General features: G+C 43.2%; 2 protein-coding genes and 1 pseudogene across 5 annotated transcripts; 1 reads left to right on the forward strand and 2 right to left on the reverse strand.

Annotated features, from left to right (window-relative positions):
• Positions 1-45,440: 45,440 nt before the first annotated feature.
• Positions 45,441-46,672, reverse strand: LOC147461234 (uncharacterized; the record flags this gene model as incomplete). Its single annotated transcript, XM_086508837.1, has 3 exons — positions 45,441-46,196; positions 46,300-46,387; positions 46,480-46,672. Coding segments are annotated over 3 exons (321 nt in total), but the record flags the coding sequence as incomplete, so codon positions are not given.
• On the reverse strand, positions 45,441-184,536 carry LOC147461233 (uncharacterized). Of its 4 annotated transcripts, none has more exons than XM_086508833.1 (16): positions 183,965-184,536; positions 146,089-146,173; positions 108,423-108,525; positions 107,970-108,054; positions 107,449-107,530; positions 106,862-106,935; positions 106,359-106,777; positions 99,002-99,124; positions 69,152-69,230; positions 68,897-68,998; positions 68,740-68,793; positions 68,053-68,148; positions 67,911-67,979; positions 67,760-67,806; positions 66,606-67,304; positions 45,441-47,257 (listed from the first exon to the last, which is right to left on the reverse strand). In XM_086508833.1, the coding sequence occupies exons 1-16, from the start codon at positions 184,286-184,288 to the stop codon at positions 46,915-46,917; spliced, it is 2,784 nt and encodes a 927-aa protein (XP_086364959.1). In that variant the 5' UTR covers positions 184,289-184,536; the 3' UTR covers positions 45,441-46,914. The 4 variants fall into 4 exon arrangements, with proteins under 4 accessions (XP_086364959.1, XP_086364958.1, XP_086364962.1 ...); XM_086508832.1 differs by having other exon boundaries at positions 68,897-69,073; positions 183,965-184,534; XM_086508836.1 differs by lacking the exon at positions 99,002-99,124 and having other exon boundaries at positions 183,965-184,533.
• On the forward strand, positions 173,917-176,328 carry LOC147461235 (uncharacterized; annotated as a pseudogene).
• Positions 184,537-288,358: the final 103,822 nt, after the last annotated feature.

Below are 288,358 nucleotides of genomic sequence, written 5' to 3' on the forward strand. Positions count from 1 at the left end.
TTGCGACGCGGATATCGACGCCCATATCGACGTGCTCTAATTCCGTCGAAATATGCGTGGAAAGGCATGGCCGTCGATATATGATGCGTCGATATCTTCATGTTATGTTGTAGTGCTTATCATCCAATTTTCTGCACTGTGTTTGTGGCACCAAACCATATGCCAAACATCCAGAAATAAGCATGTGCTCAATAGAAGGCTTTCTATCATGTCATGCTTCATATGAAGTCATAGACTACTGCAAAGCTTTTGTAGGACACCTGTTAAGCACATAAGTGGCACATATGATGGCCTCAAACCAAAAAGAATGTGGCAAAGCTTGACTTTTGACCATACATCGTGCCATTTTCATAAGTGACCCGTTTTCCCTCTCAGCAACACCATTTTGCTAAGGCGTATAAGGCACTGTACATTGGTGTTTTATCCCATGACTAGCTAGAAATGCATTAAATTCATGAGACATATACTCCCTGTAGAGTGCGCAGGTGATGGAGAAGGTAGGAAAGAAGACTACACACACACACACCAACACACATCGAGACACACACACACACAATCGTTACCCTGTAGCAGCCATTCAACAAGCTACTCTTCTCTTCTTCTCTTTTGAACTATTATCCAAAGTATATTTACAACATAGTGTAGTCAGTGTCCAGCCGCCCATAGCACAATGGACATATTCTTTAACACTCCCCCTCAAGCTCCGAGTGAGCTTGCATATGATGGATTCCCAATGCTTCACGAAAGTAGCAAAACTTCTCCTTTCCAAGAGCTTTTGTGAATATATCCGCAACTTGATCATTTGTCTTCACATACACCAAATCAATCTCATTTGGCAAAACTTTTTCTCTAATGAAGTGATAATGTACCTCAATGTGTTTAGTGCGAGCATGGTAGACTAGATTCTTTGCCAACATGATGCTGCTAATATTGTCACAATATATAATGACACTGTCAAGATAGTCAAAACCAAATTCTACCATAAGCACTCTCAACCATGACTCTTCACATGTTGCCAAAGCTGCTCCACGATATTCAGCTTCTGTACTTGATAATGCTACAGCTGATTGCTTCTTGCTACTCCAACTTATCATGCCATTGCCAATGGAAAATGCATAACCACTTGTAGATCTTCTATCCATAAAATCTCCTGCCCAATCTGCATCTGTGTAACCATAAAGACAAAGCTTCCCATTCTTTTCATAAAACATTCCATAACTGACAGTGGCTTTCACATATCTCATAATCCGTCTCACTGCATCAAGATGACTTTTACATGGATTTTGCATGAATTGACTCACAACACCCACTGCATAACTCAAATCTGGCCTTGTTATTGTCAAGTAAATAAGGCTTCCAACCATCTTGCGATACATAGTGACATCCTCAATGTAATGTCCATCATCAAACAACTTCACATTTTGATCAAGAGGTGTATCAACCGGTTTGCACGCTGTCATTCCATACTTCTCAAGAATATCCAACGCGTATTGTCTTTGTATCATCCAAATTCCTGATAAAGTATTGACAATTTCAATTCCCAAGAAATATCTGTTGTGTGCCACTCACTCCATGGGTATACAAGATCCAAACCCACTTGCCAAGGCCGGCCCTCCGTATAGGCCGACGCAGCCTCACTCAACTACCTCTGAAACGTACTCCATCTATCCCTCTTTGATCAACATCTAAGTGTTCCGAGCCTCCAACCACCTTGACACCAAACATGCCTCCTCAGTACTTTGGAAACATGCAATCCATGTGCTTTGTTCTTCAATGGAATTACTGCTGGCTCGACTCTGAGAGAAGTGCGTAATTTCTCTAAAACTGTAACATGTTGAATCTTGTAGCCATGTCGACCCAAATGCAGCCAAATCATTGGTGTGTGATGCTCACGCCATGTTTATACAAGATCCAAACCCACTTGCCAAGGCCGGCTCTTGGTATAGGTCGAGGCAGCCTCACTCAATTCCCTCTGAAACGCACTCCATCTATCTCTCTTTGACCGACATCCTAGTATTCTAAGCATCCAAACACCTTGACACTAAACATGCCTTATTAACACCTTGGAAACAAGCAATCCACGTGCTTCGTTCGTAGTTCCTCTCTTGCCTCTGAGAGGAATGCACATTTTTCTCTGAAATCCACTACATTTTTTCATCACTCAACTCCCTTTGAAATGCGGTTCATTTGCCCCTTTGAACAACATATGAGTGTTCCGAACGTCCAAACATCTTGACACTAAACATGCCTCCTCAACACTCTGGAAACATGTCATGCATGTTTTACGTTTGCCAAGAAAACCACTCCTCGCTTGACTTTGAGAGTAATGTGCATTTTCTCTGAAATCCGTTGCGTTTTTTTTGTCGCCGTCAAATTGTAGCGAGGGCAACCTAAATTCAGTCACATCATTGTTGTGTGCTACTCACTCCAGGGGTATACGGGATCCAAACCCACTAGCCAAGGCCGGCTCTCCATATAGGCCAATGCAGCCTCACTCAACTCCCTCTAAAACGTACTCCATCTATCTGTCTTTGACCAACATCTGAGTGTTTCCAGCCTCCAAACACCTTGACACTAAACATGCCTCCTCGATACTTTGGAAACATGCAATCCATGTGCTTCGTTTGCCAAGGTAATCACTCCTGACTAGACTTTGAGAGGAGTACGTAATTTCTCTGAAACAGTAACGTGTTGAATCATTGTTGTGTGATGCTCATGTCATGTGTATACGAGATCCAAACCCACTTGCCAAGACCGACTCTTCGTATAGGCCGATGCAGCCTCATTCAACTCCCTTTGAAATGCACTACATTTGTCCCTCTTTGAACAACATCTAAGTGTTTCGAGCGTCCAAATACCTTGACACTAAACATGCCTCCTCAACACTCTAGAAAGATGTAATCCATGTGTTTCGTTTGCCAAGAAAATTGCTCCTCGCTCGACTATGAGAGGAATGCACAATTTCTTTGAAAGTCGTTGCGTTTTTCCGTCGTCGTCTAATCTTTTAGCCGATGCGACCCAAACACAACTAGATCATTGATGTTTTCCGCTCACAACATGGGTATACCGGATCCAAATCTACTTGTCAAGGCCGGCTCTCGGTATAGGCCGACGTAGCCTCACTCAACTCCCTCTGGAACGCACTTCATTTGTCGCTCTTTGACCAACATCTCAGTGTTCAGAGGGTTCAACCACCTTGACACTAAGCATGCCTTATTAAAACCTTAGAAACATGCAATCCATGTTCTTCGTTCATAGTGAAAACCATTCTTCACTGGCCTCTGAGAGGAATGCGCATTTTTCTTTGAAATCTGCTGCATTTTTTGTTCGTCACTCAACTCCCTTTAAAACGCGTTTCATTTATCCCTTTTTGACAAACATCCGAGTGTTCCAAGAGTCAGACTACCTTGACTATGAAAGGAATGCGCATTTTCTTTGAAATCCGTTGCATTTTTTCCTTGCCGTTGAATTTTGTAACTAAGGAAATCCAAACGCAGCCCATGTCAAGGTGTGTATTGCTAATGCCATGGGTATACGGGATCCAAATTCATTTTCCAAGACAGTCTCTCCTTATAGGCCGACGCAACCTCACTATACTCCCCTCTGAAACGCACTCCCTTTGTTCCTCTTTGTCCAACATCTGAGGGCAAACCTACACCGACCACCCAAACTCAAACCATGCCTCCTCAACACTCTAGAAACACGCAATCCTTGGGTTTCGTTCGCCACGAAAACCACTCCTCCCTCGACTCTGAGAGGATTGCATAGTTTCTCTAAAACAATTTCTCTAGAATCATTGGTATGTGCTACTAACACCATGGTTATATGGGATCCAAACCTACTTGCCAAGACACATTTGACATTACAATATTATGATTAGAAGAAAGAAGAAAACATTTCAATACAAAACTTCCAATATTTGGAATGGAAAACACATTTTCACATTGGAAGACATTACAATGTCAGAGAGTAGCTATAGTCGACAATATGAATCTGTCGTGCACAGCTTTTTTAGTTATTACAACTTTTTAGATTGTACATCCCAAATAAAACTGTAGTCAACTAGTGTTCATCCATATCCCAAAATCATTGTTCTAATGCTTTTCTTTTTCTTAGCCGTGTTACCTATGCTTTCATAATTTTTGGAAGCTCGTCCAAAAATTCTTCACTAGTCTCCATGATCATGAAGTATCTTCCCATATGGCTACCAAGCAAAGCAAGAGCACATGTGTCTCCTCCATATTGCACTACCACATCTCCCTTTTTGGTGTACATGTTCAATATTTGATACAGATAGCAATGTCCACGTTCCATTCCTCTTGAAACAAGAGGACTTGTGAGATTAGGAGAAAAGTAGAGTTTTCAATTACCCTACATAGAAAAAGCAATCACCCTGCACAGAAATAGATGTACCTATCAATGGTGTTCTATCTTCTTGCATGATCCATTCACCCTCTTGGATTGTATCTAGCCATGTGTCCTCATCTGGTTTCAACACTTCAACAATTGGGACTTGGTTTTTCTTAAAAACAGTAAGAAGAAGTGATCTTATGATAAGATTAGCATCCTTGCATACTAGTGTCTTGTAAACTGTGACCGTGGTGTATGGCAGCCTGCGGCAGCTGCAACATCATATACCATCGATGTTGGCTAGGTATGCAAACAATGACAAATATGCCATTGTCATCTGCTGTCAAAAAACTTAGACGTGCAACTTTGCCAAAATGACAGACGTCCATGTTATTCCATTCTTGTGCAGATGACGAAGGTATACCGTGCAATTTGGAGGCAGAAACATGATTGAAGTGGACACCGAAGTAGCCATCCAACCCCATCTCGGACATACACACGGTCATCCTTTTTAACATTGCCTTCAATCCATGCCAACATGGAGCCAACAATCTCATTTTCTTCCATGCTTGTATCCAAGAAGGAGATAGATACATTCAACACTGAAGAACACAACCAACAAAACAAAGTAGTTGGTCAACGATATACGTGTGAAAAAATGATAGCATTGAAATTCTCAAAATAGTTCTTGCAAAAATCTAGATCAGTGCGTGCCACCATCTGCTGATCTCCCTCTTGATCTAAAAATTTCTCCAAGGATTGGGAGAATTCTTTGAGCTCTTTTTCAGTTGGCCCAATCCCATCATGCTATATTATATATCAGTTAAAACGGTTCTTGCTAAGACAGGATCCTCAGATTTTGCAATAACTAGATTAATGCAAGTAGTTTGCAACTCACTTCTTTTCTTTAGCTCGCTTGAGGACGGTTTCTTTCCTATGTCTTTCGGGGTCCCAGTTTGCAACAAAAAACTATTAGCGAAGTCACAATTTCAAAATGACGAGTTTGAAATGTTCCAAGCTCTAAACATACTCTAGAATACGATACTTGGCCGACTTTCTCAGATGTAGTGATTGTTCTTGTTGCTATAGTGGGTTTTGTAGGTGTTACCAGCGTCTTCACTCAGATAGCCCTCCGAGCACGTTCCTCCCTCGGCTGTCAGAGTAGGTTTCTCCCTCTCCTTGACAGTATTGTTATGCTGCAATTCTTTGTTGGCTAGGAATCTGCCCTCCTTATACTCAAGGAACCAAGGGCACGAGAAATAAATTGTTTTGTTGAAGCTACGTGCCAACTGCGCAGGGTTGAAAATAGTCTCTTACTTCGAGATGTCCAATAGGTCAGATAGAGTCCGAGCGTTTCTAATGTTGAATCCACACCTAGTCAACCACCTACAAAAACCAGAAGACGTTAGTCTAGCTGCATTCGTTCTACTTTGAGCCCTTTGAATGACAAAAGTGCCCAGAGAAATATTCCAACCTGCAAAGGCATCTGTGACCAGAGTTTGTTAGCGCTTTCTTACGCTCTGGGCTACCTCTTCCCGAAGATTTAAATTTACCGAGCTCGTATTGAAACGCCTCATTTCTATTAGTCAACTTTGCTTCATCTAGAAAGGAATCAAGCATCTCTCCAGCACCAAGCTTGGATGTGATATTTCTCATGCTCTTGTATAGAAAACATGCTTCACGTTCTATGGTGTTCCATAGAACCTCCACACGCATCCAGTGGTCAGCTGCAATACAAGACAGAGAGATTAACGTTAGTTACATGGAGCAAAACCTGTCATTTTTTTTTCACAATGTCACGGCTAGGGACTTGCTACGCGCCGTGTGCGAGCCACAAAGGCTCCTAGCACACAATCATACAATAGACAAGCTCACAAGGAATAATGGTGTATCACTCACCTTCCTGCGTAGTTGCGAATGAAGAATTCCCGCGCCGCGAAGAAGAGGGAGACGCCGCGCTCAACCGCCTCGCCGCCGTCGTGCCGCCGCAACGCTCGATCACACACACACTCTCACTCTCTCTCTCTCTCTCTCTCTCTCTCTCTCTCTCTCACACACACACACACACACACACACACACACACACACACACACACACACACACACACACAAGGAGATGGTGAAGGAGAAGGTGGAGATGGAGCAAGAGCGACTTCTATTGCACAATGAGAGAATGAGTAAAAATTAGGTTTAGTGGCTTTTATATGAGCTCACCCCATTCACACTTGGGCGCCCATACTTAGCCAACTAACTCCTTGAATATTCCAGTTAGAGTGCGCCTGTCATCGGCGATCACCCTTACCCTGTTCCTATTGGTCCGACAAGCTCGGTACCTGACTCTAAACAATACAACGTTTATAGATCATAGGGTGTCCGTGTGCCGTGAGGGTTAACATGCCCCCCTTCCTAATTTAGATTCCGTCCTCGGAAGCTATCCAGTTGAAGCTCGTTCGTCGAGATGGAAGAGCAGTCGACATGGATGTGCGTAGCCTTCTTCAATCACTGCAAAATCAAACAACATTGCCACAGTAATTGCATTCTCATATACAATGAAAAATCATATGCAATTTTAGACAGACAAATTGATTGGTAACAGAATTTTAGACAATTTGTCAGCAATAAACATTAAATTGCAATATAATCAAATGCATAAACAGATGTAAAGGTAAAAAATTAAACAAGTCCGGGGTCGCTAATTTAACGGTCAAAAGGCACTAGAGCTCGACTATTAATACCATGGGTAACTTCTCAATTTTTTCTAGTCAATTAAGTTGTTTAATCGCGAGAGCCAAGTATTTGATGTTCGAGGGCTAACTAGAGGCTATACCTAGACGACCTTGTAGTTAAGCTACGATAAAAGGAATTTCTCATGAAATCATCGCCTGACTGATTACCTTTTCTTTGACCCCCCAAAGTATTTTCACATTGATTCAATTTTGATGTGTGTGCTTATTTTGTATGCCTTGGGTTTTTTGCTTTTCAAGGAAAAGCGCCCACACTGGGAACCTCTAGGGCTCTAGTACCATAGGCGATACATGTGAGTGAAGTACCAATTTAAGCAGGGATTTCTCTTCCAGCTTAAAATTTTACATTGTGGCACTTTGATTTTTTGTTTGTTCATTTTCAGCATTTTAATTTTGTAACTTTGGGGCGTCATATAACACTGTTACCCTCCCCAGGCTCATCACATTAGTAAACTCCCTTTATAATACTTAAGCTAAAGGTCAATAGGGTTAAGCCCACTAGAAAGCCCTAGTACATTTCACACAATGCTGCCTAAATCGGATTAAGAACCTAAGTAACCATTGCTTATTAGGAAGGCATTCCCCATGGTATTAAGAGAAGATTTCTAATACCTAGCTTGGTCAAACTAGCTTAGTCGGACTGCTTGATTTTTAAACCTAGACAAGTGATTATGACAAAACATTACATTGAATTAAATGTTTGATACTAAGCAAATGCGCTGAATATTATGCTACCAATCACAATCAAAGCAGACAAACATGGATGCAAAAAGATAAGGGCAATGCTAATGGACATAAAACACCTGTTTGTGTTGATGGTCGCGCTTGATTTGAAGTGTGAACGAGAGAAAGGTTCCATGAAGGTCCAAATCCTATCAATAGCAACACGCTCCTGTACACACTAGGAAACAAAAGGAATACCTCCAGGAGGTACATTAGTGGGAAAAGGTACCAACACTTATTGAACAAACATAAGGAACCCTAACCTAATTATTTGCACTCCCCCTAAAGAGTCAAGGGAATAGGATATTGTAGAGGTTGGGGGGAAACCCTAAGGCTAAACCCCTATCTTCGTCGTCGAGATAAACAAAGTCATCATCCATGAGACCATATGTGCCATCCGTGTAGTCATGTAAATTTTCTTCTTCATCATAGGTACCCATGTTTACTAAGAAGGCCACTAGATGCCTATAGTCATCTTGGTCAAAAGGGTAGGCTTGTGCAATGGGAGAAACGCTCTCTACTAAGTATGGATCAGACGTGGTCAAGAGACGTATCAGCCATTCTAACTCCTCAAAATTCCTCTCACATGCTAGCGTACCTATCAAATCCCATTCACATGCAAGCACTGGAAAGACCATGTGAAACATTTGTGAAAAGTAACGAGGGTACCTCTCACCCAAGGCAGGAGTGGATGACTCTAGCGTACTAGCCATATTTGTACACGCAAATAGATGATGGTTAGAGTGCAAATATTACAAGGGTCGTGTTCTTGTGCATAATTTGTTTTTATTATTTTGTGTTATGGCTCTTGCTCTTTTACTTTTTTATCTTGTTTTTGTGAGTATAATGCTTTATATATACATTCCCTAAGATTGGAGATTGAGAGGTCAGGGAGGAAGGTTGAGAGGGAAGCAAGTGAATGACGGATGTCGGCAAACACTCCCCCTTCCTTGGGTAGATCATACTTTTTGGAATGATGTCGTCACCTTTTGAAACCAATTGTTCCAAGTTGTTATGGGTAAAGGCTTTAACCAATAGTTTTCGATCACCCTGTGTGTTTCATCTAGTTGCAAGGGTGGTAAGGTACTCTCCCATGATTTTATTTGCAACATTGTTGGAGGTGGTGAATCTACAACGGGAGGTGCAAACTCTTTCTTGCTTGTATGGATATGTACAATGGTAGGTGGAGGTTGTGTCGAAGCTTCTATTTCCGTATAGGAACTACATGAAGAGCAAGAAGCTTCATTTGCTTTTCCTGTTCATGAGCTAGGTGGAACAAATCATTCTTTCTTTGGTACCCAAACTAGCTCTGGAGTAGGTGTGTCGGATTCCGTGATTTTTTTCTTTCCACGATTTTCAATTTGTTTTGGAGCCACAGGATTGGGTTTACATGGGCCAGGTGACAGGTAAGAGTACAATTTACGTTTGGGTACCCAGATTTGATCATTTCCTTTATAGTATCCTTGGGCTTTTAATAGTCGTTTAGGAATCCAGCGCCACGTTTTCTTACATTTCTTGGAGCAAGTGGGACGTTTCTTATGAGGCTTCCGTTTTTTAGCATCAGCCATGGTTAATAAAGAAGCTTTAGGGATCCACTTGTATGCTTTCTTTGTTATATTAGGATGGTTCTTGTGTGTCTCAAGCTTTCTTTCAACTACATCAGTTGAAGATCTAGAGAGTTGGGCTATGGGGAAGTATGGTTCAACCTCCTGGACATGCAATGTCTTGGGTTTTATTTCCTTAGGCAATATCTCAGGGACTATGGCTTGAGTGGTAGGGATAAGAGTTGGTTTTTGCGTTGTGACACCCCCAGTCCCCCAATCAATAGTGCATTTGGTGGCTATCATCCACGTGCGTCCTAGGTTTATATTACCCTCCATAGTTCCAGTAGACATGACCAAAAAGTCTTGAGCTACAATTCCATTGTCATAACTGACAGAAGTGTGCCAGATTCCAAAAACCGTAGTTTTTTTCTTGTTGACACCCTTGACTTGGATAATACTTTCAGATAGAGGTGGCTTCCCTAACTGACACCACATCCCATATGATAGCAGATTATATTTAGCACCCGTGTCCAATAAGGCGTTATATAGCATTTTTCCATAGGCACTATTTAACTCAATAGGGTATCGTAGAGGTGTGTCAGAGTCCAACCAATCCTCTTCGATTTCCACGTGGAATGCATTTGTGACTCCAAGGTTAGCCTCTTGTTTTTGTCTTATACGTTGTTGTCGCTCCTTAGCCTCAGCTTGAGCTTGTATCTTCTTTAACTCGGTTTGTGCTTTGGCGGCCTTCTTTTGATGAATGGCCTGTAGTTCTTCTTGGCTTAAAGGATCATAATATCTTTTGAATTTACTCCCATTGAGGAATCCAATGGTTTCAACTCCATCAAGAGTTTCCACACGAAGGGTACCTTGTGGGGTAATTTCACATACTCTATATGGTCCTTTACCAGCATATTTCAACTTTTTCTTCTCTTTACGTACTCCATACATAAGGACTTTATCACCAACTTTGATGTCCTTGTCCTTCACATGGCGATCAAACCACTTCTTTCTCCTATCCTTTTCCACAAGAGCATTTTGCACAGCCAATTGTCTCTCTTCGTCTAGTTTTTCTAAGATATACAAACGCTCGGTTAAGGGGTTACCATTCCATCCTTCTTGCGAAGCTACCCTAAGACTAGGAATGACAAACTCCCAAGGCATAACCGCTTCTTGTCCGTATACCATTTTGAATGGCGTACAATTAATAGCCACTTTATAAGCAGTACGATAAGCCCATAGAGCAGATGTCAACTTCAAATCCCAATCAGTGCGATGAGCTTCTACCTTCTTGGTTAAAATAGATATTAGAGTCTTGTTGGTGCTCTCGGCTTGTCCATTAGCTTGCGGGTAATAAGGTGTAGACTTATGGTGGGATATCATAAAGGTCGTGGTAAGCTCTCTTATTACCTCATTTATAAAATGGGTACCATTATCACTAACAATTTCAAAAGGGCAACCAAATCTTGTGATAATGTTCTCAAAAAGAAACTTAGCTGTTGTCCTCGCGTCAGCTTTTTGTGAAGCCTTAGCTTCAGCCCACTTTGTTACATAGTCCGTAGCAACTAGAATATATCGAGATTGAGTGTTGTGAGTTGCGGGACTAATTGGACCTACAAAGTCTAAGCCCCATTTTTCAAATGGTTGGGTTACTTTAATAGGATGTAAGGGCATTCTGTCTTTGCGCTGTGTGGTCTTGTAACGTTGGCACTCATCACACCCTTTTGTAAAAAGTGATGCATCCTTAAATAAACTTGGCCACCAATAGCTTGATTGCAGCACCTTTCTAGCAGTCAGGTCTCCTGAAAAATGTCCTCCTGCTATGCCCATATGTGCTTCTTGCAAGATATACAAATATTCATCCTCGCAGGCACAACGCCTAAGAATATCGTCCTTGCCTAGTCTATACAGAGTTAACTAAAAAGTTAACAATGTTCTCACTCCATTCAGGCATAGTCTCAACTATGAATAGGGAAGTATCGGGTAATTCATCATCAACTCCTATAGGGGCTTCACCATTGGGTATGCGAGACAAATGATCAGTCATGACGTGCCTTTTACCAGGTCTCACTACAATCGTGAAATCAAACTCCAGAAGAATTAACAACCATCGTGTGATTCTTCCTGTGGAGCATGGCTTGTTTACCAGATACATCAACGCTTGATGATCCACATAAAATACAAACTTGTTTGCTAGAAGGTAGTAGCGAAATTTCTTTACTGCATAAACCATTGCTAAACCTTCTCGCTCTGTAGTGGTGTAGTTCCTTTCAGCATCGTTCAATTGACGGCTTGCAAAGCTAATGGGATAGTCCAATTTATGTTCTCCTGGTTGAGTGAGAACACAACCAATAGCAAAGTTTGATGCATCAATATGCACATGGAAAATGACATGCCAGTTAGGTGTCCTTAAAATCGGAGCACTTGCTAGTGTTTTCTTCAATTGTTCATAGGCCTGGTCACACTCTTCAGTCCATTTAAATTCAATGAGAAGCTTGTACAAAGGACGTGCTATCTTAGTGAAAAATAAAATAAACCGTCGATAATAACCCACGTGTCCCATGAACCTTTGAACTCCCTTGTAATTGGTTGGTGGTGGTAACTCTAGAATCACTTTAATTTTGCTCTCATCGGTTGAGATACCATTCTTAGATACTATATGCCCTAAAATAACTCCATGCTTGACCCAAAATTGGCATTTGAACGGGTTCAATGAGATACGATATAACCTGTAACACTTTTCAAACACCTTCCGCAAACATGATAGATGTTCTTTCCAAGAAGAGTAAACACAAAGGTCATCTAAGAAAGCTTCACAAAACTCTCTCAAATATTCTTTAAAAGCAGTGTTTATTAATCGTTGGAATGTAGCAGGGGCATTTGTTAAGCCAAAATCCATCACACGAAATGCAAACACGCCAAATTTTGTGATGAAGGCAGTTTTAACTTGGTCCTCTAGTGCTATCGTGATTTGGTTGTAGCCTGAGTACCCATCTAGAAAGCTATAAGCTTCCTTGCCTGCAACTCTTTCGAGTACATGTTCGGAATATGGTAGGGGGTAATGGTCTCTTCTAGTAGCTGCATTAACTTTTTTGAGGTCCACGCACACCCTGAGTTTCCCATTCTTTTTTGGCACGATAACTATTGGAGACACCCATTCAGAGTGTTCAATAGGATATATGAACCCACATTTGATAAGCTTTTCTAGTTCTTCTTGAATGATCTTTGCGTACTTAGGATTCATCGGGTAGGGTCTTTGTTGTACGGGCTTCGCAGTGCTAATCATAGGGATTGTATGTTGGACCACAGAAGGTGGAACACCTTTCATATCATGGTATGTCCAAGCGAATATGTCCTTGAATTCCTTGAGAAGCTCTTTGAGGACCGCCTCTTCAACTTCTGTGAGGTCTTGGGCAATAAAAACAGGTTTTGATTCTTCACCGAGGTCGGCTAATTCTATTTCTTTAACTATTGCCGGACCATCATAGATTCCATTATTCCCATCGATAGGTATTCTTTGGGCTTTTGTGTACACAACCTTTGCTTCCCCTGTGGTGTAAGATTTGAAATGTTCTGGTGCAGGATGCAAGTCTGTGGATTCTGGTTGTGCTTTGGTCTGTGCTTCTATTTCTGCTTTCTTGTGTTGTCGTACTCTTGGTTTTGACGCCTCCTTGCAGTGCGGATCAACTTTGGCTTGTCTATGATCTCTAATTGGGCTATGTCATGGGGTCGTGGTCTACACCACATAACATTTTGGAGATATTCATCCCAATCGTCAACCAATTTTCGATGAGCATCACATGCTCCTATATAACTGAGCCATTCTGCTGAGGATCTCTTCTTTTTTATAGCACGTACATTAGCTCGATATCGACGCCTCTTAAAGTTTTTCTTTTTCTTATTTGAGACCTGCTTTTGATTTGCATTTAGATCTGGATCACTAAAGGAGTCCTCGTTGGTGTCCTCTTCACTCTCGGAGGAGCTATCATCGGTTGATGTGATCGGTCCTTCCGAATGTTTTGACTCTGAACTTGCTCCACTCTCTAATTCATGAGACTCAGAATCCGTTTCACTCTGGGAGTCCGTGTCTAAGTCGTGTTGGTCAAAGTCTTCTATTGAGCTATCGGTGTCACTGTCAGATTGGTCTACAATTGCCTTGCCCTTAGAAGATGCATGTATGGCACTTATCATGTTCAGAGGTGCAATTTGTGGTACCTCTTCCCCCTCTGGTGTGACCCAAGTGGTTCCTCTATTTCCCCAGGTATCTATGGTTGCAGCTAGGTGTACCTAGTACCCGTTGTCTGATTCCGTCATACACGGTAACACATCCATGTAAGGAGAATCTTGGCCAATGTCTGTATCCTTCTTACAAGTGTAACAATATTGTAGTGGGGCCGAGTGAACTGTGGTGTCAGAGCGATGATCAATAATGGTTTTACTCCCTAAGGGGTGTACCTTACCAGTCACCAAATCCACTCTAAGGACAGAGTCTTGGAATTGCAAATAGACATGATTTTTAGACCAATCATGAACCATTTGTGCTTCCCTCATGAATGGTCGTCCTAAAATCATTTCATATGACATAAGGTGTTTAGAGAAATCCATTACAATGAACGTATGTCGTACCTTGTGTCCTAGGAGTTTGATCTTAAGATCCTTGAGCATCCCCATAGGTTTGGCTATGGTACCATTTGCCATCTTTACCACAATGTTAGTAACACTGAGGCGGGGTTTTCCCATGGATTCCCAACAATCTTTTGTAACGATGCTAACTCCCGCACCACCATCAAGAATTCCCTTTATAGTTAATCCCTTGGTAGTGATGGGTAGGGTCGCATTAGACTCGTCGCCTTCAAAATACTACCCTAATTCGTTAATGGGTACCTCGATCACAGACTCGTGTCCATCTAAGTCAAGTGATTGCACATGATTTTCCTCATCAATCATAATCGAGTCAGGCCTATTTGTTTGCGCAAACTGCGGTAATCCCGTTTGTAGCTCTCCGTTAAGGAATGCTCGAAGTGCAAAGAATAACTCAAGATCTCCATACAGCTTTGCTATGACCGTGGTTCGGACCTCAGAAGACATGAAGTCCACTAGTTTGGCAACATTCATTGGCATTTTGCAGGGTGTAGGTCCTTGACTAGGAACTGGTGAGGATGGAATCTCATATTCCTCAATGGGATCAGGTATTCCTTCGTTAAACATCCTTTCCAACAAGAAAGGTGTATGCTCACTTTCTGATGTCCCGTCCTCACTCCCTTCTTGGATGATACTAGGTATGGCTAACGGTCTATGGTTCATGTGGGGTGGATGAACTTGCGTGGGAAACACTGTGTCATGAATTTTGACATACATGGGTTCTGGTTCTAGTTTCCTTTGAGTCTCCTCCACTAAACCTCTTAGATGTTTCACCTGCTCAATCTCGTCTACTGGGTTTGGGTACGTCCCAATCTTCTTTTTACGATTCTTCCCTTTTTGCCCCTGCGGTTTATCTTGGGGGTCTTGGATTGGATTTGGAAACACTTGTGGTGTTTTCAGAGGCTCTTTATGATTTTCTCTTATTCGTTTTTCATTTGGTTCCATGTTACGGTTTTCTTTGTCGGTCTTTCCCTTTGTGGTATTGGTTCTAGTCTCCATTGTCTCGATTGAATCTGAATCATCCTCGAGGTCATTCATATACACGGGGTCATCTCCTGTTCCTATGTTTGTTTTGGAACTTGGCTTTGAATTTCCCGTATTCTGCGACCTCTTCCTTCGTGTCTTCTTTTTCTTTGCTTGGATAACTGACGTGGTATCTCTCTCTTCGAGGATATGGCCTGGCCCTTGAAGCATGGACCGTGTAATCGCATAAGCGGGTGCGACGGGTGGTATTGGATATGTCACACTAGCAATTTTGACCAAATTTAGGGGTGTGATTTTAGGCGCATTTGGGTTATAGGGGCATTGGGCAATCAAGTGATCTATGCCACAACGATTACATGTGAGTATTGGCATTGCAGACGTGCTCCCTTGATTCATTTGCATCTGTGCAGCATTCTTTTGCAGCCTAATAGGGTACTCCGCTGCCCGATGTGGTCCACCACACTCGTAGCATTGAAGAGGTGGCCTCCTAGCCTGGGTGTTGATATTTTGACCTCTGGATGCGAGAGCAGCAGCTTGATTAACCGGCTTGACTTGCCCCCAACAATCTTCCATGTAGTATATAGGACACTCTTCCAATGTATCAAGTCTGTAGGCAATACTAGTGTCTATTTCCTCCTCACAGCCATCTGCATAAGCATTAGATGGCTTGCAACCCACTTGGTTCATAGGGGCGACTCTTGGATGTGGGGGCCGCGGTCCTAGCACAGGAGGTGGTAGCGGTGTAGCTTGTACAACATTTTGAGATCTAGGGACCATGTGTTGCGGTAGTTGCTCAACAGGTGGAGCAGGCATCAATACAGGAGCTCGAGGCGCATCCGTCCAGGCTACAGGTGGTCTATTTGACATCATACATTTGATCATTAAAAAATACTTAGCTTGGTGACCATACCTACCACATGCGTTGCAAGTTTCATTAAATTTTACTCTAAACGTAGGGCACTCACTAGTGCTATGTGGACCTAAGCAAATGGAACACCATTGTTGCTCCCTTCTTGGATACATGTGACTATTTTGAGGGGGTCGATTATCCTTAAGAGACTCTTGGATTGCCTTGGTGAGGTCTGTCAAGAATGTCTCAAATACCTTTGGCTCATTGGCAATGGGCTTTGCAGTCATGGGTTCATACTCAATGGCTTGTGAGCTAGTGGATCTCGTGTCAGTAGACACCCTCATGCCTGCTATCATCAAGTTGTCCTCTAATTGGATTGCATTGGCAGTGACATCTTCCCAGGTTGTGATACCTCTAATCACTAGTCCATTATAGATTCCTTCATTCCTCAACCCTCGAATGAATCGATCAAGCAATTGGTTATTGTTGAAGCGCTCATTTACAGGGTAGCGAGAGTTTAAGTGCTTTAGACGACTAATGAAGTCCCTTACTGACTCTCCTTCCTTACGTTTGGCCTTCTGTAGCTAAGATGCTACACCCCAAAGAACACCTTCTCGTATGTACTCCTTTAGAAACAACCTTCGAAGGGTAGGGTATATTGTTTTCTCGTCCACCCTTAGGGTTCTATACCAATCTCCAGCCTTCCCACTTAATGTCAAGTTTAAGGCATTGCACTTATGTAGTTCGTTGCGTTCCCCTAAGGAATCACATACTTGTTCAAACACTTCAATGTGTTTTCTAGCATCTTCATCCCCATTGAATTTTTGCGTGAGTTTGGCAATTTGTACTGCCTTACTTCTAGGCTCTCTATCAGATGCATGACGCATATTTTCCGCGATAGATCGACCTATGGTTTGAGCAAACACTGCCAAGTCACCTATGTGAGGAGGTAGGGCCGGTGGAGGTACTCTTGGAATCATATGTGGGAGAGGGATGGGTACCGGTTTTGGCATATGTGTGGATGATGCAGGATATGGAACATAACCGGGCATAGGTCCACTCGGATAAGGGCTAGGGCGCGGCACTCGAGGAGCATAAACAAGTGGTACAATTGGAGGTGTGGGGGCCATGTGTGCATAAGGGGCTAGAGGCACATACGGTCGAGGCCCCATATTAGGTACTACGACACTAGGTAGTGGCACTGCGCTAACCGTAGATGTCATCGGTACATTCTCTGTCAGGTCTATCCCTGGAGTGAGCACTGTGTTTTCCTTAATAGAGGGTTGAGCCAAGTTAGGGAAGCTAAAGTTGTCGCTCGGAGGCTCAGATTGCATAGAGACCCCAGGTGAAATGAGGTAAGATGGGTCCATGGGACTCATTAGAGGAGTCTCCATTTGTGATAGAGTAAGCTGTTGAGCCTTGCTCGTATCCAGAAATCTCATGGGGCCAGTTGAGAGTATATTTACCCCTCGGTTTTGCCTTTCTGGTTGAATAATGCCATGGATAACATTACAGATCATTTTCTGTTGATCTTCGATGCTCGTGGCACTAGAGGTGGATCGTACAATCTCTATCCATCCTACATGGTAGGCGTGGCCAGAGTGTAGATCCGTCAACACCTCAGTGTGGAGGTCGTATGTCCAATGATTATTAATGAACAATCCTTCTAGAGTCGACGTGTTAACGGTTTCTTGTGAGGTAGAAGCAATGTTGCTCCCCGTGGTTTTACTTGTCACCAACGGTACTCTAGAGGGAACTTCTAAAGGAGGCAACTCAACAGGGCCTTCTTGGTAAGAAGTTGGCAGGATATCCACATGGACACTCTTTGGGGGTGTGGGGTCCACGTGCGATGTGAAAGGAGAGTCCACTTCCCCACCCCCTTCGTGTGCTTCATTTGCATCAGGTTCCGAGCGAGTAGCTCTACCTAATGTTTCCATGAAACGACTAAACATACTAGTACTAGGCTGTGGAGCTTCGGGAGGTGCATGGCCTTCTCTCTCAGTGTTTTGGGTAGGGTATGCTTCCATGATTTCTGAGTCGGAGGAGGAATCACTAGCGGCTATTTTAGGGTCTTGGGTGGTGCTACCTTGTGTCCCCGCTGAGGGTCTAGAGCCTATCGTGGATGGGTAATGGGTGTCCGTATGAACAGAGGCACCCTCAATATGCTCGTGTTCTAGCACCCGCCCAGAGCGTAAGTGCATGTGCTTTTGATACTCTAAGGTGTCAAAAAGCTGCTCTAGGAGGCCTTGTGACTAGTTTTTGCGTGTTTTTTGTTTGTTTTTTTGCTAGATTTTTTAGAGTGTGTCGTGGAATGGTCCGTGTGATAGCTCGAAACGAGCGTATCGCTAGGAGGGACGCGTTGTGCTTTACAGCCCACCGTTTGGTTCTATTTTGCTCCAGAAAAGCCCGAAACAGTATTTTCCTAGCTGGGGAACTAGGCTCCAAATAGCAAGTCCTAGTGTGCAATGAAGGAGAGGAGAGTGTAGGACTTATCCCACATTCCTCACTCCCTCCTTGTGAGTCTAGCCTATATATATAGGAGTGAGACTACCCTATATCAATTTTCTGCAATACTTTGGGGTGCAAAGCACCCTAGTGTGCCTAGAATTGGTGTGGCAGGGATGTGGAGAATGAGAAAGACCACCATAAAGATTCAAGAAAATACAAGCAAATATTTTTTAAAAAGCAAATTATTTGGTTTCTTTTATGTTTATGAAATTGATTTTTCTTTAGCAACGATGAGACGCTCCTAAACACTCTGGGTTTGTAAAAGAACACTCTTTGGTGTCTTACACCCTATTATGGTTAGAGGTTCAAATGTGACAATTTGGCCAACCCATATGGAGAAGCTTATATGCACATAAATGAAAATGCACTCACCTGAGTTTAGTGCATAGAAAGCACTAAGAAGATAGTGCTCTATAGGTAATTCCAAATAAAAAGTTCATATCATTCTACATTTTTTGAGGTTTTAAAATAGAAGGCTAGTCAAAACATCCAATCTTTAGCATGTTAAAGCCTAGGTATTCAAAACTGGCAAGAATATTTTGAGGGAGACTATTAGATACATAGCATGATAGTCTAGTTGTTTTGGTATGAAAGCGCCACTAAGAGAGACACTATATTCTTCATCAGTTTTGAAATAAAAACAAGAGTCCAATAAGGTAAAAAGGTGCTTATTATCGCCCACGTATAAGAAAAGTTTAATGAATAGCTTTAACCGACTTCAAAAGAATATTTCTACTTTATATAGTAAATAGACAACATTTCTAGTTTCAAGGGGTTACTATCAAGAGGGGACAAGATTATAGAGTTCAATGCCGCGTCATCATTGGAAAAGGTCTCTCCTCTACTTTCTTTGAGACATTGCTCCTCTTGCTCTATCACTCTCACCGGCACGGATTGTTTTAAGGTTCTGTCTCAATCTCTCACTCTATCACTCTATCTCTCTCTCTAGCATATATTTTTCAACACTCTTGAACTCACATTCTTCAATTGAATAATCCTGGTCCGAAACATTCATTTTCCAGTATGACATAAAATGCATAGCACATAGGTTGTCTTTAGCCGTGTGTAGTCTGTTAGGCAACCCACTCATCTATAAATATAGCATTAGTCTAACAAAAAATCACTAGGTTATCAACAAGACTCGTCTCATGGATTCTTCTCAAATGGTGAGTTTGTTTTTGGGTTCTGCTACATCGCAACCTATTGCTATTGATTGTCCCACAGAGATATGCTATGCGCAACCCAAAAGATCATGGAGGGTCAAGCAACTTTGAGGTGTTTTCCCTTTTGCCTACTCTGGAGGGTGAGATTTGTGTGAGGGATGGTGTCATGATAGGGGGGGAATTCCACTTCATTCTGGATTCGACTTTTGCAAAGAAGTTCTTGATCATTTAAAACGAAGGATCCTCAAGTAATATGACATCTGCTATGTTCAAGAACAAGAACAAAGAGCCTATGATCGACATATCATCAAGTTCTTCGGACGTGCTTGATGAAAAACCAGTGCCCCCATCCTTTGAATATGAGGTGCTTAGTGACAATTGCAACGAAGAGCTAGTAAATGACTTTGGATTTCTTAGTGGCCTTGACAACGATGACATAGCTCAAAAAATGGAGAATTTTAAGAGTATTAAACCTGATTCTGATGGTGCAGAAATCACTTTGAAGTGCATTCTTTTGTCTATGCACAAGTATACAGATTAAGAAGAATATTTCAAGCTATGAAATTATTCAACAAGTTGATGAGATTTCACAGTGCTACAATGGAAATTGTGTATACAAATTGCCCCCTACTCGTGATGGTGGCTCAACTATGGTGGCGATGGAACATAAATATGATGGTCATTGTTGAGTGAAGCCGGTGCAAACTAGGATGAAGTTCCCTGTTGTGGTGAGGAGAAGGAATTGTGGCAGACATCTAATGTGCAATAACCTTTTGTGTCCCATTAGGTCACATAGTGGTGTACCAAATGAAACAACATGGAATGGAAAACATTTACATGTTATCCCATCAGTTGGTATGAAAAGCAATGCAAATGGTTCTCTCACTTGCTTCCATTGCAGTGAAGCATCGATCATGTTACAAGATTTTCCATGCTACGTATACTATGTGTTGACAGATACCAATAAGACTCGTTTGTTCATTCATCAAGGTACACACAATCATCCAGTGGCCAAAGGAGTGCTGAGGTCTGCTATCATGAGAACACGTGAAATTGTGTCTCGTGTCATTTCAAAGGTACCAACGGCAGCACCGAGGCAAATGCAATTGAATCTTGCTAAACAAATGGTGATGGGAGCTATCATACAAGAGGATGGTGGTGAATTAAATAGTAATGAGCTCTTGTCAGTATTGGAAGAGATGAGACCCTTGGTGCATATGCACAAGTTTATTCTGTAACTAGTTTGACTGCAAATGCACTTTTTATTTATTTATAGGCACTTACACATTTTTTTTAATGTAGATTCAAACAAATGATGAAGGAGGCAAGTGGTAGCAGAATTGGTATTGGTATCAAAACACAACTACTAAAATTAAAAGGCACTTGTGGATATCCTTTTTTCCACGGCATCTTATTTTGTGGTCAAAGTAGTGACCCAGATAGAAGATGTCATGTTTTCAAAATGTCAACCGCTGGACCTGGATCTGGACTTGAGCTAGTTAATAGAATGCGTCAGGATGGATCTGGTGATCTACATAGGAGTTGGGTTTTCTTTGATCATGTTCAACGAGTGTCCTGCTAGACAACCATGGCAGCACATGTGTATGATTCAACGTACGTTTCTGTGAATACAATCAGTCGAGGCATTGCTTCTGAAAATGAGTTCGTCTTATATTGTATTGCAGGATCCGAGAGATGCAAACTATAGCAATATACGAAATGAAAGAGGAGGATACAAAATCCCAAGTCATGTTCTGGGAGATGATGAATGCAGTGATGTTGGATAATGGGCATCCGCCAACAGATTTTCGAGGGTTCATGGCTAACGAAGCCGCTGCAAACTGGAGAGCAATTCGAACTGTTTTTAATGGAGGACCGCAAAATGTGATGGATGCAAGAGAACACTCATGTTTGTTTCATTGGGAACAAAGCCTAAATATTCACACTAACCAGTTTGTACACAAGAACTTTCAAGACGAACACAAGAGGCTTTGTGAAATGTGGCGTTGCGCTCAAAGTGAGGAAGAAGCTACAACCATATATGGATGGATCCATTCTTGGTGGGCTTCTGGCAAGGTGTCGGATGTAAATATTCCCCAAATGGATTGTTGGATGAGTTTGTGGCATGTTCGCAACCCACGTTGGAGGAAGTTTCTTGTGGAAGTAAGTAGATGTAGTGTTCATGTTGTCGGTGGTCAAATTTTGAAATGTTTTTTTAAGGCAATAATGACGGGATATTTTTTCAGGATCTAGAGGACATTACATTCATTCCGATAACAAATTTATCTGAGATGAAGCATGCCAGTTGGCTAGCTAGAGAAGGAAACAAACAAATGCTCAGTTTGTATGATGCAAGCGTTTTTGATCTAGCAAACTCGTTGCTTCAAAGCGTGAAGATGCTTGCATTTGTGGAAGGTAGATACCATGGGGTTGGACCTTCCACAGAAAAACTAGTAAGAAGGATGTAGGAAGGGCGTGCTCCGGCTGTTGCAATGCTTTCTCGAGAGGTGGATGAAGCGATCGGGGGGACCTCAATTTATCGAAAGCCTCATGTGGAAGGGAATAATATCACAGTAACATGAAAGCGAAGAATGACCAGTCTTGTGACACAAGAGGAGGAAAATTCTTCCCATAGACCAAAGTATGTCACTTAGAATATACCAAGGAGGGTAAGACAGGCGTCTCATTCAAGATCAACAATCATGGAAGAAGACAAAAATGAAGAGATGATTGTTGCAGAATTTGATATTCACAAAACAATGTGGTCAATACGAAGAGTCCCTAAAGGTAGTAGAGTGCAATGTGAAGGATGGTTGGGTGGTCAAGCTGGAAAATGCAAAAAGAATTAGAAAATCACTATTGTTACCATATACATGTGGTAGTGATGTGTGTGAACACACTAGGACATTTTTTCCCTCTTCACTAGGAGGTTTTCTCCCCTTGCATTGTACATACGCCCATCACTCTAGGGCTATCCATCTTTCCATTGCACACTAAGTAATATACTCTATGTTGTGTGCCTTGAGCTTCCTTCATCTTCTCCAAGCTATGTGCATTTCCCTGCAACCCTAATTCCAACAATTGGTATCAAAGCAGGTTGCATGCTCTCGGGATTAGTCGCCAGTAGCTCCAGCAGACGCCTGCTCACTTTCTCCGATTTTAGTGAGCTTTGGCGAGCGTTCATAGGTCAACAGTTTTGGGAAATCTCTAAGGCTTAGTGAGCTTAGAATTTCATTTCGATCTCATTTTGACCTCCGTTTCCACTTCAACCAGGCCTGCACAGGCAATTTTGTCATTTTGTGTAGAATTTCTATTAGTGCCAATTACTGCATAACAGGTCCCATATAGTCTATTGCCGGTTGTGCTATATAGCACGTGCTGGTCTCACTCAGTTTCTCCTCATTTTGGGCAGTTTCCACATCATGTGCAGACATTTTCCATGGTTGACCAACAATACAGATGTGTTCAAGGTGTTTGCTGTTGAGGACAGATTAGATGGGGACAAGGGGCACATTTTCTCTTGCTAGGAGGTTTTTATCTCTTGTCTTGTATATACATCCATCTTCCTAGGGCAACATGCTAGGAGGTTTTTCTCACTTATCTTGTATATATATCCATCTTCCTAGGGCAAGACTTATCTTTGTATTAGCACACTCAATAATCCTTCTTTTTTCATTGTGCACAATAGTTGCTCATTGATGTTCTTGAATGATGTACCAAAAGCAAGAACCATTTCTCAACTTAGACACAAAAAAGAATGGGTCCCACAATTCCCTTAGCTATCATACAAACCTCTTGGAGAAATCACAAAGCAAATGTTGTTGAAGCTAGACAAAAAGCCTACAATCCGGCAGTGACTCCAAGTTATGTTTTAGAAGGAGTCCCTTACCAGCAACGAGGACGACAAGAATTGGCAAGCTTGGGATGATTGATTTATGCATACATCATCTGTGACTACTTATATTTCTCAATTTAGACAAGTGATCCTCAAGCCAGATAATCTCAAAACATCAACAAGGTGCGGGGATGCCTAAGAAGATTACATCCAAAGTTTAAGCAAAGATTACTCACTTGTATCCTAAAACTTTGAAAAATGCTATTTCTAAAGCATTAGTTAATGATGCAGATGAGAAAGGGCTATGAGCTAAGCACTTGCAATAGGCAATAGATATTATTCTTACGACAACAACCACAAATGCAAGGCACCTTAAAATTATCAAGAGGTTGCAAAAAGAAGGGTTAGAGCCCTTGAGATTATTTGTCTACGAAAAGTTTTTCCCATTGTGCTTCAAGCATACCAAACGAGATTGTACTTTGAATGAAAGCACAGAGTATGATAATGCCAATTATAATGAGGCAAAGGTAGTAAAAGGTAAGGATAAGGCACTACATACCATCCAACTACTGCAATTAAATCCATCTTATCAATTTTCTCAAGTGAAAGTCTCTCACTCCACACAGGCACGTGTCCAATCTCAATGACACAAAGGTAGTAAAACTTAAGGACAAGGCACTACACACTATTGAATTATTGTAGTTAAATCCATCTTATCAATTTTCTCAAGTGGAAGTCTCTCACTCCATAGGGACACTTAAGTGTTTGCTTACCAATTTCAATGTGTCAGTAGCCATTAGTTCCTCATGATTTAGTATGCCTTCATGGCTATATTAATGGGGACAAGGTACACATACTTATTGATGATGTAGAAACTCATAATTTTCTCAACTATGCTTTTGTGAAGCGATTGAAGCTTCCATAAATGAAGAGTACACAACTACACAATATCTCTTATGCAAAGGCAAGGCTTAGCTATTTGGGTTACTATGGTTAAGGACACGCCGCTTGAAGTCTAAGTCCATCCAATGATAATTAATTTTACGTTATGATGTGATTTTTGGGCACGAGTGGCTATATAGACTAGTCCCTACTCTGAAGCATAGTTATCAGTAGAACACTCTCTGGTTTGAAGTTGATGGTAATCATTTTTACTTTTTGGAGAGTGGGATGTTCCTTCTCCTCCTCTCATATGTACTACTGAGTTGCAGTGACTGCAAGAAGCAAACGAAATAGAGAATATTTATTTGTCTTAACTTCTCTCTACATGAAGATAAAAAGTCTAATTTTGTTTTCCAAAGTGACAAACTTATTTAAGTTTTTCATGAGTATACGGATGTTTTTTTTTTAATAATTTACCTTCGGGTTTACCTCTAGAGCAGGAAAGACAAGATAGTATAATTGTGTAGCTAGAGAATAAACCTATTAGCAAACCAACATATAGACTTAGTCAAAGCAAAGCCAAAGAATTAGAATACCAAGTAGCTAAGTATATAAAAAATGGCTTCATTACAGCCAATTCTTCTCCATGGGCATCCCTAGTGTTCCTGGTAAAGAAGAAGGATGGTTCTATGTGCATGTGTGTAAACCATCAAGGTTTGAATAAGGTTACCATTAAAAAATAAGTATCCTATACCTAGAATTGATGAGATTTTTTATCAACTCTATGGGGCTTTATACTTGATGAAGATTGATTTGAGATCTAGGTTCATCAATTACAAATTAACACAAATGATATTCCTAATAACTTTTAGAACATGGTTTGGACATTTTGCATTTTTCGTTCTTCCCTTTGGGTTGATAGATGCTCCAAATTTTTTAACGACACTCATGGTCATGATCCTATGACTTTTTATGGGTAAATTTGTAGTTGTCTTCTTAGATGAAATACTTATTTACAGTTGTTCTATGGAAGAACATTAGAACATCTATGAAAGGTTTTGATTTGCTTAGGCATCATGCCTTATATGCCAAGATGAGAAAATTTGCCTCTCTGCAAAGAGAAGTATAGTATTTTGATCATATTATATCAAATTAGGTCGTAAGATCAGCCCTACTAAAGTAAAGGCTATTTTAAAATGGCCTTCGCTTAGATATTTGGGAGAGCTCAAATTTTTTTTAATGGTTGGCTATTATTGCAAGTTCATTCAAAATTATACCAAGACAGTTGTGCCTAGGATTGACCAATTGGTGAAACAGAGTAGTTTTGACAAGCTTAAGATAGCTTTTGCTATTGCCCCTCTATTGAACATTATCAAATAAAAGAAGTGTGAGCACGATCTGTTGTACACTACGGTGTGGGATTATGTAGAAATGAAGGATCGCTCTCACTCTAATGTAAGTACACATGTTAACTCTAGACACAGTTCTACTTTTTCACGAGCAACACTACATCAATGGAAGAATGTTTCTATCAAGAATGGGCATCAACCCCACAAGGGGTCGGTACCTGTACCATGGACTTAAACATTAAGCATGAAATTATTTTGAGTCTTATGATAATTCAAGTGTAGGTCAACCTAGTATTAACTAAAAGGAGATTTTACTGGCTAAGTTTACATAAGAACATACACAAATATTCCAAAAGTGTCACATGAAAAAAGATAAGTGTTTCAAGGAATGTAGCCTCTTATATCCACGAGAGATACCTAATGGAAAATGGGGAAGCATTTATATGGATTTAATTATTGGTCTACCTTTGAAAATTTGTGGCCGCAACTCTATTTGGGTGGTATCATACCGGTTGACCAATATGTGAAGGCTTATTCCTACAAGGAGTACAGTCAAAGCTCTAGAATTAGCAAGGCTATTTGAAGTGGAGAGTGTGTACAAGTTATGTGGCCTTCTATTTAATATTGTTAGCGATAGAGACAAAAAAATTGATGGCGAAGAGCAGTATTGTGTAAGCTCATTACTACTCGTAAATACATGCGATCATCCTCAAATAGATGAACATACTTGATGGGTAATTAGGTACTAGAAGATATGCTACAAGCATATGTTAGTAAGAAGTAGAAAGATTAGGAAGACCATCTACCTATCTTAGAATTTGCTTACAATAATGGAAAGCATGTTTCCACAAGATTCAAACTATTTATGATTACATATGGTTTTCAATATCGATCTCCAATTACTATAGGTTTAGCAAATAAATGTGAGGGATGAAAAGAGACCTCAGTGGCCTCTACACAAAACTCACCCACAGAGAAGCACCACCTAGATAGGAATATAGCTACTAGGACACAAAATGAGGGTTAGCACACATCACACATGCACAAGAACATTGGAATTCTTGCTCTCATATTTGTGTTGTAGCCTTACCAAGCCAACAGAATTCTTAACATAGAAGTGAGAGTGCACACTCAACCTAAATCAAAGAGAGGAAGGATGGCAATGGGAAACCACTCTTTGTGCTATGAGCAGCTTGAAAGGTTGCCTATTCAAAACCCCTCTTGAAAAAAAAAAATTAATGCCTTGAATAGTGTGAGCATGTGTGTGTGTGTGTGTGTGTGTGTGTGTGTGTGTGTGTGTGTGTGTGTGTGTGTGTGTGAGAGAGAGAGAGAGAGAGAGAGAGAGAGAGAGAGAGAGAAAGGGAGAGAGAGGGAGAGGGAGAAAAAAGGAGGGAAAAGGAGTAAGTTGGAGAGTAGAAGAGGGGAAGGAGGAAGGATAAATGACAATGAGGTACAATGCCTTGATCTAAATCAAACCTCCACAACGCTCAACATACTTACCCATGCTTTGCAAAACTCACACACCAACAAGAAAAGAACTTAAAGATTAGAAACTTTTCAAGATGAAGTGGAGTAGAATAACCATTAAAATTCCATCAAGGGGGAGGCTTCATGTACCAAAACATACACACAAAACTAATATTTCTAACAACAAGATGTGAATGAAAACCCTCCTCACCTCTATGCTAGTAATAGCCTAGTGTTGCACCAAATGCCTAATGAGGCCAATCAACAATGTGAAGGGACTCTCCCCCCATAGCTGATATTGATGCTCTTTATATAACTTCTCTTGCATGTTATATTTGGGGATGATTACAATTACAGAACCAAACCAAGGGGGCAAATTGAGACGCCTTGGGAGCCACAACCTTGACCTTGTAGATGCTCATCTTATAAGCTTCACCTTGCCACTTGAGATAGTGCTTCTTCATTACTTACTTGTGAAATTTATCTTTATTTGGGGCATCTTGAATACAGCGGGCTTCCATTTCACCATTGGTGGTAGAGAGGTGATGAATGAAGCATAGTACAGAAGTAGATGCATATATGTGAGGATGAATGAGGTTTGGGTGGGGGAGGGGTGAGAAGATGGATTTTCTTGAGGTTTTATGGATGATTTGAATGGGGTAAAGTGGGGCTTGTGATGGACAATGAGAATTTATAACGAGTCCTTAAAATTTGTGTGATTTTAGTCATAGTGTGTGTAGTTAACTAGTGCACATACTCATAAGCCAGAGAAGGGGACGAATTGCAGCCATAGAAGCTTGAGACGGTTGATTAGGAGTGATGAATGAAATAAATTTGTGCAAGACTAAGTGTGTGTGATCAAGAAAGTGACTAGGGCAAGTTGAGAGAAGACTAGGTTATAGAAATTCCCAAAATAGGTTCTTTTCCACCAAACTGGCTCCCATATGGAGCCCCAATTGATTCCCTCCAAATTTGAAGGGTAGGTGGCAAGGGGAAGGCATGAAAGAGGTCCTAGTGGGGTCTACTTGTGACAGGTTACCTAGTCCTTTAACAACCTATTGAAAAAATGATGAAATAGACTTGTTTTTTCTTTTTTTCCTTATGAGACAAAGGAGAGATGTCCCACAACTCATAAACTTAACTTGGACTTGTTCATTTTTCATTAGATGGGGTTGAGAACCTAAAGATTCTCCTTACCTCCATGATGTCATGAGGGCATCTTGTATGCATACTAGTAGAATACCTTATACGTATCTAACTTATTAGGAATACACAGATGGTGGTCCCCCAACACTTGATCATTCTAGACTCACTCATTTCATAGATAAAACCATCTTCATTTCCCCTCCCATAGCTATTTACATTCTCTAGCCCTCATTCCCCTATAAACTTCATGTTGCTGCTAAAACCCTCCTTGGCACACTGAGAATTGCTTCTCGTGAGACCCACTCCTCTAATTGCACTTCTATTTTTAGAGTATGTACAAACCCCAACAAAACTAGAGATTTATTGAAGCCAAGTTTCTCTTTTACTTTTTGTATTTTTTTGAATTTGTCTCCTAGTTATGTACATGTGAACACTTTAAGAGGGCCAGTGAAAAGCACACATCATATAGGTCTCCCCTTGATGGCTAGAGATGTTCATGTCTATAGTCAATATCCTAGTCTAAGTGGCTATCTATCAGGCATAAACTGGTGCCAATAAACTCCTCATTTTATGGCTCTAATCTCTAATTGTAGGGTTTTAGCCGCCACCCATTTACTGGAGTGTGATGCAGATTTCCATCCAGTTCACCCAATGTGTAGCTGTCATTTTAGGAATTTTTGTACCACCACCACAAAAGTTCCTTCCTATTTTAGCAAAAACTTACCATCCTTCCTATGGTCAAACCCGTTGTCATACCTCAACACAAGAGAAACCTCTTAAATGTCTATATTTGTCAGCTTGCTATTGAACTTTCTTCGTTGCTTTTTGCATGTGCAGCATAGTGCCAAATTTTTTATTCTCTATCTACTTCTAACCTCTCCAAATCAATGATTTGCCACTCCACTTTCTCCTTCTGATCATTCCCATGATAGGCCTTTAAATCTTGCAAGCTTTCCAACTCTACTTCGATGATCAAAAGAGCCTCTTGTCCGTACACTAACTGAAAAGGACTCTACCCCAAAAATGTTTTGAAAAAAATGTCTTGTAAGCTTAGAGAACTGCATCTAAGTGTTTATCCCAAGTCCTTGGGTGCATAGGCACTTGTTTGGTGATAAATTTACAAATGACACCATTTACCTTTTCAACTAGCCCATTGCATTCAAGATAATATGGGGTAGAGTGCCTACGCTTAATCTTCAATTTTTCCATTAACTCTCCCACTAAGTCTACACGGAACCTAGGCCCTCTATCATATAGGATCTCCAAAGGCATACCAAACATGCAACAAATGCACTCAAAGATAAATTCACCCACATCTTTGGCGGTGACCATTCTAGTGGAGTGTGCCTCATCCCACCTAGTCATGTAGTTCACCCCCATGATGACATACTCATTTCTAGATTGAGCGCATGGTAGAGGCCATATTGCATCAATGCCCCATATCTCAAATGGTCCATAAGTGGGGATGGGACTCTGCTTCTCATATGCTAACCTCCTAGGTTCAGCATTTTGACAAACTTCACAAGTGCGGCACCAGTGTTGCATATCTCAATGTATACTTGGCCAAACAAACCATCTTGGAGAATCTTCCTACTAGTAATTTCTTGAGCAAAATTCCCACCACATAATCCCTCATGAAAATTGCTCAGAATCCCTTTAATCTCCTTAGTAGAAGGCACTTTCTTGAATAATGCATCCTTTCCCTTGCAGTACAAATCATCATTAACCATACAGTACTTGGTGGCCTTTCTAGCTAACCATCTTTATTCATTGCTACTCATTTGCGTGGGAGCCTTATAGTGTTCCAAGAAGTAGAGAATATCTTGCAACTCTTCCTTGCCTTGAAACAATGGGGCCTTGATTGCAACTACTCCTACCGTAGCGCTCTTGTAACTCCTCTACAACTAGAGCAGCTGCTTCCTTGTTCTTATCTCTCAACACAAAGTAAAATTCCTCATCAAAAACTTGGATTCCCTCATTTTGATAGCTAGTTTTTCATTCTTATAGGCCCATACCCCTACCATTTTCTTTACTATCAACATGGAATTGCCAAAAACATTTAATCCAATGATTCCACTAGAGAGGCACCATTGAAACCCTAAGATGAGAGCATGATACTCTGCCTCATTGTTGGAATGATCCTCCTCCAATTGAAAACCTTCACAAAAAATCCTTTCCCCCAAAGGATCTAACACAACAATTCCTGATGATGCCCTAACTTTTACCCCTCTTGTGCCTGCACCATCAAAGTACAGACTATGAATCTCTGATAGAAGCTCAAGCTCAAGCAAGGGTGGACCCTTCCTAGGATGCACTTTCTTTGGTCTCTTATAGCATCACTATGTTAACACATTTTCTATGCACGCCCTACTAGACCTTTCTACTTGTAGTGTGTAATCGAATTCTTATAACTACACCACCCATTTTGGCATCCTTGGAGATAGTTTCATGCGCTATAAAGCATACGCAAAAACATCCTTTGTTGTAAGCACAACAAACCTTTTAGGCAACAAGTAGGCCCTAAATTTTTCCACCGCAAATTTAAAATCCAAGACCAACTTCTCTATAGAGGTGAACCCCTTTTGGTTGTAGTCATAACCCTACTTGAAAAATATATAGCTCTCATCAAAAGTTTCCTTCGATCTTTTTGCATCATGCCCCTAGTGCCTTACATCTAAGGCTAGGGTTGATGTAGAAGACCTCCTCCTAGCAAGGTTGCAAGAAAATAGGTAAAGAGCCCAAAATTTCCTTAACCTCCACAAAACATCTCTTGCTACTCTCATCCCATGCCAAGGTGGCCTACCTAGTGAGCCGCTATAGTGGATAGATTGCCTGTAAAGGAGGCATAAAGCGGCTCAAATAGCATACCTTTTGCAAAAATGATGTCAAACAATTACTTCATGTTTAAAGGTGAAGACAAAGCAAGGAGTGATTTCACTTTCTCAAGGTCAGCTTCTATTCCTCTCTCAAACACTACATGTCTCAAAAGTGTCACCTTGGATTCTCTGATATGGCACTTATCCTCGTTAAATTTCCCACTTAGCTGAGCCAACCGTGTAAATCCCTCATTCACCTACTCAAGTGGAATGCCTTAAAACTATAGATGCGAAAATCATCAATAAAAACTCTTATGGACTTACCAAAATATGGCTGGAAGACCAAGTTCATGAACCGTTGAAAGATAGTTGGGACATTAGTTAGGCCAAATGGCATAACCCTATATGCAAAACACCCCCATGGTGTGATGAAATTTGTTAAACATTGATCTTTATCTGCAATCCTTATCTGGAAATATCTTGAGTACCCATCACACACAATATATCTCTTATGCCATGCCACCTCATTCAAGATCTCATCTTGGAATGGGAGAGGAAAGTGACTCCTCTTTGTGGCAGCATTTAGAGGTTTTAAATCCACACACACCTTCTACTTACAATTTTTCTAATGGGTCACCACTACCAGGGACACCCTCTCTAAATCCTCCACTTGGTAAATGAACCCCGTCTTTAATAGTCTCTTCACATTTTTTTACAATGCATCATGTTGCACTACTCCAAGCCTTCTCATCTTTTGCAAACCTAGTTTTTACCTTCCTTCAGATGAATGTGGTGTTGTGTCACAGTGCCTTCTTTTATGTGATCGTAATGTGTAATGAAGAGGCTAGCATGTTTCTTTAGGACCTGCATGTAAGACTCCCTTTCTTCTTTAGGCAAGCCTTTGGCTAACATGGTTCCTAACCCTATCTTGTCTACTTCACCTTGCATGTCTTGGCCCTCTCCATATCTAGATCTTGTAGCAACACATCCCTCACCTCTAAGGAACTTGCCTCTTCCTCAAATGTTTGCTCATTAGACAAGGAGTAATCACTTGTACTCCACTTATCCACAGAGGACTAGCTCTAATTCTGTTGCCTACCTAACTTCATGTCATACACAATATTTTGCTACCTCCCTCTAGATTTGTACTTGAGCCACAACTCCAATGCTCCAATCTCAAAATCTTGTCTAGCCTTCATAGCCATGAGCCAACTCCTCCCCACAATTAGTGGATAGCCCTTCCCTTTGGTGGAAATTACATAGGCATCTATCAACACACTTTCTCCAAAAACTTTCACCTTTAAACCATTCACCTTGCCCACGCATGCAACATGAACATTGTTGGCTATCTTTGCTTGCAAGGAAGTGTGTTCATTCACTTATAACCCTAGTCTATGCATAAGCTATCTTGTCATCACATAGATTTCTACACCTCCATCCACATGAACGCTAGAGATTAGATGATACTTGGTCTTAGCATCTATCACTAGTACGATATCCTTGATACCTTAAGAACTAATTGCCCCAACCGATTTAGCCTTTATCTTTCCTAGTACTTACCATCTTGGATCAGACGCTTCATCTTAGGTGAGGAATGAAGGAGTTTATTCCAAGTAATATTTGGCCCTTGCTTACTAACATCTACAACCAGATCAAATGGTAAAGATCCCACCCCTAGCGGGAAATCCATACCAATGTGTTTCCTAGACATGCACTTCATCTTCTTTGCATCCTTGTGGGAGCTTGTGATGAACCTTTGTTAGGCACCTTTTCGCGCTTTGAGACATCCATTTCATCCAACTTTTGTCTCCTCACCCTTTTGATTGTCATTGCATCCGCTTCATCTACCTTTGTTTTCCCTTTTTCTTTTCCATAATCTAAGCTAATGAATGACATTGCCCGCTCTTCACCCCTAGGAGAAAGTGGAGGGATTTCTGTTGGTATGAGTGGTGGTGGTGGTCTAGGGGGTTTCAAGATCTATATAGGTGGTGGGAGGGGTGCAATAGGACCGCCCAATGGCCTAGCCCATAGAGGAATCACCTGCTACTAAGGTTGGTGTGGATTTACATTCCCTTGAGCCACAATTATAGCACACATATTCTCACACTTGCCTTTGGACACCTTGTTGATTAGTCCCATTGGCTAGTGGTGGGGGTTTGACACCTTGAATGGAGAGTCTTTTCAATTGGTGATTAACCTAGTGCAATAGCTCTTGTTGTGAGGTTTTAGGATTGATTGAAGCCATTCTCACAAGTGGTCTCGTCTATTGTGTCATTGGTGGGGGCTTGATTACTCCTTGAAATTGTGCTTTGAAATTTAGCTTACAATCCTTCTCCCGTGCATGCAGAATAGCCTAGTCATGGGGAACTAGAAGCAATCCTTCTCCCTTGCATGAAGAATAGCCTAGTCATGGGAAACTAGAAGCAATCTTTCTTCAAACAGTATAGTGCTCTCTCTCCTTCCCCTAGTGAAGATTACCACTTCTCCCTGAGTTTGTCTTCATACACTATGTAGCCAGAGAAGATTGGTAAAGCTCTTGGAGTTGCCTTCAAATTTTGTATGGGGATTCTTGCTGTTGGAAAGCTTTCTTTGATCTCTCCCAATCCTCTCTCACATTTGGAGAGAGCGTTTGATGCTATATCTTGGATCCCTCTTGCAGGACTAGAGGAATATCCTGGACCTTGGTTTCTTTGTCATCTTGCCTAGAGACTAAGAAGGCCACCTCTAGATTATCTAGAAAATTTGGAGCATTTTCCCCATGCGCCCAAAGAAGTTTGGAAAAGTCATAGTAGGAAGATGTTGATCCAACTCAATGCAAAACAAAGAGAAGCACATTTAGGCCCAAGTCATATCTTATTAAGGGTAGAATAAATGGGTTGAAGGATGCATTAATCTCAACCAGACAAGGAGGGCCTTATATGTCCCCTATAATATTTTGGAGGCTGAGTCCTGTGCTGACTATTATGTGCATGGTTATAAAAAATGTGATTATTTACTGGTGAATTAGTTACAAGCTTTCATAAGTCATGTTGAATCTCTAGACTTTTTGATCCCACCATTCGAGAGATGCGACGGGTTTTCTCACTAGTCACTAACTGTGCTTTGTTGTGACCATCATCATCCTTGTAGAGTTTGTAGGTCTCAATTGCCACACTCTCAACAACCTTCAAATTTGTAGCTAGCAACAATTGAAGTGTGTCAATGTATGTAGCCTCTCAACAATATTGAACACCATTAATGTGAAACTCTCCATCCTTTAATTTGTTAACCCCTAAATTTGAAAGTGCTTTCACCACTTGAATTCAAGGACCCTTGGGAAGTGTCCTCACACTAGACACAAAGCACTCCACACAACACTTTGACCTAGGGATTTGATGACAACAAGACTTATCATGAAGTAAAGAAGATTGTGTATAATTAACCTTCTTTATATGAACATGTGATGTATGGTGATAAAGGCACTCCCTCTCTTGAGCTTTATTTGGAGACCATGAAGGTAGCCTTAGGCGATGACCTCCCTTGTTAGAGCTTGATGAAGAGGTTTCCTTGGAGAACTCTTGAAAGGAAGTACTTGTTAAAGAAGTGGAAAAATCTTCAGTGGATCCTTTCTTCATTGAATTAGTAGAGCATGGCTTGAGAAGTCCTCAATGGGGGCACCATTCAATGAGGGATGAAAAGAGATCTTGGTGGCCTCTACACTAGACACACTTGCAGACCCTCATCAAAGAGCAAGGATCACGGCCCCGGGGTGGGGGGGCCGGTTGCATGTACCAAAACATACATACAAAATTAAGATTGCTAACAAAAAAATGCAAATGAAAACCCTCCTCATAGTGGTAGCCTAATGTCGTACCATATGCCTAATGAGGGCCAACTACAATGTGAAGGGACTCTCTGAGTCTCTCTCCCCATATGTGAGATTGGGGCTCTTTATATAGCCTCTCCTGCATGATTACATTTGGGGATAATTACAATCACAAAGCCAAACCGGGGGGGGGGGGGGGGGGGCAAATTGAGATTCCTTGGGAGCCACCACCTTGACCTCGTAGATGCTCCTCCTAGAAGCTTCATCTTGCCACATGAGATGGTTCTTCTTCATCACTTACTTGCAAAAAATTTAATTTTATTCTTGGGGAATTTTGAATATATTGGGCTTCCATTTCACCATTGGTGGTAGAGAGAGTGATGAATGAGGCATAGTAGAGAAGTAGATGAATATATGTGAGTGGAGGAGGGGTGAGGAGATGGATTTTTCTGACGTTTTATGGCTGATTCAAATGAGGCTTGTGATGGGCAATGGGAATTCATAATGAATCACTTGTGTGATTTTAGTCATAGTGTGTATAGTTAACCAGTGCACATACTCACAAGCAAGGGAAGGGGATGGTACAACCATGGAAACTTGAGAGGGTTGATTACGAGTGACGAATGAAGGGAATTTTTGCACGAATAAGTGTGTGTGTGTGTGTGTGTGTGTGTGTGAGCAAGAAAGTGACTAGGGTAAGATGAGAGAGAAGACTAGGTGATAGAAAAATCCCAAAATAGGTGCTTTTTCACCAAAATGGCTCCCATATGGGGCTCCAATTGAATCCCCCCAAATTTTAAGGGTAGGTGGTATAAGGAAGGCATGGAGGGTGTCCTAGGAGGTTTACTTATGATAGGGAACCCATTCCTTTAACAACCTGTTGAAAAAATGATGAAATACACTTGTTTTTTCCTTCTTTTCCTTTTGAGTCAAAGGGGAGATGGATCACAACTCATGTAGCTCAACTTGTACTTGTTCACTATGTATCATATGGGGTTGGGAAACTCAAGATGCTCCTTGTCTCCATGATGTAATGAGGGCATTTTGTATGCATACTAGTAGAATACCTTGTACACAACTAGTAACTTATTAGAAAATACCTAGATGGTGGTACCCAACACTTGACCATTCTAGACTCACTCATCTCGTAGATAAAACCATCTTCATTTCTCTCTCATATCTATTTACATTCTTTAGCCCTCATTCCCCCATAGATGTTGTCTTGCTGTTGAAACCCTCGTTGGTGTGCTGAACATTGTTGCTCATGAGATCCACTCCTCGAATTAAACTTGTGATTTTAGAGTATGTTCAAACCCTAGCAAAAAAAAAGTATACTTTTATTGAATCCAAGTTGTTGAAACCCTCGTTGGTGTGCTGAACATTGTTGCTCATGAGATCCACTCCTCGAATTAAACTTGTGATTTTAGTGTATGTTCAAACCCTAGCAAAAAAAAAGTATACTTTTATTGAATCCAAGTTTCTCTTTTAATTTTTGTTTTTTTTAAAAATTTGGCTCCTAGTTATGTACACATGAACAGTTTAAGAGGGGCTATGAAAAGCATGCATCAAACGCAATTTGGCTAATTATTTCTTCAAGGAACATTTTGATATGTTATAAATTGCTAAGAGAAAATTTTAAGCAAGCTCAAGACCATTACATCAACTTTGCAGATGAGAAACGACAACAGGTCTCCTTCATGAAGGGGGAGTGGGTCCAAAAGTTCAAGAGCATTCCGAAAGTCTAAAAACGGGCCCTACACCTAAGCTCTCACCTAGGAATTGTGGTCCATTCTAGATTCTTAAAAAGATTGGCGAGCATGCTTAAAAGTTAGACATACCAACACATTCACATATCCATTTTTATTTTTTATATTAGCCGTCTACGTAAGCGGTTAGGATATGCATACAATGTTATTGATTGACATAAATGAGCCACTTTCTCATCAACCACACGAGTCAAAAGGATATTGGATCATCACAATTTACGAACAAGAAATTATGTTTGTTAGCAAGTCCTTGTCAAGTGGAAAGGTAGACCCAAGGAATGTGCTAAGAAGATATTTCCTATTTTTGTTTTCTCATCAAAGTCCCCATTACAACAGATCAACTCCAAAGCATATATACATCACTTAACCTTTTATTTACAAGCTTTTGCAACTCAAGAGCATATTGAAGGACTATTATGTACATCATGCTCGCCTTGTATAGACAACCATTCCCTTTCCAAAACCAAGTATGCACAATCCATATTCATAATTTGGAAGTCAAGCATGCCTTTATACCCTTGTATATCAACTTACAAATTGGATAGCAATGTATCCCATATCTTCTTGTCTTCACCATGCATCATGGAGACGACATATTGGTGAGCACTTAATTGTTAAGAATGTTTTAATTTCTTGACAAGAATATAGTTCACAAAGTTATGTGTGTCCAAGCCGTCTATCATGACCCTAACCCTTTTCCCATTTACAAATCCATGCATTTCATCAGCTCATGTGGTCCAAAACTTGATTTTCACATGCTGGTTGACAAACAACAATGATGCTCATTGTCCTCGTGCAACACTTCTATGAATTTATACTTTTCATTACCACTTATTGGAAGTGTTTGGAACACATGGATTTACCAGTGTTTTTTATTCTTACCAAGACCTTTACCCTTTTTATCGTCTTTTTTTCTTTTGTTCTTTGGAAAATTCCATTGAGAATGGTAGGGTGACAAACAAGTGAAGCACAAGTTTTATTTTTTAGCCTTTACAAACTCTTGTTGGTTCAACCTATGTCATGTTACCACCCTCTTTTTAAATAGTGGTTTATCCTTCTTATTAAATGGGAATTTCCTTTTTCCTTTTAGAAAAGGCCGTGGTACCCTCGTATCTTTGGACTTGGGCTTAGTATGAGTGGGATTAGAAGCTACCAAGCAACTATTATCTTCATAAATTTGTGCACATTTGATTTCTTCCTCCAATGTTTTAGGTGAAATTTTTTTCGCCTCTTGCTTGAAGTGTCTATCTAATTCCCTTATAAACCCTCTCATTTTGTGAAATTCATCTATATTGTGACGTTGGAGGATGATTTATCTATACTCTGTTGTTGGAATTAGGACTGCAGGAAAACACACATAACTTGGAGAAGATGAAGGAAGCTCAAGACACACAACAAAGAGTGTATTACTTAGTTAGAAAGCCCTAGAGTGATGGACATATATACAATGCATGGGGGAAAAAACATCCTAGTGAGGGAAAAAAATTATCCGGTGGTCCTAAGTGTGTTCACACGCATCACTACCACATGTATATGGTGACAAATCCCCCGCCTGAGTGATGCAGTGAATGAGACTTGGCACATAGAGTATAGGGAAGTGCCATGCCGTGAGGACATGATCAGTCCACAAAGAAGAGGAAGTCCATAGCTTTGTGACAAGCTTTGAACTTCTCACGAGACAATGCCTTTGCGAAAAGATTTGCAAGGTTTGTCATACATTGGCACATAAGCCAAGTTGATATCTCCTGTTGAGAGCCTCTCCTTGACATAGTGGTAATGCACCTCAATGTGCTTTCTGTGAGCATGAAAAACTGGGTTCCTCGCAACTGCCAATGCGCTTTGACTGTCAATGTAGATGGTGTTGGCAATGTCTTGTCCAACATCCAAATCAGCCATAAGGCATCTGAGACATACACACTCAACCATAGCTGTGCAGACTGGCATGTATTCAGAGTCACAACTAGAAGTTCCCACAGTAGGTTGCTTCTTCCTCAACCATGAGATACATGAACTTCCAAGCATGAAACAAAAACCACTTGTGGGCCCTCGTGTGTCAAAACAATCAGCCCAATTTGAGTCCAAAAAACCATGTTAATCTAGCGACAATGATCCCCCCTTGGGATAAAACAACCCAAGATGTAAAATGCACTCAAGTAGCAAAAGATTTGATTTTTGACAGCATGCCAATGCTTAGACCCTAGGCTATGCATGAATTTATTGACTTGTGAGACTACAAACTGAATATTCAGTCTTGTGTTGCATACATAAATAAGGCATCCAACAACATTTTGGTAAAGAGTGAGATTGGGAAGGTCACCAACATCATAAAGACTCGATTTCAAACTTGTTTCCATGGGAGTGGCAATAAGTTTGCAATCCTCAAGTCCAAACTTACATAGCAATGTCTCTATGTAACTTGTCTGACACAAGGCAATACCACCATCACACTGCTTAAATTGTATGCTCAAGTAATGATGCAACAATCCCAAATTTTTCATCTTGAAAGTAGCATTCAAATTAGCCTTAAATTCAATAATATATATTTCATTTGGCTCAATTATCAACAAATCATCAACATAGAGAACGACAATGAGAAGTACATCACCCTCATACAATGTGCTTCCTGTTGGACTGTTACGAAAGCCTTGTTTGACCAAATGAGCGTCAGATCTCTCATACCAAGCACGAGGGGACTGCTTTAACCCATACAAAGCTTTCTTACATTTGCACACTTTACTATGAGCTGCCAATGCACACAGAAAACGCACAGTAGTCATACGACAAGTGGAAGCAAAAGTCTCTTCATAATCTATGCCTTTTTGTTGTGCACAACCCTTTGCAACAAGTCGAGACTTATAGCGATTAATCTCACTACGGGCTTGCGTTTCAACTTGTAAATCCACTTTGTACCAATGGCCTTTTTACCAAGAGGAAAATCACATAAAGTCCATGCATCATATTCTAATTGCATGGTAGCCATCCAATTTTCTGAAGTCTGTGCAAATCAAAAGGCAGAGGTTTCCCAACATCACATAAGATACACATCCAAAGCATAACAATTTAATGCATAAGATGCATGGAAAGAACTTGAACGAGTACGATTAGACAAAGGTGCATCCAAGTTATTGTCACACAAAGTATGCACCAGCCATTTGGCATACCTCTAGCCTGCTCATTCTCCACCCTTTCCTCATCAAGTACATCATGTACAGCTGCATCACTAATAGGTTGATCTGTAACATTTTCAGAAACCCCCATAGGCTATACATTTGCCTCATTGGAATTTACATTTAAACTTTCACCACATTGAAAAGAGGCAATAAAATGTCGTAAATGTCATGTGAGCTTACATTACTATCTCTGGTACATGACAACAAGGGCCGAACAGAATCTTTCATAAACACAACATCCCGTGAGACCAAGATACGCTTTGTTTGTGGATAGTACAACCTGTAACCTTTGCTTTCAGCACTATAACCAACAAAAATGCACTTGACAGCCTTATCATCCAATTTTCTGCGTTGTGTTTGTGACACCAAAGCTTAAGCCAAACATCCAAAAACACGCATGTGCTCAATAGAAGGCTTTCTACCATGCCATGCTTCATATGGAGTCATAGACTGCAAAGCTTTCGTAGAACACCTGTTAAGTATATAAGTGGCACACATGATGGCCTCCAGCCAAAACGAATGCAACAAAGCTTGACTTTTGACCATACATCGGGCCATTTCTGTAAGTGACCTATTTTTTTCTCTCAGCAACACCATTTTGCTGAGGTGTATAAGGCACTTTACGTTGGTGTTTTATCCCACGACTAGCTAGAAATGCATTAAATTCATGAAGCATATACTCCCCTTCCTCGATCGGAACGGAGGGTGCCCATAGTACATTTCGAGACATTTTTAGCCATAGCTAGAGATTGCATGAAGCACAAAAACACTTCGGACTTCTCTTTAAGCGGATATACCCATGCATGCCTGAAGTAATCATCAATGAAAGTCACGAACTAAAGGTAATTGCCCAAGGATGGAGTTTGCATGGGCTTACAAACATCACTATGCACAAGCTATAAGCTACATTTGGCCCTAACTAAACCATTGTTTGGAAACTTTGAATGATGCATCTTACCCAAAATACAACCTTCACAAACATGTTTGACAAGTGCCTCAAATTCGGCAAAGAAGCAACCATATCAAGTTTCTGCAAACGCAGCAAAGTGGAAAAATTCAGATGCCCAAAACGTGCATGCCAAAGTTTTGCATCTGAAATAGCCTTAGAATCCACAACTACATTTGCAAAATTTTTCCCACACTTGTCATACAAAGTGATCTTATAGAGCCCACGACATAAAATGCCAGATGCAACAACACCAAAATTGAGATCATGAACTGTACATCTGTCATCCACAAATTTGACTACAAGTCCAAGCCTAGCAATTACAGATACACACAAAAGATTCTTCTTAATCCCAGGTACATACAATGCATCAACAATTGTGAAAGAACTGCCATTTTGCAGCAGTAAGCACAATCTTTCCAACTTCCTGAACTGGATAAGAGGCATTGTTGGCACAAGTTATAAAATTCCCTTGAGGGAGAGACTCAAGAGAGGTAAACAAATCACGATGTGAGGTAATGTGCTTTATAGGACCATTGTCAAAATATGACACATCAGCATCAACAACAATTGATATATGCATCATGGACAGAAGGATCATAAGTGCACTCTACACTAAAAGCCCATTCTACATCAACATCAGCATTACAATCTCCTTTCAAAGAAGATAACAATAGTTGCATTTGTAGTGGAACCAGTCTCTTTCTTCTTAGTCTCTTTTGCCTTAAACTTAGCACAGTGCTTGATCAAGTGATCATTAGTTTTACAATAATGGCGACAAATCTTCTTTTTTCGCTTTTCGTCAAAATTCCGAAACAAATTGTTGCCAGCAGCAGAAGCATTAGGCAACTGATATACCACTCGTAGAGAACCATGAGAAGTGGCTACATTGTTGTTACCACCTTGTCTTTGAGCAGCAATAAAGGCATGTTCAAATGCACGCTGTTCAACCCTGTTCTTTCTGGAAAGTGACTCTTGCAAGAGCAATATGCATAATGCATCAAACTTAACTTCTAGATTTCCTTGGGTCATAGTTCTCCAAGTAGTAGTGAGCTTCTCCATCATCTTCTCCATTGTTGTATGTGTTTTTGCAACCATATTTTCAACAATTGGTATAAGAACAGGCTTTGGTATCGGAACCAAGATCATTCTCATCCTCCCAAATCACTTTCTTAGATCAAGGTGATACTTGATGAATTTTGCACAGTGGCATAACCTTCAAGAGACCACCTCATAAAGTTGGTCTTGCCAATTTTGATATGGGCTTGTTTTGACCTACATTTCCACTACGAGTAGTATTGTCCAAGAAATTGTCCTTTTGTGCAAGTTTTTTGGAAATGTAATTGTTTTAAAAAGAGAAACTTTGTAGTCTTCTATGGGAGGGTGCTATATAGCAGAGATTGGTTTTCTTAAAAAGTTCCTCTATGCAAGCAACATTTACATAGGTAGCAATCATTGGCCATGGCTGACAACAATTAGGGGCAATTATGCTTTCCGCACGTTGTCTCCCAAGGACCAATTAGATGGGGACAACTACCCACTTTGGGCATACTTGATATACCATTTCTTGTTGCAGAGGACATTTGGAACATTGTGTAGGGTTATGGCAGAAGACTAAATTTTCCATATATAGGTTTTATGGATGATGATCCTCTGTGTGTGTGTGTGTGTGTGTGTGTGTGTGTGTTAGCTCTTGGTAGTAGAACCTTAGAACCTGGCCATAGGTTTCAAAATTTTGCAAAAGTCAATTTCAAGAAACATTGGAAGGGTAAATTTCATAGATTTTAATGTGCGCTTCTTCATCCACTACTACAATCTACGGCATTGATTGTGTACGATCAATCACTTGAAGAGGCATACATAAGTATATTTTGTGGATTCAACATTGGATTTGCAAGCAGTCTACATCACTTGGCTATATCAAGATGCCTATATCAATGGCATCAACAATCTTTTGTGGGCGTTCATCCATGGCAAAGGATTATTAAAAAAATGTAGGTCATATCCAATGTATCCATGCTTGCGCTCTTAGGAATCACACATGGAGGTGGCATCACCTTTTGCATAGCTATTTGCATGGTTATGAAGTTTACCATAATCTTGCATGGAATTGTGGTATACTTAGCAAAGAGGTACGTTTTCCATTTCATGTTAATGAAGACCAAGCCACATTCAAAATTAGAAAGGGGAAGGACGGGAATGCGGAACATTGTTTCATGACGACGATGGATAGAAGAACAACACAAGATATAACATACCATCAAGAAGTGCAAAGAATCGACAAACATCCGCAGTCCAATAATGGTCTCGGTGACTAGCAAACGACCAGTCTACACATCGTGCTTCCATATGCACTTGTCAACGCTCGGGTAGTGTTGGGCTATAGGAATTCTAAGGCACCATGACAAACTATGCTACTCAAGAATTAGGCATAGAGGAAATAAGAAAGCTATAATCCTCGGGGTGGCGGACAAGGGTGGATGGATGTCATAGAGTCAAGTTGCAAGTATGGGAAGAGATGTAGAGAAGAGGTAGAGTTAGAGCAAAGGAATGATGTCAAAGACCGCTTCAACAATGATGTGGCATGCTTTAGATGACTAGTATATAAAGACATTCTCTAATAGAAGCATTGCATTGTTTTTTATCACCTCTCTCTCTCTCTCTCTCTCTCTCTCTCTCTCTCTCTCTCTCTCTGGTTTTTAAAATTTTGCAACCGGATGATAGCTTTTCTTTAGCGTTTTCAACGAAATTTTCCTAATGTTACACAAGCAAGGATGATAACATAGAAGTTTGGGAGTGCAAGGTAAACCAATCATGCCCAATCATATGCCAGTAACAGATTCAAGACATCTCTCTAAGTATCAGCAAGACGTTTGCACTACGCAATAGACGACAACACTACCTTTCACACACAGAGAGAGAGAGAGAGAGAGAGAGAGAGAGAGAGAGAGAGAGAGAGAGAGAGGGGCGGGCCAAAATGACCTATGAGAACCAAAGGTTACATGTGGTAAATCTAATACGAGGTCTGGGTACAAAAAGTACAAAGAACTTAAAAGAAAACAGTGGGTACGGGTGAGGTGAAAGCTGATACAAAGGGAATACAAAGGGTGAGCTGATACAATGGAGCTCTCTGACAGTCAAGGCATCATATACATATACGTCAGTATTCGAGACGGCTCTTATGTCGTGCCAGTATGGTATGGATCCTCTAGCGCAACCTAAGTCAATATCGAGAGGGCCCTCTCAACCGTGGGCAACGGGAACCCCCCAACCCTATCGCCCGATCAAGCAGTCTGCCTCTAGTGTTGTTATGTTGTGGGGGTTGCTCTAACTCCTCTGTCTGTGACTAAAAGAAATCTATACTCTTTCGCTGTCATTGGATCTCTCATTGTGCCCCTCTTCAAGAGGTCCTCTCCGTGTTTGCGAATCTCCAATAAGTATAATCCAAGGCATCTCTGATCTTACTATCTCATGACTCTAGAAAGTGGCCCAGAACCCTCTCCGAATAGAGAGTGAAAGCCACCTCGTATCTCATAGTATACTGGGTAGTGACATGTAATGTAGCTCTGTCTCTGACTCTATTTGACACACCTAAAAAATCATGGACTCAACGAGTACTCCTCTAAATCTGACTGTCTCGATCTGTAACTGATGTGAGGATGTGCGTATTTGACCAATAGCACATCGTATCTCGTGGGATAGATTAGTATATTGAAAATATTGAATATTGAAATGGGGGTAGCCAGTCCATACTAAAGCCATGTAACCGAAACCAAGATACCATCTCTGCATTCCAACATGATTTATCTCCCTGCAATGCTAGCTGTCGTGAAGACTCTAGTGCTAATCGAGCATCTGTGTCTCTAGGGAGAGCCCAAGTGCTATGCATAAATGAAATTGATCGAGTGGGTGCCTCCACTACCAATGGAGCAACGAGTTCCGCCCTAACAATGTCATGTGGTACTGAGGCCTTGGCCCTAATCATCCGAGAAATCATAGACACCAAGAGCTTCTCTATATATCTCCATCCATCCATCCATCCATCAATACTGCCAGCTCTGCTCTGATGATCAACTACGGGGAACATATCTCCACTGCGTACAGCATGGCAGAAGTGACCAAAGTGTCAAAGAGCCAAAGCTTTGTCGGAGGTTCCTGGAACTGAACCTACGAACATATCCTCTCCAGTCTCCCCAATGCTACAAGAGAGAGAATCTTTCCAAGTGCTACCACCTTGCATATGAAAAAAGAAAACCCCATTTCACACAAGCTCAAAAAACCAAACCATTATCACTTCCTTTCTCTTGGAAGGTAGTGCCAATAAAGATCTCCACAAGTAGATTGCTTTCCTACTAGGCAGCCAATAAGCACCCATTTGAGAGAGTCCGCATATCCATCCGCGCCATACGTTCCTCAGCAAGCTGTAGATGGCATGTCCCTATCGAAATTATTAAGTATTATTTGTGTCCTACAATGGCCATGCTGCACTCCCCTTAGAAGGTCTTAGCAAAATTCCCCTTTGCTCAATGTATTCCATCAGATATTATTGAAAGAATTGGCATTCCGCAACCCTTCTCAAAGTATCAAAACTACTACACATATCTCAGCTACCATCTCAAATTCTTGTGATGATCTTTTATGTCGGCCTAACGTTCAAACTTTACAATTGGTTCATTCAAGTGAGCAAAATAATACTGGATCTTCAAAAACCAATTTCTGGAATGTATTCAGCTTGTGCTTTCAGTAGTTACTGTAGAGAATGCCTCGTAACTTACTTTCATCCATGTCAGAACATACAAGTGTATATAATACAGCAATAAAAAATCCATTTCAATACTACAATAATATGTGGCACCCACCATTCTTTGCAAGGACTCTGATGCACTGCAAGTGACCCAACCTGTCCGTCGTCTTAACCCTTTGAAAGGGTCTCAATACCATACTTGGTGCTACAAAGTTCACTTCCATAATGACCATAGAGGGCAAAACACATGGTTTGTTGGGAATCACCAGTGAAACCATAACCATTTTGGGTGTTCACATGTCTCCAATCATCCTGCAACCCACTGCTATAAGTTTAGCAAGGTTGAAGTGACCAGGATATCAAATAACCATCCCTTGGTGCAAGGCTATTAAAAATTTCCTAATGCCACTCGCACTCTGAAAGGGCGGACGTCCGTAACAAAAACTATTGAGTTCCATACTAGCTCTGGCTTTTGACAAAAGTACATCCCCATCTTCAGGAATTAAAAGAGAGAAAATTTTCCTCTTTGCTCTCTATAAGCTACATAATTGAAATGCCTTTTTCCCCTCCACTGAACTGTCTTTAGATAACCCTGCTCGCCCATTAACATGCCTGAGGGCATGCCTGAGGACCACATTTGATTTACAAGTGCCATATGCTCAACCAATAACATTTGATCAGAAAGGATTTTACAATTGAAGTGATTGATGTTATCTTGAAGTATTAGAAAACAACCACATCGCACTTGCACGGACTAATCCACCTGCAATATAGAATGCATAAAAACTCCCAGTGAGTCAATAAATCTGATGTATGATGTAAGGGACCATAATCCCTTGTACCTCAACCACCTGCGTAATGTATACCTTCTAGGCCTTGAACTGATGGCCCTCCTGACATTGCATGTCATGACTTTGAAATGAACCCATATTACAGCAGGCTGTGGACTGATTACTGGAATTGACAAGTACAAACATCATTCTCAAGTCAGCACCGAAAGGCAATACTACCCTTCCATACCAAGAGAATTGTAAAGCAAGATACACCTCTGAACTGGGTGCCTAAATCCAGAGATACAAGGCATCCCTCCCAGGAACATTGCTGCCTCTGAGTAATTGGCTCATCAATACTCAAATGCCCCCAAGCAAATTCACCCTTGCCATGACGCTTGAATGCCAGCCATACAGCAGAGCTTCGATGAGAGAAAAAAATCACTGCATGGTTCACCAGCCAGAAGGGAAAGGAATATGGTTAAGAATGGACTCCTTTGCAGCAGGGAAAAGTGGAGGCAACCTTTTACATGCTCTTTGGCAAGGCAACAGTCGATTGGATCTATACGCTGCAAGGTGCAAGGTGCTTGAAGGCTGCACAGCATTCCAGAGGTGACATCCTATCCATCAATATCTCAGTGCCCTTTTCTTGCATGCAGAAGGGCTGTGCCAAATACAACTTTGCATTCAACATGCCCACTCATTGAACCATCACACCAGACTCAACCTTAGGAAACAATCTGGGAAGTATCTTTGCATCAAGATACCACAATATGGGCAGGTGGGTTCCACATCTAGAAATAGAGCAGATGAATCCAGCTCAATAAGAGAGTGTCTTGCCAAGGATGTAAAGAAGATCCGAGGGGTTTGTTTGGAAGCCCAACGAGCACAACAGTAGCAAAACCAATGGGAACCAGGCGGACAAAGTTTCAAGGTCACTGAACAACGAGGAAGTTTGTGCGGATGACTACCTTCACAAACACCCATGGCCACCGATACAAATGGCACCTTAGCCTCACACGTGCTGCATGTCTCTGCTTTAGGAGCTCCTTTCCTGTTTGTTTCAAGTAAGAAGGTGAATCATTAAGCATTGCAAGCTACTAGAGATTCCCAGTTTATCAGAAATGCCATTCAAATTTCAGTAAGTGTGCTTGTAAATGGAAGGGACAGTCAGAGCTTACAAAATTTTACAAAAAGTGTAAATATGTAATGGGATGCACATAATATGAGAAAACAAACACACAACAGAACAGAACCTGAACACATGCCCAGATGAACCCAGGAAAAGCCCAGGTTCACCTTTAATAGGAAAGTGCAAGGTATAGACAGATGGCAGTCACCCATAAGACAACATAACCATCAGCTCTATCATACTTAGTATCGACTGAATTCTATGACATCCAAGTCATCAGTGCCCCATAGTGGGTGTAAAACTAGGTACCTAGGTCCTTCAAAGAAGTTAAAAAACGGTCCTTATAAGCTCGAGACGCAGCTCGCTGCTTGCTGCCTTCCCCTCATCCCCCTCGCGCGCTGCTTTCCCCCGTTTCCCTGCGTTCGCGCTGCAGCCCCGCCACCGCCCTCCCTCTCCCGCACCCCGCAACCCCTCCCTCGCACCAACCTCCACCCCCCCTCGTCGTGTTTCCATTTGCCCCCACCCTCCATCCCCCCATTTGCCCTCGCGGGCTGTCTGTCAGCTGATTCCAGCTTGCTGGTGGCCTACATCGATGCTTCCGTCGTCCTCTTTTCAGCAGCAGACACAGAATGACGGTTCCCCCGTTCACCTTGTGGGGTGTCCGTGGGCTGATTTCGGCTTGCTGGTGGCCTACATCGATGCCTCCGTCCTCCTCTTTCCAGCAGTAGACAAAGAATGGAGATTCCTGCTCCATCTCAGAGCGACTCTACTGAGGGCCCCCTCGCCCGACACCACAGAGCCGATCCTTCGACTTGCTCTTTCACCAGAAGAGCAAGCGAGCTTGATGGCTAAGGTGGAACGGCTCCAAGCCACCTTGATCATAATGTTGGCACATAGCCCAGTAGAAGTGAGGTTTGGGACTTGCTCCAAGCCCGACTCCTCACTGAAGTGGGCAAGATGATTTATGTGCAGATTCTCAGGAGAGGATATTATCAGATAGAGTTTGAGTCTTCAAAGATGGAAGCCAAAGTGATTTCGATGAGCCCGTTCGGCATTTGGGCGGCTTGAGCCTATTTCAGACAATGGCACTGTAACAAACTTGGACACTCCAAGTCAAGATTCTACCGCGACACAGTAGAGATTCACTTCAAAACAGTTCACAATTCACAATTGATTTGACACGGCCCGGCGGAGTTCCGGGCCTAGACATATTGGCCCCAAAGACTGGCGCCCCTTTCGGTATTTTTTTTTGTATTAATCTGTGTTCAAAGTAGAAGAGAGTGGGAGGGTTCTCACTCTCAAACTTTGCATCCAGATGCTCTGAGAAAGTGAGGCCCTGCCCACTTATTTATTGGTTACAAGGGATGCCCAAAAGCAGTAAGTGAAAAGCCTTCAAAAATAAAGCAACTATTGCCAAAAGCTGCCAACGCAAAAATCAGGAATTCCGTACGTTTGCCACGTCATCAACTTCACAAAATGCGAGATCTCCGTACATTGTGCCATGTCACCCTGCCAGCGCGTTTTGCGACGGAATCTCCGAAGTCCGTACGTTATGCCACGTCAACATGTCAGCGCATATTGCGGATCCACGTCACAATGTATGTGGGGCAATGCCGCGTCACCAGTTTGTGACATCCCCCCCTCTTGAAAGCATTGTAATCGCTTTCGATTACGCCTGCAAAACAGACAAAACCCATAAACTATCTTAGCAGACACTGACTGTTAGTACTGACGCACTAGGAACACACATCTAGCACATGTACCAATTGACAGTCACATCACAGGACGTCACTTGACATCACGAGACATCACATGATAAATGACATTCAAAATTCACTCGGATCTCAGACCTTGATTAATCCACAATGTATTTAGCAATCACATCTAGATCCACTTAGGACCTCATAGATGCCCGATTAACTAATCTTTATTACAATCACGTCTATCGAGATTGTATCAGACCGAAATGCTACAGTCATTTTGTCTATCAGTTCCTGCACTTAGACAAGTCAAGAACAAATCAGTATCATATTATCGAGAATTCCAATTCATAAAGTCATACAGCAGAATATTGTCAGCTCACAGTATCCCCGAAACTCAAAAGAGACATCAATGACTTTAGTATCAAAAATCGAGGCAAATTGTTGACAAAGGAGTGGAGGGACTCCCCTCTTGTGCATACTCACTTCACCAAATTCCGTCCAGCTGAGTTCAGGGTTCAATTTGGAATAGACTATGCTAAACCAAATGCTTTAAGGTAAAGGTTTACAATCTAAGGAGTATCTGCCAAGTCCTCCTGCTCCATCCACTTCGCATCCAATGTGGGATAGTTCTTGAATTTAACCAAGAATCGCCTTATCATTTTACCTTTTACCTTTCTATCCTTATGTGCCAAAATCAGTTCTGGATCGAGTATCATCTCGTTTTCCTCCACTTCGGGTTGCTTATCAAGCTCCCCATCATCGGGCACATCACCTTTAAAACGCTTCAGGAGACTCACATGAACAGCATTGTGAATCCTCCAAGTATCGGGCAGCTTCAATCGAAAGGAGACATCATTTATCTTTTCGAAAATCTGGAAAGGTCCATATTATCTTATACTAAGCTTTGAAAAAAGCCGCTCCTTTCCCTTTTTCTTTCTCAGGCGTGCCTTCTCAGAACGTAAAAGCACCCAATCGTTCTCCTTTAATTTCAAGTCGCGACGAAGTCGATCTGCTGCCTTTTTGTGTCTTTCTTGAGATTTTTGCAAAGCCTCCCGGACCTTGGCAAAAGCCGTGTCCAAGTCCCGTATGTACTCGTCGGCTTCAAAAATCTTACCTTTTGTGCTTAGTAGAGTAGAACCTTCGTAGCACCTTAAATAATCTCAAATTGCGCCTTCCCCGTCGAAGAGTGAATCGTATTATTGTAGGCAAATTCCACCAAGGGCAAATTCTTTTCCCATTGAGTCTTTTGATCCAAGATGTAAGACTTAAATAAATCCAATACGACTGAATTTGCAATTTTCGATTGCCCATCTGCCTGCGGGTGGAAAGATGACAAGAACTGCAACCGTGTGCCAATGTTCTCCCAATAGCCTTCCAAAACAAACTCGTGAATCTCACGTCTCTATCGGAGACAATTGTCTCGGACATGCCATGTAATCTGAAGATCTAGGCCACAAACAATCTTGCTAAGTGATACGGCTTGACTGTCTTCTTCACTGGAATCAAATGAGCTTGCTTACTAAATCTGTCAATAACAGTCCAGATACCGTTGTGCCCACTCTATGTTCTCGAGAGATCAAAAATGAAATCCATTGCAATACTTTCCTAGGGTCGGGTGGGTATGGGTAAAGGTTGTAACAATCCCTGTGCTTTATGCATGTCCAACTTGACCTTCTGGTATACCAAGCAACTATATACAAAATTGTCCACGTCTTTCTTGAGTCTCGGCCAAAAAAACTATCTCTCCACACCTTTCAAGGTGGTATCAATGCCGCGGTGACCTGTAAAAGGTGGACACTGACATTCAATTAGAACCTTTTCCCTCAACGGCTATGTAACGCACAACATGATTTTCGTCATTAAATCTAACATCTAACCAACCCAAATGATTTTCTCATATTAAACTGATCATTTAATGTGGGATAATAAACGGGAACAAGGGTTAGAATATAGACATGTGCTTACGGATCTATCTCAACACGGGGCCAATGGTAAAGGGATCTAAACGAGAGATGGTCTGTCAAAGAGCAAGGTTAACTAATGGAGCTTAAAAGACCTTAGGGTTAGCTTCATTAAAGACCTCCAATGGTTAATGTTAAAAGTCCTTTAACCTATGGCAAGCTAGGGCTGAGCTTCAGGTGGGAACCCGACCTAAGTTTGAGGTGCTTGTCGTGCTTGATGACTAAGGCGCTTGAGGTGCTTGTCGTGCTTGATAACTAAGGTGCGTGCTTAATGACTAAGGTGCTTGAGGTGCGTGTCATGCTTGATGACTAAGGTACTTGAGGTGCTTGTCATACTTAATGAGAAAGATGCTTGAGTCACGAAGAGACCCTCCAAACTTAAAAGAAGGTGCTTGAGAAGCTTCCCATGCATGGGGAGGTAAGGTGCTTGACTCAAAAAGAGACCTTACAAAATTAATGAGGAGGGGGCTTGAGAAGCTTCTCATGCATGGGGGGTAAGATGCTTGAGTCAAGAAGAGACCCTCCAAACTTAATGAGGAAGGTGCTTGAGAAGCTTCCTATGCATGAAAGTCCCAAAGTTAGGGGAATCTTTGACTTAACCTTTTACTCACCCAAAGGGCACCCCTTTTTCTCAAAGGGCACATGGGACACATGTCATACTCTCCCTATGCTTAACCACATGGTATGCTTGAATGCTATTGGTTGGGCTAAACAGGGGTCCAATGAGCTTTTAGTTCCATCCAACAAATATCTAAATATTTTCAAGCTCTCTCTCTCTAAAGGGTAAGGAGGACACTTGTCCAATGAGCTTGAAACATGTGTAAAAGCTACAACTTGCCCCAAGCAAGCACGGGGGGTGCTAGGGGGCTATACACCACACACACACTCATTTTGTGGATTCATTCTCACTTGGTGAAAGTTGAGGAACTCCATCTCCTTCTCCAAGCTTGTGAGAAGTGAGAGCCTAGACGAACTCTCTTAGCTATGGAATGCAAATCCAACCAAGAGCCATGCTTCAATGCTTAAGCTTGTCATCTTCTCCATCTTCATTACTATGCTATTATGTATGCTAGCAAGAAGAGTGATGATAAGTGAGTAACCATTTCTTTCTCCTATGGAATGTTTCTTCTTCCTCTTCCCTATCCTCATTCCCCGCTAGCTCTCTCCACCTTCGAAGGTGTTTGAGGCCTTGGGACTGAGGCTTGGGATAGTTAATGCTTTCTACAAAGTTCATGTTATGCATGTGATGCATGAAGCTTTCCATCTTCATTGCATCACTTAGGTCACAAGGAACACAAAGATTGTATTGTACCAAGTCTCTCTTGATGGGCAAAACAATGATACAAATGCCTATTGGAGGGAGGACCGGCTCCATATGAATCCGGTCCTCAACTATTCTCATGTTCTCTAAACTCTCTCTCTTGCAAAAGTATTGTTCATGCCAAGCTAACTAAGTACCATGTTTATGTTTCTACCATCAATTAAATTCACCCACTATGCTCACAAAGTAATCTCACAAAAGTGCTTCACCTAATTTCCTAATTCCACTACTCTTAAAGTTCATAGGACATTTCCATTACATTGGTATCAGAGCATTTGGTTTCTCTTTTCTTGCTTAAGAAAAGAGGTCCTTAAGTAGCCTATTAGTGGTTGTTTTTGTTAATATATTAGGGTAAGTGGGACTGGGATCTATTATCGGTTTTGTTAAGCCCACTATGTGGGATATGGTGCACATCTCGAGAGCTTTGGTCTTAATAATGGAGTCTTTTTAGACTTGCCTACGGCTTTACCATTATTGAGCCATAAGAAGTCCGAAAGGAGCTATCCCTCGGCAACTTCGCTATATTAGACTCACTCCACTACTCTAATGACATGATAAGATTATTCGACAGTATCTTATTAAGTTCAAAAATTATCCTTTTGAAGATGCTAGATGGATGCAAGGAATCCAACTTAAGGATAGTATAAACCTTGTCAACGCTTACAATGCTACATTAGAGTAAGCAAATGTACATGTTTCTTTTAAATGATCAATGTTTTTGTCTTATAAGACTAATTCTCTCTTTATTGTGCGCAAATTTAAGTAGTATGCATAATAAGAATAATGTTTGGGATGACAACGCCTCTCAAACACCATGTAGTATTTGTCACTCTACTTAGGAGGATGAAATGGACTAAAGAGTTATTATACTTGCATAACCTCCGGGTCTGCAACAAATACTCCAATCATAATAGATATAATTTGGAAAAAACATGCTTGCGACAGCTATGTCTCCCAAGCACCAAATGGATTAGTCATCCATCTTGGAATGATGTCTTAGGGTAAAAAGGAATCCTCTACCCGCTAAGATAAATTGACTAATGACTATGGCTTTATCTCTTTTACCTCATAGTCGAGGACGACTATGATATCAAGAGAGAGGTAATGCTAATATCTAACCAACCCAAATGACTTCTCATATTAAACTAATCATTTAATGTGGGATAATAAACGGAAACAAGGGTTAGAATATAGACATGTGCTTAAGGATCTATCTCAGCACGCAGCCAATGGTAAAGGGGTCCAAATGAGAGATGGTCTCTCAAAGAGCAAAGTTAACTAATGGAGCTTCAAAGACCTTAGCGTTAGCTTCATTAAAGACCTCCAATGGTTACTGTTAAAGTCCTTTGACCTTAGGCAAGGTAGAGCTGAGTTTGAGGTGGGAACCCGACCTATGCTTGAGGTGCTTGTCGTGCTTCATGACTAAGGTGCTTGAGGTGCTTATCGTGCTTGATGACTAAGGTGCTTGAGGTGCTTGTCATGCTTGATGACTAAGGTACTTGAGGTGCTTGTCATACTTAATGAGAAGGGTGCTTGAGAAGCTTCCCATGCATGGGACGGTAAGGTGCTTGAGTCAAAAAGAGACCCTACAAACTAAATGAGAAAGGTGCTTGAGAAGCTTCCCATGCATGGGGGGGTAAGGTACTTGAGTCAAAAAGAGACCCTACAAACTTAATGAGGAAGGTGCTTGAGAAGCTTCCCATGCATGGGGGGATAAGGTGCTTGAGTCAAAAAGAGACCCTACAAACTTAATGAGGAAGGTGCTTGAAAAGCTTCCTATGCATGAAAGTCCCAAAGTTAGGGGAATCTTTGACTTAACCTTCCACTCACCCAAAGAGCACCCCTTTTTCTCAACGGACACATGGGACACATGTCAAACTCTTCCTATGCTTAACCACATGGTGTGCTTGAATGCTATTGGTTGGGCTAAAGAGGGGTAAGGAGGACACTTGTCCAAAGACTACCCATGTACTTGAATGCATGCCGCATGTAATTGGCTAGGAGGGAGAGGGGTCCAATGAGCTTGAAACATGTGTAAAACCTACAACTCACCCAAAGTAAGCAAGGGGGGTACTAAGGGGATATACACCACACGCGCACTCATTTTGTGGATTCATTCTCACTTGGTGAAAGTTGAGGAACTCTACCTCCTTCTCCAAACTTGTGAGAAGTGAGAGCCTACACCAACTCTCTTGGCTATGGAATGCAAATCCAACCAAGACCCACGCTTCAATGCTTAAGCTTGCCATCTTCTCCATCTTCATTACTATGCTATTATGTATGCTAGCAAGAAGAGTGATGATAAGTGAGTAACTATTTCTTTCTCCTATGGAATGTTTCTTCTTCCTCTTCCGTATCCTCATTCCCTGCTAGCTCTCTCCACCTTCGAAGGTGTTTGAGGCCTTGGGACTGAGGCTTGGGATAGTTAATGCTTTCTACAAAGTTCATGTTATGCATGTGATGCATGAAGCTTTCCATCTTCATTGCATCACTTAGGTCACAAGGAACACAAAGCTTGTATTGTACCAAGTCTCTCTTGATGGAAGAAACTATAATACAAATGCCTATTGGAGGGAGGACCGGCTCCATATGAATCCGGTCCTCAACTATTCTCATGTTCTCTAAACTCTCTCTCTTGCAAAAGTATTGATTATGCCAAGCTAACTAAGTACCATGTTTAGGTTGCTACCATTAATTAAGTTCACCCACTATGTTCACAAAGTAACCTCACAAAAGTGCTTCACCTTATTTCCTAATTCCGCTACTCTCAAAGTTCATAGGCCATTTCCATTACAGTTTTCTTCATCGAGTAGCCATCCCGAATGAAATATCCCGCTAATACCTCCCCGTTCCGTATCCGAGCGAAAATATCTACAAAATCTGTATCTCTGCATACTGATCGACCATATCCTCCAAGCTCCTATGATGTATCGTGGAAATAGCCAAAACAAACAGTTTCTGAGACAAAGTATTCGCCACCAAGTTCTTCTGTCCCTACACATGGACAATCTGAAAGTGAAACTGTGACTAGTTGTTCGCCCACCGCATCTGCTTTTCCAATAGCTGCTTCTGTGACAAGAAGTAGCGTATACTCTGGTGATCTGTGAAGATCGTAAAATCGGCTCCGAGTAGGTAATGTCGCCACTGAGTAAGAGCATGGATAACCCCCAAAAGCTTTTTCTCATATATCTGTGCTGTCAATTCCGGGCTTAAAAACAATCGGCTCTCATAAGAAATGAGATGGCCTTCTTGCGTTAAGACCACACCCAAACTACGACCCCAAGCATCACAATATACTTCGAATGACTTTTGCAAATCCAGCAAAGTCAAAACTGGTCCTGTAGTCAATTTCCCTTTCAAAGTCTGAAAGGCAGTAACCTCTGTGGGTCCCCACGAGAAAGGGATTCCTTTCTCTGTGAAGATATGCAAAGGGGACGCAACCTCTGCAAACTTTTTTATGAACCGTCGGTAGTAAGAACATAAACAAACTTCTAACATTATGGATATTCTTCAAATAGGGCCAATCACGGATAGTCTCTATCTAGGTCGGGTCCATTTGCACCCCTGTTGCTCAGACAATATGTCCCAGAAAGTGTATCTTTGGTAAGAAAAATTCACTCTTCTTTGCATTGATCACTAACTTGTGATCCTGCAATGTCTGAAAGACCTGTAGCAGATGTCCTCTATGATCTGCCTCATCCTTGGAGAAGACAATAATATCATCAAAGAAAGTGCCCACAAAAGATTTGTACTCTCTAAAAATCATGTTCATCATTCGGTTAAAGGTCGCTGGAGCATTGATAAGCCCAAAAGGCATCACCAAAAACTTGAATAAAACGAAAGTTGTCCAAAAAGATGTCTTGTAGACTTCTCGTGGCGCGATTTGGATCTGATTGTATCCGCTCTTCAAATGGATCCTGCTGAAACAAGAGGATCCCTGTAGTCGGTTTAGAATATCATCGATCCTAGGAATCGGAAATCTGTTCTTGATGGTGATTTTGTTGAGAGCTCTATAGTCAATATAGATTCTCCAAGATCCGTCTTTCTTCAAAACCAACAACACCGAAGAGCAGTAGGTGAAGTACTCGGCTCGATAAGACCCTTTTCCAAGAGGTCTTTCACTTGGTTCATAATCTCTTCATTCTGGGCGCGGCTCACACGGTAAGGTGGCAGGTTCGCTGGTGTGCTTCCAGGTATTAGATCAATGGTATGATCCTCACGACGAGCTCCTAGCAACCCGCCTGGCAGGCCCTCTGAAAAGCAATCGGCATGAGTGTGGAGAAAATCTTGGCGTCTTTTTTCTAGATCAGACATGTTTGTTCTATGATCATCATTCAACTCTTTCAAAAAGATCGAGTAAACAAACAGAATGGATTTCATTAAATTTGAAACGGCTGAAGCCAATACAATAGGGAAAGACTTGCCCTTAAGTTTCACATCAAGTACAATGGTTCGGTCCTTTTTTGTAGTCAAAGTCGCTTTTCTCGCCCGATAGTCGACCACGACGTTGTTCTTATGGTACCAGGAGGCCATCACAACCTTCCAAGGGCATTATGTAGAAGTCCTCGTGCCCAAAATACCCCCGACAATGCAACCGAAGTTTGCCAATGACAGGTGTAATGGCTACGTCCCTGCCAGGTTCCGCTAGAATTGCCTCTGCTAGTAGTCCCATCCGATCGGGTGTAATCTCGAGCCGCGCCGCCAATTCAGGTGAAATGATGTTGGCCTTGGCTCCTCCATCAAAGAAAATCAGGGCTTCTTGATCTTTCACTTTGCCCCAAGCTCGGCAAAGTTCTGTACTCTCATCAATCGTGCTTGGGTCAGTACCAATGCAATCTGGAACCAGTCCTGCTTTCATCTTGCCTTTCCGTCCACGTTCCTCAGCTGCTTTTGAACTCTCTAGCTTGTCTTCATCTTGTTCTTTCTGTGCCTTTTTAGGGCACTTCGCGGAGATGTGTCCTTTTTCCCACATCCAAAACACTTCCCCTCTTTAATGTAGTTGGCTCTTTCCCAAGGAGTATGAGCCGGAGTCGTACATCCTTATCTTTCTGATCTTGGAGACTCTTCTTCTTTCTACTTTCACTTTTAGAAGTCTGTTTTGTTTTCTGCGTCATGATCTCATCTATGGGGTCAGTCAAACTGTCTGAGTGTATAGCAAAGCCCCGTTTCGCATGACTCGTCAGTTCTTGAATAGTATCTGACTTTTTCTCTAAACAGTGATCTCGGATCTCCGTAGGAAGTCCCAAGGTAAACCTCTCAATCTGTTCTTTAAACGAGATCTTCTTAAATGAAGAAGCGGGTGGAAAAGAGCTCCAAAATCTCTCGCAATATGCGTCCAAAGTATCTTTCTTGGTTATCCGGAGATGGTTCCAAGCAGTTCGTATGTCGCATTCGTACTCCCGAGTCAACCAAGAAGAAATAAAAAGCCTTTTAAATTTCATCCATTTAACTGGCGCTTTCTTGTTCAATAGAAGAGTGGACCACCATGTTCGAGCATTTCCCTTCAAGTAAGAGGAAGCCCTCCGAATCTTGGAGTGTTCTGAGTAATGCCCTCCAGAGAAAGCTATGTCAAACTGGTGTATGAAGGCCAAAGCCCTCGAAGCATCTCGGAATCCAGAAAAGTGTCAAATTTAATTGATTGTCCACCTTCTTTAAATTCTCGAACTTTCTTGCTTTTATCCTCCAGAAAGTCATACTGGTTGGCTTTATAAAAATTCTTCTTCTTTGCATAAAACCTGTGATTATAGGAGTCCGAACTATCCGAAGACGAGTCCTCTATAGAACTGTCAGAAACTAGACGAAACTTATGCTTCTTTGCCTTTTTCTTGCCCTTTCCAAAGCTTTACTTTTTGCTTTACTTTTTTTTCCTTTTCTGTCTTCTTCGCTCGAGCTAGAAGAACTGTCAGAAGAAGAAGAAGAAGAAGAAGAAGAAGAACTGGATACTCCTTCAAATCTGACACGCTTTTTTTGCTTTCTTGCCAACACAAAAGCAAATTGACGACCCAAATAACCCGGGAAGTCAGTTCCTTTCTTCTGCTTTTTGTCGTGCTTTTTGGCTTTGTTGGTTGCGTCAAAAAGCTGGGTTATCCGCGTATCAACGACCTCTTCTAATTCTTGCTCTGTAAACATCCTCGGAGTAGGAGGTTTCTTGAGTGCCGGTTTGAAGGGTGGTTCTATGGCCTTACGCCACTGAGAGTGCACTTCGTCGAAGGATGTCTGCGTCAAAAATTTTGCAAATTTGGGATCCTTCGCAATGTTGATCATCATCTTTGTCGCATCGTCAACCAATTGTCGACGCTTCATCTCTTCAATCTCCACCTGAGTAGGCCGAAGCGGGCCGTACTCCTCGTGAGAATCTTCTTCGTGATCTCTTCCCGTATCCTCAGATGCAAAGGAAGTAGACTGATCTCTATTTGAATCCATAAGTGTCGCGAGAAAAGGATCGGATTTCCCGGTACAAGAGAAATCGGCCGCGCTCTAATACCACTATAACAAACTTGGACACTCCAAGTCAAGATTCAACCGTGACACAACAAAGATTCACTTCAAAACAGTTCATAGTTTACAATTGATTCGACACGGCCCGCGGAGTTCCGTGCCTAGAGATATTGGCCCCAAAGACTGGCGTCCCTTTTGGTATTTCTTTTTGTATTAATATGTGTTCAAAGTACAAGAGGGTTCTCACTCTCAAACTCTGCGTCCAGATGCTCTGAGAAAGTGAGGCCCTGCCCACTTATTTATTGGTTACAAGGGATGCCCAAAAGCAGTAAGTGAAAAGCCTTCAAAAATAAAGCAACTATTGCCAAATCTGCCAAATTTCAGCCAACGCAAAAATCAAGGATTTCGTACGTTTTGCCACATCATCGGCTCAGTAAAAAGCGAGATCTTCGTAAACTATGCCACATCACCCTGTCAATGCGTTTTGCAGCGGAATTTCCCGGAGTCTATACGGTATGCCACGTCAACATGGCAATGCATATTGCGGGTCCACGTCAAAGTGTATGTATCTGGGGCAATGCCACGTCACCATTTTGTGACGGGCACCATGGCTTTGACCCAACATCAAATGTACTAGAGGAGGAGACAGATCTTCCTGTTGGGATGTGTGACACATCCACAACACCACAAGTGAGAACCCCGTCTACTTTGGGAGCCTACAAATTTGACATCACTTATCAAGTCATCAAATGCCCTCTCCCAACTCTATAAAATATGCACACTTTGCATCCACTCTGCATCTTATCACTACCCAATCACTCTAGCCCACTTTGTACTCATTTCGCATATTAATCTACTCATGATTTGCTACTAGCATTAGTTTCAAACTCTCTCTAATCTCTTGTAATTAACTCTTTGATCACACTATGAACGGCTTGTTAACGTTTCCGCCATGACGCCATTCTCTTTCATGTGGTATCAGAGCCGACGGTTCACACCTAGGCCTAATTAATTCCTCTTAATTACACCCCTAATCACTCTTTTTCTATCAAGCATTAGTAGCAACAAGCTACACAACCATGCTACGATTCTCATAGAGTTTAGGCACGTTCATTACGAGCCACTACCCTCGTCTATGAGAAGAGCACGTGATTGGTAGCAATTTGTGTGTGTGTGTGTGTGTGTGTGTGTGTGTGTGTGTGTGTAGTTTATCGTCGCATTTGCATTTAGGATCCAAGTTTTTTCATAGCAAAAACATTAGAGGCTAATCTTGGCCTTGGGTACTACATCAAGAACTTCGGAGTTTTAAAGTCATCAATTTTGGCTCATTTTGTGCTTGCATTGAACATCGTGACTTAACCATTCACTTAATTGATCTAGGTATATAAGAAGCCCTTGATACGAGCTTTCCAATGAGTCCATGCACGCTCTGTTTGATCATCGTGTGAGAGTTTAATTATAGAATTAATCTTACGTTGTTTTGAGAAGATCGCATTGTTAATCTTTGCTTTGTAAGAGCTTGAGAAGTCTTACCATTTTTAGGTGTGTATGACAATTGATGAGCATCTAATGCTCTCAAGCTTCTTTTTGGAGATCAATTCTTTTGTGGACACATGTGAAAGAGGCCTATTTTAAGGTTTCTTCTTTTGACTTTCGAAGAGAGGGGCATAAGGTCACCCACCCTATTTCAGACGCCCACCCACTGGGTGGATTTCAAGCGACGCGCTCGAGTAGGTTTTATTTGCGCTCTTGGGTCCGGGCTTTCCGTACTCATGCCTACTTGCCGTCCGACGACATCCAATCACCTTTCCCTACACGGCGCTATGACCATCTAATTGCTCTTGCTCCAACCAACCAACAGCGGACACCATCCCCGCGGTGAAGTGCATCGAATAGTTCTTTCGGGTCCGCAAGCAGCAACTCCCACAGCCCTGCTTGCCCACTTCGAGTTCTCTTAGCTTCAGTTCTCTTGTTGAGGGGGCCCATCCCACAACCTCGGCCCCATATTTTCAGCCCTCTTTGTTAAAATCTCTTTCCCCAAAGACATGCTACAGCTTTGGACACAAAGCACAAACACTTTCAGCTTCACAAAGATGACAAAAATAATACAAGGATCACAAACTGCCCGACAACGGGTAAGACCATCCTCACTAGTACATTCTTTGTACATAAATTATGTTTTGTATGCCATGCCGCCATCTGCATTCACGATCAATTTGACGACGCATTCGGAGGGGAGAAGAAGGATCGACACAACAAATATCAACGACACTTTGCAACCGACATGGGCAACACAACACAAATGCTTTGAACAATTTCAATAGGACTTCACCGTTTGATCTCCGACATCGGAGAAAGCCCCATTTGTATTTGACCTTCCACCTAGTTGCCTACCATTCTCCAGTGAAGGCATATTTGGCCTATACCCTTCTGCTAAATCTCTAGGGAAGGTATATTTGAGTGATACCCTTCTCAAGGGACAGGCACTTTGATCCTATACCCAATTGACAGTTCTCTGTGGAGGATGTTTTGACTTTGGTCTTACACCATGCAGTCGAATTCTCCAGGGCAGGATACCGTTTGTACTTTTGGATGCTACTATGACACACACGGGGAGGCTTGTTCAGGTGTGACACATCTGCACCATCACAAGTGAACACCCCCTCTACATGGAAGCCTACACATTTGAAATCACTGATTTGGTCATCACATGCCCTCTCCCAACTCTATAAAAGAAGCCTAAGCTACACACTTTGTATCCACTTTGCATCCTATCACTACCCCGTCACTCTAGCCCACTATGTACTCATTTTACATATTAATCTACTCATGATTTGCTACTAGCATTAGTGTCAAACTCTCTCTCTAATCTCTTGTAATTAACTCTCTAATCTTTTGTAATTAATGGCTCGTTAACGTTTCCACCATAACGCCATTCCCTTTCACTTCCTATCTCAGTTTGCTTCCCAAGCTTGAGACGGGAGTACCTCCCCCTACTTTCCAGGATTGGTTCATGTTTGGGACAGTCTTGGAGACCCCGCCTACTTCAGCTTCAGGTGTGGCCAAGGCCGCAAGGTTACCCACTATGCGGGTACATACACACTCTCCCAAGGTGATTCTACTACTTTGGTGAGTAATGGTTGAATCAGACAAAGTGTGGAGTATTCGGGACTCCCGAACCGGTGCTTCATGCGCAGATAGATGGGCCATCTTGCGAAGGCCTGCCCACGACCCTCTACACAAACCCAACATACCAAAGCTGGCCAGGCTCCACAGGTAGAGCAGTAGGGAGCACAAACGGGTACCTCTTCTCAGACACGTGCCCAGACAGATAAGGGTTGGCAACAAGTTCGTGGTCGGCACACCAGTCTAGCGCCCCGGGTGGTCGGTCTGCACCAGGCCAGCAGCAGTGGGTTCCTATAGGGAGCCGTTTTGACTCTCTACAGTAGGATGATCCGGCGGATGTCCCCTCCACTTCAGCTTCGCCACCGCCAGTCCCTCCCCCTCCCTCCTCACCTACCATCCCAACCTCTTCGCCTCCACCTTCACCTCCTCCACCCGCCCCCTTCGCCTCTTCCATCCCTCCCGCTAGTCCTTCCACCCCATCGCTTGACCTCTCCCATGCCCTGCCGCCAGCCCAAGGGGCAGGCCACTCTTTGGCAGCTTGAAGGTCTCTTGGCAATGCATTTGCCACGAGACGCCTAGCACGAGAGGAGCAATCCTACCTGCGAACACCCCTATTGGTGCAGGCGTTGCCTTCCCTTGTGGACTGACCACTTTTGACATTTATCGCCGCTGGTACTTCTTCAACTACGACTTTACACGATTCCTCAGCGACTCTTCTCCTAACCTCGAGGCACCTTGCTTCAGTGTACATGTACTATTTCTGGAAGCCAGAGGGACATAGGCCTGGTTGGTTTTTCCTTCCCATTCTGTGGCAAGGATCAGACTGAGTGGACCATGCATACAATGCTGGATTGGCTCCATGTTCGAGCTCTTGAGTTCTCTCACCACATGGGAGACTTGGGGATAGTACACATTGGCCAAGTCCTCTATGACACCACCAAATGCAGCAGCATGTAGACACATTGTGGTATACTTTTTTGAAGACACTGCAGAGTGCACCCTGCTATGTATATATTCATGAGGACTCTTAGACACAGGATGTAGCCCTACAGACTGCACGCACTACTTGGGTATGGGTCCGATAGACACTCCAGACACGGCTCTCTTGAGGTCGGCTTTCTCTCACCGACTCCATGATTGTCTCATGGAATGTGCAGGGGCTAGGTGAACCCAAGTTTCTACGTCAAAGGGGTCGCCTCAAACAGGAGCTCCAGAGATGCCTTGTGGGTGGAGCGATCAATATGCTTATTCTCCAAGAGCATCACTTGTGTGAGAGCCGTATCAAGCGCTGTGGGCAGATCTTGTGTGGTCGCTATGAGACCTTTTGGTCAACTGCTTTTGGGCCTGGTGGCAGGGAGGTGTATGTATGACTATTGTGCATTCATGGCAGCAGGCCATTGTGGGCAGCGGCATCAGAGTGCCACACAGGGCCCAATGGGTCACTATGCAAGTACATGACTGCCTTGTGGGTTTTATGAATATTTATGCGTACAACCATGCGAGTGCACGGGCTGAGTTTTGCTCACATTTGGTGGAGTACTTGCCTCACATAGAGCGGTGGTGTGCATTGGGGGGGATTTCAAGGACCCTTCAGACATGATTGGGGGCAGCCATGCTACTGTACATGGGGCTGAGTTGGCTGCTTGGGAAAGGCTATGTATGGCTTTGAGGATCTGGCTTTGCACGGCCCTCGACTAGCCTCTCATTTTCCCGGTCTGACCGCAGAGTAGGAGAAGTGAATCTATACAAGATAAATCGTTTGTATGCTAGTTATCACTTATGTGACTCGGGTGGTACACTGCATTTTGCAGGGACTACTTTCTCTGATCATGCGCCACTGATCCTTACTCTCTCCGAGAGGCAGAGGAGTGGCAGTGTTATGTTACGCATCCCTGAGAGGATTTTGCTAGATACAAAGCTCAAAGAGCAGGTTGTTACGCGTTGGACTGAGAGTCTAGATACACAAAGGGGAGGTTGCTGCCAGAGTGGCCAATGGCCTCGGAGAGCTTAGTCGCCTTTTTCTCCAAGAGTCGACAACGCGATTGGCTGCGGCTCGAGAGGAGGAGAAGCAGCTATGTTGGGGGATTGCCTCCCTGCAGAGGATGCAAGAGCGGCACCCAGGTAGTCCCTGTATAGAGGACCGCATGCAATAGGCTCGACAGGAGCTGATCACCATTGAGGAGCGGCACCACGGGAATCTTTGGGCTTGGGAGAGTTGCCCTTTGGTGCAAGTGTAGTGGGACCCCGGGGAGTGGTTTTGGCAAGACCCTTTTCCTTCAGCTGATCACCTAAGAATCCCTTTCTTCCGCTACACAGCACGACTAGGGCATCACATACTGGCTGCTCGGAGAGAGACCCGCCTTGCTACAGCAAGTCACTAGCAAGAGGGTGATCTCACATCTGAGTTCCTGACAAACTCTTGGGAGCGCTTGTGGGACAACAGTCAGACGAGGAGAGTCACCAAGTTCCAATGGCTAGTCGCCCATCAAGCTACTGCAATTGAGAGTTGGTTGGTCTACAATGGCCATCCAGTGAGCTGTCCCGCCGCTTGTGACCACCCACTTGAGTCACAGAGGCATTGTTTATGGGATTGCCACATGGCACGCTGCGGATTCTACAGCTAATGCCAGCCTTGTCGTCAGCTAGGCAGTACACTTGGGGTGTTGCTGCTTCGTCCACCCTCACAAGCTCGGCACTTCGTTTTGGGCTGTCCTCAACTAGCAAGATGATTGTGATACAAGAGGGCCAGCCTACACTCTAGCCTACCACAGAGCTAACGCCTCAAGAGTGGAGCAGTAATAGAGCTTTGTTGGGACCTTATACTGTGCTAAAATTCTATATTGTGCAAGAGAGGGTATGCAACTATTACCGGCCTGGGCATGCACGTCCTACTAGAGGCTCACAAAGGTGCCAAGCTAGTCCTGAATCCTAAGCTAAGACTCATGCTAGATTGTAGCAAAGCATGTCCACGTAGCGCAAGTGAAGTGCGCACGTGACATAATCCCCCGCTAGGATTGAGGTTGACTTCATCTTCGCAAAATTGGGTAGTCAGTGAATAGTTTTCTCTTTACTGGATTCCTGGCGAGAATCCATATGTGTTGTGGGAAAAGGGATCGGATCCTTCGTAGAAGAAGAATTGTTTGAGCTCTGATACCACTATAATAGGCATGGACACTCCAAGCAAGAGATCTACAACAACAGACACGAGAAAAGAAGAGATCTCTTGCTTGGACACTCCAAGCAAGAGATCTACAAGAACAGACACGAGAAAACTATAAACAATTGAAGTCAATTTGAATAGAGAGAGAGAGAGAGAGAGAGAGGAAGAGGAGAGTCAACACGAACTTCCAAACGCTGGAGTTCCACTTCCAAATGCACTTACCCCATAGTTACCCAAAACGGGAACGGGAGGGTCCGAAACGGGACGAGAACGGGGAGGAGGAGGGGCGGCCAGAACGGGAACGGCACCAAAACGGTCGACTCAAGTAAGGCTTGAATTACCTCCATTCAGCTTAGTCCCAAATCAACTCCTAAACAGCCCAAAAACTGCCCCTAAACCTGCCCTGAAACTGGCCCAAATATGTCCCCCAAACAGCCCCAAATCTGCCCCCAAATGCCCACCTTTTTGCCTCCAAATGCCTACTTTTGCACGTTCCACCCTGCGTTCTGCCCCGTTCCGAAACACCGCTCCCGTTACACCCCATTCCGAAACGGGGTTCCGTTCCCAACTCCATTTGGGGAACAGGACTTGTCCCGAACACCGTTTCAAAACGTTTGGGCTGCGTTCTGCCTGTTCCTTGTTAAGCTGACTCTCCCCAAAAATTGGCGTCCCTTTTCAATATTTCTTTCTTACTGATGCTTCACAAGGTACAATGTCTGAGGGCCCTCTCTCTACGGTTGCTCCCAAACTAATTCGCCAGAGAGAGAGAGGCCCTGGCACACTTATAAAGACCCTGGGCCTAAAAGCAAACACATGAAAGCTCTCCCCAAAAAATCCCAACGACAAGGGCTGCCTCAGCATTTTACGGGATTTCCATACAGCTTCCACATCAGCAAGGTTTCTAGGTTTTGCATGCTCTGCCTGTACGGCACCCACGTCCAGCACTTTTACGTCCTTGCTTTATTTTTTATTTATGCCCCTAGGCCATGCTTTTTAAGTTGGATAACTTTTTTGGGGGTTTAGGTTTAATAAACCCTAACCCTTACGTCATGCCACGTCACAAACTTGTGACAGAAGCAAGTCAAACTCAGTCATAATGAAGGGGAGCACTAAAAGAGGCACTAGATAGGAACTCAAGCACATCAAAAGTAGTTGATAGAGCATGCAACAATATCTACTGGTCGTAACTCGGACGAACATTTCACAAGCGTGGAAGTCTACATGTTCACCATGCAACTAAATGACATACCTAGATGAATTCAGGGTAAGCCTTTGACGGAAAGGGCAAGGAACAGACTCACGGCAGTCACCCATAAGACAGTATAAACATCAGCTCCATCATGCATAGTATTGACTAAATACTATGACATCCCAACTAACGTCATCATTGCCCACTAGTGGGTGTAAAACTAGGTACAAATATATGCTCACCCCCCCCACCCCCAAACACACACACACACAAGAGCATATAAGAGATGAAGCAAACTCAGTCATAATCAATCTAAAAGAGGCATTACATAGGAAGTAATCATTTCTATCCAAAAGACAATTCAGAGCTTACAAGATTTGAGCAAGGATCTGTGAATCATCTGAGAGTTGCAGTGACACCCTAGAAGAGTTGGCTGCGACCCACTGGAGCATGCATAGAACACCAGAAGAATCCACTAACTCATCATCTATCGAGGTGCAGTCTTGTATGCCAAGCAACACAGAGGTTATTGTCAAATGTACCAGGCGCTCCCTTAGTTCATGCTCTACATCCAAAGCAAAACCTCGCCAGCTGTTTCCAAAGCTTTCAAAGCGGCTCTCTACAGTATTCTTGAAACTCAATCTGTCCATAATTGTAAACGGATCATGACCTTCTGTTAGAAAGAGACGTTTCAAAATAGCAAAGACAATCTGCAGGCGTCGGCAGCTCGCATTTATAATGCTTTCTTTACAGCTCTTCATAGATGCAATACTGTCGTCTTCACCATCAGAGTACAGTAACCCCAAACTCAAAAGCCACCTTAATATAATAGAGTTCACATAATTTCTCCCCATAACTGATGCTAGATGTGAGAAATAAGCTGTGATATCCCAAAGAACCAACTTCTTGTTTGTGTTTTCAAAACAGTGAAGGGCCGCTAGTACATTGGTTTCCCACTGTATGGAGCTTCTTTCAACGTTGCTGATTTTTATGACATGAATCTGTTCTAGAGGTGGAATATCAAATTGTTGGCTCCCAGTCCAGAAAATTTGAGCAATCGCTTTTACAGCCCTGAATGATGATAGATCTAATTGTAAGTCAAGTCACTTTACAGAAACATTCAAAAACACATTGCAGAGCATTAACAATTTTTTTGAAATTTATTTTCAGCACTTGACAAGCAGAGGGGTTCAATATTTAAGTGGCTACCGCTCGTTTCAGTCATACAGACTATAATAGGATTAGCTGAGCTCGTTAAAAATATATGTTCAGCAGGTTTATCAATGCTGGCACCCTTAATACATGCCGCAGAAAAAGCCAGAGTTGACAATGATCAAGGTGACCATGTGTAAAATGTACCTCTGTATTTAGAAGGTGATTACCGGCAGTGAAGCTTTCAGGTGACATCACGCACAGCCATGAATGTCATTTAGCTTTGTGTTCTTCTCAAAGGTCTATATATTGTATTTTTTATTAGAGTGCTAAAAGCTTAAGTTTGCAAAGGGGAACGGGGAACGGTAACTTGCCTTGATTCATACATCTGGTCCAATAACTCTGTCGAAACACCCCGCAGCTGATAGAACACAAAACCCATTGGCTTCAGCTGGTTTAATATCACCAAAACAACACTTATAGGGTAAGGCTGATTTTCATTCTACATGCATGAGATTCACTTACCGTAGCAAGAGCAAGGCTTCCTCCAGATAGGCACAAACCATAGTAGCCATCAAGTACAGAATCTGGTAACTGCATGAGTAATGTTAAAAAGAATGACACACTCTAGATGATATTACTAGTTAGCCTTTTATGTCCTACTTACCAAAACTTTTTTTTTGGCCTTGCGTCTGGAATCTTCAGGAAAAGGCAAGGCCAGTAAACCACCTCCACTAAGCTTCCAAGCATGCAGGCTGTTATCCTTCATTATCAACAATGAAAGACTATATTTTGAATGCTTTTCTGTGAAACGATACAGAACTTGTAAAATTTTTACAAACAGAATTTCCAAATCAAGAAAGAGAATACCCTTCAGCTACAAACCAAGGTCCAAGATTCCCTCTTCCCATCACACACACAGGCCGCGAGAGCCAATGCCAAATAATTATTTTGCTAAGATGAGAAATGGTCAGTAAGCCTTCATGGGTATATGCGCCACCTAATTGGCTCTTACAATGGCTTGCTGAGATGAGAAAAGTTCAATAAGCCTAATGGGAGTATGCACCGCCTAATTCACTCTTATATCATACTTTATCCTAGTTTTGGTAAGATGACGATAGACAGCCTAGATGGACAATGTCCACTGCCTAAATGGCTTTCCCTCCAGAAGTTCAAGATCAGATACAAGGCAGTCCTGCATTTTGTTGCTGCATCATTAAAATAGTTTTTCCAAATCAAGGACGTTAATGATTATGTATCTTTTTCTGGAATCAAATGAAAGGGAGGTAATCCTCATAGGTCAAAAAGCTATCTACATAGCGTCAGAAATAAGAGTGAGTTCGCAAACATATACCTGGCTGCAGCTGTATAAACAACGGCCATCAAATGCCCATAACAACCCTGTTACCTGCACTTGTTAAAATCACTGATAAAGCCAATAAAATGAAGCGTCCAACTTGGGGTGCTGACTCAAAGCGACCAAACCGACTTTTTGACTTCCTAACACTTACTGTTTGTGAATGTGCATCAACTTTGAAAACTTCTTGTTCAGCGTCTTCTTCCCTAAATGCTTCTGTGACTACGATGCTACCTGAGGCTTTTCCAATAGCTATCTGAATACACCCAAATGATTGAACTGAGACCATCAAGGCAAGAGATGTGACTGGTGCATGGTCTTCTAAAACAACCTAAAGAGAATAAAAACAGTCATGAGTAATGCAATCCTTTACATTGATCTTTGTCATTTTAAGAAATATTTGCAGAACCTTTCTTAGCAACATCAGTGGATCCGAGTTTGTAGTTGCACTTGTGAAACTGCCAACGTCTCCAACCCACAATTTCACACTGTATCATTGACAAAATCCTTGAGAGCTTTCACAGGCAATGCAGTGTCAAATTCTCTCATTGCCAGCGTTTCAATAAGTATTAACACTCAAATATGTGATAAGCCATTAGATCTAGCTTCCTTTTCACAAATGGGAAGCTTGATCAAATCTCTTCTGATGCCACCTCATTCAATATTAATCAATTTGGGTGCTTCATTCATTTAGCAAGAAAAGCTATCTAGGTACCACGAACATAGCCAGTACAATGCATTAGAGACTGCACTCACAGTGATACAAGCATATCAGTCTCACTACCTTTCCCCTGCCCATCTGCCCCCCTCACCATCCACTCCCTGCTGCCACATCTCATGCGACGACCTCTTCCCTCACCTCACCATTGCTGTTGTTACAGAGCGTGCATAGCCTATGGCAGTGCATCCTGAGCTCCAGCCTCCTGCTATCACTTGCCATCTTATATCTATATATTTAATCCATAAAACTGACCTGATAGCCATACTTAATCATTAGAGATGCGGGAATTTCTATCATAATAGCACTTTGTCGTCTCTCATGCAGACATAATGTGAAATCAAAGTTTGCCACACTTTTTGTGTGTTTTAATGTATGGAAGCAGATGCTCCAAAGTACATAGTGTGATGTGTTTGCAAACGGTTACTGTCGTATACATCCTTAACCAGGAGTCGTGGCCTTAATTGTGGTGTCGGTGGTGTTTTCTAATTCTAGTTTATGCTTGTTTTTTCTTTTAGAATGTAAATATGTGAAATGCATTATGGGCGGATGCTCGTCTCACCTAGAAAGTTTGATGCAGACAATCAATGTCCAAAAAAAGTGAGTGGCGAGCACTGCCATCATAGATGTGTCTAGAGATTATGACAAATGCAAATATGATGTTCAACATAAAATTTGAGCTCAGAGAAAAAATTCCACAAAATTAGGGAAATTTCTAAGCTCGTTTGGTCTTTTTGTGCTCAAAAAGGGGGTCATTTTAAGGGGGCGATTGTAAGCAAGGGGGTTGCATACTTATGGCTGAATACCAACTCTTTCTCCCTCTTTGATGAAGGATCCACAAGGTTTTCCTTTGCTACACTACTACAATCCCACCTTGCTTCTTTCTTGTTGTCGAATGTGTGAGGGTCCCAAATAGGGTTTTCTCTCCTCAAACTAGAGTGTACTCTTCTCTATCGACGTGCTAAAGCGTCCATGAATGTGTGTCGACGAAGAATTGAGAAAGGAAGCTAGAGTTTTTTAGAGAGCAAACTAGTGTTGTATCTTAGCAATCGGAGGCGAAGCTACATGAAACAATGCACACGTAAGTTTTCCATTGATTTTTTGTGCTTGTGTATGAAAGGAGCTTTGTTTCTCTCTTGAATAAGTGTTGTGTGTTATCAATTAAGTCTTGAACTCTCATGGTCAAAGGTGTCAAAGTCGACGATGCGAAAGCGTAGAGACCAAGGAGAGAGAGAGAGAGAGAGAGAGAGAGAGAGAGAGAGAGAGAGAGAGAGAGAAATGAAATGTTATATTAACGTCTTCAAAAGAGAGAGAGAGAGAGAGAGAATGAATCAAAAGAGAGAGAGAGAGAGAGAGAGAGAGAGAGAGAGAGAGAGAGAGAGAATGAATCAAAAGAAACGTTATATTAAACGTCTTCAAAAGCCAAAATGACCTATGAGACCAAACTGATACAATCCTTGTGGAGGCATACCCCCATACTGAGCTTGGGCAGCACCGACGTTCTAGCAGCACAACCCAAATAGCTGGTATGATGAGGAGTGCAGAGAGACTAGAGCCACTTCAGAGGGAGGTACTTCCCGTGAGAGTATGGATCAGCTCCAGCCAAAAAACTCGAACGGTCTCTGCTGGTGGCACGAGGCGAGCCTCAAAGACGCGGAAGCACATCACTTGACATCACAGGACATCACATGGCAAATCACATTCAGCATTCATTCGGAACTTAGACCATGATTTATTGGCAATGCAATTAGCAATCGCATCTAGATCCAGTCAGGACCTCATAGATGCCCGATTGACTAACTCCTATTTGCAACCATGTCTATTCGAGATCAGTCGGACCAAAATGCTGCAGTCATTTCGTCTATCCGTTCCTGCACTTAAAAACAAGCCAAGAACAAATCAGTTTCATATTTTCCGGAATTCCATTTCATAAAGTCATAGAGCAGAATATTGCCAGCTCTCACTATCCCTGAAGCTCAAAGAGACATCAGTGACTCTAGTATTCTTAAAATCAAGGCATTTGTTGACAAAGGAGCGGAGTAACTCCCCTCTTGTGTAACCCACTGCACCAAATCTTCGACCAAGCTGAATTCAGGGTTCCATTTGGAGTAGACTATGCTAAACCAAAAGCTTCAAGGTAAAGATTCACAATCTGAGGAGTACCTGCTAGGTCCTCCTCCTCCATCCACTTCACATCCAATGCAGGATAGTTCTTGAATTTAACCAAAAACCGCCTTCGTACTTTACCCTTAATCTTTCTGTCCTTATGTGCCAAAATCTGTTCAAGAACAAGGATCTCCTCGTTTTCCTCCACTTCGGGTTGCTCATCAGGCTCCCCATCTTCACGCACATCTCCTTTAAAAGGTTTCAAGAGACTCACATGAAATGCATTGTGAATCCTCCAAGTGTCAGGCAATTTCAGTCAGCAGGAAACATTATTGATCTTTTCGGAGATCTAGAAAGGTCCGTAGTATCTCATACTAAGCTTTGGAAAAAGCCTCTCCTTTCCCTTCTTCTTTCTCAAGCGTGCCTTCTCAAAACGTAAGAGCACCCAATCATCCTCCTTCAATTTCAAATCACGACAATGGCGATCCGCTGCCTTTTTCTGTCTTTCCTGAGATTTCTCCAAGCCTCGTGTATACTCATCGGCTTCAAAAATCTTATCTTTCGTGCTTAAGAAGGGTAGAACCTTCGCAGCACCTTTAATAATCTCAAATGGCGCCTTCCCATCGAAGAGTGTATCGTGCTATTGTAGGCAAATTCCACCAAAAGTAGATACTTTTCCCATTGAGTCTTCTGATCCGAGATATAAGACTTCAATAAATCTAAAACCACTGAATTAGCAATATCAGATTGCCCGTCAATCTGAGGGTGGAAAGATGACGAGAACTGCAACCGAATGCCAATGTTCTCCCAAATTGCCTTGCAAAACAAACTCGTAAATCTGGCGTCCCTGTCGGAGACAATTGTCTCGGACATGCCATGTAATCTGAAGATCTAGGCCACAAACAGTCTCGCTAAGTGATCCGGCTTGAATGTTTTCTTTACTGGAATGAAATGAGTCTGCTTGCTAAATCTCTCAATAGCAGTCCAGACACCATCGTGACCACTTTGTGTTCTCGACAGATCAAAAATGAAATCCATTGCAATACTTTCCTAGGGGCGGGTGGGTATGGGCAAAGGATGTAACAATCCCTGTGCTTAATGACTGTCAAACTTGACCTTCTGGCATGCCAAGCAACTGTGCACAAACTCGTCCACATCCTTCTTGAGTCTCGGCCAAAAGAAGTATCCCTTCATGGTGGTAGCAATGCCGCGGTGACCAAGAAAAGGCGGACAATGGCATTCCGTCATACCCTTTTCCCTCAACGGCTGTGTAACGCAGAACATGGTCTTCCTCATCATGTAGCCATCCTGAATGGAATATCCCGCTACTGTCTCCCCATCTCGTATCCGTGTGAAAACGTCGACAAAATCCATATCCATGGCATACTGATAGACCATATCTTCGAAGATCCTATGGTGACTCGCGGAAATAGCCAGAACCAACAGCTTCCGAGACAAAGCATCTGCCACCAAATTCTTCTGTCCCTGCACATGGACAATCTGGAAGTGAAATTGTGACAAGATGTTCGCCCACCGGATCTGCTTTTCCAATAGCTGCTTCTGTGACAAGAAGTAGCATAAACTCTGATGGTCTGTAAAGACAGTAAAATCGGCTCCCAGTAGGTAGTGCCACCACTGAGTAAGAGCATGGATAACCGCCAAAAGCGCTCTCATAAATCTGTGATGTCAATTCCGGACTTGAGGACAATCAACTGTCGTAAGCAACGACATGGCCTTCTTGCATTAAGACCGCACCCAGACTACGACCACAAGCATCACAATATACTTCAAATGACTTCTGCAAGTCCGACAAAGTCAAATCTGGTCCCGTAGTCAATTTCTCTTTCAATGTCTGAAAGGCAATCACCTCTGTGGGTCCCCACGAGAAAGGGACTCCTTTCCGTGTCAAGATATGCAAAGGGGAAGCAACTCTTCAAACTTTCGAATGAACCGCCTGTAGTACAAACACAATCCCAAGAAGCTTCTAACTTCATGGATGTTCTTAAAATCGGGCCAATCACGGATAGTCTCTATCTTGGCCGGATCCATCTGCACTCCTGCCGCAGACACAATGTGTCCCAAAAAGTGTATCTCTGGTTGAGAAAATTCACTTTTCTTCGCATTAATCACTAACTTGTGATCTCGTAATGCATGAAAGACTTGAAGCAAATGATCTCTATGTTCTGCCTCATCCTTGGAGAAAACAATGATATCGTCAAAGAAAGTGCCAACAAATAGCCTCTACTCTCGAAAAATCATGTCAAGATGGCCGAAGCCGATACAATAGGGACAGACTCGCCCTTAAGTTTAATATCAAGTACAATGGTTCTGCCCTTCTATGCGGTCAATGTCGCTTTCCTCGCCCAATAGTCGACCACGGCGTTGTTCTTGTGGTACCAGGGAATTCCCAAGAGAGCATCACAACCTTCCAAAGGCATTATGTAGAAGTCCTCACGCCCCAAATACCCCTGACAATGCAACCGAAGTTTGCCAATGACAGGTCTAATGGCTACGTCCCTGTCGTGTGCCGCTAGAACTGCCTCTGCAAGTGGTCCCATCTGATCGGGTGTAATCTCGAGCCGCACCGCCAATTCAAGTGAAATGATGTTGGCCTTGGCTCCCCCATCAAAGAAGATCAGGGCTTCTTGGTCTTTCACTTTTTCCCAAGCTCGGCAAAGTTTTGTACTCTCGTCCAACGTGCAAGGATCGGTACCCACGCAATCTGAAACCAATCCTATTTTCATCTTGCATTTTCTTCCACGTTCCTCGACTGTTCTCGAACCATCAGGCATTTCGTCTTCCTTGTCGTTCTGTTCTTTCTGTGCCTTTTTAGGGCAATTCGAGGAGATATGCCCAGTTTCCCAACATCCAAGCCCTTCCCCTCCTTGATGTAGCGAGCTCTCTCCTGAGGAGTGAGCTTGGGTCGTGCATCCTTCTTTTCTGGGTTGCTCTTCCTCTTTCTACTTTCATTTATCGAAGTCTGTTCGGCTCTTTGTGTCATGATCTCATCGTACGGTAGGTCAAACTGCTTGAGTGAATGGCAAAACCCCGTTTCGCATGACTCATCAACTTTTGAGTGGAAGCTGACTTTTGTTCTAAGCAGTGATCTCAAATCTCTGTAGGAAGACCCAAGGTAAACCGCTCAATTTGTTCCTTGAACGAGATCTTCTTAAATGAAGAGGTGGGTAGAAAAGAGCTCCAAAATCTCTCACAATAAGTGTCCATTGTATCCTTCTTGGTCATCCGAAGATGGTTCCAAGCAATTCGTATGTCACGTTCATACTCTCAAGTCAGCCAAGAAGAAATAAAAAGCCTCTTGAATTTCAGCCATTTACCTGGCGCTGTCTTGTTTAATAGAAGCGTGGACCACCAAGTTCGAGCATTCCCCTTAGAGTAAGAGGCATCTTTCCAAATCTTAGAGTGCTCTGAGTAATGGCCTCCCACGAAAGCGATGTCAAATTGTTGTACAAAAGACAAAGACTTCGAAACATCTCTATAACCAGAAAATGTGTCAAATTTAATTGACTGTCCACCTTCCTTAAACTATTGGACTTTCTTGCTTTTGTCTTCCAAAAAGTCATAGAGGTTGGCTTTGTAAAAATTATTCTTACTTGCATAAAAGTTGCTATCATCAGAGTCCGAACTATTCGTAGACGAGTCCTCTGTAGAACTGTCAACCACGGGGCGAGATTTAGACTTCTTTGCCTTTTTCTTTCCCTTTTCGAAGCGTTGCTTTTTGCTTCGCATTTTGCCTTTTCTGTCTTCTTCACTCGAGTCAGATGAGCTAGAAGAACTGTCTGAAGAAGAAGAAGAAGAACTGGTACTTCTTCAAATCGAACACACTTCTTCTGCTTTCTTGCCTTTTCAAAAGTAGAATGACGACCCAAATAACCCAGGAAGTGAGTGGCTTTCTTCTGCTTTTTGTCGCGCTTTTTAACTTTGTTCTGCGCATCAAAAAGCTGAGCAATTCGTGCATCAACCACCTCTTCTAATTCTTTCTCTGTATACTTCTTGGGAGTAGGAGGTTTCTTGAAAGCGGGTTTGGAGGGTGGTTTTGTGGTCTTCTGCCACTACGTGTGCACCTCCTCGAAAGAAGTCTCGCTCATATATTTTGCCAATTTCGGGTCCCTGGCAAAATTAAGCATTATCTTTGTTCCATCGCCAATCAATTGTCGACGCTCCATCTCTTGACGCTCCGCCTGAGTAGGCCGAGGCGGGCCATACTCGCGTAAATCTTCGTTGTGATCTCTTCCCGCATCTCCGAATGCAGAGAGAGTCGACTGATCTTTCCCTGAAGCCATAGGTGTCACGAAAAAAAAAGGATCGGATTTCCCATAGGAGAGAAATCGGCCGCGCTCTGATACCATGTAACAGACTTGGACACTCTAAGTCGAGAATCTACCACGACACCACAAATAATCACTTCAAACAGTTCACACTTCACAATTGATTCGACACTGGCCCGGCGGAGTTCCATGCCTAGAGATATTGGCCCCAAAGACTAACGCCCCTTTTGGTATTTCTTTTTGTATTAATATGTGCTCAAAGTACAATAGTGCGGGCAAGTGCTCACACTCAAACTCTGCGTCCAAATGCTCTAAGTTGTGAGAGGCCCTCTTGCTTATTTAACGATTACAAGGGATGCTAAAAGCACAGCCCCAAAAGCTGAAAATCAAAAGCCCAAATAAAGCAAAGGCTCTTTCTCTCTCTTGCTTGTAAAATAAAGCAAGTTTTAAAAGCTGTCCATAAATAGCTTTTAAAATAAAGCAGAAGAGCCCTCTCTCTCCCGCAATATGCGTAGCCAAAAAGCAGCCATAAAGCAATCCCAAAAAGCTCTTGCAAATTGCGTAGCCAAAATCAGCCAGCAAAAAGCAAACTGCCGCTGCTACTGCCACGTCAACATCTTCGCAAATTCACGAATTTCCCCAACCATGTCAGCATTTTCGGGTCTCTCGCGGGCTGTCCATATGGGAGTGCTGCAACCGGGCAGCCACTTCATCAAGTTGTGACATCACCATAGTGTTTTAGATACGTCTATTTGGTTCCCTGCCAAATGCATGTGCCTTGAACTCCGACCTACAGGTTCAAACACCGGTAACTTGAACTCCAATACAAGGGTCCAAATTAATTATACGGAGCACTTGTTCCCCCTCTCTGCCACTCACAAGCCTCTCTCTGGCTGAACGTGGTGGCGGCACTGGTATCCATGTGACTAGAAGGCCGGAGACCTTGCTAGTGTAGACTCCACTACAACAACAACCGCTTTGCTGTCCTTACCTAAGTCATTATCACTGCTTTCCTCCTGATGCTTGCTTTTACCTTTGTCCTTTGTAAATCTCTGTCTTTGCCTTCGGAACAATCCTTGGCCAAATGACCACGCCTTCCACAAATGTAACAACAGTTCTTGGTCCTCTTTCTGAAATCCGAAGCAGCAAGTGCTTTCCCACCTATCTCAGAAATCTGAATTTTGCCTTGAGTTATCAACATGGCTTCCTCCTCAATGAGAAAAGAGGTGACATCATCAAATTCCAGCATTTCCTTCGTGACTTGTATCCGAAGTGTCTTAGACACCGTTTCATACTCCTTAGGCAAATTTATGAGAAGCAAAGCAGCTAATTGAGTACTCGTCGATGCACAATTTAGAGCCGATAGTTGATCATGAATAGCTTTAGCCTTCATAAGAAATGATTGCATGGAACTTCCTCGTGGAAACTGGATGGCAATTAATTGTCCAAGAAGGGTGACTGCTCGCATCGTAGAATCCCGATCAAACATTCCTACGAGCTTGAACCACATATCGTTGGCAGTTTTCAAAGTCTAAATGGCTAGAGAAAGGTCCTTTGTAAGAGATTCCGTAATGGCCGACATTGCCTTTGCATTAGCCAAGTCCCAATCGACACACAATTTGAGATATTCGTCATCTTGAAGGTTGGGTGTATCTGTTGTGGTGATCCCTCGTGGGGCGGGGCTCCGAGCTGCCGACAACATCCCATAAGCCTTTCCTTTAGAACAAGAGTCGCATGATCAAATTCCAATGAGCATAGTTATCCTTCAATTTGTTGCTAGCGCTCGAGCAAGGGGCCCTGTTGAAGTTGCAAGATCTAATAATCCGCGGAGCCCTCTCACACTCCAAGGGTGGCAGCACGAATCCCAAACCGCAAAATATCCAAGATGTTCCACTTCTCTGCTTATCCCAAATGGCTCGGCAGAATCTCCTATCCCTCTCTTGGACGCCAATCTGCTAGCCTTGTCCAAGCCGCTCCACGACAAAGTAGCCACACCCAAAAAAAAAAAGGTTAACGTCTGCTAGACTTTGTTTTTGCGTTCCCAAGCCAATCAAGAACAACCTCCTGACAATAACCCTCTCACAAGCACCGGGTCACCAAGGCAAGCTAGCTAGAGCGTTCCAAAATGCTAGCAGTGGCCAAGGCAAGCGGGAGGGTTCAATGCTGTCTCAAGAGAGGCGTTCTGAAACGCTAGCAAGGGGAGAGGGAGGGGGAGGATGGGTCGGGGCCATTGCGGGGGGGGGGGGGGGGGGGGGGGGGGGGGGGGGGGGGGACAACGCTTTTGCTCTTGCTTTCGCCGAGGGGGAGCACCTTCTTCTAGCGGTGTTTTAAAACGCCCGCAGGGACCACGACGCTCCTGGCCACCAATCGGGCACTGTTTCAACATGCTAGCAGAAGTGGAGGGAGGATTCGGTGCCGCCCAATGGAGACGCTAGCGATTGTTCCACTCTTCTCTCTTCTACAGCGTTTCACAACCAAAGGTACAACGACACCGCCCAAAGGGCTTTAATTTGGCTCCCGTAGACAACGTTTTGCAACACAAGGAGAAGATGACGCCGGTGACAATGGAGATGAGGCTCTTCACTTCACAGCTGCTATCAGCTGTTGCTCCTCCACCAAGACTCTTCAAGCACGGAGCTCCACCAAGGACTTTGATACCATGTGAAAGTCGACAATGCGGAAGCGTAGAGAGAGAGAGAGAGAGAGAGAGAGAGAGAGAGAGAGAGAGAGTTTTTGTTTTGTTTTCGGAGTCGGGCGGGGCAAGCCCGGCCGCTCCCCTTATCCACCATAAAAAGTGAACAAGAAGAACGACCAGGACTATGCCCCGAGAAACCGAAGGCAGACGCTTTTGTCACTAGTTTCCTCTGGACTCGGAAGGCCAGAATTATCTACACTCTTAGGGCGATGACTTTTCCCTTGAGAGACCCATTTCGGTGGGCGTGACAACGACCAAGTACCTCTGTTCAGAGGCCCAGGTACTACGGGACGTGCTTCGGTCTTCCCTTTGGAGTTGCCTCCTCCAGGTAACTTATCGCTCACCTCACTAAACTGCCTTTGAAACCCGACGGTTTTCCCCTAGGAAATGCCATACCCGCTTGGAAGGGCGTCGGCTCACAGGTGGCGTCTGCTAAGGCTGGCAATGTCTCCCATTATGCATTTCCCAACCCCTTTTAGGTGAAGTTGACCCCCCCGGGGGGGGAATGGCACTTGGGTGCTCTCGTAGCTCATCTGGCCTCGCTTGGGGAGAATTACGTCGTAGAAGAGCAACAACTGAGAGCAGCTGTGAAGTGAGAGGAGCAACAGCGGAGAGAGAGAGAGAGAGAGAGAGAGAGAGAGAGAGAGAGAGAGAGAGAGAGGAGAAGAAGAAGAAGAAGAAGAGAGTTTTAACGTCGTAGGAGAGAGAGAGAAATGAAATGAAATGAAATGTAATATTAACGTCTTCAAAAGGCCAAAATAACCTACGAGACCAAAAGGTTACATGTGGTGAATCTAATATCAAGTCTGGGTACAAAAAGTACCAAGAACTGAAAAGAAAATAGTGGGTAGGGGTGAGGTGAAAGCTGATACAAAGGAAATAGGAAGTACAAAGGGTGGGCTCATACAATGCAATGGAGCTCTCTGACAATCGAGGCATCATATACATATACATCAGTATCCGAGACAGCTTCTATGTCGCGCCAATATGGTATGGATCCTCTATCGCAATCTGCGTTGATGTCGAGAGGGCCCCCTCATCCGTGGGCGACAGGACCCCCCCAACTCTATCGCCCGATCAAGCAGTACGCCTTTGGTGCCTCTGGTGTTGTTACGCTGTGGGGGCTGCTCGAACTCCTCTGTCTGTGACTAAAAGAAATCTGTAATCTTCCACTGTCGTTGGATCTCTCTCATTGTGCCCCTCTTCAAGAGGTCCTCTCTGTGTTTGCGAATCTCCAATAATTATAATCCAAGGCATCTCTAATCCTGGTATCTCATGACTCTAGAAAGTGGCCCAAAACCCTCTCTGAATAGACAGTGAAAGCGGCCTTGTATCTCATAGTATACTAGGCAGTGACATATGTAATGTAGCTCTGTCTCTGGTTCTATTTGGCACACCTAACAAATCCTGGACTCAGCGGGTACTCCTCTAAATCTGCATGTCTCGATCTCTAGCTGATGTGAGGATGTGCGTATCTGACCAATAGCACATCGTATCCTGTGGGATAGATGAGTATCCATGTACTGATTACAAAACCATCCTCCGTGAGTTGGAGAAGATGCTCTCTATAGAAGTCATCTGCGTACCTAGCTCATTTTTGTTTTCTTTTCGGAGTCGAATAGGGCACGCCCGACCGCTCCCCTCATACACCAAAAAACTATACAAGAAGAACGCCAGGACTATGCACCCAGAAACCGAAGGCAGACGCTTTTGTCACTAGTTTCCTCTTGACTACGAGAGGCCAGAATTATCTACACTCTTAGGGCCATGACTAATCCCTTGAGAGACCCATTTCGCCAACTTGATTTGGGTGTGACAGCGACTCTACACTCTTAGGGCCGTGACTAATCCCTTGAGAGACCCATTTCGCCAACTTGATTTGGGTGTGACAGCGACCAAGTACCTTTGTTCAGAGACCCAGGTACTGCGGGACTTGCTTCGGTCTTCCCTTTGGAGTTGCCTCCTCCAGGTAACTTATCGCTCACCTCACTAATCTACCTTTGAAACCCAACGGTTTACCCCTAGGAAATGCCATACCCGCTTGGCAGGGCGTCGGCTCACAGGTGGCGTCCACTGAGATTGGTGGTTTCTCCCTTTGCACCTCCCAACCCATTTTAGGTGCAGTTGACCCCCCGGGGGGGGAATGGCACTTGGGCGCTCTTGTAGCTCATCTGGCTTCGCTTGGGGAGAATTAAGGATCGGATTCAAAATAACAACATAGGGAGGGGAGCATTATCTCCCCATCCGCCTATGCAGAGCACCCAAATACCGGGGTACAACTTCACCGAGGAACTTCGCCACAGGCACAAGCCCTGCGGTTCCGTCCCTCGAGTGCAGATCACGACGTACCCAGAAGGGCATCCGCTTCCCGCGAGCCTCCCCACCATGGAGGATAGCGGTCCTTTCTTCAAAGTCCAACGAAGGGTCGATTACGTTGAAGGTGGAGTTGAATCGGTCCAGCCACCTCCCCCTAGATTCATCAACCGCCGAACAGTTCATCGGCAAATGCAAAAGCGAACGACCCTCTAACTAGGAACACAGCGAGCAAATGATGTGTCCGTGCATGTATCTATCCGCCAGTTTGAGCCCTTTCTCTCCTCCTTCCTATTCACTATAGTGCTCCTATTAAGCTGTAGCAAGTATCCACGTGTTTGTTCAAAGCCGGCCTACTTATAGGGCTACAACGCCAGGCACGAATGCCTCTCGTCCCACTTGTCCCATGCATGGTAGCGAACTGAGCTAAAGTCAGCCGCTGGGATATACTTATTCATCCAGTTCTGGGTTCTTGTCATCCAAGTCCACTTCTTGAACGGTTGGTTCTTAGGCATCTTGTTTACCAAGGAGCCTATCCAGATAGATGAAAGCGAGCGGTACTTGTCAAAAGCCCTTGCTCGTTGTCCCCCACAAAAGGCAGGTACGGGTGGTATGTTAAACTCGTGATGGAGAGTTGCCGTCCCTAGAGAGGTTGACCTTGCTCCCTTTCCGAGTAACATTCGCATCCCGGTGGCGACGAGGCGCTGCACAGAGTGAAGGACACGCTCATCGTGGGGCCCCATAATTTCCGCGCCATAACAAATCACTGATATACGCACGCCTTAAAACGGTCAGTCGAGACCATATAGGGATGGCTCGGTTCGCTAGTAGGTAATGACATGCGAATAGACTTTTCCTCCCCTTGTCCGCTCGCTCCTTGACGATGCGTTCAATGGAAAAGGTCAAGTCTACGTCGATGCCAAGATACTTGTACGTTTCACCCATTGCAACTGTCACGTGACACATCCAACCCTATGTCCGTGGACAAGCTACTTCATAACAAGGGGTCCGTCAGTCCATTCACTCTAGATTAGAAGTGTTCTGGCACTTTTGTGAGTCTGTTCGCAAACCGTGCATGCCTTTTAGTGTAGATACATATCCTCTGGTTGCACACAACATGATCATAAGCATTCCCATAAGAATCCATCAGGGGAATTTTCCAGTGTACTTTACCTATTTTTCCTATTTTTGACAATTTTCACTTATTATTTTAAGTGACTTTTGTTGGGAACTAAGTAGGGCAAATTGGGTAAGATAATATATAAGCAAACCAAGGCTACCACTATTTGGCAGACGAGCAAGGAGAACACAGGCCCTAGGCAGCAGGTTCACCCTCTATCTCAACAAGACCAAGCCTTGGCGTTTTTCCTCCCAGCAGAAACCTCACAACCCCTAGCGTTTTTCATCAGCATCACCCTATGCCTCCCATTGGCTCGCGTTTTCAGCAGTAACCACCATCGCCAAGTCTCCCCAAGCCTAGCGTTTTTCATCCAAGCATCTGTCACCACAGATCTCAGCCCTTGGGCGTTTTCAGCAGGCCTTTGTCGCCTTCTTTCCGTAGCCATTTCAGCCTCACAACAGCAGCAGAATTTCAGCGATAAAGACCAGACAACCAGCGTTTTTCCATAGCGTTTTCAGCAGTAGCAGAATTCAGCCAGCAGCGTTTTTGGACAGCAGATAAAGAGCATCAGATTTCAGCCACAACGTCGGTCTTGTCATCCCCGTCAACGACATCGACCTAGCCTAGGTTTGCATCAGTCACATGCATCCACTTTGTACCGGTTTGTGCAATCAATAGTAGACCACTCTCGCCAACCAGAGTGGGGCCTTCGGAGGAGGGTTTTACAACGTCTCTGGTGTCGTATTCTCTTCTCTATCTATCTCTCAGTCTCATACACTTGCAAGCACAGAGTCCATTCACTTTGTTGTGATCATTGCACTCTCGCATTAAGAACGGAAGGCTCTCCCTTCCATAAGAACAAAAAAAGAACCTTGAGCACATTATGGAGCACTCATCTTGAGAAAAGAACAACATTCATTCCGCTGCACCTTACAACAACCATCTCACCACCCAGAATAAAGATCCTCATAGAGAGATCCTTCAGGTCTCCGTGGAACACCGTGACCATGCATTTATCAATTCCAAAGCTCATACCCCACGTCTTTGCCCATTCACTTACCTTGTCAAGGCTTGTTTGTAGGCTTTCAGGAGAGTCAGCAAGTAGAACCAGGTCGTCAGCAAAAAGGAGTCCTTTAATTCTCTTGAGGAGGTTAGGTACTTCCAGGCCCCATGTTTCCCCATTTACGTCTAAAAATATCGTTAATGTATATATTGAAGAGATAGGGCGATCCCGAGCATCCTTGGCGGACTCCCCGCTACACCGGAATCGGATCCGACAGTTGTTCCATGTGTCGGACTTTAACAGAGGTGGACCTGTAGAGCGCTTGGAAAAATCTAAGTGCTCGACCTTGCAGGCCAGGCGCAGCGAGCTTTAGGAACAAGGCCTCGTGTGGTACTATGTCGTACGCCTTCTTAAAATCAATGTAGGCCACATAGGTTGGTTTCCCATCCTTATGACGGAGTTTCACGATCTCCTTCAGATATGCGACCTGCCCTATGCATTCCTCATTAGTACAGAATCCTGCTTGGCCGGGATTGAAGAAGTTCCTCTTTTCAAGTATCTTAGAGATCCGCCTAATCACGACCATAGTGAGGACTTTTATGGCAACGGAGATTAACGCGATCCCGCGATAGTTATCAGTGTTCGTCAAATCGCCCTTCTTGGGGATTGACACAATCGCTACGTCGCTAGCGTCGGCCGGGATGTCTTCGATGTCATAAATGCCCTGCAAGTATGCCTTGCCCATCTCTAATCGTGGCTTACGCAGATCCGACCTAAGCCCCTTATCTTTCACAAGCAGCTTAAAGAATTCGGGTGGTAAACCGTCACCACTTGCTGCCTTGTGCCTCTTCAATCGCCGACAGGCCTCCCGTACTTCGTACCTAGCTCATGTGTAGGTTGTATCCATGTCCTCTTCCTATCCAACTCAATCAAGTCCTGTTTGATGAGCCTGGTAATCTCAACCCTAGTGAGGGAGATGGAGGGTGCATCCAGAGAGTACTGAAATGGGGGTAACCGGTCGATACAAAAGCCATGTAACTGAAACCAACATGCCTATCTCCCTGCGAAGCCAGCTGCCGCGAAGAGTCTAGTGCTAATCGAGCATATCTGTCTCTAGGGAGAGCCTAAGTGCTATGCATAAATGAAACTGATCGAGTGTGTGCCTCCACTATTAATGGAGGAGTAGCAAGCTCCGCCCTAACAATGTCATGTGGTACTGAGGCCTTGGCCCTAATCATCCGAGAAATCATAGACACCAAGGACTTCTCCATACATCTCCATCCATCAGTATTGCCAGCTCTGCTCTAACGATCAACTGAGGGGCCCCATATCTCCACTCCGTACAGCATGGCCGAAGTGACCAAAGTGTCAAAGAGCCAAAGCTTTGTACGAGGTTCATGGAACTGAACCTGCAAACATATCCTCTCAAGTCTCCCCAATGTTGCATAGGCTCTGGTCAATCGCGTATCTGCTGCACGCCTCAGGGAAAATACAGGACCACTGAAAACCGCCCCAAGATAATTGTATGTATCTGCATACTCCACAGTCTCTCGACCATATGCAAAAGTGGGGCGGACCTCCTTACCCACTGAGCCGTGGTGTTAAACACCATTACCTTGGTCTTACCAAGGTTCACAGACAATCCACTATCCCGTGCAAATACATGCAATGCATCCAAATGACGTTGCATTCCCTCTAGAGAGTCAGAGATCAGCACAATATCATCAGCATATAATAGCAACGGAATCCATGTCCCTGCAAGCTGAGCACCTCTATCACCCTTTGTATGTACATAATCTCAAAACTCATCTACATATATCGCAAAGAGAGTCGAAGATAGGGGACAACCCTGCTTCACCCCAATGGTGAGTGAACCATGTCGGACATGCCCTGGCCCCTGAGTAGTGCGTACTTGTCCTACCACTGTCCTTTATAAAGCTAAGATCCCCCATATCAGCTATGTGGGCACCCCCATGTCTTGCAATCTGCATATGAGCCTGGCTCGTGGCACTGTATCAAAGGCTTTGCAAAAATCCACAAAGCAACTATATCCTCCTGCCATGGTGTCTATCCTCCTCAATAATGGCTCTGAGTGTCAATATCTGGTCAAGAGTGGAGAAACCTCTTCTGAATCCTGCTTGTCCTGCTGACCGTATGCCATCTCTCCCTGCCCATCCACTCAACTCATGCTCAAGAATTGATGTTGTCACAAGACACGCACCACGTGCCAATAGAAAAGAACAGACTGAACAACTTTAAGCACTTCAAATAACAACTGAACTGAAAGAGAGAGACGACACACGACACGGAGTGGCGGAATTCCACCCCAGAGAGCATTGGCCCCAAACCTTGGCGCCCCTTTCGATATTTCTTTATATTGCATCAACACAGCACAAGCCGGTACTCCAGACTCTGCACCTTCTCCGGGAAGCATGCCAGAGAATGAGCCCTAACCTCATATTTAAAGGCCCTTGGCCTAAGAAGCAGTTTACAATAAAAAGCCTACAAACTTAAAAGCATCTGGTCCAAAAGCAAAGCCAAAAAGCTACCAACGTAAATCACGGAAATCCGTACAGCCTACCACGTCATCAGCCAACGCAAAACGCGGAAATCCGTACACCCTACCACGTCATCATGTTAGCGCAATTTTCGGAAATCTGCCACGTCATCAATTTTTGTGTGTGTGCGAGTCTTGCTTTATTTTAATCCTTTATGTCACTTGGGGCCCCATCGGACGGGGTCTCCATAAGATGGGAGGACTTCTTCTGTTACTTGTTCTTCTTAGGGTTTAGGCCCCTCGGCCGGCATCTGTAAGTTGGCTCCCTTCTTTAGGCTTTGACACGTCAGGAGTTTGTTACATCTCCCCTTGTTGAAAGAGAGTAATCGTCCACGATTACAGCATATATGCAAAACAACTCAAGTTAGCTCAAAAATTTCTGACGGACATTCTGAGGGACAATTAATTCGCTCTTTTGATCAAGGAGTTAGCTTCTCCTTTCTGCTCTTTTGATCGAGCTGGCTTCTCCTTTCGGCTCTTTTGATCAAGGAGTAAGCTTTCTTTTTTTTCTTTTTTTTTTGGAAAAATCAGGGCTGTATACTATTGGGTACAATATAATCCCCAGCGGATGCCAAAATAGCCTATCACGTGGGGTGTACAAGCTGAATGTAAGGGTGAGAGCCACTATAGTGACAACTCGACTAAAACAATCTCATGGTGGTCTGTGTGATGAGTGGAGGAGAAATCACTGAGGGGGGGCATAATGCCATGTAATCTGGCCACCTGTAAGTGTGAAGAAGAGTGGAGATCGGGCCCAACGCCGAAGGAAGGCAAATCAACGAGCCTCGGCTGCTGTAGATGTACCTGAGGAAGAATCCCACTGCCAAATCAGGGTTAGCTTCTCCTTTCTGCTCTTTTGATCAAGGAGTAGGTTTCTCCTTTCGTCCAAATCGGAACTCTTGATATTCCGGCGTAGTAAAATTAGCCATCACACCCAGACCGTACTGATCTTCCACGAGTGTCTTGATGCACTAAAATTACATACCCACGCAATCTCATCCAATAAGGAATATTCAGGAGTTGGCACATCACAATGCAACACAAATGCTTACATTTGCATGTTACAAGACATAGAAACATAAAGCTGCCGATGAACACTCCTCCCGCATAACCTAACAAGGTCCGGGCTAGGAGATATTCAACGACTCCCTCATCACTCCTCCCGCATAACCTAAAAAGGTCCGGGCCGGGAGATATAGAGGCCTTTTACAACCAAACGCCCCCGAGACCGCAGCCCATAGTGCTCTCGTACGATCCCGTACGTTTTGTACACGTACGACGATGTGCGGTACTAAACGAACTAAAAAAAATTTATGATGTACGATGACGTTATGTACGTTCAAAATTTTAAAAAAAAACAAATAATTCGTAAGTCTAAGGCTTATGCCTTCAAGAAACTTGACATTTGTATAGATTACAATTTACAATACTACAATGTAAAGAGTCAGGACTCAAAAGACTAAAGAGAATGAGCATTACATAAACCACAAATGATCATTGATAAGTAAAGAGTCAAGACTCAAGATGATACAAAAAAGTGGGGGGATTGAAGCTACAAAGTACTCAAAAAGTGGCACACCATAATAGAGAGACTAAAAGGTGAAGTCTAAAGTAACTAGTCTAACAGCTTCTAGTCACTAGTCACTAGTGCTCTCATCATCTTCCTCTTGTAGCTAGAGCTTGTAGCTTGTAAGTTGTGTTGGAGAACAAGGTGGAGGAGTTGCTTAAATAGATTATAGGAAGAGGAAGAGCATGGGAGAGGGAGAGCATGGGGCATTATGCATGTGAGAAAGAAAGCATGACAATGGGCATTGGTACATGCCACATGGTTGCAAACATGCTCCAAAACGGCTCCCTAAACGCCCACTAACGTTCATTGTCAACGTTCAAAAACTGCCGCCAATGGTCATAAACGGCTACAATTTTCGATCGAACGGAACGTACTAAACGAACTGAACGGAACGGGTCAGACCGAACGGTACTAGAGGTTCCGTACGTCGAACGAAAACTACCCTACCACAACCTGCGTCGTTTGGAGGTGTTGAGAGTAACCACTGCTCAGACTTCTTAATACTCCTCCCGCATAGCCATCCAAGTTCGGGCCGGGAGTCACAACAACAATTATTTTACAAGCATACAACCAAACGGAGGTTTTCTAGCATACAACGAAACGCTCCCCAAGCATCGGCCTGCGTCGTTCCGAGGTTCAAACAATACCAAAACAGTATATCTCACTTCTCCTCTCGGGAGTAAAATCACCAATCAATGAAACCAGTACTAAAACTAGAGTCAAACATTTCAAATCGGCACCTAGACAGGTTCAAAACAGATACCATCCATTTCAAACAAAGTTTCAAAAAATACTTTCTCAAACAAAGTTCAAAAGTATCTAACTATAAAACAACTAGAGAGTTCATTCAAGATTTTCTTCGAACAACCGAACTTTGAGGACGACTGGCTTGCCCTTCTGCATCACGGTGATGATCGGTTCCGAACTTAGAGAGTCGCATCATTCTTGTCATGCCAAGGCATGCCTAATAGAACGTCATAAATGCCCAACTTCATGATGTGGAAGTCGGCTTTTCCGTGATAATCTTGAATATTCACTGGAAGAGCACCAATGAGCGGTACTACCTTCTGAGTTTGCCCTGTGGCTAGCTCAGCTTCAATTTCTCCACCCTCTGCATCATAATCAAAGTGCATCTGCTTTAAGAATTCTTAATAGAGGAAGTTCTTTGTAGCTCCGGAGTCAAAGAAAATAAGGGCTTTGAAGCCATTGACTTTGCCATATGCTCGACACAATTCATTTGTACTCTCAAGGCGTATGCCATAAATATCAAGAACTAGTCCAATAGCGGGTCTAGCTCTCTTAGCACGAGGTGGGGCTGGGGTTTTGTCGACCGTTGGTGCGTGCATTGGCTCCTCTTGTCCCTCAGTGCGTTTGGGACAATTAGAATGATTATGCACTGTTTGAAAGCAGCCAAAGCATCGGCCTTCTTGTAGTAAGGTGTCTCGTTGTTGAGGCGTCAAACAAGGCCTTTACGGTTGATTTTCACGAGACTCTCGAGAATTTGTTCGTTGTTGCCGAGAATTGTGGTTAGTGGCCGGAGATTCTTCTGTGGTAAACTATAGCTTTCCCTTCATCAGTTTATAGCCGACCGCAGCATCGTCAATAAGTTCTTGCATTGTGGAGACCTGCTTGGATAGACAATATTCATGCAACGGTGATGGTAGTCCAATGGTGTATCGCTCCCATTGGGCCTCCAAGGGAACAGATCTAAAGGACACCGGAAGGTACACGTCGAGAAACCTTTGGTTATATTCGTCCATGGTTTCGGTGGCAAGCATTTTCAAGTTGCCCCACTCTGCCAAAATCCGAACTTCAAACATAGAAGTCATGTAACTACGTGCAAAAACTGTCTTGACAGCTTGCCAGGTCCTTGGAGCATGCGGTTGTGTCGCGATTGAACTCCACCATTGCATAGCATTATCTTTAAGAAATCCAAGAAATCCCGCTGCTCGAGAAATCTTGGATTCTTCTGTATAGTTCCCTAAAGCATAGATATTGTCGAATTGCTGTAGGAACTGCAATGCTTTCTTGCGATCTTTCACCCCGGAAAAAGTGAAAAATTTGACTGTCGTGCCACGATCTTTGAAATCTTTGGGTTGGTTAGGCGCATATCTCGAGTATGGATAATAAGGGTATCCATATGGGCTCCAACCATTGTAGCCTAGTGGCGGTGGTGGTGGTGGAGGTGGGGGCAATGGCGGTGGCAAAGGCGGTTGCACTGGATCAGGGTCAAATGGTTGCACCATATTCCTGAAGACTCCCCCGATCAGAACAGACGGCTAAGAAGGTTGCCGGTTGAAAGCTCTCGTACTTTCTGGTGCCCGAGGAGGTACTACCTGGGGCATCAAAGGGGGTAACATGTTGTTCCAAAATTGTTGAAAACTTTGCAGCATCGGAAGATTCTGCTGAGGATGCCGCGAAAGAATATGTCGTGGAGTTCGTTGAGCAAAAACTGCAAATATGCCGCTGAATCCATGAATTCCAAGTCTTGGGTTCTTTATGGCTTATGCCCTGTAAGACACAGCGATGAAGACGGGAGCGCACCCGATGCGCGATGAAGTAAGGGTGGGAGTGGCTAATAAGTCCGGGTTGGAGGGCGAAGATACCTCGAACAAAGCTTTGTCTGCTCTTTTGTGGGACCGGTATGCTTTCAGAAAAGCACAAGCCTGATGCTCTAATACCATTGTCACAAGACAGGCACCACGTGCCAATAGAAAAGAACAGACTGAACAACTTTAAGCACTTCAAATAACAACTGAACTGAAATAGAGAGACGACACGCGACACGGAGTGGCGGAATTCCACCCCAGAGAGTATTGACCCCAAACCTTGGCGCCCCTTTCAATATTTCTTTATATTGCATCAATACAGTACAAGCCAGTACTCCAGACTCTGCACCTTCTCCAGGAAGCATGCCAAAGAATGAGTCCTAACCTCATATTTAAAGGCCCTTGGCCTTAAAAGCAATTTACAATAAAAAGCCTTCAAACTTAAAAGCATCTGGTCCAAAAGCAAAGCCAAAAAGCTGCCAGCGTAAATCACGGAAATCCGTACAACCTGCCACGTCATCAACCAACGCAAAACACGGAAATCCGTACAGCCTGTCACGTCATCATGTCAGTGCAATTTTTAGAAATATGCCACGTCATCAATTTTTGTGTGTGCGTGGGTCCTGCTTTATTTTAATCCTTTATGTCACTTGGGGCCCCATTGGACGGGGTCCCCATAAGTTGGGAGGACTTCTTCTCTTACTTGTTCTTCTTAGGGTTTAAGCCCCTCGGCCAGCATCTATAAGTTGGCTCCCTTCTTTAGGCTTTGACACGTCAACAGGTTGTTACAGATGCATATAGCCTAGCCAAATGGTTCGGTAATTCCCGGGAAGCATAGGATCTCTTGACTTGAAGATAGGCACAATAGTGGACATACTCCAAGTCTCAGAGAACCCCTCATACATGGCTCTATTAAACATCATAGCAAGAGGCTCTGCAAGCATATCTCTGCAATGGATAAAGTGCTCTACTACCAGACCATCATGATCATGTGCTCTTCCTGTCTTCATCATGTCGATGGCTTTCGTTACCCTGTCAACAGTAAAGAAAGTACATGTTTCTGGGCATGCCACTAGAGGGTCAAGCAGAGGTGGCTACCCCGATGCTGTATAGAGAGATGTAGCATATTCCCCCCATGTCTCTGTGGAAGTGATGGCTGGCAATGGACAGTGTTCATTGAACAACCTCCATGCCTCACTAGAGTCCTGCCTCATAAACAGCTGATACAGATCACGCTCTAATTGAGATAGATACGCCCTAATCTTTCGTCGCACTAGGCGGCGGAAGATAATCCGTGACTATCTATGTGTAGTAGTACCCATGAGGCTTGAGCACCTCTCTCTATAATCTGATATTCGTCTCTCTACACTCCTCATCATACCAACTATTATGAGGCATGCTCCCACATCGTTTGCGTGTAGGCTAGCTGTGGGAATATGCCTCTAATGCTGCATCATGTAGCGTCTCTGTCAGAATCTGGGTGAGCTCATCTAGTGGTCGTCCTGGCTCCTGAGTGCATAGCTGCCTGTATCTCATCAGTGTACACGTGATTTGTCTCCCTCGTGAAGGTATACCGAGTATGTGTGGAGACCTCTCCCAATGGAGCTGTGTTGAACTAGAATGATAGAGTGAAAGACAAGATAGCATGATCGACTGCTATCCCAACCGACCTAGTTCCCACCACAAAATCCTGAAAAGAGGGAATGAGTCCTTGCGGAGCCATAAAATAATCCACTGTAGTAGCGCCATGCCGATGTGGGAAGCATGTAAAACCATCAGCTGCAAGGAATCTCTGTAGGCCATTCAAAATGGCCAATCCATGTGCAATCCCCATATCAATCGAGTATATGCCATACTCAGTGTGCTCCTCATCCTGTGATAATCTAGACGGGCCCATTTTTGTAATATCAAGCTCCCGCATCAACTCCGCTGAGGTATCATAGAATACTGTCTGGTGATGGGCAATCCTAGCATTGAAATCCCCCAAAATAATAATGTCGCCATATCTAGAAAACTCCGTATCATAATCAAAAATAGAGAAGGGGAATTGTCCTCCAAGTGATGAATATACTGACGTACTAGGAGGGAAATAGCAAATGTAGAGATGTCTGCTTGTCTCAGCCTTCAGTCTCACCCAAATGTACCTAGCATGCTCATCCCTCCGAGCTATATGTATCAAAGACTGTAGCTCCTCCCTGAATAACACTGCCACTCCTCCTGAACCTCGTCCTCTTCGCTCTGATCGAGTCTCTTGTCTGCAAGTTGTCTCCCATCTGTATCTGCTCACATGGGGGAGAGCCTCCCCCGGGGCCTGATGCGTCTCAGAGTAGAAAATGATGTCTCTCCTGTGAAACTATCCTCAAAGGCCCCTACATCAAGGCGCAAAGATCCATTACAATTCCATGTAGCCACTCTAAGTGTGGTCCCACAAGTCTCGCACTGTCATGCGGGGGTTTCTCCAAAATTAACCACTCGTCCATCCCTGTAGAAGGCCACTTTCCCCTTCTCTCGAGCTGTCATTATCTCAAGCATAACTTCTTTCATACAAGCAAGCTGTGTAAGTGTGAAGTCATTCCAAGAAATATGCCCGTTTTCTTTAGTGTAGGACGCTTCTTCAAGAAGTCCTTATTTGCCTCCATGAATGGGAAGATGTTAGGTGAAACGGAATGAATGTTGTATTTTCTCAAGATTAGTGATCATATTTGCTCAAGGATCCTTTTAGTTCTTAGGGAAGGAGAGAGCCTTCCGTCTTTATGGAGAGTGCTATGATCACGAACAAAGTGAGCGGATATTGTGCGTGCAAGTGTATGAGACTGAGAGAAAGAGAGAAGAGAGATACGACACCCGAGAGTTTGTAAAACCCTCCTCCGAAGGCCCCTCTCTCGTCGACGAGAGTGGTCTACTTTTGATTGCACAAAGGTGTACAATGATGATGCATGGGCTGATGCAAACGGGGACTATGCCGATGACGACGATGAAGACTTTAGGGCTGAATTCGATGCTCTTCTATCTGCTGTCCACAAAGGGGTATTGGCTGAGAATCTGCACCACTTTGGGAGACTGAAAAGGACTGAATTACTACTGTTTTATGGCTGAAAATGACTGGTTTTGTCGGGGTTCATGCGGTGATGAAAAACGCTGAAGTTCTTGCTCTATCTGGCTGCGTTTTTAGGACTGTTTGTACCGGCTGTTGTACCTGCTGAAAACGCTTCCATGGCTGTGTTTTCCATGCTGAAAACGCTAACAAAAAACGCTGAAGTTGCAGACGGGCTAGCGATCCAAAAACGCTAATGGCTGGGAGTGTCGGTCGCGGGGAAAAACGCCAAGCAGCGGAGATTGATGGCGATATCTTGCTGGAGAAGAAAACGCCAAGGGAGAGGAAGTGTAAGCGATCCCAAAACGCTAGGGCATGAAGAGGGATGGCCTCACCAAGCGGGCTTGAAGAGGTTCTTGTTGAGAGAGGGAGGGAGCACCTGTTGCTTGGGAAGCTTGTTGTGCTCTTTGCTCATTTGCCCAATTGTGCTAACTTGGGTTTGCTTATATATTAACTTAGCAAAATTGCCCTACCTACTTTCCAACAAAAGTCACTTAAAAATAATAAGTGAAAAATGTCAAAAATAGGGAAAATAGGCTAAATGCACTGGAAAATTCCCCTAACTGAATCTGATGGATTTTGAAGGGAATACTGATGATCATGTTGTGTGCAACCGGAGGATATGCATCTATTGCTAAGTGACTGGGCATGCACGGTCTAGGAATAGACTCACAAATGTTCCAGATCACTTCTAATGTAGACTGACTGGACTGACTGAACCCTGATCTGTTGTAGCTTGTCCACGGACACATAAGGTTGGATATGTCACGTGACAGAAGCGCATGATTAGAGCCCTTTCTTTTGAAGTCTCCATACCGGGACGAAAGCCAGAGATCTCGATAGGAGATCTCAGACTAACTTCGAGGCGGACTCTCTCAACAAGAGAGGAACTGATCACATCATGCATACTATCTGGGTCAAACAATATGACAAAACGGTGCCCCGACGTACGACCATAACATTTAATGAGAGAATCATCAATGGGAGGCTCCTGAGAAACTTGGGGCACACTCGTGTTATCATTCTTTGCATTGACAAAGGAAGTGGATAATTGTGTTAGCCTTACACTTAGATTCATTGGAAGAATTCTTTGATGAGAGACTGTTGGAAGATTGGTTAGAAGAGATATCATTCTTAGCATTCTTACCGTTCTGAGGGTTCTGAGAAGTCTACGAGGTACTTGTGGAAGTCTTGTTCTCCTTAGGCTTTCCCTTGTTGTGCTTCATCTCCTGTGCGAGAGCAATCGCTACCGCCTTGTTGAGATCGATTGGATCGAAGACTTCGACATCGTACTTGATATACTCGTCCAATCCAAAGAGAAAAGCCTCTTAGCACTCATCATCTGATTTGCGTAATTGGGTACCTAGCTGCAAAACACGATTACAAAAAGACATAACTGGCATACCATTTGCTTGAGAGAGCGCCAATCGTCCTTCAATCGTGCAAGGTACTGAGGTGACATAAACCGCGCCTTGAGCTTGTCTTGGAAATCAGCCCAATTGAAGGAAAGGGACGTGAATCCATCGGCCTCCTCTAGGTGTGTGGCTAGTTGTGCCTCTTGCCATGCATGGTACTAATTGATGGCATCCTCGGCAAGATACATAGCTGCCGTCAAAACTTTGCTATTGCTTGTTTTCTTAGTTGTCGCAAAATAAGCATTAAATTGATGCAACCAAGAATGAATAACCGTAGCATCCATCTTACCGTCATACTTACTGAAAGTCAACTTTTCTATGACTGGATGGTTGGAATCCGCGTCGTGGCTTGTACCACTTGACGAACTCCCACGATCTTTGGGTGGTTCGGTCTTTGAGGCTAGTACTTGTCGAAGCAATTCTTGAGTGCGTAGCTCTCGTTGAGATTCACACTCGATCTCCAAAGCCAATCTTTGAGCTGTACGATCGGCCTCCGAGGCCGCGTTTCTTGCCGCCTCTTCCGCCTTTCTTTGTTGTTTCCGTTCTTTGCGTTCGTTGCGCTCGCGTTCTAAAGCAAGGTGATTGTCTTCTTGTTGTGTGGCAAGTTTTGTGTTTCTTTCGTCGCGCTCACGGTCGTGAGCAAGGCGATTTGCTTTTTGTTTATCCATCATGGCCATCATCTGCTTGACCATTACCTCCATCGAGTTTGGTGATGGGCACTAGAAAAAGAATACAATTTTCTCCATCAAACTAATTGTAGATCACCAAATCAAACATTGGGGAGGGTTGAAGAAATCATCTCCTGGTGGGGAAGAGTCTTCGTCGCCTCTCTCATGCTCATCACTTGTATGCGAAGTATCCATTCCGCTTCGCGTGACGACCATGCACTATGATCTTGGGTTCTTAAGTTCGCGAGGAACTTGGGTTCTTGAGGATCTTGAGGTTCTTGATTCGTGAGAATCTTGGGTTGTTGAGGTTCTTGAGGTTTTCTTTCACTTGCAAATCGCGTTGGAGAAGGATCTTCTCTTCACCCGAGTTCTACTCCTTTCTGCGGGCGCACCCCTTGGCGGCCTTGCGCTCACACCAAGGTTGCTTTTTCCCACCTCACGTCCATTGGCCGGCCGCTAAGTGCACGGTCCGCTCTCAACGAGTGAAAAGAGACACAAGGGGAGGCTGGACAAGCCCTTCTTTCTTGGGATTCCTGTCACTCTTCAACAAAACACGATTAGGAATCGACACACCCAAGCGAGCTTCGGTTCGTGCAACTGCAACAAGCAAAAAAAAATTCTTGTGGTTCTTCCCTTGAGTAGTACAGAACACTTCCAAAGCTCTGATACCAATGTTAGGTGCAGCGGAATGAATGTTGTATTTTCTCAAGATTAGTGATCTATATTTGCTCGAGGTTCCTTTTAGTTCTTAGGGAAGGAGAGAGCCTTCCGTCTTTATGGAGAGTGCTATGATCACAAACAAAGTGAACGGATATTGTGCGTGCAAGTGTATGAGACTGAGAGAAAGAGAGAAGAGAGATACGACACCCGAGAGTTTGTAAAACCCTCCTCCGAAGGCCCCACTCTCGTCGGCGAGAGTGGTCTACTTTTGATTGCACAAAGGTGTACAATGATGATGCATGGGCTGATGCAAACGGGGACTATGCCGATGACGACGATGAAGACTTTAGGGCTGAATTCGATGCTCTTCTATCTGCTGTCCATCAAGGGGTATTGGCTGAGAATCTGCACCACTTTGGGAGGCTGAAAATGACTGATTTACTGCTGATTTAATGGCTGAAAATCACTGGTTTTGTCGAGGTTCATGCGGTGATGAAAAACGCTGAAGTTCTTGCTCTATCTGGCTGCGTTTTAGGACTGTTTGTACCTACTGTTGTACCTGCTGAAAACACTGCCATGGCTGTGTTTTCCATGCTGAAAACGCTAACAAAAAACGTTGAAGTTACAGATGGGCTAGCGATCCAAAAACGCTAATGGCTGGGAGTGTCGGTCGCGGGGAAAAACGCCAAGCAGTGGAGATTGATGGCGATATCTTGTTGGGGAAGGAAACGCCTAGGGAGAGGAAGTGTAGGCGATCCCAAAACGCTAGGGCATGAAGGGGGGTGGCCTCACCAAGCGGGCTTGAAGAGGTTCTTGTTGAGAGAGGGAGGGAGCACCTGTTGCTTGGGAAGCCTGCTGTGCTCTTTGCTCATTTGCCCAATTGTGCTAAGTTGGGTTTGCTTATATATTAAATTAGCAAAATTGCCCTACCTACTTTCCAACAAAAGTCACTTAAAAATAATAAGTGAAAAATGTCAAAAATAGGCTAAATGCGTTGGAAAATTCCCCTGATTGAATCTGATGGATTCTGAAGGGAATACTGATGATCATGCTGTGTGCAACCGGAGGATATGCATCTACTGCTAAGTGACTGGGCATGCACGGTCTACGAATAGACTCACAAATGTGCCAGATCACTTCTAATGTAGACTGACTGGACTGACTGAACCCTGATCGTGTTGTAGCTTGTCCACAGACACATAGGGTTGGATGTGTCACGTGACAGAAGCGCATGATTAGAGCCCTGTCTTTTGAAGTCTCCCCATTTCCTTGTGTCTTCTTCCCTCCCTCCATGCCTTTGTATGAGTAGTCTCACTACCCATCATGCAGAGAAGTTCTCTGACTTCCCCTTCCACATCATCTCGGTCTTTTAGACTGGTTACTCGTATGTGCAAAACTCTAGTCTTCCTTCGCTGCTCTTCTTCTAAAGTCAGGTTGATGATTGCAGGAGTGGGGATAGACGTGGTTTCTTTCCCTTTCCGGTTCTTAGCAACTCCTATCCATTTCTCGGCCTCATCCACCTTCTTCTGTGTCTTCGTGATTACATCCACCCACGAAGATGTCTATGCCCCATTTTGTTTCTCCTCCTCTTTGATCATCGTACATGTTCCTTGATGACCTTGATTTCCTCTATCACCAAGGGCTAGAATTCACCTTCCTCTAGTCCATTGCTTGCTCTATCAACAAGCTCTCGCTTGAGGGCTGAGACCTCTTCTCTAAGTGCTTGTGAAACCGCCTTAAGTGCTTGTATCACTACGTGCAGGTCCTCTTTCTCCTTCTTCCATTGCGTGCCTTCGTTGAGGAACATTTGAACAAGGTTGGCCTTCTCCTTCCACCATCCTTCCATCTCTACTTTCCATCCTTCATCTCCCTTTCCACTTGTGTTATCCGCTTGTTTGTAAGCATGAAGGTCGCCTTCGTACCGGACTTGCAAACTAGTGAAGCGCTCATGACCTCCATCGTAACGGCCCCTGTCGCGCAGGCCCTCAATTCTGCTCGTGTTTAGTAACACTGCTGAGTATTGATGGGGTTCTACTGCAAATATTAGCCCCTTCGGGTAAGCTCTTGTTACCTGCACCTGTAAGTAGTAGCAACTCGCGGCCTACATAACTGTGATAGCACGCCACCCCCTGTAGGGTTTTCTCACGGCGATGAGAAACCCCTTCAGGGTGCTGAATCACAACCCTCGCAAGGGCACCAAATGCACTGGCACGCAGGCGCACTAGCGACCAATGCGGGCCCAATGAATGCATAAGACAACCTGCACTGCCCCTCTATTGAGCTGCAGACAGTATGGGACGCGGTCCCTTTGTGGGAAAGCACGCAGCTTATACAGCTTCCAGTTGAGCTTGAAGTCGACGGCCCCTCAGGGCGCTCTGTTTCACCCGACGAGAGAAATGAAATGTTATATTAACGTCTTCAAAAGGCCACAATGACCTATGAGACCCGAAAGTTACAAAGTGGTGGATCTGATACAAAGTCAGAGTAACAAAATAACCTAACAACAGTACAAAACAAAGATATATACTATGGGGTCCTAAGTTGGTCAATGTGAGTCAAGCAAAAACGAAGCAGAATAATGGACGCTTGTTGGGATAGTTGAATCACAAGAGATCTAGCATCGGTCGTTGGCGAGAGAGAGAGAGAGAGAGAGAGAGAGAGAGAGAGAGAGAGAGAGAGAGATGAAATGAAATGTTATATTAACGTCTTCAAAAGGCCAAAGTGACCTATGAGACCAGAAAGTTACAATGTGGTGGATCTGATACAAAGTCAGAGTAACAAGATGACAAAAATGACAAAATGATAAAATAAAATACTATAGAATCCTAAACTGCTAGGTGTGAGCTAAGCAGCTAGCTGGGATAGCTAGATCACAAGAGATCCAGCATCGGTGCTGGCAGATCTCATCAATCTCCTCCATGGTCAGTAGTCTGACCGGGCGTCGTGCATGTGGGGCCAAAGTGATCTGAATCCTCTGATGCAGCCTCCGTCGATGCTGTGTAGTCCTCCGTAGTCGTGGGCGTCTCGATCTCCCCAGGTGCCAGCAGCAACAGACCCCTGGGCGTGGCAAAAACCCTAAGAGCGTGCAGCCCTTTGGTGTGGCGAAACCCTACCAGCACGTCACTCTGCCTGCAGCCTGCGACCTGCCTAGCTGCTTTGTGTTTGTGACGTCCTCTGCTCTGCGCGTCATCCCTGTCACTGTCTGCACGTTGTCATACTCCCTGGTTGTGTGTAGCGTAGCTTGCTCCACCTGCGTCTCCACAGCCCTTCACATCTACTGTCAACAGCCCTTCAGCTTGCCATTTTCGACAGAGAGGCTGCAGACCTCTTGTTTGCTGCCCACACCCTCCACCTGCACGCTGCTCAACAAAGCAGACCTGCACGCTCACGCTCCAGGGAGTTGCCCTCACCTCGTGCTGCAGAGAGCTTCCCTCACCTCGCGCACGCAAGAGAGAGAGAGAGAGAGAGAGAGAGAGAGAGAGAGAGAGAGAGAGAGAGGGTGCACCTGCGTGCGACCTGTGTTTCCAGCCCTGCTCCCCCTGGGTACCTGCTCCCCCTGCGTTTCCAGCCCTGCGGGACCTGCTCCCCTTGCATTTCCAGCCCTGCGTGATCTGCTCCCCCTGCGTTTCTGCACACCTGCACGCTCAGCAATCCGCCATTTTCCTCCTACAAACCTGCTTGCGCTAGAAATGAAATGAAATGAAATGTTATATTAACGTCTTCAAAAGGCCATAGTGACCTATGAGACCAGAAAGTTACAAGGTGGTGGATCTGATACAAAGTCAGAGTAACGAAAATAACCTAACAACAATACAAAACAAAGATATGGGATCCTAGGTTGGTCGATGTGAGCTAAGCAAAAGACTAAGCAAAAATGGGCGGTTTATCACAAAAAATCTAGCATCTGTCGTTGGCGAATCTCATCAATTTCCTCCATGGTTAGTAGTCTGATCGGGCGTCGTGCATGCCTGGCCAACGTGCTCCGAATCTTTTGACATAGCCTCCGTCGGTGCTGTGTAGTCCTTCGCAGTCGTGGGCGCCTTGATTTACCCAGTTCAATCGCTCGGTCGATCAATGTGCCGCTGGTGTGAGACGAGGGGGAGCTCTGTTGTGGGAGTGGCTCTTGCGGCTGTCATGTGTCTACTCTGAAGAAGTCTGTGATCCATCTTTGAGACTGGCTAGCCTTGCCATTCATCAGGCTCTCTCTGCGTCTGCGCAGCTCGAGCAAGAACAAACCTAGGCATCTCTGATCTTCATATCCCATTACTCTTGCGAGTGGTCCAAAACCCTCTCTGAACAAGCAATGGAAGCGGCCTCGTATCTCGTAGTAGACAGGGCAGCGGCATGTATAATGCAGCTCTGTCTCCGGTTCCATGTCACACAAGGGGCATGTCCTGGCCTCTGCTGGTACTCCGCTGTATCTCCCAGTTTCAATCCGCAGCTGGTGAGACGATGTGCGTAGTTGGCCAATAGCACATCGTATCCCATGAGACAAGTGGGTATCCATGTATCTTGGTCTCGTCACAAAACCATCTTCCGTAAGTTGGAGAAGGTGTTCTCTGTAGAAAGCCATCTTCGTGCCCAATTCTTGTGCTGGTTGTATCCATGTCCTCCTGGTGTCTAGCTGGGTCAGGTCTTGGCGGATGAGCTTGGTGATCTCCGACTGTGTAAGAATGAGAGATGGTGCATCCAATGAGTACTGGAATAAAGGCAGCCTTTCTATGCTGAACCCATGCGCCTGAAACCATGATGTCATCTCCCCATACCAACATATTGTATCTCCTTGTATGGCTAATTGTCGAGAGGACTCAAGTGCTATGCGAGCATATCTGTCTCTAGGAAGTTCCCATGTGTGGTTTATGAAGGAGACTGATCTGGTGAGCGCCTCCACCACCAGTGGGGGGGCCGCTAGCTCTGCGCAGATAATGGCCCGTGGTATTGATGCCTTGGCTCTAATGAGCTGCGAGATCATAGAGACGAGAGGTTTCTCCATGTTCCCCCATCCGTCTGTGCGACCCGACCTCCCGTGGTGATCCAAAGAGGGCCCCCATATCTCGGCCCCATACAGCAATGCTGAAGCCACCAAGGTGTCAAAGAGCTAGAGCTTCGTCCGGGGCTCCTGAAACTGAACCTGCGAACACATCCTCTCCAATCTACCCAGTGTTGCGTGGGCTCTAGTCAGTCTGGTCTCTGCTGCTCTTCTGAGTGAGAATGTGGGTCCGCTGAAAACCACTCCAAGGTAAGTGTAAGCGTCTGTGTACTCCACAGTCTCCTGGCCGTATGTGAATGTAGGTGCTGATCTCCTGATCCACTATGGGGTGGTATTAAACACAATAACCTTGGTTTTACCAAGGTTGACAGACAAACCACTTTCGTGGGCAAACGTATGCAAAGCATCCAATTGGCATTGCATTCCCTCTAGGGATTCGAAGATCAACACGATATCGTCCGCATATAACAAAAGTGGAATCCATGTCCCTGCCAACTGTGCACCTTTATCCCCATCACTGTCAATGTAGTCAGAAACCTCATCCACATACATACCGAAAAGAGTAGGAGAGAGCGGGCAGCCTTGCTTCACCCCAATAGTGGAGTGAACCGGTGTAGAAAGTCCCTCCGGGGTGCGTGCATGCCCTACTACTGATCTGTACAATGCCATGATCCCCAAATGAGCTCTGTGGGTACTCCCATTTCCTGTAATCTGCGCATCAATCTAGCTTTGGGTACTGTGTCAAAAGCTTTGCGGAAGTCCACAAAGCTACAATAGATCCGTCTCCCATGAGATCTGCCTTCCTCGATGATGGCCCTGAGTGTAAAGATATGGTCAAGAGTAGAGAAGCCTCTCCTGAACCCTGCCTGCCCAGTTGCACGCATTCCTTCCCTCTCTACCCATCTACTCAGCTGTTGCTCAAGAATGGATGCATACAACCGTGCCAGTGTGTGCCCAATCATAATAGTGCGATAATTCCCAGGCTCCATGGGGTCTCCTGCCTTGAAGATAGGTACGATCGTAGATAGGCTTTAAGTGTCCGGTAGGCCCTCACACATGGCACAGTTAAACATAACTGCTAGAAGCTCTGCTAGTAGGTCTTTGGCATGCATGAAATGCTCAGCGACTAAGCCATCATGATCATATGCTCTCCCAGTCCTCATCCTGTCAATGGCTTTTTTCACCATCTCAGCGGTGAAAAAAGCACATGTGTGTGGGCATGGGTCGGGGGGGTTGGGGAGGGGCGGTTGTCCAGGTACTGTGTACAAGGATGATGCGTACTGACCCCAGGTCTCTGTGGAGGAAATTGCGGGGGGGGGGGGGGGGGGGGGGGGGGGGATTGCTCATGAAAGAGCCGCCATGCCTCCCGCAAGTCCTGACTCAAGAATAGCTGATATAGATCCTGCTCGAGTTGAGCCAAGAAAGCTCTCTTTTTCCGCCGTACGAGGCGTCGGAAGTCAATCTGTGATTGTTTGTGAGTGACATCTTCCAAAAGCACCTTCCTCTAAAGTTTGGCTCTAGTCTGGCGGCACTCCTCATCGTACCAGCTGTTCTGGGGCATGCTTCCTGATCGGCGGCTCTGCTCAGGCTGGGTGTGTGGGTATGCTTCTGCTGCTGCCTCATGCAATGTCTGTGTCAGTATAGTAGTTAGCTTCTCCAAAGGTCGCCCCGTGTCCTCAGTGCATAGGCGTCTGTAGATCCCGTCCATGTATACAGAATCCGTCTCCCGTGTGAATGTGTAGTGAGTAGGGGGCTGCTACCCGTGGCCTGTGTGCTACATTGAACTGGAAAGAGATGGTCATCGACACAGAGCATGATCTACTGCTACCACGACCGGTCTGGGCCCAACTGTGAGATCCTGGATACTAGCGATGAGATTCGGCTGTGCCATGACATAGTCCACTGTGCTGGCTCAAGCCTGTGTGGGAAGCATGCAAAACCTCCCGCAGCAGGAAATCTCTGTAGGCCATTCAAGATGGCCAATCCATGTGCAGTGCCCATGTCTATCAGGTGTCGCCCATACTCAGTATATTCCACATCGTGTGATAGTCTGGACAGGCCCGTCTCCATGACATCTAGCTCTCTTAGCATCTCCTCTGAAGTATCATAAAACACTGCCTGGTGATGGGTAGTCCTAGCATTGAAGTCCCCTAGTATGATAATGTCACCATCACTAGAGAACTCCCATATGTCATCATCAAGAATAGAGAAAGGGGACTGTCCTCTGGGTGATGCATAAACTGATGTACTCGGGGGAAAGTAGCAAATAGCTAGGTAGAGATATATGCATGTCTCTGCTTTCAATCTCACCCACATGTACCTAGCCTGTTCATCCCTGCGGGCTATATGTATCAGTGGCTGCAAATCCTCTCTAAATAACACTGTCACTCCCCCGAGCCCCGTCCTCTGTGCTCTGAGCGTGTCTCCTGTCTGTAAGCTGTCTCTCCCACCTGTATCCACTGATGTGAGGCATGGGTTGCCCAGGGGCCTGGTGTGTCTCAGAGTAAAAGATGATGTCTCTTCCAGTAAAGCTATCCTCAAAAGCACCTACATCAAGACGCATAGATCCATTACAGTTCCAGGCAGCCACTTTGAGTGTGGTCTCATAAGTCTAGCACCGTCATGTGGAGCGTCGCTCTAGTATTACCACTTTCCATCTCGGTAAAAGGCAATCTTGCCTTTTCCCTTGCCGCTCTAATTTCCGGCATTACTTCCTGCATATGGGCGATCTGTGAGAGGGTGAGATCATCCCTGAGAAAGATGCCAGTCTCTTTAAGAGGTGGTCTTTTCTTCAAGGACTTCTTCGCTTCCATGGAGGGAAAACGGAGCATAAGTGCTCTTTCTTTTGAGGTTTCTCCACTGCTTCCATTTTTCTTTATGTTGCCCACTCTCCATGCCCTTGTGTGCGTCGGCTCATGCACCCCCATCAAGGCTGTGAGTTCTTTTACTTCTTCGTCCACATTGCCTTTGTCTTTAAGACCGCAAATTCTCACATGTAAAGCGCGCATCCGTCTCCTTTGTTCCTCCTCTAGTGTTTGATTAATGATAGTGGGTGTGGACGTGGGCGTTAATTCCTTGCCTTTTCCTTTCTTGGCCACCTTGATCCATTTCTCGGCTTCATCAACCTTCTGTTGAGTTTTGGTAAGAACATCCACCCAAGAAGTCGTCATTTCTTTGTGTTGCTCTTCTCCCTCTTTGATGGCCCGTACTTGCTCCTTGATTGTGTTGATTTCTTCGATTACTGAGGGTTGCAGTTCGCCCTCTTCCAATGTGTTTCTTGATCGGGCTTCGGCGAGATCTTTCTTGAGCGACGCAATCTCTGCCTCTTGAGTCGTCACTCGGTCTTCCAACGTACTTATCTTGCTCTCTTGGATCAGTATGCGTCCTTCGAGTATGTTTATTGTGCCCCAGAGCTTGCGGTTCATCTTGGTAGTGGCCTACGTCATTTCCTCTTTGCACTTTTGTATGGCATCCTCTAGGGGGTCGGCTTTATCGTTCAGCTTCCTCATGCTTGATCGCCGTCCGTCAAGGGATCCCTAAGCGTACGTGTGCACCCACACTAACAGCGGGCACGGTAGCTGGGCGAGTGGGGTAGCGTGGAGCTGCGAGAGAGAGCAAACGAGAGATAGAGAGAGGGGGGAGAGGGGGTATCAAAAAGAAATAAAATAAAATAAAATGAAATGATATATTATATTGCAGACGAGAGATAGAGAGAGGGAGGGGGTATCAAGAAGAAAAAAAGAAAAATAAAATAGAATAAAATGAAAGGAAATGATATATTAACGTCTTCAAAAGCCAAATTCACCTATGAGAGCAAGCTTATACACCAATGGGAGTTGATACCGTATCCCGACCAAAAAAAAAAAGAAGAACTTTACGCGTAGAAGAAGGGTGGGGGGGACATGCTACGCGTAAAAAGAGAGGGGGAGGGGGCACCCTACGCGTAGAGGAAGGAGGGACATCCTACGCGTAGAGAGAGGGGGGATACCTTACGCGTAGAAAAGAGGGGGGTACCTTACGCGGGGAGCGGGGGAGTAGGGGAGCAGCGCATGGCGGGGCTGCAGGCGGGGCGAGCGGGGAGGGGGGGCGGGGTTGCAAATGCAGCGTGAGGGGAGGCGCAACAGAAGGTAGGGGAGCAGGGCGCGGCAGCGTGCAGAGGACAGGACGCGACAGCAGGGGAGGTCGCGAGAGGGGAGCAGGAGTAGGGAGGGCAGGGAGGGGGAGGGGAGCAGGGCAGAGAGGGCAGGTCGCGGGAGCAGGGGAGGTCGCGGGAGGGAAGCAAGGCAGGTCGCGAGAGAGAGAGAGAGAGAGAGAGAGAGAGAGAGAGAGAGAGAGAGAGAGGATATCAAGTCTCCAAGTAGAGGGCAGGACGCGGCAGCAGGGGAGGCCGCGGGAGGGGAGCAGGGCAGGTCGCGAGAGAGAAGTTTTGAAGAGAAGTTTTGAAGTCTGTGAGTGAGCGTACTGTGTACGAGAGAGAGTGTGAGTTTCATCTTGACGCAACGTGTGCACCAGTGGTCGGATTCAAGTGCGGAGAAGTGAAGTGTGTTGCCCCCGACGAGAGCTACGCGCCGATATCTACATTGCGCGCGTACGGTCTCGTTTTGCGAGCTTCTTCTACGAGCTTCATATGGTGATTGGGTGAGCATACGTTGTCCGATTTTGCATTGCAGCATATCCACGCGTTCACATTGAGTAGAGCTACACGTTAGACACTTTAGATTTCGGAAACGAAGACCTACAAATTTCAGCCAGACATCCTACGTGATTTTGCACCAGGTGTTTAGGGTTGGGGTTTTGGTTCATAGACCTTAGGGAGAGCGACCTATTGGTGTTAGTAAGGTCTCCTTCAAGTTCTGTGGAGTTTCGAGATTGTTTGATGGGTGTTCGGCTCTAGACAGCGTTGTAGGAAAGAGAGAGAGAGAGAGAGAGAGAGAGAGAGAGTCTTGGCAATGAATGACTGAATGTGTATACAATGGAGGCAAGGGGTTGCCTATATAGCAACCTCACTAAATTGCCCTACCCAGACTTTGACAAATAAGTAAGATAAATACCTAAAAGCCAAAAGAAATAATAGGACCACATTGGGCGGTTCCCTTGAGATGCCAAAACTCTAACAAACAGTCCGGTGCCTTCCCAAACGTACTGCAGCTTCTCGACACCATATCATAACAAGTCCACTAACCACCCCCCCCCCCCCCCCCCCCCCCAAAAAGGATGTATCGTTGACATGACTATACAATTTCAAACTCTTCTGCCACCCCCAAGGGCTGATAATTGAAATCACCCACATATGCCATCATATACAAATGCTTCACTGCCCCAATAACCATACTATATCATTGGGAGAAAGGGAGTTCCTATCAGGTGGCACGTATTATCACAGGTCCAAAGTAAACTCCCCCCTTTCTTGCTTTTTTTTTAAAGAGTGTATCACATCAAGACCCTATTACCCTAGCCTTACCTCCTGCTTAGTACCTCATTTTGTGGTTTTGCCACCCGTGCATGTTTTCTATACGAAATCTCTATGTTCTACTCAAATATTCATACCTTTCCTTAATTAAATTTAGAAGCCATTTTGAGCTTCTCTAAAACATGACACAAACTGTTTGCTTTCTTTGTGGCAAAATGCTAAGGAAAAACACAGAAATTAAACAAAGGGGAAAAAATCAAAAACAAATGTCATCAAAGAAAACAAAAACCTAGTGCCACCAAAACCAAGATTTGGCAACTCCAATGCGGCACAATCTCAAAATTCTAATGTATATAAGAAATGCTTCCAGAACTAGCACGTGCAAACAAATTCCTTTGCAATCTCTCTGAACAGGCATGAATCAAACACATCCATAAAATTAGGATTATAGATGAGCTTTACCTGCCATCAGAGCTCCCAGTTGCCAGAATCATCTCTTCTACACCAGTTGTCTCACTAGAATCCCCACTGTCCATAGTTTTGCAGCCTTTAGTCCATGCCAAAGCAGAAACCCAAGATTCATGAGCCTTGACGATAGTGACCAGACTGACAGCAGGAGTTGTAGTCACCGTCTCTACAGAGTAATTTACTGGTTGAATACATTTCAGTATAGAGACATCCCCAGACTTGGCGCCTAAAGCTAAGAGTGCCATGGTCAGAGTTGTGATCTTCAGAGAATCCTTTGTGAGGCTCTCTACTCGCATTGCAGGAGACCATGCAACCGAAACATAAGCGAGCACATTGGTGAAGTTCACGAAGCACTTTGAATCCATCACGCACCTCGGCTGGATACCTGATGCCAGGCTCGAACCAAATCGTACCTACATGAACACTCTCAATCACATCATGCAAAACACAAACAAGCCAACTCATTAAAATAATGTAGCACTAAAATCATACCGCACCATAGCAAGGTTCTTTGATGTTGCTCCTACAAGGCTTGACTGGTTACTTTCATGCACTAAATTGAAATGATCACCTGTTGCAATCACTCCAGAAATATCAAAGGTTAGTGACACTTGCATTTGGTGTACTTAGACTATGACCACAATCACCATTGGCATTCCCCTTGTAGAACTTATGACCCAAGAAACCTTTGGCAAACTCTCATAAATCATTCACTTGGGATGGTCACTAAAATGAAAAGCTTGCTACACGTGCAACCTATTTCAGTAAGTGCTCTAAAGGATGCTAAAGAGCAGCACCTTTTGGAAAATAACACATCTCAAAGCAAGAAAACATGGTTTGTGACGTGTAATAAGAAATTGAAAAGAATTGCGGAGTACTTAGCCCTCCCCGCCTGAAAGTATAGCAGCCATACATTCAACCTATGTAAGTAACTACATTCATGTATGCAGGGTTAACTCAATAGAAAATACAAGAAAATGAAACCTCAAGTTTGTCTGCTTATTACTTTGATTAAGGCTTCAAAGCACCCATAACTGCTTCAAGGAACATAAATGGATAGTCTTTCAAGCATGTTTAGATTTACCTAGCCTTGTGTCTCCTTGTGTCGTCGGTTTACATCCACTTGAGAGGTGATGACCATACAATATTTCCGACACATCTGAAATCTGCACAAGAACATTCTGTAGTAAACATGTATCTACAAACCATCATGTCTCTCTGAAATCAAATGGATGCAAAAATTCTTTGGAAAATTTAAGAAAGACACTCCTAAACTGGTGGGGAGAGGGGTGATCTTATACAAGGTTCAGATGGAGAAGAGAGGTAGGGATTGAAAAAGAGTAAATTTTCTCAAATTAAATTAATTTAATCCACAAGTGCGCTGTATTATGGAAAATTGAACCTGCTCCCATAGCACTTATTACGAAGTAGACAAAAAGAGGAAACCATGAAGAAGCCACAGATGATCCTCAATAAAAGAGCAAATTGATTGGAACCTTTTTTGCAGGCACACCCAAAAGCTAAAACTCACACCGCAATTTCATTGCTGTGACTCCTGTTGACAATAGAACAGGAACCAAAATAAAAATGGAGCATTTGAAATACCTGAATCCATTCACACCGGTATTCACAATGAGGTGCACGATATAGCTTGACACGATGATCTCTTGTGCACACAACCAGCAAGCACCTGTCAGTAATCCAAAGCAGCAATCAACATTGCCAGGCTATACCATTGTATAGCTTGGACTTTTTATAGCTGATTGTGCATGTTTCCAATTCACATAAATATACACATTAGTTGTTATTTACTTACTCTCTCAATGGCTGACTTGCGAGTATGTAATATCACACACATACACACACACACACACACACACACACACAAAAATGCAAAAAAACGTTATGCATGCTTTAACTACCTAATATACATACAGAAACACACAATACACATGCAAACATGTTTACGAAAGGCAAAGTATAAGACTGATGCTTCCTTCTCTGTACAAATGCAATTAAATAAGTGGAACTGTAAAACCAAATATAAAAACAGGTTACCCTCCATTTGGAGCTAAGCCTTGGGGAGACCAATCCATGCTACGGACTACAGCTCTGACATCTTTTGACAACCGAATTGGTAGGAGGCAAGGAGCATCAGTGTCTAATTCATGTGGAACAACAAGAGAGAAACAAAAATAAATTAAGTTGTTATTCACAATGGCCGTATGTTACCCAAAACAGCAAAATACAATACATAGAGAGAGTATGTTCATAAAAAAGATAGCAATCACTTGTAATCCAAAACAAAGTAAAAGTTTCTACGTGTTCATCATGGAGTACAACAAAAAAGAAGATGTCCTGCTATAGAAAAAACAAGGCCATAACTGCCCCGCTGACTGCGGCACTGCCTGCACACACACACACACACACACACACACACACACACACACACACACACACACACACACACACACACACACACACACACACAGTTTGATTAATTTACTAGTAGGAAACCTCAAAGCGAGGAAAACCCACCGAAAGGATCATATACAAGGGGAGGAACACACAACTGTTCAGCTGTACAATATAGCTAGAAACATTCATAGGAAAGCTGATGTATCTCTGCAGTCATATCACCAACTTCCAAGGCGAACCATAATGATTGCCTAAGAGAAAGCTTGAAGAGTGGGAAGGGGTCTCCATGAATGCGATGGAACATATAAGCATTACACTGACGCCACAGGATCCAATAAGCCCAGTATCTGACCCACATAAAGAAGACCACAAAACGCTGTAATGTTGGTGAGAAAATGCCAAATGCCTAGAACCTTTTTGTGGAAGACTATCCCTAGAAAACGGAGCCGCATGCAAGCCGATACACGGCGAAGATATTCTCTAGTAATGCAGCAATCCCACAACAAGTGGCAGACATTCTCTTCTGTAGTTGCAAGAAGAAGGGTGAATATGATGTGCCCTAAGAAAAGTGCCAACCGGGAGCACTCCAAGCAAACAACGTCAAAGAAACAGTCGCTCCTTCAAAGGCAAGTGGCTTTTCCATAAGGCAGAGAGAAGCTTCCCCACCAGAAATGTGCCAAAAGGGCATTACAATGATCAGCAAGCCAAGGTTGCGGTAGAAGAAGAGCACAAATTTGATTGGCAAAAATATCTCGAAAAGACGTTTCCCAAATATTCCAATCAAACATGCGATCACCATCAGACACAAGTGTAACAGGCAAAAAATCAAGCAACATGGGCTGAAGCTCTCTCCAAAATTGACGGTAATGCATGCCCAATCCAAAACGACGAGCGGCGAAGGGAAACTCAAAAGTGTATCCGGCCACATTGACTACATCCTCAACCACACGAATGCCACAATAAGAGAGAAAGAAAGCCTGGTGAGGCGAGCAGTCAACCAAAGTAAGAGAGAATGCCCGACTCCAATGGAGACTCTCCAAAGGAAGCTAATCACCTTCCTACCGAGCATTATATGATAGATGAATCGTAACCTCTTTCCAAGTAGATACCAAAGTGGAAGCAAGAGGACAGCCAGGAATGTGCCCTTCCATCTTGCCAAATACCACCTCCCAGATAGATGATTCCAATGGCAAAATGAGGAAGTACCAACATGCTGACTTAGGTGTGCAAACATAAGAGTCCAAGGCTGAATTTGTCGCGCAAGTGTAGGCAACAGCATAGCTTTCCTAGCAAGAATATGCATGCACAAGTCCAAGATATTAAGACCACCAAAACGTTTAGGACTGCAAAGCTTCTCCATCCACATCAAGCGCAAGCCTTTTTTGTGAGAATGGGTCCACCACAAATGGGACAAAAAGGCTGAAAGAAGAGAATCAAGGCAATGACAAGGCCAGTGCATCAGTGGCAAAAAGAACTGAACATACGACGTCAGGATACTCTGAACAATTCGCAGACGAACATGTAATGACCAAGTGGATAACTTCCAATAATGCAATTTGACATTCAAGCATTGCCTAATCAAATCCACTTTCTGAGAGTGAGTGACATTTATCCCAAATGCCTGGTAATTACATTTGGAGAAACCATCTCACATGGCCACAATAGACTACGTCCGTCACAAGAACGAAGTGGCAAAAGATTTGATTTACAAAAGTTGACTTTAAGTCCAGTCGCAATGCCAAACAATTCCAAAGCTTCCATAATCACTTCGACATCAGCCTGTTGATTATGAGGCATAAACAACGAGTCATCCGCATAAGCCTGACTAGTGAAGGTACGACCCGAGGGTAACCGAAAACCATGAAGACGCTCACCAGAGGTCAGGTGATCAAGATACATCAACAGGGGGTGAGTGGCAATAGTATACAACATAGCACGAAGCACGACCTTTATCCATAAAAGCCTATTGACGGGCACGCGCCTGCCATTTAGCAATTTTTCGATTATCATTATGCCGAATACACACACAAGCTTCACACAACTCTGACATCTCAGAGTTGAACAAAGGCTGCAAATCAGCTAATACTTGCATCCGTTGACAAGCTTGTTACGCAACATTGACATCCCCCCAAGTGCACTGCATGTAATGCATGCCATAGTCATGAATAACACTTTGCACCCTCATAACAAAGCGATACCAGGCAGCTTGTGAGCAAGCAAGGGGGGACTAATATCAAAAATCATGTCTCAAAAAACCTCATGGGTGAGATAAGCATTGTTAATATGCAGCAAATGTTTCTTAGGCAAGGCCGATCACAAAGAGACTGCCCAAAGCTCAAAGTCAACAAAACAGAGTAATGATCCAACAATTGCAAGGTGTAATCCATGCTCACCTGACACACACAAAAGTGAAATGAAATGAAATATTATATTAAACGTCTTCATAAGGCCAAAATGACCTATGAGACCAAACTAATGCAATCTTGATGGATCTAATAGAATGCCTAAGTACAAAATAAAATAAAGCTAAAATAAACATCAGTCTTGATCCTCTGATGGAGCCTCCGTCCTTGTCGCGGTGGCCCTCGTACATGTCGACCTCTAGCTCTCCCAAGCTCAATGGCTCTGTCAATCAATATACCTCTGGTATAGGTGAACTCTGAAGTCTACTATGAAGATTGCTCATCTAGCTACCGAGTCTCTGCTCTAGACAAGTAAGTGACCCCTCTATGAATGTCTCCCACTGTCTAATCACCTCAAGGGACTCTCCCTGTGCTGTGTTTGCCCAACTCTAGCAAAAACAACCCGAGGCATCTCGATTTTGATACCTCATGACTCTAGCCAATGGTCCAAAGCCCTCTCTAAATAGACACTGAAAGCGGCTTCGTATCTCATAGTATACCGGACAATGACTATGTGATATAATTCTGTCTCTCGCTCTATATGACACAACTGGAAAATCTCAGCCTCTGCTGGTACTCTCCTAAATCTGACAATCACAATCTCTAGTTGATGGGATGATGTGCACATCTGACCAATAGCATATCGTATCCCATGGGATAAATGAGAGAGAGAGAGAGAGAGAGAGAGAGAGAGAGAGAGAGAGAGAGAGAGAGAGAGAGAGATGAAATGAAATGAAATGTTATATTAAACGTCTTCAAAAGGCCAAAATGACCTATGAGACCAAACTGATACAATCTTGGTGGATCTAATACAATGTCTAGGTACAAAATGAAAATGAAGTAAAGTGAAAAACTAAAATCATCATCGTCATCAATTTACGAGGATGCCTGGCATCAGGCATTGTCCGAGAAAGTACTGCATCGATCGCTGAAGAGCATCGTCAATGTCCTCCTTTGTAAACAGACGTACAGGACGTCTCCCATGTCGTGCTAGAATAGTCCTCATCCTCTGACAAAGCCTCCATCGATCTCGTGGTTACCCTCGTAGGTGTGGACGTCTAGCTCTCCCAAGCTCAATGGCTCTGTCAACTAATATACCTCCGATACAAGTGGGCTCTCAAGTCTGTTGTGAAGCTTGCTCATCCGACTGCAAAGTCCCTGCTCTCAAGAAGTCAATGATCCCCCTCTGTGAATGTCTCCCACTGCCTGATCTCCTCAAGAGACTCTGTCTGTGTCTGCACAGCTCTAGCAACAACCTGAGGCATCTCTGATCCTGATATCTCATGACTCTAGCCAACGATCCAAAGCCCTTTCTAAATAGACAATGAAAGCGGCTTCGTATCTCATAGTATACCGGACAATGACATATGTGATGTAACTCTGTCTCTGGCTCTATATGACATATGTGATGTAACTTTGTCTCTGCCTCGTATCTCATAGTATACCGGACAATGACATATGTGATGTAACTCTGTCTCTGTCTCTGGCTCTATATGCCTCAAGGGCTAGCCAATCATATTTGTCTCTAGGGAGGTCCCATAAACTATGCATGAAGGAAATTGATCTAGTAAGTGCCTCGACCACAAGAGGGAGGGGCAGCTAGCACAACTCAAACAATCTTATATGGCATTGAGGCCTTAGCCCGAATTATCCGAGAGATCATAAAGATTAAAGGCCTCTCCATAATCTCCATCTATCAATGCTACCAGATCTGCCATGGTGGTCCTCATATCTGAACTCCATAAAGCTTAATTGAAGCCACTAGGATGTCAAAAAGACACAGCTTTGTTCGAGGTTCCTGAAATCGAACTTGCAAACACATTCTCTCCAATCCTCCCAAGGCTACATAAGCTCTCGTCGATCTAGTCTTTGTTGCTCCCCTCAATGAAAACACCGGTCCACTGAAGACCATCCCAAGATAGGTGTATGCATCTGTATACTCCACCATCTCTAGGCAATATATATATGTAAATGTGGGTGCTGACCTCGTAACCCACTGTGGTGTGGTGATAAACACCATACCCTTGGTTTTTCCAAGGTTAACACTGTCCACTATCATGAGCAAATGTGTACAAAGCATCTACGTGACGTTGCATCCCCTTCGGGGAGACAGAAATCAACACAATATCATCCGCATATAATAACAGTGGGATCCATGTCCCTACCAACTGTGCTCCTCTATCACGATCTCTCTCAATGTAGTCAGCAACCTCATCCACATACATGCCAAATAGTGTAGGACACAGCCGGCAACCCTGTTTCACCCCAATAGTGGAGTAAATCAAATTAGAAATCCCCTCTAAGTGCGACCAATCATCAGAGTCTACACTTCTTCTTGTCACAAAAGCAGCTTTCGGAACAACAGATGCGGTGGGCACAGTTTCACTTTCAAATTGTCCATGTTCAAAAAACTTAGTGGCAGATGCTTTGTCTCGGAAGCCCCTCGTCTTAGCTATTTTCCGCGATCCACCATAGAAGCTTCGAGGATATGGTTGACCAATAGCCACTTCGAGGATATGATTGACCAGTACGCCATTGATCCCGATTTTTCCGATGTGTTTACTCAGATACAAAACAGGGAAATAGTGCCAGGATATTCCATACAGGATGGCTACTTGATGAAGAAAACAATGTTGTGTGTTACACAGCCGTTGAGAGAAAAGGTTTTGATTGAGTGCCATTGTCCACCTGTTATGTCCCGCTCACAGGAGAGGGGATCTAGCCTAAATGCCGTCGGGATGGGCGTCCAATGTCCGGGCGGACGTAGTGTGAACTCGGCCAATGTGGCCGGCCATTATTATAAAAGGGAGGCCAAGGCCTCATTTGCAGTTATCGACCCCCACTGGCAGAGTGCCAGTAGTTAGCCCGCGAGGCTAGGAGTGCGCGAGGTCACCTCGAGGAGGTGAGGCCGGGTGGTATGGGACGCCCGGTCTTACAGGTGCACGCCTACGTCCTCGGACGCTGGCCCTAGCACGGGGGAGCTACCGGATGGTGGCTATGGTCGGGTGGTTCGTTCGACGCGTGTCAGTAGGCGGTCTGTGTGGCCGGGAGATCCTCCCTCTTCATTCGTTTCATGGTATCAGAGCCGGCTTGGCTGTACGAGGGACTGTGTGCACACCTATAGACTGGTTCGAGTCGGATAATCACTGTTTTATGTCATTTTTGATGAATTAACAGTTTAATTGATTATTTTCTTCTCATGAGCATGTTTGCAGGTGAAATTTGATGTGCTTTTTGCTGATTATTGATAAATTTCAGCAATTTAGCAGGCGGAAAAGCTGGGAAGTGCAAGTTCTTCTTTATATCTACTGATTTTTGACAAGAAGTAGTGAATTTCTTATTCAATTGCTGATTTTACCTTAAAATTCAGCATATGGTATACTTTCGAATCTCTCTCTGTAAGTCTCTTTGTGCGAAGCATAGAGAGAGAGAGAGAGAGAGAGAGAGACCTCTCTGTGTCTGTTTCCTTCAATTTGCAGGGAACGTTGCAGGAGAGAGAGAGAGAGAGAGAGAGAGTTTGCGCAAGAAGAGAGAGAGAGCCAAAGTGGCCTCTCTCGCGTGGGTTGCACAAGCGGGCAGGCTTCTTTCGTGTGTTAGCCCCAAGCGGGCACAAGTCCCAATGCCTCCCCTTTTCTGCACGCGTCGCATGCTCCTATCGCTGGCGTTCGATTATTTTCCAGGCCTGCGTTGAGTTTTTTTTAACGCCATAAGTGAGTTGTCTTTTAATTTATCAAGTGGCCTTTTCTTTTTTAAATGGCCAGGACCTTTTAAAGTATAGTTTGAAACCTGAGTTTATTAAAAACTCATTTACAGAGACTTCACAGTCTACAGAGAACTCATTTTCTCGAGTCTTCTGCTTCTCTCTCGCGCCTCCCCTCTCTCACTGTCACAAAACGGGAGCGTACACGAGCACTTAGAAATCTGAAAAATAATATACTTTGCAAAAGGGAGAGAAGGGAGAAGATCGACACAGTATTGGGGACCAGAAGATGGGTTGGTCCCCCCCCCCCCCGTTAAGAGTATTCTTTTATTCAGGGAGAATTCTTATACAAGCACGAGAACCCGAGGAAACCCCTCCGTTCTGTAACCTTAGACCCGAAGGTCGTGCTTTCCCGAAAAGGGCTTAGGCACAAGGCCGTTCCTTCCCGTAAGGGACTTAAGCGCGAAGCCGTACTTTCCCGTAAGGGACTTAGGCATGAAGCCGTACTTCCCGTGAAGGGCTTTTCCGTAAGACAATAAATTCCTGCAAAACAAACCACACAAAGCAACAATTCTCAATGCGTATCAACACATTATACCTGTCGCTCCTTGCTCGGAGAATCGACCTCCGTACTCAGTCGTCACGCGAACACTTGCAAATTCCGTCGCCAACCTCTACTCCAGAATCCCAACGCTAGTGCTTTCTGCTGCTTCCGGCATTGTCCAAAAACTGAACGCTGGTTGTCCTTTTATAGGCCCCTGGCACCTGGCGGGAATAGGGCTGAAAAAGAAGGGCCTTGGCGCCCTAGAGAGAGGAGAGAAAAGGATCGCTGCAGCTGGCGCTTTTTAGAGAGAGGAGAGAGAAAGATCGCAGCTTTCATCCCCCTGCGTAGCTATTAGCGCTGGCTTTTTAGAGACTTGCTTTATTTTATTAATAAAGGCCTGGTCACTTAAAAGTGACCGGCCACTTTAATAAAATAAAGTGTGAACCTGTTCAAACTTTAAAAACTCACTTAGTTAATGGAAACAATGCTACACGGACACATTCCAGGCGTCCCCGGGTGCAGGACACGACACAGATGCAATGCAGACACAGACTCCTCGCGAGAAAGCATCTGCCTTCCCGCGACTGTTCCTGCTTTTCGTAAAAAGCTTCATTGAACCCATCTTTATTCTTGTGCTTGTGTTCTTACGCGTATTTTCTTACTAAGTTCGGATTTCCTCCTTAGCCTACGTGATGCCCCCTTACTGATGCACCCGTCACCCATCATGTGATGCATCAGGGACACTCGTAACCCGGCCCTTTCCACCGAACTTGCGGAAACTCCTTCGCGATGTTTACCGTCACCCATCTAATGACACATCAGAGTTTGTCCGTTCCTGATGGCAGTTCCTGTAGCTACAATCTTTTAACAGTTCTTAGTGCACATAATAAAATATCCTAAAAAGAGATTAATCATTAAAAATAAGAAAATAGTCCAATTAGCAACATCTCTCTGGCTTCTAAACAGTTGACCTCAACTGTAGTGCTTGGACATATACCTCCAGTATCTGGGGATAAGCTGCTAATTCCTCCTACGTCATCCACTGAGCATCTAGATTCGAATAGTTCTTAAACTTAACCAAATACTTCCGTGTTATGTTTCCGGATTTGAGAGACCGCTCCTGATGACTTACTATCTGCTTCGGTTGGAGTATTTCTTCTGTTTCCTCAACCTCACGAGGTTCCTCAGCACTAGGCTGGCTTGGAGGCCGTCCCACATACGGCCGGAGTAAATTGACATGGAAAGCATTATGGATCTTCCAATTAGCCGGTCAGATTGACGGTCTGACACATAAGCTTTTAGCATATCCAATATTGTGCAGTTGGCTATCTCACTTTGCCCGTCCGTTTGAGGATGGTAGGCAGATGAAAAATTCAGCTTCGTACCAAGATTATCCATCAAGGCACGCCAAAAATTTCCTGTCATGCGAGGATCTCGATCGCTCACAATAGACTTAGGCATTCCATGATGCTTAAAGATCTGTGCTAGAAAGACCCTAGCCATATGATCTGCTTTTATCGTTTTCTTGACTGGAATAAAGTGTGATTGCTTGCTAAACCTGTCCACAATGGTCCAGATCGCGTCATTTCCAGTCTGGGTTCTAGGGAGGTCCATGATAAAGTCCATGGCAATACTTTCCCAAGGTTCATTAGGCACAGGCAATGGTTGTAGCAACCCAGGCGTCTCATGCCGATCATACTTCACTTTTTGGCAAACCAAGCATTCCCTGACATACTTATCAATGTCTGCTTTAAGGCTAGGCCAAAATAAAAAACTTTCCATTGCTAAGGTCGTAGGGAGAATACCCCGATGACCCGCATAAGGCGAAGCGTGTGCTTCATCCATGATCTTCTTTCTTAATGGTTCCGCCACACATATGGCCTGATGGTGGTAGAGATAAGCGTCCCAAATGGAATAGGGAAACTCATTCTCTCCACGATGTAGCTTTCCCCAAATGGTGGAGAAGTCTGGATCATTCGGATATAAATCCGGTAGTGCTTCTAATTCTTGGTGATACACCGAAGTGATAGCGTTCACCCTTGGCCGCCTAGACAATGCGTCTGCGACTACATTCTTACTCCCAGCCGTGTGAAGGATCTGGAAGTAAAACATAGACAAAAAGTTTGCCCATCTCATCTGTTTCTCAGATAGTTTCCTTTGCGTAAGAAAATACCGCAAACTCTGGTGATCAGTCTTGATCACAAAATCCGCTCCTAGAAGATAGTGCTTCCAGTTGGATAAGGCGTGAATCACAACCGTGAGTTCCTTTTCATAGATTGATGCATGCAACTCTGCATCCTTAAGTCGTCTGCTTTCGTAAGCCACTGCATGGCCTTCTTGGTTTAACACTGCTCCGATGCAATCGCCTGAAGCATCGCAGTGAACCTCAAATGGTTTCCTTAAGTCAAGCACTATCAAAATAGGTCCATGGCTTAGCAAGTACTTGAGCCGATCAAAAGCTCCTTGTTGTCTCGATCCCCATCTGAAAGGAATCTTCTTCTTTGTCAAATCATGAAGTGGTCCTGCTACATGAGCAAATCCTTGGACAAACCTTCGATAATATGAACATAATCCCAGAAAGCTACGTACATCATGTACCGTAGTGGGAATAGGCCAATCTTCTACCACTCGGATCTTGGCAGGATCCATACTCACTTGATTGTGAGAGACTATATGGCCGAGATAGTGTATCTCTGACAGAAAGAACTCGCTCTTCTTTGCATTCACATGAAACTCATGCTTTCGCAATTCTTGAAACACTAAGTCCAAGTGCTTCCGATGTTCCTCTTCTGACTAAGCATCTGCCTTCCCGCGACTGTTCCTGCTTTTCGTAAAAAGCTTCATTGAACCCATCTTTATTCTTGTGCTTGTGTTCTTACGCGTATTTTCTTACTCAGTTCCGATTTCCTCCTTAGCCTACGGGATGCCCCCTTACTAATGCACCCGTGACCCATCATGTGACGCATCAAGGGCACTCGTAACCCGGCCCTTTCCACCGAACTTGCGGAAACTCCTTCGCGATGTTTATCGTCACCCATCTAATGACACATCAGAGTTTGTCCGTTCCTGATGGCAATTCCTGTAGCTACAATCTTTTAACAGTTCTTAGTGCACATAATAAAATATCCTAAAAAGAGATTAATCATTAAAAATAAGAAAATAGTCCAATTAGCAACACTCACCTGCTCGCGCTCCCACGCTCCCACCATCACCTGCTCGCCTTCAGGCGCTCACGCCGACGCGTGGAGCTCCTCGAACTTCACTTTTTCGTGACCAAAAAGTGCAGAAAGGCTCGGTTTCACGTGAATTTTTCAATTTTTCACGCACTTCGCCATGGATTCCCCCAGCTCAGATGTGCAGCATGACGACGCGCCAGGTAACATCCAAATTCCATTCACGCATGCTCTCTATACATGGATTACAACTACTTTCCAGAGTTTCGACCAACGTATTACTGCTCTGGAAAACGCGAATGTTCAGACGAACCTTCGCTTGGCCTCTCTCGAAGGGGTCGTACAGGGGCTCAGTTCTCGACTTTCTACTCTCGAAAATATGGCTCAGTCGACGACTGCGCGTATTTCCGAGGGGGAAACCCATCTCCAGCAATTGCGGATGCAGATTGCTGCTTTTGGGCGTTCCCAGGGTGGCCCGACTGCCACAATTCCGTACAAAACTACAAATTTCTCAGGTGAAGCGAAAGAGTGTACGGAATTGGCCATAAATAACTGGTTGCACCAGTGGACCACATATTTTGATCTCCATGGGGAGCATGATGAACGGAGGATTCAGACAATTCCTCTCTATCTGCGTAGTAAGGCGCTTACCTGGTGGCATGATATGACAGAGAAGCCTACGATGTGGGCTGATTTTTGTGTGAAATTCAAGAGGGATTTCGCCAAAATGAACCCTTTCAAAGCGTATGCCAAACTGCAGAGTCTTTCGATGAAAACTCTGTCTTTTGATAAATATACGACAGCTTTCGAAGAGGCGCTCACCTTCTGCAAGGTGGATTCCACGCATGCCGTGCACATGTACTTGCTTGGGTTACATGAAGATTACCGTTGGGCCTTGATCAAGGACAAAGCCCCGACTGATGTCGAGGATGCAGTGGCAAAGGCCAGGACATTCCATTTGATAAATGGGGCGCATTATGAGAGGAAAAGAACTGCAGACCATCAATCCAGTGAGGGTGCTTCGAGGAAGCGACCCCGATTCCAGCATAAGTCCAAATCACCGCCGAGATCTTCTCAGGAAAAGAAGAAAGCAAGAAATGCTTCAGTTGCTGATGCAGTAAAGAAAGGGGCTTGCTTTGAATGTGGCCAAACGGGTCACCAAATCAAGGATTGCCCCAAGAAGAAAAAGACGCAGAAACCACAAGGCCGTCATTCGGTTCAGATTCACGAGATCTCAAGTAACTCTGATGTTGTTCAAGTTGAAATCCATCATTTAGCGCACACGTCATGCACTAATTGTACTTATAGCACCAAAGTGTTTGGTAAGCACGATCTTCTCCGTTTCCCCGGGAAGATAATGGTCACGACGTGACCGTACTCCTTGATAGTGGAAGTTCACACAATTTTGTGGATGCAAAATTGGTGCAGAAACTAAACCTACGGACACAGGACAGTGACCATGAGTATCGCGTGAAGATGGCTCGTGGCGTGGATACGGATGTATGGAATCGGATGGTTCCAGACTTGTCGCTCGAGCTGGCTGATTACAAAGAGAACCTGGACTTCCACAGCATGCGCCTGGACAGAGCAGATGTTATTTTAGGAATTCCATGGTTTTATGATAAACAAGACTCATTGTATATAGACTATGTACATCACTCTCTTGTTTTTGTCAAGCAGAACATGCCTCATGTATCAGTGTCGCTTTGTAATCAGAAGTCTGTAAATAATGGTTTTGCAATACCAGTTGTTACTGCTTTGGAAATGTATAAAGAAATAAAGTCTTCCGATGTCGACTTTTATCAATGTGTACCATCTATTTGGTTTGATTCATTAGTGCTTGGTACTTCTGTCACTGAATTTCGTAAAAATGTTTCATGTTCTTCTGTTGAACTTGGGAATTCCGACGAATCCAATCTTATCAGCAAATCCCCATGGGGAGCGCCACTGCTTCTTTCTCGAAAGAAGGATAACACTATGCGCTTCTGCGTGGATTACAAGGGGTTGAATAAACTCACTGTCAAGAACAAGTATCCGCTCCCGCGCATGGACGATCTGATAGCGGCTCCATGGAGCGTTGTATTTTACGAAGATAGACCTGCGATCAGGCTATCATCAGATACGGATCAAACTGGAAGATATTCCTAAGACAGGCTTCCATACACGTTATGGTCACTACTAGTTTTTGGTCTTACCTTTTGGTTTGACCAATGCTCCAGCTACGTTCCAACAGATGATGAATGATCTGCTGAGACCATTTTTAGACAACTTCGTTGTTGTATTTCTCAATGATATCTTGATCTACATCCGAAGTTTGTCTGAGCACCTAGTGCATATACGCACTGTTCTCGAAGTACTGAGAACTGAGAAGCTTTATGCTAAGGCTTCTAAGTGTGAATTCTTTAAGAAAGAGCTTTTGTACTTGGTTCACATCATTACTCGCGATGGAATTCGCGTGGACCCTGAAAATTTAAATAAAGTGCAAAATTGGCCCATTCTGAAGAATGTGCGCCAAGTAAAGTCCTTTTTAGGCTTTACTGGATTCTTTCGCAAGTTTATCAAGGATTACTCTAAAGTTGTTGCTCCGCTTAGGCAACTTTTAAAAGGAGGGGTGAAAGGGCCGAAGACTTCGGGTCCTCGTCATAAAGGTAATCCCCTTGTTATCTGGAATGAGCGTCTCGACGAGAGCTTTCGAACACTAAAGCACTTGGTGACTACTGCACCAATATTACACCTTGTGGATCCTAGCAAACCGTTTGTGGTTGAAACGGATGCTACTGATTATGCTATTGGTGCGGCATTATATCAGGATAGACCTCCTGTTGCGTTTGAAAGTAAGAAGCTTTCTGACACTGAGATGCATTATCCAATGTATGAAAAGGAGCTTTACGCCGTAGTCCACGCCCTGAGGAAATGGCGGCACTACTTGTATGGCTCTACGTTTGTTGCATGGACAGATCATCATTCCTTGCGCTATATATGTGATCAAGGTGATCTCAGAGGCCGAAAGGCTAGATGGGTTAAGCTTATGCAAGAGTTTGACTTTGAGATCTGTTATAGACAATCGAGTTGCCGATGCGCTCAGCAGGATTCCTGAGGTCAATGCCTTGTCTATGGCTGAAATCTCGACGGATTTCTATCTTTCTCTCCGAGGGCTATGTCGTTCCGATGGCCATTTTGGCAAGATATGGAACGAGGTCGAAGCGGGGCATGACTCGCATACAGGCTTGGGTGATCCGGAGACCCAAGTGAGTCGTGCTGGAAAGACGAGACAACGACAATATTCCATTAGAGGTGGACTATTGTTTAGAAATGGTAATGTCTGCGTGCCGGAAATCGATGAGATTAGACAAAAGATTTTGTGCAAATGCCACGATGTTCCTAGCATTGGGCACCCAGGCATCCAGAGAACTTTGGCTTTGGTCAAGCGATATTTCTATTGGCCAAGAATGCGCTCTTACATACAGAGCTATGTGAAGAGATGCCCTCAGTGTCAGGTCAATAAGGCAGAGCGCCTTAGGAAAGATGGCTTGCTACACCCATTGGAAATTCCAGATGCCAAGTGGCAAAGTATTTCCATGGACTTCATCATTGGTTTGCCAAATACTAGTCGAGGCAATGACGCTATTTGGGTTGTGGTCGATAGACTCACAAAAATGGCGAAGTTTATACCAACGAAGTCGACAGTAAAAAGCCATGAGTTGGCGGTTTTATTTGTCGATCAGCTTTATAAGTTGTATGGTCTCCCAGAGGATATTGTCAGTGATCGAGATACTAAGTTCACTGGCTGTTTTTGGCGAGATGTGTTCGCTCATCTTCAGACGAAGTTGAGTATGTCGTCTTCTGATCATCCTGAGTCCGACGGACAAACTGAGAGGATGAATCAGACGTTAGAGGACATGTTGAGAGCCTATGTCTCTCACAGACAATCTGATTGGGAAAGGTATCTCCCACAGTTAAGAGTTTGCCTATAATAGTAGCAAGCATTTTGCTACTGGATTTAGCTCGTTCATGCTGATGTATGGATTTGAGCCTAAATCCCCAATTGCTATTGGCTTAGAGAAAGTCAAGGAACGCCAAGCTCGTGATTTCTTGTATGACATGCAGGAAATGCTCGAATTGGCTAAGGATAGTATAAGAACGGCTCGTGACCGAGTTACTACTTATGCTAATCAAAAGAGGTCTCCAAGGACTCTAGATGTGGGACAATCGGTTTATATGAAGATACCCAAGGATTCCAAGACTATGCGAACAGGAAAGCATTATAAGCTTTCAGCTAGATATTGTGGTCCGTTCCTGATCACAAAGAAAATTGGCCAAGTTGCCTACAGATTGGCTCTTCCTTCGGATGTTAGTGTACATCCAGTGTTTCATGTCAACCGCCTTAAAGTGAAATTGGGCAAAGCTGATGTTGTGGTGCCTATCGAGGAAAATGTATGGCAAGATATGCAAACTGAGTATATTCCTCGAGAACTAGAAGCAGTTTTAGATCATCGTACTCGTCATTCGCGCCAAAAGGCTTATGACGAGTACTTAATTAAATGGAAGGGTCAATTTCAAAGGTTTGCTACTTGGGAACCTGTTCGAGCTTTGAAGGCTCAGTTTCCCCACTTCATTGATGAGGACATCAATGGTTCTTAAGGGGGGAAGTATGTTATGTCCCGCTCACAGGAGAGGGGATCTAGCCCAGATGCCGTCGAGATGGGCGTCCAGTGTCCGAGCGGACGTAGTGTGAACGCGGCCAATGTGGCCGGCCATTATTATAAAAGGGAGGCCAAGGCCTCATTTGCAGTTATCGACCCCCACTCGTAGAGTGCCACTGGTTAGCCCGCGAGGCTAGGAGTGCGCGAGGTCACCACGAGGAGGTGAGGCCGGGTGGTATGGGACGCCCGGTCTTACAGGTGCACGCCTACGTCCTCGGACGCTAGCCCCAGCACGGGGGAGCTGCCGGATGGTGGCTATGGTCGGATGGTTCGTCCGACGAGTGTTTGTAGGCGGGGTCCATGTGGCCGGGAGATCCTCCCTCTTCATTCGTTTCACCACCTCTTACGGGTCACCGTGGCATTGATACCACCTTGAAAGGTGTGGAGCGTTATTATCTTTAGACCGAGACTCAAGAAGGATGTGGATGACTTTGTTTGCAGTTGTTTCGTATGCCAAAAAGCCAAGTTTGATAGGCATAAGGCACAAGGATTACTACAGCCTTTACCCATTACACCCGCCCCTGGGAAAGTATTGCAATGGATTTCATCTTTGATCTCCCAAAGACACAGAGTGGACATGATGGCCTTTGGATAGTCATCAGCAGATTCAGTAAGCAGGCTCCCTGCTCTGCAGTAAAGAAGATATTTACGCATGATCCTTTGGCGAAACTATTCGAATATATGGCATGTCTGAGTCCATTGTTTCGGACAAAGATACCACCGTTCTACTAGTTGTTTTGGACGGCAATCTGGGAGAACATTTGCACGTGGTTGCAGTTCTCCTCCTCGTTCCACCCGCAGATGGGCAATTTGAAATAGCCAATTCAATAGTTTTGAATTTGTTGAAGCCTTCTTCTTCGGATCAGAAGACTAAATGGGAAAAGTATTTGCCCTTGGTGGAGTTTGCCTACAATGACACACGGGGAAGGCGCCATTTGAAGTGTTCGAGGGTGCTAAGAAGCTTCTTCAATTTTTAAGCACCTAAGACAAGATTCTTTTGAAGAAAATTTTTGAAACAAAGTCTAGAAGGCATCGAAGGCCATCTAGCCGTTTAAAGGAGGAGAGCTTGTCCTCTTTTGACAATGACCAGATCAACAAGAAAACCAAGGAGTTCAAGGAAGGAACTCAGGCCACGACACCCATCGAGCCCTTGAGTTTGTACAACAGTTTGACGTACCCTTTTCTGAAGAGCCGTTCTCAAAAAATTCCAAGGAGCAAAACGCGGTATCTTACTCTGTTGTTACGCAGAGAAACACATGCGACATGGTTAAAATTCTTTTTTTTTTCTCACGTCAACTTGGATATTAGATGAATATGCAAGAGATGTCATCACGCCTTAGCATCACTTGAAAATGACTAAGAAAGATACATTGGATGACTACTGCCAAAGGTTTTGGGATACTTATGAGATTCTTTTGAACGACCAAATTGAGCGGTTTTGCTATGATTTGCTAAAGAGATTCAAGACTAGGCTTTAAACTAGAAGTCTAACTCCATTCAGAGACTTATGGGACATGACTAAGCAACGATTTGGAATGCATGCCGGCTCATTGACTTATGCGACGGGCAGGATAGTATCCACCTCAAAAAGGCAAGAGTCTGCCAGTGAAGAGAATGCATCAAGGGAGAATTAGAGGGTTCTGACGAACTAAGGGAACCATATGCAAGTTCATCAAAGGATTCCAGAGAAAGAGGAATTACATGATAGTGCATCTTAGGGTTCCATGATTGACTCTGACGTGCCAATGAACAGGGTAAGCGAGAGACGCTACGCACAGGTCCCAGGGCACAGGGAAAGAGAGAAAAAAGGGAATCAGCTAGTAGATCAAAACATTCCCCAAACCTAGGATAATTGAAGCCGACCAGTACATGAGCGACTTGGACACTGCTTTTGCCAAGGTCTAGGAGGCTTTAGAGAAATCTCAAGAACGACATAAAAAGGAAGCAGATCGATATCGTCGAGACTTGAATTTAAAGGAAGACGATAGGGTCCTCTTACGTTTTGAGAAGGCACACCAAAGGAAACGAAAGGTAAAGGAGCGGCTTTTTACAAAGCTTAGCATGAGGTATTATGGCCCTTCACAAATTAAAGAAAAGATAAATGATGTCTCCTTTCGACTCAAGCTGCCTGTCACAAAGTGATGACATGGCGGACAGCAGAAACCCTAATTTCTGCCAAAAACCCTAAAATTCTTGCAAACCCTAATTTTTGCCAGAAACCCTAATTTCCAGAAATCGCGGAGGCTGTTTTTTTTTTTTTTTTTTTTTAATGACGAGCGACGCGAATCTTGCTTTTTCTCTACGCCATGAGAAAGAGAGAGAACTTGTTTTTTTTTTTTTTAAGAGACTCTCTAAGAGAGAGAGAGAACTGGTGCTTTTTATTTTTAAAAGCTTTTGGGGCTCTGCTTTTGGGCATCCCTTGTAACCTTTAAATTAGTGGTGAGGGCCTCACTTCTCAGAGCATATGGACGCAGAGTATGAGAGTGAAACCCTAGCCACTCTCTTGTACTTTGATCTGATTAATATAAAAAGAAATACCGAAAGGGGCGCCAGTCTTTGGGGCCAATATCTCTAGGCACGGAACTCCACCGGGCTAGTGTACATCTATTGTGATCTGTGACTTGTTTTGAAGTGGTTATTTGGTGCTGTCGCGGTTGATTCTTGACTTGGAGTGTCCAAGTCTGTTACAGTGGTATCAAAGCACAACCGATTTCTCTTTTACGGGAAATCCGATCCCCGAATTTTTTTCCGCGGCACCTATGGCTTCAGGCAATGATCAGTCGACTCCCTCTGCATCTAGAGATGCGGGCTGGGATCACAACGAAGATTCAGACAGAGAGTATGGCCCGCCTCAGCCTACTCAGTCGGAGCAAAGAGAGATGGAGCGTCGTCAATTGATTGGCGATGCAACAAAGATGATGCTCAATTTTGCCATGGACCCGAAGATGGCAAAATATATGAACCAGACCTCTTTGGAAGAGGTACAGATGGAGTGGCAAAGAACCACAACACCACTCCGAAACCCGCTCTCAAGAAACCTTCTGCCTCCAAGAAATATACGGAGAAGGAACAGGAGAACGTGGTTGATGCACGGATTGCTCAGCTTTTCGACGTGCAAAAGAAAGCCAAAAAGCACGGCAAAAAGCAGAAGAAAGGCACTGACTTCCCGGGATATTTGGGTCGTCGGTTGACATTTAACAAGGCAAAGAAATTGAAGAAGCGCGTCAAGCTTGAAGACCTACCCAGTTCTTCTTCTTCTTCTTCTGACAGTTCCTCTAGCTCTTCAGACTCGAGCGAAGAAAAAAGAAAAAGCAAAAAGCGAAGCAAGAAACAAAGCTTCGGAAAGAGCAAGAAGTCTAAGTCTCGCCCAATGAGTAACACTTCTACAGAGGACTCATCTACGGACAGTTCAGACTCTGACAACGGAAACTTTTATCGGAACAAGAAGAATTTTTACAAAGCCAGCCAATATGACTTTCTCAAAGATAAAAGCAAGAAAGTCCGAGAGTTTGAGGAAGGTGGCCACTCAATCAAGTTTGATACTTTTTCAAGATGCTCAGATGCTTCGAAGGCTCTGTCTTTTATACAGCAATTTGACATCGCTTTTGCGGGAGGACGTTATTCAGAGCACTCCAAGATTCGGAGAGCTGCCTCTTACTTTAAGAGGAATGCTCGTACTTGGTGGTCCACGCTTCTTTTAAACAAGACTGCGCCAGTTAAATGGCTGAAATTACAATTTCTTCTTGGTTGACGCAAGACTATGAATGAGATATACGAGCTGCTTGGAACCATCTTCGGATGACTAAGAAAGATACAATCAATGCTTACTCTGAAAGATTCTGGAGCTCTTTTCTACCGCCTCTTCATTCAAGAAGATCTCGTTCAGAGAACAGATTGAGCGGTTTACCTTGGGTCTACCTACAGAGATCCAAGATCACTGCTTGGAACAGAAGTCAGCTTCTATTCAGGAGTTGATGAGTCATGCGAAGCGGGGCTTTGCCATTCACTCTGGCAGTCTGACCTACCCCACAGATGAGGCCATGACACAACGAGCTGAACAGACTTCTAGGAATGAAAGTAGAAAGAAAAAGAGCAACCCAGAGAAAAAGGATGCACGACCCAAGCTTACTCCTGAGGAGAGAACTCGCTTCATCAAAGAGGAGAAGTGCTTTGCATGCGGGGAACATGGACATATCTCCGCGAAGTGTCCTAAAAAGGCACAGAAAGAACAGAATGATAAAGACGACGACAGGCCTGAGAGTTCGAGAGCAACTGAGGAACGTGGCAAAAAAGGCAGATAGAAAAGTAGAATTGGTACCACATGGCGTGGGACCTGCACTGAATCTAATGAATGAAAGTACAAACTTTGCCGCTTTTGGGGCAAAGTGAAGGATCAGGAAGCTCTTTTGAAGGAGCCAAGGTCAACTTCTTTTCACTTGGAATTGGCGGCTCAATTCAGAATTACGCCCGACAGACTGACGCCACAGACGGAGCTAGTTCGATTGGCACCAGGATGGGATGTTGCCATTACACCGAGCATTGGCAAACTTCGTTTGCAATGACAGGGGTGTTCAGGGCACGCGAGTGACGTTCTACTCAGGATCCCTTGGTACCACAAGAAATACGTCGTGGTTGACTACCGGGCCGAGAAAGAGACTTTGATAAATGAAGGGCTTAGAGATTGTACTTGATGAACTTCAGTTTCTTACTCATTCTTTTGGGAGAGAACTGAACGATGGATAAAGGTTGAATATGTTTTGACATGATCCAAAGAACGCCAAGATTTTTCTCCACACTCATGCCGATTGCTTTTCAGAGGGCCTGAAGATCAAACCATTGATCTAATACCTGGAAGCACGCCACCGAATCGGGCACCTTACCGTGTGAGCCAAGTACAGATTATGAACCAAATGAAAGACCTCTTGGAAAAGGGTCTTGTCCAGCCTAGTACTTCACCGTATTGCTCTCCAGTGTTGTTGGTTTTGAAGAAAGACGGACCTTGGAGAATGTGCATCGATTATAGCGCTCTCAACAAAATCACCATCAAGAACAGATTTCCGATTCCTAGGATCGATGATATACTTGACAGGTTACAGGGATCCTCGTGCTTTAGCAGGATTGATTTGAAAAGTGGATATCATCATATCAGAATCGCGCCGGGAGACGTCTACAAGACAACTTTTCGGACGACTTTTGGGTTATTTGAGTTTCTGGTGATGCCTTTTGGCTTAACCAATGCTCCTACGACATTTAACCGGATGATGGACAGGATTTTTCGAGAGTACAGGCTATTTGTTGGCACGTTCTTTGACGATATCAGTATTTTCTCCAAGAATGAGGCAGAACATAGAGACCATCTACTTCAGGTCTTTTAGGCATTACGAGATCACAAGTTAGTGATTAATGCAAAGAAAGTGAATTTTTCCTCCCAGAGATACACTCTTTGGGACACATTGTGTCAGCAGCAGCAGGAGTGCAAATGGATCCGGCCAAGATATAGACTATCCGTGATTGGCCTGATTTGAAGAATGTCCATGAAGTTAGAAGCTTCTTGGGACTGTGTTCGTACTACAGGCGGTTCATTCGAAAGTTTGCAGAGGTTGCTTCCCCTTTGCATATCTTGACATAGAAAGGAGTCCCTTTCTCGTGGGGACCCACAGAGGTGACTGCCTTTCAGTATTTGAAAAAAGAATTGACTATGGGACCTGTTTTGACTTTGCCGGACATGCAGAAGTCATTTGAAGTATATTGTGATGCTTGTGGTCGTACTCTGGGTGCGATCTTAATGCACGAAGACTATGTCATTGCTTACGAGAGCCGATTGTTCTCAAGGCCGGAGATGACAGCACAGATTCATGAGAGAGAGCTTTTGGCGGTTATCCATGCTCTTACTCAATGGCAGCATTACCGAGCGGATTTTACTAGGATCGATGATATACTTGACAGGTTACAGGGATCCTCGTGCTTTAGCAGGATTGACTTGAAGAGTGGATATCATCAGATCAGGATAGCGCCAGGAGATGTCTACAACACAGCTTTTCGGACGACTTTTGGGTTATTTGAGTTTTTGGTGATGCCTTTTGTCTTAACCAATGCTCCTGCGACATTTAACCGGATGATGGACAGGATTTTTCGAGAGTACAAGCTGTTTGTTGGCACTTTCTTTGACGACATCATTGTTTTCTCCAAGAATGAGGCAGAACACACAGATCATCTACCTCAAGTCTTTCAAGCATTACGAGATCACACGTTAGTGATTAATGCAAAGAAAAGTGAATTTTTCCTACCAGAGATACACTTTTTGGGACACATTGTGTCAGCAGCAGGAGTGCAAATGGACCCGACCAAGATAGGGACTATCCGTGATTGGCCCGATTTGACGAATGTCCATGAAGTTAGAAGCTTCTTGGGACTGTGTTGTACTACAGGCGGTTCATACGAAAGTTTGCAGAGGTTGCTTCCCCTTTGCATACCTTGACACAGAAAGGAGTACCTTTTTCCTGGGGACCCACAGAGGTGACTGCCTTTCGGACATTGAAAGAGAAATTGACTACGAGACCTATTTTGACTTTGCCGGACTTGCAGAAGTCATTTGAAGTATATTGTGATGCTTGTGGTCGTAGTCTGCGTGCGGTCTTGATGCAAGAAGGCCATGTCATAGCTTACGAGAGCCGTCTGTTCTCTAGGCCGGAGATGACAGCACAGATTTATGAGAAAGAGCTTTTGGCGGTTATCCATGCTCTTACTCAGTGGCGGCATTACCGACTCGGAGCGGATTTTACTGTCTTTACAGACCATCAGAGTTTGCGCTACTTCTTGTCACAAAAGCAGCTTTCGGAAAAGCAGATGCGGTGGGCGAACATCTTGTCACAGTTCCACTTCCAGATTGTCCATGTGCAGGGACAAAAGAATGTGGTGGCAGATGCTTTGTCTCGAAAACCGTTGTTTCTGGCTATTTCCGCGATACATCATACGAGCTTCGAGGATATGGTCGATTAGTATGCCAGAGATACAGATTTTGCAGATATTTTCACACGGATACGGGATGGGGAGACAGTAGCTGGATACTTCCTTCGAGAAGGCTACTTGATGAAAAAGACTATGTTGTGCATTACACAGCCGTTGAGGGAAAAGTTTATGACTGAATGCCACTGTCCACCTTTTACGGATCACCGCGGCATTGCTACCACCATGAAAGGGGTAGAGAGATACTTCTTTTGGCCGTGACTCAAAAAGGACGTGGAAGAGTTGTGCGCAGTATGCCAGAAGGTCAAGTTTGACAGGCATAAGGCACAGGGATTGTTACACCCTTTACCCATAGCCACCCGCCCCTGGGAAAGTATGGAAATGGATTTCATTTTTGATCTCCCGATTAGACAGAATGATCACGATGATTTTCCAATTACATGGCACGTCTGAGACGATTGTCTCCGGCAGAGACCCCATATTTATGAGTTTGTTTTGGAAGGCAATTTGGGAGAACATTGGCACGCAGTTGCAGTTCTCGTCATCGTTCCACTTGCAGACTGACGAGCAATTTGAGATTGCCAATTCAATGATTTTAGATTTATTGCAGTCTTGTATCTCGGATCAGAAGACTCAATGGAAAAAGAACTTACCTTTGGTGGAATTTGCCTACAATAACACGATACACTCTTCGACGGGGAAGACGCCATGTGAGATTGTTGAAAGTGCTGCGAACGTTCCATCCTTCCTGAGCACGAAAGATTAGATATTTGAAGCGGATGAATATTCGCGAGATTTGGATACGGCTTTTGCCAAGGTTCGCGAGACTTTGCAGGAGTCTCAAGAACGACAGAAAAAGGCAGCGGATCGCCATCGTCGCCACTTGAAATTGAAGGAGGATGATTGGGTGCTCTTACGTTTTGAGAAGGCACGCCTAAGAAAGAAAAAGGGAAAGGAGAGGCCTTTTCCAAAGCTTAGTATGCGATACTACGGACCTTTCCGGATAACTGAAAAGATAAATGATGTCTCCTTTCGATTGAAACTGCCAGATACTTGGAGGATTCACAATGCATTGCATGTGAATCTCTTGAAACCTGTTAAGGGTGATGTGCCTGATGATGGGGAGCTTGATCAGCAACCCAAAGAGGAAGAAAATGAGGAGATCTTTGTTCCTGAACAGATCTTGGCACATAACGATACGAAGAAAGGTAAAGTCCGAAGGCGGTTCTTGGTTAAGTTCAAGAACTTTCCTGCATTTGATGCGAAGTGGATGGAGGAGGAGGACCTAGCAGATACTCCTCGGATTGTGAAACTTTACCTCGATGTTTTGGTTTAGCATAGTCTACTCCAAACGGAACCCAGAAATTCAGCTTGGCCGAAGATCTGGTGCAGCAAGATGCACAAGAGAGGAGTTACTCCGCTCCTTTGTCAACGGATGCCTTGAGTTTGATACTAAAGTCACTGATGTCTCTTTGAGCTTCAAGGATACTGATAGCTGACAGTATTCTGCCGGATGACTTTATGAAATGGAATTCCTGATAATGATACTGATTTGTTCTTGACTTCTTTTGAGTGCAAGAACTGATCGCCAAAATGACTGCAGCATTTTGGTCTGATTGATCTCGAATAGACATGGTTGCAATAGGGGTTAGTCAATCGGACATCGATGAGGTCCCGATTGGACCTAGATGTGATTGCTAGCTACATTGCCGATAAATCATGGTCTAAGATCCAAATGAATGTTGAATGTCATGTGATGTCCTGTGATGTCTGGTGATGTCCTGTGATGTCGTGTGATGTGACTGTCGATTTTGTACATGTGCTAGATGTGTGTTCCTAGTACGTAGGTACTAACAGTCAGTGTCTGCTAAGACGGTTTATGGCTTTTGTCGGTTTTGCAGGCGTAATCGCGGTCGATTACAATGCTTTCAAGAGGGGGGTATGTCACAAAGTGATGATGTGGCGGACAGCAGAAACCCTAATTTCTGCCAGAAACCCTAATTTCCGGAAATCGCGGAGACTGAAAAAATTTTACTTTAATTTTTTTTTAATGACGAGCGACGCGAATCTTGCTTTTTCTCTACGCCATGAGAAAGAGAGAAAACTTGTTTTTTTATTAAAAAAAAGAGACTCTGAGAGAGAGAGAGAGAGAGAGAGAGAGAGAGAGAGAGAGAGAGAGAGAGAGAGAGAGAGAGAACTGATGCTTTTTATTTTTAAAAGCTTTTGGGCCTCTGCTTTTGGGCATCCCTTGTAACCTTTAAATTAGTGGTGAGGGCCTCACTTCTCAGAGAATCTAGACGCAGAGTTTGAGAGTGAAACCCTAGCCACTCTCTTGTACTTTGATCTGATTAATATAAAAAGAAATACAAAAAGGGGCGCCACTCTTTGGGGCCAATATCTCTAGGCACGGAACTCCGTCGGGCCAGTGTACATCTATTGTGATTTGTGACTTGTTTTGAAGTGGTTATTTGGTGCTGTCGCGGTTGATTCTTGACTTGGGAGTGTCCAAGTCTGTTACACTGCCCGATACTTGGAAGATTCACAATGCTCTATGTGAGTCTCTTGAAACCTTTTAAAGGTGAGGTGCCAGTTGATAGGGAGCCTGATGAGCAACCCGAAGTGGAAGAGAGCGAGGAGATACTCGTTCCTGAATAGATTTTGGCACACAAGGAAAGAAAGATGAAAGGTAAAGTGATTCCGCGGTTCTTGGTTAAATTCAAGAACTACCCGGCATTAGATGCGAAGTGGATGAAGCATGAGGACCTAGCGAATACTCCTCAGACTTTGAAACTTTACCTTGAAGCATTCGGTTTAGCATCGTCTACTCCGATAGAACCCCGAACTCAACAAGGTTGAATCTGGTGCGGCGGGCTTGCACAAGAAGGGAGTCACTCCGCTCCTTTGTCAACTCATGACCTCGATTGAATAAGGTCATTGATGTCCCCTTTAAGTTTCACGGATATTGATGGACTGACAGTATTCTGCTGAATGACTTTATGAAACGGAATTCCCGAAATTGAATATGATTGATTTATACTCTCTCATTTGACGTGTTTGAGTACAGGAACTGAAAGACGAAATGACTGCAGCATTTCGGTCTCATAAATCTCTATAGACATGATCAGAATAAGGGGGTGACCTTAAGGAGCGGACTGCATCATAATTTGAAGAGTGTTTCTAGGATAGAGTTTCATACTTTGAAATCCTGGTTGAAGTCCCGCTTCAAACTTGCGCATCTTCTCTTCATCGAAATTTTCATAAAGGGGGTGACCTTAAGGAGGGCTGCCCAAAATTTGTCGACATAGTCTCACACACCTTCATGCTCTCTTTGGGACAGCCAATCCCATTCTTTCTTCACATAACAATGTTAGACAGGTTTGGGGATCCTATGAAGATCGAACTAATTGAAGAGGCAAAGCCAATACGACATAAATTAAGAAGGATGGGTAAAGAGCAAATGAATGCTTTAAAGGAAAAAGTGGATAAACTTTTGGATGCAAGGTTCATTGTGCCAGTGGATATTGTTGAATGGGTGAGCCCTGTAGTGGTCATTCCAAAGAAAGATGGGCGTTGGAGAGTTTGCATTGATTACAAGCCATTAAAAGCAATGACCAAGAACGATCCTTACCATCTACCTTTCATTGATCAACTTTTAGATACAGTAGCTGGCTTTGAAAGATACAGTGTCTGTACTGGTTATTCCGGATATTTTCAGCTTATCCTTGCTCTTGAAGACCAAAAAAAGACTAGTTTTATCACACCATGGGGTTGTTTCTGCTTTTGCTGCCTTCCTTTTGGGTTGACAAATGGGCCTTGAGCTTTTGAAAGAAAAGTAGATTGAGTCCTTACCCCGTTCCTTGGGAAGTTTGTTAAAGGATTCATAGATGATTTCTGTGTATACAATTCAAGGAAGGAGCATGTTCAAAAGCTTGAAATGACTTTTGCAAGGTATGATGCGGGTCAATTGAACCCTAAGAAATGTCATTTGGCGTAGCCACGGATGAAGCTTCTTGGACATGTGATTTCAAAAAATGGGATTGAAGCAGATCCAGAGAAAGTGGAGACTTTGTTGTTGCTGTCATCTCCAAAAGATACCAGACAGTTGGCCACTTTGATACAGAAGGTTAAATGTCTATCTCGATTCATACCTTTGGCATCACAGCTATCGTATCCATTGCAACAAGAAGTTAAGAATGATCCCTTGAAGTAGTCTCGTGACTGTGACGACGTTTTTGACAGAGTCAAAGAAGTTGAGTACACTACCCAATTATGCAAGCTCCCGACTCGGAAAAGGAGTTTTATGTTAACCCATAGTAGGAGATGATGTCATTGGGACCATGTTGTTGCAAAAGGGGAAGGAATTTGAGTATATGAAGCCTATTCATTATGCTAGCAAAGTTAAGACTCCTCATAAAAGAGATTTCTCTGAAATTGAATTGTTGATGACCAGTATGGTTTATGCTTGCAGACGATTCAGATATTACTTGTTGCAAAAGTCGTTCACTTTTCTCACCAATTATTCATTGCTTCCTGAATTGTTCAATAATTCAAATATATCAAAAACACTGATGAAATGGGTTATTGAACCGTAGGAGTTTCAGTTCACCTTTTTAGTAGAAGAGAGTACTCGGGCTACCCTGGTAGATTTACTCACTTAATGAGATACTCCTGTTTCGGTTAAGGAAGAGGTGGTGCGAAAGAAGAAAGTCGAGACTCTTACTATATCTGATGCTTCACTGTTATATTTTGATGGCTCTTATCGAAGAAGTCATGATGTTGCTTCAAGAGGCATTGTCATTTATGATGCAAAAGGAAAACTTGTAAGAAAACAAGGGCTGAAACTTGATGCAAAAAGTAACAATGAAGCAGAGTACATGGCTCTTGAAGGTGGTTTGCACATCTGTTAACAGTTAGGAATTAGATGCTTACAAATCAAAGGAGATGCCTTGTCGATCGTGAAGCAAGTATTGGGAGTATGGAAGAATAAGAATCCTAAACAGAAGAATTTATGCTTCAAGGTAAAATCGTTGCTCAAAAAGTTTGCAGCATGGAGTTTGCAGCATATTGAGAGGTCTCAAAATGAAGAAGCTCATGATGCTGCCCAAGAAATGATCACTTGTGTGTTTGTGTTGAAGGCAAATGCCCCTTTATATCATGGGAGAGAAGTGTTATCAAAGGAGATGAATTTTCTATTGACAGGTGTTTTATCTGAAGGTCTACCATCCTCCAAAAAGTATGCTTTTATAAGAAAAGCTAGAAAGTACAATATACTTGATGATGTGCTTTACATGAAAGAAAGTGATTTGGTTTTCCATCGTGTGCCTTGGAAAGAAGAAATCTACAAGGTTTTGGAAGAAAATTTGAGGGATCTTGTGGATGCCATTTTGCCACGAAGACCATGTTGCATAAAATTTTGCAAGAAGGCTATGTGTGCCCAAGCATTCAGCGGGATGTTAACCATTGGTGCAAGTCTTATTTGCCTTGCCAGAAGATGGAAAAGAAAATTTTGAAGCTCGAATTACGAAAAACAATTCTCGCTTTTGATGTGTTTGAAAAATGGAGTCTTGATGCTATTGGACCATTATCCATGACTAGCGAAAGGAATGCTTACATTTTGACAGCAATAGATTATTTGTCACGATGGACAAAAGCCAAAGCTATCAAACAGATTACTAGTAAAGAAATTAGAAAGTTTATATACGAGCATATATGCTGCAAATTTGGTGTGCCATTAGAATTGCTTTCTGATAGAGGACCGGGATTTAGAGGAGAGTTGTTTAATTCCTATGGGAAAAGCTCAATATACAGCACAGGTACAGTTCTCCTTATTATCCCCAATGCAATGGTCTCAATGAGAGGTTCAATGGAGAGTTGGTGAAGACCTTGACAAAGATGACCAGACACATGGGAAAACTTGGGATTCAGAGTTGCCTTGTGCATTATGGGCCTACAGAAATGCTCTCAAAAACGAGCACAGGGTTTTCTCCTTACCACTTGATCTATGGCAAGGAAGCATTGTTGCCAATTGAGGTGGAGATTCTTGCACTCAAATTGTTGTCATTGGGAATGAAGAGCAAACAAATACTTGGCAGAAAAGGTTGTTGGATTTACAATGTTGCAATTGGACAAAGTTTTGGCTTTAAGCTACTATGAAGAAGTGTCAAAGAAGGCTCAACTAAAGACTAATGAATGTGTGAAAGATAAAGGAATTGAAAAGAGTGATTAAGTTGGACAATAACTTTCAGAAAAAGTTTCAAATCAAGTGGGAAGGTCCTTTTACTGTTGTGAACAAGTTTGATGATCGCATATATCAGTTGGCAGATTTAAGGGGTACACAACATAATCGCACATATCAGTTGGCAGATTTAAGTGGTACACAACATAAATATCGTGTTAATGGTTATAGATTGAAAAAATATATGGCACGTTTGATGACAATTGTGACAGATGAGATGCTATCAATGGAAGAAGACAGTGTGAAAACATCTAAAAATATGAGTTATGGGCATCCAAAGTGGGCGGTCTCAACTTAGAAAGTAATCACAGGTGCATGCGACAAAGGCAACTGGGCCAACTTGATGATTGGAATTAGAAATGTTGAAATTCAAGATTTCTAGAAATAGTCGAGATGATGGGCTTCAAGCCGTGTGTTACGGTGTGTCATTCGGTGACCGAAGCAGCAAGTTATACTTTAGGGAAGGTGTCCGAGAAGTTCTCCTGCTCTGGACAAAACCTGGAAATTTGTTGAGCATAAGGGAGTTGGGAGAATTGGGGAGGAGTTTGCCATGTGGTAGGAAAATTATCCCACATGAGAAGGAAAAAGGGGAGAATCGGAGGTATATAGGCTAAAGGGGGAGTACCCATTAGGTGTATCACCCAAAGTTACCTAGAACGCGAAACGGGAACGGCGACGGGCCTCCTTGCGGAACGGGGGAAGGGGAAGGGATCCGGAACGGGAACGGCACGGAACGGGAGGGTAAAAAACACCCAAATAATGTTATTTTTAGCATTATGTGTTTGAATACAAGTAGTACTAGAGTCTTTTGACTCTAATACCCACAAAAAACACGATTCGAAGACCATTCAACCTTATTATGACTTGATTGGGATGTGCGGCGCCCAAAGTACATAGTACATGCACAACATTGAACAAACATAATGCCCATACACAATTGTCAATAACATATGTAATTATAGATTAGAGCTCTCAAATAATTGCAAGAGTACAAGTCAGAGATAACACTTTTCGCTTAATGCTAAGCAGCCATACAAAAAGGTAAAGATAATGGAAGTCCTAAAATCGCAACTCTCGAGCCTCAAGACTCAAGAGCCACTAGCCTGAGAGACCTCCCAATTCGTAGTAGCCGGCTGTAAATCATGCACATCCTCCCATTCCTCATCATCGAGCTCTAGGCCCGGCTCGATCTCAGCCACGGATGAAGTACCTGGTGTTGGTGGATGTGCATCTCCACCTACCTAAGGAGCCTCTTGCTCCATCTCCCACTGTGTAAAAGGATCTATCTGTTTGTCTGTACTCTTGCAAAGCATTTTCAAATTTGCGCTGACAAAGACAAGATCATTAGCCTTCTCCACTCCAAGCCGATTCCTCTTCTTGGAAGCAATGTGGCTAAAGGTACTCCACAATTGCTCCAAGCATGAGGTACTAACTGACTGGCTGAGAATACGGACCGCCAATCTCTGAAGCTCAGGGCCATCACAGCCATAGTCCTCCCACCATAGCATTAAACCTATATTCTTGCGATCAATCCGAGCATCTGGACTGCCAAATGACCCCCGCATCCCTCTGTACTGTCTCAACTGATCTCTAACAATGCGTCGCCCATCTCTGTCTAGAACCATCTTGTTTAAGATCTCTGTAAATTGGTTCATGACTTCTCTATCTGTCTCTTGCCCTGCACCTTGGAACTCTGAATCCACCATGTACGCTGCCCCATGTAAAGGAGAGGCATATGAATTCCACCTCGAGCTGCAAAGAGCATGGATCACCTCATATCGCTCTACTTTCGACTCAAGCTGTGCAAGCTGCTCGATCATGCACTCCATTGCCTCATAAATCTTGCCAATGCAAGGATCCATGCCATCCAAAACTCGAAGCAAATAAACCACCGGTTTTACCTGTGCGTCTAGACTCTTAAGCTCCTTCCAGAACTCAAGATCCTCTGCCTTATCCTTGCACAAAATCCCTGCAACTGTCTTTGCATAGGGGGAGGTGGTGAACTCATCAATGATGAAGACCTGTTGAACCGCATTTTGACATTCAGACAGCTTGCGCACAAGAAGAAAGTTGAATGCAAAGCGGCTGTCTGAATACTTTAGAAGCACTTTGCCGCCCAACCTCTTGAGGTACTCACTCCAAACCAAGTTGTGATTGTTGATAAAAGTAACAATCTTCACTGCATCAGCAATGACTGGAGCGATGCAGTCTAGCTTGCCGATGTCTTTTAGAAGGTTTTTCAAGCAGTGTGCCATGCCAAAGCACACTATCACATGCGATAGTGGCCCTCTATAATAGCTACTGATGCCCTGTTTGATGCCTCCCCATTTGTGACAAAGGCCACCACGTGTTGCTTACCGATCGATTCTATGGCCGCTGTCCACTCTGCAGAGAGGACATCGGCGAACTTGCCACTCTCGGTGGCATCGTGAGAGTGCACAAAGTACATCTCTCCACTCGAGTATGCGACAAGACCATGGATAGATCTCTTCCTTGTATCGCTCCACCCGTCGGCAATGAGGGAAACGCCATGTTTTGCCCAAAGACGATGAATATTGAGTGCCTTGCTCCATGATAGCCTTCTCTCGATCGAGCAAAGTGGTTTGGAGAGCCTCTGAAGATGGCGGTACATAGCCGGTGCCATACTCTCCTATCCGTTGCACCATGACTTTCCAATACTCGGACCTATTTCGATCAAACATAAAACAGGTTAGTATCAAAAAGGCGGAAACCACGATAACGGAAGAAATGCTTGAGAAGATTAATAAATCATAAAACATACCTCGCCACGACAAATTAGGATATGGTCGTGATAGAGAATCCAGCCACAGCCGCATCCACCTCTTCCTTCTTCTTTGGGTCCCAAGAGGTGGCAAGGGTCCTTTGGCGACGAATCGGACCCGATAAAGATCCACTGACACCTAAATTGGGTAGAGAGAGAAGAGAAAATGAGGGTCTTTGGGTCGATACCTATGCGTGCGGGCTTGGCATGAACGGAGGGGGTTGTACGAGAAGAAGAGGCCTGTTGGGTTAAACGCCTAAATAACCCCGTTTTGTACATTTTTATACTTTGTCCAGGTTCACATACCTGGACACATTTTTTTAAAGTCACTTATAATAAAAGTGGGAAAACCCAAAGCTCACTTATTGAGTTTTCCCCAAAAACATGAGCTCCCTCTCTCTCTCCCTGCTTCGATCCCTAGCGCTTCTTCTCTGCTGCACTCCGTCTCCTGCTTCTTGCCCCAATCCTGCACTACATCGCGACGCGCACCTATTGGTACCCTCTGCTCCGCGCTTTCAACTAGTATCAGAGCCCTAGGGTTTCACAAGGACCTGCGCAGGTGGTTGGACAGCAAGCAAAAGGTGTTTTCTTGCGACAATCTCAACTTCTATCGCGAACCCCCTTGCTTCCGGGGTCACCGGGGATACCTAGAGTGCCAAAGCAGCCCAAAACAAGCTGTTTTTAGGTCAAAAACAGGTTATTACAGCAAAGTACAGGTTCTCTCATGATGTATTAAGTTGTGGGAACACTTGTACTTGGTCCCTACTACCCTAAATCAACCAAATTTGCTAAAAAACAGGTTCTAAAACAGGTTTTTACAGCAAATTACAGATTTACACAGGTTTATGCAAATGTACATTTGATGTATTTGGATTGGGGAAAGTATTAAATGCTCTAATTTCCGAGCATTAAGCAAGTTTTGGATGCAAAATGCCCTTTTCGAGTCAATTTTCTACATTTTTATGCTAAAAATTGGGGCTTTTGTCCATACATGCTCCCAAAGGTTGTGTTTTTGCATTACGTACACTCTTTGAGGTTAAAAACAACAACATTTGTTGTTTTTGGGCAAAAATTTGCTTGCTGAATTTTCTGCACAAAAAATTCAGAAATTGCTATTCTTACCTAAACTTGCATACTTTTGGCTCAAATTGCTTCTGTGACACTTTGGAGCTGTTGTTCACATTGCGGTGAGGTTATATTCTGTTTTTGGTGCATTTTGCCCAAAAATTTCAGCATTTAAGCACTCTTGTTTGTGCAACTATGGCATCGACTTCCTCTGACGTTAAGAATCTCTTCGAGATCAAGCGGTTTGAGGGAACAGGTTTTGATCTTAGGAAGGATAGGATTCAAGGAATCCTCTTTCTTAAAGATTGTGACAAGGCACTTGAAGGAGAGAAGCCAAAAGATATGCCAGATGCAGCATGGCTTACATTGAACAAGAAGGCCATTACCTACATTAAAATGGCCATCTCTGACAAGATCTTGGTAGATCTCAAGGGTCTTGTCAATGCGTTTGAGTTGTGGGAGAAATTGAAGGCAATGTATGAGAATACAACCCCAGTTAATCCAGTGCATTTGATGTGGAAACTTGTTGGCATGCAGTTAGATGAGTCCAAGAGCGCTACAGAGCATTTGTCATTGTTTACAAGCACTCTATCTCAGTTTTACAGGACTCAGGTTTGCCCCCTTTTGATAATAAGCTCAAAGCTATCTTCTTGCTAATGACTCTACCTGATTCTTGGGAAACATTGGTGGTCTCACTGTCAAATGATCCCAACTTGGGTTTTGATGGAGTTAGGGATTCAATATTGAATGAAGAAATCAGGAGAAAAACAAGTGGAGAAGGAGGTGGCTCAGCCAACATGGTTAGAGGCAGGACAAAGAAGAAGAATACCTATGCACAGAGAAGTAAGAGTAAGAGTAGAGAAAGGGGAAACGCCAGCAAAGACAAGGGTGATGTGGCATGCTATTAATGTGGCAAGAAAGGTAAGAAGAAACCCGATTGCATGTACTATAAGGCAAAATTGGAAAGGAAGAACGGTGGAGACAAAAGAAAGAGAAGAAGGAGATCAAGACAGATGCACAGGACATTCCAAAGGACAAAGAAAAGGCCAATGTGGTCTCTAGTGTTGTTATTGAGGAGTTGTCAGATGTTGAAGACATCTTAAACATCTTATGTGCCACTTTGTCAGCTGATAATGCTCATAAGTCTGATGCCTCTCTCAATGTTCATACACAGGATATGCAGATCACCAAGAGTGATCTAATTGATGCTTTATTGACTGTTAATGATGCATTATCCCAGATTTGGATAGTTGATTCCGGTGCTTCATTTCATGTGACTCCTATCAAGGAGTGCTTTTCTACTTTTGTTACAGGCAGCCATGGCCATGTTTACCTTGGAAACAATCATGCATGTTCCATTGAGGGTATTGGTACCATGCATCTTTCTATAGATGGCACAAATGAGCTTGTCTTGCATGATGTTAGATATGTGCCAGGAATCAAGAAGAGTCTGCTTTCTGTTGGTCAGATGGATATGCATGGTTACAGCATTTTGTTTGAGAGAGGATCATGGAAGATGACAAAAGGCTCAAAGCTGATTGTAAAAGGTACAAAGAAAAGGACACTTTACTGCTTGCATGGAAAGGCCTTGTTGGGCAAATTTATTGCTTTGGCTGAAATTAACTCACATATGGAGTTGTGGCATAAGAGGCTTGGCCATATGAGCCAAAAAGGCCTTACTAAGCTTTGTAATTTGAACAAGCTTGATGCTAAAGGCACAAAGCTTGATTTTTTGTAATGAATGTCAATATGGCAAGCAAGTGAAAAGTTCTTATTACTCCCGTGTCTCTCGCAAATTTAATGTGCTTGATCTTGTACATTCTCATGTTTGTAGCATGCCCACTAAATCTATGGGGGGTGCACATTATTTTGTCTCTTTCGTTGATGATCATTCTAGAAAAATATGGGTTCATTTGCTCAAATCTAAGGATGAAGCCTTTGCTACGTTTAAGAAATTTCATGCATTTGTGACCACCCAAACAGGTAAAAGGCTGAAATGCTTGCGTGTGGATAATGGGGGTGAGTTCAAAAGTGGTGAATTTAACAAATTTTGTGAAAATTTGGGCATTAATAGGGAGCTTACTGTTTCATACAGCCCCTCTTCTAATGGTGTGGCTGAAAGATACAATAGGACTTTATGTGAGAGGGTTAGATGCATGATGTCCACAGCTAATCTCCCTCATGGATTTTGGGGAGAAGCTCTAAAAACTGCAGTGCATATATGTAATCGATCCCCTCACATGTCTTTGAAAGGTGACAACTCTAAAGAGGTTTGGTCCGGTAAACCTGCTTCATATGATGACTTACGCGTCTTTGGTTGCGTAGCGTTTGTGCATGTAAGACCTGAGTTGAGGAGTAAGCTAGATGCAAAGTCCATTAAAGGCCTCTTCATGGGATATTGTGAAGAAGGTGAAATGGGCTACAGAATTTGGTTACCTCAGCTCAAAAAGGTTGTACGCAGCCGCGATGTTGTTTTTAATGAGGCAAGGCTGCTTAAAAACAATTGTGCGGCCTCTAATGGTGACTATAAGAAGGTCAAATTTCAGCATGTACAGCCACCTATTAGGCCTAATTTTGACCCTCGGGATGCACCACATATGGCTAAAAATGTTGATGAGCCAGTGGTGTTTAAGCCAGATGATGTTGGACAACAAAATGAGGCTCCTGAAGGGCATGTGCAGCCACATAACAATGCTGAAAACCGGGCTGAAAATGATGTACAGCAGCTCTTTGTTGATGATATCATTGTTCCACCTGATGTAGACCCATTTCCAGATAATGTGGATCATTGGGTGAGGCGTTTTACTCGTCCAAGGCGGAATGTGAGTAGATATGATCCCTCTTTGCATTATATTATGCTGACAGATGAAGGGGAGCCTCTCACTTATAAAGAGGCTAAGACATGTGAGTCAAACATAAGTGGGAGCTTGCAATGCAAGAGGAAATGAAATCCTTGTATGCAAATGATACTTGGGATCTTGTGCCATTGCCTAAAGGGAGAAAGGCTCTTCCTAACAAATGGGTATACAAGATTAAGATTGTGGATAAAAAACCCAAGTACAAGGCAAGATTGGTTGCAAAAGGATATGCACAGAAAGAAGGAATTGATTTTCAAGAAATTTTTTCTCCTGTTGTAAAGCTTACAACTTTACGTGTCCTTTTTGCTCTCGTTGCAGTGCTTGATTTGGAATTGAATCAAATGGATGTAAAGACAACGTTTTTGCATGGTGACCCCATTCCCTTGGTCAAAGGGCCACCGACACCTCATTTTATGCCCAAAAAAGGCCAAAAATGAGCCAATTAAAAGAGGCCTCTAAAGAGAGCCTTGTTGGCTGAGAAGAGAGAGAAAATTTTGGGGATAAAAGATAAGAAAGCCCCCCCCATTTTAATAGCTGCAACACCTGCACAACTTCCAAAGAGCTCATTTTTTAGCAAGAAAGAGTACACCCCCGGTTTCAAGTGGCCATAACTCTTTCATCTTTCATCTGCTTTTTGCCTATGGATACTCTACGGACATCTTCTCGAGACGAGCTTCGTCATGATATCCTCGGTTTCTCCTAATTTTGAGTGTGTTTCATGCTTGAAGGGTTTTTCATCAATCTCTTCAAGTGTTTATCACAGGTGTTTTCGGCGGTGTAATAGTTCTTCCTTCTGACAGTGTGATTCGTGCAAGGCTATAGAGGCACTCGTTTTTCTTGCCGTTTGCACGCTAACACCGTCTACTAACCATATGTAAATGTGGGCGTTTCCCCCGTGCCTCCACTTTTCTTGTCAGCTCTCCACGCTCTTGCATATGTCGCTTTGTCTAGCCCCATTAATACCATGAGCTCCTTCACTTCTTCGTCGACTTGGTCCCGATCTTTGAGGCCGGTGACTCTCACATATAAAGCCCTTGTACGTCTTCGTTGTTCCTCTTCAAGTGTCATGTTGATGATGGTGGGAGTGGGGGTGGAATCTGGATACCTCCTTGCCTTTGCCCTTCTTGGCAACCACTATCCACTTCTCTGCCTCATCCACTTTCTTTTGAGTTTTGGTGACCACCTCCACCCATGAAGACGTTTTAGCCTCTTGCTGATTCTCCTCTTCCTTAATGGCTTGCATTTGTTCTTTGATTACCTTTAATTCTTCTATCGTTGAGGGTTGGAGTTCTCCTTCCTCAAGTCCGCTGCTTGCTCTTGCCTAGGCTAGCTCTTTCTTAAGGGCTGAAATCTGCTCCTTAAGCTCTTCAATTTCACTCCGAAGCTCCATTTTCTCCTCAGCTCGTAGCTTGTCTTTGCTAATTTCCATTAAAGAAAGATCCCTTTCTACTTCTTCCACTCGTCCATCTCCAACTTGTACTCCATCATCTCCTTCTCCATGTTTGCTAACCGCTTATTGGTGACCATAAATGTTGCTTTCATCACCATCGGGGACACCATGGAGATTAATGCGGTAAGAGAGAGAAGGACAGGGCTGGTAGGGACTGCTAGTTGCAGCCGCTTTAAGACGGCAGGTCAGCCCACGATGGGGCAGCAGCCCACGCTCTGACGGGCCCATGTGCAGGCGGAGGAGGGGGACTGTCAGCTCGAGGGAGGGAGGGAGAGAGAGAGGGGGGGGGGGGGGGGGGGGATCAGCAAGGAGGGGGGGGGGGGGAGAGAGAGAGAGAGAGAGAGAGTAAACAAAGCCCTAAATATAACCAAGCAGCACTGAAAAGCAAACCTTTAAAATCGACCAAAATAAAAAACAAAGCCCTAAAATTAGAGACACAAACTGTACAAGGATTGGACAGGCTCCACACATATACCACTACCTGCAAGCATGCAGTGCCAAAAAGCACTTGGCCTTACTGTGCATTTGATTCCTAAGACATGATTTAAAATTCAAAAATGATTCCGAGGGGTGGATAGGCTCCATCTAAGGCTGAGATGTTTGCATGAAAAGAAACTCCCTTGCACCACAGTTGCAATTGCACCTGTAGTTAGGGAAGTTTGAAATGGTGCACAGCCAGAGTTTTTCAAATGTACAAAAGAAAGAAAGACAATTTAAACACCCAAAAGCTGTGTTGTGAAACAAGATATAAAGGAAGATATATCACGTCTGCAAAAATGGGAATCACTGTGAGACCCAAAACATCAACAGATTTAAAGTCTCATCGTGAAGTGAAACCAAAAACAGAGTGACCGTATCTAGTATGGAGAACCTCTCTATCCGATGCTAAAATGGGAGGTACCCCTCCTAGCATCCCATAATAAACTGTGATGGAAATTCATCTCCCAAAATAAAGTTTGAAAAGTGGGGAAAGGGAGTGTCTTCCAATGCATTATCAAACCGCTCGGAGAGTGGTCAGTAAGCCTCAGTCCACAAAGCGACTCTTCCGCCATCACTATCTAACAGAATAAGCACAATACCTTATCTGCTTATCCAACAGATGATCTTGTAGCATCTCTTACTGTTTACATAATGCGCACTTAGTACTAAAGCCCTTAAATAAAGACCCCCTCAATAGCAGAAATATGTGTATGTTCTCTCTCCTGTTGTGATTCTCCTTTGTGAACTGTTAAAGTCTCAAATCACATTGATCAATGACAGTAACAATCAGAATTACAAGGATACAGATAATGAAAAGAACGACAACAAAGACACGATGCACCACTCTCAATGAGCACAATAGATTAAGAACATAATTAAACCTCACAAGTAACCTGACAAACAATTTCTTTTGGGCAAAAACACACACATACTTTATACTTTACCAACCTGTGTGTTGCACTGTTCCAACAACAAAGGAATGACCTGATGAAGCTGTCACAAATCCTCTAGGACCGTCGATCATAGCAGGATTCTACAAGTATAGATAAAAATAATATAAGTTCCAAATAGTAAACTATGCCTCGGCAAATAAAAAACTTTCGAGTTGTGTACAGTCAGCAAACTCAGCAAGCAAGCTCATCCTTTAAAGTTATGCTCTAAATTTATTAGTCAGCAAACGAGCTCATTTTGTTGAATTCTAAACCTCCATTAAAACTAAAACACAATTATTAGATTTCATCATTATAAAGACCCACATATTCTTTAGTTTATGCACATAGATGCTTTAATTGAGGTAGATCATTAGTATAAGCTAGAACCCATAACTTCCCTTAAACTACCTTCAAGGTGTGCTGTTGTCAGAAATGTGCTTGCAGCGAAGAAAAACATGAGAGAGAGAGAGACAGAGAGAAAATGAAATGAAATGAAATGTTATATTAACGTCTTCAAAAGGCCAAAGTGACCTATGAGACCAAACTGATACAAAAGTGGTGAATCTGGTACAATGTCTGAAAAGTGTGAAAGTGTGAAAATAAATGCGAAAAACTAAATACAAAGTATTGGATAAGCTTCTTAGGAGCATTTTGGGTGTCTGGCTAGAATGCTTCTAATCCTTTGTTGTAGTCTCCTCCGGTGAAGTGTGCTTCTGCATCTCGGTCGTGGTCGTCTCGATTTCCTAAGCTCAGTCGCCCTGTCAATGAGGGTGCCTTTGGTATGAATGTGGGTACTCCTTTGTGCTCGCTGCTGGCCTCTTGCTTCTCCTTCCATTCCTGCTTCTCTCGATCCGAAGAAATCTGTGATCTGCCTCTGAGGTTGTAGTGCTCTTTGTCTTCTCATTAGATTATCCGTGTGCCGATGTAGTTCCAGTAGGTACAGGCCTAAGCACCTTTGATCTTGGTATTGCATGAAGTGTAATTCTGTCTCCGGCTCCATTCCGCATAACTTGCAAATTCTGCTCTCAGGTGGGATTCCCCTAAATCTGCCAAATTCAATTTCCAGTTGGTGTGAGGATGTACGAATCTGACCAATAGCACATCTCAAACCATGAGACAGGTGGGTATCCATGTAGTTCGGGCGAATCACAAAACCATCTTCAGATAGCTGTAGGAAGTTTCCTTTGTAGTCGGCCATCTTCGTGCCTAATTCTTGTGTGGGGTCTACCCATGTCCTCTTAGTGTCCAACTATATAAGATCCTCGCGCATGATTTTATTAATCTCCGTTCGTGTGATTGCCAGTGATGGAGCCTCAAGAGAGTATTGGTAGGGGGGTAATCTTTCCATACTGAACCTCACTGAACCAACAAACTCAACGATGAATTAGATGATTATTGCAATGGGGGCTAGCAATCCTTATATACCCCTCAACTGAATTTGCCAACCCGATTCATCATGTAAATTAAGTAAAAAATTCATCATCGTCCTCAATGCCAGAGGATGCCCGGCATCGGGCGTTGTCTGAGAAAGTACTGCATCGATCGCTGAAGAGCATTGTCAATGTCCGCCAATGTAAATAGTCGTATTGGATGTCACAAAATGATGGCATGTCCACCCGGAAACTGACAAGATTTGAAGTTATAAGTTGGAACTTATTGGATCCCGTCTGATGGAACCCTGGGGCACACAAGAAAAGTTAAAAAGGAAATTGCCAGAAGGCTGCTGACGTGTCATGCCATATGGACAGCCCCTGCATTTTACGCTGACTACTGACGTGGAAGCGTACGAAAATCCCGCAAATCGTGCTGGCAGCTTTTGGGCGCCAGTTTTTGGAGCAAATGCTTTTGGGACTTGAAGCTTTTCATGTGATTGCTTTTGGGGCTCTGCTTTGGGCATCCCTTGTATTGTTTATAAGAGCCCTGGGGCCTCACTCTGTAGGGCATCTAGATGCAAAGTCTGACAGGAGAGGTCCCTCGACAGTTGTACTTTGCAATGATTGATGATAAAGAAACATGGCTTATCTCTGATTTTGCAGGAGTAATCGAGGGCGATTACAATTTTTTCAAGAGGGGGGATGTCACAAAATCATGACGTGGCATGTCCACCCGGAAACTAACAGGATTCAAAGTTATAAGATGTTCCAACTTAGGAACAACTTATTGTGTCCCATCCAATGGGGCCCTGGGGGATGCAAGAAAACTTAAAAAATGCGAGAAGGCTATTGACGTGTCAGGCCGTACGGACAACCCCCACGTTTTACGATGACTGTTAAAGTGGCAGCATAAGGAAATCTTGCAAATTGCGCTGTCAGCTTTTGGGCGCCAGTGTTTGGACCAGATGCTTTTGGGACTTGAAGCTTTTCATGTGATGGCTTTTGGGGCTCTGCTTTGGGCATCCCTTGTATTGTTTATAAGAGCCCTTGGGGCCTCACTCTGCAGAGCATCTGGACATAGAGTCTGAGAGCAAAGGTCCCTCGAGAGTTGTACTTTGCAATGATTAATGATAAAGAAATACCGAAAGGGGTGCCAAACTTTGTTGCCAATACCTTTGGGCACAGAACTACGTCGGGCCGTGTCGACTCTCTCTCTCTCTCTCTCTCTCTCTCTCTCTCTCTCTCTCTCTCTCTCTCTCTGTTCAATGAATTTGCAGTTTCCGTACGTGTTGCTTTTGATTTCTCGCTTGGAGTGTCCAAGCCTATTACATAGGACGTCTCCCATGTCGTGCTAGAATAGTCATGATTCTCTAATGGAGCCTCCGTCGATGTCGTGGTTACCCTCGCAAGCGTGGGCATCTAGCTCTCCCGAGCTCAATGGCTCTATCAACTAATATACCTCTAGTATAGGTGGGCTCTCACGTCTGCCGTGAAGCTTGCTCATCTGACTGTCAGAGTCCCTGCTCTAAAGAAGTCAATGATCTCCCTCTCTGAATGTCTCCCACTGCCTGATCTCCTCAACAGACTCTCCTTGTGTCTGCGCAACTCTCGCAAAAACAACCCGAGGCATCTCTGATCCTAATATCTCGTGACTCTAGCCAACGGTCAAAAGCCCTCTCTGAATAGAGAATGAAAGTGGCCTCGTATCTCATAGTATATCGGACAATGACAAATGTGATGTAGCTCTGTATGACACAACTGGCAAATCCTGACCTTTGCTAGTACTCCCCAAAATCTGCCAGTCTCAATCTCTAACTGATGTGATGATGTGCAAATATGACCAATAGCACATCGTATCCCATGGGATAAATGAATATCCATATAGGCCAGTGTGATCACATATCCATCCTCTCTTAGCTGGAGAACGTGCTCTCTATATAAAGCCATCTTCGTGCCCAACTCCTGTGTCGGCTGTATCCAAGTATCTAGCTGAATCAAATCTTGACGTATGTGTCACAAACTGCTACGTATCAAGCCACTGAAGAACGGAGTCAACTTGCAGATCGTGGACGAGGGGCCTAAACCCTGGAAGCAATAGAAGAAGTTGAAGTTCTCACCAACTTATAGATCCTCGCCGAGTGGGTCTGTTTTTAAAGAAGTTCCTGCCAACTTATGGGACCCCGTCCGATGGGACCCAAGTGACCTAAAGAGAATAAATAGAGCAAGAACCACACAAACACAGAAGGAGTTGCATATTCAGTTGATGACATGGTAACAGACTGTATGGATTTCCACGTTTCACGCTGACTGTGCTGACGTGGCAGCCTGTACGGATTTCCGCGATTTACGCTGATTGATTTTCAGCGCAAGCTTTCGGGCCAGTTGCTTTTGAGTTTCAAGCTTTTCATGTAAACTGATTTTCAAGGCCAAGGGCCTTTCAGTAAGTGCAGAGGGCTCACTCTCTGGCACTCTTTTGGGTGAAGGTGCAGAGCGCGAGTACCGGCCTTGTACCAAGTTCAAGTAATATAAAGAAATACCGAAAGGGGCGCCAACGTTTTGGGGCCAATACTCTCTGGGGTGGAATTTCGCCACTCCGTGTCGCGTGTGCTCTCTCTCTCACTTACATTTTTTTGTTGTTATTGAAGTGCTAAAAGCATGTTCAATCTATTCTTTTCTATTGGCACGTGGTGCCCGTCTTGTGACATGCGAGTGTAGTGATCTTTGTCCATGTGAGAGATAGGGAGGGAGTGCTGGAACGGAGGCAGTCTATCCATGTTGAAACCATGTGACTGAAACCATGTGACTGAAACCATGATGTCATTTGCCCATACCAGCATATTGTATCCCCCTGTAGCACTAGCTGTCAAGATGACTCAAGGGCTAGCCAAGCATATCTATGTCTGGGGAGGCCTCATAAACTATGCATGAAGGATACTGATCTAGTAAGTGTCTCAACCACGAGAGGGGGGGGAGCAGCTAGCATGGCTTGAATAATCTCATGTGGCACTAAGGTGTCACGTGCACATGGCTCTATGTGCCATGTGGATGTGGACATGCTTCATCGACTTCCAGAGCCAGTTTTCCCCTTCTTCCTAGATAGGAGTGTCTAGAACCCGAGGAAGATTAGAACCGGCAATTTTGTGAGCCTGTTCGCAAAACTTGCATGTCTAGACGAGTCCATTAGATTAGGTTTTCCAGTTTTGAAACCTCTTGCATAAATGGTTTGTACACGCGTTTTGACAGACGTTATTACATTACAGTGGGCATCCGGCATGACAAGCATGTAGTTCTAGGTTAGAGGAATCCAAGGAGCCATTCCTCGCACCGATCCAATTCCCAGGTGGACAGATGTGCGACAGTTTCACCCAAACTCGAACCCCCTGACCTAATTTATTAATAAATCATTTTTATGATTTATTTGTTTGGGTTTGGTGGACATTTTGCCCTTCCACCCTTAGTAGATTTATAAGCCTTTATCCTTGCCTATAAAGGTAACCATCTGCTAGCAACGCTAGCAGATCACATCTTCCCTCAACGTTTCTGTAGAGCATCCAGCCCCAACGCTTGCAGTTCTCAGCACAGCCAGCCAACGTTTTCAGATTTCATGCCCTTTCCGTCGCCGGAAAGCGGCTCGGTTTACCCGTTGCGGTCCGGTACTTCGACAACCCATCGAGTCTCACCTCGGCCATTCCCTCGCCATCATCGAGTGCTCACATTGTTGCCCATTCTCTCTCCCCCTCTACACATCTCTACCTCTCTCATTCTTGTTAGAGTTCATATTCTTGTCCAGGCTCTTGTATCTCCCAGGAGTGGTTTAGGGAGTGAGGGTTGTTTTGTGGTTGTGTTTGGTTGTACTTGAGGTAGACGTCCCTGTTCACCGTGATGCACTTCACGATGTTGCTTACCAATAGGCTAGCATGAGGCAGGACCCCATTCCTAGGGTTTCTCGAGGTCAGAGTCTCGAGTCTTCTCCAATTCTGCTACTAAATGTGTGTCACGTTACTTTCAATGAGTTTACATATTTATTAGCATTTTAGGTCATTTATCATGTACTTTTGGCATATGTTGGGCAATGCAGAGATCCAACATTTGGGCACACTCTCTCTCTAGCATTTTGTGTGTGCGCCACATTCTCTCTCTCGCGTTTTCTCTCTCCATTATCAATCTCTCTCATACATTTTTCCCTCAGCGATCCCTCTTTCTACAGCTAGTGCTCTGTCACAAATTGCTGACGTGTCAAGCCACTGGAGAACGGAGCCAACCTTCAGATCCCAACTAAGGGGCCTAAACCCTAAAAAACAAAAGACGTAAAAGTTCCACCAACTTTTGGGACCCCGTTCGATGGGGTCCAGAGGACATAAAGGCATTAAAATAAAGCTGGACCCACACACACACACACACACACACACACACAAAAGAAAAGCGTAAAAACTGATGATGTGGCAGCCAGTACGGATTTTGGTTTTTTGCGTTGGCTTGCTGACGTGGCAATCTATACAGATTTCCGCTTTTTGTGCTAGCTTGCTAACAAGGTAGTCTGTACGGATTTCCGTGATTTACGTTGGCAGTTTTTGAGCACCTGCTTTTGGACCAAATGCTTTTGAGTTTACTACTTTTCATGTAACAGCTTTTGAGACCAAGGGCCTTTAAATATGTGCAGAGGGCTCATTCTTTGACACGCTTCAGTGAGAAGGTGCAGAGCGCGAGTACCAGCATTGTACTGAGTTCAAGTAATATAAAGAAATATCGAAAGGGGAGCCAAGGTTTTGGGCCAGTACTCTCTAGGGTGGAATTATGCCACTCCGTGTCGCGTGTGCTCTCTCTCTTTCAGTTCATTTGTTATTGAAGTGCTAAAAGTCTGTTCAATCTGTTCTTTTCTATTGGCACGTGGTGCCAGTCTCGTGACATGCTCCCTCTCCCTGCCGGGTGCACATGTTCTCGTGCCCTTTCGATGGACAATACGCACTAGGAGCTTGATGACGAGAAAATCCATCACGATAGATCCGAGATCTATTGGTTGCCAGGTATGGAGAGGAGGTTTGCTCGCAGTTGGAGACAAGTTCATCACCCGATTCTGAAACCGGCCCGTGGTGGGGCGGTAGGCGTTGGCTTTCACCCGAAATTCTTTACTTTAGACACACACACAGAGCACTTTGCAAAGGAGACCTACGACGGGAATTAACACTTGAATACACACACGGCTCGGAAGCTAGAATGCTCCGAGTAGACGGCGACAACCTGTAGGCCCCAAAATTGGCGCCCATTTCGGTATTTCTTTATTCTTTAGGAGGGTAAATTACAAAGAAGAGTCTTGGGAATCCTTTATCTGTATCAAGCTAGATACCACTTGTTTTGGCCAAATTTCGGCAACATAACAGCCCCAAAACTTGCGCGAAACCAATTCCCCTGTTGGAACTCACTTCCACTAGCATAAACCCTCTGTTTCCTGCCCAAAAACAGTAAATTCAGCACGCTGTATTTACTGGTTTTTGCCCTGTTTTCAGCCCCAAACAGTCCCCTAACTGTCCTATGCCAATGGGACACGATTCCCAAAGGTTCTGGCGTTCGTATGGCTGAAAAACAGTAAAATTACAGCGCATACACAACGCTGATTTTGCACCTGTATGGTGAGGTTATGACCCTCACCAGTGCCTGCTTTGGAGTAGCAGCTAGCTACCCCTGTTTCTGCTCAAGGAGGCTCTTGCCTCAGCACAAAAGCATGAACCCACACAGTTGTACATTAGTCAAATGAGGAGCCCTCTTGTGGGGCATCACATAACTGCACGTAGGGGAGAGAGAGAGAGAGAGAGCAGTGTGTAGTGTGCAGGGCATCACTCCTAGCACCACACTGTACATGAGAGGGAAAGAAAGCACTCCATAGCTCTTAACCTGTTGACAGGCTCTCAATGAAGCATCCCCCCAGCATAAATCGAGCGCCCTCTCTTCTGCCCTTGACCTGTAATGCATCTGTGAACAAATAGATGCAAAAAGGAGAAGATTTCCATGGCTGCCAAAACCTACATATTGCTGAAAACGCAGCAAAACAGCCCTGTAAACACGCATCTGATGCCTTCCAATGCTGAAAATGAGCTCCTTAATCTTAGGTAAAGTCATGGGAAGCTCAAAAATGGAGAGAAATGGTTGAAAATCACAGTTATCAGCCTCCAAAACTGCTCCAAAAAGTCAGTTACGAGTTCTCTTCTCCCAAACTTGGTAAATTGACCAAAAAGTGCCACTTGGCACTCATACATGCAATTTCCTCGCATTGGGCTTCTTGCTTAAAAATCTCTCAACTGGTGCATCAGTTGACTTTGCAGCAAAGTAATAAAATGTTCCCCTAGTCATACCGAAAGTAATGACGCGAACACATTTCACGGCCCAAAATAGCAGTTCCCTAATTTTTAGGAGATGCTTCCGTCGGGCTCCCGTTGGTCTTCTGACCATCTATCCTCATTGGGACCACATCCAAAAGTGCAATATGGCCCAACTGTTGGATACTTTCTGTTGGTGATCCCACCTTGACTTTATGCCTTTATTGAGTTCACTTCCTAGTATCCACCAACTTGCTAAGTGCGACGGGGGGACCTACATGATCTTGAATTGAGCCTAGACATCCTTTTACTTTAAGAATTTCAGTGCTGACAAACTTGCCGTCTGCGGGTGAAACTACCGTTCACATTGGCCATACAATGTCCGACCATTTGCAACTTCAAAAAGAGGGTCTCAAAAATTAAACAAAAATCATTGAAAAGAAACCAACAACTAAGGTTAGCAGTTGCCACGTCCTCGTGACAGATTCACCCTTTTCCGTTGCACCTTTGACATGGCATCAGAGCCACAACATGCTCTTGAATCCGATCAGTGATTTGTGTGAGTTTTTGGTGCTGAATTTCTGCGACGAAAAGAGACGGTTTGCTGTTTTTTCTGCGTCTTTCACTCATTTGGGGATGAATTCAATTGTAGTGGGCAGATTTGCAAATTTTCTCACTTCTACCTCGACCTAGCCTCGTCACATGCCCGAGTTCTTCAACACCATGGAGAGGAGTGATGATTCTGACATGAATTCAGTCCGTGATGAAGAAGTACATCATGAGGATGGTACCGGCGGTGGTGGTGAACCACCCGTCAACGAGGAGTGGGGAGATTGGTTCAGTTCTACTCCGGCGTAGGTGATCAACCAATCAAGATACCTGCCCTTCCTACTTTTCCCTCGGATCGGCAATTGAATGGAGACAACTATGCCACTTGGAAAGCTACCATGATGGCGGTCTTTAACTCTTACGAGCTTGGAGGTTTTGTCTCAAGAAACTTTCAAAAGCCAAAGGACCCTGCGGGAGCAAAGCTATGGGAACGTGTCAATGCTCCAATCCGGTCTTTCATTATCCTCAACAGTACACCATCATTAATTAGCCACATACGATTGATGAACAATGCGAAGTTGATTTGAAATCAACTTTCTTCACTTTATAATCGAGTTTCTCCAACGAAGCAGATAGCCAACGAGGTGTGATTGAGGACCTTGGATGTGAAGAACTCTTCCATGTGGGATCACATCAACAAGATGCAAGAGCTTCAACAAGAGATACTTCATATAGAAAAGTTTATCAATTCAGAGGATATGGCCATCAAGCTTTTTGCCCGATTGCCTCCTCGGTACACCAACTTTTACTCTTCATTGATTACGAGTGGACAACTGAATTCTATCTCTTGGGACGAGATGGTTCCAATGGTATTGGACCAAAAAGAGCGGTTCAATACGAGAAAGAAGTCAAGCTCTGAATCCTTTACCGTTTCTTCCACAACAAGAAGCAAAAAGGTAAGAAGAAAAGCAATAACACCAAAGACAAGAAGAGTGATGTTGAGCGGGAAGCCTTGAAGACGGAACGGTATTGCAACAATTGCGGTGAGAAGCGACATTAATGGAGGAAGTGTCCAAAGCGAGTTAGAGATGCTTCGACTTCTTCGATGGCAGTGGTGCAGTCACCAACCTTTGTTCATTTTGAAATTTTCCCCTCAAAGGACTCTCCACGGACATCGGAGGTTGAATTGACACTTGCGGGTCGGGATGATCGTGATTAGATTTTGGACAGTGGTGCCTCATAGCACGACACCTTCAAAGGATCTTTTGTCCAACATGCGACAACACCGTGGTACTATCTTCATTGGCGACAAATCTGAAACTCCTATCCAGAACAAGGGATCTATGGAGCTCATTCGTGACGGCAGAGGGGGTATGCATACCTCCAAGGTACTTTATACTCCAAAGTTGGGATTTCATCTTATGTCTGTGCACAACGTGAGCAAGCTTGGCATGGAGGTGATCTTTACAGAGGATGTAGTATCTATTCGGGATCAGCAATCCGGCAAAGAGGTCAGAGGGGGCTCGGTGGAGAACAGACTCTAAACGCTCCATGCTCTTTCTTCAGCAACACGGAGACCCACAGGTGATCTTATCATCTTTGGCATTACAGATTTGGTCATTTGAACAATGATGCTCTTCGGCTAGCTTTTCGTAAGCAGATGCTTATAGACTTACCAGATGTTGGGAGTAAGCATGGGAAATGCATTAATTGCATTCGAGGGAAGCAACATCAAGAATCCATTGTAGCAGGCTACAGTGTCACTTTCACAGGACACACAGTTAGTACACTTGGTCTAGGCTGGTTCACACTGAACGGACTCTCTGGGCTGGGCAATGACACGTGGCAGCAGAGATACGGACTGGTCTAGTGGACATCGTGGCCAGGTCATCACCTCCATTCAATCTAGAGATAGACTTAGATGGCTGACATTTATGAGCCGTTGGTGGCTCTTTATGGTGGTACATGTGAGTAGTAGCTCTTGGATCAGGATCATTATCTTCTAGCTCTATGGTCCAACGTCGTCGTTAGGAGTAGAAAGTCTATACACAGAGCACGTCTTCACCATCCCTGCACATCTGAGCCTCAACACCCCATTGTGTGGGTCCTGGGTTGGAGCTGAGTGTGCTGCCACGCCAGAGTCTGTATCAGTTCTTTGAGATAGTCAAGTCATTTGTTGTGGTCTGCTGCTATTGTGTCTCTATGAGCTCAGTTGTTGTCTATGTTCCATTGTTTTCAGTCTGTTTTGAGTGAGATTGTCACGCACATTGCACTGAGGAGCACCCACTATGAGAGCACGACACACTATCTGCACTACAGGTGCTCTCATTTTGGCGATCACAGTGGGACATCAACAGAAGTCTCACTCTCTGTTGAGAATACAAACAGTGAAGCTAGTGGTTTTTACCTAGCTTCGCCTACCTTGCCTTGCACTGTGTGGTCTGCTGGTCTGGTCTCCTCTCGCCCTGGTCCAACTGGTCTAGTCCTCTCTTGCTGTAACAGACTTGGACACTCCAAGTCAAGAATCAACCGCGACAGCACCAAATAACCACTTCAAAACAATTCACAGATCACAATAGATTTGCACTGCCCGGCGGAGTTCCGTGCCTAGAGATATTGGCCCCAAAGACTGGCGCCCCTTTCGGTATTTCTTTTTATATTAATCAATCATCAAAGTACAAGAGAGCGGTTAGGGTTTCACTCTCAGACTCTGCGTCCAGATGCTCTGAGAAGTGAGGCCCTCACCACTAATTTAAAGGTTACAAGGGATGCCCAAAAGCAGAGCCCCAAAAGCTTTTAAAATCAAAAGCATCAGTTCTCTCTGTCTCTTAGAGAGTCTTTTCTCTTTTTTTATAAAAAAAAAAAAGCAAAAGCAAAATTCGCGTCGCTCATCATTTTTCAAAAAAAATAATAATAATAATAATAATCCGCCTCCGCGATTTCCGGAATTTAGGGTTTTGGCAAAAATTAGGGTTTGCAGGAATTTTAGGGTTTCTGCTGTCCGCCACGTCATCACTTTGTGACATACCCCCCTCTTGAAAGCATTGTAATCGACCGCGATTACGCCTGCAAAACCGACAAAAGCCATAAACCGTCTTAGCAGACACTGACTGTTAGTACCTACGTACTAGGAACACACATCTAGCACATGTACAAAATCGACAGTCACATCACACGACATCACAGGACATCACCAGACATCACATGACATTCAACATTCATTCGGATCTTAGACCATGATTTATCGACAATGTAGCTAGCAATCACATCTAGGTCCAATCGGGACCTCATCGATGTCCGATTGACTAACCCCTATTGCAACCATGTCTATTCGAGATCAAGTAGACCAAAATGCTGCAGTCATTTCGTCTATCAGTTCCTGCACTCACAAGAAGTCAAGAACAAATCAGTATCATAATCAGGAATTCCATTTCATAAAGTCATCCAGCAGAATACTGTCAGCTCTCAGTATCCCTGAAGCTCAAAGAGACATCAGTGACTTTAGTATCAAAATCGAGGCATCTGTTGACAAAGGAGTGGAGTGACTCCCCTCTTGTGCATCCCACTGCACCAGATCTTCGGCCAAGCTGAATTCTGGGTTCCATTTGGAGTAGAATAAGCTAAACCAAAAGCATCGAGGTAAAGTTTCACAATCTGAGGAGTATCTGCTAGGTCCTCCTCCTCCATCCACTTCGCATCAAATGCAGGAAAGTTCTTGAACTTAACCAAGAACCGCCTTCGGACTTTACCTTTCTTCGTATCATTATGTGCCAAAATCTGTTCAGGAACAAGGATCTCCTCGTTTTCTTCCACTTTGGGTTGCTCATCAGGCTCCCCATCATCAGGCACATCACCCTTAACAGGGTTCAAGAGACTCACATGCAATGCATTGTGAATCCTCCAAGTATCTGGCAGTTTCAATCGGAAGGAGACATCATTTATCTTGTCAGTAATCTGGAAAGGTCCGTAGTATCACATACTAAGCTTTGGAAAAAGCCTCTCCTTTCCCTTTTTCTTTCTTAGACGTGCCTTCTCAAAAGTAAGAGCACCCAATCATCCTCCTTCAGTTTCCAGTCGCGACGATGGCGATCCGCTACCTTTTTCTGTCGTTCTTGAGACTCCTACAAAGTCTCGCGAACCTTGGCAAAAGCCGTATCCAAGTCTCGCGAATATTCATCCGCTTCAAATTTCTAATCTTTCGTGCTCAGAAAGGATGGAACCTTCACAGCAGTTTCAACAATCTCACATGGCGTCTTCCCCGTTGAAGAGTGTATCGTGTTATTGTAGGCAAATTCCACCAAAGGTAAGTTCTTTTCCCATTGAGTCTTCTGATGCGAGATACAAGACTTCAATAAATCTAAAATCACTGAATTGGCAATCTCAGATTGCCCGTCAGTCTGCAAGTGGAACGATGACGAGAACTGCAACCGCGTGCCAATGTTCTCCCAAATTGCCTTCCAAAACAAACTCATAAATCTGGGGTCTCTGTCAGAGACAACCGTCTCAGGCGTGCCATGTAATCGGAAAATCATCGTGATCATTCTATATTCTCGGGAGATCAAAAAAAATGAAATCCATTTCAATATTTTCCCAGGGGCGGGTGGGTATGGGTAAAGGCTGTAACAATCCCTGTGCCTTATGCCTGTCAAACTTGACCTTCTGGCATACCAAGCAACTGCGCACAAACTCTTCCACATCCTTCTTCAGTCTCCATCAAAAGAAATCTCTCTCTACCCCTCTCATGGTGGTAGCAATGCCGCGGTGACCTGTAAAAGGTGGACAGTGGCAATCAGTCATAACCTTTTTCCTCAACGGCTGTGTAACGCACAACATAGTCTTTTTCATCAAGTAGACTTCCCGAAGGGAGTATCCAGCTACTATCTCCCCATCCCGTATCCGTGTGAAAATATCTACAAAATCTGTATCTGTGGCATATTGATCGACCATATCCTCGAAGCTCCTATGATGTATCGCGGAAATAGCCAGAACCAACGGTTTTCGAGACAAAGCATTTGCCACCACATTCTTCTGTCCCTGCACATGGACAATCTGGAAGTGGAACTGTGACAAGATGTTCACCCACCGCATCTGTTTTTCCGAAAGCTGCTTCTGTGACAAGAAGTAGCGCAAACTCTGATGGTCTGTAAAGACAGTAAAATCCGCTCCGAGTAGGTAATGCCGCCACTGAGTAAGAGCATGGATAACCGCCAAAAGCTCTTTCTCATAGATCTGTGCTGTCATCTCCGGCCTAGAGAACAAACGGCTCTCGTAAGCTATGACATGGCCTTCTTGCATCAAGACCGCACCCAAACTACGACCACAAGCATCACAATATACTTCAAATGACTTCTGCAAGTCCGGCAAAGTCAAAATAGGTCCCGTAGTAAATTTCTCTTTCAATGTTCGAAAGGCAGTCACCTCTGTGGGTCCCCACGAAAAAGGTACTCCTTTCTGTGTCAAGGTATGCAAAGGGGAAGCAACCTCTGCAAACTTTCGTATGAACCGCCTGTAGTACGAACACAGTCCCAAGAAGCTTCTGACTTCATGGACATTCCTCAAATCGGGCCAATCACGGATAGTCTCTATCTTGGCCGGGTTCATTTGCACTCTTGCTGTTGACACAATGTGTCCCAAAAAATGTATCTCTGGTAGGAAAAATTCACTTTTCGTAGCATTAATCACTAATGTGTGATCTCGTAATGCCTGAAAGACTTGAAGCAGATGATCTCTGTGTTCTGCCTCATTCTTGGAGAAAACAATGATGTCGTCAAAGAAAGTGCCAACAAATAGCCTTTACTCTCAAAAAATCCTATCCATCATCCGGTTAAATGTCGCAGGAGCATTGGTTAAGCCAAAAGGCATCACCAAAAACTCAAATAACCCAAAAGTCGTCCGAAAAGCTGTCTTGTAGACATCTCCTGGCGCTATCCTGATCTGATGATATCCACTCTTCAAGTCAATCCTGCTAAAGCACGAGGATCCCTGTAACCTGTCGAGTATATCATCGATCCTAGGAATCGGAAATCTGTTCTTGATGGTGATTTCCTTGAGAGTGCTATAATCGATGCACATTCTCCAAGATCCGTCTTTCTTCAAAACCAACAACACTGGAGAGCAATACGGTGAAGTACTAGGCTGGACAAGACCCTTTTCCAAGAGGTCTTTCACTAGGTTCATAATCTTTTCATTCTGTACTCGGCTCACACAATAAGGTGGCCGATTCGGTGGCGTGCTTCCAGATATCAGATCAATGGTATGATCTTCAGGCCCTCTCAAAAGCAATCGGCATGAGCGTGGAGAAAAAAAATCTTGGCGTTCTTTTCTTCAGGTCAAAACATTTTCAACTTTTATCCATCGTTCAGTTCTCCCAAAAGAATGAGTAAGAAAACTGAAGTTCATCAAGTACAATCTCTAAGCCCTTCATTTATTAAAGTCGCTTTCTCGGTCCGGTAGTCAGCCACGGCGTAGTTCTTGCGGTACCAAGGGATCCTGAGTAGAACATCACTCGCGTGCCCTGAACACCCCTGTCATCGCAAACGAAGTTTGCCAATGCTCGGTGTAATGGCAACATCCCATCCGGGTGCCAGTCGAACTACCTCCGCCTGTGGCGTCAGTCTGTCGGGCGTAGTTTCAAATCGAGCCGCCAATTCCAAGTGAAAAGAAGTTGGCCTTGGCTCCTTCAAAAGAGCTTCCTGATCCTTCGCTTTGCCCCGAAAGTGGCAAAGTTTGTACATTCATTCATTAGATTCGGTGCAGGTCCCACGCCATGTGGTACCAGTTCTGCTTTTCTATCTGCCTTTTCTGCCACATTCCTCAGTTGCTCTCGAACTCTCTGACCTGTCGTCGTCTTTATCATTCTGTTCTTTCTGTGCCTTATCAGGGCACTTTGCGGAAATATGTCCATGTTCCCCGCATCCAAAGAACTTCCCCTCTCTGATGAAGCGAGCTCTCTCCTCAGGATCAAGCTTGGGTCGTGCATCCTTTTTTTTTCTCTGGATTGCTCTTTTTCATTCTACTTTCATTCCCAGAAGTCTGTTCGGCTCGTTGTGTCATGGCCTCATCTGTGGGGTAGGTCAGACTGCCAGAGTGAATTGCAAAGCCCCGCTTCGCATGACTCATCAACTCCTGAATAGAAGCTGACTTTTGTTCCAAGCAGTGGTCTCGGATCTCTGTAGGTAGACCCAATGTAAACTGCTTAATCTGTTCTCTGAACGAGATCTTCTTGAATGAAGAGGCGGGTAGAAAAGAGCTCCAGAATCTTTCACAATAAGAATTCACAGTATCGCTCTTGGTCATCCGGAGATGGTTCCAAGCAGCTCGTATATCTCGCTCAAACTCTTGAGTCAACCAAGAAGAAATAAAAAGCCTCTTGAATTTCAGCCATGTAACTGGCACAGTCTTGCTTAATAGAAGCGTGGACCACCAAGTGCGAGCATTCCCCTTAAAGTAAGAGGCCGCTCTCCGAATCTTGGAGTGCTCTGAATAGCGTCCTCCCGCGAAAGCGATGTCAAACTGCTGTATAAAAGACAAAGCCTTCGAAGCATCTGAGTATCCTGAAAAGTATCAAACTTGATCGAGTGGCCACCTTCCTTAAACTCTCGGACTTTCTTGCTTTTATCTTCGAGAAAGTCATACTGGTTGGCTTTGTAAAAATTCTTCTTGTTCGCATAAAACTTTCCGTCATCGGAATCTGAGCTGTCTGTAGACGAGTCCTCAGTAGAACTGTCAGTCTCTGGGCGAGATGTAGCCTTCTTTGCCTTTTTCTTGCCCTTTCCAAAGCTTTGTGTCTTGCTTCGCTTTTTGCTTTTTCCTGTCTTCTTCGCTCTAATCCGAGGAGCTAGAAGAACTGTAAGAAGAAGAAGAAGAAGAACTGGATACTCCTTCAAATCGAACACGCTTCTTCCGTTTCTTTGCCTTGTCAAATGTCAATCGACGACCCAAATATCCCGGGAAGTCAGTGCCTTTCTTCTGCTTTTTGCCGTGCTTTTTGGCTTTCTTTTGCGTGTCAAAAAGCTGAGCAATTCGTGCATCAACCACGTTCTCCAGTTCCTTCTCCGTATATTTCTTGGAGGCAGAAGGTTTCTTGAGAGCGGGTTTCGGGAGTGGTGTTGTGGTTCTCTGCCACTCCATCTGTACCTCTTCCAAAGAGGTCTGGTTCATATATTTTGCCATCTTCGGGTCCTTGGCAAAATTGAGCATCATCTTTGTTGCATCGCCGATCAACTGGCGACGCTCTATCTCTCGCCGCTCCGCCTAAGTAGGCCAAGGCGGGCCATACTCTCTGTCTGAATCTTCGTTGTGATCCCAGCCCGCATCTCCAGATGCAGAGGGAGTCGACTGATCATTGCCTGAAGCCATAGGTGCCGCGGAAAAAAAATTCGGGGATCGGATTTCCCGTAGAAGAGAAATCGACCGTGCTCTGATACCACTGTAACAGACTTGGACACTCCAAGTCAAGAATCAACCACGACAGCACCAAATAACCACTTCAAAACAATTCACAGATCACAATAGATTTGCACTGGCCCCGCGGAGTTCCGTGCCTAGAGATATTGGCACCAAAGATTGGCGCCCCTTTCGGTATTTCTTTTTATATTAATCAATCATCAAAGTACAAGAGAGCGGTTAGGGTTTCACTCTCAGACTCTGCGTCCAGATACTCTGAGAAGTGAGGCCCTCACCACTAATTTAAAGGTTACAAGGGATGCCCAAAAGCAGAGCCCCAAAAGCTTTTAAAATCAAAAGCATCAGTTCTCTCTCTCTCTTAGAGAGTCTTTTCTCTTTTTTTATAAAAAAAAAAAAGCAAAAGCAAAATTCGCGTCGCTCATCATTTTCTTTTAAAAAAATATATATTTTTTTTTAAAAAAAACCACCTCCGCGATTTCCGGAATTTAGGGTTTTGGTAAAAATTAGGGTTTGCAGGAATTTTAGGGTTTTTGCTGTCCGCCACATCATCACTTTGTGACACTTGCCCTGGTCCAACCAGCCCTCGTCCCTTGACTAGTCCTCCTCGACCCTGGTCTAGTCCTCCTCGTCCCTGGTCTAGTCCTCGTCCCTGGTCCAGCCTGGGTCTAGTCACTTGCCTGGTCTAGTAGAGTCTAGACCTGTCTTCAACCAGTTAAAGGTTTTCTTGTCCAAAGCTTGGTTGGATTGGTGATCGCTGCATGACACATACAAGGCGGTCAGTCGAGCGTCAAAGCGCACTACTGAGTCTCTGAAGTACTACAATAGAAGACGACCCTTGGTATTTAGTAGAAGTCCATCAACCTCATCACCCATACCTCCACATCTGACATCACCCATTCCTCCATCCGGTTCGACATCTTCCGGATCACCTTCCCCAATAAAGCTCTCTCCTATTCTGTTACAGCAGGCTATTGAGCAACGGGCTCCTAAGCAAGGGGCCATGGAGGCATTGGCTAGTGTTTTGGCCAAGGTAAACATCAAGTTCCCTACCTTCAAAGGACTCTCTTCAGAAGATGCTGACAACCATGCAAGGAGGTTTGTATCTCTCTGTAGGGGTCGTGGTCTTAATAGAGAAGATGCTTATTTGGTACTCTTTCCATCTACCTTGGATGGCTTAGCAGACAAATGGTACAGCCAGTTTGCAGAGAACCATTTTGCAACTTGGGCAGCCTTAAGACAACAGTTTTGTGCAGCATTCGGGCCAGGTGACTACCAGGAGAAGGTTTTGGATGAGTTGGCCAACATGGTGCTCCAGCCAGAGGAAACTTTTGCAGAACTTATGACTAAAACCAAGTCTCTGGTTGCCAAGCTTCCCCAGCAACCCGGTGAATTTATGGTTAAGAAGTGGGTGGTGAAGGCGCTTCCCAAAACTTCTCAGCAAAAACTCTGAGAGAGTCTCCGACCTGACACCACTCTGGAGGAGTTCATCGCAGCTGCTACTAGGATAGAGGGGGCTAGGAAGCTGTTCAACAACTCCCCTCACATAGAGACCCCCTCTGTGTTTTCGGAAAGTCCTGCTGATCCATTGACTTCTTTACATAGAGAACTTGAAGCCCTAAAACTACAATGCGCTCTTCAAGAGGAGAAATCAATCTCTCTTCGACAGGAGAAACCAACACATCTTGAGGCTTTGGATCAAATCAAGAGAGAGCTAGAAGAGCTTCGATCTCAGCAGGAGACTAAAGCTATGGTATGGTGCAGCTCGTGTCGCTCTCCAAGACATCCTCCACAGGATTGTCCCCTTCGGGCTTATTGCCACTTCTGCGAAAAGTCTGGGCATGAAGACAAGGATTGCTACTATATCAAGGGATTGCGGTAAATACAACAAAGTCTCGATCCTTCTCTCCAACAAGGGCTAGCACCTGCATCCAACATGGTCTCACCCTATGGCCATCAAAACCCGTTGCGACCTCTGCTAACAACACCTCCCATGCAAGGTATGCACAACAACTTCACATCCCCTACCTTTTATCATGCTAGTACTCCTTCAGTTTCCCAAAGCTTCTACACGTCAACATCCGGTCCCATGCAGCAAGGGCAAAGACCACCTCGATCCTCCAATAGGCCAATTTTGTGTTACAGGTGCGGGGAGTATGGACATTATCAGAGCAAATGTCCGTTGCCAGAAGGGTCCCCTCCTTGTCGACATTGCCCTGAAGCTAAGGATCACTATAGTAAGGACTACCCAAAACAACGTGCATCCACATCTGGAAAACCTCATCACAGTAAGCACCATTCCACATGCCCCGCCTTCCACTCTTGTAGTTGCCTCTCGCAATGGGTTGAAGCAGGTGGAAGAGCCGACTGGTGTGCTCACACGGGCACAGAGAGCTGCTCTTGGTCTCAGCCTCCTTGGCCGTCCAATTTTTCCATCTCCAGTCACACAAATGAGTCAAACTCCCCTAGTAGCTAACAAACCAACAGGTAGTGCCAAGAGCCAATCTACCTCTCTTCTATCAGATATTGATGGTGCTTTCAAAGAAGCAGTAGAGAACTTGCAGAAGCTTAAGATACTATAGCGAGATCTAATCAAAAGAGAGAAGCCTACAGCAGAGTCTATCTTGAAAAACACCTTTCAGCAAGTGTCATTGTACAACATGCTTCCACTTGATGCAAATTTTAGAAGTGACACCTTTTCCATCATCCAGTCTCTGTATCCTGGTGCAGGGCCTAGTGGCGGACACCTACCTGTGCAGCCCTTGGAGTCCTACATGATTTCTTATCCAACTGCTCCCCTCACCGACTACAAAAGTCATTGTCTCACTGTGTCTATTTTTGGGCATCAATTCTCAGGCGTCATCATGGATGGTGGATCTAGGATCAATCTGATGCCAGAATTTACTATGTTGGCCTTAGGTCTGCAGCCTACTCCATTCACTGTTACATTGGCGGACCAGAGGACAGTCTACCCTGTGGGCATAGTAGAGAAGGTGCCTCTGATGGTACAAGACTTCACATTTAGCTTGGATTTTGTGGTGGTCAGTCTTCCACAGGTAGAGGGCAGGTTTCCTTGCTCATCGGCAGACCATGGCTGTGACACACTAATGCACTTCATGATTGGGGAAACAATGCCATGTGGATACATACTCCTGGCTCCCGGATGCAACCAATTCGCCTAGGAGGAGGCATGGACCCCGTCGTGCAACATAGTTCTTTGTCCCTAGCAACCAGCCTCGAATTGGAACAGCCTGGTACCTCCTCATACTCTCCATCAACTGCCGCGCTCTGTAGCATCTCAACTTTCAACCAGTGGACCATGGAATTCGTCTGCAATGGAATACGAACTCTTACGGTCATACTTTGCATTGGAGATTGATATCTACTATCTGCCACCCCCTCACACCCTCTTGCCCCCATCTACCCCCTATCCCCCACACCCTACCCTCCCCCTCACACCCCCTCTTCCCCCTACCCTTTTTCCCCCCGCCCCTAGTCCCCATGTCCACTCACCCTCACCCCTACCCACTTCCCCCTCGCCCCTCACACCCCCTACCCACTCCTCGCCCCTACTCCCTACTCACCCCTCGCCCCTACCCACTTCCCCCTCGCACCTCACACCCCCTACCCACCCCTCGCCCCTACCCACCCCCTCCCTTGCTCTCGCCCCTACCCACTTCCCTCTCGCCCCTACCCAGCCACCCCTCGCCCCTACCCGCCCCCTTTCCCCTCGCCCCTAACCAGCCCCTCCTCGCCCCTACCCACCCCCTACCCATCCCCTTCCACCCCTCGCCCCTATCTACACCCCCTCACCCCCATCTAGTTCCCCCTCGCCCCTATCTAGCCCTCCCCTCCCCTCTCAGCCTCAGCCAGTTTTTCCCCCACCCCACATTTCAGCCCATTAGCATGTGGCTCTCAAGCATTCACTTGGTGGCCATCCTATTGCTGTGAAGGATTTTCGTTCTGCCATCATGATAGAGCTTAACCCTATTTGCGGTGTTACTCGGGCTTATGGTCATCCCTCTTTTCGAGAAGAGTGTTGTTGCAAAAAGTGTGGCAAGGTTCATCTGCAACTGCAAGCATGGACTAGGTCATTTTCCTCTCACTATGGTTATGGAGGATAAAGATGCGCTGGAATCAAACTGAGCTTATCTCTGCGGTAGAGCCTCCTTCTCTTTTGCCAATTGCGATTCTTGGACTATGCAATCATACATACTGGGTTCCTGCTATTTAAAGGCTTAAGGCAATTGCAAGCAGTGCAGTGTTTTTAACTCCACTTTTGAGGTATGTAAGGTCATGGGCCTAGCACTTGCTTCAGGAAAGATGTACGGATGCAGTACCTAGTGGTTTTCTTTCACAGTTTTTTCAATATTACTCTCACCGAGACGGTGAGCAATCTTGTGGTGGGTAACCTGTAGCAGGCTACAGTGTCACTCTCACAGGACACACCGTTAGTACAATTGCTCTAGGCTGGTTCACACTGGACGGACTCTCTGGGCTGGTCAGTGACACGTGGCAGCAGAGATACGTGGCAGCAAAGATACGGACTGGTCTAGTGGACATCGTGGCCAGGTCACCACCTCCACTCAATCTGGAGATAGACTTAGATGGCTGACATTTATGAGCCGTTGGTGGCTCTTTATGGTGGTACATGTGAGTAGTAGCTGTTGGGTCAGGATCATTATCTTCTAGCTCTATGGTCCAGCGTCGTCGTTAGGAGTAGTGAGTCTATACACAAAGCACGTCTTCACCATCCCTGCACATCTGAGCCTCGACACCCCATTATACCTGTGAGTCCTGGGCTGGAGCTGAGTGTGCTGCCACGCCAGAGTCTGTATCAGTTCTTTGAGATAGTTGAGTCATTTGTTGTGGTCTGCTGCTGTTGTGTCTCTGTGAGCTCAGTTGTTGTCTATTGTTCCTTTGTTTTCAGTCTGTTTTGAGTGAGATTGTCACGCACATTGCATTGAGGAGCACCCACTGTAGAGAGCACGACACACTATCTGCGCTACATCCATTCAGAGGCTTACAAGCTACACGCCAAGCCATTGCAGTCTTGGAGCAACGTTCACACCGACCTTTGTGCACCTGGGCAGACCCCTTCCCTCGGCAAGGCTCTTCATTTCATGTTGCTAGTGGATGATTTCAGCCGCTTTACTTGGGTATACTCTCTACAACACAAGTACGAGGCATTTGGCCTCTCAAGAATTGGCATTCTCTTGTGGAGAAGGAAAGCAATCGAGTGTTGAAGACTATTCGATCGGACAAAGGTGGGGAGTTTACTTCCAATGCTTTCATTCAGTTTTGTGCAAACCATGGCATCAAGCGAGAGCTTGCAAATACCGGATCACCTTCAAAGGTGGAGTTGTGGAGCGGAAGAATAGGACAGTGGTAGAAATGGCACGGACCATACTTGAGCATTGAGACTTGCCAAAGTCTTTATGGGCAGAGGCAGTTGCGACATTAGTTCATATCATAAACAGATCTCCAACCACTTTAGTTCCTAAGAAGACCCCATTTGAAGCCTATTTCGGTAAGAACCGAGACATCTCCCACTTTCGGATTTTTGGGCGCGATGCATAGGTCCATGTACCGATGGAGCAAAGGGGGAAGTTTGACCCCAAGTCAGGGAGAATGATTTTTGTTGGCTACAACTCTCTTTCCGAGGGATATCGACTTTATGAGGACACACATCGAATTGCTTTGCTGCCCTAGAGGAGCCGGCGAATTGTCAATCCAAATGGCTGTCAAAATGGTGGATGTAGGTGAGGACTTTGAGCTCAGAATGTGGGCACATCGAGCTTTCCACATGGTACAAAGGGTGATGTTGCATATCATGGTGAAAATTGTGTCCCGCTAACAGAAATCCAACCGGTGACTTGCATCTAGGATCATTTGTAGAGTGCTCGGTCTATATCCTACAAGAGTAAGCATGAAGACCAGTTCTGTTGGCAAGCCCTAAAAAAAGATGTGACCCCAAAAATTGCAAAAGTTATGCAACGGTCCCCCCAAGTCACGAATTGATCATGGATACCCACTCTAATCAACAAACAACAAACTACCATCCACATTCATTGTGCATATGAGGAAACCCAAAAACAATGCCTCAAGGACTCGGGCTCTAAAATACATCTCTGACAAGTCAGATCATGACCAGTGACTGCAGACCAAGTGCCAACAGGCAATCCTGCATTTGCTATCATCCACATGAAAAAGCATATCCTGCGACCGATCCGGAGGGTCCAGATGCATGACCAAAGCTGTCCGCTGGAAAGTTGGGAGGATGTGTTGATCTTGCCATACCCCTGACTGGCATGGATGGTGGGGTGGGTGTCAAGTCCACAAAAGAAGCCTCCTCCCAAGGGATACAGTGTACGCAAAAAAGGAAAGAGAGACTTAATCAATGCTCAACGAAGGCCGCTGCCACTCACTAGAATTCTAATCCAGTTGAACAAGCCTCAAGGGGCTTTCCCTGCCAAATCCACAATCTCCAAAGTGGTGCCTCCTCAGTAGTGAAAACAAGGTCAACACACAATCTCCTCTAGAAAGAACCTACCACTCTAACAAGTTGCCAATGGGAACCTCCGAGAAGACAGTGGAGGAGGACCTAGTGACAACCAACTTTTGGAAACCTAATGAAGAAACCTAATAGTGTAGAGAGCAAAGCACCAAAGTCAACATCAGCAAACCCAAATAACTCAATCCGTAGACAACCCAGTGTGGTAACACAAGAAATCAAGGAAGACAAGAAGCATATTGAAGAAACAAAAAATAAGAAATCAATGAAATTGAATGAAAAATATGCTCTAAAAGCACACCATCCACACTCACACCCACACCCACCCACCCACCCAAAGTTAGTTGTAACAAACTGCTGACGTGTCAAAGCCCTGAAGAATGGAGCCAACTCTCTCTCTCTCTCTCTCTCTCTCTCTCTCTCTCTCTCTCTCTCTCTCTCTCTCTCTCTCTCTCTCTCTCTCTCTCTCTCTGTTCTATTGGCACGTGGTGCCCGTCTTGTGACAATGGTATCAAAGCATCAGGCGTGTGCTTTTCTAAAAGCGTACCGGTCCTACAAAAGAGCAGACAGAGGAAGATCGCATTTCCAAAGTTCACTCCCACCCTCACTTCATCGCGCATCAGGCGCGCTCCCGTCTTCACCGCTCATGTCTTACAGGGCATAAGCCATAAAGATCACTTGCAAGAGAAGGATCCAAGATTTGTTTCGAGCTGCTGTTTTTTCTCACAAGCAGTGCCATGCAGATGTTGATCTCGATAGTTACCAAGCCGCACACTCCAAGAACTTGGCAAGCTTTCAAGAAAATTTTTGCCCGAAGTTATATGGTTTCTGACATCTTTCTTCGGAGTGCAACTTCTAGCAGAGTGGGGTATCCTGAAATGCTTGCCATAGAAACCCTAACAGATTATAACTTGAAATTTTTCGACATCTCTCAGTAGATGTCTCTTCACGAGCTGATGACCTTGGAGGTCCGTTGTGATTATTATGGCTTGGGACTACCATCGCCGCCAGAGGAACACTACATGTCCAAGAGCTAATGAACCGTGTTGTGGTCGGCTACAACCTTACGAAAGGAATCTAACCCTAATTTTTGGTGCAAGTTTCAGGATGGAAAGTCAGTTGACTTTTCCAACTCGGCTGATGTCAAGATTGCTTTTTAAGTTTTGAATTTTGTTTGAGAACTTGTTTGGTGATCCTGTTTGAAATTTGTTTCAAAAGGATGGTTTCTGTCTTGGTGAAATGTTTGACTCTGGTTTCAATAATTGGTGATTTTACTCCCGGGTAGAGAAGTGAGAAATATTGTTTTGGTATTGTTTGAACCTCGGAACGACGCAGGCCGCTGCCTGGGGAGCATTTCGTTGTATGTTTCAAAACCTCGAAACGAGGCAGGCCGATGTCTGGGGAGCGTTCCGTTGTATGCTAGAAAACCTCTGAATGACACATGCTGATGCCTGGGGAGTTTGGTTGTATGCTTGAACCTCCAAGCGACGCAGACTGCGGTCTGGGGAACGTTTGGTTGTACAGTCCTCTGAGCTCATGGCCCGGACCTTTTTAGGTTATTTGCGGGGGGAGTGACGAGGTACTCGTTGAATAGCTTCATACCGCAGACTCTTTGTCTGGAGGGAGTGCTCAGTGGCACTGTTTGTTGTGTCTTGTAACATGCATATGTAAGCATTTGTGTTGCATTGTGATGTGCCAACTACTGAATATTCCTAACTCGATGAGATTGCCTAGGTATGTAATTTTAGTGCATCAAGACACCCATGGAAGATCAGTGCGGTTTGGGTGTGATGGCTAATTTTACTACGCCAACATATCAAGAGTTTCGACCTTGACGAAAGGAGAAGCCAACTCCTTGATCAAAAGAGCCGAAAGGAGAAGCCAACTCCTTGATCACAAAAGCCGAAAAGAGAAGCTAACTCCTTAACAAAAAGAGCAAACTGATTGTCCATGGGAATGTCCCTTGGAATGACCGTCAAAAAATTTTGAGCTAACTTGAGTTGTTTTGAAGATATGCTGTAATCGTGGACGATTACTCTCTATCAAGAAGGGGAGATGTCACAAACTGCTAATGTGTCAAAGCCCTGAAGAATGGAGCCAACTTGCAGATACCGGCCGAGGGGCCTAAACCCTAAGAAGAACAAGTAACAGAAGAAGTCCTACCAACTTATGGGGACCCCGTCCGATCGTGCCCCAAGTGACATAAAGGATTAAAATAAAGCAAGACCCAGAAATGATGACGTGGGAGATTTCCGGAAATTACGCTGACAGTGCTGACGTAGCAGGCTGTACGAATTTCCGGGTTTTTCGCTGACTGTTGACGTGGCAGTTGTGAATTCCGTGATTTACGTTGGCTGCTTTTTGGAATTGCTTTTGAACCAAAAGCTTTTGAGTTTGAAGGCTTTTCATGTAAACTACTTTTCATAGGGCAATGCTAAGGGCTCATTCTCTGGCATGCTTCTTGGAGAAGGTGCAGAGTTTGGAGTACCAGCTTGTACTGTGTTGATGCATATAAAGAAATACCGAAAGGGGTGCCAAGGTTTGGGGCCAATACTCTCTGGGGTGGAAATTCGCCACTTCGTGTCGCGTGTCGTCTCTCTCTCTCTCTCTCTCTCTCTCTCTCTCTCTCTCTCTCTCTCTCTCTCTCTCTCTCTCTCTCTCTCTCTCTCTCTCTCTCTCTCTCTCTCTCTCTCTCTCTCTCTCTCTCTCTCTCAGTTCAGTTGTTATTGAAGTACTAAAAGTATGTTCAGTATGTTCTTTTCTATTGGCGCGTAGTGCCCGTCTTGTGACATTAGTTTATAGAGCACGAGGAAAACAAAGCTTGCAAATACCAAACTCCACACACCCGACACACGCATAAACCAGAGCAAGGGAAAGCAAGCTGAAAGAAACCAAAACAAGAAGGCAAACCTATCCATCAGCTTGGACCGGAGATTCGTCAATTGAGCAACTTAGTACCTCCACGAAGACCAACCATTGTGACTTGATGTAGGGCCATTTCCTTGCAGGGTTCCCCACATGCCCCGCTAATGTAGGATTGGGCATCCCCTCCAAGTGGTGTTCACTACATTGCACAGAAGAGGCCATCGTCACAACCTAATGCTCTAAGTGTCCGAGCACCAAACAAGGTGGCACAGACAACAGCCAACAGTACTCAAGACAAAGCATACCATGGCATGTGTTGGGGGGTAAAAGCCACCAAAGCTAATTGAGGTGGGTAGTAGAGTAAGTAGCAGGAAATGAGGAAGAATTGTAACAGACCGTCGCCGATGTGAATCGCTACCATCTTCGAGCTGCAAGTTCTGACAATGAGCAAGCTCGAGGAGGAAACGAAGACAAAAGGATAGCTAAGAGCTAACTCCTTAGCTGGTGGCAAGCAAATTAACAGCACATGGGCAGGGCAAGCGAGGATAGGTGGCCCAACAAAAAGGCACGCAAAGGCAAGACATCGCAAGATTAGAGTTGGCACAACAAACCTTCAAGCTAGCTAGCTAGCTAGCTCTCTCTCTCTCTCTCTCTCTCTCTCTCTCTCTCTCTCTCTCTCTCTCTCTCTCTCTCAACCAATCAATCTCAATAAAAGTGGGGCTTGACCCTTTGCATTACATAAAATCGACCATCGGCCTGTATACAAGAAATATGAGAAAAACCCTAATGGATGTACAATGAAATCATGGGGAAAAATCCCATAGCAAACCACAAGAAACATTTGGGGAAAAAGAAACTTTAACCAGGCAGTGAAGTCTAGCTATCTGGATAGTGATCAAGTCTACACAAATCTGCCCAAAGCTCTGTCCACCTCGGGCGATGTAGCAAAAACCGCCAACTCGAGTGATGTGTATCTGACTGATAGCGTCCACTGTAAAAAACTCATGTAGAAGCTCACAAAAGCCAAGGGATTGTGAAACCCCTAGGCCCTGCCTCCAAAATCATCCACATCCATTCTAACATTTCCTGATATGCGGATCTACGGCACAACCAAATTGTAAGAGAGGCAAGGGGAACCCACTCGCTGTCCACCTCAAAAGCCAAGGGAAGGTACCAAGATGCACTCTGAACCGACTCTCAAACAAATCTTCAAACTGCATGATATCCATAAAGTAATTGGCTTCAACCATTGTTTGCTCATGTAAGATATCATAGACAGCCTCCCTCATCCAAAAGGAGTCACCATGCAAAACCTGTACTCTAAATCTGATCATGGGCGCTCTCTCTAGCATAGTTACACGGGACGGAGGGGACGGGGCTTAGGGACGCAAAACGGACGTAACCGGGCCGGGGACAGAGTGGGAAGGCTGGGAACGGCCGGATTTTCATCCGGCCAGCGAGAACGCAGCCAACCGTACCGGGGACGGCCGGGAAAGGGCAATTTTTTAAAACTAAAAAAAAGGACCGTTTTTAACGGACAATAGCAACAAACATCTACTTTTTTGGGGGGCTTTGGCCCTTGGGAGCCTATAAAAGCACCCTTGGGTCTCATCTTCTATCAAGTTCAATGAAGGCTCTCCTCTCTATTGTCTACTATCTAGACTCTACGCCGTCTACAATCTACCTAGGTCCTACGGGAGCTCAAGACTCAAGCTCTACCCTTGAGTCTCTCTACCCACTCTCTCCCTCTTCTACCCTCTCAACTTTGAAGCTCTCCTCTACTCTCTCCACAAAAGCTCTCCTCTTAGCTCTACTCTCTCTCCACCATCATGTCATCTCAAGCTAACTCCACTTCTCAAGCCCGCTCTTCTCGAAGGAGGCCCGCCATGCAAACATGTTCGTCGTGGGATGAAGTCGACTCTACCACGCATGGTAAAGGTGGCGGTGCCAGACCATGGACGTGCAAGCTATGCCCGTACAAGAGAACGGGTGGTGCAAACAAAGTGCGAGCCCATCTTCTTCATGAACCCGGTTACGAGGTGAAGTTTTGTCCTCGAGTATCTCCCAAGAAGAGGTTGGGGCTTCTTGAGAAGCTCACGGTGTATGAGGTCGCAGAAGCGGCCAAGAGGGGCCGTTTTGTTGCCGTTGATCCCTCCACCACGGCGACACCGCAAGAGCAAAGGGAAGCCAACCTTGACTCCACCTCTCAAGCGTTCAAGACAAATGCATCTACACCGTCCTCTTCCGTTGTGCATCGCCAAAGCACCCTCAACAAAAATTGGAATCCTCAATTGAAGGAAGAGGTGGATAGGTCGGTTGCCCGACTCTTTTTTCACAACCACATTGGATTTCATGCTTCGCGGTGAGTTTCCCTTGGTATATGCACATTGCAATCTCCCATTTTGTATTCATTATGGGGTCTTGACTCTCGACTCTCCGTACTAACACAAGATGCTCTATTTTGTGTGGATAGGTCTCCATACTTTCGAACCATGGTTACGAAAATAGGGGATATGGCTCCTCTTATGTGCCACCTTCATCGGAGAGGCTTCGCACCACCCTCCTTGACAAAGAGAAGCTTGTCGTGGAGCAAACGGCCCAAGCAACAAAGGATTTATGGCAGACCAATGGCGTCTCTCTCCTTGTAAATGGATGGAGCAACACCCGCAAGCGGTCCATCCACGGAGTGGTGGCCTGCTCTCGGGGGAGGGTGTACTTTGTGGAGTCACATGATGCATCCGACAGTGGCAAGGCCGCGGAGATGCTTGCTACGGAGTGGACAAGCACCAGAGAGATCATTGGCCCGGAGAATGTCCTTTGTATGGTTGCAAATGGAGAGGCATAGGGCAGCCGGGGTTATCATTGAGGGCATATATTCCAACATCCATATCACATTTTGCATGGCACATTGCCTCAATAACCTCCTCAAGGACATAAGAAACTTGTCATGGATTTCACCCACCATTGGTGACGCCTCTCGAATTGTCTCCTTTGTGCTCAACCATCAAAAAGTGCGCCATGAGTTCTAAAGAGGAGCCACTTGTCCTTGCTCAAATATTTAGAGACAAGATTTGCATTCAATTGGCTTATGCTAGGCCGCTTGTCTACATGTGGCGGAGCCTTAGGGGGCCTCTTTCTCAGTGATGAGTTCCAAGCCATGCCGGAGTCTACATCAGCAACAGGATTGAAATGCCTAGAATGGGCCGACGACGCCGCTTGGTGGGAGGAGGTGAAGACTCTTGACGCCATGATCAAGCCTATTCTACACCTACTTCAAGTTGTGGATGGCTTGCAGCCATGCATCGGCAAAGTCTACGAAGCCATGAATCGGATGATAGAGACACTTGAGAAGCTTGTGCCTGATCCTGTTCAGTATGCGGAGATTCATGGCTTGTGTGAGTCGAGGTGGAATGGATACTACTCTCCACTTCATGCGGCAGTTTATGTGCTTGACAGGGAAGGTGTCGAGAGACCGACAAGGAGGTGAGCAAAGGATGGCGGCTTGCATTGGAGTGCCTTGAGCCTAGCAGTGACATTAGGCGCAAGATTAGAGACGAGCTACTCAACTACAGGCAAAAGAAGGGCTCCTATGGATATGTAGATGCACAGGTTGATCGCAACAAGATTGGCTCAGTTTTGTGGTGGGAGGACTATGGAGGAGATGGCCCACATTTGCAGCGCTTGGCTGTTCCTGTCCTTAGCCAAGCATGTACCACTAGTTACTTGGAGTAACTATGGAATGTGTACAGCCACATTGCCTCTAAGAAGAGGAATCGCCTTGGGGTCTAGAGGGCCAATGATTTGGTGTTTGTGAGCGTTAACTTGCGCATGCTTGCTAAGAGCGTCACACACAAGGCAGATCCCTTCACTGAGTGAGAGATGGCACAAGAGAATCCATCTATGGCCGAGACACTTTTGGAGAAGCTAGATGAGGACTTCGAGCCTCAATGCGAGCCTCGTGAGGCCTCATATGTCGCTAACGACCTCGACTACAACGACGATATGGAGATTCAGCAGGCAAGCACTTCCGGAGTTTGATGATCATTGTTGATTGATTACTCTCGAGTCTAGAGTCTACTCCTCTAGAGTTACCTAGCCCTTTGTACTTTTTGTTATCCTTGAGGCTTGTCCATTTTGAGCCCTTGTGGCATGCACTTTTCATTTTGTATCCATCGATGTTTTATTAGCACATTTGCGCCTATATGACTCGTGCTCTTTGGTCTATGTAGTGTGAATTTGTGGTCAAAGTGATGCTCTATGTGTGTGGCATGTGTGTAGGTCAAAAAATGCAAAAAAAACTCTTCTTTTTTTTGCCGTTCCGACCCCGTCCCCGCTTCTTGACTTTTGCCGTCTCGACCCTAATCCCCACTCCGACCAGCCGTCCCATGTAACTATGATTTAACCGTCTCATGGTAGGCCGTTTTGGCGATATGTTTGGTGTATGTGTGTTCATCTTTCTAGATGATATTCTCATTTTTTCTACATCGTGGGAATAACATGAAAATGATGTAAAAAGAATATTGACCCGTTTGAATGAGTGTCAGTTGTACATTGCAGCGAAGAAATCTGAGTTTTTTCTCACTGAAGTTACTTATCTCGGTTATATCATTTCTACAGAAGGCGTCAAGCTAGACCCCGTGAAGGTGGAACAGGTATATAATTGGGATTTGCCAAAGACTGCATATGATGTGCGTTCTTTTCTTGGTTTATGTCAAGCATATAGTTCGCACATAGAGAATTTTGCACGCATTGCCGCACCTATGTCTAATGTTTTGAAAAGGGTAAAGACTCGCCTCGCCGTCAGCGTGTGAATTTACCTGAGGCAACCATTGAGGCTTTTGCAGCTCTCAAGGTTGCGGTCACAGAAGCGCCGTGTCTTATCCTTGCCTCTTGGGATGACCCCTTTAAGGTATAGACGGATGCGAGCAATGTCGCCATAGGCGCTGTGCTTCAACAGCATGGTCGTCCAGTAGCTTTCCTTAGTTGAAAGCTCAATAGTACAGAAAAGAACTATTCAGTTTATGATAAAGAACTTTTGTCTGTCATTCACTCTCTTAAGCATTGGAAGCATTTCCTTTATGGTAAAGAGTTTACAGTTCGCAGAGATCACCAAGCCCTCAGTGGCTCCAGTCTATGCCTAGTGCACATTGGAGTGATCGCCAAGCACAGTGGTCACAATTTTTTGAGCAATTTGGAGGTTTGATTGAGTATGTGCTTGGAAAAGTTAACCCTGTTGCAGATGTGTTTAGTCGCAAAGGACAGACCTGGCTCTTGAGTCAAGATCCACAGTTTCTCTTCAGGGTGTGTCTTTCGACAGCATGAAAAACCAATATGCGGATTCCGAGTTTGGTAAGCAATGGTTGCACGCTCTTGCTTCCTAAGGGCCAAACAACTATTTCATTCGTTATGGTTTGTTGTATTTTGTCAACATCTATGTGTGTTGCCCTTTCTCACAGCAACCATATTGCATGATGCACATGACTCTATTATGGGTGGGCATAGGTCCCAGGGGAATGAACACCACTTTGGAAAAAATAGAAAGATACTTTTATTGGCCTAAAATGCGAAAAGATGTGTTTCGTTATGTCACACAGTGCACTATATGTCAAAAGATAAAAGCTCTTCGGGGTAAGCAACAAGGCCTCTTGCTTCCACTGCCTATTCCCGATGGACCTTTTCAAAGATATTTCCATGGATTTTGAGACTAACCTTCCACCTGGTTTGCATTCAAGAAACACTCAATGTTTGACAATTGTTGATCGTTTCAATATGTTTTGCAAGTTACTTCCTTGTAAGGCCACATTCACCGCACAAGATGCAACACGGTTGTTCATAAAGCATTGGTACCCCCTCTGTGGTTTGCCAAAAGCGATTGTTTCAGATAGGGATGTTAAGTTCTCGTCCAATTTTTAGCGTGCACTCTTTGAAAATTTTGGCACTAAGTTGAATTTTTCATCTGCTTTTCATCCAAAGTCAGATGGTCAGACAGAGATTTACAATCAGTTGGCTTTTGATATTTTAAAGTCGTATGTACATGATCAACAGTCTCATTGGGAGCTCTATCTCCCATTGGTTTAGGCTATTTTGAATCACTCTTTTTCCTCTGCTATTGGTCGAACTCAGTATAAGGCAGCTTTTGGCCGTCCATCCCAGGCACTTTTGACTCACTCGGTCAGTCAAATGCATAATGCCAATGCTGAAAGTCAGTCGTTGGATGAGATTTCTGAGAGTGTGAAGCTTTGGCTAAGCAAAGCTCAAAAGTCTTACTCACGACAGGCTAATAAGCATCATCAGGAAGTTTCGATCAAGGAAGGGGATTTGGTGTATTTAAGAATCATGAAGCAACGTCTTAAGCAAGTTGGAAAGAAGTGTCCAAAGTTGTCTTTTTGAATGTATGGTTCATTTCCTGTCATTAGAAAGATAAATGAGGTTTCAATGAAATTGCAATTGCCTAACTCATGATCAATGCACAACGTTTTCCATGTTTCTTGATTGAAGTGTTTCAGGGAACACCTTCAAAGGACATTTTGGAAGAAGAACCAGGGATCATCGATGAAGCTGAAGTCATGGAGCCGGAGCAAGTGTTGTTGCATCGGTTTCGCCATGGTTCAAAGAAGCAAGTGAAACAATACTTTTTGAAGTTCAAGGATCGAGGAACTTACGAAGCAGTGTGGGTTGATAAAGAGTTTTTCAAAGATTATCCAGAGATGTTGGCAGCCTACAAGGAAGCCATGCAGATCGGTACCAATACCTAAAAAGGAGGGGATGTCACGTGCACATCTAACCCTATGTGCATGTGGACAAGCTACTTCATAACAAGGGTTCAATCATTCTAGCCTAAGAAGTGTTCTGGCACCTTTGTGAGTCTGTTCGCAGACCGTGCATGCCCAAGCACTTAGAGTAGATGCATATCCTCTAGTTGCACATAGCATGATCATCAGATTACCATCAGATTCTATCAGGAGCATTTTAAAGTGCAAAAAACCTATTTTCCCTATTTTAGCCATTTTTCACTTATTATTTTTAAGTGACTTTTGTTGGGAAACTGGGTAGGGCAATTTTGACAAGCATGTATACAAGAAAGCCTAGCGCTTGCACTTTCTGGCAGAAGAGGCAGCAGGGACCAGACGTCCAGCAGTGCACCTTCTCAGCAAGAACTCCCCGGGCAGCAAACCTAGTGTTTTTAGCCAAGACAAAGCCCAGCGTTTCAGCATTGCAGATCAGCCAGTGTTTTGCATTTGCAGATCCCCTAACGACAGCAAGACAGAAGTTCCAGTGGCGTTTTTGCAACAGATACAGTTTCAGCCATAGCGTTTTTGGACCAGATTTTAAGCATAGCGTTTTTACAGATTTCCGACGTAAAACCACTCTCTACATCAGCGTTTTCAGTTTTCAGTGTCTAGACTCGGCACCGCAGCCCCCAAACCTCGCAGTTCTCACCTTCCCGCAGAAAATCCTCGCCGCACAATTAGATCAAGCAAGGTCTGCAGATTCAGCCCAGAAAACGCAGATTTCAACATCTGCGTTTTCAGCACGTCGTCATTGCATCATTGTCATCACCGTTGTCACCGACATAGAGTCAGAATTCAGCAGATAAAGATTCGCAAATTTCAACCATTAGCGTTTTCAAATTTCAGCCCATCTCGTCGTCCTCCTCATCATCGTCTACATCGTCGGCAAGTCCATTGCATTGTAGAGATTTGAGCAATCAATAGTAGACCACTCTCGCCATAGAGAGTGGGGCCTTCGGAGGAGGGTTTGACAACATTCTGGTGTCGTATTCTTCTCTCTCTATCTCTCAGTCTCACCACCTTCATTCACAGTGTTTGCCACTTTGTTTGTGATCATTTGCACTCTCTCACTAAAGGAACGGACGGCTCTCCCTTCCTAAGTAAAAGGAACCTTGAGCACAGTTCGGAGCACTCATCTTGAGCAAAGTTAAACATTCACATCCGCTGCACCTTACACTTAATGACCGATATCAAAGGGCCACCAACACCAACATGTGAACGAAATGTCACTAGGAGGACCACCAAGCGCGTCTCGATGTAGGGCTCCGATGCTTGCAAGGGTCACTATAGTCTTGGTTGAAGCGGGACTTGGGAGGCCTTTCAAGAGGTGGCACCTACGTTGGAAGAAGCAAGTGGAGCCATTTGTCAATGGAACGGAGGGTTGTGGCAAAAGAACCAAAACACCAACAAGGAAGACGGTTCCCGCAAGCAACCGCAAGTGCATGCGGTAGGGTCTCTCTCTCTCTCTCTCTCTCTCTCTCTCTCTCTCTCTCTCTCTCTCTCTCTCTCTCTCTCTCTCTCTCTCTCTCTCTCTCTCTCTCTCTCTCTCTCTCTCTCTCCACGATTGTGACTGTTGCAATATTACATCTACTCCTAGTTGCAGATACGCAAAGTGCCATGCCAAGGAGAACCCCTACGCTTGGATGGTCATGACCCTTCGCTCAAGAGCCACGCCTCTTCGACAAAAGCCACAATCCTTCGACGACTGGTCACACCCCTTCGCTCTATGGGTGCGACTCTTCGCCCAATGGCTACAGCTCTTCGCTGAAAGGATGTGTCTTTACTCTAAAGTCACGCCTCTTCACCATAAGACGTGTCTTTTCATTTGTGTCTCTTCGTCACTTATATAAGGAGCCTATTGTACTCAGTTTTCAAACATTCATTCAATCGATCAAACACACATTCAGTCTCTTGAGTCTCAGTTTGATTTTAAGTATGAAGTTTTGAGTCTTAATTATAGGATTAGCACCACTAATCCTCACACTCTCTCTCTGTCACACAAATAACGGGTCTTGAGTTCAACTCTCCTAGTCGGATAGATCTTTAATGTCTCTTGGGATAGTTTCCTACGAGGTTAAAATACTCTTCTCGAGGGAGAGAGGGACGTGTGACATGTGTGTGTATGGGTGTGTAGGTATGTATGTTCCAGTAACAATATAACATAAACACCAAAGAATCCTTTCAAATTACAAAAGACACCAGAAACTATGTCAATGACAAGGTAGTATAATTCCCATTCATAGTACAGAACAGTCTTTATACACAAGTACAAGAGAATCAAGAGCCTAAAGATATATAAATCCGCCATCTTCAAGCCAAGGAACTTTGAAAACCATAGTTAAGAAGGTAACCCTCACCTGCACCCATGGAAACAACACAACATTTAGTTAGCATTGGCATCGTATGCAAGTGATGCATGGATATCCCACATGTTATAGATGTCACCCAACTAGATTGCTTTCAAAGACAAATAATAAGAAAGGTAAAGCTAATCATATATTCAAAGATGGTTTCATTTGCAAAGAGGGAAACCATTTGGAGTCCCTTTAGCTTTGCAAGCTCTCATGAGATAAGGCCGGAGACGAGTTTTATGAGGCAATTTAACCTCGAAGTGGGCCACATATACCTGTTTCGTGACTTTACAAAGTTTGGCATTAATTGCGACTATTTTTTATGGGTCAGTGACAATGCTCATACATGTAGTCAATTTATACTTTGGAGTCACCTGTAACATAAAGAGATGTTAGTAAGTAAGTCCTACACCTCCCTAGATGGAGTCGAAAACGACATGTAAGGTAGTAAGTATGAGTGCCTAATCCCCTTAATCATAATACATATAGATGGGATATTACATAGTTCCTCATTTGTTCCAAAAGCCAGGGGAGTGTGCCGCCAAGGCCCTTAACATCGATGCAATAAACAACCAACTACGGCCTTATGAGTAGCCCTAAGTTAACCATTTACAACCATATCTACCATATTCGGCCACAAGTACTCTTAACCCTATTCACAACCAACCATTCATAACCAGATTCAGCCAATTGAGCAATTTTGCCAAAGATCTATATACACAACACTACAACGGCATAGACCATATCTAAGCAAGAAAGGTAAGCTCGATAACAAACCCCAAAGGCACATCATCAGTAGAATAACCATCGCGGCAGCCTCAACAAAATATACTAGGCCGTTTGTCTTACACCCCACAAGTAGGCCAATCCTACCATTTAGGGTCATTCACCGAGTATTAAAGAAACTTCTATCATTACTTTTTAGCTAAAAAAGAAATTCAAGGCAACCATTATCCAGTATTGAAAGAGGGTACAACCTTTCAATGCTTTTTTCATATACATGCCTGTGACAAGTCTGTAGATATACATTGACATATAACCCTAAACTCAAAAGGTAATTACAAAACCAATGTCACAGACACCAAAAGGGTGCTCAAATACATCCTTATGATAAGTCATTCATAAATTGAAAGTATTTCCTAGACTCAAAAGGCGAGTAAAAAAACCAGTGCCGTAGATACAAAAGGTTCAGTAGAAATTGCCATCCATGTGCATATTCCGGCATATACGTGAGGAATATTACTATATCAACAAGTGAATCACAACACATCCAAACAATTCGAATAGTCCCATAACAATGCCATGAGTCACCTGAGATTGAGTCGGAGCCGCCAGCTCCACAATAGCCTGCTTATCTTTGCCTTTTGCCATAGAGCTGACCACTTAACGATACACCCTTTGCGGGTAAAACCCTCACAATCCCGTAGCCACATTCCTTCAGAGCAGTATGACGAGCCCAACTTCATGAGGGAGAAGATACAACGCCGCCGCCTCGTAGAGAGGGAGAGAGAGAGAGCGCTTACAGAGCGTTGTAGCGTAGATCCGCCAAGGCGAGCCACCGTAACATTTAAGCAGACGAGGATAAAGTTTATAGAGCCAGGCAACCCGCCCAAAACCTCATTACCCCAATTAACTTCTAAAGGTTAGGTACCATTAATATTCCATCGACTAATATCATTTTAGAAATTCACCTAGTGAATTCAAGCCTTTTATTTACCAAAGGTTTCCAGGCCAACAGTCCCCAGCTAATTATACCAAAGAAATAGCAACATGCCACTCCTATATACTGGAAGGAGTTTGTACTTCATATAAATAGGCTATATGTGCCTGTGTGCGCGCGGGCTAATAAAAAGAGGAAAATGGTATAACCTTTCTATCACCCAAGTGTGGTAGATTGGTTATGCCATTTCCCTCTTAATTAACAAGGCTTGAGTTCAACTCTCCTCGTCGAGTAGATCTTTAAGGTCTCTGGGGATAGTTTCCTACGACGTGGGGGGTGCGCGCTAATAAAAAGAGTAAAATGGTAAAACCTTTCTATCACCCAAGTGTGGTTTTTCCTCTTGAATAAGAGGTCTTGAGTTCAACTCTCCTCGTCGAGTTGATCTTTAAGGTCTCTTGGGATAGTATCCTAAAACCTTAAAACTTCTTCCCCCCCCCCCCCCCCCCCTCTCTCTCTCTCTCTCTCTCTCTCTCTCTCTCTCTCTCTCTCTCTCTCTCTCTCACATTCATCTCCTATCTCCTATCTCCTACAAAAAGATGCATGACTCACATATAGCTCATGGTAAGCATACAAAAGCAATATGCAAATGGAGGATTACAACGGAGGTATGCTGCAAGACGGTCCAAATAACTCAGACTATCTATGTTTAATACCTGCCATTGTTGGGTGCAAAGGGGTGCAGAAGTGTTCTCTTCCTGTCCCCCGCGCACTCCTAGATCTTCTCAATATAAAGATCGTGTAGATGTTGAATCCAAACATTATAAACAAGATTCAAAGCGGGTATGCATCCTGAATACCCCTAGCCAAGTTCAACCAAGACAGCAAGTCCATGTGGAGAAGGGTGTAGTGGTGCACACTAGCAGTGTTTGGCACTTGGAAAGTTCACAATGATGGGGTGTCATTAGGACATTCAAAACTTGTAAGGCTTGCTGAGAAAGTGCATGATGTGCATTGTCCATGGTTGAGCTTTCCGTGAACATATCAACATAAGCAAGGACGAAGAGAAAAGAATTACCAGGATAGTGATGAGCTGTGAGGTCGCAACAGCAATAAGGTTGTCCTCGGACCATTTGACTGCATTGGGGTAAACAGGGGAGGCAACAAGCGAGGTGGAAAGAGCAGCAGAGGAGGCCTTCTGAGCCGTGTCGTCACCTTCCTCGTCTTCGTCTTCGTCAAGCTTTTCATCAGCCCCATCTTCTTCGTCCTCCTCCTCCGCCTCCTCCTGCCGAGGGATAGCATAGATAGCACCAATTTCTGCTGCATGCTCTTCCTCTTCTTCTTCGACTTTACAAGTTTGCGGACGACGGATCACTTCCAATTTCTGGCGCTTTCCCGCCATTCGGGATCTCTGCACAGGTAGTAGGTTCGATTCGCGACTCAACCCACCCCGCAGGTTCTTTGCAAATTTGTTGTAGATCTTGAGCACGAGCCCTAGGGCAGGCCCTCCTCGAACAAAATTTGCAACCTGCAAATGCCAGCACTTGCAAATGGCAATGCTGCCTACGCAATACTTTCTCGTTTCACAAAATCAAAAATTTTCATTCTTCAATGCAAGCAATGTTCATGCCAATGGCATTGGTACTTTTGTGCATCATAATTCTGTCCTCATGTTGTGAACTTCATTGAACTTCACAAAGTAAAGGAATTCTTCGAGTATGACTTCAGCTTTTAGAACTCTTAAATGGCTTTAGCTTTAAAAACCACGAAGTATTTTAATACATGTGATTATAAGCGTTTCAATAGCAAAACTAAACATTGCTATCGAGTTCACATACAACTAACCAATGATCTCTCAACCTTTAATTATTGAAATTGGGGTTGCAAGAATGCACACATAAAGCTTGGAGAGGAAGGTGAAGCTTAGGGCACACAACAAGAAGCAATATTTCTTAGTGCGCATATACAAAGATAACTTAGTGTCTACAAGCAAATAGTGCTACGCACAGTTGGCCAACACTGACCTAGAGCTACAATGAGCATGACCAAAGTTCAAGGGTGAAGCCACACACGTCAAAATACGCGAGTAGTCGAGCCAATGTGAAGAAGCAAGCCCCTATTTATAGCCCGACAATGAGATCTCATTCTCGTTCGCTCTAAGGCATGATGGATAAGCCTCAAATTTTGCTCCATCACTTGGGCACAATTCAAAACTATGTTTTTACAAGAATTATTGGCCGCTAACAACCTAGGGTGATAGAAGGAGTCTTGCTACCTCGTCAATTGTATCAAGAAAAAGGAAAGAAAAATTGATGATGCCCCTAAGCTACCAAATTTGAGTGTTGGTCATGATGATGGTGACCGTAGTGGTTTTGAGCGAAGTTTGGATGAGGACTTCGAGTGCAAGAAGGATGCAAGTAGGGAATAAGTCACTTGGAAGTGATCCTCGACCATGCAAGTCTGAGAGAGTAAGAATTGTTGTGCAAAGGTTGACTTATGACAATTACGTGGCTCATGATAAACACAAGAAACCTGCTATTCCATGGCTTTTCACCATAACTTGCACTAGGTGACCCTTGCGGCCTACTCAAAACATATGACTGTGCACTTGTATTTACTATTGCCATATTTTCTCTTACAATTCATGGCTTTTACACGAGAAACCTGCCATTCCATGGATTTTCACCATAACTTGCACTAGATGACCCTTGCAACCCACTCAAAACGTGTGATTGTGCACTTGTATCTTCTAATGCCACATTTTCTCTTACATCAACCCGTAAGTCATCCTTCACATCATCATACCGACGTGCTATTTCATAAAAAACAACAACTTTGCTCACCCTAACTTTACTTGTGATAGAATTGTAGCATTTATACCCTTTCTGCTTGAGGGAATATTCAATGCACACACACATTTTTTTGCAATACATCCGAATGCTTTAAAATCTCATACACCTAGTTTTTCACCACATAACTTCTCTTGAGGTGTAATATCATGTACCACAACAGTAGAGTTCATGTTCATGATGTAAACACATGTGGCAACAACCTCAGCCCAATAACAATGAGACATGTTCTGCTCGTTCATTGATGCTCTAGCAACTACTGCTATGTGCCTATTCTTTCGCTCAGCAACACCGTTTTCCTGCGGAGTATACCTACATTAAAACCACCTCGAAATTTCATGCCTTTTTAGAAAACCATTGAACTCATTGGATAAATATTCCCCCCTACGTCTAACTTCAGGCACTTTATATGTTTCCCAGCCTGCTTTTCAACCAAAAGCTTGAAATTTTGAAAGTGCATAAACACCTCACTTTCTGCTTCATGAAGTAGATACATACCTTCCTTTGTACTAAGTCCAATGCATTTTTGTTTACATGCTTGTCATGAGGAAATGATGCTTTTGACTGCTTTCCAAACTGACAAGCCTCACAAATTTTCTAGCATTTTAGCAACTTTAAAGGTTGGCAAACCTATAAGCATCTCTTTAGTTTGCATCGCCTTCACCTTTGCAAGTTTACATGACCAATGTGTTTGTGCCAAGTCGCAATATCTACAACAACTTATACGCCTTCTGCAAACATGGTTGCATTCACCTTGGGCACAGTAACATTCAAAGTAAACATTATGCCCACTTTCTTTCCTTGTGCAACCAACTTTCCATTATTCTTATGCTCTTCGACAAAGACACTATCACAATTAAACGTGACTTGCAACCCTACTCAACCATCTATCCAAATTCATTGTGATATTAGGTACATGTAGTACATCAACTAGGTACTTTACTTTACCATATGTCATAGATAATGGTACATTCCCTATATGCATAATGGTATGTGTAGTATCATCCCATTATGCATAATGGGATGTGCGGTATCATCCCCAATCTTTACATAGACAAGAATCTACAAAGTTTTGTAGTTCCTTGAACCCCTCACCATACTGGTGCACCCACCACAAATAGCCTCTCACGCTCATCTACATTTGTTACCTCTTGTCTAGACATTCGTGTTCAAGGGGACGATGTCTCCCACAACCGTAGCATATAATATTCCCATGTTGACTTGTATTTTTACGTTGCACATTGCCACGACCTCTTTAACTCCCCCTGCCTTTCCACGACCACTTGTATTTTGTCTCTGAGCATTATTCTATTGATGTGCTTGGTGATTGCCTCTTCCTTGACCACCTCCATTAACTATATTGTGATGACATTAAAGCGTCCCAAGCCTCCTTAGGGGTGTGAGCATCTTGTATATACCCAAACATAGTGTTCTTCACACTCATAGAAAGCAAATACATGACCTTTCGAGCTCTTTGGTTCTAATCTTTAAACACCTTTGTTTGCTCAATAAATGCACCTTCCTTTGGTAACACTGATGATGTCTCATGCTCTCCATCAATGTACTCCCAATAACCTTTACCCATAATGAAACTAGTCGTTCTAGACTTCCAAGCATGAAAGTTGTTTTCGCCTAGCTTCTTGCTAATAATCTGGTTAAGTCCATCGTTGTTGGAATACATGTTTCCAACACTTCAACAAGTCTCTGAGCAGCTTGCTAAAAATAGTCAATTACCACCTTTAATGAGAGTATGCATACATACACATGTTTCACAATAATAAACAATGTTTATGAACATTGTAGCCAAAATACAACTCTATGCACCACCAAAATGTAAAAACCTCGAGCTTACCATTTTTGCATCGAGCACACTCTAACTCCAAAACGGGGGCCAAAACATGTCTGGAATGAAAATCTAGCTACAAAGTTTCATACGCACAATCTCCAAAAAGAAGCACCTCAATCAAAGATCATTTGACAATGGCTCTTGGGAATCCCATTATGGCTTCTTCTGTTGCTCCTACTTGCTACTCCAAGCTCCTGGGCTCCGATACCATGTTAAAAGATAGAGAAGGAGAGAGCACACACACACACACACACACACACAGAGAGATAGAGGCAAACCTTCTATATTTCCTTCTTCACTAAGTAAAAATAAGAGGTAAAAACATAAAAGGGAGAAATGCAACATGAGGGGAAAGTAGTACGATGGCATAGTGTGAACTATTATAGTGAGTGAGCTAGATTGATAAATGTGCATCATGGTAGGTAGACCAAGGTGAGATAGTCCATATGTAGTAGCACTAGGGATGATATAAATATCCTATGGGAAGATATTATGTCATGTGAAATGCACGTTGTTTTTGAACTATAATCTTGATGGAAAAGACAACTATCACTTTCCGTAGAAAATAGTTGATAATATGGTATGTGATCTCCCTTTGTGTATGTCCCAAATGGTAATCTCCTCAAGGCAGGAGGCAAAATAGAGAACACATCCCCATTATCTCAAAGGAGTGCCTAAGCCACTACAGAGCTTTGACATTGGCCTTGTACATGGATTATGCCATTTTTTGGTCATGGATGTCAACAATAAGCTCTTCATCCCCTCCATGACTTCCACTCCTTCCTCTCATTGAAATTGCCATTCAATATTTAGGTAGGTTCCATATTGATGGACATTGATGTCACACATGTCACCTTTACTCTTCCGAGGGACATAATGCTCAGAATTTTGTCCATCCTCTTGTTGGATATGTACATTGGGACCAATGTCTTGTCGTATCTAAATTGGATGATGCGCGGGGAGTTGAAGTCTCATGGCATCAGCATTGACCTGTGGACATGAGCTCTCATTCTATGGTTGTTTTGGAAAGTCTCAATTATGAAATTCTTGATTGCTTCGTGAAGGCAACCCACGAAGACAAATTTTGGCGAAAACAAAGGAGTTGAATGAAAGGATTCAAATGGGTGTTGAGATAAATAAAGTCGGCACATGGGTGTGAGGGAGAGAAAACTAACAAAGATGTCAACAAGCAACCAATCTCTGACAACAGTGATCGAGTGACATTTTATACAAGGGGGACAATTCCACCATGATGATATGGACAAAAGGGCAATTGTATTTATGACTCTCCATCATTGTGGATCATGGTGAATTGGGAAGATTGCACATGCCCATATGCATGGCTAACACATGGCATGGTACTATGGTGAGACTCATCATGCCACAATGCTATTTTGGTTTTGCACAAGTGTAAACACCCCCCTTCACATTGTGACAATACAAAGTTGTAGTCGTGATACAATGTGAGAGGGGGTGTATTAAAAAACACTAAATCCCAACACCAGGATGGGTTTGAAAAAATACCTCAACCCCCCTCTCGTGTTGTGTATAACAAACTACACACGTGCACACACACACAGACATATATAAGGGATTGGAACAATGAGATTTTGCAGCAATCTTTTTTCCTCTTGGAGCAAGCTTTTTTTCACTTTTTCCTTCATATTCAATAAAAAAGCTCACTCCAAGTGCTTTGGAGCAAGCTTTTATTTCATTTTCTCCCTCTCCCTCTCCCTCTCCCTCCCTCTCTCTCTCTCTCTCTCTGTTCAAGTGGGCGTTACATATACATACATATATATATATATATATATATATATATATATATATATATATATATATATATATATAATATATATATATATATATATATATATATATATTATATATATATATATATTATAATATATATATATATATATGTATGTATGTATATATCTACATGTATATGTATATATATATGTATATGTAGCGCCCATTTGAACAGAGAGAGAGAGAGAGAGAGAGAGAGAAAGAGAAAGAGATAAAAATGTACCTCTATCTCTTTAAGTCCCCCCCCTCTCTCTCTCTCTCTCTCTCTCTCTCTCTCTCTCTCTCTCTGCAAGTGGGCCCACGTGCATAGAGAGACGGAGGGGGAGAGAGACAAAGAGATAGAAAGCTTACCCATATGAGAGAGATTGATGAGGCTATCCCATTTGATTGGCATGCCCTCATCGGGAGACAACCTCTTTTACCTTCTCATCACAGTTGGTGGGTGTACTTCAATCCTCACACGGGAGACCCAATCGTTGCTCGACACTTTAGCATTGCAAAGACTAGCCATCATGGAATCCACATTAGATTGGAGTTTTAGGGTGAGGTTTTGCCTGATCAACAGCTGACTGCCCATTGGCAGCATGTTGGAGTGGTAGGCTCCTTCTAAAGGAGGTCATGTGTTGACTACTAAGAAGGCACCATTTTGGAGACTGTGGAATTGGTAAGGAAAGCCACTTGTTCAACTAGACTGGGATCCTGATGAGTGGTAATGGCCTTCGTTGAAGGATGAAGGAGACCCTCTATCCTTCTTTGAGTATTCTCTCTCCATTGGGAGGAGGCTTCTTTTGCATACTCGGCACATTCCTCATCACTGTCCATGCCAGTCTAAGGTATGGCAGGATCAACGCATAATCCCTGCTTTCTAGAGACAGTTTTGGTCAGAGACCCTCTATCCTTCTTTGAGTATTCTCTCTTCATTGGGAGGAGGCTTCTTTTGCATACTCGGCACATTCCTCATCACTGTCCGCATACTCCCTGCTTTCTAGAGACAGTTTTGGTCATGCATTTGGACTCTCAGGATCAACCAAAGGATATGCTATTTCATGTGAATGATATCTCATGTAGCATTGCATGTTGGTACTTGGTCCATAGACACCGGTCATGATCCGACTTTTCAGAGATGTACTTCAGAGCTTGAGTCTTTGAGACATTGTTTTTGGGTTTTCACTTTTGCACAGCCAATGTGGATGGCAATTTGTTGTTTGTTGATTAGAGTAGGCATTCATTATGGGTTTGTGACGTGGGGGGAAATTGCATGGCTTTTATAATTTTCGAGGTCACACACCTTTTTTCAGGGCTTACTGACGGATCCGATCTTCCTAGATACTCCCTTTGGTCATAGATCGAGCACTCTACACATGATCCCAGATGAGGGTCACTGGTTGGATTTCTACCATCGAGACACAATTTACACCACGATATGCAGCATCACACTTTGGACCATGTGGAAGGCTTGATGTGCCCACATTCTAGGTTTACAATCCTCCCTGCATCCACCATTTTGACAACCATCTAGACATAGGTGCGCTGCATACTCTTCACAACCAATGGGATTCTCTACCCAGCTCTCTAGAGTAGCAGAGCAATGTCAATGTGTCTTTATTCATACTCGAGTGAGATTGTCAGTTCTTTTTGGTCGAGATTAGGGTCACACTATGCATCCCCATAGTGGTTCATTCTACATTCATCGTACAAATCATCTTGATGTTTACATAGCCTAAACATTGTCACTCCTCTTTTGTACTTCCTATGGGTGATAGGCCATTGAGCATCTCTTTAGGTCTCTTATGTACATCGAATACAACCCCTTTTCTCCCAAAAAAAAGAGAGAGAAAGCTTGTCGTACCACAACTCGAGAGGGGTGCATTAAAAAATAAAATAAAATAATACACACACTCAAACACACACATATATATGTATATATAATTCTTGTCGCACCACAGTGCGAGGGGTGCAGGAAAAAGTGCACCCATTGTCTCACATTGTGGCGTGTTAAAGCATACATAAAAGAAGATGGAGCAGGAAAAAAAAAATGAACAAAAAGCATCATAGGTTCAAACAAAAAGCCTCATATTTCAGAAGCAAGTTATAAAATCCATACTCCTCTTCTTATTTGATCTTTTGGGGCTTGATATGGTTTCTACTATTGTGCGTGGTTTCTTTTTGGGATTTTATCATCTCCTTCTTTATCTTTGTGGTTGTTGCGTTGGTCTACAATAGCTTTGTCTCTGCCTCTTCCAACTCCAAGCGTAACTTTTGAGATAGCTTGGCTTTCCCTTTCTTCTTGTCCACCATTCTTGCCTTGCACACAGATCTCTGTAAGCCAAAGTTTGTGTAATGAGCGTGCTTTAACATCTTTGATTCAAATTTGCTATTTTGACTGCAATAACTAATCCTAGTTGAACATGTGGTACGATTTTTGTTACAAGCTGCATCGAGTGTGTGCGGCATTAACTGCACATCACCGTGTGCAATCATGAGGGTGTTTGTCACATCATAATGGGATTTTTTCAATATCCTATAAATATGAATCCCCTATTTACCCATCATGGTTTGTGTGACTAAAGCGTACTCCCTATCTGTCATAAAAATCTAATATTTAACCAACCCAAATGATTTTTTCATATTAAATTGATCATTTAATGTGGGAGAATAGACGGGAACAAGGTTTAGAATATAGACATGTGCTTTCGGGTCTATCTCGACGCGGGGCCAACGATAAAGGGACCCAAATGAGAGATGATCTGTCAAAGAGCAAGGTTAGCTAATGGAGCTTAAAGACCTTAGGTTTAGCTTCATTAAAGACCTCCAAAGGTTAGTGTTAAAAGTCCCTTGACCTTAGGTAAGCTAGGGCTGAGCTTGAGGTGGGAACCCGACCCAAGCTTGAGGTGCTTGTCGTGCTTGATGACTAAGGTGCTTGTCGTGCTTGTTGACTAAGATGCTTGAGGTGCTTGCTGACTAGGGAGCTTGAGATGCTTGTGGGTGAAGGTGCCGCGGGAAGCGTGTGCGTGTGCGTGTGCGAGAGAGAGAGAGAGAGAGAGAGAGAGAGAGAGAGAGAGAGAGAGAGCTTGTGTTGAGTGGAGCGCACAACAACGTTATCCTATTGCAGCTCCTTATTCACTTTGTATTAAAGAATAAGTGTATATTTGATTAAGTTAGTAGATGGGTTAGTAGTGAGTGGGATGTCGGCCACTTGGCATGAATCCCAGCAAACTTCCACTTGAAGGCCAACGCAGCCCAAGTGACATGGTATGTACAATCGTGAAGCAATCTAGTGGGTTCAACCTATACCCAGCAATTCACTTCAATGTGTAAACTGCTCCAAAGCTAAGCCTTTCGTCAAAGCAACTGCTGGGTTGTCGTCAGTGTGTACCCTAACCAAATCAATGAGCTTGTTGGCCAAGAAATCTCTTACGAGGTGATCCCTGACTTCAATGTGTTTCGATTTGGACTGAAACACGGGATTCCTTGCCAATGCAAGAGCACTCTGACTATCACAATATATCATTGGAGTCTCATCAATGCCAAGATTTCTGACCAAGCAAGATAACCATACAGCCTCTTTACTTGCATCCGACAACGCAATGTACTCTGCTTCCGTAGTGGAAGACGACGTACAATCTTGAAGACATGACCTCCAAGATACTACTGCTCCAGCAAATATGAAGATATAGCCAGATGTCGATCTCCTATTGTCGACACAACTCGCATAGTCTGCATCCACATAACCCACAATGGATGCATCACTGTTCCTGAAGTGTAAACACCTACCGATCGTACCTTTGAGGTACCTAAGAATGTGCTTCACTGCTTTCCAATGCTTGCTGCCAGGATTTGCCATATATCGGCTCACCACTCCCACTGCAAAAGTATTGTTTAACTTTGTGGCTACCATAGCATACATGAGACTACTCACTGCCGAAGAATATGGTACCTTAGCCATTTCTGTTCGCTCAACAACAAATTTGGGTGCATCTTCCTTGCTGAGTTTCAAGAATGCCTACATTGGGATACTCAATGCTTTCCCCCCTGCATATTGAAACGCTGCAAAACTTTCTCAATGCATGTTTCCTGAGATAACTCAAGAACCGATTTTAGTTTGCTACCTCAAGTAGCATCTCTGAAGATTCGCTACAAAGTAATGCTTCTGAAATTGAACCTCCATACTAGAGGAAGAGATGCGGGCACAGAGAGCTCCGCACACTTGAGCTATGGAGACCTTGGGTTTTTAGAAACATAAAGGAAGAAAGAGGGCTATAGTGTAAAATCCAGTGGAAAGGTGAGAGAAAAGAGGTTCTTGGAAGGAAAAAAATTGGTTTTGTGATGTTAGAATAGGTGTGAGGAGAGTTTGAGAACCCCAAAGGAGCAATTTTGTGACAATTCAAACTTTAAGGGTTTTTTATAGATGGATTTTATTTTTTTAATGTACACGTTTCCCCCCTCCCTCACCCCCAACAAATCCCCCGTTCCTTCCCAAGGACAAAGACACGACCAAGGGGGTCAAACTAGGGGCTCCTACCATTTCCCCTCTCTCTCTCTCTCTCTCTCTCAGTCTTGTATCGATGGTACTAAGTGTCTCCCCTTTGCAAGAGTTGGGGCATTGTCTATATCTGCAGCTCACATGCGAACATGTTACCATGTAGCAATGCGGAATTGGCCTCACACTCTCCTGACTCTCTCTGCATGCAGAGCAACTATGGTCTAGGGACCTCTCTGCATGCAGAGCAACTATCTTGGCCCCAAGGTATGAGTGGTGGTGCGCTGATCCCAGGATTTTACAAACCCGAGTCAATAATTAGCAGGGAAAGAGAAGAGTTAGTACAGCTGGCAGTGTGCCATTGATGCACATGTCAACTTTTCGCTTCTGAAGGTAATGCACAATGAGGTTATGGGGGGTTTCTTTTCAACTGTTGCTCTGATTTTAATTTTTTGGTGTGCAAGGTCTCTCGATTTGAGAGGCAGGTAGAGAGTTTACACTGCAACAACGGCTGCAGATGCCATCAATCCTTCCAAGTTTGCAACCCTCCATTGTGGCGAAGCCAGATTTACAGGAGGAAAACTCTGGGCATATTTCTTCGAACAACTATGCATTTGGCCTTGGACAGATGGGCCTTCGTGATTTGTAGTTGGACAAGGTAGGCCTGAGCAATGTAAGGGAAAGATGTAGCCATGCAGCCAGGGCCGGCCTCCTGCTGAGACGAGGGCTCCATAACTGGGTTTAAAGGGTCAAGTGTTGGAATCTTGCTCAATATCATTGTCCCCTCCACAAATCTGGTGCGTGGGGCTAACAAAAATAGCAGGAAAGAGCATTAACCAGCCCAACGTTAAGGGATCTTGCGTGTGTGAATTGCAAAACTTGGGTGCACACATCAAGGTAGCACACTTACGAAATAAACAGAATTCTCACTCTCCACATGGCCGATGAGAAGCTTGCAGATCCACCTCATGGGACCCCTCTGCATCCTCGAGCTTACATTCCATTTACCTCCATCGTTCCCCTGTCTACTTAGACTCCTTGTGTCCTACCATTGACTTGTGGCACACAACTCTATGACCCGTGGTGGTCAACTCCATGCTCTATGCTATCTTCCAGATTCTTCAAGGTCGCTAGTCGCGGGGTAGGCCATCCTGGCCGTCTATCTTGTTGCCATAACTGGACAGAATTAGAGTGGAAGACAGTTGGATGTATGACATTCAACACTCATAATCTCACAGGCACAGTTGACCAATATTCGGTGTTCACCTCAACATGCGGAATCGTTGCCTATTTCCTCCAATCATTGCCAATGATTGCACGGCAGCTCAATGCTCGAAATAATTAAACGATGTGTACTCCAATGACTATACACCAAGTCAGTGCAGGTAATAAACTAGCACTGGATGTGCTTTAATCATTGGACGATGAGCCGTTGAATGACGTAGACCTACTGACTGTGTAATCTCTGCAGTTAAACATTGCATTTGAGCGTCCGCACCTGCTGACTGCACAATCTCTGCAAGTAAACCACTCACGTAGACCTGCTCATTGTGCAATCTCTGCAACTAAACAACTGTATCGAAGCATCTGTACCCTCCCCAAGTGACCTTGATCGCCGGGAATGGTCATTAAATGACCATTCCCATAATATTGACTCCCACCATGGCTCCCGGCCTCTGTCAATCGCCATGTGCTCGTCAATATTATGGAGAATGGTCATTAAATGACCATTCCTTACCCCTTGGTCCTTTTTTCTATGAGGCATGCTTTCTTACCCACGCACTACATGTTGATCTTTAGGCCACTTCAACTACCTTGCTTTCACCCCTCGCCCTACACAAGTAATACATGCTACTATCAGTGACACGTCAATTACAATTTATCATGGTTGACAACCACAAAGCCTCCTAGTCACGTGCGTCATTGTCAGCGCATGAATTGTTTGCAATTTATGGAAGCAGCCAAGGATTTCATTGACGTGATCATGATCGTGTGATTACGTTAATAACTCTAGTAATTACACAAGAGAAACACGTGATCACATTAATTATTAACGTGATTTTGATGATGATCTGTAAAAACCAATAGAGCCAATTAGTTTGTCGATTAAAATCATATTCCTTGAGGAGCCTGTTGGGGTTTTTTATTTTCTTGATGGTTCCGCCGAGTAAAAGGCATTGCCCGACGGACCCGTCGAGAAAATAAAAAACCCCAACGGACGTAATCATATAAAGTAAACCTCGTGTTTATCGTGGTGCTTTGACTACGCAAATCTCTGGGATGTGTATCCGAGTGCCGGGTACAGTCATTTCCTTGTGAATTGACCTAAGGTTACAAAATCACAGGTCCTTTTTTTGGGGCCGAACGTGATTCTTAACTTAGTAACCACTTCTAAAAATATTTAATTTCTTTACTGAACATAAAGGTAAGAAATCAAAACAATTGAAAATTTGGAGAGTCATGCTCGTTGCGACGAAGGCATTGGTCCAAATGAGGGCTATAATTGGTTTTAGAAGATGAGCATATGCAAATGACAAGTCGATAGTCAAGGGTTGGATGTCTTGTACTAGTGTAGTGGGCATATAAAGGTCTTTGAAGTCTTGTATTTTTCACCATCGTAGATTTGAGTTGATGTACATTGTCACTGCACAATGTAAGAGCTATAATCCTTAGTTGGGTGAAAATAACTTTTACATATTGAATTGGTTGCATAAGGGGGCTACAATCCTTGACTGGGTACAAGTAGCCCTCAATTGTGTAATTATATTGAAGATTTTTTTGCGTTATTTCATGCATTGGTTTATACAGAGAGTGCATTATGTATTATGATAGATTATTTGTGCATGAGATGACCAATTATATATATTATTGCTTTCTTGTGTTTTTTGCAAATAATTGACATCGTTTAGTGTAGAAGTTGATCATTCTTTGTAGCATTTGAAATTAAATGTGTCTTATTGTTTGCAAATCAAAGAGGACGACTAGCGTGCATTGCAAATCTCATATCGTGTAGATTTTATTACTTTCTTAGTGATTGGTATTTTAATATATATTGAAAAGAAGAAAAACATTTTAAAACTGAACATCTAGTTCTTTTGCTTTCAATTTTAATTTAAAAGCAATGGAGCAAAATGTCGACACAAGTGATACGAAGAAGCCAAAAAATAAAAAAGCTCCTGACAAAGAGTGAGATTATGCTCACAACATATGTAGTCGATATATGGAGTGGCAATGTAAATTAGGCTTCACAAAAAAAATGAGGCAGTGCACCACGTATTAGGGACCATTTTCTGGGTAGCGTTAAAAAGAGTTGTAAGAAATGTGAACATCCTTAGGCACTTGCAATTGCAAAGCGTTTGAGAGAAGAGCTCGCCAAAAAAGGTGGCAAGGGGTCCAACGTTTAGGACCGAATTGATTGTATTAAAGAAATGAGTGCATTTAGATTAAAAGAAGATCCTTTTGCAAACGATTTTGTAAAGTCAATGGCAAAAGAGTAACCTACATGGAAGTGGTGGATGATGAATGGTGGAGAGCATTACTCGACCTTACGTCCCCTTGCAATGAAAGTACTGGCACGATGTGCAGCAAACTCAAATTTAGAGAGAAATTGGAGTATGTACAAATATGTTCATAATACTATTTGCAACAGACTATTAGCAGACATAGCGAAAAAATTAGTGTATATGTTTTGCAACAAAAATATATTGCATCGCATTGAAAGTGCTGGCTACGAGGAAGAAATGCCAACCTAGCTGTATGATTGTCAAAATGAAGACGAAGAATTCAATGTTGGTGTATCTTAATGCACTATAGACGAAATAGAAGAGAATCTGGTAATAGATGTGGAAGTTGAATTACAAGGAGACACACAACACTCAGACTTAGAACAAGACAACAACTTCACAGATTCAATATAGCTTGAGAGTAGAATGAAGATTGTGTCAAAAACCATTTTGAAAGAGCTTGTATTCAATGTGTTTTGATCATATACAATGCTTCATATTCGCAATAATACATAGTTTGTTGATCTCAATTGTTATGCTCAGAACTAGCATCTTGGTCACCAAATAGATTTCTAATGGTGCTAGGCGTATCTTTGGTGGGCTTGCTTGAATTTATACTAATTTGCCATGCCAAACATAACATATATTCCTTCTGTAATATCTTGTGAACAAATTGTGCATTGGCTACTATTTTGCATCAAACAAATAAGACAGACGAAGCAATAATAATAACCACATGTCAATGTATAGTATCCACTCCATCCATCAAAATTCTTGTAACAAAATGGACATTGGGAAGATGAAGATGCATCCGAAGTAGACGAGGGGACCAAATCTAGATGCAAAATAAGGTGATTGATGTGTGTCCCTTGTACAGGTGGAAGATTCACTCACTGTGCCAGATTCTGAACATCTTGGCTTAAACTTTTCTCTATCCAGACCTATGAGGGTTGGGTGGCTATAGAAAGCCATGTTATTTCTGCATCTTTCTTTGCCAACTGTGTTGTATAAATATATTTCTCTCTCTTTAACTGTAGGTCGGTGCCTTCAACTATCAATGCCAACTCATCTCAAGTGAAAGTGACACAACTCTCCCTGATATCATGGGTGGCAATAGTTGTCTCCTTCGACAAAAAGTCTACTGGTCGTTGTTGCTCAAAATGAACATATAACATTTTTGCACGTACAATCTGCATTGTGCAATGGATGACCATAAACTTCCAAGTAGATCCTTTCAGTATTTTCTTTGATTGCTTCGTGGAGGCACTTCGATACCTTCCACCTTCCTTTCTTATCTCCGCGTCCTCACATGGCCATATTATTTTGATCATGTCCTTGATCACTTCTTTATTGATCTCTTTCCATTGCATGTGGTTTGCATGGATTTGCCCATTTTAAAAGTCGTTGAGCAGTGTGCGTTGCTTGCTGTGCCAACATACCGTGCGCTCGAGACTTCATGCACTCAAATGCATTAACATCCGTTTGTTGTTGATCATCATGCACTAATTGGGTGCCACAAACTTGTTCTTCATCGGCCATTATATCTTAGAGCTGTAATGGTCAAATAGACAAATATTCAATATCATTGACAAAAATATACTCTCACGATTCAACAGTCTCAGAGATACAAAAAGTAGATCCGTCTCGTCCACTACATTAGACGTCGTAGGCCGACTAAATCAAATCACAATTGATGCGACTAAACAAAATCACAATTGACGGAACCAATTGAACCACAAGACAAATTTGAAATATCCCGGACAACGCGACAAATTTAAAACGACTAAAGATAATTCATCCAATTAAAATACAAGACAATTGATCCGATTGAAATACAAGACACGACTCAATGAGATGAACCACCCCAAACCAGATAATACACTTTGATACAAATGAAATACCCAAGACAACAAGACAAATATATATCACAAAAATGTTTAGGCCAGGTAAAAAGATGGTGCAAGTTCAAAAAGTGGTCATTGGGCAGGATTAGGGTCTGTCTTTAAATATTCTTTGAAAAATATCAAAACGTCAATTGCATTTCTTCTATTTTTTCACTCTCTTAACTTCATCCAATAGTCTACTTTAATCTGAATGGCCCTCATAACATCTTGGTCGGTGTGGTTAAATACTTTATTCTAGGAAATAAACTTTCATGGCTGCACTCCAAAAATCTATCAACATATCGAATAGATAACCTAGTGCATAAATGTTGCTTGATTTTATGTACGAATCTGTGCACCGTGGATGGTGTAGTTCTGGAGCAATCCACGATCGCTTTGCTATTTCTCCTTTCCTTGCTTTTTGTGCCTCCAAAACTGCAAGGTCTGATTGTCCGTTTGGATGCAGATAATTATTTGACACGTGCTTAGTTGGTGTTCTAAGCATCATCACCAACTCAATGATGCCAACACGGGGTTTATTTGCACGAGTAAAGTCCAACATTATGTTGAACGGATGCAGGTCGTTGTGCACTATACCGGTCGAGTGAGCAGCCGCAACGCCGTCAATTATGGCGTGACAGACCGCTGGCATCTTCTCTATCATTGCTTTGATCCGCACTGTCTCTATCTCTGGTAAGCACTAATTTGCTGGTGGCAATAACCTCCAACCGTGTTGTAGCATGTGCATGTGGCGTTTGAATGCTCCGTGGGCAAATGGCGAGCGACACATCATGTCCCCCAAAGGTGCCCCCATTGTAGTATGGAAATATTGTGATCCATGGAGCTTCGGTGGTAAAGCCAATGCATCTTAGAATGGAGGGGTGAAGTGTTTGCATTCCTTGCTCTGTCTGGAAGCTATCAAATTTTGCCTCACTCCCTCCCTTGTAGCATTTTCCCACATATGTAATGTGCTCTGGAAAGAAAGAGATGCCTTTGATGGTGTACAATGTGCACACACCAAAAGAGCCTGCTCCAACCCTTGTACCTTCTACCAAGGCCTCATGGAAAATGCCAATTAAATGAGCACACTTGGCATTCAATGCCGTGCGTATGATTGTGCCGGTGCCGCTGGCATCTGATCGTCCATCCACAGCTGCTTGCGCATCTTAGGCCATCTTCAATGTCTTGGGTAAGGAAGCTTGGTCCTGATATTTCACCCGCTTCATCTTGACCTTCTGTTTCTCCCATAATTTGTCCCAGAGCTCTAGTTTTGTCATATCGCATGTAGGAGGGGCTTGCCTGATTTCTATTGGCCAGGAGACAAAGGGGTCCAATGAGAGTTTAGTTGAATTAAATAATTACCTAAAGCTCTCACAAAAGGGGAAAGGGGAACACATGTCAGAAGGCTATCACTTATGCTGCTTGATTACCATTGGATAAGCCTGGGGAGGTCCAATAGGATGCTAGCAAGAGCAAATAGCAAGAGGGGTCGACCAAGAGAGAGAGGGGGCTGATTTTCAAAGGCATTATCACCTACACACTCAAACTAGCTCATGTGTGCAGTAAAGAAGACTCTCTCTCCTTCTCAAGCTTTAATGAAAAGCTTATCACCTACTCCAAGCTTGTGAGAAGGGAGGCCTACACCAACAACTCTTGGCTTTGTGATGCAAATCCAACCAAGAGCCAAGCTTCAATGCATGCTCATCTCCTCTACCATGCTAATTACTAAGCTAAGCTACACTAATATGAGTGATTATGTGAGGAGATGTACATTTTTCTCATAAGAGTACTCCTTCTTCCTCTCAATCTACTCTCATACCCCGCTAGCTCTCACCATATTTGAAGGTGTGTGAGGTCTTGGGTCTAAGACCGTGAGGGAATGGATGTTATGTTTGATAAGTGTTTTGCTTAGTGCATGAAGTTTCCATCTTCATTGCACTAGCTAGTATTGAAGGAACACAAGAAATTGTATTGTAAAATGTCTCTCTTGATGGGAGAAACCATAATACAAAGCCTTTTGGAGGGGGGACCGGCTCCATGCAAATCCGGTCCTCAATTGTTGTCAATTGCTTAATTTCTCTCTCTTTGAAGTATTGTTCATGCTATCTAACTAGGTGTTATGCTTTTTGTTGCTCTCTCCACCCAAGCACTCTTGTTAGTCTCATTAGGAATATATTCTAATGAAATGCTCACTATGTTCATGCTATTTTCCACTACACACAAGTTATTAGGCCATTAAATGTTACATTGGTATCATAGCACAAGGTTTCTCTCTTCTTGCTCAAGAAGAGAGGTCTTCAAGTTAGCTATAAATGGTTGGTACTATTAATTGCATGTGAGTAAGTAGAATAGGGATTTTTCAGCCTTGCAGTGCGCCTGCCTTTGTGCAGTTAACGGGGCATCACCGTTGAGAGCTATGGTCTTAATAGTGGAGTCCTATGGGGCTTGCCTACGGCTTAACCACTATTAAGCTATTAGAAGCTTCTATGATGCATCAATCACTAATCCTTGTTAACTCCAACCCACTCTATCCCTAAACGCTCATAACACCGTTTTCACATCAAATGAACTCAGAATCGCTTCAAACTTGCTAGGCACCATCCCCTCACTAGGATACACTTACCTATAAGTCCAATCTCATCAGATTATAACCCTAGCTACCTCAAATACAGTCGCAATAGACTCACATGTCATAACCTAAAAGTTTGCGAAACCTAAGTCTATGAACATCTATGCGTAGCTAATCTCGCCCTCGTTCCATAAAGTACTTGATTGTTGAAAACAGATACCATTTGTGCTACTTACAAGCAAAACAAGCTCGTGGGAAGATTGCTCGCGAGCAGCTCGAAGATGCGAATGCGTGGCGTGGGCACGTAGCTCTCGGAGAGGCTACCGCAATGGTGTGGTCGCTTCGTGAATCCAGTAAGGGAGATGCACGTAGCGAAGAGGATAAGATCACACACACACACTCTCTCTCTCTCTCAGACTCGTACGACACATAATTAGTTATTCAAAAATGGTTATAAGGTGACCTTTATACTTTAGTCACCTTAGCTCAAAATGTACATGGGGTTTTAATTGAGTTCTACTCATCATAATTACAAAGTGGAAACGCATTGCGTCCCGGCCAACTAATAAATCTATACATAATCCAGACAATTGGATAAAGACGGTAGACATCATTGGCATTACAAAGGGGCTTTATACAACTGTTGGGATCCAACACTCCCCCCCTCCTAGTTCATGTCTACCATGACATGATTGGCTTCGTCTTCAATGTCTTTGTATTATTTCTTGGTTTATTTGATGTAGAAATGCATCGTATCTCATAGATTCGCTCGCCATTAATGGGCCAAAAATTTGTATTTGTACATGAAGAAGCCGGTGTAAAATGCTTCTTCGAATGTCTAGAGATTGTAGTTGGGCAAAAACATGAGCCGTCTGAAGTATGCGTACAAAACTGGCTCTGTAGGTGCACACTAAGATCATATGATAGCTCCAATACGTTTCTTTCCGTATCTATGAACTCTGAACTCCAGCTCTCTGAAAACGTTGTGAGACAGGCCAAAAATGTCCTAGCTATTTTACAAAGCATTTTGCAGGACAGGTTGGGAGAGCCTCCGAATTCCTAATTGGCGCCCTCAAGGGTTTTTACCATGTACGCACCGGATATTCTCTCTCCTTCGGCCGGTCCTGACAAAACTGGATAGTTCAGCCATGTGGGCTGTAAGTATAAGTTCTTGGTGTTGGACAAAAAGTTCTATCATCTCTGAGCTCAGGTGGTGCATTCACTAAGTGGATCAGGTTGTCAGGATGATCCAATAGCCACACTGATGCCTCCACTTTGGTTGGATATCTATGATTTTGCTTTTCTGTTCCTGAACCTGTAAATCTCCTTCAAATAGTGGCACTTGCTCTTCATTTGCTAGCTGCCATTGATGTGTCAGTGTTTCATATTTCAGCAGAGCATAGGGTAACATCGGGGCATTCCACTCTTCCCGTAGCTTTGCTACTGTCTTGCCTGATCTAGAGAGTTCTCGTAGCATTTCCCTCTCTAGTTTCATGGCCTTGTACCACATCATATCTGACTGCTTTTCCATTTCTTCGGCCAGCTTCTGCTCTTCAAGTTTTGTGATGGAATCTTCGTCTTCTTCTTGGTTGTTGGGGCCAGCTTGATCATCCTGAGTATCTGGGGTGCGTGGTCCTATGATCCTTCCTTAGCCTCATCATCACCACCATATAGCTCTGCTAGGCCAGTCAAATCCGTGGCCTCTTGCACTGTGTGCACCCTCACCCGCCCATGGGGTTGGCTTGCAGTTTGGAGATTTGCAATTTGTGCAGCCATTGTTTGATTATGAATTCGGAGTGTTTGGAATTGCATCTCCTTTTGGACTGCAGCATCTTCCAATTCCTTGAATCTGCTGTGCAGATTCTCATTTTCTTTCTTGATGGACTTGAAAGTGAGGCTTTCTCTTTCAATGTCTTGAGCTGGTCCTTGTTGTTGTCTGCTTTGTAAGTCTTTATTTGCTTTTGCAACTGATCCTCAACTCTAAGTGTACTTTCAGCTATCATCAACCTCTGTTTTCTTTCCAATTCTAGCTCTCTCTTCAGTGCCTCCACATCTTCTTGTGGTTGGGCCACTGGTGTTGCTGGTAGCAACGTCTTTTGCTGTTTTGCTCTTTCTATCTCCCTTGCATGTATATCTGTCACTGTTCTCAAGTACTTTACTTCAATTTGTAAGTCATCAATTATGACTTGTAAATTTTTGACTGCCTCCAGAGCATCTTGCTTTTCTTCCATCAACCTCTGGATTTGTTCATCTCTATCATTGACATCTTCAAGAAACACAGAGATGGTATCTTCACAAATAGCATTGTAACTTTCTGACTTCTGAAAATTTTCCTTGAGGAGGTCTATTTTGCTTTTGAGACCAGAGATCTCAGCATCTTTAATGCTGATCAGTGTAAGGTTGTCGTCTCTTTGCTCCTGCAACTTCAGAACCTCTTGGTGGGTTGTCTCCATTCTCTTTTTGTTAGCCCTGTTCTGATCGGCTAACAACAGACTGTGCAGTTTTACTTGGTTTAGAAGAGTCTCCATTGCTCCCAAATCTAGGCTGATACTAGCTCCCAACTCAATTCCTTGAGTAGAGGATGCTGCTTGTTCTATTGTCAGATCCACCACTATCTGCTTGCCTTTATCAAGGTGAGATACTGTTCCAGTGGGTGGATGTTCATCTATCCTTTCTTCTTCTTCTCTATAGGGTGGTGTAGGGACTCTCTCATCATGATGTGAGCTCTCTGGATGTGGAGGAGAGTCGGCAGGTGGAGTTGGTTGCCTTTCACTTGCCACTGGCCTTGGAGAGGGAGGTGGTGCTTCCTCATCTATTGTAGTTGGCCTCAATTGATCTCTTAATGTTTGGAGATCCTCCTCTTCAAGTGGCAGCTCTGGCTCATCCGTAGCATTCCTCTCTTGGATGTATCTTTCAAACCAATCCAACTCAAAGGCTGCATTGTTGGCATTCTTCGTTCTTAGTGTGTAAGAGCTACTAGAGGGTTTCCAGGTGGCGCCTACATTTCCTTGTAGAGATCTTTCTAGGACAAACACTTCTAACATTCTGTCCCTCTTGGCAATATTCTGCAGCTCTTCTCTTCTTCTGTCACAATCTTTCTTCCTCATCCTTTCTCTCCTCTTCTCTTTTCTCTTGGGTACTCCTCGTAACCCTTTCCAGTGTGCGTCCTCCAATGGTGTTGATGGAAGGAGGGATTCTCCTTTTTGGTCTTTCATCAAGCTGTTGCCTTAGAATAAGCCAGTCATTCTGATGAGGGGCAGGCGGCATCTGATCTCTTGCTCCTATTGCATGATATATCAGCCTTGTAAGCACTTCTCGTCCTGCAATGTAACTGGGGTTGTCTTCCCGTATTCTTGTCACCTCTTCAAAAAAATACGAAGCATGATCTATGTAACATTCATATTCTGCTTTTATAACCCAAGTCATTGTTGTTGATAGAACTCCATGTGGTGTAGTATATCTGTTTGGTCTTTTGCTATAACTTAGCATGCACTGACTGTAGATCTGAGTGATTACCACAACCTTTTGGTTTGCTATGACCTTGAAGGAAGGCAATTTTGATTTTCTCAGGTAGACCACCAGATTCTTACTCCTTTCCCTCATGTTTAGCCCATTATCTGACACCTTCAGGGCTTCCTTGATAATCTCCTTGGTGATTTGAATCTCCATCATCTCATTGTCAAGCCCTGACACTCTGCAGGTTTCATCTTCTTGGATTGTTTGAATTAATTGGTGCACCCTTTTGAAATCTATTCCCACCGGTGGTAGGGACACAAATTCCCATAACCCTACTTTCTTCAGCCAAGATCTTTGTGGGGACCTCTTCAAGTAGTTCTCTGCTTCTTTTGGGATCATGACTGTGTCCACTACATTGCCCTTGTCATCCACATAGGATCCCTGATAGATTTGGAAAGCTGCTGCTTGTTGTTCATCTACTGGGATCCATGTGGCTGTTGGCTTCAGAGAGTGTGGCAACAGTGTGAAGGGTTGTGCATCATCCACTACCAGCTTCTTGCCTTTCTTCTTGCTTGGGGAGGCTTCCATGGATCCTCTCATATGTGGTGTAGGTCGGAAGTCCGTGCGCGATGGATGAGCTCCTCGAAGTCTCGGATGCTGTAGGAAGCTCTCTCTCTCTCGGAAGGTGAAATGACACAAATGAGAGTTTTCTAGCCTATCTTCCCTATATGTGATCGGGGCTCCGACATGAAATTTTTCCATCTTTTACTTGTGGCCATAATTTTTTGCGAGATGCGGTTTAGGCTCGCAAATTTTTTGATTTGGATCTCGTTTGCTCCAGTTCCACCAATTTTTACAGATTTCTCCTTTTGGAGGTCCCGTCATGACGGTGGTTAGTTTTGCCCTATCACCTTCGCACTCCATATTTTTTTTGTGTCTTCTTTACCTTGCCCTGATCAGGTGTCTCTTCTGTTGCGTTTCCATCTGGATTATGGATTTTTTTCTTTATTTTTTGCTAGAAAAATAGCTCAAATTGAGCAAATAAATCCCAAATCAACCCAAAAATAGAAAATCTAACCTAGAAAAATACCAATAAATATACTAACACTATGTAGCTCACTCTTCTCTTGTCTATGTACATTCTCGCTCTCAATCATCAACTTTGGCCTATTTTTTTGCTGTTTTTCGACGGTTTTTGGCCAGTTTTGACTCGCTTTACAATGTATACACATCCCTCGGGGCTCATATATGATCATTTGGTCCCCAATTTTGATTAATTACGAGGGAATATTCTTTTTCCAAAAATTACACAATAAAACGCAAAACTAGTTGAAAAATCAATCACAAACATTGCTCTCTATATATATGACGCGAGTTTGCATTTGGAATGCCTCCCCCCCTCCTGGTTGGAGTCCTCCCGGACGCCCGGGGCGGTCACTTTTTAGAATGCGTATGCTATCACGTGAGTTAACCGGAGAGGATTATTAAAAGATCAAAATGTATACATACAGAGGGGGGTGGGGGTTTTTTAAATAGGCACGTAGTGTAAATATAGTATGTATATTGAGGTATTATTAATAACCTCTTGAACGCACGTGATATACGAAGCTTTTGATAAGTGACCGCCCTGGGCCCGGACGACAGGGTATCGTCAAGGGTATGTGCTGTGCATGGGTTAAAAATTGTGCTAATGCGTGGGCTTGTAGTGTGGCCCTATTTGATGAATACTCAGTCAATGCATGGAAAAATTAATGCTGTGCTAGGAGAGGGAATAAGCAAGATGCTTATTGGCATTTGACGTCGAGGTTTCCTATTTCTTGTTGATTTGGTTGTCGGATTTTCTTTGCAAGTAAAAGTTGTAACTCTACAACTCTTTGTTTGATTGTCTTCTTTGCAAAAGTTGCTTGGGTTGCCGCTACTGTCGATATGGCCGTGGACTCCGTGGACAGAATTGTCGTGGCTGAATTGGACGTCATCTTTTTCTCTTTTGCTTGCCATTTGTAGCTTTGTTTTGGATACGTTTGTAGGTTTATTGCTTTGTCCTTGGTCGTCATTGGTGTTCTGCTGATCGACACCCACATAGATCGGTTTGCCGATTTCCTATGTAGTGAGTGTCTGCCTGCTGGTGTTGCTTGTACTGAAGGGAGTTCCTTTGGGGATCCAAATGCAAGTCGCATTTAAGTGGTTACTGAGCATACTCTTCAGGATCCATATATTTTTTATTCCCTTGGTTGTTGGTTTAACTGTGTTCTTCTGTTGACTTCTGCTGTTGTATTGTGGTTTGTATGCCTGGTCACCTCTATCCTTCCGTACCCCTACTTTTTTTTCACGTGTTGCTAACCTTGATCTATTCACTGTTGTCTGTGTTGTCTTATTTTTGTAGTGAACATGGTTGGTAGTTCCTTGGCTGTTCTCCATGGGTATCGTGTTGTGCTTTATTGGCACCCATCCTTTTTGTTCTTTATCCAGTGATCGTGGTGCTATTATCTGGTTCTTCCGGGTTGTTTGAGCAAAGGCTACCACCTGTTGTTCTAGTGCATGCTGAATTTTGACTGTATCCGAATTCCAATGGATCTGCACATTATACTCTTTCTGCCAAGGTTGTCCTAACAACATGGGGTGTAGTGTGCTCGCATCCTCAACCACATAAAACTTGTGGGGGTAAACATATTGATGTATTTGTACATGCAATATTGTCCACCCCAATGTTCCTAGCGAATGTGATGTACTACTTTCCAGGGCTTGTTGAGTAGGATGTAGTTGATCTTCGAGCTTGAGCTGTTTATATGATTTGTAAGAGATCATATTTGCTTGAGCTCTGGAATCAAGCAATGCCGTCGATTCAACTTGATTGCTACCCTCTTTGACTGCAATTATTGGTTCCACTGTGTCTTCACCAAAATTCGTTAATCGAATAGCATTTATTTGCAACGGTGATCCACTTTGTTGTTGTTGTCGTAGAAGCCTTCTTTTTGCAATGTGTTCTTTTGCCTCTGCTTGTGCTTCTTCTCTACCCTCTGTTTCTTCTTCATCCGTTGTTTTTCTTGATGGATTTGTTGAAGCATATCCTGTGTTAGTGATAAATGATACCTTTTTAACCGACACCCACTAATCCAATTTGGCATTTCTTCTCCTGCCAATGTAGCAAGTTTGACAGCTCCACTTTGTGATAAGTCACTAATCACAAAGGGTCCCATCCTTGGCTTTTTAAGTTTTTTTGGCATGTTGCTTCAAAGTGTAAACAAGTACATAATCACCTGTTTTGAACTCTTTCGTACGCACATGCTTGTCAAAAAACTCTTTTTGTCTTCTCTTTTTAGCATAGATCGAAGCTACACTCTCAGTCGAAGTTCATCTAGCTTTTCAAGATCATCTATTCTTGAAGAGAGCTCATGCCCTGTCCATTCTAAGCGTTTCGCTACTCATAGAGTTGGAACTAAAAACTCTATGGCTAATATAGCGTTTAGACCAAACACCATGTTGTATGGTGTGGTTCCGATTGATGTTTTGTAAGCTACCTTGTATGCCCATAGTGTTGAGTGTAATTGCTGATCCCAGTCTGTCCTTGACTCTGGTACAATTTTAGTCAAAACAGTGCATAGTGTTTTATTTGTGGCCTCGGCTTGTCCATTTGCCTGTGGATTAGTACGAAGCAGATTTTCTATGTATGGCCTGAATTCCTCTAGCAGATATTCAATGACTTCATTAAGAAAATTTGTTCCTCGACCATTGACAATTTCTATTGGTAATATGTATCATACAAAGACATTATCATACAAAAATTGTGCAGTGGTTCTTGCGTCTGCTTTTTGTGTTGCTTTAGCTTGAGTCCATTTTGTGAGATAGTCCGTAGGCACAATGATATATTGGGTATGGGTGCAATATGCAGGGGGTGAAATAGGTCCCACAAAATCAATTCCCCATTTTGCAAATGCCCGTGCTCCCATCATTGGCCGTAGTGGCATCTCATCTCTCTTTATCGGCACCTTAGTGCGCTGACATGCGTCACAATGCTTTACAAACTCCTCAGCATCCATGTGCAATGTAGGCCACCATATTCCTATGGTTAAGACATTTTTTGCCGTCTTATCGTCTGAAAAATGGTTCCACTTATTCCTCCATGTGCGTGTTCTAGCATCAGCAGGTATTCACTTTCACTTGCACATATTCTAAGTTGATTGTCCTTTCCTCTCTTGTAGAGTTGATTTCCAATTAAATTAAAGTCTCAAGCCTCCAACTCTATAGCCCTTTTTCGCGCTTTTGTTATGTTTTCAGGAAATGTCCTTGTTGTTAAGAAATCAATGATATATTGACTCCATGCAGGTGCAATGTTTACTTGAAACAATGTCACGTGATCCACCGATCATTTGGCACTACATATAGTACAATTGTTAACATAAGCAAGTGTGTCAGCATACATAGTTGGCCAATAAACTCCTAAGTGTTTCAATCTTTGGTGTGTTTTCATTGTTGAACAATGAAATGGACAATCCTGGATGTGTGCTTCTTCAAGATAACACTCGAATTCCTCTGGATTTATACATAATCGTAGAATTTGGTCCGAGCCTAGATGGTACAGTCGCCCTACAATCAACTGAAAGTTTTTTGTTTGTTGAAATGTTTGTTGTTTGGATCTGTCCTCTTTGTTATCAAATCTTCCTCCAAAGGAAATAATGCTAACAATTTCCTGAGACCATTTGGGTATCATTTGAATATTGAAAAGATAAGCATCAGGTATGTCATCATCTACTCCTTAAGGAGCTTCCCCGTTTTGTAGCCTTGAAAGATGATCCACCTGTAGATGAGTTTTACCCTTTTTTACTACCATTGTGAAGTCAAACTCTAGCAATATAATAAACCAGCGTACAATTCTCCCAGTATTGCATGGTTTATTTACTAGATACAAAAGATCTTGATGATATGTGAAGAACACAAATTTGTTTGCAAGCAAGTAATGCCGAAATTTCTTTATAGCATAAATCATTCCTAATCCCTCTCTTTCTGTGGTGGTGTAGTTCTTTTCTGCACTATTTAGCTGTCGGCTTGCATAACAAACTGGGAAATCCATTGTTCCATCTCCAGGTTGAGCCAGAATACTCCCAATTGCATATGCAGATGCATCAATGTGAACATGAAATACCTTTTCCCAATCTAGTGCTTTAAGTACAGGTGCTGATACAAGGTTTTCCTTAAGATTTTGGAATGAAGTTGCACACTCCTCAGTCCAGTCGAAACTCACTAATAAGCGATATAGTGGTTGTGTAATGACCGCATACATATATATGAATCTTTGATAATATCCGCAGTGTCACATGAAGGATTGTACTTGTTTGGCATTAGTAGGCCTGGGCAAGTCTGCTATGACTCTAACTTTGTTTAGGTCAGTTTGTTATGCCATTTCTTGAGACAATATGTCCTAAGATTCGGCCTTGTCTTACCATAAAAATGCACTTTTCCGGGTTGAGACGGATTCGATATGTTCTGCACTTCTCAAATACCTTTTGTAAATGGTCAATATGTTCTTCTCGTATAAGAGAGTGGACACAGAGATCATCCATATATATTTCTAAGAATATTCTCAGGTATTCTTTGAACGCATGAGTCATTAACCTTTGGAAGGTAGCTGGGGCATGGGTTAGGCCAAAAGGCATAACTCTATACGCATATATTCCCCACTCTGTGGCAAATGCTGTTTTGTGTTGATCCTCTATTGCAATTGCCAATTGCTTATACCCCAAAAACCCATCTAAAAAGGAATAAGCCCGTTTTCCAGCCACCCTCTCAAGCACATATTCTGTGATTGGCAAGGGAAAATTATCCTTTATTGTGGCAACGTTCACTTTTTTTAGGTTCACACACACACACACACGCAGCTTTCCGTTCTTTTTGGGGACAACCACAATGGGTGACACCCAATCTGTATGCTCGATTTCATAGATGAATTCAACATCCATCATCTTGTCAATCTCTTCTTTGATTCGTTTAGCGAATGTGTCATTATATATGTAAAGGCGTTGTTTGCTAGGTTTGGCATTTGATTTCAAAGGAATTGTATGTTGGCATATCGATGGATCAACTCCTTTGAGGTATTTGTAGGACCATGCAAACATATCTTTATACTTCTTGAGAAGTTGTGTTAGCCTTTCTTCTTCTTCAGGCTCTAAATCATTTGCTATATAGACAGGCTGAGGCTCTTCTCCTGGTGCAGTGAGGCCTATCCGTTTTTCATTTTTCGGCCCATCATAAGATTCCTGGTTTATTCTTTCCTTTATTGGTGGCGTCATTATGATTTTTGGATAGTGAATTTTCCATAATGGGATGGTACATTCATGTTCCCTTTTTCTGAATCCTCCCTCCCTTCACTTTCTTCTTCAGTAGTCCATACCTCTCATAATAACCGTTTTAGTTCTTCGTATTTCTTTTTACACTCCATTTTGGTCCACTCTAGATCTTTGGTCTTTTCCTGTTTTGATTGTTGAGACTTTCTTGATTTTCTTTCTGCTTTAGTCTTCTGTGCTTGTTTTATTTCCTCATGTGTCCTTTCCCTTCGAACTCTTGAGAATCTTCCTGATATTTGGTCTTTTACACAATCCTCTCTCTTGACAAGCATTAGATAGTGAGTTTTATCTTTTATCCTGGGCATTAGGTTCTCTCTAATTTTGTTTTTTGCTCTTTTTTTTTAATAGAGTTCCTGGCGTCTAAGATGTTGATTTGCAAAATCATAAAACTTGATATTCGCAGTTGTCTCCCCATGCTCGCTTCAGCTGTCTGAACACTCGTTATCTGCATCGTGACTTAATTCCAGATGCTCAGAGGAGTCATAAAACTCTTCTTGTTCTGGTGAGTCTACATTCTCATCTCCTACTGGTATAAGGCTTACCATGTAATAGGGTAGCACATCATAGCCATGCTTATTGCAAAATTTTGTCATTGGGCTATCTGTAATGGTACAGACATCCAATGTTGCTAGTATGTGTTCCCATTCCAGAGGTTCTAAGGCATCTTCGGGAAAAGGTTCATGAATGTAATCCTTGTCCTCCATAGCTCTTTCTAAGATGCATTCCTCTCTTTTTAAGCTCCCACAATGTGATGCTCCGCACATCCAACTCTTTTTTCTGTCCTAACCATGTTGGGAGTTCGGACCTTGCCAATGTAGCTGAATCAAACTCTTCCAATGGTGTCTTGGTTCACATCCTTGTAACTATGGTCTTTTAGGTATATTTTGGTTGTAGTCTCCCCACGTTTGAGGTATATGTGGTTGTAACCCCAATCCTGGACCATCTTTAATTGTCTTATGAATGGTCTTCCCAAGATGATCTCGTAATTGTTCTTTTTGTCGAAATCAACTATTCCAAATGTATGCTCAAACTCGATTCCGCAAGAGGTGAAAATTACTTTTTCTAAAAGTCCTAGAGGCTTTTCCATGAACCCATCTGCTAGTTGCAATTTCATTCTGGTAGCTCTCAAAGCCGGCTTTCCCCATTTTTTCCAGATTTCTTTGGTGACGATAACGACTCCTTGCTCCACTGTCAAGAATAGATTTGGATACTACTCCTTGCAATTCTACTGGTAGTGTGGTATTGCCATCTTCTCCCTCGCAATATTCTCCAACCTTGTTTAAAGGTACAGGCCTGGTGTTTAGTTGAGGCTTGTCCAATTCTCTGATCCCTTCTTGAAGCTTTGAGGTAGGGTCTTTTACTCCAAATTTTTCTAAGCATTTGCCTACGGTGGTCCACATGTTTGGTCGTAACCTCAGGAGTTCGGCTAACGCGATTGTGCATGCCATAGGGGTGGACAATAACTCAATCAACCCTTGTGAATCCATCACTCTGTTGGAAGAAAGTCTTTGAGATGGGATTGCTCTCACCTCAGACTTAGCTTCATACTCCCCTAGGTATGAGGGTAGAGTTTTTAGTGAGTCTGGTTGGCTGTGCTCCGAACTAATTGAACCCTGGTCTCCCCCGTGTGAATGCATATCAAAGTTCATTTGTGATCTTGCTTCAAACTCTTCAATGGGAGGTAAGATCCCTTTTTTCTCCTTTCTTGTGCTATTTATTTGGTGGTTCACCCTGTTAGCTTCATTTTCTTCCCGGATTTGCTTCCACAAGTCATCTAGACTCTTACAATCCTTACCCATTTCTACCAATGTTTTAGGCTGGAAACTATCAATTGTCTCATCTGTTGTATTTGGCACTATGATAGGTTCTCTCCTAGACTCAGAGGCAGTCATGAGTCTCTCCTTCATGTCTACTTGTTTCTCTAGAGTTGGTTTGATAGCGGTTGGTGCTGGTACCTCGTGCCAACTTGCAGGTTTATCAAGTGAATTTTCTATCAAGGATTGGGCTGTTTCAATCATCTTTTGACACATTTCTAACCTTTGTTTTTCTATTTCCACATATGGATAAGAGATCCATCTTTGCTCTTGGGTTTGGTTGTTTTTGAGTTTGGCTTCGTATGCTTTTAAAAGTGCATCCAGCTGCTCATTTACTTTTTCTACCAGCACTGATCCTCCTGATCCTGCGCTTCGGGGTTCCTTTACTTCCTCGAGCCCTATTGTTGTCGCAGTGGGTGAGCTTAAACTAGTTAGATCCTCTAACCGCTCTAATCTATTCTTTGTGTATTTTAACTCCTCGGATAGAGCCGTTTGCTCTCGTTCTCTTCTGGCTTTCATATGTGCCTTTCTAGCTTTCCAAGTGCTTCTCTGATTTTTCGTTTCTGCACTTGGGGCATCGGTCTTTGGCTCGGTCTTTGGCTCTTCAATTATGGGTTTGTTTGTCATTCTTTGAGCTTGTGCTCGTGTCATTGCCTGAATAGGTATTACCTGTCTCGTTTTCTGACCCTCCACTAGAAGGCACTACTTCCAGCATGTTCAAAGTAGTTTTTGCTCCTTTGCTCGGGTTCTTAGGGCAATCAGGAATCAAGTGAGAAATTTCACACTCGGTGCAATATGCGTTGACTCTAATGATTTCATCATGAGGACAATCTCTTAGCCAATGGTCTCCACCACACTTGTAGCAGGGTCCCTTAGGCTGTTGAGGTGCTCCTTGATCTCCTCTTTGTTGGTATGCATGCCTCTGCCCGCCCATGCCTCCGTTGGCTATGAACAACAGTGTTCGTTCATCCAAGCTGTATCTTCCTTCTCCTGCTGCCTGTGCAGCTGTTGGTGGTCTTGTACTTCCAATCATGCTCCAAGGTTCTGGCGTTGGGGGTTCTTCCGATGTATAATAGACAGGATTTGCTGCATATCCATTGGAATCATCGTAATATGCATGCATAGGTACCAAAGCCTTCTCTTTTGGTTCGTTTACCGTTGGTGTGTATCTTATGCCTACTGGTCTTACTCCTAGTAGGGGTGGTTGTTGCCCCAATACTGGTTGTGGTCTTTCAACACCTATAGGTCCGGGTAGGTTGCCTGCTTGATACCTAGGCATCGGTGGAAGTTGAGGAGATGCTGCCTGAACTTGGGAGCATATGGTCGCTCTCTCACATATCCCTTGTTATAATAACATTCCTCCGTCACATGGTTTGTCCATTTTTGTTCAATAGTACACCACTTTGGCTGCTTAGCCTGAGGCTTGGCATACATAGTATTTTTTTTTAGCACTTCCTCTACAAGCTGCTCCTGGCTTACAGCTACTTCTCCTTTCCGTGCTATCTTAGCGGACTTGCTTCCACTTTGTTGTGAGGATGAATCGTCATCAAGATCCTTGAATTCACCCTCCTTGTAGACCGCAAAATTGTCTACAAGGTAAATAGCTTCCTTAGTTAACTCATTTAACGTCGTTCTCCTCTTCATATGCAAGTCCTTCTGGAGATTTGCTCTCCTTAGTCCTTGAATAAATATAAGCATAAGTCTGGACTGAGTTGGCAGTTCTTCCACAGGGCAGAACTTCACATATCTTTTTAGTCGTAGGGCTGCTTTTCGCACAGATTCCCCTTCTTTCTGTTTGAATTTATGGATTTGTGAGACTGTATTATGAGCTATCCCCCTTTGTGAGAATTCCTCAATAAACTCGTCAAAAACCTCCTCCATAGACTCGAAATCTCTACGCTCCACAGAGTCAAACAAAGTAGCGGCATCCTCCTCTAGAGTAAGCCCAAACCCTGCAAATTGAGGAGGAAAGTCAACACTTCTTCAGCTCTAATTACACGCACAAAGGCTGCTACATGATCCCTAGGATCTCTCTTTCCCGTGTATTTCTTGTTTACCCATTTTTGCACTTGAGAAGGTCTAATTCTACGATGGTCTACAAATCTCATCATTGGTTCTCCTCGTCCTACTCGATATACCTCCTCTAGCCTTCGGTAGTGGGAGGGTTCCTCTCCCAGAGTTGCCCCTAAGCCATAATTTTTGATGGTTTTTGCAAGAGGTGGTTCATCTCTTTGAACTCGTTCTATGGGTTGTCTTCCAGGCTGTGCCGACTCTTGAGTTTTTGGCTTACTCTCGCCTTGATATTGTGAATAGAGTGGCGGTTCTTGTAAATCTCTTAGCCCCCTTGCAGCTAGATAACCATCTCTGTTTCGATTTTGTTCTAATGTCGCACTTTGTTGAAGCCATGCCTGCAATGATGGTTGGGTTGCTTGTTGGTTCTGGTAGTTGAACGTCTATTCGGTTAGAATGTTCGTACTCTTCTGAAAATGGATTTGTTGACTTGGTAGGGGTATAGGTGGACCTTGGTACTTCTTCGGGGACATATGTTGATGTTTCTGGACCTGTTGCCTTTTCTACCTCCTCTGGGAGGATTTGTTTGTATTCTCGCCCGTACCTCTCAACAAAAATGATATCCTTCCCCAGAGCAATTTCATAAGAGAATAAGTAAAGAACTTTGTCTTTGCTTAATTCATTTGGGTAGGGTTCTTTGCATCGAAAATAAGAGACTACTCCCTCGCTCTCATGCTTGTAAATTCCCACATTATCATTATAGGTAGAGACCCTGGTTGTTTTTTTATCATACGTAAAAAGAGCTCTAGGTTGATTAATTTTTGGAGGTGATTCTTGAGTTTCTGAGACTTTTTTTGCTTTTGCCACATTATCTCCATATCAGTTGTAATCCTCAGGGTTGCTAACTATTAGATAGTGATTCCCCTTTTCATCTCGGAATCTATCTCCATCATCATAGACTTGAATTATCTCTAGTCTCTGAGACGGCCTTTCTTCTATACAAATACACTTGCGTCCCCGATAGTCAGAATAAACTAGGGCTCCCCTAGAGTTTGTTCCTTCTAAGAAGATTATAGTGAACTTGGCATCATTCAAAGGGTGTTGGGAGGTACTTCCTCCCAGCATTGGTCCTTCACCGGAGAAACCTCATGGCTGTTGAGTCCCCATCATGAAGAAGGACTTATCTGATGAAGTGTCAATATCACTATCCTCCTCAATGATTGGTGCTAATGGATTTAGCCTTGCCTGAGTTACACTCTCTTCAGTGGACGTGGTGCTTACTTGACTTTTGACACTTTTAGCTCTTGACTTAAAAAAGGCTCGTGACCTTAAATACATAAGAGACTCAAAGCTATATTGCAAACTTAAAGCCTACCTGGACTTATCCTGCCTGTGCGGCTATGTGATGATCTCCTTCTGGAATCTACACATGTATGGTTAGTATGTTCACAAGGGTTGTCTTTGAACCGTTGAATAAATTTTTCAATTATGTACAACAAATATCAATTTTCTATGACATTGGTCACTCTGAGCAATTATGCGTTTTCTCCCCACTGGATGTCTCAGGGTCTTCTGGTAGTCAAATTTCAGATTTGAAATGATGGTTGGGATCTAGGTGAAGAACTTATTCCTGCTGTGTAGTCACAATTTTTAAAAAATGCCAAAATCAACAGATCAGGAGTCTATCGCGATAGACTGTCAGATTTTGCACTTTGGCTCAAATCAAAATTGTGACTTCACCCTTGGGTTCCCCTTACTCTCTTGAGTCTATCCTCAAGTTTCATGCAATTTGGACACTTGGTTTGGGTTTTAGACCAATTTTAGTGTTTGTCAGAGCCTGATTCTTTGTTTGGGTCTTAGACTCACTTTTAGTGATCCAAACACCTTGAGATTTTGTGTGTGTGCTATTTAAGTCAAGCTCAAGCTAACACTAGGAGGGTTTTGCAAGATGAGGTCCACATCTCAAAAACTTGAGTCTATCACGATAGACTCACCCGAGGCTATCTGAGAAGTGATTTTCCTAATGTTTTCAGCCAGATGGGTCCCTTATGCTATCAGAAGACTATCCCTCAAGTTTCATGCAATTTGGACTCCTTTTGACCTTAGACCCAAGCACTTGTCAATTTTGCTCTTCTATGGAAATTTCACAGCTCAAATGCACTAAAATGATGCAAATTTGATTTGACAATTCAAACTGAAACTTGTGAACAACAATTGTACAACATGACACAATCAACTTACCCAAGGCTAGTGGTTATATCTCTTCTTGGTCTCTTTAGGTTTACCTAGTGTTTTCTTTTGGCATTCCCTTGTTTCTTTTGGTAGGTTTTGTCACAATATTAGCGTTTTTTCAAGCGCTGGATCACAAATCCAAATGCCTACACTATTCACACCCTTGAAGAGTGGAGGATGTGGGTTTTGCTTTCAAGGCAAGCAAACAACCTCGTTGTTTCTTCTCTTTGTTTGTTTTGCGTTTTTACAGCGTTTTTCTACACTATTCGCACACAAACATCACTTAGAACTCAAAACCATAAATCCTAACTCCACCTTATCCTACCTAACTAACTCTAACTAGTTGTAGACCCTCGGCAAGTCACATGCTTCCTGGCTATCCACTAGACCTCAGGATACCCTCTCCTGGATCTTCTCTTAAAATTTAAGCTCTCTCCAGTCAAAACTAAAGTAACCTAACCATCACACGAGTGACGTAGATCTCCCTACTTAAGGTTTTGTGTCCCCGACAGCGGCGCCAATGTTTTAGGGCTAATTACTCCCCTGTTCATGCTTACAAGCACGACACAGACAACATACTTGTCATCCGGTGACACGACTAACTCGTAGGTGCACAGAGGCAGTCTCGTTAGCTTGTCAGGCTGAGACCAACCTACACATACGCACTTCTATGATGCATCAATCACTAATCCTTGTTAACTCCAACCCACTCTATCCCTAAACGCTCATAACACCGTTTACACATCAAATGAACTCGGAATCGCTTCAAACTTGCTAGGCAACATCCCCTCACTAGGATACACTTACCTATAAGTCCAATCTCGCCAGATTATAACCCTAGCTACCTCAAATACAATCACGATAGACTCACAAGTCGTAAACTAAAAGTGTGCGAAACCTAAGTCTATGAACATCTATGCGTAGCTAATCTCACCCTCGTTCCATAAAGTACTTGATTGTTGAAAACAGACACCGTTTGTGCTACTTACAAGCAAAACAAGCTCGTGGGAAGATCGCTCGTGAACAGCTCGAAGATGCGAATGCGTGGTGTGGGCGCGTAGCTCTCGGAGAGGCTACCACAATGGTGTGGTCAATTCATGAATCCGATAAGGGAGATGCGCGTAGTAAAGAGGATAAGATCACACACTCTCTCTGTCTCTCGGACTCGTACGACACAGAATTAGTTATTCAAATGTTATTCAAAAATGGTTCTAAGGTGACCTTTATACTTTAGTCACCTTAGCTCAAAATGTACATGGGGTTTTAATTGAGGTATACTCATCATAATTACAAAGTGGAAATGCATTGCATCCTGGCCAACTAATAAATCTATACATAATCTAGACAATTGGATAAAGACAGTAGACATCATTGGCATTACAAAGGGAATTTGATAGTCATCACAAAGAGGCTTTATAGAACTGTTGGGATCCAACAGAGAGCCTCCACCGAAGGAACAAGAAAGAAGTGAGTCTCTCACCACTTGGGCGGAGATGGCTCCACGAAGACGGTGGGCTAAACGTTCTCCATCACCTCCAAAACGGAGAAGACCATCGCATACTTCTCCACACCATACTTCAAAGAGGGATGACAAAAAGCAAGAGAAGAAACAGGGAAGAAAGAGGACACCCTCTTCTCCATCTTCTTCATCCTATTCCTCTTATGAAAGTGATGGTCAAGACAACGAAGATCAAGGCAAGAAAAAGGCGAGAAAGAGGTCACCCTCTTCTCCATCTTCCTCAAATTCTTCATCTTCTGAAGAAAGTGATGATGCAACCTTTGAACCATCAAAAAGAAGAGGCCATAGGAAATCCTATGCCGCGTGGAAAAGGTCATCCAAGCTCAAGAAGTTCAAAGAGGGAGGGAAAAGAATCTCTTTCCTTACCTACGATGGCACTTTTGGTGCTACGGACAAAGTCTTGTCCTTTATGCAACAATTTGATGCGGCGTTTGGAGACGAGGGCTTCACGGAGTCCTCTAAGCTGCACCATGTAGCTATGCCTTTTCAAAAGTCTGCCAGGGAATGGTGGTCTATCCTACGGGCCAACAATGAATCTCCACGAACATGGAAAGCTTTAAGAGCTTCCATTATGAAGCAGTTTTTGGCCACCGATGCCAAAGACAAAGTACTCACCGAATGGCGAAGCTTGAAGCTCTTTCCCTATGAATCCATCCACAAATATGTAGACAAGTTTTGGGACCTACAACTCAAAGCCACTATCTTCAAAAAGTTGGATTTTGGAGAGCAAAAGCAGCAATTTTGTGCGAGCTTAACCGAAGAAATGGTGGAGTATGTCAACTCCCAAAGGCCACGCACCATATCGGCGGTAATACATCATACTATGGTGGCCTCCCAAATCAATTTCCAAACAGGGGCTATGAGGAATTCTAAGCCCCTTGAAAACAAGGGTTCCAATGAGCCTAAGGGGAAGGACAATGTCCAAATGTCTCCTAAGGGCAACTCCAACAAAGCTAAAGAGAAGGGAGTTTATAAAGGCAAAAATAAACTCTCTCCTGAAGAGCTTGAGCGTTATCACAAGGATAACCGGTGTTTCAAGTGTGGCAAACAAGGGCATGTGTACCACCCTTGTCCCCAAAAGAACAACCGCCATGATCCTCCTAGAGCTAGCTTGGTCGAAATCCAAGAGGAGGAAACTCACCACAAAGGATCTCCTCTATGCCATGCTTGGGGAAAGGTAAGAGAACATGATGCTTTTATTCTCTTTGACCCCGGTTCTACTCATAATTTTATATCTATAGAGTTGGCCACCAAGCTAGGCATACAAACCTATGAGATGGGAGATCTCCTACCCGTAGAAAGTCCTTTCAAGGGGCAAAAAGATTTAGTCACTCCCTTAATCGAGAAATTGAGGCTCCATGTCCAAAGCTATGTGGACAAAGAGGCCTTCTTTATCTCTCCTCTCAAGCATGAGGATGTAATCCTAGGGGCACCATGGTTTGATCGCATGGCTGCCAATGTTAAATTCCCTGAAAGAAGAATCTCCTTTAAGTTCAGGGAAAAAGATATGTATATAGATGCTAAGGAAATGGGTAACACTATACCCATTGTACATACTCAAGCTTTCAACAAGTCAATAAAGAGCTCTATTTTTGTGTACATGATTTTTGTGAAAGATTCTTAAAATGAACCTAATGTTTTAGCAAAAGAAAATATACATAACCAAAAGGAATTAGAGTTATCCAATTTTCTCAAGGGGTTTGAAGATGTATTTATTGACGACATCCCTTGTGAGCTACCTCCTAAACAAGGTAATGATGACCATGCAATTGAACTTCTTCTAGGAAGTTCACCACCTAAAAAACCTCCTTATAAAGTTTCTCAAGCTCAACAAGAGGAGATTATGTGGCAAGTGCATGAGTTAGTTGAGAAGGGCATGGTTAGGCCTAGCTCATCTCCATTTTGTTCTTCTGTGCTACTAGTGCAAAAGAAAGATGGCACATATCATATGTGTGTCGACTATAGAGCACTAAATAGGATCACTATCAAAAATAGGTTTCCCGTTCCACGGGTAGAAGGCCTATTTGATAAGCTACAAGGGTCCACCTACTTCTGTAGGATTGACCTAAAAAGTGGCTATCATCGAATAAGGATAGTTGATCAAGATATTGTAAAGACCACATTCTGCACTACGTTTGGTCTTTACGAATATATTGTCATGCCTTTTGGCTTGACCAATGCACCAGCCACATTCAACCGCTAGATGGAGAAGCTATTCAGGCCTCACCGAACCTTTACTGGAGTGTTCTTTGATGATATCATCATCTACTCTAATTCATTAGACGAACACAAGCGACACCTCTAGGTAATATTTCAAGTTTTAAGAGAAAATAAACTTTTATGTTAATCGAAGGAAAAGTGATATTTTCTTGCGAGAGATTCATTATTTAGGTCACATTATCTCTCAAGATAGCATCCAAATGGATCCATCAAAGTTAGAGGTAATAAAAGGATGGCCTAAACCAAGGAATCTTCATGAGTTAAGAAGCTTTATAGGTATGTGCATATACCATAGACGCTTCATAGAAAAGTTCTCACTAATAGCAGAACCATTACATGACATAACAAAGAAAAATGTTAGGTACACATGGTTTGCCAAGGAGAACAATGATTTCAAAAAGCTTAAAGAAAAGCTTATCTCTCCACCTGTGCTTACATTACCGGATCTCTCAAAGCCATTTGAGGTCCAATGTGATGCTTGTGGTGATTGCCTTGGAGCTGTTTTTCTTCAAGAAGGGCATGCCATAGGCTATGAAAGTCGAAGGCTCGACCCTATTGAGCAAGCTCTAGGCATATATGAAAAGGAACTCCTTGCAGTTCTACATGCCTTAGATCATGGAAGCACTATTTATTGGGGACTCCTTTCATTTTGCAAACGGATCACCAAACTTAAGTACTTCATGACGCAGACCAAGCTCCCCAACAAAAAAATGAGGTGGGCAAATTTTCTTTCACAATTTCATTTTCATATTGCTCACATTGCTGGCAAGCATAATCAAGTAGCCGATGCACTCTCAAGACGGCGGAGAGTGGATGCAGTTTCCATAGCAACTCACAATGATCTATCTTCTATGATAGATGAGTATGCTATTGATCCCGATTTTAGAGATGTGATTTCAGCCCTTGCACTAGGGAAGAAAGAGGAACCATTTACTTTACAAGATGGTTATCTTCTCTATGGAAATAGACTGTGTTACTAGCCCACTACGTGAGAAAGTAATGTATGAATCTCATGATCCTCCTTATGCAGGGCATAGAGGGATTCAATCTACTCTAAAGGGAATTAAAACATATTTCTATTGGCCTACCATGAACGCAAACCTACAAAAGTATGTTTCTAAATGTGTGGTATGCCAAAAGACAAAGTTTGATAGAGGGAAGCAACCTGGCTTGCTTCAACCTTTGCCAATCCCTAATTCACCATGGGAGAGCATATCCATGGATTTTATCTTTGGATTGCCTAAGTCTATCCATGGGAATACGTGATATGGACAATATTAGACAGGTTCAGTAAACAAGCTCATTTTATTCCAAAAAGACTATCAAAGCCAATCAAATGGCCACCCTCTTCATTTCACAAAACTTCAAGTACCATGGATTGCCAATGTCCATAGTGTCGGATAGAGATCCTAGAATGACCAATAATTTTTGGAAGGGTCTCTTTGAGAATTTAGGAACAAAGCTAAACTTCTCTTCGGCCTATCACCCGCAAACGGATGGCAAGTAGATCAAAGATCCCAATGGGAGAAGTACTTACCCTTAGTGGAGTATGACTACAATAACACTGTACATACTTCCACGGGAAAAGCACCTTTTGAGGTAATTGAGGGAAGATAAAAAAGTCCTTGCTACTTAAGGTACATGGGAAGATCTTTTGTTAGGAAATAAGACGTAGCTAAATAGATAATTGAGTAGATTACTTAATGGAGAGAGACAAATTTATATACACGAGATTATAGAGTAGAGAGAGAGAGAGAGTACACACGATATACGTGGTTCACCCAATGTGGGCTACGTCCACGGGAAAGCAGCCACTCAATGGCTTTAGTACTTCAAAAACAAGAAGTAGTTTACAAAGGGATTATACCCTTAATGGAGCTCCCGCCTTGCTTCACTCTCACCACCTCACACTCACCTTGTTGCATCAACTTCACACTATGAAATGTGTGTAGAAATGGCCTCCTTTTATAGGCCAAAAGGGCTGCCCTCTCTTATGAGAGACAGCCATGTGTAGCCGCCCTTGTGCGAATAAGTCCAAATCGGACCCTCCAATCCGCCCATGTGTGGCCGCCCTTGAGAAGACAAGTCCGCTTTTGAATTCGGCCACCGGCCACCGACCATTGACTTCCGACCACCGGCCACCGGCCATTGACTTCCGACCACCGGCCACCGGCCATTGACTTCCGACCACTGGCCATCGGCCATTGACTACCGGCCACCGGCCAACCGACCGGTTGTTTTCCAACCACTTTTCGGCCGCCGTCCGGTCATAATATTCCGGCGAAAAAAAGTCTCAGGGGCCTCCGCCCCCGAGGCCTTTAAAGTTGCCCCTGATTCTTGTCGGTGAAAATTTTGGTTTCATGTGAGTGATTTCCCTTCACGCACGATGGCTTCTCCTCATAATGGGGGCCTTACAAATGTGCGCTTTTACCATAGAAAATTACAAGGGTAAATCAGGCTCCATACTTAACAATCTCCCACTTGGAGACTGATCTCCAAACCAAACCTGTGACTGATTTCCATTCTGGCTTCTTATCCTTAAATGCCGATTGAAGATGAGCAAAAGCTCAACTTCTCCTTGTTGACCACCTTTGTAAACATGTCTGCAGGATTTTCACTTGTATGCACCTTTCCTAGCTTTAGTTGTCCCTCTTCCAAAAGAGTGCGTATGAAGTGATATCTCACCTCAATGTGCTTTGTCCTTGAATGAAAGGCTGAGTTCTTCGCAAGATGGATAGCGCTTTGGCTATCACTGTACAAGACACAATTGTCTTGTTTGAATCCAAGCTCTTCTAAGAATCTGTGAAGCCACTTAATTTCTTTGCTTGCCTCCGTCATTGCTACATACTCTGCTTCCGTGGTAGAAAGTGAAACCACTTTCTGCAGCTTTGAAGCCCAGCTTACTGCTGTGCCTCCAACCGTGAGCACATAGCCAGTAGTGCTCCTTCAAGTATCTTTGTCACCTGCCATATCTGCATCAGCATACCCTTCTAGAAAAATATCAGTTCCTCCAAAATACACAGCATTTGTTGTTGTCCCTTTTAGATACCTAAGTATTCACTTCACAGCTTGCCAATGCTCTTTACCTGGGTTGTCCATGAACCTACTCACAACTCCCACTGCATGTGCAATGTCTGGCCTTGTCCAGACCATAGCATACATTAGAGAACCTACCGCTGCAACATATGGAACTTTAGACATATAGGCTATCTCCTCTTGTGTCTTTGGACACATATCCTTCGTTAGTTTAAAATGACCAGCCAAAGGTGTAGAAACTGGTTTTGCATTTTGCATTGCAAACCTTTCTAGTACCTTCTTGATGTAATCTTCTTGAGATAGATTTATTGTCTTCTTCGTCCCGTCCCTTGATATTTTCATACCAAGTATCCTCTTTGCAGCACCTAAATCTTTCATTGAAAAAGATTTGGACAGCTCCTCTTTTAGGTCTTTGATGTCCTGCATGTTAGCACTTGCAATCAACATGTCATCAACATACAACATTAGGATGATGAATTTCCCATCTCCCAAATTCTCCGTGTAGACGCAGTGATCCGAGTTGCATCTTGTGAATCCATGATCCAACATCCATCGATCAAACTTCAAGTACCATTGTCTTGATGCTTGCTTTAAACCATACAAGCTCTTCTTTAATCTGCAAACCATTTTCTCCTTACCTTTTACTTCATACCCCTTTGGTTGAAGCATGTAGATTTCCTCCTCTAAGTCACCGTGAGGGAATGCCGTATTTACATCCATTTGCTCGAGATTTAGATCATGAGTAGCCACAAGGCTTAAGACAAGCCTAATTGAGTTCATTTTTACAACAGGAGAAAATATTTCATTGAAGTCAATACCTTTCTTTTGAGAAAAAACTTTTACCACAAGCCTAGAATTGTATCTTTTCTTCCCACCTTCTTCTTCCTTTAGCTTGTACACCCATTTGTTTTGAAGTGCCCGCTTACCTTTAGGCAACTCAACCAACTCCCATGTTTGGTTGCGATGTAGTGAGTCCATCTCCACTTGCATGCTCTTCGTCCATTCTTCTTTGGATTCATGTTGCATAGCTTCTTCAGATGATTCCGGCTCTCCAGAATCTGAGATCAAGAGATGGTTGAAGGAAGGAACAAACCTTTCTGGAGGTCTACTTGCTCTTGTATATCTTCAGGGAATAGGTTGAGGCTCCTCATTTGGTTGACGTTGTTGCACATTGTCACCGTTTGCAGTTCTTGAGTCTTCACCGTCCTCAAGCTCCATGTACTCATCACCTATTTCTTTTGTTTGTTTTCTTTCCAAGTAATCTTTGTACATATTTTGTTCGGTAAAAATTACATCCCTACTCCTTAAGATTTTACCATCTTCAGGATTCCATAGGCGATACCCAAAGTCTCCTTCTCCATAGCCAATGAAGAAACACTTTTTGGACTTTGCATCTAACTTTGATCTTAGGCTTCTATCTATGTGCATGAAAGCCTCACACCCAAACACTTTGAGAAATGCATAATTCACTGGTTTACCTGTCCATGCCTCTTCTGGAACTCCCCCATCCAGTGCCGTTGAGGGTGAACGATTGATTAAGTACACAGACGTACTTACAGCTTCCGCCCAAAGCTCAAGCGGTAGGCCTGCATGTAGCCGCATGCTTCGTGCTCGTTCCATGATTGTCCTGTTCATCCTTTCCAAAATCCCATTTTGTTGAGGTGTCCTTGGGGTTGTCCTTTGCCTCCGAATTCCATTGCTAGCACAAAAGATTTCAAAAGCTTGGCTGCAATATTCGCCTCCACTGTCGGATCTGAGGCATTTAACCTTGGTACCTGTTTCATTCTCCACAAAGGCTTTCCACCTTTGAAATATGAAAAATACATCGGATTTATTCTTCATGACATAAACCCATGTTTTCTTAGTCGCATCGTCTATGAATGTTACATAGTACAATGAGCCACCAAGTGATGGTGTGCTTGTAGGACCCCAAACATCAGAATGAACCAACTCAAGTTTTTTATTTTTTCTTTCATTTTCTGATTTTTGAAATTTTACCCTCTTTTGTTTACCATAAACACAATCTTCACAGAACTCTAATCCACTTCTTTCAAACCTGGTAGAAGCTTCTTTGTTTGAAGGATTTGCATTCCTTTGGCACTCATATGCCCAAGTCGGTAGTGCCACCCCGCACTGTCAACTTCTGTAGTTGCTGCACAAGCTGAAGGTTGCGTGCTAACAGTACACAAGTAAAGTGTACCGACTTTTTCACCCTTGGCAACCACCAAAGATCCCTTTGAGATCTTCCACCATTTGTTTCCGAATGCAATGTTGTGACCTTCATCGTCCAATTGTCCTGTAGAGATCAAATTTTTGCGAAGAGAAGGAACATGCCTAACATCTTTAAGCTTTCATTCATTTCCGTTAGCAGTTTTGACAGAAACTGTACCTTTGCCGACAATCTCACAAGCTTCATCATCTCCCAAGTATACATACCCAAAATTACCTTTGGTGTAGTCTTGGAAATGTTGCTTGTGTGGTGTCGCATGGAATGGAGCCCCGGAATCTACTATCCAGGAATTAGACACATTGTCTAATGAGAGAATTAGAGCATCTTGCTCTACTTTACCTGCCACATTGGCCTCCGATGTTGGCTTGTTGTCTTGAGACTCTGTCTCCTTCTTCTTCTTGGACCAGCAATCCTTCTTGACGTGGCCCTTCTTGCCGCAGTTCCAACATTCAAGAACTGACTTTGTGCGTGACTTGCTCCGCCTTGAGCGATCACGACCCTTTTGGTTTTTGAACCTCTCCTTAAGCCTTCCTCTTGTTTCCACTGATAGTGCAGCACTTGATGATTCTCCTGTGCTTCTACTTCGCATTTCCTCGCTTAGGAGAACACCCACAACATCATCAAACTTAAGAGTATTTGTGCCAGAGATAGAATTACTTACAGCCATCACAAGGCTGTCCCAACTATCCGGTAGAGATGATAGTATAAGGAGAGCTCGCACTTCGTCATCAAAATTGATTTTCACTGATCGAAGTTGACTTATGTTTGTGTTAAAGTCATTTAGGTGTTCTGCAACTGAACCATTCTCTGCCATCTTTAGATTGAACAAGCGCTTCATAAGAAATACCTTATTGGATGCCGATGGTTTCTCGTAGAAGTCGTCAAGTGACTTCATCAAGTCCTCCGTGGTCTTCATCTCCGAAACATTGAAGGCCACCATTGACGCCAAGCTTAACCGGATTTTTCCCAGTGCCTTTCGATCAAGGACAATCCATGCTTCATCTGCCATTGTTGCGGGCTTCTTCGCAAGACCGCCTAGTGGCAAATAGAGGTCCTTCTGGTAGAGATAGTCTTCAATCTGCATCTTCCAATGTTGGTAGTTTTTGCCGTTGAACTTCTCAATCTTGAGCTTCCCTTCCTCTGCCATAACTCCCACTCAATTCAAGGAATCCTTTCCTTGAGATAATTCAGCTACGAGCAAACCTTGCTCTAATACCAGTTGTTAGGAAATAAGATGTAGCTAAATAGATAATTGAGTAGATTACTTAATGGAGAGAGACAAATTTATATACACTAGATTATAGAGTAGAGAGAGAGCGAGAGAGAGAGAGAGAGAGAGAGAGAGAGAGAGAGAGAGAGTACACACGATATACGTGGTTCACCCAATGTGGGCTACGTCCACGGGAAAGCAGCCACTCAATGGCTTTAGTACTTCAAAAACAAGAAGTAGTTTACAAAGGGATTATACCCTTAATGGAGCTCCCGCCTTGCTTCACTCTCACCACCTCACACTCACCTTGTTGCATCAACTTCACACTATGAAATGTGTGTAGAAATGGCCTCCTTTTATAGGCCAAAAGGGTTGCCCTCTCTTATGAGAGACAGCCATGTGTAGCCGCCCTTGTGCGAATAAGTCCAAATCGGACCCTCCAATCCGCCCATGTGTGGCCGCCCTTGAGAAGACAAGTCCGCTTTTGAATTCGGCCACCGGCCACCGACCATTGACTTCCGACCACCGATCACCGGCCATTGACTTCCGACCACCGGCCATCGGCCATTGACTACCGGCCACCGGCCAACCGACCGGTTGTTTTTCGACCACTTTTCGGCCGCCGTCCGGCCATAATATTCCGGCGAAAAAGAATATTGCGGTGAAAAAAAAAGTCTCAGGGGCCTCCGCTCCCGAGGTCTTTAAAGTTGCCCCTAATTCTTGTCCGTGAAAATTTTGGTTTCCGGTGAGTGATTTTCCTTCACGCACGATGGCTTCTCCTCATAATGGGGGCCTTACAAATGTGCGCTTTTACCACAAAAAATTACAAGGGTAAATCAGGCTCCATACTTAACATCTTTGCTGCAGATGAGTATAGCCGAGACCTACAAGAATCTCTCCAAAATATCAAGGATGCTATCTCTATCTCACAACAAAGGCAAAAGACTGTTGATGATAAGCAAAGAAGAGCCCAAGCCTTTAAAGAAAACGATCGGGTCTTATTAAAATTTCCCAAGGCTCGATTGAGCACAAGACGGGAAAGAATCCTACGGGACACCAAAAGTACTATGCTAAGTTAGCAAAAAGGTACTATGGTCCTTTCCAATTTCTTAGGCCAATCAATGAGATGGCCTACCAACTCAAGTTGCCCAACCATTGGCTCATACACAATGCTTTTCATGTGAGCCTACTAAAGCCTTACAAAGGAGAGCCACCTCAAGAACCAACTATTGAAGACCCACCGGAGATCAAGGACCAAGAAGAGGTGCTGCAGCCGGAGTCCATTCTCCGACATGAAGACAAGGTATTAAGAGGTGGTAAGACTATCCGACGGTGTCTTATTAAGTTTAAGAATTATTCTTTTGAAGATGCTAGATGGATGCGAGGCATACAATTAAAGGATAACCTAAACCTTGTCAATGCTTACAATGCTTCCCTAGAGTAAGCAAAGGTACAAATGTTTAAAATGAACAAAGTTTTTGTCTTATAAGACTCTCTTTTTCTTTATTGTGCACAAAAATGAAGTAGTATGCATGCTTAGATCAAGTTTGCGGAGATGACGTCTCCCGAACACCAAGTAGAGCTTGTCACTCTACTATGGAAGATGATAGGACTAATGTGCAGACATGCTTGCGACAGCCTCGGGCTCTCAAGCGCCAAATGGACTAGTCATCCATTGTGGAATGATGCTGTAGGGTAACATAGGGATCCTGTACCCGCAAAGAAAAGGACTAATGAATATGCTTTATCTTCTCTACCCCATAGTTGAGGACGACTATGATTTCAAGAGAGAGGTAATTTCATAATAATCAATATCTAATTATCCTAAATGATTTTCTCATGTTAAACTGATCATTTAATAAGGGGAAGTGCCAGGGGAGAAAAAGCTAGAATATTGGTTAAGCTAGCAGACCGGCCACAATAGGGAAAATAGGGATCCAAAGGGGGGGCCATCTATAAAAGAGCCATGTGCAACAATGGGCTTAAAAGACCCTAAGGTTCAGCCCATTAAGACTTCCAAAATGCTAAGGTACCAAAATTCAAAGTTTGTGTCCAAAGGTCAAACATTGGGGGAATTGGATGCTTTGTGTGTGTCCCAAAAGTCTTTGGAAATCCCTACATAGGAGGGGGCGAGCCTTGCAAGTAGGGGATGAGAGAGAAACTCACACACACACACACACACACACAAGCTCCTTTTACACAAAGGGAATGAGGGACACATGTCAGCTCCCTAGCCCATATGCCCACAAGGTGTACCCAATTCCTATTGGATGGCCTTGGAGGTGGACCAATGAGAATTAGGCTAGAATAAATCTACTTTAATTAATTCAAAAACACTCAATAAAAGAACCAATAAGAATTAAGCTCTCTAGAAGACTATTGGACAGTCTCCCAAGGGGACCAATGAGCATTCAACAACCCAATGGCTTGCTTGATTCCTATTGGCCAGGAGACAAAGGGGTCCAATGAGAGTTTAGTTGAATTAAATAATTACCTAAAGCTCTCACAAAAGGGGAAAGGGGAACACATGTCAGAGGCTATCACTTATGCTGCTTGATTACCATTGGATAAGCCTGGGGAGGTCCAATAGGATTCTAGCAAGAGCAAATAGCAAGAGGGGTCGACCAAGAGAGAGAGGGGGATGATTTTTCAAAGGCATTATCACCTACACACTCAAACTAGCTCATGTGTGCAGTAAAGAAGACTCTCTCTCCTTCTCAAGCTTTAATAAAAAGCTTATCACCTACTCCAAGATTGTGAGAAGGGAGGTCTACACCAAAAACTCTTGGCTTTGTGATGCAAATCCAACCAAGAGACAAGCTTCAATGCATGCTCATCTCCTCTACCATGCTAATTACTAAGCTAAGATACACTAATATGAGTGATTATGTGAGGAGATGTACATCTTTCTCATAAGAGTACTCCTTCTTCCTCTCAATCTACTCTCATACCCCGCTAGCTCTCACCATCTTCGAAGGTGTGTGAGGTCTTGGGTCTAAGACCGTGAGGGAATCGATGTTGTGTTTGATAAGTGTTTTGCTTAGTGCATGAAGTTTCCATCTTCATTGCACTAGCTAGTATTGAAGGAACACAAGAAATTGTATTGTAAAATGTCTCTCTTGATGGGAGAAACCATAATACAAAGCCTTTTGGAGGGGGGACCGGCTCCATGCAAATCCGGTCCTCAACTGTTGTCAATTGCTTAATTTCTCTCTCTTTTGAAGTATTGTTCATGCTATCTAACTAAGTGTTATGCTTTTTGTTGCTCTCTCCACCCAAGCACTCTTGTTAGTCTCATTAGGAATCTATTCTAATGAAATGCTCACTATGTTCATGCTATTTTCCGCTACACACAAGTTATTAGGCCATTAAATGTTACACTCAAAATGGCGAAGAAGCATTGCTATAAAGGTTCTTTGCTTTGGCTTTCTTTTGTCACTATCTGAAGCAATGAGACCCACATCACTTCAAGATTCTCTCTTAAGGGCAACACTTCTAGTGAAAGAGACAACTAGGAATTAGAGAAGAGGAATCTTTAGAAACCAAAGGGCCAGACCAAAAAAATTGAGCCCCACACCTACTAATCAAGCTTATCAACATTGCCATGTAATAGCAGTAACTACAATAACTCAGCCGCAACATCCAAATGTTTGTTGCTTTGAGTGTAATGAGTTGGGTCATTATAAGAGTCAGTGTCCTAGAAGAAATGTAGCAACAAACACAAATGCCATTCTTGTATCACCAAATGGTAGAGGCCAACTTGTTTATGGTGGAGGAAGGAACACAGGAAGAGGAGCAATGGCTCAAACTCATGCCATTATTGCGGAAGAACCAATAGTAGGAGACCAAGCTGAAGAGAGAGCAACTTTACATGTGCTATTGAAAACCCTAATGCTCGCCAACAATATGCAATCATTCAAGAATCAAGATTTTGCCAAGGTGAACAAATCAAATTCTTACTTGATTGTGGAAGCACACACTTTTTTCTCTCTCCTAAATGCATGAGGAAACTAAAACTAAACCAGTATCCTACTAGAAGGCTAATTGTAGAACTAGCAAACATAAAGGAAGTCCTAACCTCAGCATATAACAGGACATGTAGAATTTGAACTAGGGGGATACTCTACTTCTGTGATGGGATATTGGGGATGGATTGGTTGAAGCAAAACCAAGCTCATATTCACTGTGCACAAGGTAATTTTACCTTTACAGACAAACTAGGGAATGAAGTTCTGGTTCAAGGAAAGAATGGGAAACCTAAAGCTCACTTAGTCAAGACTACTAGACTTCTTAAGGGTTTACGAAAGGGTCAATAGGTTTATGCAATTTAACTCTCAGGTAGAAGACACAGATTCAAACTTTCAACCCGATTGGTTGAGAGAGTATTCATATGTGTTCCCTGAGAATCTTACCACCACCTAGAGAAGTTGATCACGAAATTGAGACTATCCTTGGTTGTGAACCTGTCATCAAAAGGGGAAAGAGGCTATGCCTCTTGATGCTATATGCAGTGATCAGGTGAGCTCTGTGGTAGTCACAGAGGACTTCGATGATAATGATCAAATTAACAATGAGAGCGAGAGTACCAAAATTGGCTTAGGGTCAATGAATGAACTTGATGCTCAAATAGCTAGACAAGAGGCAGCTTTGGAACTGGTTCCATTTCATATTACTCCTGAAGTTGGGCCGTCCCCTGATGATTTGGATGATAGTCATTTGCATATGGATAGAGGAGAGGACATTCTCAAAACCACAAGGGTTTTTAGTCGTTTTGAGTGCCCTCTAGTTCCTTTGTGTAGACTCATTCCATATGCTCGTGTACATGGCCTTAGATCGGATGTTTTTGGCTTGAAGGTTGCATTTGCCAGAGAAGGTTATATAAAGGAAAAAGGAGCTTTTATAGTTTCACTGCAAACATGTCACAAGGAACATACATTGTTGACAGGTAATCATTGTTTTTTCAGAGTACTTTTGTGGATTAACATATTACTTTTGCTTTAGAAATTTAATTTTGTTTTGGAGTCTCATTTATTTTTGAAAAATAGTTGATATTGTTGACACATGGGACCCACTTTGGAAAGACATAAATAAAGAGTATGAAGAGGAGTAGCACTGCAACCACAACTAGAGTCACTGCTTGGTAGAATGTTCTATGTGTGGGAAGGCAATCACAGGACATTAGCATGGCAAGCAGTAGTTAGAGAAATGTTTTCCAGTAGCAGGGAGAATCATTGTAGGGTCTTGTGTACTATCACTGACCCCACAAAGGTTTCCAAAATAGCATTATTGACTAGCTTGCAACGCATGAATTTGTGAGTGAGACTAAAATCTTGTGTGTTGGTAAACTTTATATGATTGAAGGTTGACTAACTTACTAATATTTTCATCAGTATGAACAACCATGCTTTAGTATCTTCTCATCTATGAGATGAGCTGGTAAATTGTGCAAACATTAGCTCTTTGAATCATGAAGATTACCTTCGTGCATTGCCGGAGAATGACCAAAAAATGATCGACACTCTGCGCAAGAGAACCACAAAGGGAGAGGAGCCATGGAATCCTCTTACATGAAGATATCTAGCTAGGCTTCTCTTTGATGTAAGTGTGTTTGACATTGGATCTCTTTGTTGTATGCTTTATTTGAAGCTTTTTGTTTTGAAAAGTACTAGTTTATTTTGAAGGTTCAAATGTCAAAAGGACTACACACAAAACTAGAGAGCAAGAAATCATTGCTTTCCAAAGAGACCTTGAAAAGGGAAGAGACTAAGATCATGAATGATCTTTATTATAAATATTCAGATTGTGTAGGGAAGGTATAAAACCATCTCTTGGTGCTTTCTTTGATACATGGTAAGATGCAATTTTAATTGACTAATATTCTTGTTTGGTAGATTCTTAACACTGTTGATCCAAGGTTAGTGATCCAAGGTTAGGAAAGGATTGGTTTGATCGTGTGATGAGCCTTCAATGGGGGGAAGATAGTTGGGCCACTCTAGAGAAACTAAACTTGATTGCTCTACATGATGCTTCCTTTGAAAATAAAAACTTATGTGTGTCCTTACTAGAGGCAAGCAAGATCACTTGTGTTGCTTATTGCATGGTGAAAGGAGACCACAAGTTTCGAGGGTGAGCATCTTGATGCAAATGGTTTATGAATGAATTTGTGAATGTTAGTAAGAAGTTTGATTTTTTTGTTGCATGCTTGGTGTGAAAGGTGGCTAAAACGAGAGGGAGCTTTGCAAAGGATCTTAGATAAAACTAAGAAGCTTCTTGTGGACTATGTGGATGTGCCTGGAGGGATTAATATTCCTCCCTTGTGCACCATGATATGTTCTTCACCGAGATTGTGGTGGAGGGAAGAAATTTTTTATTCCCTCTAGAGGTGGCTTTGGAAAACAAAACAAGAAGGACGTAGAGTTGCAAGCATTAAAGAGGATAGACTATTGCCGCATGGCTTCTCAGCGGCTAGTTTACAGATAGATAATAATTTGACTATTTTTGTATCATAATATGTGCTTCAACTAATGTTGCATATGGATTTCTATTTGATTTTAGAATAATTGTTTGTTGGCTATTGTAGATACTTTGCTCACCTTTTGACCATGCATCACATTGCTGCAATACCTGTGCTTGCACGTTCTTGGACACACGTTGGGAGCGGTGAGGGATTCATGTATCCACCGACCATGCATTAGCTCTCGCAGTGGGAGGTTGAGCATCGCCCTTGGTGGATCGACATGGATAGAGGCCATGTCCTTGCGAAAGAGAGAGAATTACATATTGTGTAGTTTAGAGGAGCCGCATCTACGGATCTTCCACCACCCAAAGCCACAAATGTTGCTGATCCATCTTTTCATCCTCTACCATCTTGTCCCCCTACTCGAACTTGTGAGTTGGAGTCATTCTGACTTTCTATGTGTCCTAAACTTTGCTAATTTAGAATTTTTAAATATTTTGACACTCATTTCTAAATTTAAGCCACATGGTTTTGGATAAGGATCAGAATGCATCTGCTTCTGTAGACCATGTGATTGATAATCTGCCGTCTATAATCTTGTTTTTTTTTTTGGAGGCTTGTTGTTGTAGCTCTATTATATTACTCATATTTAAATATATAATGTGTTTGTTCCTGTAGAGAGTGGGGGCACACAGAGATTGTGATGTGCCCTACAGTTTGTGTATGCACCATTGCCTCTTTAGTCTGTTGTGCAGAATGGTTGTAGTGATACTAGGTGTGTTGCTTTGCTTGGTGACTATATTGCGATTGCTGGAGATTTTTGTAGCGGTGTGCAGTCTAGATCATGGATCCCTGTACACGAGCATATGGCTAGAGCTTGATCTACAAAGATTACATATCGGAGGAGTGGTAGATCAGTGTCATGGGAAACTGACTTTATCTTTGTTGACTTGCCTTTTGGAGGCTTTCTACACTCACCATCACCTCAACCTTCAGGGGATACTTTTACAGAGGATCATGTATGATCAACTATTGATTTGAGCCATAGTACCTTGGCGGACTCAGGGTGGCTACTTGTGATGGCACCTCTTGCAGGTAAAAAAATCGGTCCTAGATATTAATATTGTCATTAATGTGTTTAGTTTTAATCATTGATGACGTTTGTCCTTGTAGGAGACACAATTTTTTGGGTTGAGGGATTTTGTAGGGCACCTTATGGATATATAGAGTCATCCGACGAGTGACATGCGGTGATCCCTCTATTTATAATTTCATGTAAGCAAGCTTGAATGTGCAGTTTTTAAAATTGATTTAATGTTTCCTTGTAGTGTGACACTTCTATTATGTTCTTGGTCCACAGACACGGACCACCCCCACCTCTTTACATTGTTGAGAGTGCTTCTTTGTTTCATGCACTAGGGATGAGTGCCATGGATAGCACTATGCGCCACTATTTTCCAGATCCAGGTCGAGTCCTTATGGATTCTAGATTGCCATGGAGAGGGTCTGCACAAAAGAGCCATACTTTTGTGGCATGTTTTATTGAGTTGTTGTGTCGTCCTAGGGGGTTATGCCTTGAGTTTGGATGTGGGACGGCTCCTGTTTTGACAGGTTGTTGGTCTCTGGTCGTGCATGTGCATCTCTAGATTTTGACAATGCACTTGTTTCTGCTTGCTTGCAACCCTTGCTTTGACCAAGAAGCGAGGGAGAGAGAAAGCGACCACATCCATAGATGTGGTGGACTACGGAGACCGACCGGTTGATGATTTGTGAGATTCCCATTCTCAACTTACCACAATACATTCATAGTGTTTTTATTTTGTTTGGGTTACGTTAGTGGAAATTTATGGTTGATTATCTTTTTGTTGTCTTCCAAAACATTGTATGGTTCATGGATAAACATTGCTATTACCACTTGTAGGTTTTTTTGCATATGAATTTATGGGCCATGATTATTTTATCGAATTGAAATTTTGTGTGTAATTTATTTCATTGAAGTGCATTACTTGAATACGTCGAGGTGGAGGCAAGACACATGACATTGGACCCACGTTACGATGGTCGTCCAAAAATAGGCCTCAAAGACAACATCTCTTCATAGATGATGAGTGTGCTTCAAGTTAATAATTTGTATGTAACCAATGGTATAACATGGTTTAAACTATTGATCCAAAGTGGGGTTAGCAATGTTTTTTAGCATCTCTTTCTCCTAGTAAGTCCCACATATATTATTGGGTACCTACTCCTGTCTATCTCTCATGTTTACCAGGATGCCTCCACAATAGAGTGACTATTTTTGAGTGTGTGCATGTGTGTGTGTGTGTGTGTGTGTGTGTGTGTGTGAGAGAGAGAGAGAGAGAGAGAGAGAGAGAGAGAGAGAGAGAGAGAGAGAGGGAAACCTCATTGGGTTGGCACACAACCATCTACTAGAACTACTTTTCAGCAATGAGAAAAAGAGTGTAAATTTTGATTTCATCCATTTTTAAAACCAGCTTTTATCTTGAAATTTAGTTTGGTTTTTAACTTGTAAGCTAGTGACAATATCTTAAAGATTATTTTTTCAAAAAGCTCAACTTATAGTAGTGGTCCAATATTATGACCCTAGGAGCCTTGGAATAGGGTCATAGGGAATGTATGTGATGTTTGATTGTCACAACTCCATGAAAAATCAAGAAGAGGTAGTGGTAGTAAGTGGTGTGGCTACATTTGTGCTAGTAGAGTGACCTATTGTCAACTCATATGGTAGAGCTTGAACAAAAATGATTTAATTAAATCACGCACTCCATGTGTTGCAACCATAGGTCCCTCCCCTAAGCATGGACATAGGGTAGTGTTCAATTGCATTCTTTCTGGTGGGTCTTGCTCGATTTTACTATTCGCTTGGTAGATTTTTCTCAGTGTATCGTAGGAATCCGACTTCCTAGCTTTTGAAGCACCTCCTTGTTGACTTCCGTCTTGTTTTTTGAATAGAGAAAAGGTTTGGAAGTAGCGTGTGCTTGATGCGGAACTTTTTGACTTGTCTTTGCACAGACTTGAGTAAGAGGAGTTAGGAATCAAAACCCTTTTCTAGTGGAATAGCATTGCAAATGATGCTACATACTTGAAAATGGTAGCATATCCCTTATTGGATATACCAGCTTCATCCAAAATTGATTGAACGTCCCGTGCAAAGAGTTGGTTCTTTTATAAAAGGTTGTCAAGTTGCTTGGCAACGATCTTACAATAGCGCTTATCATCCAAGAGGCCAACTACATTTTTGCGATTCAAAATGAGCCCATAATGGGCCCAGGAGGTGGTTGTGCTGCACTCCACTTCCTTGTCAGGGTGAAGCAAAGATCTATGCAAGCATGTTAGCAGTAAGAGATGTCAGAGGTTATGAATATAAACCTAAGAAGGATAGATGCACTCACTTGATGGCTTGCACTCTTTTCTTGATTCCTTCCGAGCCAACTTTCAAGTCCTCGATGTTTCTTAGTTTTCTTTCTCTTTGGCTAAGACCTAGTGCTGTTTTTTTTCTATGGGTTTTTGTGTAAGCTCCTTGATGGTCTCCTTGCTTCCTTCAACCTGTTTAGCACATTGCACAACTTTTTGGTGTAATCAGAAATTCTCGTTGTATACAATATCTCTCTCTCGTTGCATAACGTCATTTTTTGCGGTCAAGTGCTTAGTGTAGCCATACAAGCTATGGTGGCTAGCTCCGACATAGTTCACTAAGGATGTAATATCCTTAAAATGTGGAGTGGATTTTGTGATGGGATGCTTTGGATATATTTTGCTCTCCAGCCAACGGTCCACATTTTTCATGCCCTGGATCTTAAGTTCTCCTTCAAACCTTTAGAAAGCATCTCTTGATATTTGTTTTTCTTGCAGAGGGGTTCATACTCGTGTGAGAACATTATGTGCATGTGATACACATCTATCCTATTCCTCGTAGAATTTTTTCGTGGAGAAGCTACAAGTGTTAACTTAGACATGACTAATCAAAACTGTGTGCAGAAGGAGGTGGGGGTGATAGAAGAATGGCAATTTGAATATCGCATGTGAGTGAGAGAATGCAGGAGGGTATGGGGGGAAGAAGGAGGCCAGGAAATAGAGATTAGTTTTCAAAAACGCAGAAGATTGAGATAATTGGCATTGAAATTAGTAACTACCATGCACAACGAAGTATTATCATGTCTGGAATACTTTTTGGGTTTATTAATAAATGTACCTTGCATGAATAAGATATCCAAATTTTAGAAAACATGTATGAAAAAGGGTTAAAATGAATTTTCTATTATCTCTCTCTACGTTGACATGGCATTTCTTACAAGGCCCAAATTTGAGTCAAAACTTTTCCTAATGGGAGGGTGAACTGGCTCCATGTAAATCCGGTCCTCAGTTGTTGTCAATTTCTCTAATTCTCTCTCTCTCTTTTACAAGTATTGTTCATGCCAAGCTAGCTAGGTAATATGGTTATTTTGCTATCACCAATCAAGTACTCTTCTTATGCTGAAGATGAATTCTCTTAAAAAAAAGAAATGCTCACTACAATCATCCTAATTCCGCTATTTTCAATGTTATTAGTCTAATTCCGTTAAATCGGTTTTAGAGCTTTTGGTTGCTCTCTTCTTGCATAAGAACAAAGGTCCTTAAGTTGTCCATGAAAGATTGGACATGTTCGTTGCAAGAGGGTAAGTGGGACAGGGATTTATTATCCCTGTTGAAAAGAACTTAATTGAGGTACACCATTGGAAACTATAGACTTAATAATGGAGTCTTTCGGGGCTTGACTTTGGCTTAACCATTATTGAGCTACTAGCAAGCTAAACAGGAACCATAATCAACCAAGCATTGTTAGACCTTCTCCACTACTCTTTGCAATCAATAGTCTCTAAACCATGAGTGTGACTGCTTGAGAGCTAATTTTCAAAAGTAAAGAAGAGTAGCGACTAAAGTTTTGAGTTGCCAAAGCACAAAGTAGCATATACATAAGTGTAGTTAGCATGGATGACAATAATAAAGAGAGTAGAATGAATATTGATGATTTTGATTTTTCACATGAAGGTGCTACTAATGATGCCCCCATGTTTGTGAACTATCTTGTCACTAGGTTGCAACAAGCTATGGGCAACCCCGCTTTACAAGCCAAAGTTGCCCAACAACTTTGTACGCATGGGATTATTCAAACTCCCCAAACTCCCCAAGACGAGAGAGAGCTTAGGAAGCCTCATAATGAGACTCCCAAAAGAAGACTCTCTCCGATGAGAGAAGAAGAAGAAGAACCCTATGAAAGAGAAAGAAGTGAATCTCCAAATTCTTCGGAGGATGTGGCTCCACGAAGACGAAAAATTCGAAGATCTCCAACTCCACCCAAGAGGAAAATATCATCATATAGTCATTCTTCTCATCATTCTTAGATGGAAGACAGGAATCAAAAGAAGAAAAAGGAGAGAAAGAGGTCACCCTCTTCCCCATATTCATCATCTTCCTCCTGTTTCGATGAAAGTAGCGGTTTTCCTCCTAGAGAATACAAGAGGGGAGGACATCACAAAACCTATGTTGCTTAGAAAAGGTACTACAAGCTTAAAAAGCTCAAGGAGGAAGGAAAGAGTATCTCTTTTCTCACCTATGATGGCACCTTTAGTGCTACAGACAAAGTTTTGGCCTTTATCCGACAATTCGATGTGGCCTTTGGAGATGAGGGATTCATGGAGTCCTCCAAGATACATCATGTAGCTATGCATTTTCAAAAGTATGCCCGACAATGGTGGGCTAGTTTATGAGGTAATGAAAAGCTCCCAAGACATGGAAAATTCTACGAGTTTCCATAGTGAAGCAATTTCTTGCAAGCGACGCCAAAGACAAAGTGCTTATTGAATTGCAAAGTTTGAAGCTAGCTTCCAATGAGTCTATCCACAAGTATGTAGACAAGTTTTGGAATTTACATCTCAAAGCTACCATCTGCCAAAAGATTGACTTTGCCAAACAAAAGCAATAATTTTGTGCAAGACTACGTGAAGATATGGCCGAGTATGTGAACTCTCAAAGGCCTAGGACCATCACTGAAGTGATACACCATACTATGGTCACTTCTCAAATCAGTTTCCAACAAGGGGCTAAAAGGAGTTTTAAGCCCACGGAAACCAAAGACCAAAATGAACCTAGAGGAAAAAACAATGCTCAAAATTCTTCACAAGGAAATTCTAGCAGCAATAGCAACAGCAGCAACAGCAGCAACAACAACAACAACAACAACAACAACAACAACAACAACAACAACAACAACAACAACAACAACAAGACCAAGGAGAAAGGATTTTACAAAGGTACAAACAAACTCTCTCCTAAAGAGCTAGAAGTTTTTCGCAAAGATCTTAAATGTTTCAAGTGTGGGGAGCAAGGACATGGCTATCGTTCTTGCCCCAAAAGAAATGCACGCAAGGAGACTCCTAGAGCTTCCATGGTTGAAGTTCCAAAAGAGGATACTCATTGCAAAGGAACATCCCTTTCCTATGCTTGGGGAAAGGTGAGGGAGCATGATGTCTTAATCCTTTTTGACCCTGGCTCTACTCACAACTTCATAGCAATGGAGTTGGCCACTAAACTGGGCATACCAGATTTTGAGATGGGTACTCCCTTCATTGGAAATTGAGGCTTTATGTCCAAAGCTGCGTCAACAAAGAGAAATTTTTCATCTCCCCTCTCCAACATGAGGATGTTATTCTAGGGGCACCATGGTTCAACCGCATGGCTGCTAATATGAAGTTCCTTGAAAGGAGAATTTATTTCACCTACAGGGAAAAGAATATGTACATAAATGCTAATGAGACAGGTCGTACTGTACCTCTTGTAAATTCACTTACTTTTGATAAGTCAATGAAAAGCTCAGTTTCCACGCATATAATTTTTGTCAAAGAGTTCATAAATGATCCTAATGTTTTACCAAGTCAAAGTGGTAAAAATCAAGAGGAATTAGAGTTGTCTAATTTCTAAATATATTCCAAGATGTTTTTATTAATGAAATCCCTATGGAATTAACTGCAAAACGAGGGGATAATGACCATAAGATAGAGCTTCTACCTAGGAGCTCACTTCTTAATAAGCCTCCTTATAGAGTTTCTCAAGCTCAACAAGAGGAGACTATGAGGCAAGTGCATGAACTGGTAGACAAGTGGATGGTGAGGCCTAGTTTGTCTCCCTTTTATTCACCAATCCTTTTAGTGCAAAAGAAAGATGACACATACCGTATGTGTGTTGAATATAGAGCACTAAATAGGATTACTATCAAGAACAGATTTTCCATACCGCGGGTAGAAGATCTATTTGATAAGCTACAAGGCTCTACCTACTTTAGTAGGATTGACCTTGAAAGTGGCTACCATCAAATAAGGATAGTGAATGAAGATATTGTAAAGACCACTTTCCACACAACATTTGGTCTTTATGAATATCTTGTCATGCGTTTTGGTTTGACCAATGCTCCGACCACATTCAACCACCTAATGGATAAATTTTTTAGACCCCACCTCAAGTTTAACTGGAGTGTTCTTTGATGATATCATCATCTACTCCAATTCTCTTGAGGAGCATAAGCGGGCCAAAGCATGTGTTGGTGGTACCCAAAAGGGGTGTCTTGGACACTCCTTTGCTAGCCGTTTACAAGCCCCATCTTCATGTGTTACATGTAAAATAAACTAGCACGTTATATATCAATTTATAGATTTTTCATGTAGAATCTAAAAGTATAAAGTCCGACAAGTTTTGAGTTTTTTTGCAAAAAATTTACTAGTCCCCACTTTTTTTCAAGGGTACCACCAAAAGGTGCAAAAAGTGGTACCACCAATACATGATTTTACCGAAGCAACATCTCCAGATAATCTTTCAAGCTTTGAGGGAGAATAAACTTTTCATTAATTAAAAGAAGAGTGAATTTTTCCTTCAAGAGATTCAATACTTAGGTCACATTATCTCTCAAGATGGTATCTGTATGGATCCAACAAAGTTAGAGGTAATAAAAGGATGGCCTAATCCAAGGAATCTACATGAGCTACAAAGCTTTTTTGATATGTGTGCATACTATAGACGCTTCATAGAATCTTTTTTACAAACAGTAGAACCGTTTCATGACTTAACAAAGAAGAACGTTAAATATTCATGGAATGCAAAAGAGCAAAATGCTTTTGAAAGGCTCAAAGAGAAGCTTACCTCTCAACCTGTACTTACACTACCAGATCTCTTATGAGGTCCAATGTGATGCTTGTGGAGATTGCCTTGGAGAAATTTTGCTTCAAGAAGGGCATGCCATAGCACTGATGAGAGTCAAAGACTCAATTCCAATGTTAGGACAAGGGTCCTGTAACCTAAGGACTAGGATGGTCATGGACTACGGCCAAGGGCAGGGCTAGTCAGTGTGGACAGGGGATCCCTCTAGGGCAAGGGGCTAGGAGCCCGCCTATATAATGGGAGGTTGGGAGGAGGATCTCTGGTCTAGTTTCCCTTGTTCTTACACTGGTATCAGAGCTTAGATGGCCTAGGAGGTCTCTCTTCCACTCTCTCTCTCTCTAGGCGTTCTTACTTTTGGCTCCTAAAAAGAGGGCTTTAAGGTGTGAACCGTGGTCTTTTTAGGGATTTTTCCAAAAATTGCAGTTTCTTTTCCTAAATTGGGTATTGTTTCGTGTTTTGGAGGCGACTGTGTGGTGCATAAAACTGTGCGAGCTCTGGCTTGACAGGAGCGCCATGGCTTCAATGGGGAGCTTCCAGGAGACATACTAGGAGTATCAGGAAATAAATTTTCTTACTGATATTCCTGGTACTTCCAAGTTAGGTTGGTGGCTAAATAAGGGTAAGTGCGTGTATTCAAAACACAGATCCGAGGGTTCGAATCCCCACCAATTCATATAAAAAATGAGAGAGAATAATTAACGGCCCTATGTCGTACTTGATAATGATTTACTTGGTCATTGGCCTAATTGTTGCTGTGCAAGCCGCACACACCTCCCCTTCTGCTCACGTCGTCTGCTCACGCTGCCTGCGACTGTTTTCTTCAAAAACTCGTTTTCTTTTCACATGGCATGGCCAATTACATCAATTTTTTTATCCTTTGCCCTTCTTGGTGGTCTTTCCCACAAGGAAGGCGAGTCACAAGCAAGAACCTACGTACTCGGTGCAAGCATCAAGCCATGTTGGATTTCCCTCGAGCTTGACGGCTCACGATTCCGCTCAGTCCTTGCAAAAATTCTAGATTTTTGCATATTTTTACAATTGTGACAGTTTCAATTGGAGTTCATGCAACATAATCGTTCGCCGATTACAGAAGCTTTCAACAATCAAGCTTCTTCACAATGGTGACGATTCAACCATCTCCACTACAAGATTTCAGTCGTCTTGTGAGCTACGGGCGATTTTTCGGAGTTTGTTTTCTACGCCGCTTGTGCAAGTTCTTTCTTTTTCGACGGTCAGGTGCTACGACGCACAAGTGGAGTTAGCAAAGCTCCTATGCTTGGCGAGTGCTCTCAACATCAAGTATTTTTTTCTGAGTACTTCTTTCACCGCACTGTGTAGCCATGGATTCGGATATCAATATGACATTCGATTTTGAGCAAAGTACTCCTGATCCTACCAAAGACGCGGATCCTCTCAAGGAGAGTACCCACAATGCTATGGCAGGAGAAGATACTTACGAATTGCTCGATATTCAAGAATTCGTGCACTTCAGATACGCATGACAGTCATGGATGAAAATTTTAAAGCTTTAAATGAAAATGTTACTAAACTTTCCACATTAGTCATTCAATTAATGCATCAACAGTCTAAGAGTCCTGCTGACACCCACATGTATGAGCACGTTGGAACACAAGGGCAAGGCCCAATTAATGAAACGTTGCATACTCTCACTTCCAAAGAGGTGGATGACTTGTTAAAGAACTTTAAACCACCAGTTTTCAAGGGTGAAGACCGAGAACGCAATAAAGATCCAATGAACATCTTTCTCAGTAAATGGGATGGAATTGACGCCTTACGGCGTACTCCGGATGCAGTCAGAGCTGTGCAAACGAGCTTAACTCTGGAAGGCAAGGCCTACAAATGGTGGATGTCTCTCAAGGAGAAGAAGATCATACCACAGAGTTGGGCAGCCTTTGAAGCAATGTTTAGCAAGGAGTTTTTGCCTACAAACGAGGCCGATCGGAATTGGACGGCTTGGGACACATGTTCCATGCGCCAATACCCATCAATCCTTGAATATATCTCTCACTATTGGGACGTTATCCTCAAGTTAGAAGGCTTGGATACCTTTCAACAAGTAGGAGGGTTCATACGAGGTCTGACACCAGAGCTTAAGAAGTATGTCAAGACCCAAGACCCTAAAACACTTGAGGAAGCCATAGTGAAAGCACATATTTATGATGACCCTGATGATAAGAAAACGCATAATAGTACCGTGCCTGCTAGTATACATGGTAATACACGCACTCAGTATGGGCACAATAAAATAAAATTTCTAGTTGCTAATTCAGATGCATCTAAAAAACCCAAGGGGTCCAGGGGTCCTCTCTCTCCTGAGGATTTTGATAAAGCCAAGAAAGAGAAGCTATGTTTTCAATGTTTAGGAAGAGGCCATGGCAAAAAGGATTGTCCCAAGGGAAAATCTGCTGCTTAGGGGAAGGAGAAAGCAGTGTACATGGTGCAACTACTGCCTCTTGTGTCTTCCTCAAAATTCTCCACAGTGGATGTAACACGCATTGAGGTGGTGCATGAATGCTGTCTCACAGCTTCCATGTGGCAACAAACCTTTGGACCGCATGAGTTAGTACGTATGCACGGATATCTGCAAGGGCACAAGGTGCACATCTTGGTAGATGACGGTGCTACTCACAATTTCATCAATTATGGATTGGTGAAAAAGCTCAAGCTGCCTCAAACTCCAAGTACCCACTGCTACAAGGTAGCAATGATCAATGTACATGATACTGAAATATGGGATACTCAATGCCAAGCTGTTCCATTGGAAGTACAAGGGTACTCTACTTGTTTGGATTTTCAGGTTATGAACATGGAAAGGGCTGATGTGGTTCTTGGTAGGGAGTGGTTGCATAGCCTAGGACCATCACTGAAGCGTAGCTATGAGCACAACAGCTTGATGTTTGATTCCCATGGCGCACATGTGTTGTTGTTAGGAGAAAAGGATATACCTTCATCACCATTGATTTGTACTACTGAGCTTATGCAGCCTATTCTGATAATGAAATAGAACAGGTTTTCTTGTGTTACTCACTGTCTCATTTTCCTTCTAATTTTGAGTCTATTGAACATTCCTCAACGCCACATGCTTCTCTCTCCTCTATTCCACCAATTGCTAAGCCTACACAAGCAAACATTGCTAATCAATTACAAAAATTATTAAAGGAATTTTAATATGTCTTTCCTAATGATTTGTGATCAGGATTACCGCCGACATACTCAGTACAACATGGCATTGAAGTGGCTGCATGCTGTAAACTTGTTAGTAAACCACCCTACCGTATGAGTTACTCAGAGGCTGCTGAGGTGGAATGTCAGCTTGCTGACTACCTTAGCACATGGTTTATATGACCCAGTTCTTCACCATGGGCTTCGCCTATCCTTTTAGTGACGAAAAAGGACGGCAGTATGCGCATGTGCATAGACTACCGGGGCTTAAATGCAGTTATAGTTAAGAACAAATACCCATTGCCAAGAGTAGAAGAGTTATTTGATAAGCTAACTCATGCTCGCATTTTTACAAAAATCGACTTGCAGTCAGGATATCACCAAGTCCATATTCGGCTTGCCGATATACCTAAGACTGCATTCCGAACACGGTTTGGACACTACGAGTTTTTGGTGATGTCCTTTGGGTTAACCAATGCACCCGCAACATTCATGACACTTATGGATAGTGTCTTGAAGCCATATTTGGGTAAAATTGTCATTGTTTTCCTCGATGACATTCTAGCTTATAGTGCTTCTGAAGAAGAACACTTAGAATATCTCAGGCAGGTATTTGAGTTTTTACTCACAAACAAGTTATATGCCAAGGAATCTAAATGTGATTTTCTCAAAGATGAAATTCATTATTTAGGGCATGTTATTTCAGCTAATGGCCTATACATGGATCAATCCAAAGTGGGTACCATCAAGAAATGGCCACCTCCTAAAAATCTAGAAAAATTACAGATCTTTTTAGGATTTTCAGGTTTTTACCGAAAGTTCGTTAAAAACTATGCTCACACTGCTATTCCTATTATGGATCAACTAAAAGGCAAAGGTAAAGCTTTTCAGTGTGCATCCGCTCAACATCACAGTTTCGATACGCTCAAGGATGCATTAGCTATAGCTCCTATACTGGCTATTGTAGATCCTTTGAAACCATTCGTTTTGGAAACGGATGCCAGTGATCGTGCTATTGGAGCAATCCTGTTACAAGACGGACGGCCGATTGCCTTTGAAAGTAAGAAGCTTGATGCAGCTCAATAGAACTATTCTGCTTACGAACGCGAACTCTATGCAATAGTGTCTTCCTTAAAGACATGGCGGCATTATCTGTATGGTGCTCAGTTCGAGATTGTGTTTGACCACGAAAGCATCAAATGGTTTACACAACAAACAGATTTAAAGGGTCAAAAATCCAGGTGGGTCGAGATCCTTTAGGAATATGACGCCAAATTAAGGTATCGCAAAGGCCGATACAATGTAGTGGCAGACGCTCTAAGTCGAATGCCAGAGATCAATTCGCTCTTGTTCACGGAACTTCGTAGTGAATTTTTAAATTCTCTCAAGGGCAAATATGAGCAAGATGAAACATATTCCAAAGTGTGGAGCCATGTTCAAAAGAGGGATCCTTCTCACTCCAATGCAAGTAGTCTACAATTAACCTCCACACCTAGTTCTCCTTTCTCAAGGGATGAACTATAGTGATGGAAGCATTTTACCATCGACAATGGGTACCTAATCCACAAGGGGAGAGTTTGTGTACCGACGGACACAGACATTCGGCGCCAAATTCTTTATGAATGTCAAGATAGTCCAAGTGTAGGGCACCCAGGGATTAGAAAAACTTATTCTCGTACAACGACAGTTTTACTGGCCAGGTCTACATGGCTTTGTTCAAGCTTATGTCTTGCATTGCCAAAAATGTCAAGTTAACAAGGCAGAGTACCTGAAAGCAGGAGGACTCTTACATCCTTTGGAGATTCCCAATGGAAAATGGGAAAGTATCTCTATGGATTTTATTATAGGTTTACCAACCACTATACGAGGTCATGACTCAGTATGGGTGGTCGTAGACAGGTTGACTAAACTATGTAAGTTTATTCCGACCAAATCAATGGTTAAGACACCAAAACTAGCCAAGTTATTTGCGGACAATCTAGACAAACTGTATGGTTTGCCAAGTAACATTGTTAGTGACCGTGATCTCAAGTTTAACAGCCACTTTTGGAGAGTTATATTTAAACGATTGGGTACACAACCAAACCTCAGTACAGCTGATCATCCAGAAACGGATGGTCAAACGGAACGGGTTAACTAGGCGCTAGAGGATATGCTAAGAGCATACATCAACAAAAAACAGTCAGACTGGGAAGAATACTTACCTATTCTCGAGTTTGCCTACAACAGTTCTAAGCATGTCACAACAGGTTTTAGTCCTTTCATGCTCATGTACGGATTTCAACCTAGGTCACCAGGTTACGATGGGGTTGGCAACTGAAAAACTCCAACAGGTTAAGTATTTTCTCCAAGACCACATGGGTATGCTGAAACTTGCTCGTCAGAATGTCCAGCAAGCACTGGATCGGTATAAGAAATACGCTGATGAGAATTGTCGGCAAGTTACCTTCGAAAGAAGGGGAGGAAGTATTTTTATATGTGTCAGAACATTCAGAAAGTCTGAAAACTGGACCGACACCTAAATTATCTCCCCGCTATTGTGGGCCTTTCAAAATACTCAAGTGAGTCGATGATCGTGTCTACAAACTATTACTACCTTCACATTCTCGCATTCATCCGGTGTTTCATGTAAGCCGTCTACGAAAGCGGTTACATGGGGACGACAATGTCATTGACCAACAGGTTTTGGGTGATTACATTGAACCTCCTACCTTACTGCATGAACCTGAATGTGTTCTGTATTATCATGAGTTGCGTACACAACATCACGTACGACAACAAGCCTTAATCAAGTGGAAAGACCAATCTGAAGAAGGTGCCACTTGGGAAAACATTAGTGTTCTTAAGAAGAAGTTTCCCACTTTTGTTTTCGAGGATGAAAAATCTTCTTAAGGGGGGAGTAATGTTAGGACAAGGGTCCTGTAACCTAAGGACTAGGATGGTCATGGACTACGGCTAAGGGTGGGGCTAGACAGTGTGGACAGGGGATCTGTCTAGGGCAAGGGGTTAGGAGCCCGCCTATATAATGAGAGGTTGGGAGGAGGATCTCTGGTCTAGTTTCCCTAGTTTTTACATCCAATGAGTGAGTGTTGGGCATATATGAAAAGGAGGTACTAGTTGTTCTACATGCCCTTGACACATGGAATCATTATCTTTTGGGGACTCCATTCATTCTACAAATGGATCACCAAAACGTAAAGTACTTCATGATGCAAACCAAGCTTTCTGACAAACAAATGAGGTGTGAAAATTTTCTTTCACAATTTAATTTTCATATTGCTCATATTACTGGCAAGCACAATCAAGTGGTTGATGCACTATCATGACAACCAAAAGTAAAAGCAGTGTCTATAGCAAATCACAATGATCTCTCCTCTATGATAGATGAGTATGCTATCGACCCTGATTTTAAGGATACAATGTCAACTCTTGCATTAGGAAAGAAAGAAGAACCGTTCACCTTGTAGGTTGGTTATCTTCTCCATGGAAATAGGCTATGTGTTACTAACTCCCTTTGTGAGAAAGTAATGTATGAATCCCATGCTTCTTGCTATGCAGCATATAGGGATTCAACCTACTCTTTGGGGAGTAGAGACATATTTCTATTGGCCTACCATGAAAGTGGACATACAAGAGTATGTTTCAAAATGTGTGGTATGCCAAAAGACAAAGTATGATAGAGGGAAGCAACGTGGGTTACTCTAGCCATTTCCAATTTCTAATTTTCCACGTGGGAGAGTATATCCGTAGATTTTATTTGGATTATCCAAGTCTATTCATGGGAATACGGAAATATGGACAATAGTCAAAAGGTTTAGTAAGCAAACACACTTTATACCTGTCAAAAAGACTACTAAGGCACACCAAATGGAAACCCTCTCCATATCTTAGATTTTCAAACACCATGGATTTCCCACATTCATAGTTTCAGATAGAGATCCTAAAATGACGAGTAATTTTTGGAAAGGTCTGTTTGGAAATCTAGGTACAAGGTTAAATTTATCTTCATCCTATCACCTACAAGAATCTTTCTGAAAGATTAAGAAGGTTATATCCATCTCTCAACAAAGGCAAAAAGCTGCTGTTAACAAGTACAGAAGGCCCTCAATATTCAAGGAAAATGATTGGGTCTTATTCAAGTTTCTCAAGGCTCGATTGAGGCAAACTATGAGCAAAAATCCTATGGGCCACCAAAAGTATTTTGCTAAGCTAGCAAAAAGATACTATGGTCCTTTTCAAATCCTAAAACCCATCAATGACATGACCTATCAACTAAAGTTACCCAATCATTGGCTCATACAAAATTATTTTCATGTGAGCCTACCCCTCAAAGATCAAAAAACAAGAAGAGGTGCTACAACCCGAAGCTATCCTTTGACATGAAGACAAGGTGCTACAACATGGTAATATTATCCAATGATATCTTATTAAATGCAAAAATTATCCTTTTGAAGATGCTAGATGGATGCAAGGAACACAACTTAAGGATATTATGAACCTTGTCAATGATTACAATGCTACATTAGAGTAAGAAAATGTAAATTCTATTTAAATGATTTAATGTTTTTTGTCTTATAAGACTACTTTTCTTTTTATTGTGCACAAATTTAAGTAGTATGCATGCTTAGAGTCATGTTTGTGATGGTGACGTCTCTCAAACACCAAGTCGAATTTGTCACTCTACTTTGGAACTATGATATGGACTAAAGAGCAGACATGCTTGCGGCAACCGAGTCTCCCAGGCACCAAATGTACTAGCCATCCATTCTGGAACGATGTCATAGGGTAAAAAGGGATCCTCTACCCGCTAAGAAACATAGACTAATGAATAAGACTTTTACCTTCTCTACCTCATAGTCGAGGATGCCTATCATTTCAAGGGAGAGGTAATGCCATAAAATCTAATATCTAGCTTTAAGAAAATGATATTATCATGTTAAACTAATCATTTAATATGGCATGGTAAAAGGGGAACAAGAGCTAGAACATAGAAATGTGTTGTTAGACCTAGCTCGGCACGAGGCCAAAATGAGAGATGGTTACATCTTGACAAGGGCTCAAAAGGAGACGGTGTACTGACGAACAATGTGTAAATAATGGAGCTTAAAAGACCTTAGGGTTAGCTTCATTAAAGACCCCCAAAGGTTAGTATTTAAATTCCTTACACCTAAGGGTAAATTAGGCATGTGCTTGAGGTGCTTGTCGTGCTTGAGCCAAAATATCCATTTCATAAGGTATTTGTCTACAATATCTAATGTAACCTATGTACCAAAATAGACTGTGAACTCCATGTATCTACATATTAACAAGAGCTACCAATATCCAAGTGTCAGCGAGATGAAACCTCATGTGAAGCAGTTAGCCAGGTATATCTACTTGATTTTATAATCTTGATCCAAAACATTTCCTCCTCAAAAAGCTTTTAAATTTCAATCCCCCAAAAAATCTATTTGCAGCTCAAAAACTCATGAAATTTTGATCCACAAAGAATGTAACTTCTATGTCAAAGAAAAATAGTATTTACGATCCAAAAAATCACTTTAAACTACTGAACCATAACTTATTTATAAATCTGAATCCTTTTAGTTTCTATTGTTGAATCCTCAAGACTGCTCATAATAAGGTGAAATTTTTCAAATATACCATTGGGTAAACATTAAGTATAAAGCATTGTACCTTGCTATTCCCAATATATAGACGAGATCCTGTGTCAAGGGGTTTCAACCAAATTTAAAAGTAAATTGATACTTTTTGTTAAATCTATGTGTCATAACAATGTGCTGCAGTCGATCCCCCCATGCACCATGCTCAATACCAGGTTCTTCCAAAATTACCATAAAGTTTACTTTGAGATTGAAAGCAAATTGATAACTAGAATCATTCTATGAATATGTGTAGCCTAACAAGTATTACTTTACCAAGGAGGATGACATTTATCAAGTTGCTTAGCCTGTATCAATCCAAATGCATCACTACTGGAATTTTTGAGTCCAATGAGCCAAATGCTTATAAAAATAATCGTGCAAAACAAAGAACTTTTCATTCAAAAACCTATTTAAAAGTCTGGTTGTATTGAGTAGGTGCAGATGCACCTCATGTATGATCGTAATCAGCAAGCCTAAGGTTTGAAAGGTAGACTTATGCCAACCATCTCCAACCATCAATCTCCAAATAGTAAAAGTTGTGTATCCAATCATATCCAATATTGAGTTGAGTAGTAGTTCTATGTGTACACTATGTACTATTTGTGCTGCTTCGATATTTGCCTTCCCAGCTATGCAGATGCCAGAAGGTGGGTTAGCATGCTAAAGAAGTAGATCATTACCAAAGATTATTTCATGTACAAACCCTTGTATGTGTGTGTGTGTGAAAGCATATAGGAGGAGCTTGAAATTGTACAATCCATTTAGTAGTGTATAGGAAGCGTGTTGATCCTACATTGACATTACAAAGGTTTGTGTGTTTGTGTTTGCACGCACACATGTGTGTGTGTGGAGGTACTAAGTAAAACCTTTGGAAAGTAAGGAGCAATCCCAAAACTTACACAATCAAATAAAGCCAAGGGGATACATGTGCATGAGTGTGTGTGTGTGTGTGTGTGTGTGGAGCCAGGGTAAGCAAGTGCGTAATTGATGAGGTTAGAAGGGAATTGGAGATCCAAATGGGGCATGGAATTGAAGGAGATACAAAGTATACAAATAAAGCCAAGGGGATACATGCATACATGTGCATGAGCCTGTGTGTGTGTGTGTGTGTGTGTAGCCAGGGTAAGCAAGTGCGTAATCGATGAGGTTGCAAGGGAGCTAGAGATCCAAATGGGGCATGGAATTGAAGGAGATACAGAGTATACAAATGTGGATGAGCCTGTGTGTGGAGCCACGGTAAGCAAGTGCGTAATTTGAGGTTGTAAGGGAGATGGAGATCCAAATGGGGCATTGAATCGAAGGAGATATAGAGTATACAAATGTAGAGACGATAGGGAAAACCACCAAAATATGCATGAGGGTCAGCAGATGCATGAGCATATATGTGCAAGTGTTTGTGAGTCCATGCATTCTAGTGTGTGTGTGTGTGTGTATAGGTGCACGCCATTACCAAGAACAAAGGTAAGTATAACCTGCCAAACTCATTGTGGTAGGTAAGTTTCCTGTAGCACTAGATACCAAGGGAGATTTACATTGCCTCCTTTATTCATTTGTTTAAAAAAGGTTAGAACATGTGACTTTAAGGTCCTATGGGGCGTGTAGTTGGGTGAGTGGACTGGCATTAATGGAAACTCAATATTGGATATATTTTTAGGTAAACTTTCCAAAGTTAATTAATACCCACATGGGACCAATCCATTACCCATTAGGGCACCAACCACGGCTATGATCATGACCATCAAAATGATCGGTCAGAGAGATAGAGAGATCTTTAACTTAAATATGTATGAAGGGTAACTAAGGAGATAGCCTATCCAAGCAGGACACTTCCCTTCATTTCAATATATCCACGGAAAAAAATATCCAAAATTCCTGTTCATCAACTTCAACAGTGTGTGCATGTGCATGTGCACGTGTACGTGTAGGGAGCACCGCAACTGACGAGATCACGGTTCTTCACCCGCAGCCATGTAAAGAAGCTCCCGTTTGATGTCAGCTACAGCTCCTCTGCGAGCCAGTAGGTGAGAGTGCACTCCGTCTTGCTCCCCCACCTCGTACAAGTAGCATTTGTTCCTACCTCTGCCTGATACATTGCTGAAATGGAGTGTGGTAAGATCAGGGGGCCATCTACGAAATTGTGAAGGTTTGCCAGATGTTGTCTTGGGCTTCACCTTATAACACTAACATGCTGTCATAATGCGAGACCCCTCTACTAATGACATCAAGATCATCAAGATGTAGGGTACTTTGGATGCTTTTTGACGTCTCAAAGATCAAATGTTTCATGCGATCAATCCATGGCAGAGGTCTGTTCTAGTGCTACTACTGAAACAGAAGATATCAAAATTTCAATCCATGATCAATTGGCCTAATCTGGAGTCGAATCACCAATTAGGTGGCACACCAAGTCGTTAATCCTCGTGGCGATAATTGCAGAGCTCACAAAAGACCAGCGCGCGCTGCTTTGTCATTTGTCAGAAAAAAACGATGTGGGTAGATGTAGTGAATTTTTGTGCGTCTTACGATTCCACTTGCACCTGATCCCACTTCTAAACAACCGGATTCTTGGGGCAGCTATCTCTTCTAAACAACCGGATTCCGGCTTTGATGTTCAGAACCACATGTATGTTGGGGAGGCAATCGAACAACCAAACACTAATCATCAATTTCATAAAGCTGGTCGTATGCGCTCTTGGCAGCCCACAAACCATCCACTCAAGCAAATTCTTGGAGTTGAATGGGAAGTCCAGTGTTCTGTAGTTGACCCATGTTTTGAAGGAAGCTATAGTTTTGTGACACTAATCATGCAAGGTCTCATCATCATGAGCTTTCACTATCGTAGCACTTGCATCCAATGGAGTACTTTGCCCAATAATTAATTACCATCACTTGCTTTGGCTGGACCTAGGGCCAGTGCCCACGGTTCCATCGAGGAGAAAACCCCAATGACATGACTGCTCTTGGTAGCTCTCATGAGGTGTCATTCTACCCATTTGTGTATCAAAGGGGGTGCGGAGGATTGCACGAGCGATGAACAACAAATAGGGAGCTTCCAACGTGTGTGTGTGTGTGTGTGTGTGTGTGTGTGTGTGTGTGTGTGTGTGCATTTTTGCCATAGAAGAAGCTCCATTGGGCTCCATTGGAACTCCCCCATGCCTTGAAAGGCATGGTGAGAGGGTAGCACACGCTTCCCTCTCACCATGCCTTCCAAGGCATGGGGGAGCTCCAATGGAGCCCCAAATGAAGCTCCTCCATGGCTTGAAAGGCATGGTGTTGGGGTATAAAGCTCAATGTGGTCGTCCAGGTAAGTGGGCGGGCCGCCAGGTATGTACACATATTCTTTTGTAAAAACCTAATAAGAACTCACTATGCTCTACACATTACAGTAGAGCGAGTTCACCATATCGTCGTGCTCTTCTTCTCGCACTCTCTCTCGCGTCGCACTTCCGCTCCTACTCCTTCAACTGGTATCAGAGCTCAGATCGAGGCTTGGGGCAGCACTGCAGGAGGCTAGAGTCACCAACTCAGATTGGAGTGAAATTCGACAGGCAAAGACACGGCCCCAAATCTTGTGGGAGAACTCGTAGGGCTAGGTGTGCTCAGAATTTCATTATGAGGTCATCTCGGTCACCGTTCGGCTTCGACAAAGTTCTGCGCAGGCCATTTTCGACTACGTGGTCTCGGCGGGTGCAGTTCCGACTCTGCAAATTTGGGGTTTTCGGCCTACGACTGCAGAATCTGAAGCTTTTTTGGTTCATTTGACAGGTTGATATTGGTTCAGAGGTCAGTTTACAAGGGAAACTCTGCCGAATTTTTCTCAGGAAAGTAAACCACTGTGAAGCGTAGCTATGGCTGGATCACCGGACACTGCTCTTTACAATATCAAGAAGCTGGATGGAACCAATTTCCCATTGTGGAAGAAGCAGATTTGGCACGTGTTGGTACAAAAGAAGCAGATAAAACCTATAAAGCTCAAGGGGATAAAACCAGAAGATATGGACGAAGATGAATGGAGCGAAATGGATGAATTGGCACTTTCTACCATTATGCTGACTTTGGAAGAAAGCGTTTACTTCAATGTAACAGACGAGATGTCGGCTTATCAAGCATGGTTAAAGCTGAGTGATCTTTATGAGAAGCAGAGTGTAGCTTCACAGGTATACTGGCTTAAGAAGCTGTTTGATTTGAAGATGAAAGAAGGGACACCTATGTCCAATCATCTGAATGAATTCAACACAATCTACAGTCAGTTGTCAGCTCAAGGTGTCAAGTTTGATGAACATGTTAGAGCTATGTTCCTGTTGATCACATTGCCGGAAAGTTGGGACACTTTTCGCACAGCTTTGAGTAATTCTGCACCTCCAGATGGTTTGAACATAGCAGGTGTAGAAGGAAGTCTGCTTACTGAAGAAACCAATAGAAAGACAATGGACAAAGGCAAAGGAACAGCCTTAGTTGTCAGGGGAAGGACCAAAGAAAAGTACAAAGGTGGAAAGAGGAATCAGTCTCGTAGCAAGTCCCGCAGTGCTAAAGGAAAGAGTGACATAGAATGCTACCATTGTGGCAAGAAGGGTCACATGAAAAGAGACTGCAGAGAATGGAAAGCAGAAAAAGGCAAAGAGAAAGGTGAAGACCATGGTGAGAAGAACAACTCCTCAGTGAAGATTCAAGAAATAAATGTGACAAACACTGTTGCAGACGATGACAGTCTAGTGTCAGGAGACATCTACTTCTTGAAGAATACAATGGACTCAGCTCTTCTTACAACATCTGATGGAAATGCACTGAGTGACTGCATTATAGACTCAAGGGCATCACTTCATGTGTCTCCAAACAAGGAGTGGTTTATCTCTTATGTGACCACTAAAGATCATGTTCGGCTAGGCAATGGGCAGACATGTGAGATCTTAGGTGTTGGAGATGTTCAATTGAAGTTTCAGAATTTCTCTTCTTTCACGCTGAAGAATGTGAGACATGTTCCCACAATTACAAAGAGCTTGATCAGCACAGGTTTACTTGATGCTGGTGGCTACGTCACCACTTTTTGACAGAACATGTGGAAGATATCCAAGGGTTCTATGACAGTAGCACATAGAGTAAAGTCTGGAGGACTTTACATGATTTATGTATCAAATGTCTCTAAAAATGTAATCAATGTAACCGAGCATCCGAACGTTTCTTTGTGGCATAGCCGGTTAGGACATATGTCCAAGAAGGGAATGGAAATCTTGTCTCGTTCTGGTTATTTGCCTCGCTTTTCATTTAATGATTTTGAATTCTGTGAACATTGTCTGTATGGTAAGCAAACAGAGCAGCCACATAAGCATAGAAGCAGTAGAAGAGATACACAGTTGGCACTTGTTCATAGTGATTTGTGTGGACCTATGCCTAACCTATCTCTAGGGGGAGCTTCTTACTTTATGACATTTATAGATGATTACTCGAGGAAAGTATGGGTTTACTTTCTCAAGCACAAGGATGAAGCGTTTAGTGTTTTCAAAAAGTTTGTGACACTTGTGGAGAATCAGAGTGGCAAGAAGCTTAAATGCTTACGCATTGACAATGGTCGAGAGTATGTTTCAAAGGCCTTTCAGGACTTTTGTGAGTCAAAAGGTATAAAACGTGAACTTACTGCTCCTTACAATCCTCCTCAAAATGGTGTTGCTGAGAGGATGAATAGGACCATACAAGAGAAGGTCAGAAGTATGTTGTCTAATGCACAGCTGCCAAATGGGTTTTGGGCTGAAGCTCTATCAACAGCTGTTCATCTTGTAAATAGATCTCCTAGCAAGGTTTTGCAGAAGGATTCAGTGCCAGAGATGGTATGGTCAGGCAAGGTGCCCTCATACAAGCATCTCAAAGTCTTTGGCTATGAGGCATATATTCATGTTGCAAAGGAATTTAGGAACAAACTTGAGCCAAAGAGTAGAAAGTGCATCTTTCTAGGCTATGGTAATTTTGGTGAGATGGGGTACAGACTTTGGGATCCCGAATCCAGAAAGGTTGTCCGCAGCAATGATGTTCACTTTAATGAATCCAAATATCATTCTAAACCAGAGAGGGACGTTGAGGAGATTAGAAGAGTTGTCTTCCAAGAAGATGGACCTGCACGTGCAAGACAAAATGTCAGGGCTCAAGAGGAGCAAGGACAGGATAGAGTGGAACCACACGTTGTGGCTGAGCCTGAGCCACCTATTGTGCGTAGATCTGGATGTGTCACGCGACCTCCTGATAGGTTTGTTCCATCTATGAACTATGTCATGTTGACTGATTGCAATGAGCCTTCATGTTACAAGGAAGCAGTGCAAATGAAGGACTCCAGGAATTGGCAATTGGCCATGCAGTTAGAGATGACAGCTCTGCATAAAAACCAGACATGGAAGCTAGTTAAATTACCACGGGGCAAAAAGGCTCTACCCTGTAAATGGGTTTACAGGTATAAGATCACCGCTCATGATAGTCAGCCAAAGTACAAAGCAAGGCTTGTTGCCAAGGACTTTAAGCAAGAACAAGGCATTGACTTTGATGAAGTCTTCTCTCCGGTGGTCAAGATGACTACATTGAGATGCTTTCTTGCATTGGTTGCCATATTAGATTTGGTGTTGCACCAAATGGATGTCAAGATAACGTTCTTGCATGGTGATTTAGATGTGGAAATTTACATGCAGCAGCCAGAAGGGTTTGTTGAGAAAGGCAAGGAAGATTGGGTATGCTAGTTGTTAAAGAGTCTTTATGGCTTAAAACAATCACCGAGGGCATGGTACCATAAATTCCACAAGTTTATGCTTTCTCAAGGCTACAAACGTAGCGAGTTCGATCACTGTCTATATACAAAGAAGGCTAAGGATGGCAGTTGGCTGATCCTTATTTTGTATGTGGATGACATGTTGATTGCTGGCAAGCACTTGGAAGAAATTTCAGCTTTGAAGTCAAAGATGGCAAAATCGTTTGACATGAAAGACATGGGTGAGGCAAGTCATATACTTGGTATGCGCATTGAGAGAGACAGATCAAAGAAGTTGATTTGGTTATCTCAAACAGAGTATATTGACAAGGTTTTGCAACGTTTCAATATGGAGAAGGGAAAGGCATTGAGTGTTCCATTGCCACCATATGTGAAACTTAGCAAACAAGATTGTCCTGTGTCTGAGGAAGAACAGGCTGAAATGGATAAGATTCCATATGCGTCTGCAGTGGGTAGTTTGATGTATGCAATGATTGCTACTCGCCCAGACATTGCATTTGCAGTGGGAGTAGTAAGTCGATACATGTCAAACCCAGGCAAGAAACATTGGGAGGCAGTGAAAGGAATATTGAGATACCTGAAAGCTACAAAGAGTATGCGTATATGCTATGGGAGTCACGAGCTAAGTGTAAAGGGTTTTACAGACTCAGATTATGCAGGTGACTTAGACAACCGAAGGTCTACGTCAGGGTATGTCTTTACATTGGCTGGTGGAGCAGTATCATGGCGTTCTAGATTACAAGATTGTGTTACTCAGTCTACTACAGAGGCTGAATATGTTGCAGCATCAGAGGCATGCAAAGAATCAATTTGGCTTAATCGACTAGTAACAATTTGGGAATCAAAGAAGAGATGCCTGTGTTATATTGTGATAGTCAAAGTGCTATACAATTGGCTCGCAATCCAGTTTATCACTCAAAGACAAAGCATGTGGATGTGAAGTATCATTTCATCAAGGAAATTCTCGAGGATAAGCAACTTCAGCTTGTCAAAGTTCACACCACAGAAAATCCTGCTGATCTACTTACAAAAGGACTTCCCTCAGAGAGCTTTGCGCATTTTCGCAAGCAGTTAGGTGTAGGGTAGTACATCACTTCTCTACATCTCTTGTATATTAGCTTGTATAGTAGCTTCTCTCACACTTAAAGTACCACATTGGACTTTAAGTGGGAGGTTGTTGGGGTATAAAGCCCAATGTGGTCGCCCAGGTAAGTGGGCGGGCCGCCAGGTATGTACACATATTCTTTTGTAAAAACCTAATAAGAACTCACTATGCTCTACACATTACAGTAGAGCGAGTTCACCATATCGTCGTGCTCTTCTTCTCGCACTCTCTCTCGCGTCGCACTTCCGCTCGTACTCCTTCACATGGTAAGAGGGCAGCGCGCGCACTGCCCTCTCATGACTTTCAAGGAATTTGGAGCTCCATTGGAAGCTCCTATGGAGGACCTACACATGCGCGTGCGCGCGCGCGCGTGCACACACACACACACACACACACACACACACACACACACACACACACACACACACACGAAAATAGCCGTTTGGTGCAAGACTTTACACACACACACACACACCTTTTTGGTATTCTCGACATAAAAAATGTCTGAAAATTAGTTTATACACCTTTTTGAATCAAAGGGGGAGCGATGAACAACAAGCAAGGAGCTTGCCTTTCAAGGCATGGGGGAGCTCCAATGGAGCCCAATGGAGCTCCAAATTGAGCTCCTCCATGCCTTTCATGGAGGAGCTCTGTTTGGAGCTCCATTGGGGCTCCATTGGAAGTAGCCATTCCATTGGGGCTCCACATGCGGAAATAACTGTTCGGTGCAAGAATTTACACACACACACACACACACACACACACACCTTTTTGGTATTCTTGACATAAACAATGTCTAGAAACCAGTTTATAAACCTTTTTGGTATTCTCAACATAAAAAATCTCTGGAACTTAATTTATACACCTTTTTGGTATTCTCGACATAAACGATGTCAAGAAACCAGTTTGCCAATAAACTAGCATAGCATTATAACAATATAGACATATAGCAATATCAATACTAGTATTGCCAATACTAGTACTAACACTGAGAGTCTGAGACTAGTACCAGTACTAGTATACTAGTTGACGAGGATTGCAGGATAGTAGTATCAGTATTGGCACTAAAAATGTGAGACTAGTACCAGTACTAGTACGAGTGTATCAGACTATAACACATTTGTTTAAAAGGATGTAATTGGCTACCAAAGTCTCTTGAAATTTCGCTTTCAATTATAAGGTTACTTACACAAAAAGGTGTACCTATGTGAAATGGATACACTACAAGAGGTACTTCACATTAGCGATGCTCGTAGTGCGACGCTCAAAAGTGAAATTCCATGGCATCACTATGAGCGTCGTTATGGGTGTCGCTATGAGTGTCGCTATTCTATTTGTTACGTAGCGATGCCTATAGCGACGCTCATAGCGAGGCCGACAGGGGTTCAAAATAAACCGAGAGCGCCAGAAACTCAGATCTTAGATCTGAGTTTTCGACGCTCAAGCAAAGAGGTACCCCGGGCTCTCCCTCTCTCTCTCTCTCTCTCCCCCCCCCCCGGCCCCCACGCGCGCACGCGCACACACACACACACACACACACACACACACACACACACACACACACACACACACACACACACACACACACACACATACATGAGGAGAGGAAGGAGAGCCAGGTATGCTCCTTCCCTCTCCTCTCTCTTATGTTCCTTTCCCCTCTTTCTCTCTCTCTCTCTCTCTCTCTCTCACACACACACACACACACACACACACATTGTGCCTTTGAGAGAGAGAGAGAGAGAGAGAGAGAGAGAGAGAGAGAGAGAGAGGAGAAAACAAAGAGAAAGAGAAAGAGAAAGAGAAAGAGAAAGAGGGAGAAAGAGTGAGAGAATAAAAAACCAAAGAGAGAGAGGGGGGGAGAAGACGAAAGAGAGAGGTAAGGGGAGAAAACAAAGAGAGAGCGATGAGGTTAAGATTTAAATTAAATCAAGTTAGATTACATTTTAGATTTATTTTTATGTTGAGTTTATGATTAGGTTAGATTTAAATTTATGTTAGATTTAAAATTAGGATAGTATTAAAGATTAGTTAGCTATATTAGATTTAAGTTAGATTACATTTAGGTTTAGGATATAAGATTGGATTAGATTTAAGTTTATGTTGATTTTAATATTAGACTAGATTTAGATTTAAGATTAACTAGATTAAATTTAGATTTAAATTAGATTACATTTAGGTTTAGGTTAGATTTACGTTTATTTTGAGTTTAAAATTAGATTAGATCTAGATTTATGTTTGATTTAAGATTAGATTAGATTCAGGTTAGATTTTAGTGCATGTCAATGAAGGCGCGCTTTGCCCAAAGAGCAAACACTAGTTACACAACAATATGTATATTCCCATCAGAATCTGACACCTATTAACTCACACACTAACCATATGCAATTAGCCATGAATCACCACATGTTCAATTAGGTTAGATTTAAGATTAGATTTTGGATCGAGTTTTTATATTAGAGTCTACCTTCGCTATTACAATAAAAAAATTAGTTAGACGAACGGTGATCCCTCTCTTCCTCTCTACGGATGCGACCTTAAGTTGGAAAGATTTCAATGGCATGATACTCAGATTGGAGGCCAACATGTAATGTGCTAAGTACTCCCTCGAACAAAGATCTACTCTGAAGAGATGTTAAGATGCTGTGAATTGCTACAGCTAGAGAAGAGGCAAAGGGGTTTTGTCCACTACATGCACTATCATGTAGACGTGGGTGTGTAGATTTCTTGTACCCACAAATATAGGCATTGACCAATAAAGACGAGATTATAACCTGGTGGTTCTGATCTCCGTGCACCTCTAGACCGACGAGTGCGGGGATTGGACATGACTAGAGAATGAGGTAGTTTACAGTGTGAACAAAGATAGATAGATAGATAGATAGAGAGAGAGAGAGAGAGAGAGAGAGAGAGAGAGAGAGATAAGACGGAGGATGCCAATAGAAGATTAAATTTATGTCCAGGTTATAAGGTTTTTACCTTCATTATGAGTACTGACGAGGATGTGGGGCCGTCCAACCAAAACACCTATCTCTCAACAAGGATGTTATGTCTTTGTAATCAATGCAAGCATCGTGTGTGACGGACAAGACGCGTTTCTTTGCAGCACGTTCGTAAATTTGGCGAGTTTGATCCATCTATTATAGATCGAGTTGTTGCCAATTATAACTCGTCAGATTCTAACGCTGGCCAACATGCAGCAATGTTGGCAGGCGCTTTGGTCAAGCAACATACATGAGGCCACAAGATGTAGCCTCTGACAGCTTGGAGGATGATCATGCAGACCACATTCCCAATGAGGCAATGTTTGAGCCCGAGATTGATGAAATGATCGAGACGATCATAGATTCAGAAAGGCTTATCTATGATGACATGAAAAGTGAAGCCGATACGCCATTGTATGATGGAACACGTGTGTCTAGATTGAAGGCGCTCCTGGTTCTTCTCAACATGCACGCAAAGTTTGGATGGAGTGACTCTAGCGTCACATCACTTTTTAGGTGATCTATTACAATGTGTTTACTTTAATAAAAAACTCTAGATGTATAATGATTTGATAGATTACTTACAGAAGTGTACCGCATTTTTCTCGCTGTGTAGATTGCTCAAAGAGCACATACTGCCAACTAATAATGTGATGCCAGATTCCAGAGAGGAAGCAAGAAAGATCTTGTGAAACTTGGGGATGGATTACAATTTGATTCACGCTTGTCCTAATGACTGCATTGTTTTCAGAGGTGAATACATAGACATGGAGCAGTGTCCGTAATGTGATTCCGAGAGATATCGAGTAGATCTCCACGGAACAAAAATTCCACAAAAGGCTTTGCGACATTTTCCTCTGCTTCCTCACATCAAGCATTCCTTCGAACGTAAGTCCATGGCCGCCCTAGCATCGTGGCATGAGGAGAATAAATCTTCGAATGGTGTGCTACGGATTCCTACAGATTGTGCAGCCTGAAAACATATAGACGAAACATGGCCGGATTTTTCCAGGGAAGCTCAAAATTTGCGCCTAGGCCTGGCTATGGATGGCTAAATCCATTTGGTTAAAGATCAACATCTTACAGTGTATGGCCCGTTGTCATCGTCAACTACAACATTCCCCCGTGGTTGACTACCAAGAAGGGGCACCTGTGGCTAAGCTTGATTGTGCGGGGGCGGTATAAAGTGAAGAATATGGATGTGTATCTTCATCCACTATTGGAAGAGCTACAACAATTATGGATTGGCATAGAAGTGACGGATATGAGCCGACACACAGGTTGACGGAATGCTTTGATCAGAGGCATTCTAATGTGGACCATGCATGACTATCCCGGACCCCGGGGTCTTCACTAAGGATTATCGTATGGTCTCATGTGAGTGTACAATAGGGGGGGTTTATGAGGCCAAAAAGGTAGATTTTGGGGAGGGTACCGTATATAGGGAATAAAATTACAGTTTTGGTGCACGCATGTGACGTCTTCCTAGTACTCCTAGTGAATCCCCCGGGTCCCGGACTAACAGAATGCTCAAGTGATATAGGGAGTTATGTTGAGCTATGCGAGGATGAGAGAGAGACATCTTAAAGCCATAAACACTGTATTTGAACAATTTTGCTATGTTTTATAATATATATTCTATTCACGTGGCTATACTTGAGAAATTTAAATTGTGTTTAATCGTCATTGCGTCCACTCCAGGTACGTATGCTCCAGGTATGTTCTCACAAGCAGGGACACTCCTCGATGTGTCATGAAAGTCTGATATGCCGGTGAGCACTGTGCTCCAAGTGCGATGGACATTGAGGCTGCAATCGCAAAGAAGGTGATCCGTCTCTACTCATAGATGTTGCTCGCCCCTCCACTAGATCTAGTTGATCCGGTGAAAGAGATGCTAAGAAGCAGTAGTGTCTCTTAGCGTCTCTTTCACCGGATCAACTAGATCTAGTGGAGGGGCGAGCAACATCTATGAGTAGAGACGGATCACCTCCTTCACGATTGCAGCCTCAGTCTCCATCGCACTCAGAGCGTAGTGCTTTTACAAGATACGTAGAATGCACACGGGAGACAAATTCACAAGAACTTCACAGGAATCTCTCTACACAGGAATCCCTCCCCCTTTATGAGTCCTCTCTCTCTCTCTCTCTCTCTCTCTCTCTCTCTCTACTTGTCCATGTTTTCTTTTCCATTCAGTATTAAGATTAAATGTTCATGTGTTTAATGCAGGTATGGATGATGATAATTTTTTTTCTTCTTTGTCACCTCGGCAGAGACAGTGGTACGAGGATCGTCATCGCTCCGAAGCACCATCACGTTGTTCTACTCCTTCAATGTCTCCCTCTGTTTTGGAGCATTCAGCACGCTCCGAAGCTTTGGTGTCGACAAGACGATCTTCACACTCGCCTAGGCACCAACCCTCTGGTGGCGGCGGCGGCGGTTGTTGTGGGGATGACGCCGCTGATACCTCGACACCGCCTCGTGTTCGACGAGGCTCTTTACCTTCCCCTTCTTTGCCTACCCCCACACCAGCCACGACATCACCATCTACGCCAGGTTTTGTGTGGCTATCGGCCGTTCCTGGCTACACACCACTACCTACTCCTTCGAAGGACACCCCAGTCGACACTCCTCACTTTGGGTCCCAGACTTTAGTGGAGACACCTGACGTCCGTACCCCCATTGACACGCCACTAGAGACCCCTGCCGAGACACCTAGGTTCACGCGTCATAGGCGAGAGGGCTTGTCTTAGTCCGTCGGCTTGAGCGACAACATCATCTTGGATGATGAAGGCAAGAAGGTGATCTTGTGCATGCGCGGTCTTTGCTCTCAGGTGTTTAGACACTACATACTAAACACCTGGAGTGAAGTACCAAGTGAATTAAAAGACAGAGTCATCATCATGCTACATGACGAGTTTCCCGTGTCAATACAGGATGATCACTTCAATGACGACGTGATGAAGGTTTGAATGCTTGAATACGTCAAGCACAAGCGTTCTAAAGTGCAAAAACCAACAAAGCATGGGTGGAACAGATCAGATTGGCTGGCCAAAGAAGATTGGAAGAATGAGAAGCAAGAAGCACGTGCATCTTGACAAGTGGAAGCAACAAAAGGAGGCAGCCAAAGCGCGAGTAGAGGCACGGAGCTCGCACCACTTGGGGAGCGACGGGTGGGCATCATTTGAGACTGATTTTGTAAGTGTTTCCACATTGCTCTTTAGGTTTGGTAGTTATGTCTATTTGTACTTTTAAATTCTAACATAACGGATTCTTTGTATGTTTTGAACAATGGTCGATGATAGGACGTGACACCACACCATACGAGCGCGAGTACGCAGGCAAAAAGGGCTTAAACGCCCTGATGGACATTCTCAGTTCTCGCAGCGTCATGGTTAGTATTAGGGTTTACTTTGTTCTATTTGTTGTATTGTTTTGTAAATTATATGTTTATACTTACAAAAAGTTGTCTTATTGTTTTTTTTTGCAGAATCCGATAGATACACTGCTTGGATGCAATGAGACGTCTGATTAGACGACGTCAGTCTAGCCGTAGCTAGATAGCATTAGTTTCCTTTTGTCATAGCATATGTATCATGAGATGACGTGTATACGTCTTTTTGTAACTATTGGAAAACCATGTACTTTTTCTCAATAATGACAATGGTGTTGTAACTATTACGTTTGCAAAGCTTAACAATTAAGTGAATTTTCCTATGATGTGTACAATTGTCATTGATTTACTTTCATCAATTTAATTTTGTCAGTTTTGTATATTTATTCTTCAAACACTACTATGGATGATGGAGTTAATGGTTATATCATCTTGTGGGTGACTACTTTGGGTTATATCTAAGCTTGCACTTTCTTTCAAAGGTGAATCTGGGCTTATCTTGGATTCATTTAGGTTTACTCTATTATTGAAACATTCAATATGGTTGATGGGTGGCAGGGCATTCAATGCCCTGCCACTAAATTTTTTTACTCTCGGGCGTCGCTATAAGCATCGCTATATAAGGCTCTGCAACGTTGCTATAAGCATCGCTATATGTAGCCTGTAAGCTTCTCTATTAGCATCGCTATATGTGTCGCTATATAGAGACTATTTTAGCGACACGTATAGCGATGCTCATAGCGACTTTCCCGTATCGACGTTGTTAGCGACGGTCTTAGCGACGCCAAAGAGTATAAAAACGCAATGTATTTCCGTCGCTAAAAACGTCACAAGTGCACATAACCTCCTTTAGTGATAATAACTAGTGTACCAATTTACCAAGATAACAATACTACCAATACGAGTAGTATCATCACAAGTACTAGCACCATTACCATTACCAATACTAAGTATGCCAATACTAGTACCAGTACTAGTACCAGTATGCCGGTTGAGACTAGTACCACTACTAGTACCAATACTAAGTATAACACTTGGTATACTAGTTTAGAAGTATCACAATTTCAGTACCAGTACTAACAATACTAGTACTATCACTGACTTATACCAGTACCAGTACCAATATATCAAACCTATATCAGTACCAGTATACTAGCTCTTTGCAAGACTTATGGAATTACCTATCTCCTATATAAGACTACTAGTTTATACATCTTTTTGGTATTCTTGACATAAAAATGTATGAAAACCAGTTCGCCAATAAACCAGCATAGCATTATAACAATATCTAAATATAGCAGTATCAATAGCAGTATTTCCAGTACCAGTACTAACACCGAGAGACTAAGACTAGTACCAGTACTAGTATACCAGTTTACTAGGATTGCAAGATAGTAGTACCAGTATTGGCACTGAAAATCTGAGAGTGATACCAGTACTAGTATACCAGTTTACTAGGATTGCAAGATAGTAGTACCAGTATTGGCACTGAAAATCTGAGAGTGATACCAGTACTAGTGTATCAAACTATTAAAACTTTGTTTAAAATGGTGTAATTGGCTACCAAAGTCTCTTGAAATTTCTCTTTCAATTATAATGTTACTTACACAAAAAGGTGTACCTATGTGAAATGGATAATAGCTAGTGTACCAATTTACTAGGATAGCATGATAGCAGTACCAGTACTACCAGTACAAGTACTGGCAATGAAAATTTGAGAATGGTACTAGTATCAGTACTAGTGTATCAGACTGTAAAAAGTTTGTTTAAAATTATGTAATTGGCTACCAGAGTCTCTTGAAATTTCTCTTTCAATTATACGGTTACTTACACAAAAAGGTGTACCTATGTGAAATGGATAATAGCTAGTGTACCAATTTACTAGGATAGCATATAGTAGTACCAGTACTACCAGTACAAGTACTGGCACTAAAAATGTGAGACGGGTACTAGTATCAGTACCAGTGTATCAGTTTGTAAAAAGTTTTGTTTAAAATGATGTTATTGGCTACCAAAGTCTCTAAAATTTCTCTTTCAATTATAAGGTTACTTACACAAAAATGTGTACCTATGTGAAATGGATAACAACTAGTGTACCAATTTACCAGGATAACAGGATAGCAGTACCAGTACTACCAGTACCAGTACTGGCACTGAAAATCTGAGATTGGTACCAGTACAGTGTATCAGACTGTAAAATTTTTTTTAAAACGATGTAATTGGCTACCAAAGTCTCTTGAAATTTCTATTTTAATTATAAGGTTACTTACACAAAAAGGTTACCTATGTGAAATGGATAATAGCTAGTGTATCAATTTACCAGGAAAGCTGGATAGTAGTACCAGTACTGGCACTGAAAATCGGATATTGGTACCAGTATCAATATATCAGATTGTTAAAAGTTTGTTTATAATGGTGTAATCAACTACCAAAGTTTCTTGAAATTTATATTTAAATTATAAGGTTACTTGCACAAAAAAGTTGTACCTTTGTGACATGGATAACAATTAGGATGCCCATGCATCACCTACATACAGAGCCAATGATAACAAAATGTTGTGTTTTTTCTATGGGTGCAAGTGAGGGCTACTCTCTTTGGTTCAGTTTTTTAGGTGCTTAACTGTTTGGAATATTGGCAGTTGATTTGAAGTTTGTGAAGGAGCTTCTTCCTTTTGGATGGGGTCTTGTACCAACCTGAAGTTATTCATTTGTACAAAATTAGGCTATCTAAGTTTGTTTTGTATAATAAACCTTGTATTTATTTGGGTACCTTGGTCTTTGAATATGTATATCTTCGTCTGTGGGTAATATAAATAAATAACTAAAACACACACACACACACACACACACACACACACACACACACACACACACACACACACACACACACACACACACACACACACGCATACACACACTTTGGTACTATAGTATTCTTGTTGGTTTTTTAAAACAAACCACACCCTCCAGCCCCCCCCCCCCCCCCCCCCCCCCCCCCCCCCCCCCCCCCCCCCCCCCCCACTTTGATCTAGCCCGGAAACAACTGGGTTGCATTAAGGTTACTACTTAAAATGCCATTACTATTTAGCAAGACCATGGGCATAGCCCTTGTTATTAAACTAAGGATCTTATTAAAGATATCTTTCTCCGGCATGGCCGAGCGTGATTGCATTCTCCCTCTTCATCAAACCATGAAGGCGGCCTCTCCATCTTTGATGTGGATCTCCCCACTCATGGGTATCTGCGCGCCGAATAAAGCTACCACACACACACACACACACACATAGTCTCCAGGAAGGCGGCACGACTCACTTATGGCTCCCACTCAGAGGACTGGCAGTCCCTCCTCCTTCCACTATTTAAACAGCTGAGGGTGCATTTGTGCCCCTCACATAGGCAGAGTTGTTCTATCATGTTTTTTTTGAAAAACTTACTGCTTGCTTCACAAAAGGAGCTATGGAGCTCACCACTCAGGTTTCTCAGGTTTTTTTCCACCCTTGCTCACTTCGCTAATGGTTGTGTTGGAATTTTTTGCTATAGTTTTGCATTGAGCATTCATATGTTATTGGTTAGCACAGTAAGGTAAGTATTAACAAATGTTGGACAATGGCATGGTAGCGGTATATACCTTGCTGCAGGCATCTACTGCTTGTGATCATGTGGTGTAAGGACTAGTGTTTTTAACAACTGTCGTTAACTATTTTTTACTATCATGCTATGTGCAGCAAGGTTCAGAATTACTCCTATGATTGATATGTGGTCTTGGTTTTACCATGATACCTTGGAACTTTTTAGCCTCTGCAGCTTCTTTCTGTTTGCAAACTGTGTTGGTACATACCGTCTGACTGGTTTTTTAAAAATAAAATGGGGTTGATCTTGGCAGTTTTAACACCGGAAGCAGCGGGGACTATGGGATACTGGGCATCTGAGTTGGAACTATCGTTTTTTCCTTAGCCGTTTGCATGGTAAAACCCACTCTTCTGGGTTACTAATGTTAAAAAAAGGGTTTTCTTGGTGCACTGAATTGGAAGGTAAGTATACGGCCGTTTGGCTTGACATTTGTATGGTAAGCATCCGATCTGGGCTTGGAAAGGGGTTACACTTTGGAGGAGTATTCTATCCTACAACTGGTACTGTAATTGGTATGATTGGGTATCATCATGTTGGTCACTTCTGCAATCTATTAAAACCCTTTGTATAAAGAGGCGTATGGAATTTTAAAAAAAAAACCATATACACTTTGACCCTTGTACAAGGTAAGTTGGTTACTTACTCTATATCTTGGAGGGAATATGGTTCCATGGCATTCATAAGAACTGATCAGTACTAATTTGGATTATTCGAGGCAATTTAATATGGTATTGGCATTCACTTTTTAGTCGGTGTTTTTAGACGGGCTATGCCGCTACCTTTTGGCTAGCTATGAGATAGTGATCTATTTTTTTAGGAAGAATTGAACTCCACTTGAGGAAAAACAAAAACATTATCAGTTCTTAACTTAGAACCTACTCGATAATAAGAATTTCGTTTTGGTTACTAATTAAACCTCATTAATCCGACGGAGTATAACTCAAGTACTTTGTTTTTTGGAAGGAATATGCCACTTGGGGTTAAAGAAAAGAGGGGAAATCTGATACTTGGATTAGGAGAGATATAGTTTCTCTTTGACTAGAAACACTGTGAAAATATATATAAATGATTTACTTTGGACTTAGATTATAAAAGGTAAAAAAGTTTTGTAAGATGGACATGGATAACAACTGGTATAGTCCATTGATACCTGTAAAACACATCCAAGGCTAACGAAATTGTTGTCTTGTTTGGATGGATGCAGTTAAGGACTCTATCTTATCTTGGAAGGTTTTTTTGACTTTGGCAAGCTATCCTACATTGGATGGACTACTCATAATTTGGAAAGTTCCTTTACTATCTGCATACTGAAAGGGGATCTCTTTCCTACAAACATTGTACTTAAATGATTCTAATACTGAGTTGTTTTTGTACTTATCTATTCTTTGTTCCATTGCCAGTTGTCTTTTGAATGTAAAAATTTAATTATGTCTTATTATCTAAGATTTAATAGCTACACACACACACACACACACACACACACACACACACACACACACACACACACACACACACACACACCCATGAGTACCTTCTCTTCTTCTTCTACTCCTTCTTCTTCTTCACGGCAAAACACGCTCCTTCACTTTCACTTCACTTCATTTCACTTTACATGTATTATATTTATAAAATATATACAATAAACACTTATAACAAGTATATAATTAAACAAACTCGACACATAACAATTATATATTTCAAATAACTAAACACTTATAGAATAATATATACATATTAAACACTTACAAAATATATATAAACAATAATAAAAATATATATATATTGAACACTTCTATCAAAATATACACTTGTGTTCACACACACACACACACACACACGTGTGTACACACACCAGTTGGAGGCACTATTAGACTGCATTATATGTAGTCCTTGAACCACCATCTAGAAATTAAAAGGCCCATCAAATTTGACGCCAAATTCAACTGGCAAGCACAAAATTATAGTTTGTACATATTAAAAAATTATAATCTACCAGTTTGAATGCACATACATTCACAACCGTCATATATTAAATGACGTACCTTTTGGAGTGATCATTACATTTATGGAATTTATGTCTTTTTTGTACTATAATTTTGGTCCTATCGTGTGGTAGATTAGTGAATGTACTTACATCCACAAACTTTGATTCAAAAAGCTTAAGCTTGGGGGAAATGGCATTATCTCTATTTGGCATGATTTTTGACTTTATCGCATGCATATGCTGTGGACTTATTTGACTCTAATGACAGGCGCTGCGAACATAATTGACTCTGATGGCATGAGTTGTGGAAAGGGGATTTTTTTTGTTTGCATTTTCACGCCGTTATGCTGTCAGACTTTTGATAGCTTACCAATGTAGTCAAGGTTTAGAGTTTATTTGGCTAGTCGGAAGTTATATAAGCTTTGAATTGGTGTGCATAGTGATGTACAACTCTAGAATTTTACTTTGTCTCTCGAAAGATTTTAGAAGAGAAGTCATTCTCTCTCTATATATTTTATATTCTCTTCTTCCAATGGTAACGAACATATATACTATCTCTCTAGAATTTATACTTTCTCTCTCCATCAACCACACACATATGGAGTCTTATGATGATTGAAGTTTACATTAAATAGATACTTTATGCTATGACATATGTTTGGTTAAAAAAACTCAAAAGTTTGATGAAATGGTCAAAAAAACTTGAAATGAAAAACTCTCAAATGTTAAACCCTAGCTGCAATTGTGGTAGATGCAACCTCTTTCTTCTTGGCCTCTTTTGCCTTCAACTTAGGACATTGCTTTATGAAGTGATCATTAGCCTTGCAATGATGAAAACACATCTTCTTCTTGGATTTTTCATCAAAATTCCCAAACCAATTTCTTCTAGTAGAAGAACTAGATACAAGTGATTTGCTACTCATTGAAGAACCATGAGAAGTGGCTACATTGCTATTACTACCGTTTCTTTGAGCAACAACCAAAGCCTATTCAATTGCATGCTATTTAGCCCTATTCTTTCTTGAAAGTGACTCTTGTAACAACAATGTGCAGAATGCATCAAACTTGATAGCTTGAGGGTTTCCTTGCGTCATAAGTCTCCAAGTACTAGCAAAAGTCTAGTAAGAATTTGGCAATGCAGTGAGAATAGTTTGCACAAGTAAACCGTCAAAAATAACTTCACTTGAGGTCAATCTGTTTGTTGCTACTATGTGTCTCCCCTCCCAATACCTTGCCCCATCCCCCCCGCTTAACCTTCCATATCTCTTTGCTTTGCCCCCCCCCCCCCCCCCCCCCCCAACTTGCCCACTACTACCTTTTCTCCTTAGTCTATCCCCTCCTTTGCCAATGTGCATCTCTTGCTACTTTCCCCCCATGCTGCCCCTCACTCTCCCGCTTCTTTGTCAACATCCTTCATTGCCGTCAGTGGCCCCATCCCCCCCATGATACTATGTTGTGACTTTGCTGTGAGAGTAATGCCTTTTTGACATTGCTTTCCAATGCTCTTTCATAGGTTTGTCTTCACTTGTCCCTTTTATTCATAGAAGTAGCAGACACAGATGGAGGCTCATGCTCTACCCCAGAGGGACTCTCACAAAGCCCTCTCACTTGACATTGCAAAGCCCACCATCTGACTTTCTCTCTCACTAACAGAGCAAGAGAGCCTTGTAGCAGAGGTGGAGTGCCTCTAGGAAACCTCCATCATCTGCAAGATCATTGACACCCAACCTAGTAGAGGGGAGGTGTGGGATCTCCTCTAGGTCTGCCTTTTAGCAGAGGTGGAAAAGATCATCGATGTTCAGTTTCTTGAGCGTGGTTGCTATCAGATAGAGTTTGAGACATCCAAGATGGTTTCCAAGGTCATTGTGTGATGATTAGCCCCTTGGCCATCCGAGCTATCAGAGCACATTTTCAACAAAGGCAAAATGGATTTGACCCAACAACTGATGCTCTTGTCGAGGAGGCGGACCTACCCATCTCAGCCTTCTCCCCCAGCATGATGAGAGAGTAACTCCCTTGACTTTTAAAGATAGGATCCAAGATTGGGATTGTCTTGGAGACACCTCGCACGACAACTTCTATCACTACCAAGGCAGGGGGCATACCTACAATATGCGTTCTGATTTGAGACACCCACACCCTCTCAAAGGTTGTTTTACTACGTTCGGTGAGTGGTGGCTGGTTCCTCAGAGTGTGGAGTACTCGAGCCTCCAGGATTGAGAATGTCTTAGAGACACCTAACATGACAATTGCCAAGGCAGCATGCATTCCTACAATACGCATTCTGCTTCAAGACTCTTTTGAAGGTTGTTTTACTACCTTGGGTCACTGTTGATTGGTTACGTTAGAGTGTGGAGTACTCAGGCTTCTGAATCAGTGCTTCAATTGTTGAAAGATGGGCCATCTTGTGAAGGCCTATCCATGGAGGAGGCCTTGACTCACAGCATAGACCCAAACACAGTCTCCTAAGGTTGGCGAGGCCCAACAGGTAGAGACACAGGGAGCGCTTAGGTAGGTTCTTCCTTCAAAATTGGTGCATAGGTAGAGGTAGACTGGGAGCAGGTCCGTGGTTGATGTCTCTAGGGACTACCACGTCAGCTCGACGCCCCTAGTGGGCGATCTGCGCCAGGTGGATAGCAGTGAGTTCTCGTAGGGAACCATTTTGACCCCTTATAGCTAGACGAGCCCATAGATAACCCTTCCACCTCAGATTTTTCTTTGACATCCCTCCTCCTCCCTCTTTGCCCACTGCCCCTACCCTTCCATCTCCATCACCTCCACCTTCCCCATCCCTCCTCATTATCCACCTCCCATTCCACCCTCTAGCCCCTTGCTTCGTCATCCACTCCCTCTCCTTATTCATAGTTGGATCAAGGGATAGGACCTTCATTGATGACAACTTGGAGGTCTCTTGGTAGTGCTTTTCGCACGAGCCACCCGACGAGAGAGGAGCAGCCATTCCTACGGACGTCTCTATTGGTGCATATGTCACCTTTTGTAGCAGTTCCTTGAGGACTGACTAGTTTTGACATCCTTCATAGGTGGGACTTTTTTGCTTATGACTTCACACACTTTCTTGATGATTCTTATCCCAACTTTGAGGTGGATTGGTTTAGAGTCCATGTACTATTTCTAGTAACTAGAGGGGCATAATCCCTGGACACAATGGTTGGTCTCTTTTTCCCACTCTGTGGGCAGGGACCAGATTGAGTGGACTCTGGACTCAATGATGGACTTGCTTCAGGTTCAGGATCTTGAGTTATCTCATCACACAGGAGACTTGGGAGTGACAGATTTGATACAGACTCTATGGCCGTTGGCCAAGTTCTCTGTGATGCCACCGGATATAGTAGGATGCAGGCACATTGTGGTACACTTCTTTGTTGACATATAGAGTACACCCTACTATGTATATGTACATGAGGACTCTTGGACAAAGGATGTATCTTGACAGATGGCAAGTGCTTTCTAGGCTTGGGCTAGACAAACTCTACAGTCACGACTATCTCGGGGTCATTCGGATGCGGATTACTCCCCATCCAAGCTAGCTCAAAGATAGAAAGAGTGGCTGATATTACAACATCGATTTTTTCTCACTGACTCCGTGAGGATAGTCTCATGGAATGTGCAAGGATTAGGTAGACCCCACTTTGCTTGTCGGAGGGGTTTCTTGCATCAGGAGCTTCAACGACGCCTTGTGGGTGGTATGATTGCTATTCTTATGCTCTAGGAGCACCATCTTTGTGAGAGCCGCATTCAATGATGTGATTAGATTTTTTGCGGCTGTTATGAGACATTTTGGATAGCTACCTTTGGGCCTAGAGGCATCCAAGGAGGGGTACGTATGATTATTGCAGACTGTGGGAAGATGCATTATTGTGCCAGGAAAGGACCAATGGATTACTATGCAAGTTCAAGGTTGCCTCATGGTCTTCTTGAACATTTATGCACCCAATGTGGCAAGTGCACAAGTTGAGTTTTGGTCACATATTGTAGAGTCCTTGCCGCATGTAGAGCAGCGGTGTGTCAAAGGAGACTTCAACATGTTGGAGGACCCCAATAGGATTGAAGATAGCCATGCTAATGTGCACGGGGATGAGTTGGTAGCATGTGAAAGTTTTATGTATGACCTTCATGATTTCAGATGTTTGGTAGTATGCAGACTTTGTGTTGCCCCCAGACAGCTTGCCTTTCTCTCACTCTGACTGCAGATAAGGATGAGTGAATCTATCATGAATACATCACTTCTATGCAAGTGACCACATTTGTGACATGGGAGGACCTGATTTCATGCTTGTAGGGACTACATTTTCAAATCACGTGCCATGCTAATGTGCACGTGTCTCGGTTGGCAGCATGGGAACATTTATGTATGACCTTGAGGATTTTAGATGCTTGGCAGCATGAAGGATTTGTGTGGCCCCCAAACAACTTTTCTTTCTCTCACTCTGACCGCAGAGTATGTTAAGTATGGAGCCTGATTTACCCTTGTAATTTTTTGTGGTAAAAGCGCACATTTGTAAGGCCCCCATTATGAGGAGAAGCCATCGTGCATGAAGGAAAATCACTCACCGGAAACCAAAATTTTCACGGACAAGAATCAGGGGCAACTTTAGAGGCCCTCCGCCCCCGAGACTTTTTTTTGCCGGAATATTCCCTTTCGCCAGAATATTATGGCCGGACGGTGGCCGGAAAGTGGTCGGAAAACAACCGGTCGGTTGGCCAGTGGCCGGTGGCCGGTGGTCGGAAGTCAATGGCCGGTGGATGAATTCAAAAGCGGACTTGTCTTCTCAAGGGAGACCACACATGGGCGGATTGGAGGGTCCGATTTGGACTTATTCGCACAAGGGCGGCTACACATGGCTGTCTCTCATAAGAGAGGGCAGCCCTTTTGGCCTATAAAGGAGGCCATTTCTACACACATTTCATAGTGTGAAGTTGATGCAACAAGGTGAGTGTGAGGTGGTGAGAGTGAAGCAAGGCGGGAGCTCTATCAAGGGTTTAATCCCTTTGTAAACTACTTCTTCTTTTGAAGTGCTAAAGCCATTGAGTGGCTGCTTTCCCGTGGACGTAGCCCACATTGGGTGAACCACGTATATCGTGTGTACTCTCTCTCTCTACTCTATAATCTCTTGTGTGTGAAATCTATCTCTCTCCATTAAGTAATCTACTAAAAAATCTATTTAGCTACGTCTTATTTTCTAACAGAGTAGGAGGAGAGAATCTGTCTTGGATAGATTGCTTCTATGCGAGTGATCACATCTGTGACATGGGAGGACCTGTCTACATTCTGGAAGGGACTACATTTTCAAATTACATGCCAGTAATTTTTACCGTGACAGATAGACAGAGGAGTGTTGCACATCCTTAAGAGGGTCTTGCTGGATCCAAATCTCAGAGAACGGGTGGTGGCACTTTGGATAGAGAGTTTGGGCACTCAAGCCACCCCTCTTGGTAAAGTGTCCTCTAGACTTATTAAGCTTAGTCGCTTTTTCCTCCAAGAGTCTGCAGATCGCGGGCTGCAGCCAAGGAGAAGGAGAAGCATCTTCAATGGGACATTGCTTCCTTATAGTGGATGCAGGAGCACCACCCAAAGTGTCCTTGGTTGGAGGAGTAGATGCAGCAAGCTCAACAGGAGTAGATGTAGCAGGCTCAACAAGAGCTGAATAGCATTGAGGAGTGGTGTCATGAGTTTGCCTTTCATCAAGAGTTACTAGGGATTTCTTTGAGATTGTGGGGCCCCACCATGCACACACCAACAAGAGCTGAATAGCATTGAGGAGTGGTGTCATGAGTTTGCCTTTCATCAAGAGTTACTAGGGATTTCTTTGAGATTGTGGGGCCCCACCATGCACACACCAATGTTATCCAGTTGAGGACACCCAATGGGTTAGTTGCTTTAGAGCCTGAGGATATGCGTGCAATTGCTATTGACTTTTATCCTGATTTGTTGTCAATTGAGCCATACTCAGAGTGTCAGGATGCATGCAGAGAGTAGGTCTGAGCACATAAGGCTTGCCTTGTTATTGAGGAGGTACGCCAAAGACTAGAGCTGCCTCTCTAGCCAGAGGAGATCCATGAGGACTTCAGGGAACTCCCCAAGGTAGATATCTAGGGGAGGATAGTTTGACTCCCAGGTTCTTCTTGGAGTAATGGTGGGATATGCTTGGTTTGGATTTTTGTAGCATCTACCATTACATTTTGCACACTAGAGAGATAGCTGACATCATGAGTGAGGGATTTTTATACCTTATTCCCAATGAGGAAGGCTCCTTGGATGAGATTAGATAGTAGAGATCCATCACCATTCTTAACCTACAAAATCTTAGCCAAGGCTCTGAGTTTGAGGATTCAATCTCTACTTAAGAGCATTACTCATGGGAACCAGACAAGTTTTTTCAAGGAGTGTAGTATCCTTGAAAACATTTTCACCTTTTGGGATGTACCTCCCTTGCACGTCTTTGAGGAGAGGATCTTGTGATACTCCTTCTTGATTTTGATAAGGCTTATGATTTCTTGATTTTAGAAGTCTTATGATAGATTTGATTGAAATTTCTTGGAGGGAACTTTAAGTAGGATAGGGTTCTCAGATGCTTGAATCAGAGGCGTGTCATCCCTCTACAAATGTGCACACACTCAGGTGCTCTTGGCAGGGGGAAGGGGGGAACGCTTCATGCTCACACGCTCAGTTAGACAAGGTTTCCCTCTTTCCCCCTTCCTCTTTCTCTTCTATTCTGAGGTGATGAGTAGATGCTAGTGGGGAATGAGGGTAGGGAAGAGGAAGAAGAAACATTCCATAGGAGAAAGAAGTAGTTCCTCACTTATCATCACTCTTCTTGCTAGCATACATAATAGCATAGTAATGAAGATGGAGAAGATGGCAAGCTTAAGCATTGAATCATGGCTCTTGGTTGGATTTGCATTCCATAGCCAAGAGTGTTGGTGTAGGCTCTCAACTTCTCTACTAGCTTGGATAAGGTGACGGAGCTTTTGCACTTTGCACTTTACACAATCAGAGAGTGTGTGTGGGAGAGTATACCCCCCAAGCATGCCCCTAGATTCCTTGGTCGGCCCCCTCTTCTGGCTCATCTTTGAAGCTCATAAGGACCCTGCAAGCCTGGCCAATCACATGCAGAATGCTTATCAAGCAAAAAGGGTCTCCTTGGGACAAGTGCCCCCCTTTCCCCTTTGAGAGAGAGGACTTGATAAATGCAAAAATAATTAATTAAATTATTTAAATTATCATTGAACCCCTTGGGAGGCTAACCAATAGGCTTTAGGCACACCATGAGGGAAACATGAAGAGGATCTTGACAAGTGTCCTATTAGCCTTCTTGGTCCTATTAGCTTGCCTTGTGTGAGGGTGTGTGTTCTCTCTCTAGCCCCTAGAATGAGGGCTCACCTCCCCTTGTGTAGGGAAACTTTGACTTTGTGGAACACAAGCACCTTAGTTACCAAGCACAACAAAGCACAGCAAGCTTGGGTAGTGTTCCCACAGGCACCTAAAGCTTCCTAATCGGCAAGCGTGACAAGCACCTCAAGCACCTTAGTCAGCAAGCACGAAAAGCACCTCAAGCTTAGGCCGCGTTCCCACCTCAAGCATAGCCCTAGCTTACCTAAGGTCAAAGGACTTTTAACACTAACCATTGAAGGTCTTTAATGAAGCTAACCCTAAGGTATTTAGGCTCCATTAGCTAGCCTTTCTCTTTGATAGATCATCTCTCATTTGCACCCCTTTACCATTGGCCCCGTGTTGAGAAAGACCCGTAAGCACATGTCTATATTATAACTCTTGTTTCCATCTATTATCCCACATTCAATGATCAATTTAACATTAAAGAGTGATTTGGGTTGGATAGATATTAAATTTTATGACATTACCTCTCTCTTGAAATCATAGTCGTCCTCGACTATGAGGTAGAAGAGATAAAGCCTTAATCATTAGTCAATGTTTCTTAGCGGGTAGAGAATCCCTTTTTACCCCGAGACATCATTCTAAGATGGATGACTAATCCATTTAGTGCTTGGGAAACATAGCTATCACAAGCATGTCTGCTCTTTAGTCCATTTCATTCTCCCAAGATAGAGTGACAAATTCTACTTGGTGTTTCAGAGACGTCGTCATCACAAACATGATTCTAAGTATGCATACTACTTAAATTTGTACACAATAAAAAGAGAACTAGTCTTATAAGACAAAAACATTGATCATTTGAAAGAAACATGTACATTTGCTTTTTCTAATGTAGTATTGTAAGCATTGACAAGGTTCATACTATCCTATCCTTTAGATGTGTTCCTTGCATCCATCTAGCATCTTCAAAAGGATAATTTTTTCACTTAACAAGAAACCATCGGATAATCTTACCATGTCGTAGTACCTTGTCGTCATGCCAAAGGATAGCTTTGAGTTGTAGCACCTCTTCTTCGTCTTTGATTTTGGGAGGGTCTTCAATAATTGGTTCACTTGGTGGCTCTTCTTTGTAGGGCTTAATAGACTCACATGAAAAGCATTGTGTATGAGCCAATGGTTGGGAAACTTGAGTTGATAAGCCATCTCATTGATTGGCTTCAAGATTTCAAAAGGACCATAGTATCATTTTGCTATTTTAACATAATATTTTAATGGCCTGTAGGATTTTTGCCCGTCGTTTGCCTCAATTGAGCCTTGGGAAAATTAAGTAAGACCCAATCATTTTCTTTAAACGTTAAGATGCTTAAGTGCTGATTTTCAAAGGTGGAGAGGTAGCAACTAAGGTTTTGAATTGCTAAAAAAAAACTAAGCAAACACACAAATTATGTTAACATTGCTGACAACAATCAAGAGAGTAGAATGAACATTAATAACTTTGATTTTGCACATGAAGATGCTAATGATGATGCCCCCATGTTTGTAAATTATCTTGTTACTCGGTTGCAACAAGCTATGGGCAACCCTGCTTTGCAAGACGAAGTTACTTAACAGCTTCACACGTATGGGATTTCCAATCCTCGAGAGCTTAGGAGGCCTCTTTATGAGACCTCCAAAAGAAGACTCTCTCCCATACGAGAGGAGGAATTCAATGAACGAAAAAGTAATGAATCCCTAAGATCCTCTGAAGATGTGGCTCCATGAAGACAGCAGTATAGACGGTCGCCAACTCCTCCCAAGAGGAAACAGTCAACCCATAATCCTTCTCCTCGTCACTCCAAAAGGGAAGAGAGGAAAGACAGGAAGAAAAGCAAAAGAAAGAGGTCACCTTCTTCTCCTTCTTCTTCACCTTCCTCCTCTTCTGACAAAAGCTATGGCTATTCTCCTAGAGAATACAAGAGTGTTGGACATGCTTGACAAGTGTCCTATTTGACTTCTTGGTACCAAGCTTGCCTTGTGTGAGGGTGTGTGTGTTCTCTCTCTAGCCCCTAGAATGAGGGTTCGCCTCCCCTTGTGTAGGGATACTTTGACTTTGTGGAACACAAGCACCTTAGTCAACAAGCACGCCAAAGCACCTCAAGCTTGGGTAGTGTTCCCACAAGCACCTCAAGATCCCTAGTCAGCAAGCACGACAAGCACCTCAAGCACCTTAGTCAGCAAGCACAACAAGCATCTTAAGCTTGGGCTGAGGTCCCACCTCAAGCAGAGCCCTAGCTTACCTAAGGTCAAAGGACTTTTAACACTAACCATTGGAGGTCTTTAATGAAGCTAACCCTAAGGTCTTTAGGCTCCATTAGCTAGCCTTGCTCTTTGACATATCATCTCTCATTTGGACCCCTTTACCATTGGCACCGTGTCAAGATAGTCCCATCAGCACATGTCTATATTCTAGCCCTTGTTCCTGTCTATTCTCCCACATGAAAGGATCAGTTTAATATGAGAAAATTATTTGGTTGGTTAGATATTAGATTTTATGACATTACCTCTCTCTTGAAATCATAGTCTTCCTCGATATGAGGTAGAAGAGATAAATCCATAGTCATTAGTCAATGCTTCTGAGTGGGTTGAGGATCCCTTTTTACCCTACGACTTCATTCCAAGATGGATGACTAATCGATTTTGGTGCTTGGGAGACATAGCTTCCACAAGCATGTCTACTCTTTAGTCCATTTCATTCTTTCAAAGTAGAGTGACAAATTCTACTTGGTGTTTGAGAGATGTCATCATCACAAACATGATTCTAAGTATGCATACTACTTATATTTGTGCACAATAAAAAGAGAACTAGTCTTATAAGACAAAAACATTGATCATTTCAAAGAATCGTGTGCTTTAACTTTCTCTAATGTAGAATTGTAAAGCATTGACAAGGTTCATACTATCCTCAAGATGTGTTCCTGCATCCATCCAGATCTTAATAAGATACCTTCTGTAACATTTAATGGTCTATAAAGCTTGTAAATAGTGGAAAATAAGTTAACATAATGAGCATTTCATTAAGAGCAAATTCCTAATGAGCATACAAAAGTGCTTCGTTGGAGATAACAACATTAGCATAACACCTAATTAGTTTGGCATAACAATACTTGAAAGAGGGAGAGAAATAGAACAATTGACAACTATTGAGGACCAGGTTTACATGGACCGGTCCCCCCTGCATTAGGCATTTGTATTATAGCTTCTCCCATTAAGAGAGACTTTGTACAATACAATTCTTTGTGTTCCTTGGTAAAAACTCGTCGGTGCTACGAAGATGGAAGCTTCATGCACCAAACTTACACGTGATAACACATAACATCAAATACTTGTTGGTCTCAGACCCAAGACCTCACACACTTTCAAAGATGGTGAGAGCTAGCGGGGTATGAGAGTAGATCTAGAGGAAGGAGTATTCTTACGAGAAAGAAGTATTTCCTCACTTAATTACTCTTGTAGCTTAGCTTAGCTTAGTAATTAGATAATAGAGGAGAGAAGCATAGCATTGAAGCTTGGCTCTTGCTTGGATTTTCATTCCATATCCAAGAGTTGTTGGTGTAGGCCTCTATTCTCAAACTTGAAGAAGAAGATGAGCTTTCCGTTAAAGCTTGGAGAAGGAGATGATTTTCTTACTCTACACATGAGTTGTGTGTGGAATAATGCCCTTAAAAATAGACCCCTCTTTCCTCTTGGTTGACCCCCCTTGCAAATTACTCATGCTGCATTCCTATTGGCCCTTGAAAATCCTAGCCAATAGTATTTGAGTATGAGTTTTACTCTTGCTGGCTTCCTATTGGCCCGTAAATAATTTGGCCAATAGCCTTTGAGAGGCCCAGTCAAGAGCCTTGTGACAAATGTCCATCCTTTTTTCCATTTTGTAAATGCCAAATAATTAATTTAATTATCTTCTTTGCTATTGGACCTTTTAGTCCTTTGACCAATAGGAATTAAGCAATTTTAGGAACTGCTTAATTATCATTGGACCTTTTGACTGTCCAATATTCTTTTAGGGAGACTATTTCTTATTGGTTATGTTTTTAGCATTTATAAAAATAAAAATTTAGTTTACACTAGCTAACTTCTCATTGGTCCACCTATGTGCCCATCCAATAGGATTCAGGCAAGAATTGGGGTTTCTTTGCATGCCTGACATGTGTCCTCTTTACTTTGTGGAAAGGGTAAGCTTAGGTGTATAGTGTGTGTGTGTGTGTGTGTGTGTGTGTGTGTGTGTAGTGACTTCTCAAGCTTTGTCATCTTCCCAACTCGCCCTCTAATTTGTCATCTAGCTATTTGGACTTTTGTACACACACAAAGCATCCAATTCCATTAACATTTGACCATTGGACTTACACTTTGAAATTTTGGAACTTAACCTTTTGGAAGTGTTAATGGGTTGAACCCTAAGGTCTTTGGAGCCCATTCATTGCACATTGCACATTGCACATTGCTCTTCTGAGGTTGGTACCCCTTTGGATCCCTATTGTGGGCCCCCTACTGTGACCAGTCTGCTAGCCTTACTAATAATCTAGCTTTTTTGCCCCTCGTACTTTCCCATATTAAATAATCAGTTTAACATGAGAAAATCATTTAGGAGAATTAGATATTAGTTATTATGACATTACCTCTCTCTTGAAATCATAGTTGTCCTCGACTATGAGGTAGAGATGATAAAGCACAGTCATTAGTCCTTTGCTTAGCGGGTATAGGATCCCTATTTTACCCTACAACACCGTTCCACAATGGATGACTAATCCATTTGGTGCTTGAGAGTCGAAGCTGCCGCAAGCATGTCTACGCATTACTCCTATCAATCTTCCATAGTAGAGTGAAAAGCTCTACTTGGTGTTTGGGAGACGTTGTCTCCGCAAACGTGATCCTAAGCATGCATACTTCTTAACATTTGTGCACAAATAAAGAAAAAAGAGAGTCTAATAAGACAAAAACATTGATCATTTAAAACATATTTACATTTTCTTACTCTAGGGAATCATTGTAAGCATGACAAGGTTTAGGTTATCCTTTAATTGTATGCCTTGCATCCATCTAGCATCTTCAAAAGGATAATTCTTAAACTTAATAAGATACCGTCAAATAATATTACCACCTCTCAATACCTTGTCTTTGTGTCGGAGAATGGAATCTGGCTGCAGTACCTCTTCTTGGTCTTCAATCTCCGGTGGGTCTTGTATGGTTGCTTCTTGGGGTGGCTCTCCTTGGTAAGGCTTTAACAGGCTCACATGGAAAGCATTGTGTATGAGCCAGTGGTTGGGAAACTTGAGCTAATAAGCCGTCTCATTGATTGGCTTAAGAATCTGAAAGGGGCCATAGTACCTTTTTGCTAGTTTAGCATAGTATTTTGGGTGTCCCGTAGGATTCTTGCCCGTCTGTTTCTTAATTGAGCCTTGGAAATTTAAGCAAGATCCAATCATTTTCTTTAAAGGTCATGGCTCTTATGTACTTGTTAGCAGCAGCCTTTTGCCTTGCAGTGAGATGGATATAGCATTTTTAATCTTTTGGAAAGAATCTTGTAGGTCGCGGCTATATTCATCTGCAACGAAGATCTTTCCATGTACCTTAAGTAGCAAGGGACTTTCTGATCTTCCCTCAATTACCTCAAAAGGTGCTTTTCCCATGGATGTATGTACTGGTTTATTGTAAGCATACTCCACTAAAGGTAAGTACTTCTCCCATTGGGACCTTTGATCTACTTCAGTGACATAAGCTTTTAGTAGATCAAGAATTGTTAGGTTAGCTATCTCACTTTGGCCATCTGTTTGCGGATGATAGGCCGAAGAGAAATTTAGCCTTGTACCTAAATTCTCAAAGAGACCCTTCCAAAAATTGTTGGTCATTCTAGGATCTCTATCTGACACTATTGACATTGGCAAGCCGTGGTACTTAAAGATCTATGATATAAAGAGGGTTGCCATTTGATGGGACTTAATAGTCTTTTTGACAAGTATGAAATGCGCTTGTTTGTTGAACCTGTCTACTATTGTCCATAGTCCCGTATTCCCATGGATAGACTTAGGCAATCCAAAGATAAAATCCATGGATATGCTCTCCCAAGGTGAATTAGGGATTGGCAAAGGTTGAATCAAACCAGGTTGTTTCCCTCTATCAAACTTTGTCTTTTGAAAAACCACACATTTTGAAACATACTCTTGTATGTTCGCTTTCATGGTAGGCCAATAGAAATACATTTCTATCCCTCTTAGGGTAGCTTGAATCCCTCTATGCCCCGCATATGGAGGAGCATGATATTCATACATTACTTTCTCACGTAAGGAGTTAGTAATGCATAGCCTATTACCATAGAGAAGATAACCATCTTGTAGGGTAAATGGTTCCTCCTTCTTGCCTAGTGCAAGGGCTGACATCACATCTTTAAAAATCGGGATTGATAGCGTACTCATCTATCATAGAAGATAGATCATTGTGAGTTTCTATGGAAACCGCATTAACTCTCGATCGTCTTGAGAGAGCATCAGCTACTTGATTATGCTTGCCAGCAGTATGAGCAATATGAAAATAAAATTGAGAAAGAAAATCTGTCCACCTCATTTGTTTTTCAGAGAGCTTGGTTTGCGTCATGAAGTACTTGAGGCTTTGGTGATCCGTCCGCAGAATGAAAGGAGTCCCGAATAAGTAGTGCTTCCACGTGTCTAAGGCATGTAGAACTGTGGGGAGGTCTAGATGGTCACCCACACCTCCCAAGAGGAAACGGTTAACCCACAATCCTTCTCCTTGTCACTCCAAAAGGGAAGAGAGGAAACAAAGGAAGAAAAGGGCAAGAAAGAGGTCACCTTATTCTCCTTCTTCTTCACCTTCCTCCTCTTCTGACAAATGCTATGGCTATTCTGCTAGAGAATACAAGATGGGGAGACATGCTTGAAAAGTGTCCTATTGCCTTCTTGGTACCCAACTTGCTTTGTGTGAGGGTGTGCGTGTTCTCTCTCTAGCCCTAGAATGAGGGCCTGCCTCCCTATGTGTATGGATATTTTACAAGCATGACAAAGCACCTCAGGCTCTCTAGTCAACAAGCACGACAAGCACCTCAATCACCTTAGTCCGCAAGCATGACAAGCACCTCAAGCTTGGGCCGGGTTCCCACCTCAAGCACAGCCCTCGCTTACCTAAGGTCAAAGGACTTTTAACACTAACCATTGGAGGTCTCTATTAATGAAGCTAACCCTAATGTCTTTAGGCTCCATTAGCTATCCATGCTCTTTGATGGATCATCTCTCATTTGGACCCCTTTACCATTGGCCCTGTGTCGAGATAGACCCGTAAGCACATGTCTATATTCTAGCCCTTGTTCACGTCTATTCTCCCACATGAAATGATTAGTTTTATATGAGAAAATCATTTGGGTTGGTTAGATATTAGATTTTATGACATTACCTCTCTCTTGAAATCATAGTGGTCCTCGACTACTATGAGGTAGAAGAGATAAATTCTTAGTCATTAATCGATCTTTCTTACCAGGTTGAGGATCCCTTTTTACCCTATGACATCATTCCAAGATGGATGACTAATGCATTTGGTGCTTGGGAGACATAGATGCCGCAAGCATGTCTTCTCTTTAGTCCATTTGATTCTCCCAAAGTAGAGTGACAAATTCTACTTGGTGTTTGAGAGACATCGTTTTCACAAACATGATTCTAAGTATGCATACTAATTAAATTTGTGCACAATAAAAAGAGAACTAGTCTCGTAAGACAAAAATAGTGATCATTTAAAAGAAACATGTACATTAGCTTTTTCAAATGTAGTATTGTAAGCATTGACAAGGTTCAAACTATCGTTAAGATGTGTTTCTTTTTGCATCCATATAGCATCTTCAAAAGGATAATTTTTGAACTTAATAAGATACCGTTGGATAATCTTACCATGTCGTAGTACCTTGTGTTCATGCCAAAGGATAGCTTCGGATTGTAGCACCTCTTCTTGGTCTTTGATTTCGGGAGGGGTCTTCAATAATTGGTTCACTTGGTGGCTCTCCTTTGTAGGGCTGATAGACTCACATGAAAAGCATTGTGTATGAGCCTATGGTTGGGCAATTTGAGCTGATAAGCCATCTCATTGATTGGCTTCAAGATTTAAAAAGGATCATAGTATCTTTTTGCTAGTTTAGCATAATGCTTTTGATGGCCCGTAGGATTTTTGCCGTCGTTTGCCTCAATCAAGACTTGGGAAAATTAAGTAAGGCCCAATCATTTTCTTCAAATGTTAAGATGCTTAAGTACTGATTTTCAATGGCTAATAGGAGTAGCAACTAAGGTTTTGAATTGCCCAAAAAAACACTAAAAGCAAATACACAAATTTTGTTTACATGGCTGATAATAACCAAGAGAGTAGAATGAACATTGATAACTTTGATTTTGCACATGAAGGTGCTAATGATGATGGCCCCATGTTTGTCGATTATCTTCTTATAGGTTGCAGCAAGCTATGGGCAACCCTGATTTGCAAGCCAAAGTTACTCAACAAGTTTCCGCTTATGGAATTTCCATTTTTTACAAGAGGAGAGAGAGAGCTTAGGAGGCCTCTTGATGAGACCCCCAAAAGAAGACTCTCTCGCATACGAGAGGAAGAATCCAAAGAACACAAAAGTAGTGAATCCCTAAGTTCCTTTGAAGATGTGGCTCCACAAAGACGGAGGTCTAGACGGTCTCCAACTCCTCCCAAGAGGAAACGGTCAACCCATAGTCCTTCTCCTCGTCACTCCAAAACGGAAGAGAGGAAACAAAGGGCAAGAAAGAGGCCACCTTCTTCTCCTTCTTCTTCACCTTCCTCCTCTTCTGACAAAAGCTATGGCTATTCTCTTAGAGAATACAAGAGGGGAGGACATGCTTGACAAGTTTCCTTTTTGCCTTCTTGGTACCAAGCTTGCCTTGTGTGAGGGTGTGTGTTTTCTCTCTCTAGCCCATAGAATGAGGGCTCTCCTCCCCTTGTGTAGGGATACTTTGACTTTGTGGAACACAAGCACCTTAGTCAACAAGCACGCCAAAGCACCTCAAGCTTGGATAGTGTTCCCACAAGCACCTCAAGCTCCCTAGTCGGCAAGCAGGACAAGCACCTCAAGCACCTTAGTCAGCAAGCACGACAAGCACCCCAAGCTTGGGCCGGGTTCCCACCTCAAGCACATCCCTAGCCTACCTAATTTCAAAGGACTTTTAACACTAAGCATTGGAGGTCTTTAATGAAAGGTCTTTAGGCTCCATTAGCGAGCCTTGCTCTTTGACGGATCATCTCTCATTTGAACCCCTTTACCATTGGCTCCATGTCGAGATAGACCCGTAAGCACATGTCTATATTCTAGCCCTTGTTCTCGTCTATACTCCCACATGAAATGAACAATTTTATATGAGAAAATCATTTGGGTTGGTTAGATATTAGATTTTATGACATTAGCTCTCTCTTGAAATCATAGTCATCCTCAACTATGGGGTAGAAGAGATAAAGCCTTAGTCATTAGTCGATGTTTCTTTGCGGGTTGAGGATCCCTTTTTACCCTATGACATCATTTCAAGATGGATGACTAATCCATTTGGTGCTTGGGAGACATAGCTGTCTCCGCAAGCATGCCTGCTCTTTAGTCCATTTCATTCTCCCAAAGTAGAGTGACAAATTCTACTTGGTGTTTGAGAGACATCGTTTTCACAAACATGATTCCCTAAGTTCCTTTGAAGATGTGGATCCACGAAGATGGCAGTCTAGATGGTCTCCAACTCCTCCCAAGAGCAAAT

Source organism: Adiantum capillus-veneris, chromosome 3 (assembly GCF_014529385.1).
Source record: "Adiantum capillus-veneris isolate H3 chromosome 3, ASM1452938v2, whole genome shotgun sequence".
NCBI classification, from domain to species: Eukaryota; Viridiplantae; Streptophyta; class Polypodiopsida; order Polypodiales; family Pteridaceae; genus Adiantum; species Adiantum capillus-veneris.

Bases quoted from the DNA above. Each gene is read 5' to 3' on its own strand.
- LOC147461233 (XM_086508832.1), bottom strand. From the start codon at position 184,288: ATGGCGGGAAAGCGCCAGAAATTGGAAGTGATCCGTCGTCCGCAAACT. The intron at 146,174-183,964 runs GTAATTCTTTTC...CTATACTTGTAG, and splicing joins CACAGCTCATCACTATCCTG to AATCCTGCTATGATCGACGG. The intron at 107,531-107,969 runs GTATTTCAAATG...GTTCTTGTGCAG, and splicing joins ACCGGTGTGAATGGATTCAG to ATTTCAGATGTGTCGGAAAT.